Genomic DNA, 288,358 nt, shown 5'->3' on the forward strand with positions numbered 1-288,358 from the left:
AAAGCGCACACTTGCAAATTCAAGCGATGAATGAGAAACCGGTGAACGTGAGTCTGTATGTGATTACGGAAACCATTGAGATTGAAACGTTTTGTATCACCGCTAGACACCCCCGTTCCCTCTCTCTATCTATCTTTTTTGTCAGCCGCAAGTACTCTGCCGCCTTGCGAAACAGCGAGTCAGCCGAGCGCTCAAATCGCGAAGTGCAGTTTGCTCTTATCCGTCCATTAAAAAGACATCAGCGTTATCAAATCCAACTGTATCCCTCGTACAGTCAGCAATAGGCATTTTTGGAAATGCCTGGCATATACTGGCAGCTCCAATCTTAACGACCTTGCCGATTATAAGTAATGAATATTAAATTTCAGATTCAATCATTCATAACTGCAGGAGTGTCCTCAATTCTTTTCTCGTATCGTCTGCAGGAAATAATGACACAAAAGAGCTTGAGCGATGATGTCGTTTTGCCAGCATATCTTCAACTTCAAGAAAGTTGGAAATTATCGGTCTTGCAACTGCATTTTCTGGCTTCTGCAAATATTTTGATTTGCTAGTGACTTTTCAACAGTGCCGATCAGAATGTGCTTAGTGCAGGTGAGTTTTAAGGGCGTTTTGATAATCAAGTAACTAAGGAAGAAACAATTAGAAGTATTAGTATTTATAAACGTAACGCTTTACAACGTAAGGAGATATCACTCAATGTTATCTCTCCAGTAGTTGCTCTAACGACCTTCAGCGAATTAAGGTATTACCTGCCTAGCGTAATCATGTCACGAATGAGCAAACTTCATCTTGCTAGAAAGCTTAGTCACGGTTGTTGAATCAACAGGTTGGAAAATGTCTTACTGTGAACGAAGAGCGCGACTTGCCTTGCCGTGCTCGCTGAACAACCCACGAAAAAAAAGCAGTGCAATAAGAACAATAGAATGTCAGACAACCGTCTGCGTCATGAGAAAGCGTTATGATGAGCGCAGTTGGGCTAGAGAACGTAGAAATAGATTACAAATGGGTGCGCGATGGTGCGGAATCGGGCTCGCATTGCCTGTAATGAACTACGAACTTTTCATTCTCGATAGATTACAGTTGGTTTAGCTTGGGTGAATTGTGCGATGCACAAACCACTGACGCATACTCTCTGAGACCGGCTTTACTAAGGATTTACAAGCAGCTAACTTGCAGTTCACTGAACCGTTAGGCTGGCTGGCGACCAATCAACCGATCATACTGAGAAAAAAAAGAAAAGGGGGCAGAAGGGTGGAGCAGCGTTCATAACAACAAAAAGAAGTCTGTCTCCTCCATTGTCTCTTCCCTATATTGCAGTTTGTGCGCGGTCCCTCTTGCCCCTTTTTCAAGAGAAATTGAATTATTTGGTAGAATTTTCTTAGGATGTACGATTTGAAAATAATGGCTCGTCAAGTCCCGGAAAACAAATCGGCACCACGCATATCTTCTACTTGAAATTTAAAAAAGAAGAAAGCTTACACAAAAATATTCCGATGCCCTAACGTAACTATGACGTAGCAGCTGAGAACTGCGCAATCTAGAGCACGACGCTTATCTCCTATCTTCTTCTTCAGAATCCGCACCTGAAATGCTGCAATTTCCAAACTAGGTATCATCTTTCACAAGTCGATTACGTGTGCAACACAAAATTCGATCATCTAAGAAAACAAGCACTTGCGAATCGTCGTTTTTCCCGCTTTCATGATCACTATGACTTCCGCGTTAAAATATTGACAAGCCGAATATACTAATGGCCGAGCACCACAAACGGTGCTCAAAGCAACATAAGAACATCAACGTTGGGATAACGTATACACGTAGGGGAACAGCGTATAGCGCTCGCTTCCGTTCCCTTTGGGAAATCATTGCCGTTTCTCGGACTGAGAGACATTACTGATTCTTGGGAAGGCGCACTATCGCGCTTCTTTATTCGAAGACGCATCTCCTCCTAACACGTGCAGGAGCCCTATCACTGAGAGAAGCATCTCAGTCGCAACAAGTCTTGTCTAGGGGTGCGCTGGAGCACCACGCGAGGCACACGCACGCGATCGACTCTATGCCTTCCGCGGCTCAACGCTGGGGGATGTTAACACTTGTCCGAAGCGGAAAGCATCGCCGTGGAAAAGCGCTAACGTGATCCCTTTGGTATAGTGAAATATAAATAAGCGCTGCGCTGTGGGTTATTTACTCCGCAAAGACGCTACTCACGTCGCGGTAGGCCAGGCTGCAAAGAAGGAGAAGAGCGCCACTGCGGCTTCCGCCGTGTCACCACTCACCCCAGGAAGAGTCTTCTGCTCGTGGAGGGCGTGCTGGGCTTTGATGGCGCTCTCCCGGGCGCAGTACGTGAGGAAGGCGCAACCTGCGTAGCCACCCCGAAGTCAGAAAATATTAGAACTAGTCGAATTACGGACGAATCTTCAGTGAACACCGCGTTAAATAAGCCGTTGCGCTATGAGGGTTTTCCCGGGTGCGACAATCTTATATTTTGTTCTTATTGCAGACTAATGTAAACGTTCCAGCAACGTTCAGGCTGGACTCTTTGCTACAGTGCACACTGGTGCTGGGGACCGCGTAAGCGGGCACAGCCACCCGCTTTGGCTCATGTGCGAGAATAACAAATAACACCAGGATGCTGCGAGTTCGACTTTCGCGGGAAATTTGTTGCCTTTGATTCAGCTGTTGCACTTGAGGCAGAAGCCTCATGAAAGCTATCTTCCCCATAATTTCTGCCAATTCTTCTGCTTCTGCTTCATTCAATACAATGCTTCTGCTTCATGCAGCGCAATTCACGCACTGTCTTTGTTGTCGAACAGAACTTAACGTTATCGTAGCTTATTAGAGTTGAAGCCATACAAGTCATGAATATTCACAGTGTCTGCTATGGCCTAGTTAATTCCTTATTTGTAAAGATGGGTTATACTGCATTTTAAAGTCACCAGAGATTGAAGTTAACAATAGGCGAGAACTTTTTCTGCCCATAACGGCCCAATACTGCTTGATAATTTGAAATCCATGACGTCACACGTATGTACCGGTGTTGAGGTTGGGGCGCTGAACTCAAAAATGGAAGTTAGAGCTCCATTCTGTGCTCTGGTGAGCAACCTCTTAACGCTAAATTAATGAATTTAGACTTTTCAAATAGTTTTTTATGAGTACAAACTCACTCGGTGATTCTCTATAGTGTCCCTTTAAATGATTGACAACGGCATTCACGCCATGCCCAAAGCAATCGACGCCGTCGGGTAGGGCGCGAGAACAGCTTTATCCACGCGGGGTTCTTGCGATCCTACCACGTGCGCTTGAGCATGCGAGCGCCGCCGCTGCCCGAAATGGCACGAGCGACAGGATAAAGGCGGCGACATGTTGGCACGAATATATGTCTTCACGTTTGACCTTGTTTCACTAAGGCTGCGATCAATACATAAGAGCATCGACAAACAAAGCAAAAGAACAATCGAAAATTACCTTACGAATAAACAAGATCACCGTTCCTCCTTTCTTGTTTTATTGTAGCTTTCTTTTTTCCTTACTTCGGAGAATTACGCACAACCAAAATATTACGATTGTAGGCCGCAGACAGACTCAAGTTATGCAGTCCTCCTAGCGTGTCAGAACAGCAGTGATATAAAGCCAGGAATCGGATCGTAGAGAAAAGACGAAAGAGCTAGAGCATTGCACGCAAGAAAGGATAAGAAGACGAACGAGGGCAAACCGAATAGCTCCCATTAATTGTTACACTTGGCGTTCGCCCGAGTCAAAAATCAATGAAGGAACTCTAATCACTGGATCCCTGGGAGGCGTCCCCGAGCTTGTAGCGCGAGACGCTAATTGGGAGGAGCGGGAGCAAGTATCGACTCGGCGGCGAGTTGTTGCCCCGCCGAGCATCCGGAGCCGAGAACGAGTTAATCAGGAGAAGGGGAGGGCGGACACAAAACAAGCAGTCTCCTTTCTTGCAGCCCCGGAAAATTGCTCGAGGCCAGACCTCCCCCCCCCCTCCCCCGAGCAGCGACTCAGGAAGTCAGGCCGCAGAAAACATCGATACACGACAGCTAACGGTGCAGCCGTCTTCGCACTCGGGTCCCTCTGGGGAAAAAGAACATCGGACGAGCAGACTGACATCTGATAGAGCAAAGGACGAGCGCTCCTCCTTGCCGCAGTTTCGCATTCGGCTCAGAAGATCGGAGGTATGATAGCGATCAACGAAAGAGAGCGCAAGTTGGCAACGTCTTTGCTTGGGCTAGTCGCTCGGGCTGTTTTGGGAAGGTCTCTGAAGTATCCGTAATTATTGCGCTAGCAGTAAAAGGCGAGAACGTGGACATGGACGCGAAGAAATGTGACCGAACAGGGGAATTGGAAGCTAAAAGTGATGTATATTTGAAAAAAAAAATCAGAAAGGAGGGTACTTGCCAATAGATAGCGCAGTAATCATAAATCGCAAAATAAGAAATTCATACACACTTGTAGAGCTAAGGTAGCGCTCTATGTGCATATTAGCCTCTTCTTTTGTGTTGCATGGCTGTTGCGCCTTATTTGCCAGCAAGTACGATATATCAATTCGCCTAAACTTCAGCATCAGAAAGAATGAGCATGCGAGAACGAGACCAGCCATAATCTTCGCCAGATTCGGCTACTTCAAATAACTGTAAAAATGTACTCCCGAAAAAAAATTAATGGGAAAAATTTTACTTCAGCCACGCGCAGGTCAGCGGTATTTGACTTTCCCAACATTACTTTTCGCACTTACCCAAGAGACATTCACGTGTTACAGATATAACAACTGCTCTCACTGAATTTTCCCCTGATCTCCGCCTTTATTTCTCGATAGATACCACTGTTTAGTTTCCGCTTCGGCTGTTCATTTAGTCTCATTTTTGGCATGCGCGTCCGTGTACTAGTGTTCTTGGGCTGGAACCCAAGTCACCGACCATCGACAAGTAGGCCACACTTGAACATTGTTGACTGTGTGAATTGTGCTTATAGAAATTCTGGAAGAATGCGAAACGGCAATTGTTTGCGATTTGCAAATATAGCTTCGCTCTGTAATATTGGAAAACCGTACAAGTTGATTTGAACCAGATAATGCGGAAGAGCGCTCATGACAATCTGGTCCTCTGCGGGCAGCGATTCAGACGCGACGATCGGCCCGCCCGGCGGCCGGCACTTCTTGCGGCACCAGTGAACGCTGGGGTGCGTCGCGAGGGTGCGTCGCGGCGTACGACGAAAGCGAGGACCTGTGTGACTGCGTTTGGCCACCACTCTCACCGGTAGCGAAAAGAGCACCGGCCGCCACGCGGGCTCATTATAACGTTTGAATATTATTTATTTATCTATTCATTTATTTTACAAGCACTGTCAGCCTTGTTATCAGGCCTTAGGCAGGAGTGGGCATTAGGAACAAAACACAAGTATAAAATAAGATCAAACAAGATAGCCGACACCGAATCTGCATAACAAACAGCATCAGATAAACCTTTTCACAATCATGATTTGACGGGTAGAGACGAGGGATGAACGCTAGGGTTTACTCAACGAAGTGTAGAAGGAAAGGATGAAACCGTTTTACAGTCGACAGTTGTGGCAGGTTATCCGTCCATTCGGAAATCGTGCGCGGGAAAGAGGAATTTTTAAATGCGTTGGTCCTGCAGGGAAAATCTCTAACCTTTTTGTTGTGATAAGAGCGCGTGCTGCGGTGGCTAGCCGGTAAAATATATAATGTTTTATCTATTCCTAATTGACTGTTATGGAGTAAGTGGAAAAATTTCATTCTGTCCCAGTAACGTCTTATTGAAAGGTTTTCCAGTTCTGCAGCTTCTAGAAGAGATTATAGGGATGTGCGCCAGCTGTACTAATTGAAAATAAACCTGGCTGATTTTCTTTGGACATTCTCGATATTAGTGATGTTGGTTTGTGTGTGCGGATTCCAAACAATCACGGCGTATTCTAGATTGGGTCGGATGAATATTTTATATGCTAAAAGTTTTATTTCAGGTGAAGTATTTCCTATTGATCGCCTTAAAGGGACACTAAAGGTTAATATTAAGTCAACGTGGACTGTTGAAATACCATCCCAGAAACCTCGAAACGCTTGTTTCGTGCGAAGAAGAGACTTATTTTAAGAGAAAATGCGTTCTGAAGCATCCGCGTACCTCTAGCGCAGTTCAAATCACCCGTCCTCCGATCGAGGAGTATTGACGTCATGGTCTCATAGTGACGTTGCGCCGTCGGTGAGTAAAACGAGCTCCCGCAGACGGCGCTACGGATTTTCTGCACAAAACGCAAACGCGCGGCCAGAAACAGAGCCAAGACAGAGCCGACAGCAGCGCGAAAGCGGAACTATGATGGCTAGCGGAAGGGAAAGCGCACGACAATAAGCTGGTTCTTTATTTTATGACGCCAACTTCGACGCTCGTTGCAATGGATGACCCTGACAAAGACACATTAGCTCGCGATGCTAGGCTCGAGTTCAGCGATTTAAGCACTGATCAACGTGACCTGCTGTTGAGGGCTCGCGCTGCCGGCGTCGTTGCGTACTACTACGACGACGGCCTGCTTTGAAGGGCACTTCACGCGACTTCAGTAAGTCGGCGTTGAATTCGCAATCCTCTGGACGAAAGTGCAGCGAGCACACTACGTGATTTTTCGGCTCTTTGCCAGCGCGCTGTGGCAGAGGTACGGCACTTAACCACTTCGAACGGAGAGGTTCACTCGTTGGCACAAAGTGATAAGTAACGTTGGATTCACCGCTGCAACTGCCCTTGGCCAAGTTTCGCGGACCGTTCGCGCATCACACGACATCACATGGGCGTGGCATTCTCGCTGCTTGTTGCAAATGTAAGTTTTGCGAGCCAGCAGGACAACCGCAGCACGACGCGATAAACAAACAACTGAAACTCCAAAGCGCGCGCGGCGCAACGTCGAGCGCGCAGAGTCGAGCGAAAACGAAACCTTTCGATCACCCATACTACGCAAGGGTAACGTCAAAATGTTATTTTTTTCTTAGAATCGAATAGAAGTAGACAAGTAGCATTTTCTTCCATCTTATAATCTAATGAAATGAGCTTTTTAATACGAGTAGTTGAGTACTAGTGACATAAATTATGATGAGGAGTGCTTTCGTCATCGGGCCATAGTACCGGAATGTCGCTGGGGGGTCTCAAATCGTGTCGTGCATTTACCTCAATTTCTCGGTTACTAAAGCTCTGTTCGCGATTATATCGACGCCTTAGACGTTCTAGAGCATTGCTTTATCACTTTAACTTGACTTTCTGGTAACCTTTAGTGTCCCTTTAAAGAGCCTAGTTTCTTTATTGCTTTATTATAACACATACATTACATTATTATAAATGTATGTTACATGTTCATTCCACCTAAGATCTGATGTTATTATTACTCCCAAGTATTTGTACGTAGATACGACCGATAAAGACTGCTTGTTAATGCTATAAGTAGGGGTTAAGGTATTTTTGTTTGCGAATAATGGTCATTGTAACAGTCTTTTTGAGGTTAGTAGTCATCTGCTATTTCGAGCACCATGTTTGTATTGTAGACAGCGAGGTGTTTAAAGCTTTCTGATCATCTGAATTGTGTATTTGGTTGTACAAAATGCAGTCATCTGCAAAGAACTTTACTTGAGGCGTATGTCACTGACGACGTCGTTGATAAAGACAAGAAAGAAGAGCGGCCCTAACACTGATCCCCGTGGAATGCCTGTGTCTACAGTTGCGGGTGTCGAAGCTGCATCGTTGACTTGAACACACTGTTTCCGTAATGAAAGGTATGGTTTAATCCAGTTAACTAAGGCGTCGTTCTTTAAAATGGGTTTTAGTTTAAGCAGTGGTTTGGAGTGAGAGACGCGGTCAAATGCTTTTTCAGAATCGAGAAATATTACGTCTATTTGGCCTTGTATATCTAAAGCTGTCGCTATGTCGTGAACTGTTTCTACGAGCGGAGTTACAGTAGAAAAACATCGCCGGAAACCATGCTGTCTAGCGTCAATTATTGCGTTGTCGTTAAGAAAGGCGGAAATGTGCTAGAAAATACGTGTTCGAGGGCTTTTGCGCGCGTGCAGAGTAAAAATATTGGCCTGTATGATGTGAGGAGAGACGGATTTGCTGTTTTTGGTATGGGGATGACTTTCGAGTACCTCCAGTCGGTTGGGATTTCCGCGCATGACAGTGATTTTTCGAATATTAAGGTTAAATACTTTGAACACCATTCGGCGTAGCGGGAAAGAAACGCATTCGGTATTCCATCAGCTCCGGACGATTTTTTAGCGTCGAGGTTAAGCATAAGTGCTGACACACCTTCCTCAGTAATTCTGGTATCACCAATCGGCAAAATGTGCTCATAGCTAAGGAACTGTGGGATGATAGCGTCGTCACACGTAAATACTGAGAAATATCGGTTGAGGGCTTCTGCGGTTTCGGCACTGTCGGTTAAAAAGGTATCACCGATACAGGGTTTGGGTGAAGTTTTCTTTTTTGGCGATAAGTGCTGCCAGAGTTTTCCTGGTTGATGAGACGAGAAAGTTTTTAGTGTTAATTTTTTATAGTATTCATTTGCTTTTTTTTATTTTATCAGCTAATAATGTACGCAAGTCAAGAAGCTGATCGCTTGTGGGAACAGTTGGGCGTTGCTTGAGTTGTTTGGTTGCCTTTTTCAGCTTCCGTTCTATTCGTACTATTTCTTTTCTTACCCAAGGATTGCGCTTCCGCAGCACTTTTCGCTTCACAGGTACAAAATCACGGATACAATTCATAACCATGGACTTGAAGTAGCCCCATATATCATCAATAGAATGTTCCTTTGACTCACACATGGCATAAAATCCTGAAAAAGCGCCATCTATGGCGTCCAATACAACAATATCACTGGCACGGGAGAAGTCTGGGACAATTCTTTCAACGCCTGCTTTCAGCGCCTGCTTTCCTATCGTCAGCTGTGCTGACCCAGAGGTGCTTCCTTATCTGCCGTGTCTCTGCTGAAAAATCTTCCGAAATTGAAATATTTTGCCCTTCGAACTCGTGGCAGTTACTCAGCGTGGTTGTTTTTTCTCGGTAGTCTATAAACTTTAGAATGATAGGCCGGTGCTTCTTTACCTGCTTACGGCCCATCCTGTGCAGTCTTTCAACGGAATATACTCGAACAGCTAAGTGCTTTAAAAATAATTCTTTATTTAATGTGGTCAATAGCGAATTCGATGTTTCGTTCACATCTTCTTTAAAGCCGAAGACTAATAGGTTGTTTCGTCTGCTCCTATCTTCTAAATCGATTAGTTTCTTTTCTAGATTCTGTATTGTTCGTTGTATGTTCTCGAAGTGTGCTCCGAGTTCCGCATATTTGGGTGCTATGGTTTTTACGTTCTCAAGTTTAGACTCAATGGTGTGTAATTGCTTCTGCTTACTTTTTGTCCATCAAGAATTTCCCTCAGCTGTGCAGTAGTGGCTCCAGAATTGGATTCAATATCCCCACTGAGCAGCACCAACGAGAGCAAAAATTATTTAACGAACATGCATACAGTACTAACGCTGGAAGGGCACGCCTTTAGCGAGCAGTATAATAATAGCTGAGCTCTATACGCCTTTGTGATGTATACAAATAACATTTGAAGTGGCGACCACACAGTCACCACTTTCATACGTTTAACGCCAAGTACACTTTCACGGTGATATACACCGCATATATTGGGCCATATAGTCGAATGTTCAGAATTGTTCACTGCTAAATTATCGAACCGAGTAACAATCAAAGCCAGGACCACTCGATTCATACTCAAAATTTCGCGTATTAGCGTATAGTGAGAACCTTATACTTTTTTCTAAATGGCTTCGCATCGTAAGAGTACTAATCAACAACAAACGATCCTTTTCCTCTCATCCTCTGTAGCAGTCGTTCATACTTGCTATATTGCGTACGTCGGGGTACGTCAATCTGGATCCCAGTTCTGTACTTGCCAGAGTTGATTGGTATTTCTAAAATTTAAAGAAAACACTTAGGTAGACTGCCGACATGCTATATTGGCACAATGAAAGCAATACCATGAACGTCGTGTGGAACAGCAAGAAAAGAGACAAATAAAGACTAGAAATGGTTGGAGAAAAAAAATGCCCGTTGGCTGCAGCAACCTTCGTGCAGATGTGACATCTTCGCTTAAGGAAGACTTGGCTCCTTTCAAATGTGATCTGCGCGCTAAAAGAAACGCAGATTGGAGCAAGGCTTCCGACTGCAAACCTGCCTAAAGACTGGCGAGGCTTGTCGGCATTCGAGCTTTGCGCAGAAGCGGTGTCGCAGCCCGTCAAGCGCTCAGGCTGAGCGCAGCCATTATGGCGCACTATGTCAAAGCTAAAGAAATAAATAAAAGCAACACGCTAGCTGTGCAGCGCGGCTTTAAGGATATCGCGTAGAATGCGAGCGAACACACAGGCAGAAACAAAGCGAGCGGCGCCGGCTTCGCGAAGTCGGCGGCTAAGCGCGTGCAGGCGCGCAACGTGTGCGCCCGACTCTGATTTCGCACGGTGGAGCGGGACAGTGTTTTCTCTGAGGCAGGGGAGAGTTGTAACGAGAAAGCCCTGAAAGAATGATAAGTAATACTTCTGGAACGCATGTTTTTCTTCAGCTTCATTGCCAGGGTTCCGCACGAGCCTCTGCAGCTGTTGGCTGTCCCCAACGAAAGCGGCTGCTAAGGGAACAAGACAACGCTCCGACGAATTATCATTTATTTTTATCTCTAGATTTTCAACTTAAACCAAGTCAGGATTTCTACACGGGCCTCTAAGACATCCACTGAGTAAAGTACTAGGGTGCAACAAGAATGGGGACGACATATTTGTTATCCCCATTGTTCGACAACGTTTTCTTTTTTCTTAGCTCTTTAACAGATATGATCTTAGTGCCTTCTTGTGACAATAATTTCTTTCGTAGATAAGGAAATTGCCCTAATTAGAGGCTCCTTGCCTGAATTTTCGCAATGTTGTGCTCCGAGTTAGAACTGTTTACACAGCATGTGTACTGTAAACCCATGCCGAGAGACTATTGGCTACTCACCCACCGTGGTTGCTTAGTGGCCGTGGCGTTGCGCTGCTAAGCCCGAGGTCGCGGGACCAAATCCCGGCGGCGGCGCCGGCCGAATTTCGATGGTGGCGAAATGCAGAAACGCCCGTGGGCACCGTGCTTTGGGTGCACGTTAAAGAATCCCAGGTGGTCAAAATTAATCCGGAATCCCCCACTACGGCGTACCTGATAACCAGACCGTGGTTTCAGCATGTTTTAACCTAGAACTCAATTACTGGCTACTCATTTTTGCTTTCCTTTACGAAATTTACTTAACGCTGACCTCGATGCGCAACAAGCATGCGGTGCAAACTATAGCGAAGAAGGCTCTAGCGTGTTCACGCAATCATAAAAGCCTATCCACTTTCATATTTTGCAGAAACGATGATAGCGTTGTCCTATTGGCCATCACTACAGTGGAAAGCAGATGGAAAGGCGGAGGGCTTAGGTTCGAGACAAATTTAAAAGTACGTTAACGCCCGCGTCTGGTGCAAATTAGGTCACAATAAGAAACATTTTAAATGGAGACCCGCTTGGAGACAAAGTGGCCAAAATCTGAATTTCCTGTCTGAAAGCAGAATTATGAAATACGCGGCTATTCTCGCGCACCTAACGAAGACCTGTGCGAAAATGAATGCGCGTCTGCAAACACGTTTTGTTTACTAGAGGTACACCAGCAAGTTTACGAACGTGCGCCGTCAGCGTTTTCCAGCGGCCACTCTCTGCGCTTCCGAAAGAACGGTTGTGCGAGAGCGGACCTCATTACGCTTATCTCGGCGTTTCTCCGGCCGACTTGTGGCCGGAGGGCTTGGCGGCGTTCAAGTTTTACAAGGCGCGTACGGTTTTAATAAGCCTCGCCTTCTCTGAAAACGTTGTTGAGCAGAATGGAAGGCCGGGCCGGGCGCCGCATGGGTTCGTGGAGCCTTGAACACCTGCCTGTGTGGTCGAAGCCGGTGCGCGGCAGTTAGGCACCCTCCTTCTCGCCCTGTCATAGTTGAACAAAGCAGTCTTCCTTGGGTTATTTCGTAAGAAGCTCCTCTGTATGAGCTCTCGCTTACTCGAACAAGTATTCTGAAAGGCGATTAGCTGCTACGGCACACACAAATCGTAGAGCGAAGCTCTTCAGTGGAATATGCGTCATGTGGAGCATCGGCAATACATGAGGCGATACGCTGGCCGCAGCAGCTGATAGCACTGCTTAAACAGGCGCTGTGCAAATTGGAGTTGGCGCAAGCTGTTTCCAGGTACACCAGCCAACAATCCATTCTTCTAAGCTGGTTATATTTCACCCTAACAATCTGGTGCGCCAACCGGGCCATCATGGCGACAAGCGTTCGAGCCGGGGAAGCCTCCAGCAGAACTTTTGTGGCAATAAAAATTTAATTGACTTGAATTCAAACGTGGTGGGTCGCTGAGGGAGGACAGGTATACGGGGGAAGCAAATAGTGATCTTGGACGAGTATTTAGGTTGAGCTGTCGCTTTCCTTCGTCACTGGTTCTCTGGTGGCCACATATAAATCATTAACAATTCGGTTGCTTTAAGCAGCCAAATGGCGCTTAAAAGCCTCCCAAATGTTTTGTTGCTTATGTTGCAAAAGAGTGCGAATAGCTTGAATAGCTTCAGTAGCTTGAACACTATTACTAATTACTATTACTAATTAATATTACTAATTCGATATTCGACACTGGTGTGTTTCCTGACGAGCTTAAGCGCGGTAAAGTCATTCCAATTTAAAAAAAAAAGGTGACAGCACATTAATACATAACTACTGCCCTATTTGTATTTTACCTGTTTTCGGCAAAGTTCTGGAGAAATTAATCGCATTGCGTCTGACCAAATATCTCGCTAAATTTAATATTCTCTCTTCATGCCAATTTGGCTTTCGTAATGGATACTTCAAAGATTTGGCACTCATACATCTAACTGACCAATTTAAAAAAAATAATCGACCATGGTCTATTTACAGGTTCAATTTTCATTGATCTAACAAAGGCATTCCACTGCTTAAACCATATTATCGTTTTTGCTAAGCTTGAGGCTATCGCTGTTCGTGGTCCTGCGCTCCCACTATTAAACAGTTTCTTATAAAGGTAGAACCAAATTCCCGCTCCCACACGCCAAACTGGAACGCGCGCAGGCGGCCGCATTTCAAATGCTACAAACGGACTCGTATCCGTCACGAGGCCTACTAAGTCACTATAACTCAGAAATCCCGGCAAATTGCCCTGACTGCCCAGAACTATATTGCTCACTCTCGCACATGCTATGGCAATGTACCGCGTTACCAAAGGGCCCTCTCTCCAGTGAGCCCGAATGGGAAGAAGCCCTCAAAAGCCCTGACCTCAAACTCCAACTCAAGGCCGTCCAGAGGGCCCAAGAACTGGCGGAGCGTCACCACGTTCCCGTCCCGACTTGGGCGTCACCTACGGTTTTTGCCGGAGGAGTTCCCCGCGTGGGATCTCTAACGGATTGAAACTCCTCAGGACTTCAATAAAGTTCTTGACTGACTGACTGATCAAACAGAGTTCAGATAGTGTCTGTGTCTAATGTCTATTCCAAAGAAGAAACCACTAACATTAGCGTCCCTCAAGGATCCATGTTAGGACAACTACTGTTTTTGATTTATATCAATGACCCGCCTAACTGTTTGTCATCTACTAAGTGCATTCTGTACGCTGATGATACTACCATATTTTCCTCTGATAAAAACATGTCACTTCTTATTAACAAGCTAACTACTGATCTAGAAAATGTTTTAAGTTGGTGTAATGCTAACCTATTATCTATTAATGCCATCAAGACTAAATTTGTTGTATTTTCCTCACATCAACAACATTCGGCATCCTCCCCTTCTTTAACTTTTGGCTCACACTCTATCTGTCCCAGTCCATGCTCATCTTTTCTTGGGATTTCTCTTGACTGCAGCTTGAAATGTAAAGATAACATTTCTCACATCAAAAAGAAAATAGCATACAATATTCGCTTTCGCATTAAAACTCGTCCCTACTTTACACATAATACATTAATCTCGCTATGCCACTCATTCATTCACTCTCATATTAACTACGGCATAATATGCTGGAGTAATACTTATAACACTCACTTGGCATCCCTCCAGGTAATCCAGAAGCAATCCACAAAAATTATTACAAGCAGTTCACGCTTTGCAAATGGAAAATCCCTACTACATCAAAACAACATCCTAACCATTTGAGAATTCACCAAATATAATCTAGGGATTTTATTCTACAGATATATAACTAAGGAACTCCCATCAATCTGCTTCTCACGTTGTGACCTGATAGTTCATAGTCACACTAGATTTCCATTCAATAATAATTTCCGTCTACCTAAAGTGCGAACTAACTATGGTAAACAGACCGGAATTTTCCTCGATATCGCTTTGGAATACTCTACCACCTATAATAAAAAATGCAAAAAAATATACCGATTTAAAAGAGAACTAAGAGCATTCATAATAAATACTTACTGATATTGTCCATCTTTTTAAATTTTATTCAGTTTTTTTATATTGTCTTCCTGTTAACACGTGTTCTTATTACTCATATGCTATAAATATGTTTTCACACTACTCTTAGCTCTCATCTGTACTACTGTTGCTTTAAACATTGTATAACATCATAAGTGTCTTTAACAGGAGGTCCCGATACAGTCTGTGACTATGGGACCTCCTTATGTATACTACGCACATGTAATCTGTAATTTTACTAATAAATAAATAAATTATAAATTATAAACTTCCGCTAAGCATGCAGCGAGTAGCATTAGAGACATTTTGTCACTTTGCTTGAGGCCCGTAGTAGATCGGTGCAATACAGTTTTTACAAAACAATTTTTATTCATTTGGATACATACATACTCAATTATGCTGATGCGCCTAAGCACAATGCGCTTGTTTCGAAGGTCAAGCAGCTGGTGGAGTTATCGCACGTAGAGTTCAAGTTTATCCGCCGAAAATAAAGGAATAATATTAAAAGTAAGAAAGGAAAAAAGATACGTCGTGCAATGTGCATAGCGCAAACAGAAATACATCAAAGCACACTGACAGAATTATATGAAACCAGAAAAAGACCCCAAATTTCATCATTTCAGGAAAAAGGAATTTTCGTACTTTTCCCATTATGTAACTGTGAAATCTTTATAAATATTTGCCAATACATTGACGTTTGCTTCCTATGCTTTTTGACTACGCAACACCTCCAAAATTGCTTGTAGATCTACTGAATCGATTTCGTTTTCGTAATGTACAAAAGCCATTTATAGAGGTTGGTGACACTTCACATAATTTCAATTACTTGATTGATCACACGAATGCGAACCATTGTCGAATATCCTTGGCAAAATCCAGCCTGTTTTCTGGCTTGATCGTGACCAAGATTTCATTGGAAATTACCTTGATGAATATTTTATACAACTACAACACCGAAAGATAAGCTAACGGGCATATAATCCTCCAATTCTTTAACGTCTTCCTTCTTGTGGAATAGTGAAATGTTGCCATTCTTTCGAATCTCTCGTACACTTGACGGCATGATGCATCTTGAATAAGGGGTCGCAAGCTTTTTTACTACAATATATCCTCTCTATCTTTTATCCAATCCATTGCCAATCCTTTTTCTCCTGACGCTTTTCCCGTGCACATATCTTGCAGAGCCTTTCTAACCTAGTCGATAATTGCACGTGGAACGTCTGTATCCCAAATACATATTTGACACAAATAGGTCCCACACAAGGAGGAAGACGACGAGGCAGGCGGCACTTTCGATTGATTTATTTAGGATGCAGTCCGACGTGTACCTAGACAAATGCACGCATGCACAAGCTAATCACAGTACCTGAGACTACCAGCGGTAAACCGATTTCTTCTCCGACTGATGTAACAGAAGCGATGTATCACTTGTACAGCAGATGTTCTTTGTTCTTACATAATAAGCTTACATTAACGCATGATGTGTTTTTTTATGCAGCTCTCACAATTGGACGAAAGACGATTACCAACTCGCTCAGTTTTCTATCCTAATGCAGATTACATTAACTCACGTGCTGCCTGATTCTTGCTTCGGTCGAACATCCTTATCTCACCGAAACGTGTCTCGCACGTACAGGCCTTTTTCTTCAGACTTAGGTCGCGTTCCTCTTCGACAGGCACGTATCCTCCTACTTCCACTCGCGGCCACGTGGCTGCATACCTTGGGCACAGTAGAGCTCAGTATAGAATTCCTCTTGTGCCTTTACGATATCATCTACATTGCCGATTACATTGCCCTGCTTACCTTTCGCGGAATACATATTGTTCTTTCTGATGTCAAGGTTCCGGTATGCAAGTATAATACATATGTAGAGGGTGTTATTTCTTAGATCAAACCCATTCTTTATAAGATAAGTAATGAGAACAGCGAACGCGGCGTTCTTGCAGACAAGTTGCTAAGTGAGGCGGGCATGCTTTGCCGCTAATAACGTGAGCATCAGAAGACTAATTAACAACAAGTCATTAGTTACCTTTTTTATTAGTTCGGGGCAGTTGTTTGAATGACAAACTTAGAGGCAGTGGCATTTTATAGCACACCCAACTTTTCGAAATCTTGAAAGTCGCACATAATTCGAGATATTCATTATGAAATTCCAAACCTCAATCAAGGCACTATCGAGACTGAGCGCGTCCGCTGCGCGTCAGATGGCAATGCCCCCTAAAACAGTGCGGGTGAAGTATGAATGATAACGTGCCGTGGCAAATCCTAACCCGAACACAGACGCGCATGCTTGCTAGACAAAACGTGCCGTAGCTGTGACGACTGGCCGAGATTTCAAACGTTCTCGCGCTTCTCGTCTCGTGTATTTCGGTCTGCTATTATAGCGGGGCCAAGTTTTCTGCTCTCCCGCTGCGCTCGGTTTCGATATTGCCTGGATTTACCGTTTAAATTCGACGATAAATATGAAGAATTAGGTGCGACTTTCAAAATTCAAGCTATATATATATATATATATATATATATATATATATATATATATATATATATATATATATATATATATATATATATATATCTTGAATCTATATATACCTATCTATTCTATATATCGGATCTCGAATCTATGTACATCTATCTAATCTATACATATATATATATATATATATATATATAATGAATGACAAGAAAGAAGACTGAGGGGCCCGTTTTTTATTATTCATATCGTAAGAAGCCAACGAACAATGACACCATGCACAGCACAGGGGAAAGTATTCTGCAGTTTTTAATTGCGTTCAAGAAGGGATGAGCCCATGGAAATTAAATTGCATCAAAAAACGGGAGAACCGCGCCACTCGGTTGCCTTTCTTCTCATCCATTACATAGCGAGGGTCTCGAATCCGGCAGCTTGATGCCTTCAGTTAGCACGTGTGGAATTATTGACCAGTCACCTGCTCAGGATGTTCCAGATCCTACGCCAAGTTTTGTCAGTGGCGGCTCTGGCGAACACTTTCAGGGTTAGTTCTAGTAGTACAACATAAATACCCCAAAGTGGACGGGCAAACGGCGCCGCAGTAGCTCTGTCGGTGAGAACATCGCACGCGTAATGCGAAGACATGGGTTCGCATCCTACGTGTGACCAGTTATTTTAAATGTGTAAATATTTCTATGGTCACCCAACGAGAAAACCTTCCGTCTGTCCCTACTTCTCTTAAGAAGATCGCTTTCAAAAATAAGATAGAGCCTGCCAGTTACGGAAGACGACGACGACGATCGTGCGGGCAGTGGCAAGAGCGCCTCTATGTGACCACGTGACGTGTACAGGCCAGAACTGTGGAGCAGCCGTGGCTTCGGATGGGAACGTCATCAGCGCACTTGGCGCCGCCACCTGCAGTAGTTTGCTTGCCTCGTCAGTTCACGCTGCGCCGCCTTCCGCAGCAGTTGGTGTCGCCGCAGCGCTGTCGCATTTACCGTAATGGCGCTAAGACGACCGCAGCCGCTTAGTGAAGAAGAACGGAAACACAGAAATGCAGACTATCAGCGTGAATACAGATTATGCGAGAAACAAATAACCGACGCTGCGCAGAGCGGAGAACTACAGCAACATGGACGCAACAAACAAGAGGGAGGACGCCGTGCCGGCGCCGACAGATACCGACGTTCCAGAGAAAGCTGCACACATTTCCTTCATTTCCTACACCTCCCTTGTCATTTCACCCAACGTCCACATCCGCTGCGGGCTCTCTGTAACGCGAGTGAACATTGCTTCTGCTCGCCTCTTCTACGTCGTCTTGCGCAGGTCTCACTTAACAGTTCGGCGTTGAAACCGCGCTTTTCCGTTTCACGATTATTTCACAGTCATTATCGCAATTATACCAAACACACCAGCGTACGACCACTCAACACCACGTCGTTACTATGAAATGCTTAAGCATCACTCAGATAACACCCTGGAGAGATTCTACGTACAATTTTTTTCATCCCTCTTCATTTCCACTTGGTCATCATTTCTTCAATTGAATGAAGAATTGCAAATCATTTTTTCGCTATGCTGTCCTCGATGTCATTGTTCAGCGAAGTGCTGGTCCCATCGCTTTGGCCATGAACAGCTGCAATAAGTAATATCTGGGTGATACATATTTTAGTTTTACGGAATTTTAAAAAATTGTCTGTGGCAGATAGCGCAATTATTCTCCTTGAGCTGGATTATTCGGAGAGGCTGACATTACTTGCACGAGAAATCCAAACACATATTCAACTTGTTCTAGTTCCCTAGTGAGATCACGCAACCTACTCTGGGGGATCGGTCATGAATTGGGCGGTGAAGGAACTGTTAGCATTTCTTAAAAATAAATTGGGATGAAATGAAATAAGAATCTCGCAAATGGTATTTAAAGTGTCTACTGTTACAGGTATGAATAATCAATTAACTAGATATTTTGTTAATTTTGTGAACATTATAAGTATTTAGAAGAGCTTTAACATGGATTTCGTTTTGTCTCACGCAGAAAAAAAGCAGAGGGCTTCACAAAACGTTTCTGTGGCTGTAACCCAGTACAGTAGCCTAAAATGAAAGAGTTACAGGAAGAGCCAAATTCAAGCCACGCTTTTGGAAGAGTTCTTCTGAAAATATTTTCCGTTGAATAATGAAACGGCGGCATGCCAAAAGAGGTGTTCCAGAGATTCACTCTCACTGCATATAGGGCACAAGGGCTATATAGCAAGACCAGACCTGTGGAAGTAAAAGTTCAGTGGAGGGGACTAATTAATGAAAATTCACGGATTAACTTCTTCATTATTTACTCTACACAAATATTACAATTTAAGAATTGAAGCCGGTGAGTTTGCAAGACGTATATAATAATAATGTTTATTTCCCATCCATACAAAAAATGATGATGCAGGGGCAGCAATAAAAGCGACAACCCGCTCGACGGGATTCCCACTCCCATAACAACAAGCAGCAGCCGTGGCGCATACTGTGCAGAAACAGTTGGGTACAGATACGCGTTAATGTTTTGCTGCAGTTGGACCAAGCAATGAAAAAAAAAGGAAAAAAAAAGAAAATATATTCATATATACGGCATACATGAACATCCATATATAACTTTTTATATAGATATTTATATATAACTTTTTAATAATTACTTTACGCCACATATTTCAATCTATAAATTATAGCGGCTGAGTTCGCACGGCGTATCCACTTGGAACGAATTCTCTAGACAGCACTAGTTCTGAGATATTCATTTTCAATGCGCCCGACGAAATACGCTGGCATTCCAGTTAGGTTTTTAGGAAACTGCTGTTTTATACATTGACGCACAAAAGTGACTGAAACACTAGAATATATGTTTCAGTTTCTCATGCAAATAATGTCCGTCTCTCTGAAGAATCTAGCTCAGGAAGTATAATTATGTTATCCGGACGCAACAGGCGATATTTAGGAATTCCGTAAAACTTAGAAATTATTGCCTTTTATGGCGTCAACGTGTTGGAATAGGCATAAACGTGTTGAGAAGCGCTTCCGTAAAATCCTTTAATGGAGGAAACGTGTATGTCCCTTTCTCACCGTCAGTGCATCTCGTTCGTTATCAGAAACGGAGTCTCTTGATATTTCTCAAGGCACTTTCTTTTACCTCTCTCTGCGGTCTTGCATCCGACAGCTGGACATGTCGTCAGTATTTCGCCGGATATATCTGTGGGTGTATTGCGGCCGGTCGGTGAGCTGCTTCCCGGGGCTATACTTTGCACAGCTTCGTCTACAGAATGGCTACCGTACAAACCCGATTCAACTCGATACAATTTTTTGAGAGCGCAGCTCGTAGACGCCCGTTCCTGCGGCGAGCGTCGGCATTGTCCCTCGGTGTCCTCGTAACTGAGCGAAGAGGCACAGTGAAGGATGAAATAGCGAACGCGGAGCGCGGGTGAAAGACGGCGAAAGCAAAGAGAGCGCGAGGAGGAAAGTGGAGGAGGAGGGTATGGCAAAAGCGTGAGAAGAAAAGCGTAGTGTAGCGATGATGGCTACGAGATGGCGCCAGAGTAGAGCGCGTCGTCTGTAGGGAAACAAAGCGCTGCATGATCGGATGTCTGTCTGCGGCGGCTGCTGTGAATCGCGCCCACTCGTCACGATTACCGAGGCCATAGCGCCACACTTTGGTCCGTTTGCAACTCGCCGTACGAGACAGATTGTCCGCGCCAGCCAATACATCACGAAATGAAAACAAGTAGAGAGCTGCGCTCAAATTTCGGATTAGGGAGTATGGTAATCGGCTGTGAATCTTTGTTACAAGGATTGGTGAAGCAAGATGCGTATAGAGCACTAACAAACACCGTCCTCTCGAAGAACTCGATGCTCAAATGTCCTCATCAACGTTGCGCCAGGGCCTCTTTGCAAATTCGTAAGTGCAGTGCTTGAACAATTGCTTAATCTTGTCTACAACGCGGTGGCCGACAAAAATTTTCAGAATAGTAAAATACTGCCAATGTCTGCTTTACAAAAGAAAGTTTATTTTATAGCAATCGGTTTATAGCACCGCAATTTATTTAGGTGGCCTCTGCAGCCTGCAGTCTACGCCAATATAATGTCTAGATGATGATGATGATGATATGTGCTGTTTTATGGCGCAGGGGCCAGGTAAGGCCAAAGAGCGCCATGACAAATGGTAATGTTGTCCATGAATTACGGATGGTGTGGACAGTTAATTCCTTATGGTAGATGTAACATGGCTGCAAAAGGGCCTAAAACCTGTCGCTGTAAATGGCGTAAAATATATAGGTACTAAGGTAATGAGAGTGACTAGTTAGTGATGTGGGCTATGACAATTTCGTTTCGTTAAAACATGATGCAATAAAGCATAACAGTGACACTAGAGCTTGAAAAGAGCCCTTGAATAAGAGGGCTGTTAATGGTGTGCTAAAAATTACCTGGCCAAATGACTTTCAGAGTTTCTGTTTCAGCTAGAAACTCTAAGACTAATTTCAGGTTAAAAAGCGGTTCATTGCTATGAAAAAAATCTGGGTGAAGAGGTATATTTTTGCGATATGCAGAAAGCAAACACTTGTTCCTCTCTGCTTCTATTGCAGGGCATTGAATGAGAACATGGAGGACTGCGAGATTATTGCCGCACTTACTATAAGACGGAGGATCCTCCACAGTTAAGAGGTAAGAGTGAGTACCGTAAGTGTGTCTTATTCTTAATCGGCAAAGAAGTACTTGTACAGCGCTGTTTCCTCACTTATCCAGTTTTGTAGTGTTGGTTTGATCATGTGTAACTTATTCAATGCTTGTGTATCTCACCCTCCTTGCCAATGATTCCTCAGTTTACGGCGTAGATAAGCATTTAAGTCTGTGGCAGGAATGGGGATATTTCCATTTGTGTCACTAAAACTCACTGACGTAGCGTTTTCGTCAGCAGCTACGTTGCCTTTTATACCCTTTTGGCCAGGCACCCAGCATAGGACAATCATTTGATTGCACATGTGCTGGATAGCCGAGAGTATAGCGTATGCTTCCGCAGTAAAGATACTGGTTTGTGGATTCAGTGTCCCATATGTTGAAAATGAGGGTCCGAGAGCTGCGTAAGCAACACCAGCAGGAGATTGACGAAATGTTTCTGCGGAAACCCACAATTTTTCTTCAACTATGAGGCTTTTCTTTCGAGGAACCCGTATGGGTTTCCTTTGTAGCAATTGCTGTGAACGTGTGGATGTCTAATTTTTCCTTCATTAACCAGCAGGAGACTTCGAAGCATCTGTGCAGAATTCAGCACAGGAATACTTCTCCTTAAGCTCAAGAAAATGCGAGTGCATACGTGCTTCAGTTGCTCATTTCGATATTTCTAGGAAAGAGGTGTCACACTGGATAGTCTGCCACTCGCAAGGTGGTGGAAGCCGAGTAGGAGCCATTAGGACATTCTCTAAAAAAGGGACGCCTGCATGTTTCTTCTGACAATGCTTCCAATCGGAGGGACAGAGGAGGCCTGGTGGCCGGGCGGTTACGGAACAGCCTGGCCGTGGTCAAGTCGCGAATAATTGAATGGCACGGATGATCTACATCTGATTACACCTTACAAGGCAAAGGAGAAGCTAGAATATGTCCACTGGAGTGTAGAGACCATTCGTTACATTCAACGTACAGGCTTTGTACAGGACTTGCCCGGAAGGCGCCTGTAGCAAGGTGGGTACCCAAGTGGTGGATAGGATCTAACATTTTCAAAGCACTAGGCGCAACATAATTGTACACTATGGCTCCGTAGTCAAGGCGTGACCGTATAAGGCTTTTGTATAGGCTAAGGAGGCGTCTCCTGTCGTTTCCCCATGATGTGCGAGACAGGAGCTTCAACAGGTTCATAGTCTTGAGGCATTTCACTTTAAGATACTTCAGATGAGAGATGAAGGTTAGTTTATTGTCTAAGATAATACCTAAGAATTTATGTTCGGAGCTCACAGATAATCGTTCTCCATGAAGGTCTATAACGGGGTCTGGTAGCACACCTCTCTTGTTGGAGAAAAGGACGCACGTACTTTTTGGGGGGTTTAGTTTGAAAATATTCTCATACGCCCACTAAGGCAGCTTATTTAAACCTCTTGTACTTGTCGCTTGCAGGTACTCAGATTACATTATTTGTAACTTATCTGAATGTCAGCCACATATACGGAATAAAACATAGTGCGTGGTATGACAGTCTGGATCGAGTTCATTTTGACAATAAAAGGAGTGCAGCTCAGCACACCACCTTGCGGAACACCATTTTCCTGTGTAAAAGGACTAGACAGAACGTTACCAACTCTAACACGGAACGTGCGACAGGTGAGGTAACTCTGAATCACGTTCAGTAAGTTGCCTTGAACTCCCATTCCAGCCAGGTCACGGAGAATTCCAAAGCGCCCCCCCGTGTTATGTTGTATGCCTTCTCCATGTCTAAAAATACTGACAAAAACTGTTTGTGCATCACGGATATTTGTCTCGATACGGACAAGGTGATCTGCTGATCCCTGAAACCGCACTGCAAGGTATCGAGTATTTTGTTGCTTTCAAGAAAATCTATGAGGCGCCGGTTAATCATTTTCTCAAAGAGGTTGCATATGCAACTTGTCAGAGCTACAGGCATATTACTACTGGCGGAGGAGGGGTCCTTTCCCTCCTTGAGAATAGGAATTACAATTGTTTCCTTCCAGGCGGACGGAATCTAGCCGGCATAGAACATGCAGTTAAAGAGCGAGAGTAGTGTTCTGTGGGTTTGATGGTGCAAGTGTTTGATCATTTCATATAGTATCATGTCACTTCCTGCAGCGGACTTGTTACAACAATTCAGTGAAGCCTGGAACTCCGGCATGCTAAATGGGCGATTGTATGCTTCTTTGCTTGTGCCTTCGCGACCCAGGGGCTGTCGATGTGCTTGACACTGGTATCTTAGAAATGTATGTGTGTAATGGGAAGTACTGGAGATGTGCTCGAAATGTGCTCCTAGACAATTAGTCTGGCCCTCAAGAGTGTCGCCTTGTGTGTTTACTAGTGGTAGAGGATGACTTTATCGGCCCTTTATTTTGTTTACCCTGTTCCAGCCTTTTCTTTTGTCTGTATAAGAATTAATGCCGGAGAGATATTTTTGCCAGCTTTCTCTTTTGGCACGGCGGCGCGTTCTTCTACGTTCCGACTTTGTTTTCTTAAAGGAGATGAGGTTTTTTGCGGTCGCAGAGTCACGGAGGTGATTCCAAGCCTTATTTTATCTCTTTCGCGCTTCCCTGCATTCATCGTTCCACCAGGGAACACGTCGTTTAGAAGGATCGAGATCCATTTGTTTGTGGGATAAATATCGACCCTGCATCGACAATAAATGCTGTTAAATATGCAACTGCATCGTCATTAGTAGCCATACGAATGTCATCCCAAGTAAAACATGTCCGCTCTCTGTATCGCTGCCAGTCCGCCGAGTCGGCTTTCCATAGGTGCACAAGTGGGGAGCATTCATGCCGTTTGGTTAACTGTAAAATAGTCGAAAAGGCATCACTTCCGTATAGATTTTTAACAACCTTCCATTCCAAGCATGCCACGACTGTACTTGATGCAATGCTTAAGCCTATATACGAAAACACCTTGTTTGCGACGCTTTAAAAAGTAAGTTCTTTCTTACTTAACAAACATGCATCTGTACAAGACAAGACACTTTCTATCAGGCGCCCTCTGGCATCACATCGAGAGTCGCCCCACAAGGTATTGTGTACATTTAGGTCTCCAACGACAATGTAGGGCTCCGGGGGTTGTGCAATAAAGCTTTCAAATTCCATTTTGGAAAATTGATAGCTGGGCGGGACGTATAAAAAAGTAACAGTCAGAAGCTTACCAAAAAGCACTACTCTGACTGCAACTGCCTCAAGGGGAGTTTGCAGCTGTAAATGCTGGCAGGCATTCAACTATTCAACTATTATCAACTATTATAGCAACACCGCCTGACGTGGCGAAATGTGTTGTTGCGGTCTTTACAGTAAATGGGATACTGTTTGAGAAAGTTAATGTGTGTGAAGAATAGAGGTGTGTCTCTTGCACACACAGCAACCTTAGATTAAACTCGTATAAGAGTTAATTAATGTCATCGAGATTGTGTATTACACCTCTCACATTCCAATGCGTTATCTGTGCGGCTATATTGGAAGTGTTTTGTGGTGTGTGTCACGAGAAATCAATTAGGTTAGCTCACGAGACCTTTCCAGGCCCCGTGATACGGGATTTTTCTTTTTTCTTGGCGCGCTCCACAGAGCTACGCCGTTCCTTCGGCGTCCGAGACACCGGAGCAGAGTATGTTACATCCACCGCCTCTTCAGAGGCGCTGGATGACGCTCGCGCGGCGGGCACGCTCGGGGGTTTTTAGGGCCTGTCTGCACGAGCAGTGGCCCTGGGACCGGCAGGCCCGGAGGTCTGCTTGCCCTTCGTGGCATGGGGCGGAAACAGCAGTGGCTGCTACTGCCAGGGCTTCACACTCAGTGTAACTCGGGCGGCCGCCGGAGGATGTGGCGCTGCCCCCCGGCACGTCACATCACCGTAGGACGGATTCGACTGATTGTGAACAGAAAAACGCTTGCGCACTTCTGAGAAAAAAAATGTTTAGTTTGACCTTGAGTTCGGTATTTTCTTTTTCTTTCTTCCATGACGGGCACAATCGAGAATAGGCGGGGTGGTCTCCGTCACAGTTAGCCCAGTGGGTTGCGGAAGAACAGTTGTCTGAGCTATGGTCTTTAGATGCACACCTTGCACAAGTAGCACGCCCTGGGCAGCTCTGAGACCCATGCCCATGACGCTGACACTTGAAGCATCGGCGTCGATTGGGAATGTACGGCCGTACGCGTAGTTTACAATATGCAGTCTCTATTGAATCAGGCCGTTCACTTGTTCCAAACGTAACTATTACATGCTTTGTTGGAATTTCATTGTCATCTGACTTAACTTAATTCGTTGCACCTTTACCATGTTTTGGTCTTGCCATCCATCCAACAGCTCGCTTTCACTGAGTTCAAGGAATTCGTCATCAGAAATGACACCACGCACAGTGTTCATTGACCCGCGGGGCCCACAGAGTAAGGAATATCCCCAAACGCAAAAAGTTTTGTCAGTTTGCTTTATTGAAGCTTGTCACGCCATTCCAGAAGGTGGTCACCGCTTTCCATCTTAGTTACTTTGTAACCAGAGCCGATTGCTTCTGTCAGAGATTTTGCAACAGCAAATGAAAATATTGTACGGACTGTCTTGGTGTCATGTTCACTATGTATTACATGGTACTTGGGAAATATTTCCTTTGGTTTCATGAGAAAGTTTTGAAGGTTTCATCGGTGCGCCCCCTCTTCAGGGAGCAATCAGGGAGTGGGGGGAAACTAGAAGCCATATATAGCATTACTGCATTCGGTAGGAATGTCCGCTGCCCACCTCGGAGCCCAACCTGGGGACGTCACAGGATTAGAAAAATTATATATATATATATATATATATATATATATATATATATATATATATATATATATCCAAGACTGGATATATTACACAAGGTTAACCCTTCCAGCCCAAAATATAGGAAGTTGAACTGAATGAATAGAAAACAGGAAAGATGGAAACGTGGGAGAGCAAGACGAACATTGGAGAGCAGGACAGGAAAAGGCGACTGCCGATTTCGTCCAGGTGGGTCAGTCTGGAGGTGCCGTCGACGTGAAGCAGAAGCCGAAGAGGTGTGTTGCCTTCGCCGGGGAGCCTTAAAGGTCGAAAAACCCAGTATCGGCTCAACCCCTAAGATCCCCCTTTCCCCTAGACACGGCTAAGCCACGCACGGCTACGCGAGGGAGGGTCCCATCCTCGTGTGCTCGGGTACGTGGCGTCGCAACACACCAAACGCCTGCTGACGCAGACTCCTCTGAGGAGATTATAAAGCCCGGAGAAAACGTACTTCATTTTACAAGATGACCCAACTAAGTCGTTAGTTTCATTGCAATAAAAAAATGAGCTAACAATATTAAAAGTTTTCAATTAAGTCAATTACAGAAAAAAAACAAGTCGAGAACAAAACAAATAGAGCTTTAGAGCCACCTCCATTTTTTTTTAATCACGATGTGCACACAATTAGTTCTTTAATCCAATTCCGGTTCCACCAAAGCAGCCAGAAAGAAAAGATAAACCCGACGCGGTCCACCTGCAAAAAGTTTCTATCTCGTTTTCGGCTCGCACTTGAGCACGTTTTGTTTGTTCGTTAATTCTAGTTTCGTTCGCTTATACTTCGAACATCGCCTCATCTTCTTGATATTTATTCGACCATGCTCTGCTCTAGTGGCAGTGCAGAATATTGAGCAACTCCTTCCGTGCGAGACAACAGCCCGTCGAGTTTAATCTGTCACGTAATCACGGGAAGCGTGCGCGAGAGCAGCCTGTTTTGCGGCGCTCTAAACTCAATCAATTGCGTCTCCTATCGCTTCCTGATTTCAATTTGAGAGTTAATATTTTCTGCCGCTTGCCGCGAGCGGTAGTGGCGATTTCCCAACGTTTCGCGGTTGAAAACAAATACAAAAAGGAAACTAATTTGTTTTACTATATATTTAGGTTCAGTTCAATTCCCAGTAATCTAGGTGAGTTTTCGGGACCCCAACCTAACGCGGAGAAGCAAAGATGACTGCGGGGTCTCTGTTTCTTTATGTGGTCACGGTTACGTTTATTTCTTTGTTCGTGATTTCCTTTTTTTTTCTTGTTCTCATGAGACCGGTCTGACAGCTCGCAAGGCTGTGGCAGTTTTCTTTTGGCCTTGAAAAAAAAGGAAAGCAAAAGTTCATCATTCATTGCGAATAGGAGCAACGTAACCACCCGGTGCTTTTGGTTTATGTCATGAGTGCTGGGTTTTCTGTAGATTAACATTGCTGTGTTTTTTTCTCTATGTTCCGGATGCATATGTCGACGTCCCCCACTCTTTGCAGTCTGGCTCGTGGTTCACAAGCTTAGCCGCCCCTTCTGCCAGTTTCACTCTTCTTTGTTCTATATATGCCATTTTTTTTCTCACGCTTTATGCCCCACATCATGCGCTTTCTCGTGATGCAATATTCATAAGCCTCTGCAAGGGGACCGCCGGAACAAAAGAAACTCCCGATGGGAAGAAAGGAAGTAGAGAGAGGGGAAAGCAGCTTGATGGGCGGTTTGTGAGAACAGTACCAACAAATGCCGCGACGGGGAAGGACGCGTGGTCAGAGTAAAAGAGGGAACAGCGGAGTACCCGCACTTCACGCGCCAGCCAGATCGCCATACTACGGGTAGAACGGGCTGGGAAGCAAGAAACTGAAAGGCACTCCAACCTTTCTAAGAGCACTCACCGCTCAGATAGAAGTTAGCCAAAAATAAAGAGCGTCTCAAAGCAGAAAGACGACAAGATAGATTTGGAGAAGGTTGTGTGTGACGCAGTCGAGGGCAGACGAACACACGTTCACTTCCAACCGGTTTTCGAGCGCGCACGATCCCAGCTCACGTGTTGGCGACCACTTCCAATCCAGAATTGATGGTGATCCCCGACGGCTTGCATGCGACGCGTGGTCGTCAGAAATCTCCCGGGAGCAGGAGAAGGGGGAAGCAGGATATCAGAAGCACGCTGGCAATATTTCGGGCCGTTCGCATTCCAATAAATAGCGCACAACACACAGCGATGGTACGGGCGAACGCGCGTGCTTGACACTGAGTGCCTTTTTTTTCATTTCGCTTTCCGGCACTCTGACATCTGTCGTGTGGACGCTGTGCATAGAATTTGTCATCAGGTAAGCCTGCTCGCGCAGCGTCATCGTGAGTGGAAACCACACACTAGACCGGTGCATCTTGCTACAGTGGGCACAGGCAAAACAGGACCGACTTCCATTTCCTTTTATTCATTATACCTCAAAGGCCCCCTAGATGCGGTATTACATGGGCTGGGCTGAGGGGTGCGCTGAGTTTAACAGAGCCTCGAGACAGCCTTGAAGTAGAGTGGTTCAAAGCGGTGCGTGACGTTGGCAGGGAGAAAGTTCGAGTCCCTTGCTGTTTTCACAAAAACATTGGGCGTAGGTGGGAGGTAGTCTACGCCGGGGGAGTATACACCGTTTTCTCTGCCGTTATTGCGGCTGGGTTGGAGTCGAGCTGGTAATGTAGCTGAAATTTGAAATGGAGGATGACAGAATTTGGGGGAAAGGCACAGTCTGGAAAGATTACGTCGTGACTGTAGATTAGTAAGACAGGCATGAGTTTTTAAGTCAAAAACGCTTGCATAATAAGAATATTCAGCCTAAATGAATCGGGCTTCACGGTTTTTAAATAATTACATCTAACTTAACAGTGAAATTTAAAATTTTTTTCTATTTAATTTAACCGCCCTCTTTTTTGTTACCTACTTAATTAGAACAGCTACTTTCGGCAATGCACAAGCGTTTTTATGTTTCAGAGTGCGCTAGATTATGATTGTCAGTCTTAGTTCCATGTGAATTGAATGTGTTAGGAGGAGGGTGCTGACAGGTAATCATGAAACGAATAGATCTGCGAATAAATTTTATGCGACAGTATAAGCACGTTTTTCTTGGCATCTGTCGTAAAGCTGGATTAACAAAATTAGCTCCGCGATCACACATGATGTGGCCCAGTATTTCCGAATCGAAAAAGAGGGCTCAAGAGACTAAGCTGAGAGCGGCACGATTTGAAGCAGCTCGGACAAGTCACGCTTATATGTGGATTGATTCAGCAATTCGGCTTGTCACGTGAATCCAACTTTAGAGAAAGCTTTAGCTCGGGCCCAACTCCGACGCGGCCTATTCAAATACATGTAAAACGCAAAAACGTTTTTCTGAGATCACAACATCAATGTCCTAATCAGAAGAGTCTTCAAGCTTGCCCTCGGCCTTCCCATCCGAACGCACACGAAAGACCTCCTCAATTTGGGAATTCACAACACGTTCGAAGAAATCATTGAAGCCCAAGAATTTTCCCAGTTTGTCAGACTTTCCGGTACGCCAGCGGGCCGAGCCATACTTGGCAAGCTGGGACGTAACCCCACGGTCGTCAGTCTCGACGCTGTGAAGCTGCCTAGCGACGTAAGGTCCAAGATTTACATACACCGGTTGCCACGAAATATGCATCCCACCTACAACGAAGGACGAAGACGAGCCAGGGGTAAAGCTCTGCTCGCCAGTGCCCGCTTGAACAAGGACCGAACATGCTTCGTAGACGCTGCTTCGTATGTTCAAGAAGAGGCCTTCTCCTCAGTGGTCATCGACGGTGATTCTAAAATCCTTAGCTGCGCTACCGTCCGCACTTCTAATTCCAGCGTTGCAGAGCAGGTTGCTATTGCTCTTGCATTAACGGACAGTGTACACGACACGATTTATTCTGATTCCAAGGCCGCTGTCAGGGCCTTTCAGATGGGAATGGTGGCTCCCCAGGCCCTACGTATCATCCAAAGTGCCAAAGACATGAAACATCACTCTTTGGCCTGGTTCCCTGCGCACCTTGGAACCATTGAGGGTGCCTCGATCAACCCCAACGAGGAGGCGCACTCGGCTGCACGAGGTTTGACTGACCGTGCGCTGGGCAACGCGTCCTCTCCTGGGAGACCCGAGCCTCTCTACTCGTACAACGAAATCTGCAAATATAATTATATGTCAAGAAGACTCCTACCTTCGCCGCACTCCTCGCTGTGCAGGGCCCAGGCAGTCACTCTAAGGCTTCTGCAAACAAGCACTTACCCGAGCCCCGCGGCGCTGCACACAATGTACCCCGAACGGTTCCCAAGCCCGGACTGCCCTCTGTGTGGTGATTATGCGGACTTCGAACATGTCCTGTGGGGCTGCGCCTCTGCCGGTCCCCCTTTCACTCAAGAGGAAATGATGAAGTTAATTAAAGCCCAGGATCACACCTCTCAAATCCTGGCAGTCCAGAGGGCTCGCGAGAGGGCCGTCAGGTTTCACCTGATGGTCCCCGAGTGGGCCTAGCCAGGTGACGTGGAGCTTGCTTACGTCTATAGTGGACCGAATAAAGTTGTTTCTCTCTCTCTCTCTCTCTCTCTCTGAGATCACTTCTGGACCGACTTAATAAAATTTGTTGCATTTCAGAGAGAAAGTTAAATTCTAGTGACTATAGGGGTTTGCATTTTGTTATAGAGATGTTCATATATTCGACAGTTTCAAAAAAATAGAAGCACGAATTTTACAAATTCATAGCTCTGCATCAAAAACAGATATTGCGGTTCTGTAAACGGCATCCATTAGATCATTCAAAGTGAACAAATTCGATATCTCATCTTACATCTTACGTGAATTTGTTACGTGGGTTACAAGGGTTCTGCAAAAGCTGTATTTTCATACTACTAATTTTTTTGTATATTCATATGTAACATATCAATTTTGTCCGCTTTAGATTTACTATTAGATGCAAGTCACAGAATTCTATAATCACTATTCGTTGTTGAGTTACAGAGTTGCAAACTTGTAGTTTCGTATTTTGAAAATTTTATATTTTTGCCAATTTTTAATAAAAAATTCACAACCTAACTGAATAATTCGAAAGCATCAGTCACTAGACTTTAATTTGTTCTTTTAAATGCAACAATGCTCGTCAAATTTGGTGCAGTGATTGCCGAGAAAAACGAATTCTCGTTTTACATGTATTTGGATAGAAGCACCTGAGCTAAAGCTTCCTCTTAAGCAACAGGCCTACACCCATCACAGCTGGTGCCAGTAATGTATTGCGTGTCCTCAGATTTAAAGCGAGGCCTTCTTTCAAACAATTCACGAAGATCCTAGGTTTCATTGAAATTATTAAAGAGAGCTTCGCGAAATCTATATTCCAATAAGTGGCTCGGGTTGGCTTTAATGCTTCTTTCTGGGGATTTGTCAGAAGCACTAGTGTTCAGAATTTAGCGGTCATCTTGTCCTCATCTTCCATAGATTTATTTATTCATTTATTTATTTATTTAACCCTCAAGGTATATCTGTACATTACAGATTTAAATCCCGATCAGATACGCTAACCTACGCACACATCTTGCAACACTATACATCCTGTCCCGAAAAACACTAACACCGGCGCACAACGCTGTCACGCAAGAAAAACACACAGCACGAGAGAAACAACTAAAATATACGTACCCACATTTAGGTCTGTACCACGCTGCATGCCCGGTGCTATGCGCTAACAAATGTCTGCACTGCGACGAATGCGTCACGCTCTACTACATTGTACGTATTTGGGCATCAGCAAGCACACCCGGGCTCACACCCATAACAAAGCCGAACAGGCAGCAATCAAGGGCTGCGCTGTATAACTCCGACTCGACGGACCAGCTCGGACTCGTCGACCTAGAGAGGAGGGCTGGCGCAAACTGCCGACGGCGCTCACGTGTTGTAATGATTAACGCTCATTACCTCTCTGCCCATCCACGACGCTATCAAGGGCTGCATCTGCGGACAGCGCGATAGCGCCAACGCTTGCTCTAGAGATGTGGCGTGTTTGAAGCACGCCACACCTTCGTATTTGCGGCAAGCTGAACCAGTAAAACGTTAAACAAATTTCAATTACGGCGCTTTACGTGCCAAAACACGATTTGATTATGAGGCACGCCGTAGTGGGGTACTCTGGAAATATTGACCAGCTGGGGTTCTTTAACGTGCAGCTAAATTTAAGTAGACGGGTGTTTTCGCATTTCGCCCCCATCGAAATGCGGCCACCGTGGCCGGGATTAGATCCCGCAACCTCGTGCTTAGCCGCCCAACACAAACAGCAACACGCTAGCGTGAAGAAACTGTCAATCTCAGTTTGGGATTTACTGGCAAAGCAAATCGACAGCTAGGCTTGTTAACTTCACTTTCTGGCAGCGTTGCTTTTCCCACAGGAACCCAGGGAACAGCACTCGGTCACCTTTGCCCTATTCGGCACACTTCCAGCCTCGACTGTCCGAACAAATGCTTCTGTACGACACTGCCTCTAGTTGAAGCTGTCAAAACCGACTTCACGTATTTCGAAAGCTGGCGTTGACCCATCCGATGTAGTGTCGTAGTACTGTACTCCACTAAACGGGATTGCCCAGGACGGTGAAATTGGATTGCCGTAAACTGGGAGTCAGCGAGAGAAACAAAGAAAACAGCGACGGGACTGAAGCCTTTTCAGCGAAAAAAAAAATCAATTTTCACTCCGTGCGTACAAAGGGATTACAGCACTTTTAAATTTGGGGTCCCTTTTAAACGCGAAGCGCAACAACGAAATCAAAAGTTAGTGAAGAAACAGTGGACTAAACACTGAGCTAAATTTTGTGTTTGCCAGTTTTTCGGGGAAGCATATTTCGCTTTCTACAGAGTCTGATAAGATTTACTAGCGTGTGAAATGGCGTAATTGAAAGCTTATACGACGGGTTTCGGTTAATGACATTATTTTTATAAAAATTCAACCGATTACACTATGCCAGAACATGCTGCAAAGAGTTTCTCCGGCCAAGGTTGGCCCACTTACAGCAGTTATAGTACCAGACATCAAGCAGCGCCATGAAGCGAGCCTATGCAGGCCCGTTCACATTTACTCGGCGGTGCAGCTACCGGGTAGGAAACTGGGTAGCCGTTGTATCGGGGAGTCCATTACGCTCGGTGATGCGGCCATGCGGTGGCGCTGTCCTGAACAACCATGACAGCCTATGTCTCAGCTCACGCAATGGTCAGCTACACCAGCGCTAGTTGCTCATTCATTTCGTTTGCCCGTTTTTCAAGAAGAAATGCTGAATTCAAAACGAATGCCGCTATAGCATGCCTCGAGTTGCGTCGCTCTTTGTGGCAGTGTGAAAAGCAGTGAACACAGTCCCATCTTCTTTATACATAAATGATACCCAGAATCTCGTGCTGAGCTTTTGAAAAACCGAGACTCTTTCATGACTCCTGCCGGCGGCCTTCATAGCTTCTGCTGTCTTGCTTACTATCGCGCGCACGAAGACCGCAAGGACGGCACCCGCAGTAGCTGCTTTTTCTCCCAGCATTGGCAGAACGCGCTCGCGAAGGGGTTTGCATGGAAGTTGCGCCTGCTTCGGAGAAGACGTGCCAGCGTTCAGGCGTTTCTGGAGTGCGTGGCAGACGCACAGTTCGCGCGCACACCTTCTGCCTGCATGGAGCCAAGGAACGCACGCACGTCCCCATGAACACGGCCCCCTTTGAGCACGCTTGATGCCGTTATCATTAACGGCTCGCGGCGCAAAACAAACGGAAGTGGGCGGCGGTAAATTAAAGCTGACCGCTCCGCCGTTATGCTCCCATTATTGCTTACGTTCTTCTTCTTCCCTGGCTCCGCGCGAGCCCCAAACTCGACGATGCGGCGGCGGCTTAATTGCGGACAGGCGGACCCGTAATTGAAAGCAACTCGCAGCTTCAACCCTACCGCTGGCCTGCCAAGGAATTTCCAGGCAGGAAACGCTGGGCGAGTGGCGCCAGCGTGAAGCCCACAGTGTCGGGTACGCGTGTTACGCGCGCTCAATGGACGTCGTCCAATCTGGCCGACATGCGCGTGCTGAACGTGCGCTTTGCATCTTTCCCGTGCCTTCCCGGACTCCTACCTGCTTTCATAGTTTGCGTTACCTTTTGCTTTCGTCGCTCGCTACCTATAAACACAGCGAGAACGTTGTCATGCTTCTGAAAAGAGAGTGATTGCCCGCGCGCGGCGTAGAGAGGAATGTCATAATTAGTAACGGCCCGGAGCCGCTCCTAATGAGCACGTCACTCGCTAGCGCCGGTGTGGAGAGATTCTTCCGCCACTTTATGTGTGAGTGTGTGTGTGTGTGTTTGTCCCAATTTCGTAGCCGAACTTCGTGGTCTCCGTCTTTGCTTCCTTGCTCGTCTTCTTGCGTAATTGCTCTGTACGACGAAAGAATTAGGCTCGCGTTGCGCACCGATGTTCCCTCGCAAGTATGATGTAACAGAAAACTGGAGAATGCTGACTACAGTGTCCGTTAGTGTTGTGACTACGGCAGGTGTATGTCACAGATTATTTTGCAGGTGAATCTTCACTTGCGCGTCCGTAAGTTGCATATAAAAAGAATCAAAAGCACTCGTTCACTCTGCGATAAGTAGCCAGCACCGAGTAAAGGCGGCTGCACGTTCTGTAAATTTCTCTTATTGTATAAAGCACCAAGACGGGTACTTTCTCATCTCACTGAATTTAATTAATTCTGGAGTTTTACGTGCTGAAACCCCGATTTGATTATGAGGCATGCAGGCCGTAGAGCAGGGATTCCGGTTTAATTTTGACCACCTGGGAAGCGTTAACGTTCCTCCAATGCACGGGACACGGCCGTTCTTGCATTTCGCCCCCATCGAAATGTGGCCGCCGCAGCTGGATTCGATCCCGCGACCTCGTGCTTAGCATCACAGCACCATAGCCGCTAAGCCACCACGGCGGGTACCGGCACAGAAAAGTTCCCCAGGCTTTTCGGAGCCAGGCCTTCGCTAACCATTTGTAGTGGTCAGTCGTGGTCGAGAACATTCATTACATGTTGTATGAAAAAGTAGCCCCCACGTTTACATATACGCAAAAAATCATTAGAGACAAATGCTAATGAACAAGTGATAAGAAAAAGAAAGGAAGTAGCCTACTACTGCATCTCCATTTTTCAATTAAGGGTAATCAAAATTCTCGAAAGCCTATAGATGGCAGTGGAGGCGGCATAAGTAGCAGCGTAAAAGACGGGGCTCTCCAAGTGTAAGCGGTGTGATAATAAATACAGAACAAGCGAAGCGGCAACGCGGATTCATACACGTGTTCACGTGGGCGATAACGCCGACGGCTCATTGATAAATGGACACGTCAGCGCGGACGACGAAAAAAAAAAGAAAAAGAACAGACGCTGCGCACTATTTCGAACGCCAGTTGTGTGCAGTAGGGTGCGAGGTCGGAACGCGCACATGAATGGGCGCTTTAAGGAATACATACGCTGCTTCGTTCTGGCCGGCCTTCGTTGTGGCTTTCGTTGTGTTCGTAACGGCATTGGAATGCAAATTTAGTCGTGTCTATGATTATTATTTGTGGTTGCTACATAGGTAGGTTCAACAGCAGGTGCTGCTCTCTTGAAGTGCGTATTTATGACCGATTCTTCCACGTTTGTTCTTTCATTAAGTTGAAGCCTCGCTAAATATAAGAACAGAGAATGATTGAACCTGCATTACTGACTAGCATTCTCACTGTTTATTCATTTATTTATTACACAGTACATTAAAATGACGAGTTTACAAAGTCACGAAGCCGTTTGAAGTTCAGGCGAACCCATGCACTACCCATCATTCCCATGCTGGCACGAATCACCCCGCTTGCAGCGCCCATAGACGCTAGCGCTAGAGTTCTCGCTACTAATTGAATGAAACTCTACGAATACGTATGCCTGTGCAGGGAAACAAGAACGAGCACTTGAATATTCCCAGTGGTCATGGTGCGAGTGGCAACATACACTCTGATAACGGGAATGTGAAAGCGCAAGAAATTTGCAGATGTGCTTTACAAAATTGAGGGAGTTTGATGGGTGGAGGCAAAATAGCGCGTGCCACGAAAATGGCTGAAAGCGGAATGCGCTCGGGTTCGTTTGCAGTGCCATTTGTTGTCAATTGTAATAACTAAAACATAATGCGGTGCCTGTGGACCTCTTTTCAGGATTCTCGAGAGAATCTGAGAACACCAGGACTTTCTCTCAGCGTTGTTCTAGATTACCGGCGGTACTTAACGCATGGTTGAAGCGTATGCTGAACGCTTACTAATAATTTTTCTCGCGTAATCACTTAACCAAATGTAAATATGCCGTTTCCTTGCACTACAAACCGGATTATGGTTGCAATCATGTCGCGAAAGAAACAACCTTTCTTTTCTTCTACCGTCGTGCTTTTTGTAAAACGGGAAGGTAAAGGAAAACTGAAAGACAAACAAGGCTCTGGGAGCAGATTATAGCTTCTTCTACAAATGCGTGCAGACCTTATGAATATTCAACCAGCCGAGCACAAACTTCGCGTGTCTGCGTGTCTGCATTTTTTTTCTCTACTTTCTTGTTATCTTGAGCTCGGTTCATTTCGAGGCAGCTCGAGCAAGTGTGCACGAACGCAGGAATGTGTTCGCGGGAATGCAAATGTTATGCGGCTTTTTTCTGTTTTTGCTCGTGCTTTTGTGTTGGCAGCGAACTCGACCCAGATGAAGAATTTAATAAGCGCTTTCCCCGGAGAGGCAGAGCCATGGCGAAATCTTGGGAACCACTTTTCCTCCACGCAGAATCGTGCCACTTGTTTGTTGCGCAGTTTATTAAAGGAAGCGCAGGTCGCGCATGCGGCATAGAAATTTACCCAAACACGTGCGACTCAATCAGTGGCTAAGCAGCATCGCTGAATCGGATACTGGTACGCTGCCGTGGTATTCGCATGCGCACTGCAACCAAGCGGTCATGCTGTGTAATTGCTTACTGGTTGTCGCATTATTTATGGCCGGCGACGCTTTCGCATATAACGGGTGATTTATTTTAATGGGAACAGATACCTGTTAACGGCATTTAACCCATACAATAATGCTTTCTTCGCTAATCGTTCTTTCAGCACGGCGGCTACTAGATGGTCGAGTAGCCGTCACACTCCGTTCACTAAGTAACAAAGTTACTGCCTTTATAACACCAGCATTGTAATAATAATATTGCATGAAAACACCGCAGGAGGCAACATTAATTTATGTGGTGTAAGAACCACTGTTCGTTGTTCATATATTCGTCCACCAAAAATCGTCTTCCTTCGTTCCCATAACGAAGAGCACGCACTGCTGGAAGCGCTGCCCCGTTGTCTTGACGCTGTCGTGACCTATGACCATGCTCACTGCGATGACCTATTGAGGCGCCCAATTGGCGCGCGTTTGTGCCGCAAGCGACGGTAGCTGGCCGGGAGGCGATCTTCGGGAGACTAATTTCTAGTAGGCGCCAACGGGTGGTCAACCCGCTGGTGCAAAGAAACTAAACCAGGCGGAAGGCACCTCATGGACAGTTTTTATGATGCTCTTGGTCCACCCAGTTTCAGGATTGAAGCGGGAAAAGGTGAATTTTCGTCGACGAATCTATGAACAAGCAATGGCGTTCATGATTGTATTGCGCTTAGTGTTACACTGACGAACATAAGAAACAAGACGCGGACGTGCGTGGCGCAATTGCACCACGCACGTCCCTGCCTTCTTTTTTATGTTCGTCAGTGTAACACTAAGAGCAATACATTCATGAACGTCCACCAAATAGCACCGTTCGTTGCTTTAATAAAAGATATGGCGCTTTACACCGGAACTATATATGGCTACCCTCCCATGCATTTTTCAATGTCCGTGCCTCAAAATTCCCGCGTCCTTTACGAGGAGGCAAACCACACCAATAAGACATGCGCTGAAACCTGGCGTGTCACGAGCAAAGCTGAGAAACCACTCAACACTTAATGATGCGACCCTCTGTGAGGAGGCGGAGCAAACCAGTAAGACATGTGCTGACACCTAGCGTAACCAGGGGGAAAGCTAGGAAACTGGCGGCGAGTAGCAGCGCAGACTGTGGCCGAGAGGCTGCCCGCAAGCGGCGGGCTCGACAGAAAAACGGGTGCCGTGATGAGGTGAATGCGGCCAAGCGACGCAGGTGCCACGCCAGTAAATTGGACGAGCACAAGGGTGCGGTTGCGAAATTTCAGAGGGACTTTCTGAACAGATATTTCGAATTCAATTATGCGGCGCGTGACAGACTGCGGTTCGAGAATGAGTTGATGGTGACTGGTAACGTCCGAGATGTCGCGAAGCGTGAACGTATTGCGGTTTTCACAGTTACCCCCGCTCCTGACTTAGCCAGCTGCTCGATTTGGCCGTGCCCAGGGAGCGCTAATGGCGATAGCGCATCGATCATTTAGTGTGACAAGTGGTTACTAACAACCCATCTTCTGCACTTCCGCGCCTGCGGAAAGAACTGAATACGCAGTTGAGCAAAACGAGAACAAGGTAAAAGGGGGAGCGAACGTCTCGACAAGTGGAATTGTTTTTTTTTCAAGGCGACATATGCTTTTCTCGGCACAGTATACTAGGTGCGGCAGGTATTTGAGAACAAAGCTACGCCCACACGCAAATAGACACAGATACTGGATACAGATAACTTATGACTATTTAACGTTGTGTAGAGGTTGCCATGCATGCAATGAACACCATCATTCAATGAAACCGCCGAGATCAGCAATCACAGACTCCACACGCTGCCGAAACCCACCGCCGGCTGTGATGAGGTGTGTCTTCGGAAGTTTCGCCATTGCATCAAAAATAGCTCCCCTGAGAGCCTCAAGGGTGTTGTGTAGGTGCTTATTGGACTCCCTCTCAACTACGCTCCACACGTAATAGTCCACTGGGTTGATACCTGGGGAGCATGGAGGCCACACGGTTGGAGTAACGTGGTCGTGGAGGTTCTCGGCCATCCAATCTTGCCTGGTATGGGCTGTGTGGGATAGTGCAGAGTCTTGCTGGAAAACATACCTCCTCTCACGTGCTACAGCAGCAATCCAGGGCTGCACCACCGTGTCCAATACCTCATTGTAAGCAACAGGGCTAACTCTGGCACCTTGGAGAAAGAAATGTGGAGACTTCACGTCTCCTTCACTACTAGCAACACCCAGTACCATCAGTAATGCTGAAAATTTTGTGCGCATGACAGCTGGAACATCCTCAGGGCCTTTGCACAGTCACCGATCATTTTTCCGGTTCAGCTTCTGGTGCTGGACGAAGTTTTTTCATAGGAGAAAAACCACAGCATTCCAGGCGCCTCTGGGTGTTTCAGTTTGGTCAGGAGACGCTTAGCTCTGGTCAGGCGGATCCCCTTGGTTTTCCCAGACAAGAACTGCCCTCTCCGCATAGCACAAGATTTGTAGCGAAGGTCCTCACGAATCACACGTCTCACAGTGGCCTCGTCAACCTCCACCTCCTTGGCGAGGGCTTTTATCGACTTGCCAGGGTCTTCATCAATGATACCTTGGACGCGACTAATAAATTCTGGTCTGTTATGAAAGTCAGAACGCTCACCATGTCGTTTCCTTTGTGAAACAGCGTCCACATCACCCTTGGCAGCCTCCAGTTCTTTCCGAACTTTGAACACGAATGATCGGGCAACCTTCAAGAATGTTGCGATCTCTGAATCAGGGTGTCCTACATCCAAGGACACGATAACTGCATGCCTCTTCATTTGATGAATTAGCTGAAGTTCTACTATGGTTACTGGCAGCAAAAAACCTAGATCTTGTTTATGGCTGCAGGGCTGGTGCGCCGCTACACAGGCACTCCTCGATTCAGTGTCTACCAGGGAGAACCTAACAATCTGTTATAGTGTAATAGCTCAAATTTTATATACCACGTTTTGCCAAGTGTAGATTGAATGGCAAGAGATTGCTGGATCTCGGCAAAGACGATGCTAGAGATTGATTAACCGTCCTCATTCATTATCTAATTAAGCCACTAACACTTCTGTTTTATTTCAATATCGGTCGGCTTCACTGAGCTCGCATTCTACGGTCATGTTATAACGTTATATATAACTAACGCATCCATGTGCATCGACCAAATTCAGTCGTACAATGGTCGCTTTGTGCATAAGCATGAGTGGTAATCTTACGAATATAGGCAGCATTTACGTGACCTACCGCGTTACATGCTACCTCAGCTATATCTAAGCACTTAAGCACTATGGGATAACTCGAATCATATATATATTCTGTGACTTTCCTTACCACGTCGGCTCAATAGAAACTCCGCCGGAGAGACAAAAAAGAAAAATATATTTTTTCCTAGGTTTTTAATAAGGCTTCATGACCGTTTCTGCTGTGCAGCGGTACATGCAACAAATAGCTCTTTACAGAGTGTCTGATCAGCCGACTGCCTGGCACGTCCTGCATTACATTCACTTCCTTCAGCGAAAGACATTGCTGGAGTCGTACATGATTCGACATCTCTACAGCACTACTAATGCTAAGTTCGCGAAATTTGCAAAAGTATCAATCCATAAAAAATAAACTGCGTGCATCTGCACAAAACATAGGCGTAAATCTTGCACTGCACTGGTGCAGTACTGTTCGAGAGAGAGAGAAACAACTTTATTTAGTCGCCTGCAGAACGACACCATGACTAAATGGCGCCGCGCCGCGGGCCCTGACGTCTTCTCAGCGGGTGGTCTCTATTCAACTTCAGCGCGTGTTACTCCCGCGGTCGGTCGCCCTGAGGGGCAACGTTCGGTCGGTTTCGCTCGGCCTTTGTCTTTCAAGAGCTGCCGAGACCTGCTGGACGGCCCAGGTTTGGCTTTCGTGGTTGTAGCATTCCGCCGCAGCTGCGAGTCGCGGCGAAATCGTTGTACTTGTCGAAGCTTCGTCGGGGAACTTGGTGCAATCCCATAGGATGTGCGTCAGGGTGTCCCTCTCCCGCTGGCACACGCGGCACACATTACTCACATATAATTTCGGGTACAGATGATTCATTAACACTGGGGTGGGTTGCGGCGCGGTCGGTTAGCGCTCGCGCCATAGTTCGAAAACAATTTTGGACTTGTGCGGCGAATGAACTCAGACATGGGCCACAGAAATGCAAGAAATTTGCAGTTACTCATGAGCCCGAGCTTCTGAAATTATACTAAATGCATACACCCGAAATGCTATGCTTGCTCGCAAACATACGGTCAAAACGTCTTCTGTAGATTAGTTGAGCTGCACTAAATAATAAACAAATATAGACATTGTCGGATTTATCCATTAAAGCAGCAGAATTCTACTTCTTTGAATTTATTGCCATTTTAATCAGAAAACAAACATTGAATTGTGCGCATAATAAAAACCGATAATGCAGTGCTCCTGTTCGTGATTGCGCAGTTGACTCTTATGTACAGTTGTTAGGAATGGCCTGCCGAGGTGCTGACATACAAAGTTTCTCAGCCAGCTGGAGGGAGCGACGACGAAGTCAACGATCGCGGACGTGCTCCGCATGACTCCCGCTTTGAGACTGTTTTTCGGTGGAACGCCCTGTGCTGTGGACTTGCTTTTGGAGGGATTGTCTACAGGAAGTTGCCCTGTTCCTGCGGACACCTAATTTCGGCAAGTTTTCCCCCTTTTCAGGGAGAAAACTTGCCGAACTCCACGCTTTTCCTACTCAGCCACGGCGCGGCAGAGTTAGGCCTCATCACTAGGCCGAGCCGCCGCCGATGGCACCAGGCTCCAGGGCTGTGACTTGTGTGGTTGTGGGCCTCTGTGAGGCTGAAAAGAATGGAGTACTCCGTTGAGGGAGGTACTATAACGCCCGAAAAGTTCGAGGCGGGAGAATGGGCCTGGGGTTTGCGGGCTCAAGATGGATTCAAGAAATCTGTATACTGGAGCCACCCCGAGAGTAGGCCTAGCGAGAAGCAGGCGGGCAGCGACGGGCGCCAGACGCACGGAGCAGCACAAGTGAAGCGCGGGAAAGCGCCGGTGTGGAAGAAACGGGGACCGTTTCTGAAGATGCCAGACAAGGACTTCAAGTTTGTGTGCCTACCCCAGAATTGGGACTTGAGTATGGTGACGTCGAGGGAACAAGGATATGCCTTGAGAGCGGCAGCGGAGCTGACGAATGCGACTGCGGCGGAGGAAGACCTGGTGCGGGTCAACGAGACAAACAACACGATGACGGTGAGCACGCCGTGTATGCACCGCTGTGGGGCATATGCGAATGTTAAGACGCTCAAGCTGAGCGGTCATGATCTTGAGATTTCGGCGTACGTGGCGGCGCCGGAGAACTCTGTGCGCGGAGTAATTTACAACGCGTACAACGGATGCCCACTGGCAGAAGTCCGGGCGGGGTTCTTGAAGAGTAATGACGGCATAGAAATTATTGGATGCCAGACCTTTGGGAAAGTCGAAGGCGATTCAGATCACGTTCCGGGGGAAGCATGTTCCCTGGCAAGTTATTTACTGGAACTGTTTGCACGCTGTGATTCCGTATAGAGAGTTAGTCGAGACCTGCTATAACTTCAGACGAGTGGGACATCGGGCGGACGTTTGTTATCATCCGAAGGCTAATCTGTGTCGCCGTTGCGGAAAGGACCATCCTGCGCCACCGGAAGGAGAGTCGCTGACCTGCACACCGGACTGCATCGTGTGCCATGGGGCGCACAACACGGGGAGCCGGAACTGCAAGTTTCGTCTAGCCCGTAAGCTACCGACGGGCCTGCAGCAGAGCAGCGAGGATAAGGGTCAAACTGGCAAGGAGGAGCGGCGCTCGAGGCCCAGGAAGCGGTCATCCAGCGGTGCGAGAGGCGATAACAAGAGCAGGGACCAGTCCAGTTCCTTACCACCACTCCCCGGACCCGAGCGTGGCAAAGGAGAACAGGGTTCCAGTCATGGAAGAAGTCCCAGTGCCACGAGAAAAAAGGTGAGCTGGCCTAACGCGGCCTCCCAAAGTGAGACGGCTCGAGAGAAGGAGCTACAAAGGCAGGTGCAGCAGCAAGATGAGACGATTAAAAAGATGGAAGTCAGGATGGCAGAGATGGAACGCGCGCTTAAAAGCGACAAAGGACGAAGGGTACAGACGCCGGTGGTCCAGGCCCCACTGAAAGCGCCTCCGGCGACCGCTTCTCGCGAGAGCGAGAGCACAGCTATGGAGGTGGAGAATCGGGGGACGGTTAAGAGGCCGCCGTCGGTGGATGAGGGAGCTAATGCAAAAAGAGTGGCAGGAACTTCGACGGCGGACACGCCGCAGATAGTCATTAAAGCCACAAGTCTTAGGGGGGAAATGTCTGCCTTTGCAAACAGCATAGAAAAACTGGAGGAAAGACAGGATAGGTTGGAAGCTCGGGTCGACAGGATCGAAGCCAGACTAGACAAGATTGAGGAGCGTCTTGATGCCTTCATCAATGACATGCGGGCTTTCCAAAGACAGGTTATGGGCATGTTTCAACAGCTAAATGCTACGCTACAGGCTAGACTGCCTCCCGTAGTCGGCCAAGCGCCGATGTTAGTGAACCTAGTGCCCAATCATGGCCCCTCGCCAGCAAATTGAGGTTTGGTACCGGAACTGCAGGGGCTTCCGTCGTAAGCGGGGGAACCTGCAGTTGCACATAAAAAATCTGGACAGTAAGCCGGATATTATAGCTTTGGAAGAGGCTAGTGGCTGGGTGAAATTACCGGGATTTAAGCCATTTACACCGCCAGAGATTGATCAGGGGGGGGGGGGGGGGGGGGCGTATCAAGCGCCTTCACGGCCGTGCTAGTCCACCGCAACATCACAGCGATTCAGCATACCATAGATAGCAGCAGAGAGGACTACGTCCTGCTAGAGGTTCTGCCCAAAAGAAAGGACTATAAGAGTCTCTTTGTTTTTAATGTATATTGTTCTCCGTAAGATAATGGGGTGGGCTTGCCAGACCTCTTGATAAAGACGCAACGGCTAGCGGCTAGGGCTCAACTCATCATGGTTGGAGATTTCAACGCGCCTTATCCGGAGTGGGGCTACATCCGAGCCACTCCTAAGGGAAATAGGCTTTGGCGGGTAGCTCAGGACCTGCAATGGACAATCTTGAACAATGCGCTAGATCATACGAGGATAGGCAACAGCGTGAGCAGACACCTCTCCGGACCTCACATTTGTGAAAGGTATTAAGGATGCAAAGTGGGTAAACACGGGACAGCCACTGGTCAGTGATCACTATATCATTTCCACGGTATTCAGTGCTGCTAAGCACAAAGACAGGATGAAAGGAACTAGAGTGACGGATTGGGACAGATTTCGGAAAGTCAGGAAAGACACAGTGAGCGGGGAAATCGAGTACTCGGGAACCTGGGTTGAGGCGCTCAAGCAGGACGTGAAGGGCACCACAGAAGAGGTTCCAACGGCGGAGGAGGGTTTTACGGTGCACTCTAGACTGTTACACATGTGGGAAGCGCATGCGAGTCTCCTTCGGAGGTGGAAGAAACGAAAGCATAATGGGGTCCTCCGTAGGAAGGTGGCCAAGCTAGAACGAGAAATCGAAACCTACACGTTGGACTTGCAGTGCAAATAATGGGGGCAGATTTGTGACAGGATGAATGGGCAATTCGGATGCAAAAAACATGGTAGTTGTTGAGGCACCTTTTAGATCCGGCGGCAACCAAATCGGCGCAGAAGGGTCAGATGGCTAGATTAGTTCATCAGTATCAGGGCACGACAGGGGAGTTCATTCAAGAACTCCGAAGTCGTTACATAAACGGTGAGGTGGGCGGTTGCTTGCCGGATCACTCGGGAGAGGAAAACCTCGAATTAGATGCGGACTTTACGGTGGCGGAGGTGGAGTTTCCAATGGGGCAGCTTCGTACTACGTCGGCAGCGGGTCCGGACGGGGTTACTAATAAAATGCTGAGGGACCTGGATTTCAAGTCAGTGGGGGCGCTCACCGACTTAATGAACAAATATTGGCGGCCGGGGATATCCCGGCGGAGTGGAAGCATGCTAGGATTACATTTATTCCTAAACCAGGGAAGAAGATCTGTATTGAGAATCTGCGTCCCATCTCGCTGACGTCCTGCTTGGCCAAATTGATGAAGCATGTGGTCCTCAACAGGCTTCAGGGTTATGTGGATGACAAGGAGTTGATACCTAAAACGATGATTGGCTTCAGGGCTAATTTATCAACGCAGGACATCATGATACAGCTCAAAAAGACGTGGTTGATCCTGGGTACGGCACGGGCACCACGGCTATTTCGGGGCTCGATCTCATAAAGGCCTTTGACAATGTCACCCATGAGGCAATATTAAAGAACCTATCGGACATAGGACCAGGGGGTAGAACCTTCCGATACATCAGATCATTTCTGGAGGATAGGAATGCGGAGATTGTAGTCGGATAATTTAAATCGGATCCATTCCCTTTGGGCGGCAAGGGGACACCACAACGGTCGGTTTTATCGTCGTTCTTGTTTAATCTCGCCTTGATCAAGATACCACCGAGGCTGGCAAGGATATCAGGACTTAAACATACATTTTATGCCGATGACATTACTCTATGGGTAACAAGGGGAAGCGACGCACAATTGGAGGAAACTTTACAACAGGCAGTGGATATTGTGGAGGAGCTAGCGGGGGAGGCAGGACTCTCGTGCTCTCAGCCCAAGTCCGAGCTTTTTTTGCTTAGGGATAAACCAAGAGGGATACATACGAGGCACTATGTGCCGCCACCACCGCTGAAGGTAAAATTGGGGGGTGCACCGGTAGCTGAAGTCCAAATGATCAGGATCCTGGTTCTGTATCTGCAGACTAACAGGAAGAATAGGGAGGCCTTGGAAAGGCTTAAAAATACGGTCAATGCTACCGTGAGACTAATCAGGAAAATCGCCAATCGTAAGCGAGGGGTCAAGGAAAAGGACTTGTGTAAGGTGGTAAAGGCGTTTGTGCTCATTATAATAGTGTATGCGACGCCTTATATGAAGATGGACGCGACGGAGAAAGGCAAGGTGGAGGCTATGATTAGGCAGGCGTATAACGCGGCCCTTGGGGTGCCTAACAATACGTCTACCAAAAGGCTCCTGGGATTACGGGTACACAACACCCTGGAAGAACTGCGGGAGGCACACTTGGTGATGCAACTCAGTGGGCTTTCCAAAACAAGAGTAGGGAGGGATATATTGGAGAGGATCGGCATTGGAGTTGATCCTCCAGCCGGGGACATGAAAGTTCAGGTGAAATGAGAAATACACAAGGGCTTGTACATAAACCCTTTGCCCAAAAATATGCATCCGATACATCACAAGAACCGCAGGAAGGCAAGAGCCAGAGCTTTACATGCTAAGTACGGGAAGTACAACGGGGCAGTCTACGTAGATGTCACCGAGTATAAGAACAAGGACGCATTTGCAATTGCGGTGGTGGACGGGCGGGGACGCTTAGTCACATCTGGATCAGTCAAAATCCGCTCCTCAGAAACTGCAGAGGAGGCGGCGATAGCGATAGATATAGGTAATACTAAAGCTGACCTGATTTTCAGCGACTCTAAAACAGCCATCCGAAATTTGGGGAGGGGAAGAATCTCTGTCACAGCGGCAGGATTGCTAAATCGGGCCACGGGGCGAGGGACTACGGAGGTGGAAATTGTCTGGGTACCGGCACACGCTGGGGACCCTGGGAACGAGGCGGCTCACATGAATGCTCGAGGTTTCGTCAGCCGAGCCGGTGAGCCGTACGTTCCGGGGAGGTCCCCGAGAGATGGGCTGGTGTTCTTTCCCGACATTATTAACCATTACAAACTTGAGCGGAGATTTTACCCGCCACCGGACAAGCAATTGGTGAAGGCGCAGGAATGCGTCTGGCGAAGTTTGCAGACGAGATCTTTGTATAACCCATACGTGTTAAACAAAATCTACCCAGACGTTCAGCCGGAATGCAAATGGTGCCAGGAACTGGCCACCTATGACCACATATTATGGAGCTGTAGCATAGCGCCGCCACCGGCGGATATTATGCGCGATCCTTCTCTCGAACAGTTGGAGGCCGTGTTGGCCAGCTCAGACCCAGTCGTCCAGACCAGGGCCGTGGAGTGGGCCACCCAGGTCGCCGTCATCCATGAGCTGATGGCTATCTAGAACGGAATCGTCCGCACATGCGTTCTGATGAAAATAAAGTTTTTCCATCCATCCATCCAACTCAGCCAGCTGCAGCAGGGTTGGCGTTTCCTAGGAACCAACCATCCTTCTCCAGCCTCGTGGCGTAACGATGTCTGCTGTGTAAGGAGGACAATACGCCGCGTCAGCGACTCTCCGTCGCGGGAAGGCTGAGATGTGTTCGACGAACCAGGCTTTGTTACTGAACTCGCCACCACCGACCTGGTCTGCCGTGAGCGGGGGAGTTCCCGGGGAAGGTATTCGACAGCACCTTCCGACGCGCCTTTCAAGACGTAAGCCCCGAATTCTGCGAAGCCCGTCTCACCTCGATGGGGGCAGTGAAACCAGTGCGTACGTGTGTGTGTGAGCCCTCCTCCTCCAAAAAGGCGGGTCAATTACGATGGCGTTGGACGCTACGAATTGGCGGTGAACTGCCCTTTTCCCTCACCTAGGGATCTGGCGAGGACGGAGTGTTTATAAGCAGCTGTTTGTCGGCTGCTAGGGGGTGCTCTGTGATCATGCTCGTGGCTGTGTGCCCATGCTCGAGAAGCAGTCTGTTTGGAGCTTCGTGCTCGTATGCTGTATGCTTCGCCTGGCGTGTTTCATTTGGGAGTCACGCTAGACTGTCGAATGTATCTCTTGCCCTAATGTAAAATATCTATATATAAATGCTGTATGCCTAGTTCCTCCCAAGTTCCTCCCTACGACCTACAACCCCTACAATTGGTGGCAGCGGTGGGATCGGCCTACGAATCGTAGACAGCAACGGCAGCTCACGGACTTTGGGATATGATGACCGACCGGTACCCCGATCAAGTTGGAGGCGACTTGAGATTGACCACCTCTAGCAACTGAGTGGATACGGCGGAGAAGGACTGGTGATATGGTGCTGCTTCAGTGGGTAAGCGTTTGGTTTTGGCTGTAAGATTTACCAGGCTTCAATTTCTCTCCGTTTGTAGATTTGAATCGCTGGGGATCTTTTACTTGTATTCTGATTTGCGTGGGTATCGCAGCAAGTGTTGTGTGACAGCAGAGCCAAAGCTTAAAGTAGCGACCATGGTCCTATTGTGGTTGACGAGAGCTGACCTGTTGTGGTTGTGTGAAGAGGTCGAGGTAGACGCAGAGGAGGACTTGACTGAAGCAGGAATTCGTAAGACCATTCTGCAAAGTGGCAATGATTTGAAATTCATCGAACAAATGGGTAAACAAATTCTAAGAAAAAAACGGGAACAGGAAGCAATTAGGCAAGAACAGGAATAAATGAAGCGAAACAGGAGGAAGCTAGGCAGAAACTGAAAGTGATTTCGCAGGAAGAAGGCCTAAGAGAAGTAATGGAGACAGTACGCTGCGGCATTGAACAATGAGATTAAAGGTTTTGAGCAGTCAATCGAACTAAGTCAACAGCGGCTTGAGAAATCTGTAGGCTGGACGCAGTGAGGGAGGAAGTCGATAACAGATTTTGGTCGAAAGCTCAGGAAAGGAGTAGCACCTGTGAGATTAGCAGCACGTTCATAAGTGAACTCTAAGTGCTAGCAGCTAACGATGCCTTAGTGGCAGCAGAGGCCGTTAAAGGCAAGCGTGAGAGCGACGAGCTGCTGTGCCAACAGAGCACTGTAGAGACAGCTAGGCCAGCTGTGAATTAATTGGCACAGTCACCGCGCGGGTGCGTCACTTGTAATGTTAGCGAGGTTGCTAACGAAATAGAGAGTACTGCTGACCCGACAGACGTGAGGACCCATGTCGAGCCAGGTCTGCGTGCCGAAGTGAAGTGCCAGCTGGGCGATGCAGTTGAGGGCAGTTCGCAGGATTGCGAGCTCTGTAGCTCAAGGGAAAACCACTGCATTGTTCAGGGATCGGTGCAGCTCCCCGCCAGTCTAGGTAGCCAAGAGAGGGATGATTTAACTAAGAATCATTCGGACTGTGCGGGTGAGACAGCGATCCAGAGCGACGAGCTGTGTGCCGATGCACAGCGTGAGCTGGGCAATGCAGTAGAGGACAATTCGCAAGAGCGCGAGTTGCATAGCTCGAGTAAAGACTGCTGCATTGTTCCAGAGTCAGTTGATCTGTCCACCAGTCGAGGCAGAGAGAGAGAGAGAGAGAGTAAATTTAAATGAAAATCACTCAGACTGTGCGGTTAGGAGACAAATCCGGGCCGACGAGATGTGCACCGGCCAGTATGAGGCGCCAGAGGACGGCATGAAAGGGAATTCAAAGAGAAGGCGCCGCAGAAAGAAGCGCGGTAAAGACCGAAAGACGGTGAATAATGTAGCGCAGCCAAAGACGGTGACAGTCGCAAGAAGGCCGGGCGCGAGGAAAAGAAAGATGCGGTCATCGTTGACGAAGTGGGCGCATTAAACATGTTCGAGCCACGGGTCAAAAAGAGACCGAGAAGCATGTTATGCACGTACGCGGACAAAGGGCACGGGGCAGATATGTTCCTTGTCGTTCCGTCGTTCTTTTCGGAATGCAGCATGTAGTTCGAAGGAGCACAAGGTGGCAAGACGAGACGAGGTGATAAGGAGTCGCGACGCGGTCAGTCGAGTTTGTGATGAAAGCGTGGCGCCAAGGCGATCAATGCGTTAGCGGTAATATGGAAAATAGAGGAGTTCCGAATCAATCTACAGAACAGGTATTCGGCTTTAACTCAGGAAGAGGACCTTAGTGTTGAAGATATCAACGACAATCTTATCGGCATCATTAAGGACTGTGCAATAGAAGTCGGTGGTGACTCCGTTAGACAGGACGCCAGTAAGCTATCGCAAGAGAAGAAAGATCTGATCAAGAAGCGCCAATGTATCAAAGTCTCTAACCCTACAGCTAGAATAGAACTGGCAGAACTTTCCAAGTTAATCAACACGCGTAAGACAGCTGACATAAGGAGGTATAATATGAATAGAATTCAACATGCTCTCAGGAACGGAGGAAGCCTAAAAGCAATGAAGAAGAAACTAGGAATATGCAAGAACCAGATGTACGCGTTAAGAGACAAAGCGGGCAATATCATTACTAATATAGATAATATAGTTCAAGTGGCTGAGGAGTTCTATAGAGATTTGTACAGTACCAGTGGCACCCACGATGATAATGGAAGAGAGAATAGTCTAGAGGAATTTGAAAACCGACAAGTAACGCCGGAAGAAGTAAAGAAAGCCTTGGGCGCTATGCAAAGGAGGAAGACAGCTGGGGGGGATCAGGCCACAGCAGATTTGTTGAAGGATGGTGGGCAGATTGTTCTAAAAAAACTGGCCACCCTCTATACGCAATGCCCCATGACTTCGAGCGTACCGGAATCTTGGAAGAACACTAACATAATCCTAATCCATAAGAAAGGGGACACCAAAGACTTGAAAAATTAGAGACCGATCAGCTCACTGTCCGTTTTCTACAAAGTATCTACTAAGGTAATCGCAAATAGAATCAGGAACACCTTAGACTTCTGTCAACCAAAGGACCAGGCAGGATTCCGTAAAGGCTACTCAACAATAGACCATATTCACACTATCAATCAGGTGATAGAGAAATGTGCGGAATGTAACCAGCCCTATATATAGCTTTCAATGATTACGAAAAAGCGTTTGATTCTGTGGAAACCTCAGCAGTCATGGAAACATTACGGAATCAGGGTGTAGACGAGCCGTATGTAAAAATACTGAAGGATATCTATAGCGGCTCCACAGCCACCGTAGTCCTCCATTAAAAAAGCAACAAAATCCCAATAAAGAAAGGCGTCAGGCAGGGAGATACGATCTCTCCAATGCTATTCACAGCGTGCGAAAACTAAAGTAATGTTTAGCAGTATCGGAAGAGAACAGCAGTTTACGATAGGTAGCAAGGCACTGGAAGTGGTAAGGGAATGCATCTACTTAGGACAGGTAGTGACCGCAGATCCGGATAATGAGCCTGAGATAATCAGAAGAATAAGAATGGGCTGGGGTGCGTTTGGCAGGCATTCTCAGATCATGAACAGCAGGTTGACATTATCTCTCAAGAAAAAAGTGAATAACAGCTGTGTCTTACCAGTACTCACGCACGGGGCAGAAACCTGGAGGTTTACGAAAAGGGTTGTACTTAAATTGAGGACGACACAACGAGCTATGGGAAGAAGAATTATAGGTGTAACGTTAAGGGATAAGAAAAGAGCAGATTGGGTGAGGGCACAAACGCGAGTTGATGACATTTTAGTTGAAATCAAGAAAAAGAAATGGACATGGGCAGGACATGTAATGAGGAGGGAAGATAACCGATGGTCATTAAGGGTTACAGACTGGATTCCAAGGGAAGGGAAGCGTAGCAGGGGACGACAGAAAGTTAGGTGGGCGGATGAGATTAAGAAGTTTGCAGGGACAACATGGCCACAATTAGTACATGACCGGGTTAGTTGGAGAAGTATGGGAGAGGCCTTTGGCCTGCCGTGGGCGTAACCAGGCTGCTGATGATGATGATCATGATGCTTAGAAAAACTTGGAAAACTTGTGGCTCGAGAACATGGGTCCGTTATCCGTGCATACTAATACAGGTACGCCGCTCCTTGCGAACATGGCGCTAAGGACAGCAATCGTAGTTGTTGCAGTTGTGCGTTCGAACTTCTCAACCTCGGGAAAATTGGAGTAGGCGTCGTAAGCAACTATACGTACAAATTTCCAGCATACGGAAAGATATCTACTCCGACCCTATGCCAATATATATATATATATATATATATATCTATATAAATGAGTACGACGTACGTTGAATAAGCACAGTATATTGCGCTGACGTTTCGGCTGGTTGAACGGCCTTTGTCAAAGGCTGGTCGACCAGTGGGAACGTCAGTGCAACACACTGTGCTTATTCAACGTACGTCGTACTCTTTTTCATCATTTTACTACCGTGGCCAGCGTGATTTCCTCAGCCATAACTATATATATATATATATATATATATATATATATATATACATATCCAAAATTGGGCAATGCCATGAGGGAGCTGGCAAGTTCTGCGTAATATCATCCCTGCTAGTAGATATGCGCTGTGCGCTGTGCGCCTGGCTCTCGTGTGTAAACACCGCACTTTTAGCAATGCAAAGGCCATATTTTAGTAGAAGTAGAGGCACGGATGAAGGCTAAGTGTGTAAGCGTACCTCTGTTTGTGTTTACATAAAGTTACTGGTGGTGTTTCCTACATCTAAAAGTACCATTTCCATAATTCTTTCTTCCGCTCCAGACAGTTTTCATCAATTTGACTTTCGAAATGAATATAAACGCAAAAGAAAATTTCTCTACAGTGTTACGGTCAATATAATTTGCACGCATTGTCGCGGAAGTTCGCCCTGCTACTTCGAACAATGCGCCGGCTCGGTTTGTCACGCATTCGTGAGTTTGCTACATCCGTGTTTCTATTAGTATTTTAAGTGCGTGGCTCATTCTGTAGCACCTCAAGTTTATCTTGTTTTTCGCCCTATGCTGTTACGCTTCGTGCCATGTGAGCTCTGAAAAGCTTCTGCAGTGAAGAGTGAACGAAGCTGCCTCGACAGTGTTCACAAGGACGCTGTCCCAAACACGTACCGTAGAAATCTTATTGTTCTTAACTGCGCGTCAAAACCGCGTTTAGTTTTCTTGCTTGTCACAGCGAGAGTCGCGTCGCGCGGGATCTGCCGCTTCGCAACAAGCCCCTTTTGAGCAGGACACGCACTTTCAATCTCCTCGTCCCATTCGGATTTTCAGCTCTCTGCGCAAAGTCCACGTCTTGCGAATTCGTCAAAAGCGTCTCGCCCTCATGCTCCGTGAGCTGCCTCCTGAAGGGCCCCGCCTGTTTTGGACGGCGTATGCGATGATGCTCAGCCGTTCGACAGACGTGGACTGCAAAAAAAGCCTCCTCACTCGTGAGCGGTCCCACCTGTCACGCAGCTGGCAGCGCAACTAAGCTACACCATTTCTCAACATCCGTCCGGACAGCGACGGCGCTAAGAGGATTTACCGACATTCCGTAGAATGCGTCGCTAACAATATGCATCAAAAAGCTGCTGTCGGTAGCGCGCTAGACTTGTGAAGCAAGGCTGTTGCTTCCGCTTCGTTGACCTTATCGTCCCAGGAGTTTCTCTTTTATCGTATTACGTTGCTGCGCTGCGGTACGCGTTCACTTTAAGTGGCACGCAAACGGGACTTTCGCTGGATATTTATATACGGCACACCTAAATAAGTGTAGTTATTATGCACATTTCTTGGCCGTTCCTATTTTTATTTGAGCATTCTTGGATTTTACGTACCAAAAACCCCGATTTAATTATGAAGCACGCCGTAGTGAGGGGCTCCGGATTAATTTTGACCATCAGGGGACTGTTAACGTGCCCCCCATGCACGCGGCACGGGCTTTCTTGCATATCGCCCCCATCGATACGCGGCCGCGGTCGGTATTTGATCCCGTGACCTCGTGCTTAGCAGCGAAACACCACAGCCGCGAGGCCACGCAGCAGGTACTATTTTTCTGATACAGACTTTTACTAAACGCGAAAGCATCAAAACTATAAAAATCCTACGAAATACTCTGCTATTATAAAATTTTTGTTAAAGAAAGCACAACTCCAATCTGCGACGCACACACATGCACACACAAAAAAAAGAAAGACAGGCAGGGCTTTTTTTTTTGTGAGAGGAAAGGAGGGGGAGGAAAGAAAAAGAGACGGCAGGGATGGTAACCCTAAATGCGTCTGGTTGGCTACCCTACATTGGGAGACGGAAAAGGGCGTATAGAAAGATGAGGTAGAGAGGGGAGGGGAAACGCGTGGCTAGCTCGCGCACGCGAGCGGAGGGACCCACCAATTCAACGGCGTTCAGACAGGCCAGTCGCCGTCAAGATAGACAAAAGTGCCTTCACAGCCTTTGACTTATCTTTCGTGGGCTACAAAGATATCGGCAGATTCAACTTTTCGCGTATATGTGCTTCGAAAATGTCCGTGAGCGGAGGCACGGTTTAGTTCTGGCAGTGTGATGGTATTGAGAAGGCGAGCTGCATGCCTTCCTCAGAACACCTGGGGGATCACGCGTTGCGTCGGCCAGGCTTTTAGCTGATGAAAATCGCTTCTCCCAGGCTGCCCTCGCGAATATTACGCTCTTTACATGACTGGCTGGCACGTGTTCTTACCGACAGTTCCAACGTAAGAGAGGCTGTGAATTAAGCCGCAAGTCTACGAACCTGCAACACGCCATTTAATGGCACGTGCCACTGGTTGTAAAGCAAATGACGCTCGTCACGAAGATTTAATTGCTCATTTTCTGTTACGCGAATGGCATTGAGCGTGTTTTTTCTTTCTCCTTGTTTCATTATGCCAACCGTCTTCCGGCAGGCACACTCGTTGGCGTAAGGTTAGGATAGCGGTAGAAAGCAATTCGAAGCAGTCATCTGAGGCTCCTTTCGTAGCCTAAAGAATACCACTCACTTGATCACTCGCCCATGCAATCAATCAATCAATCAATCAATCAATCAATCAATCAATCAATCAATCAATCAATCAATCAATCAATCAATCAATCAATCAATCAATCAATCAATCAATCTTTAACTGATTTTCTTTATATCCCAACGTGAAAAGGAGTAGCCGGCGCCAATTAAAGGCGAAAACATTTCCTAATCACCACAAAATTTTAAAAATCAAACAAACAATCAATCCAATATTTGGCTTATTACTGGAGCAGCCTATTTCACGTTGGGCCCAGGTGTTTCCCAAATGTGTTCCCCGTTCTGGTGACCGAGTTCTGGTAAAAACGAAATGCAACGCCGTTCTTTTCTTCCTTTTTTGTCAAATTTAGGTTGCCGACAAGCTACTTCAGATGGCGAAACATAGTTCCACCAACAGACGAGTATTCTATAGCTTGAAATACATCAAGAAATCACCTATTTACCTGGATAATGACCTCGTTTCTCGCTACCATTGTATCCAACGACGGACATAGCCGGCTGACATTTCGTCTCTGTTGACGGCACTTGCGCGCATCAAGTGCTGTTGAAGCAATCGCACCTCCTCGATACACACGTTTGCATTCGTGAGCCTATAGGCAAGCCAGTATAGCACTCGTATCAGGAGTCGAAAAGTCCTAGGTACACCGGCGATGCGCAGTTTTATTTACTTTTCTTCGTTGCTTGGTAATCCATGAGCTGCGTCAACTGGCAATATTCTTACGATCAGTAAAACCAACAAGACACCACGACATTCTTAGCCCTCTCATAACAGCTTGACGTGGTTCATAGCACCTGCAAGCGTTTCATGCTTGAAAAGCGTGGCGCAGACAACTGGAGCGCATGAATTGAAGTCCACGTTCCTGGGGGGAGCCTCGCTGATCATATACCTTCGTAACACGTAAAGGAGCTTAGCTACCGAATAGGCAAACGGCGGGAGCTCTCAAAACCTATGTGCGCCTTAATCACCCTACCAAGCCAGACTTTGTGCATATACTGTACATTACGCAGAAGTAAAAAGTGAAAATCTTAAATGAGGCGATGACCACACCCATAACATTTGGAGAGTAAAACGCGACGTTAAGTTTGCCTCAAGTACAGGATAGTGGGGACCTCCCTACGGGGTAATATTAGAATAAAGAAAGACAAATCACAGTTTCAAGAATTCACCGACGATTACGATACTCCCTAATGCGAACTTTGAGCGCAGCTCTATACGTGTTTTCATTTCGCGATATATCGAGACAAAGAATTTGAGAGAGACATGTAGCAGAGTCGGCGATCGTCTAAAATCTGATCTACGGGCCAAGCGCGCTGGCGTTTATACATGACTCGTCGAAGGTTCATGTGTAATAGCTGGTGCCGCGTGGAATCCAGGAATTACTACACAATTCGTGTCACGCATACAATCAGATTCCAAAAGGATCGCAAACCATGCCAATTGAAACAAGCGCAAAAGAGACCAAACCGAGCAAACCAAACAAGCGCTAGCGAGATTTGATGCGAGCAAGTGATCGTATGAAACCTGAGACAAGATACGAGTATACGCTTCGAGCGGTCGGGTGGGTCCGCATGGCCAGTTTCCTGCAAGCACGTCACTGAAGCGGCCATTCTCATTTTTCGCCGTCGTTCGTTGTGTGGGTCGAGTACACTTCGAGCGGTCGCGTGGACCTGCATGGTCAGTTTTCCGCATTACAGTGCACTAGATAGGGGCAGTGTGTTCAGACGGCGGAGCGCGCCACGCACCGCTTTGAAGCCGGGAGCGTAGACAGGTCCCGGATGTATGTGGCGGCACTGCAGCCGCACGGGCTGTACGGACGCGTTCTCCGTACAGCCCGTACACCCGCCTAATTAACTGTGCATGGGTTAAATAGGTAGGTGTTTCCTGAAAATCAAGTTTTTGAAGTTAGCGCATCGTGGTGTCGTCTCCCTTCTGTCCTTGTTCGCTGGCGCTAAATATACTTTCCAATGCAAAAGGACTTTGCGGCTTGAGCCAGTCGACGGCAGATAGGCTCCGTGTGACATTGTGCAGCACTTTGGCTCCGTTAGAATACTTGCAAGGAGAAAGTTTTAAATACCTATTGACATCTAGACTAAGCCAATAAAAGTTGGAGAACTTCTTGTGAGGTGGTCGTGTGGATCCAACGATCACCCAACGCCGTCTCACTTTTTTATTGTTGAGAATTGCCTTTTTATATCTTGGCGAAGGCAATGCAAACATGGAACACAGAGGCCAGTAAAGATTTGGTATCGCTACTTCACTCACCTGATAATTATGACAAGGAAGGGGACGTTGCGTCACAATTGACGAGTTAGTTGAAGCTGGAAATCTGACGCTCGTAGAGCAAAGGCTAAACAATACTGCGGCAGAGCACCGGGCTTATGTGGAGGAAAGGAGCGGTGACCGCCTCATCCGTTATGTATGGCAGGGTATGTCGCGCAGAAATTTTTTACTCGCAAGAAATGTGAGGACTGCCGCTTTCTTCTTTTGCAGAACTCTAGTGTCAGTAGCAGTCTCAAAATTCACGAAATTTGTGACAGAGGATTGCTGTATCCCTCCAAGTTGCTTTTCGAAGCACTGAAGAAACTTGAGGGAATATATTTACAACCTTCTTCCGCAAAGAGGAGCTTTGCAGCGACAGCATAGTTGATGTCATGATTCTAGTGAAAGCTTTAAATTTGGCTATGCCATATATGCTGCAAATTACATGCTGATGATTTCACATCAGCACTTCTGCGTTTTTATGCCCTAACAAGGCTGCACTTTTATGTAAAAGGTGTTAATCGGTGAAGAGAAGCATGACGAAAAAAGAAATTGCACTTTAAAGTTAGCTATACTGTTCTTAGCAGGCTGGTGCAACATATGTATGCTGACCCTTATTTGTGTTTTTCATCTGAATTCACAACTTCTTCTGGTGCATTCAAAAAGCTAATTTTGTTAATATAATTAAAAATGAATTAAGTAATTTATTTGCGCATATTAATTCCGCTGTAGGTCTCCATTGTCTGGGTAGGAATTTACTTGCACTGTTTTTCTGTGTTTTGGCATACTGTGTGTAGTTTTGCAGACATCCCTTTTACTTGGCGTCTTTCCTACCTGTTTTATTCCTTCCATAGAAATGTAGCATGTCGGTGTGTCTCATACTCGCACATGAGCCTGACGTTCGGGAACACTTGATGATGTAAATAAAAAAAAATCACGAATAAACTTATGAATAATGGGAAAATCAGACATCTACCCGTTCGTAGCAATTGCTACAAACTTATGTAGTTGCGGGCGGCTCGCGAAACAGAACGAGGGACAAATGTTTATCGCGAAAGAAGGTAAATGTCAAGCAGGGAAGCTCTTTGGCTTTGGGCTATGTACGTGCATGTTGTTTCGCCTTCTCTTCTACAACAGCGGCTGAGGAACTAAGCGCTTGACGTTGGGTCGCGGATGCCGCGGTCGCTTTTTTATGAATGCGAACCGCAAAAGAAAATGTGTGCACCTGGAATCCGAGTTGGTTTAAATCAATTCGATGTCCTTTACTACGGCGTTATTTGCAGCCGACTTTACCGATCGAATAATTTCTGGTTACGTGGCAACGTGGCTCAAAACAAATTTAACGGCTTTACGCCATTACTTCGGTGTCTGCAAAACCTTTGCTGTCAGGTTAATAAATGCGTCTAATGGGCGTTGAGATGCGCTAGGAGTGCACATACAATCCATCTCTTATATGAAGTGAGTTTCGGGGATGAATCTTAACATCCGCCGAGCATTCGCACGTCTATTTGATTGCGACAGAAAACGATTATCAAAATATCAGCGTGCAGCGCTGGCACTGCGCCGTACGTTCCGTACAGCCCATGTTCCTACAGCGCCATCTCGTGCTATCTACATGAAGCGCCTCAGCGGCGAGCGCTTCCTGATCGCACTGCCCCTATTCTAGTACCGTGTACCCGCATGCACGTCACTGAAGCGGCCATTCTCATGCGCTCTTCTCCTGCTCCGCATTCGCTCTGTCATCTTTCGCTGCGCTCGTACGCTCGGTTACGCCGCCGACGCTCGCAGCGGCAACGGGGGCCTATAGAAGCTGCGCTCTAAAATATTTATTGTTTATTTATTTATTTTATTCACAGATACTGCTGTTTCGATGCATGAAACATAGCAGGAGTGCATACACCAGACATTAGATCAAAACAACATACAATGAATTGAAACGTAATTGCAAAATGTGGTTAGACAATTCTTTCAAAAACTCTTCATTGGGTTTTTCCCGCAAGGAACCAGCTAAGTTGTTCCAAATTCAACAGCGCTAGGAAAAAAGGAATACTTAAAACAATTTACAAAGGACTGCAAAGGAACAATACTGTTACGGAAGGATGAACGAAGAAAGGAAGATCGCGAGACGCTGGCTGCTGCGGGTTGTTGGTGGTCAGCCATCTTAACTACTCAGACACATTTTGTATATATATTGTAAATATAATCCTCTATACTTCCAACATCCCCGCAACAATACTAAGTGGGTGGGAACGGCGCGTGGCACGCGCAGTGAGGTGTCTGAAGCAAATCGGTGCATGAATGCAACTTTGGCCGTGCACAATCTTATGTAACAAAACGATATGTTCAAGTGTGCGTCGATGAGCCAAGGGTTCTATCGATAATGCGCATGCGTGAGATGAGGGAGAAAAGTTGCGGTCATATCGGCAAAAAATGAACCGTATTGCTTTTCTTTTGTATGGCTACAAGCTTATTAATGTCAAGCGCAGTATATGGTGCCCATACCACTGAGGCGTACTCTAGTAATGGTCTGACGAGGGATTTATGAGTTGTTAATTTGCAGTCCTTAGTAGAGCACTTGAGAGTTCGCTTTAAATATCCCAGTTTCCCAAGTGCCCTAGCGCAAATTATTTCAGTATGAAGGTGCCATATTAAGTTTTGAGTGAAGGTAACTCCAAGATATTTGAAGGTATTCACAGAATTTAGGTAGTGCCCATTGCAACTATAACTCAAACATAACGGCTGCTTTTTATTAGTGAAAGTTCACCGGCTGCCGTCAAAGAAAGAAAATATACCGGGTATAATCTGTCGCTTCGCGAAATAAGCCGATAGGGACCACTGGTGCAAAAGCAGAAAGAAGTTGCGTGAATCGAACGCCGATGTATTCTTGCTTGAAAATGTGACAAAAAGGACCCGTGATTTGCTCTTTCAGACAAAGATATGGGCGAAGCGAGCACACTACAAATATGTGTGGCACAGCAACGGCCGCGTTCTTGACCGAGAAGCCGACGGTGAACGCGCAGTAGCTGTTTCTGCCGAGAGGGATCTGGATAAACTCGCTCAAAAACAGTTCTTGATAACGAAGACTGGCGCAAGTGGGGAGACTTACATATTGCCACGAGTATTCAGTCAGCATTTAGGTACAAAATTTGAGCAATCCTTTAAATACTTTCATCTAAGCATCCGCTCAGTTTCAAATAAGAAAAACGACCTCTGCTTGTTTTTTGAACAGCTAGGGCAATCATTTGATACGATAGTGTTAACAGCGACATAGTCAATGAACGATGCGGATATTTTCGGTATCCCAAATTATAGTACCTTCTACTTAAATCCGTCATACTCTCGCGGAGGCGGAGTATGCATCCTGATAAAGAAAGTATTCGAGTGTGACTTACTGCCCCAACTTTCCGCAACAACAACTGACTATGAAACTGTAGCAATAAAAATGCATAACACCATTATTATAGTGTGTTATCGCCCTCCCAATGGAAGCGTTAGCAATTTTTTTGATAAATTAGAAGAAATCTTCGAGTCTGTTGATAAAAATCGGCTTGATGTGATATACGGCGGGGACATCAATATTAATATGATGAAAAACGATTCCCAAACTTTACAATTAGATATTTTACTGAAAGTTAATGGTTTAATGAACGTGATAAACTTGCCCACTACAGTTACTGAAAATTCATCATCTTTAATTAATATTTTTTTCACAAATAACATCCCTGAAAAAGTCAAGGCAGGTGTATTTGCCTATGGCCTCAGTCACCACTTGCCTATATTTAATTGCGCCAAAGGGCACGTACAGGAAAAGGTAACGCAGACAATGCACCAGATGCAATAATAACCCCCCCCCCACACTTTGTCTATATTTCCGGAACAAATAGAAAATGCCTGTTGGGAAGACGTATAAATCCAACGAAGCAATTGGGGCCTATGAAAAATTTCCTCACATTGTTAAATCGATATATGAATCTAGCTTTCCCTCAGTGTGCGTTAAGCCAAGCAAAAAAATTCGGAAACCACGGATAAACTCTGAGCTTCTCAGACGAATCGCGCATAAAGATGTTCTCTATGGCAAGTTTATTTCAACTAAAGATATCTAATTATTCTGCCAACTTAAAGTGTGCCGTAATCGCCTAAAGATATAAAAAAAGAGCTAGGCTAGAATATTTTGCTAATTTCTTTGCAACTGCTGCTGCATGCACTGAGATTATGTGAAAAAGGCTCAACTCTGTATTAAGGCATCATACGCTTATCAGTAATAATCTTAAATTAGATATTAATGGCATAGAATTATCTGGGAAGCGGCTTGCAGATACATTTAACACATATTTCGCAAGTGTAAGTATTACGCCTATGCTACCAAATGATCTTAGTAATATTCCGGTTAATAGCCACACTATTTTCCTTAAACCTGTGGATGAAAACGAAGTAAGCCACATAATTAAAGATCTATATACCAGCAGTGCGAGAGGTATTGACGGATTACAGATAAAACGTTTAAAATACGTTGTTATTATTCTGGTTCCATGCATTGCATATATTTTCAACCTTTGTCTCAGTCAAGCTATTTTTCCCAGTAAAATGCAAGAAGCACGGATTAGTGTCCCATATTAAACAGGTGACAAAAAACACATGAGCAACTATCGTCCAATATCAATCCTCCCTATGTTCTCGAAGGTACCTGAAAAAATAACTTTAAATCGGTTTATGGATTTTGAGCAAAAACATAAACTTCTAAATGAATGCCAAGTTGGCTTTCGCGAAGGCCTCAGTACGGAGTGTGCCTTACTTGTTCAGAAAGAGTTAATTTCAAGGGCAATTGATGAGGGAAAACTGGCTCTGGGGTTGTTTGTAAATTTTACAAAACCATTTGATTGTGTCAATCATTCACTTCTTATTAGGAAACTCCTACGTTATGGCTACCGCGGGAAGGCTGCATCCCTCATCACATGTTATCTAGAACACCGCAAGCAAAGGGTCGGTATTAATGATGAGCCCACTGCCCGTTTCTTGTGGCGTGCACAAGGCAGTATTTTGGGCCCTTTCCTCTTTATATATTAATGATATCATTAGTATCAGTATCCAGGCAAACTATATTATTTACGCCGATGATACTAGCATATTCCTGATAAGAAAGTCGGCGGATGAATTAGTTGAGGAAGCAAACTTAATCCTTCAAAGATTACATGAATGGACACGTAAAAATAGTCTTAAAATAAACGCAAACAAAACACAAAAGCAATATTGTTCCGAAGCAAAAACAAAAGCGTAATAATTAATACGCCTATATTGCTATGTTTAACGCCTATCGATATAGTTCCGCGCTTTAAAGCTTTAGGTGTTAAAAGAAATCTTTCAAGAAAACTTATCTTGGGATATGCATGTAAATTCCTTGGCGACAAAATTATCTCAAACAATCGGGCTTGTTTACCGTAACTGTCATATACTGCCAAGCAAAATAATGACGCTGATTTTCAACAGACTGTTTCTTTCTAGTGTAAACTACTGTCATTTAGTTTGGGCTACTGCCACACAGGGAAATTTGGAAAAACTTTATGTACTGCAAAAAGAATTCTTACGAGTCGTAGAAAATGTTCCAAAATATGTTCATACACGTGAAGTTTTATAAAGTACAATATAATGCCAATTGCGAGTATGTATAATTATCGACTCTGTAGAGCATACAAACAAGAAATAAAAAATGGAGCCAGCTTTCTAAGAACACTAGCGGATTTAAAAATCAACATTACAACATGTACGACAAGGACCAGAGAGCTTTTGAAAAGTAGAAACCGTAGAACAACATACGGACAACAAACTATTCGTAACAACCTGCCAACGTTGCTGAATATATTACACAACGAAGCCAATGGATTGGAAAATACCTCTTTTAAAGCTCTGGATAGTTATTTCTGCCTGCAGTAGATTTTTTCCCTGGCTTTCGCAAATTTTTCCTTGTGGAAACTAACTAGCGCAATTGTATAGCTTATATTCTTGGTTTTTCGTTTGTTTAGTTTGTATGAGAAATGTTATTGTTACAGCTTGTGTTTTGATTATATCTTTCTCAGTCTCGTGTTTTTTGAACAGTTGCGATACCGTTGTGCCTATCATTGCATTTTTGTGTCTTTATTGTTTAGACATGTTTTTCACTGTGCCCTGTTGTTAGAGCACATATTTCATTTATTCATTTGCTTCGCATGGTTCGCGATGCTCAATTTTGTGTAAATGGCATTTCTAAACAATGATGTACTGCCTTTGTGTTTGCTAACGCCGCGCAAACGCCAATGCGGGGGCCTGCGGCTTCGTCAAGCTGTCCATGTGGCAGCTTTTTCTGCATGCCCCTCGCGTCATATACTGATGCAAATAAATAAATATCATTGTCGACATCATTGTCAAAGTCATTTGTACAGTTTTTTGGTAATTAATACTCATTTGCCCCGCGTTGCTCTAACCACAAAAGGTTGGACGTCAAGATGTGACGTCAAGATAGTGGAAATTTGGGCTTGTTGGTTCATGATATCCTGGTTGTATAGCGCAGAGGTAACGAGTTCAATAAGATGGACAAGGCGATACACAAAGCGCTATGTCAAGGCCTCTTGCGCTGTGTGGGTCGTCTTGTCTTTCTTTTTTGTGGTCCTTCCCTCTGCGCTATAAAACCTGAATAATTATTGGTCCATTAATGCAATCATAGCTTCAGGCGGAAGTCCCGTTCCCATGTGAATCTCACTTAATATGGAGGAGTAAGACGGCTCTTGTAACGCCGTAAAACTTATTAAGCCCTGCTTAAACCGCCGCTCGCGAAGCGCAGGAAACGCTGCTTTAAAAGGTCTCCAGAACTCTCTGCATGGCTAGGAAAGGTGCTGCTTTTTTCTCTTTAATATGTTCTTCCAACACTACTTCATCGATTGATTGCTTTCGAATCATCTATATACATCAGTGCAGGCGCAGAATTAATGGAAACTACAGAAAACGAAAATAAGACGGTGAGCGAGTGCTGAAGCAAAAGAGTGGCCCCCCGTTCGGAAAGAGACCACCCGAACGGGAGAGTGGCCGCCCCCACTTCCGGCGGCCCCTTTATTGTTTTCGTCGATTGTCGAGAGAGCGACCATCTGCGCGTCGCCCATCTGGAGGCCGGGCAGGCAAAAAAAAAAAAAAAACAGCAGGTCGGTCCTGCGCCTGGCTCCGATCAGCGGCGGAAAAGAGAGCGAAGCTTAGACGTGGCCGCCCTTATTGGCTCGGCAGCAGCTCAGTCCCTGCTGCCTCTTGTCCAAAGTGCACCGTTGCAGTGCTCTTGAGTCTCGCACGGCCGTCTAGCCCGCCGCACCTCGGAGAGGAAGCGTATATTGGCTTAGCGCCTGTATCGTAGCGCGCGCACCGTTTCCACGACTCCGCACAGCAAGAGAAAAAAAATCAAAAAGACCGACCGTGATTTCCTTTCTTTCGTCGGCAGGGACGGTGACGAAGTGCGAGCGCACTACTAATGTGAAAGGGTTTCGATGGCGCAAGTATAGCGAACGAGCGCAAAGAAAGGCGTCGAAGCGGGGAGTACCTGAGGTGCTGTCGTCTACAAGTTGCTCTCGCCGCTTTCCATTGGAATGTGCCGACGTCTGCCTTTTCACTTGTCTGTCATTTCTCCCGAGTCTTGCCTCTCCGTCGGTCCTTAAGCAGACAATCGTTCTGACGAGGCACGGATTCCGTTGCCTGTCTCACTAATTCTGTGCAGTGGTGCTGGAACCAGCTGGCGTCTCCAGGTTGTGGTTTCACGAAACTGCTTAAGTTATGTAGTGCGAGTTGCAGATGCTGGCAAAAAAACACATCGGCGGTTTCTCTACAACGATAAATGATTGTGTGAATGAAAGGACAATGTCAGATGCAACGAATGTTTAGTGTTATTCGGCAGTTTGTCACCGCACACGCAGATCTCATTAGCATCAAATAATGGCCCAATGAAATAATAAATACCTCATATTTCACACGCACTTTTAGACAGGAACCGAAGCAACCCACTGCGCGTGGGAATCATTTGTGAGTATCCACCTTTTTAACGGCTCTCACTGTTAAACTTGACCTCCGCGGCCCATCTATCATAGGCGCCATACGGAAAAATGAAGAGAGAGTTTCATCGACACAGAAGAATATCCGTGGTGAAGTGTACAAGTCAGGAGGATTTGAAGAAGATGCCACGTCGATTTGGGCACAACGTGTCTCGTACTTCCAAGTAGTAATACAGGCCTATCTTTATCAGCGTCAAACCTATTGTCATTTGGCATGTACCAGTAAAGTACCAGCCGCAGGTCTATTATATATATATAGCTGCTCTGCATAAATGTAGTGAAGCGTCCTGATCGTTACGCTGCTAGAGGTGCCAACCGTGTTGTACTTTTTTTTTCATTTGTGAAGGAAGCCCTCTCAAAATTGTATTGTGCTTGGGTAGCACAATGGCTCCTTTTTGATCGGTTGTTTGTTTTTTCTCTCTCTCCATTGTCGTTCTTGGGTGAATCTTTCATTAACTTCAGTGGAGCCAATCCCACTCGTAGGATACTTATGTGTTGAGGCTACAACAATAAAAACAGCAACAGTGGGGCCGTGCACGGCATTGCGGCGGTGTGTCCCGGCATGCTACACGATCGCCCACACAGCACGGAGATATCAATGCTCACGAAGGGTGCGGCACCAACAAAATCCGTCCGGTGGCCAAGCTGGAGCCCTTTCCTATCCTCGATGACAAGCTTGGTCATCGGCTCGATGCTATTTAAGACATGTTGTTAATATATAGAACGAATCTAATAGTCTAAAAATCTTATCTTACACTCTGTCACGCAAAGAAAACAGGCGTTCCCAATTTCAGAACATAAATGACGGTGTTGCCATTAAAAAAATTCATCAGAAAATTTCGACAGTGATAAGTGTTCTGGTAAGAGGGCTTCCTTAAGCAGACAATAAGAGGGCCAGATTAGCTAGCTTGTGCATCATTACAACAAAACAGCGCTAACAACGAATACGTGTGCCCTTTCGTGCGCTTTAAAAGCATATAAACCGCATTCCTTCCAATAAACCTTTTCTTTAGTCGGACCAGTGTCTTGTGTCTGTGTTGCGTTCCGTGTTAGCCATGCTCGCCCCGGAATGTGGTCAGGCGGTCTGCTATGGCGTTGGCGTGCGCTGACTGGCACACACTCCGAAGTTGTACCAGCGCGAAGGACGGGACAAATAGGAAGACACACGAACGACGAAAGGCCTCCTATCATGCGACAGAAACAGCCGTCGATACTCTTACTGTGTAAGCATTCGTTCGCGAAATAAAAAAAAGGCAAGTTTCCAAGTTTTGTTCTTTTTTCTCACCCGTTAGACATCACCCGGTATGGTTCCATAGCTCTATCAATACTTCCATGAAACGACAATGGCACAACCCCGAACATCGACAAGAGCGCCTCCATAGGCTTGACGCTAGTTCACGATTGCGTGATATCTTTGACACGCCTAACAAGGGTACCCCGCAGGGCTCGGTCATTTCGCCATTTCTCTTTAACATCGCAATGATCGGGCTAGCCCAGAAACTGAACGAGATCGAGGGCATCCAGCACGCCATGTATGCGGATGACATCACGGTCTGGGTAAATCAGGGATCATTGGGCTAAAAAGAAGAAAAGCTTCAGAAGGCGGCAACATGCGTCGAACAATTCGTCAAGGAGAGAGGCCTCGCGTGCTCAACTGAGAAACGAGAAATTCTGAGGATTGGAAGGAACACAACGAAGGAAAAGATAGAAGTGTGTCTGGAAGGTCAAGTCATACCAGAGAAGGACATAATACGCATCCTCGGCATGTGGATCCAGAGCAGCAAACGGTGCGGACACACGCTAGGCCTGCTCAAGCAATCGATGGAGCAAGTCAGCAGGATGATCACGAGAGTGTCGCAAAGACGGAGCGGCATGAAGGAGGGGGACACGATCAAGCTGGTCAGGAGCCTGATGGTCAGCATGGTCACGTACTCACTCCGGTACCACAACATGACGCAACAAGAGAGAGAACAAGCCCAGACTCTCATCAGGAAAGCATACAAGACGGCGTTGCATCTGCCCAGAAACACGTCGAACGACAAGCTACTCAAGCTAGGTATCTACAACACATTTGAAGAGCTCAAGGAGGCGCAACTGGATGCGCAGCTGCACAGGCTCCAGCAGTCAACCACCGGCAGGGCGCTCCTTAAAACGATTAGCTATAAAAACATAGACGCAACGAAGGATAGGATGGCTAACATACCAGACTCTTTTCGCCAGACACTGAAAGCTAGCCCCCTACCGAGGAATATAGACCCGAATCTGCATGCGGCCAGAAGACAGGCGCGAGCAGAATACGTAGAAAAACACCTGGCCACTAAAAACAATGTGGTATACACGGATGCAGCCCTATACCCGTGGGACCACAACACCAAAGAACACAGAGTTGCGGCAGTGACCGTGGATCACATGGGAGAGCTGATAAGCAGCGCCACCCTAAAAAGCCGCACGGTAACCGAGTGGGAAGAAGCAGCTGTGGGTCTAGCAGCGGCGGAGGGTTACCGTAGAAATAGATCCTTGATAATACTCACACACTCCAAAGAAGCATGCAGAAATTACAAGGCAGGTAGAATCAACAAAGGTGCGCTGCGAATCCTCCTCGAGGCAGGGCTTCCGAACGAAAAAATACTGCACACGATTTTCTGGGTGCCGGGTCACACCGGAATAGAGGGTAACCAGAGGGCCGACAGTCTAGCTCGCGAGCTCACATACCGAGTGGCACAGTCAATGGACCCGGATACCACTATGACGGTGGAACCAACGTACGCGAAAATACTAAACCTTCACCGAGGCAAAAGGATAATATATCCACCACCCCACCAATCTTTAACACAACACGAAGCAGTCGGCTGGCGAAGGCTGCAGACAGGAACATTCTCCAATCTACACATCCTACATAAGATGTTTCCCAGTCAATACAGGGACACATGCCCATGGTGTGGGGCCATCCCAACACTATATCACATGACATGGGAGTGCAGAAATAACTTCTTTTTCCAAAAGAAAAAAAGAAACCCAGTGCGGAACAGTGGTAGGGCCTGCTCACCAGCGGTGTGCTCACAGTCCAAAAAGGATTGGTGCAACACGCTCTCAAAGTGGCCAGGCTCACGGTACTCTGGAATCGGGGCGCCGACCACTCAAGACGACGGAGACTTCAGTAAAACATGAAGACCTCTGTTAGTCGCTGAAAGCTGTAAATAGAGCATTAAAGTTTTTCCTTCCTTCCTTCAGGATTGCGGCTTCCACATCGGGTGCGGAGAGGCTAGGAAGCACTCACTTATCGGTTACGGCTAGGTGTGGCGTACACTCGCCGATACCTTCACAAAATTGGACGAGAGGGGGACCCTGACTGTAGCGTCTGTCACACTCCTGAAACAATAGCTCACATACTTTGCGTGTGCCTACAATATGCGGCCGAGCGAAAGATACTTTAGTCTTGTGCTGACTGCTTGGACTTCCACCCCTTTTCGAAAGAAAGGATTTTAGGCGTGTGGAGAACAGTTGACCGTGCCCAACGAACCATAATATCACTCTTGAACTTTCTGCCTGATAAGACGTATTGGACATGTATATAGCAGCTCATTGTGCCATATCATAATCACCTGCCACCTACCTTTCCCTGTATCTCCCACTTCCCTTTACCTTAGTGAGGAGTAGCAGGCTACAGACACGCTTACCAGGCCAACCTCTCCTGCTATCTCTTAAATAAGATCTACTCCTACTCCTCCTCAACCAGCCCTCATCCACTTACTCTGTGCCGTCTTGTTGCTTTTTATTTTCTTATTTTTTCAAATTCAAGTTGTAAACAAAACAGTTACAACCTGATATCATGTCTCAGCAGTTTGTCTATCTCGCGGCGTATTTTAGAGATGATTCGTAGATGGCGATGCACAATGTTCCTAGGTGCACTGAACAACAAATAACTCCCTATTTGACATCCACACACCAGTGGTCTATTGCTGTTCACATACGATTAATTAATGTGCGCGCTTATATAGCTTCACTCACAGACTACTTTCTCTGGAGATGAAGGGAAAACGAAGCTGCTGCACACGCGTCACCCCACTTCGTGGTCCGTCGCGTTTTGCAGCGCTTTTGGTTTCTTGTAATCGATACAAAATCAGCGTTGCTTCCACGTGCGACGGTTTCACATTTCCCCAGACAGCAAAACAATCAAATATCAAATAGTCGAAACCCGAAATATAGGCCAAATTTAACACTAGGTCTTGTTTATGTTTCTCTTTTTGTGAATACGGGGCTCACGTTCTCTCTTCCTCAGCTTACACTAACGCAGGGATAAATGTGCGACATCTTTCAGAAGTGCGCATACTGGTAGGCGGTTTGCCTCTGTAGTTTTCCCTCCACTGCCAAAGAAAGTCGTCTGATAGTATAGCTAATTAGCAGTCCTTGCAAATTTTTAAATGTTTTTTGAAGCCTTCCCATGGTAGACGGCGCTGACGTGAGCAATATTTCTTTTGTTCAGTGCAGGTAAAGATGGCGGTTGCCGAGCGCTCATTAACCAGACAATTTTACGCACGTATGCCTACCGCACCGCTATACATCGTCCTAAAATTAAATTTGTGTTAACCTGGCGCGTTACGGGACAGAGACAGCGCTGGAACAAAACGCACAAAAATTTAGAAAGCTGCGTAAGTAGACAGAAAGAGGGAGAGACGTGCACGATTGGAATTTAGTGTTATTCACATCTGTAAACAAAGTAGTTAGAGCGTCTCTGATTTACAGATAATGATGAAATCTCTCAGGGGTATAAACCCATGCGACATCAAAGAATTCGTGCCATCATTTCTATTGCTCATCCTTATTCAAAGCGGGACGTAACTGCTTCACGTAGGCAGAACTTTGTCTGCGGAGAACTTTATATATATATATATATATATATATATATATATATATATATATATATATATATATATATATATATATATATATATATATATATATATATATATAATGGTTTCTACCCACTTCAATTTAATGGCTCTGAAGTTCTACTGCTGACCTCAAGGCCATAGGTTCAATTACTGGCTGCAATGGCAGCATTGCAATGTAGGCGGAATGCGAATACTAAACTCTAAATGCGCGTTATAGACGCCATCCAGTCAAAGGCAGTCATGAACTGTTCGATAAGGCATCCATCACAGCCTGAATGTCGTTTTAACGGAAAGTTTAAATAACTGGTCTATCATACAATGGTTTCGTTCCACTAACAGTCCACAGGAAACGATTGCGCTAAAGGCTGCTAGTGCGCTATTCATATTTTGCGGTCGACTAACTTTGGATGTTGGCTTTGAAAGTGTCTCACACCACCTGCCATTCATTTGCTAGCATGGACACTATGCAGCGAAACGCTTGAGCACTCGCTGTTAGAACGTCCAACTTTCAATAGTCATCGTTCTGCGCAGCTGATCAAGTTGCAACAATGCGAAATGATTTCTCGTTTCCGGACTCTCATGCTTCAACTTGAGAAGAAATAGGACGCTCGCAGGGCTGCACCACAATGTTTGTCCGCCACAAGGCTAGACTTTCGTTTATGCTCATACTGTACGTGTCCCTGGTGTGATTTTGTGTGCTTTGCTCGTCTCATTTCATTTTAATGCTATAGCATTACAGGTGCACTACATCCACTTTCTAGGTATCTGTTTCACGAAAAATATAGACCCATCCCGAAGGCTGCGGTGCAATCTATAACACATCGCCTCAAAGCGCAAGCTGTCACAAGGGAAGAATGGAAGACACTGGATCGCGGTGGCACGCACCAGACGTTTCAAAGAGTGGCACGAGAGAAGCACGCGGAGTTGATCGAAGCCTATTCGCATGGTGAGAGCATGGCGCAGGCTGCGCTGGTAGGTTCAATCCAGCCATAGGTCACGCATTCCTTTACAGCATTATAGGCAGACTTCACCCACTTCAGGGGTATCTAACAGCAAACGTGATCTGTGTTGAGCGCACGTGAGCGGACGTCACGGTGTGTACGATATCGCAAGTTTGTAAGAGATACGAAGTATAGAGACGTCTCTTTGATAAAAGACAGTGTGCAATGCAAACAAATGAGGTGCGTACAATTGCGCTTATTTTCCTCTTATAGGACGTTTAATCTCATTCATTTATGCACCGCACAGGCAGCAACATTATTGCCATGTGCTTAGGCGTATGCACTACGTCATTCCCAAGTTTTGCAGAAATGCTAACCCCACTTCAGGCAGATGAAGACTCGGAGCATTCGACACAGCGACGTCACAAGGACGAAGGCGGTGCTTGTATATAGGAAAATATGTCGAGGAGAAGTGAATGCCGAGAGAAGTAGAACACGAAAGCACCGTGAACCAGACAATCTCGGCTAGGCGGCGCTACGGCGCCCGTTAGAGAAACGCTATATTGTTAAAAAAACTTGGAGGACGCTTAAGCTTCGCCTTTAAGAGTGGAACGCGACAGCATTCAAAGATCCCTGACTGCTTCTCGCGCTTCCCGGCAACTGTAACTTATGTAACCGTAATGTTTGCCGGGAAACGCTGGTGGCGAACGCTATGCACAAATGCGACCTTTCTGGTAGAAACGCGGTCTCTTGCGTGGCCCGATGCCGGAGGTGTGCTGTTAAGAACGGCCCGCTGAGGTGCAAGTTTTGCCAGCCAGTTGCGACAGCGGCGTCAACTTTTCTTGGACAATGCGCCATGTCTGCCACTCTGCGTCGCGGGACTGCCGAGATGAGTTCGACGAACGAAGCTTTGTGACGGAACCCGCCACCGCCGGCCTGGTCGGCTGTGAACAAGGGAGTCCCCGAGGGAACGTAGTTCGAGGCCCCTTCCCACGCACCGTTCCTGACGTCAGCCCCGAGTTCTGCGAAGATCGCCTGACCTCGTTTGAGGACCGTGAACCTGTGCGGAAGTGTGTGTGTGTGTAATCCTCGCGCAAAGAGGCGGCTCGTCTACGGTGCCTGGTCGGCCGTTTCCTTCACCTTGGGATCGAGGGAGGGACCGAGTGTTTATAAACCGCTGTTGTGCGGCTGCTCAGTGTATTTTCTCTCGCAGTCATGCTAGACTGATGAACTGCAACATCCTGATGTAGATACTGTAAATAAACCCATATTCCTCGTTCTCGATGAGAAGCAGTCCTTCCCTTCAACAACGTCCTCAGCGTGGATAAGTTGGACGACGGCATGGGCCAGCTACCATCTAATTCCTGCCCGACTCCAACCTTGACAACTAATTACGAGCGATGGGATTGACCCCCCAATCCTCACAGTGCGCAGCAGCGCCCAAAAAGATCACATCATATTTAGGTTTCTTTTATTGTTTCGCCCTTCTAATATTTAAGTCTGGAAATATTTAACATAAAGGTGTGCGCTGTCGCTGTTTTGTTTCACGACATTTGTTTGCGAGCTGTCATTCTCAAAATTCCAAGGAATAAGTTTTTCAAGAGCTTGTAAGACAAGGTATGCGCTACCTTAGTGATAGAATGGTGTGGAAATATAGCAATATAATCCGCATACACTGCATTTCACATAACAAAGCGTGGCATATACATATATATTGATATATACAGAAGTTTTTGCTCATGAACAATTCCGCCGATACCATCACCTGATTTCTTGCGACACGGGGCTCTTAACGATGTCGCGTTAAGAGTGTCTGTGCGGTCGCGTCGGCGCACCACTGCATGTTGTCTCTACGGCCAACAAGTAACGTTGTCCACGGCAGCGCGCATGCTTTTCGCTTGTCGCTCGCGGCTCACAGTCGCGCTGCGCGAGATCTCTCTCTCTCTCTCTCTGTCTCTCTCTCTCTCTCGCTCTCTCTCTATCTCTCTCTCTCTCTCTCTCTCTCTCGTTTCTCGCGGCGCTCGCGCTGATTTGCTCGTACCTCGTACACACGGCGCTCAGTCGCACTGCTCGTGCTCTCTTTGCTAGATCTCTTCCCCAGAACGGCCATTGATTGACCACTTCCAAGAAGCCAGACTTACCGTCACACGTACTTTGCAGCTTACCGACTCCGCGTCAGTACCCGGCCAACACCTCCTCAACCTTTTGGCGGCCAGGCAAGAAGACCAAGATATCTATCGTGCTCGCGGCATAACCATGCCTGACGGAATTCGCGTTAACCGCGAAACTGCCGACTCAACCGAATACACCAACTGACTGGCTCGTGAAAACTGGCAGCGGCATTGCGAATCATTCGAAAGCAATACAGGAGCCGGCCACGTTTGATGCGCCTTCACAGGTGTGACGTGTGGAGACGAGTGTGCTATGTGGACGAAGTGAACGAAGAGGAAGGGGTGCGCGTGGCGGTGCGCGGTGGTGTGGCACGCGAGGACAGCGCGCGCTGCCCCGGTTCCAATTTGGACGGATCGGCAGAACGAGCGCGGGCCGCGGATGACCTAGAGGGACGCGTTCCAGTGGCGACCGAGATGTTTACACACAAGACAGTTTGGCACTACTCTCGCAGAACTTTATAACCACTCGCCATCGTTTCGATGTTAAGCGTTTGGTTACGGTCGACATACGCAAGGCGTTTGATTCAATACTTCACCCCTCGATCTTCGCTTCCGCAGCTGGCGCCGGTATCACAGGCAAACCCCTGGCATATATAAGCGGCTGTCTCAATTAACGTGAATTTCAAGTTGCCCTATGGCAGACACTTTCCGCACCGAAGAAATCACGAGTGGGAGTACCGCTAGGCGCAGTCCTATCGCCATTACTGTTCAACTCGGTGATGGCACTACTCTACCATCGCCTGGCTGAGATTCATGGACTTCGCTTCAGTGTGTATCCGGACGACGTCACATTATAAACTAACGGGGGCTCCGACAGCGTCCAGTCCAATGCTATTCAAGCCAGAGTCGTTGCCACATTTCTAAAGGAGGCCGAACTCATGCCTTCTGCTGATAAAACTAACTAGTACTGGGCGCGAAAGCCGCCCGTTCTGCCTCACAATTTTACAACAAAAGCTGTAGAGGACTAACCTGCCGTAGTTTTTTCGACGTCCGGCAATAGAAACAGACAGCGATTTCTAACAAACCCATGCACAATGGGTTTCATTATTTGCTTTGTGTGTGACCACGCACGGGTGCAGTGCGGCGGCGCAGATGTCAAAATGCGGCACAGATTGGAACGCTCGCCATGAAAAATAGCATGACGTCAAAAATAGCTGCGACATCGATGGTGGACACGTATAGTTCGTACACCCGAAGAACAACATGCGTACGAGGAGCGCCGAAGGGAACAGCAACGATAATGTAAACGGCGCCGGCGCTAAACGACCACCGACGAAGAACGTTCCCGCGATGCTGAACGAAAACGGCAATCGCGAGCCCGGGAAACCATTCCATCGGTGGAGATAGAATGGCAGCGAAAGCACTTTTCTTTTGAGAGCTTTGACTTCATGAGCTTTCGCTGCGATTCCGTCTTCACAGCGTGGGACCGTTGTCATTTTCGTTCACGTTTGATGGCGAGCAAATAGCAGAGAAACAGTGTTCGAGTTCTAGGCATCTACATCGATGCAGATGGGGGTGCAGCAACATGGCTTCTCGATGTCACTCAGACCTGGTATCAGATACTCCGCCTAATCAGCCACATCGCTTCCAAAATCTGGGGTAGTGGGGAGCGGACTCTCCGTCGTCTCGTAACTGCTCTAGTAATATCACGTGCTTTATGCTTTTATAACTTCTACAGTCTGACGCAAAACAACGAAACAAAGGTAGTGACGTTTCACTTCAAGAACGCGCCTTACGCGGAAGCTTATGGTGCTATTCACTTTTCCTGCGTTGTACAAGACGAACAAAGCACCACTTAGTAGGTGAACGGCATATTTAAAATAATGATAAATGATCTTAGTTTTGGTGACGCCTACCAGCAATCATTGGTGCAACGACTTGAAAAAGCTTGCAAAAGAATAAACTAAGTGCTTTATGATTAACAGTGCGCAATAGGCGATAGTGTAAACTACTACAGTTGTCGTTCTATCAGGTGGTCGTCTCACAAGCTCGTCAGACCACAGGTAGAGTGTCCGGAAAATACCCATTATATTTGCCCTTAAGTTGCTGCCAAAACATGCTATTGCTGCATTTACTGCATTTCTGCATTGCCCCCTAGCCCACGGCATAACCACGACGTTTTTCATCAGCTGGTCCAGCAGTGTGCTCCTTCCCGAAAGGGGCTGGCATTGAGTGAATGCACCCGTATGCATGAAGCTTACCAAACTTTATTGCTTTGTACGTAAGGGGCCACTCTATCTGACCCAAGACATGCATCAAAAGAAGCCTCGCGAGCAGAAAAATGCGCCAGTTGACTCTGTGTACAGCACGGCGCTAGTCTCATCTGTGAATCTATCTGAAGTAAGCAGTTTCACGGGCTGGCCTTTGTGTTTTGTGTTTTCGAGGCTGTTGTGGCACTGAGCGACACAAAAAATATTGTATGCCAAGCTTACGGGATATCGAGAACACGATTACCAAAGTGCAAACACAAAACCAGTAGGGATATCCGACCTGAGCCACAGCGGCACATAACCATTCGGAGCGAGTGGCCTCACGTGCGCCTCATAAGTATATAGTGGCGCGTGCCAAGTATGAGGGGCAGGTCAGAGAAAATACATGTTAAGGAAGCTGCTAAATACCATGCAGTATCTTATTTCGAGGACTGTGCGCATTAGAGGCGACATTATATGCACACCTTTTATGACCTGACTTGCAGTTAAATTACGGGCAGCAGATGTGCGTTCAATGATACATTAGTCACTCGTAAGAACAAACGCCAGAGCTATACACTTCTCTCTATGACACTTCAAGGAGCATTGTCCTTGTGGAACTTAACGACCTTCGCGAATGGTGACCTACACGCTTTGACTTCTGATTTGAAGATCTGTCTTCCAACTGGGCTGCTAAAGTGTGAAGAAGCAGTGTTGTAACGTCTGTGGCATTGTACGTGTCATGTATATATATATATATATATATATATATATATATGTATGCCTGTGTATATATATGGTGGTGAACCACCATTTCTTTGAGATGTTACCCTCTTGGTGGTTTGACGAGGAAAGGGGCGTTTAGTTCCTACGGTTTGGTTCGCACTGCCGCCTACAGAACTGTTACCGTTCCTCCGAGTTACGTTTACTGAATTGCCCTCGACATCTGCGCCCGAAACGTTTCTTTCATAGTTGCCGCTCGCTTATTGAAATTGCACTCGCTCTTCAACGGCATTGTTTCGGAACAACGTGCGCATGCTCGAATAAGCAATGCGCGGCGCTCGTTCTCGCGTTGAATACAGAATGAATAGGGCGAACACCCTACCTATGCAACCCGTTTTCCCGCCGCCAGAGTTCCTGGCTTCTTCGAGGAGTTCCGATGCCATGAGGTCGGGGCAGGCACGGAGCAGCAGCCGCCCTTTGGAAGCCGCTCGGAGCAATTCGTTAAGAGCCGCGATGCTCAATTAGAATAAAAGCGAAGTTGGCCCCATCTCTGGTCGAGTACAGGGGCGCCACTCTTGTTTGTCGATGTGTGCACCGCGGGCACTGTGCAAACGAGACGCTCTGCCTGCTTTGAGCGTAGCGATCGATGGGCCGAGTAATCGCCGTTGCTTATATTCGCTCGGGGCAACGCGCGAGGTACAGCTGAACCAAAATCGGCTGCCGTTGTACCGACATCATCGACAGCCGCAGAGAGCGGTGCGCGACTGAGCGGCGGCTTGCGCGGTTCCGCGAAAGCGCACGATCGAGAAGCAGAAAGAAACATTGCCGAAGATGCCGCAAGGACTGCATATCATTAGCGGACTCGCAGTGCGATCAACCTGTTCATTTCGAACAATAATTCTCAGATGCACGACAGCGGCCGATGTGTTTCGATTCCACTCGCAAGAACAAACGCCAGATGTATACACTTCTCTCCATGACACTTCAACGCGCATTGTCCCTGTGGAACTTAACGACTTTCGCGAATGGTGACCTGCACGCTTTGAATTCTGATTTGAAGATCTGTCTGCCAACGGGGCTACTAAAGTGTGAAGAAGCATTATTGTTACGTCTGTGGCATGGTGTTACGTTTACCAAATCATTCGTTCCTGATTGGATAAGCCAACAGCCCTACCTGTGACAATGAAACAGAAGCATATCGTCTATGCATCGTTCCACGTCATGGTACGAAGAGGGAGGTGCTGATTATCGCGCTAGAGATTGGACAGGTGGCCACTGTCAGATCAAAAGTTATTATATTACAGTAGTTGCAATGTATACAGATGCACTAAAAACAACGAAAAACATTGGTTGCACCTTGTGGTCGGCAGGCCTGCGAGAGAGACTATGACAGTAATCTCTGCCGATGTTTTGCCTTACTTGGAAAAATATCGCCAAATTATGTCAAGATAATTTTTCTAACGTTAAACTAATTCCAAAGATTCTAACGTTAAACGGATTGAGAAGACTTTGTGCAATTATAACTTGAGATGCACGGAATCGAGCCAATGTACATCGAAAAACGTACTAGGCTGAGAAATGAAAACTGTTTGGCAACGTCTTATTGGTGATTCGTACGCCTATAAAATTGTTTGTACAACATGTACACGAAACCGAATTGCAAGAGAAGGGATACATACGGTAGATTGATAACAAGGTGGTACAGCGCATCCCTGATCAACTTTTGCTCAGTCTACCAAATAATCCCACCACTCTAACGCCCTTTGCTACAACTATATAGGCACTATACTACAACATAATCTATGTGCCTACGCTGTGAAAGAGAGCTGCCATATATAACGCCAAGATACTTGACAGCATATACTTGTGGAATGACATCTAGCTGGTATGACAGAGATACAAGTACTGGGTCCTTCAGAAGAAATACGAGCAATGAGCACTAGTTCACGTTTAGAACCATACGAATGAAATTTAGCCAATCTTCAGGAACAGATATTTATTTATTTATTTATTTATTTATTTATTTATTTATTTATTCCTCAAATGCCCCCGGTGCGGGTTTTACATGAGGGGTCGGTATTACATTTGTGCCAGGTCTTCGATGAATCACATGAAGGGATTAGGACTGGAGTGGGGTGCAGCGTCGGTGGGCAGATTATTCCAGTCGTTCGTTGTTCGAATGAAAAATGAGTGAGTTGAGATGCCCAGCAGTACACGCAGGAGGTGGGTATACAGCTTTAGAATGACTGTTGCGGAGCTAAAGGCGATGAGCAGGTACGATAGTCGAGTGAGCAAGGGACGAGTTATAAAAAAACGGTAGAGGGACAGGCGCGCTATTTTTCTGCGTGACTCAATACTGGGAAGATTAACTCTGTTTTAGTTCAGTAACGCTAAAAGAGCAAGCATAATCTGAGAAAACAAATCTAATAGCGCAGTTTTGGATGGATTCAAGAGCTCTTGTAGGCTAATTTGATGCAGGTCCCAAACTGCACATGCGTATTCCAGCTTGGGACGAATAAATGTTTGGTACGTTAGCAGTTTCAGGTGAGAAGAGGTGAACTTAAGGTTACGCCAAGCATAGCCAAGGACGCGGTTAGCTTCGTTTGTTATACTTGCTATATGATGGGACCAGTTGAGATCGTGAGATACTGTGATGCCCAGGTACTTATACAATGACGCTGAATATAATTCGGAGCCAAAAACGACGTACTTATATGCTTCATAAGAAGCTCAGCGGTAGAAGGAGATCTGCGAAGTTTTCTTGACATTCAAACACATTAACGAAGTTTTACACCACTTTTCAACCATTTGTAAATCATTTTGAAGGGAAGTGTTATCATGGGAACTATAGATAGGTCGGTAGATGACACAATCGTCTACGAAAAGGTGAATACAGGAGGAGATGTTAGTCGGTAAGTCACTGATGAAAATAAGAAAAAGTAATGGTCCGACGACGGTGCCTTGAGGAACTCCGGATTATAACAGGTGCTAGCGAGGAAGTATGCCCACTAGTACAGACAAACTGTTTCCTGTTTGTGAGGAAGTCACACAGCCAGTCGAAGACAGAGTGGTTAAGATTTAGGTGAGAGAGCTTAAGGAATAGCCGTTTGTCTGGTACCTTGTCAAAGGCTTTCTCGAAGTCCAGGAACAGGGAATCTATGGGAATATTGTGATCGATGCTTACTTATTTATTTTTATTTGATTTATTTAGTTGTTCAATACTGCCGGCCGCCTTCTGGTAGCCAAGGCAGGAGTGGGTACGTGAAGTTTACATTATAATCGTCCATCAGAAAACAACAACAGTAACAACTACAACAGAGAACCACATAGGCACATAGTAATGTTACTGCGAAGCAAAACAGAAACAAACAAAACAAGACGCAAACGCCTTACATTCAAATACGAAAATAAAGCATCAAAAGCCTACCAGTGAAAAACCGAGCACACAAAACTTATTGGCTAGAACTGATTGCTGAAGAAAATGCATCGGGTGATGATAAGGTGGCCACATCATAAGGTATCTTGTTCCAGTCGGCTTTAGTTCTTGGAAAGAAGGACCACTTGTATGTGTTGGTTCTACACCGAAGCATTATAATTGTTTTGTCATGTTTGTGCCGAGTCTGTCGGCTTCTGTTGTAGTGCATGTAAGCATGGAAATCTATTTTGGTATGATTATTAATGATTGCAAATAACATATTCAGACGGTGCGTTTTTCGACGAGATTCTAAGGTGGGAAGGCCGGAGCGGTTGAGAAGATCAGAGAGGGATACCTGTCAGAGCCAACAGAGGTTAGAAACTTCGTTATATGCGGATAATTGACGTGTTACGTTAATTTAGAGGGCACACTCGTTAATGAAATGGGTGGATATATAGCTGTTACGTGATGGAGTGGTACCGTTCTTTGGAACTGGGATAATCTTGCCCACCTATAAGTCATGTGGTATCACTCCTAATTACAAGAAAATATGGAAAATATGAGACAGGATGACGCTCCTATAATGTTTGGTATTCTTTAATACCATAGAGTTAATACCATCGATGCCTGTGAAAGATGACAACTTAAGATTGTCAATTTGTTTGTTGATACCACGAGGGCCGAATAGTATGTCAGGCATCGTAGGCTAATTAAATTCTGGGAAATCGGGCAGTTCATCACTGGGTTCGAGGGTAAATACAGAAGAAAAAGTGTCATTGAGTACATTAGGGACCTCTGTTTCAGGAAGAGGGCCATTGTGATAGTCGCATAATGAGACAATTTCGTGGTGGCCTGGTTTATTCGTTTTCCAGAATTGCTTTGGATTATTCCACAACATGGTAGGCAATGTCGTAGAAAGGAATCGTTGCTTAGCTTCCGCTGCAAAGCGCTGAAATGTTTTCTCTGTCACCTTGTATCTTGCCCAAGCGCATGAGTGGTTTGAATTTTTGGCAGCTCAAAATTGCGTCTTCTTTTTGTTGTTCAGACGTTTTAAGTTTTTATTGAACAAAAGGGAGGATACCTACTCTGTAACATAAATGGTTGGTAGGTATTTGTTAGTTAGGATGCACATATTGTTTTTAAACAATAGCGAGTTTGTTTCAACTGATCTACTGGGAAAATCAACTAGGAAGGAAGTGCAGAACTCGGTTAACTCTCTATTCATGCTAGCCTAATCCCCTTTATTGTACAGAGTTAATAATTTCCGTTCTTCTTTAGGATGTAATAGCTTGCAATGAAGGGAACCGTGAACTTCTACGTGTCGCTCAAATCAGGTAAAATTGTTATTGATGTGACATTATCAGCATGTGACGTTAGCAAAAGATTAAGTATGTGCGCGCTTTTATCAGTAAGTCTTGTTGGTTTCAAAATTAGCTGTGTAAGACCAAATGTGAGGCACGTGTTCAAAAATTGCCATCCTTCGTTATTCCTTGATGTAGATGATAGAAAGTCAAGCCAGTTTATTGAGGGGAAACTTAAAATCGCCCTATAAGATGATAGAAGCGTCACGGTGTGCGGACGTTACCGAACATAGTAATTCGTGCAGCGAAACAACGAAGAAAGGTTCAGCGTCTGGAGGGCCATAGCATACGCTGAATATGACAGGTGGATATGAAGTTTTGCAAACAAGAAATAAGGCTTCGATTGACGTAGCTATGTTGAATAATGAGCAGCTAAGACTACGGTGGGTTGCCAGCATGATACCACCGCCACGCCTACCTTCTCGGTAGGCTTGGCAGTGGTCTTGCAGCTTACCGTTGCAGTTTTTCGTAAAGTGTGTGAACATTCTTAGCCAATGAAAAGAATGCTATGTCATCCACATACACCTAAGTACGCATTTTTGTTGAGTGAGTAACAACTTTGCTGCTGAGTTCTTGCTGCTTTGCTGCAATTTTTGCTGCGTTCGGCGTTTCGAAGTCTGATCCTTGTGTACTTTACGTACACTCTGCTCTAATCTTTTTACGTATAACAGTATTTGACGCCTACAGCCACTTGTAAACGCCTTTTTCTTTAGAGTAACGAGTCCCCCGGTAATGTTGGAATTAGACTACCGTCGAAGTGAGCTCCAGCACGTGGAATGCCCCTCTTGTTTCCGAAAGATTCCACCTGGTGAATTCGGCGACGGGAAGGTATGCGCGTATGATACGCAGCTCTTTATGTTTTTCTAACCACCATACTCTGAAGGCAGTGCGAAGCTTCGCGGGATGCGGTGGCCGAAGAGCTTTCTTTTGATGAATCCGCCCTATTTAAAAAGACAAACTGCATGGATTGCTCAAACGTTTATCCGACGTATGTTTAGATACTTCGTTCTATCTTTTGTCCACCTTTGCTGCAGAGTAGGCAGGCGTTGGGCCCCTTTAGGTGATAGTTGCCAGCCTGCTTCTTGCTTTTTTCTCCCTTCCAAGTGTACGTGTTTTAAAAACACATTGTAATAGTAATAGTCATATTAGTACATTACATCATCATGCATTGCACCTGGGGAAGTAGCTTGCCATGACTGCTGCAATTTTCTAGGCCAAATAATGGCTAATGCAAATAGTTATGGTTCAACTTCCTCTCCCTCTTTCCGGGGTATCCTTTACCTGGTGCCTCAGGCGTGGATAGATGCTCTCCTGAGCCTGCTTTGTTGGCCAAGCGCTTGACTTTCTCAACTTATGACGTCCTTTTTTCTACCTATTTATTCTTTTTACTAATGAGTGAAAGTAACCATAACAATTATAAGGTCACTGAATATTGTTCATTTCAATAAAAAAATGTGTCGTTCTAAAAATGGCTCCTGTGTGACTCACTCTTCATTTTTCGTACACACCTTCTGGCATTGGTTTTCATTAGGTCATGCGAGCAATCTTAGCATTTCTTCGTCTCAATAATAATTGTAGCTCCTTTGTTGCGACAGCCATCTGTTCTTGCTTGCATTCCAGGCTGTGGTATATTGTAGGTAGATTTTATGTATGCTTTTCTCTGATGCTGTCTTTGTTCCTGGCGTGTGATTAGCAGGATACGGAGGATTTCTTTACATCTGTTCCCGTAATAGAGTTTCATAGAAAAGACTGCTTCTTAAAAGAGAAAGAGCGAGAGAGAATGAAAAGGAAAGGCAGGGAGGTTAACCAGATATGAGTCTCCGGTTTGCAACCCTACACTGGGGATGGGGGATAGGGGTTAGAAAGATGACAAAGAGGAAAACGCATTAAAAAAAGGAAAAAGAAAGTACGCACACATGGAGACACACACACAAAAGGCGTTCCAGTTAAAGTCGTTCACACAGGCCGGTAGATCGCAAGAAGCGCAGTAGCGCTTGCACGGATTTCTTCTGTGACGGTAGGTCCTTTAGAGGTTGTAGAATTCTTTTTTCGGATAGCGGTTGGTCGTCCAGTTGGTCAAGTTCGTGGCGAAGGCATGCCCTCTGTGGACTGTACTGCGGGCAGGCGTACAAAATATGGCCCATTGATTCTTCATGGCCGCAGTGGTCACAAGTTGGGCTGTCGGTCATCCCTATGCGGAATGCATAGGCTTTGGTAAAGGCAACGCCCAACCAAAGTCGATATAAAAGCGTGGCGTCTCTACGGCGAAGCTGTGATGGCGCTCCAAGACTTAGTGTGGGATCAAGTGAGTGCAGTCGCGTACTTCTTAAATGTGGCTCATTCCATTGCGACGCGGTGCGCTGCCGAGCAAGTAGGCGGAGCTTCCGTGCTGCGTCAGTTCTAGAAAGAGGAATTGGGACGTGGCGCTCCTCAGTATGGGCTGAGCGGGCAGCGTGATCCGCCCGTTCATTGCCGATAATCCCGCAGTGACTTGGAAGCCACTGAAAGGTTATACCATGGCCTGCATCACTTATATGTTGTAACGTCTCTGTAATATGGAATATTAGTTGTTCGTGCGGTCCGCGTCGTAAAGGTGACAGTAGAGACTGCAGTGCCGCATTCGAATCGCAGAATATTGTCCATTTGTGTGGTGGTTCATCACCAATGTGATGAAGGGCAGTAAAGAGCGCTGCGAGCTCTGCTGCCGTCGATGTTGTCGCGTGGGTCGTCCTAAATTTTATTGTTGTAGCTTTCACTGGTATGACAATTGCCGCCGCGGAGCTGCTTGGAAGGACAGATCCATCAGTGTAAATATGCGTAGAGTCACGGTAGTTCTCGTATAAATATAGTAGCGTGAGCTGTCTAAGGGCGGGCGATGATAGATCAGCTTTTTTCGAGATACCAGGTATTGTGAGGTTGATTTGTGGCTGAGCGAGGCATCATGGAGGAATCGAAGGTCTCGCAGCCGGAGTGAAACAAGCTGGCAATGATTCATCATATGCGGTTATCGTTTGGCTGAAAGATGTGTGTGGTCTGTCCGCTGTTAGGGAGGCCAAGTGGTGACGAGGAGTCCCGGTCAGATGCCTTATATGGGTCCTGAGTACTTCAATTTCGATGTGGGTCCTGACAAGGTGGTCGCCAGCGATTGCTATCGTAGCCACATTTGAAGCACTCTGAGGCAGGCCTAGACAGATCCGGAGCACTTGACCCTGAAGATTTTGTATTGTGCGTAGATTTGTTTTACCTGTGTTGTTTATTGCTGGCAAGCTGTATCGCAGAAATCCTAGAAATAGCACCCTGTACAGTTGCAACACGGCACTTGGCGACATTACCCAGGTCTTGCCAGCGAAAAACTTGAACAGGTGGCAGATGCCTGTCAACCGTTTTTTCACGTATGATACGTGTGGGCTCCATGACAAGTCCCTGTCGGTTATGGCACCTAGAAACTTATACGATCGGACCTGTCGTATTATTTGGTCATTTATCATTGCACTGTAGTTTGCCATGGGTTTGCGCGTAAATGGCACTAGTGCGCATTTCTCGGAGAAAATTTCCAGGCCTCGATTACGGAGGTAGATAATAGTTTGTGTGGCGGCTCTCTGAATTCTCGCTCGCAACTGTAGGCGTGTTACTGCAGACGTCCACATGCAGATCTCATCCGCGTACATTGATAGCCTGACTGTAGTTGGCACGTGCTCAAGGAGAGCAATTAGTGTTAGATTAAATAACACAGGGCTAAGTACACCGCCCTGGGGGACGCCGCGGTAGCTATAATGTAGACAAGTATGGCCTTCCTCGGTGCTTACAAAAAGGATCGCATGGATAGATAGCTCCGTATCCATTGAAACATCCGACCACCCACTCCTACCTCTGCGAGAGCCGAGAGGATGGCTTCATGCGTAACGTTGTCATATGCCCCTTTAACGTCGAGGAATAAAGAAGCGCAGAGACGCTTACCGCATTTCTCATGTTGAATGTAGGTGACCAGGTCGACGACGTTATCGATCGATGATCGACCGCGTCGGAAGCCCGTCATGGCATCTGGGTAGGTGTTGTGGTACTCCAAGTACCACTCCAGGCGTCCTAGGACCATCCTCTCCATTACTTTGCCCACACAGCTCGCCAAAGCGATCGGGCGATATGATGAGAGTTCTAACGGCGACTTGCCAGGCTTCAGCAGTGGAACAAGGCGACTTGTCTTCCAGGTTGTTGGTAGTGTGCCATCTCTCCAAGATTCATTATACACCTCAAGGAGAACTGCTCTCGCTCGCTCCCCCAGGTGACAAAAAGCTCGGTAGGAAATTCCATCAGGTCCTGGCGCTGATGTGCGGCTACACAAAGCTTATGCTGCCTTAAGTTCGTGGATTGAGAATGGTAGATCCATCCGGTGATCATGTGGTGGCGGACAGCTACTCGAAGGCGATGGAATATTGGTAGCTGTGAGTTGGCCGGATAATCTGGCGCAGAAATCCTCTGCCACGTCAATCTCCGATCTCTTTTGAGAGAGGGCAAGCGCCTTGAATGGGAATCGCTGTACGGGGAGTGTCCGGAGGCCGCGCACCGTTCTCCATAGTTGCAATAAAGGCTTGCGTGGATCTAGCGACTCACAGAAGGCCGTCCAACGTTGCGATTCGAGCTTGTCTAACCGGCGCTGTATCTTCTTTTGCGTGCGCTTGGGGGTCCGTAAATCGTCCATTGTCTTCGTACGTCGGTATCTTCGTTCAGCACGTCATCGGATTGCTCGAAGTTCTTCTAGTTCCACATCAAATTCATTCAGTTTGGAAGAGCATGTGAGAGTACGCATAGTGTCTTGCACCGCACTCTTGATTGCCTCTTCCAAGTCGAAAGATGGATTGACGTCGCAGTGTTCTTCCATAATAGACTGAAATTTAGGCCAGTCCACTCTTTGGATCGTATCCCGTATTTTGGAAGAGGACAATCCTCTGATCTTGATGTACGTGGGTATATGGTCGCTTCCGTGCGTCTCTATGTCCGCAAACCACCCTGCACGTCTGACAAGGCTTCGGGAAATGAAAGCCAAGTCACGACAGCTGCTGTACGTGGATCCACGTAAGAAGGTAGGACTTGCATCACTCAGCAGCCAAAGTTCAATACTGGCGGCTAAAGATACCAGAGCTCTGCCTCTTGCGTTGATCATCGGACTTCCCCAGAGTGTATGATGGGCGTTGAAATCTCCAATGATGACCCAGGGATTGGAAGTTGAGGTAAGGATGCCTTGTAGTCTTTTGTAATCAAATCGATTTGGCGGAAATAGGTAGGCGCCCACAAAAGTGAAGGCCAAATTCTTTTTCCGTACGTTTAGGCATATATATTGATTATTGTCATTAGGTGGTACAGGCTGATGAGCGTAGGTGAGTTCACGGCGAATAAACACCAAAACCTTACTGCTTTCATAAACAGTTGAGGACATAAATGATTCATATCCAGAAAGCCTGATTGTGTTCGATAAGTTCGGCTCTCAAATGACGATAACGGGAAACATATTGGCGTACACGAACCGACGGAAATCCGAAAGGCGCGCTCTGAGTCCGCGCGCATTCCACTAAAATATAGCTGCTTGTAGACTTCTTCCCTAAAAGACCGTGGCTGCGGAGCCATTATCTATTCAAGGGTTGCCAGCACCGGACTCAGACCGTCCAGTACTTAAAGCACACTTCTGGCAGACGGTGTGTGCATGTTGCTTAGCAACACACGAATGGCATTCACTAAAGGCCTAATAAGTGCTATCACTTGCTCATCTGTTTTCCGCGATTCCTGGGATACAGCACCTTGCTGTACTGGGGGCGGCTTCTTCTGCGTCTCTTCTGGCGGTCGTGTACGCGGAAGTGGCGGCCATTCCTTCGTGGAGAGAGATCTGGCAGTTTTCTCCCTTCCAACATCGGTGTTCGGAGTGCTGGAAGCTTCCGCTGATGATGCTGCTTGACGAGTTGACTTTTCCTGAAAGCTTGATGTTTTCCGTCGTGAAGACCTTCGACGGTGACGTCGTCTTCACCGTACTTTCACAGCGGCCTCTTTGTGGGTAGAGTTGTCTCTCACCATTTGTTTAAGAATGGTGATCTCTTTCTTGATCTGGGGACAGTCTTTGGAAGAGGCGCAGTGATCACCCTGACAGTTAGGACACCTCAACGTGGTTGCGCTGCAGTTGTCTTCTGAGTGGGGTTCAGCACGTCGTGGCCACACGGCCGAATTTCTGTAGACACCCTTCACATGGCCAATCTTCTGACAATTGAAGCATTGCATTGGTCTTGGAATAAATGGTCGAACCTGGTGGCGAAAGTGGCCGACCTTCACGTAGGGTGGAAGGCAGTCGCCTTTGAACGTTAGCCTCACACAACGTGTGTTGCCGAGGCCACAAACATGCGCAATGACGTTGTGTTCACTTGCTGGTTTTATGAGTACTGGGAGGTCTGCATTAAGAATTTCATTGTCAATGTCATAGATGACTCCTGTTATTGTAGCACCATTCGTTGGCACGACGGATCGGACCTTGATGTTTCCCAGCTGCGTTACATGTTGCAGTATGGTCAGCGCGCTCGGGTTCATCTCGTCGATTGCCAGGATGTTTCGCCTAGTGTCTATCCTGACATCCTTGATCTCGTTTGACACGGTGTTTTCTAGATACACGGAGAGTGCTTGCCTGTTGAGGACGCGGAGGTTGTCGGTAGCGTTCTGTGGCACAAACAGGATGGAGTGAGGCCATCGTTGAGGCGCTGTTTTCACAGTGTTCGAGCTGGACACGGAAGATGAGTTGATAATTCTTCGTTTGGCCTTGCGGTACTGGACAAGTCGAAAGCTGTCTTCCGAGGACTCGTCACCTGATGCGGAGTACAGCTCTGTGTCCTCGCTACCACTCGACGTATTTCCTCGCTTCCTCGAACCAATGTCCGCGGGTGAACGGGAAACGGGAGGATCCTCGGGCTGTTGTACATCCATCACCGCGATGGAGGGGGCGGTAGACCCCACAGGCGCAGTGAGACATCCAGAAAAGCACAGAGACGGGCGAGATGTGTTCCGCAAAAGAAGCACTTCGTCCTGCTTCTCAAAATTTCTTATTATCCCCCATAGGTCCCCACAACCTACATTCTATATCGATCGGTCTTGAGCTGCATAAAACTTACCCAGTTTTAGTAACGTAAACTACAAAAAACAAAGAAAAGTGTGCCATAGATATTTTTAACGCGAGCAGTAGCGACTTTGTACATGCCTTATAGTATATATATATATTTTTTTTTTGCCCACAAATTGGCGTTCATAATGCTATAGTTCCATGCCGGAGGTAAGATGTCCGAGACCGATGCTTCCTAACCCTCTCTCCCACATTGAACAATAAACAACAGGATATTCTAAAATCATGCCCTTGCTTCAGTTGAAGCGCAAGTACGGCAGAGTGGCCACTCAAGTACACGGGAGCATTTCCTGAGCTTCGCTCGGTTAAATGGTACGTTCAAGATGCACTTAGTACACGAAGCGGCGTTGAACATTGTGCGCAACTCTTGCGATACTGCCCTTTTGCCCACGCGTGAAAGACATATACGCAGCCACAGTGGTACCTGCACCGCGCAGACTTGTGGATCATCGAGAGAACACTTCGTGATGTATACATACGCTCTAAGAAAGACACTGAGGCACATCTCATGTTCTTACTTCTTTATAATTCCATGCGCAAAATGACAAATCGTCGGGAAACAGCACTGAGATAACCTACAGCGATTTGTGTAACGCTTTAACTACGCGCTGACTAGGAGCATGGAGGCCACCAGACATGCTTCCCTGCATTGTGTAAGCGTGCCTCCAGAGCAGCTAGCAGTGAGAGTTGGGTGTCCCGACAGATCCCGACAGAAGCCGGCAGCCCCGGCGGGCCTTGCGAGGCGTGTGGTTGTTAGAGCGCCCGTGGGACGATGAGAACCGCCGAAGAGGGTATCGGCCCCAGTTTCACCCGTATGGCCACCACTAACGGATGCCGACGTCGGCGGGAGAGGGACAAACTGCCCCGGCACAGTCCGTGCGCCTGGCCGATCGCGTCGGCATCCATTCGCTTCGCGCTCGGCCGCCTGATCCGATGTTCAGCGACCGTAGACGCATGGGCTGCTCGCTGGAGAGGACGAACCACCTTGCCCCGTCACGCGCGTTCTTTCTGTGATGCCCCTGTGGGGGCGTAGTTCAGCACTGACGCAACCGATGCAGCAGGCGAGGCAGTGAGAGTAAGGAAGGCTTCGCGGTGGCACTGCTATACTCGCGACACACTGGTGCAAAAATAAGCATCTCACGCAACGCATTCAGCTCGCGTCTCTTAAAATGGGGAGGAAGCATTTGATTGCCTTTCTTGATGGCCATCTTTAGCTCCTGGCGTTTCATTAGCAGGAGACGATGGATCCCGCCCATTCTATTACATGCAACAGATCCCTTTCATCTTTTCCGTCTCATCTCTCACGAAATTTTAAATTCGTAAGCATTTCTATGCCGACACAACAAAGAAACCAAACCGCCCGTCATGTAAGACGCATCGCTATAGAAGAAATAATGTATGCAACAAAAATTTTCAGGACGCTTAAGCTTCGCCTTTAAGAGTGGAACGCGATAGCATTTAAAGTTCCCTCATTGCTTCTCACGCTTCCCGGTAACTTCAACTTATGTAACCGTAATGTGTTCCGAGATTTCTCGTTAGCTCAAACGGCAGCTGGAAAAGGGTTTGTGTGTGAGTTTCGGCGTCACAGACTTATATTTTCTGTTATATTGAAATTACAATCCGGTGCTATCATGCCTGTAGCTTGTAAGTCGTATACTTCACAAATTTTCTAGTGCATTTCAGTTTCAGAAATTCAATTAGTTCAGTAACGCCTTCGAGGCACGCCAGGGCCTGCGTTGATCGGGATGTGTGGCTCGACATGATTTTACAGTGGAGCTGTTATAAGCTCGCTGGGTTTTTCTTGACGTGCGCAGCTTTCCCGAGCTGGGGGAGAGCGAAAGCACAGTATAAGTATAGCTTTGCGCAGCATAGCGACACGACAAGGGTGGGTGGAGCCTAGCGGGGGAGAAGGAGCGGCGCGCACGTGAGTGAGGAATGCGGCCCGCAGGCGTGCCCTATCCTGTGGCGCGCGAGGCAAGGGGTCAGGCGAGGTAGGAGGGGCGTTCTTCAGTGGCTGCTAGGGTGCCTCGATGTGCTCCTCGCCTGCCACTCCGTACAGAATGGAGACAACCGCGGCATTTGCTACGGCGTTGGTCACGCGAATCGCGGACGCCGTAGTAGACGCCTTTGGCAGACGCCGCAGGGACGCGTTGCCGGCACTGGTGTGGCTTGTGTGCGATTTGCCACTACTTTACTGGCCACCCCCCAGCTCTATTGGTCTCTGGCGTTTGAGATAGCATAGCCACGCATAATTTTTCTCGTACAGACATCTCCGCCGACACCGACACCGGATTTTCTGCGACATGGGGCCCTCAACGCTACCGCGTTAAAATAAGTTCGAGAGGAAAAACGTTGGAGGGATTCAGTTCAGAACCTAGGACCGAAAATCAAACCAAATCAATCAAAATCATGTTCATTTTGCAAAGAACATTTGGAAGGAGGCCCGAACAAAAAATGGAAGCTAGTCCACCTGACGAGGGCTCCGGCCCCCTTTTACGAGGCACAGCCAAGGTGACAAATCGACAAGCAAACAATGGAATCAGGTATACAGAACAAGGTAATAACTAGTGCACAATAACACAGGCGTACAAATAGAAAGAAAAAATAATCTTATCAACGTATACGTAAATTTAACATTTTTTTTAAAGATGTTATTCTACATGTACAAAAATGTGCAAAGTCTTGCTCTACTACTATTTTCTATCGTTAGTGTCTGTTTGAGGAGATAATTTATTAGCATAGGAAGAGAACAGCGAAGAATTTTCTCCCCATAGGATGTTCTCGAAAATGGTATTTGCCAAGGTTCCGTGCTACGAGTGTGATGTATCGGCGTCCGAATTGTCAGATCTGCAAGGGAAGCCAATAAATTTCCAGGATTGTTGATGCTTTGTTGATATCTTATCGCCAGATGATACGATGATACCCCAGGCTCAGAAGCCGAGTGCCTTACCAACTGGGCTAAACGCCAACTTGCAGAAGGTGAATATACCTGTATCATATGAATGTGTTGTACTGGCGGTACAAAACAAATGTCGAAGAAGAACAGTTTCTATGAAGGCTTTGGGGAAATATTTGGTTATGGTGAATTAAAGCCATCTCTAGAACTACGTGTAGAGCTGACTTGGAGCAGTGTAGATATCAGGAAAATTCCGACTTTGCAAAAATTTATTGCCACACACGCCACAAGCTTCATGCGTTTCACTGGTCACGGGATGTGCCCTCCAATGGGGCGTTCACCGACCAGCATGTCAGGCGAACAGCCAGGCAACAACCCAAGCATGCCATCAAAACTTGTATCCACCGAGCGAAAAATCGCCGGAATTGCCCTTTAATCGGACCACAATCGCTTAATTGCAGGCTTCATCAATCCGCTCCACGGAAAATGCTGATAGTCATAAATATATTGGGAAAATACGCTTTAAAAGTAGGTTGTCACTCTGTCCCTTGACAGTTCCAGTTGACAATCCTCCGTAACTTTCATAATTAAAGTTCTTGACATCATTACGAGCAGTAAACAGCGCTAAACAACAGGACAAGGAGAGGGATACAGACAACAGCGCTGTTGTCCGTGCCCCTCTCCTTGTCCTGTTGTTTAGCGCTCTTTACTATATATCTTCAAATATGTATGGCCTCACATGTGCAGGTCATAAATACCAGGTTCTCTAGCCGAGTGCCATCCGTGCGGTATAACCGAGCTCAGATTGGTCCACCTTGACTGATCAAATAGGGCACCACTGTATATTAAATGAGGCGTACAACTCCTGCGGGACCCGCCGTGGTTACTCAGTGGCTATGGTGTTAGACTGCTGAGCACGAGGTCGCGGGATCGGATCCCGGCCACGGCGGCCGCATTTCGATGGGGGCGAAATGCGAAAACACCCGTGTACTTAGATTTAGGTGCACGTTAAAGAACCCCAGGTGGTCGAAATTTCCGGAGTCCTCCACTACAGCGTGCCTCATAATCAGAAAGTGGTTTTGTAACGTAAAATCTTACAATTTATTTTTAAATTTAACTCCTGCGGGGACGGTACAGTATCCGCCTCCCGTGCAAGAGGACCGTGATTCAAATCCCGGGCCGCACAATTCTCCACCGGGAAATACCAGAAAAAACAACAACAACCGTGTGTTGAGAAAATTGCACAAACAGGCCTGGAGTGCGGCATGATCCCGGTGACCAGAACCGGTAACGCACTCTCTCACCAGAGCAGGATTGGCCACCCTGGTGCAGTACTTGGCCGCAACCTCCTACATGAACACAACAATCAAACCCCGGCCCTCAGTCCCCAGCAGCTGCGAAGCAACTGACCACGGCGGCGGTCAGACCTGCGACGCTGCAGAGGGTGCTAAGAATGCCTGGCTCCGGACAGGCCGCCATTGGAATATGAACCTGGCAACGTTTAACGCTAGAACGTTATCTAGTGAGGCGAGTCTAGCAGTGCTATTGGAGGAATTAGAGGGCAGTAAATGGGATATAATAGGGCTCAGTGAAGTTAGGAGGCCAAAAGAAGCATATACAGTGCTAAAAAGCGGGCACGTCTTGTGCTACCGGGGCTTAGCAGAGAGACGAGAACTAGGAGTCGGATTCCTGATTAATAAGAACATAGCTGGTAACATACAGGAATTCTATACCTTTAACGAGAGGGTGGCATGTCTTGTTGTGAAACTTAATAAGAGGTACAAAATGAAGGTTGTACAGGTCTACGCCCCTACATCTAGTCATGATGACCAGGCAGTCGAAAGCTTCTATGAAGACGTGGAATCGGCGATGGGTAAAGTCAAAACAAAATACAGTATACTGATGGGCGATTTCAATGCCAGGGTAGGCAAGAAGCAGGCCGGAGACAAGTCAGTGGGGGAATATGGCATAGGCTCTAGGAATAGCAGAGGAGAGTTATTAGTAGAGTTTGCAGAACAGAATAATATGCGGATAATGAATACCTTTTTCCGCAAGCGGGTTAGCCGGAAGTGGACGTGGAGGAGCCCGAATGGTGAGACTAGAAATGAAATCGACTTTATACTCTGCGCGAACCCTGGCATCATACAAGATGTAGACGTGCTCGCCAAGGTGCGCTGCAGTGACCATAGGATGGTAAGAACTCGAATTAGCCTTGACTTGAGGAGGGAACGGAAGAAACTGGTACATAAGAAACCAATCAATGAGTTAGCGGTAAGAGGGAAACTAGAGGAATTCCGGATCAAGCTACAGAACAGGTATTCGGCTTTAACCCAGGAAGAGGACCATAGTGTTGAAGCAATGAACGACAATCTTATGGGCATCATTAAGGAGTGCGCAATAGAAGTCGGTGGTAACGCCGTTAAACAGGAAACCAGTAAGCTATCGCAGGAGACGAAAGGTCTGATCAAGAAACGCCAATGTATGAAAGCCTCTAATCCTACAGCTAGAATAGAGCTGGCAGAACTTTCTAAGTTAATCAACAAGCGTAAGACAGCGGACATAAGGAACTATAATATGGATAGAATTGAACAGGCTCTCAGGAACGGAGGAAGCCTAAAAGCAGTAAAGAAGAAACTAGGAATAGACAAGAATCAGATGTGTGCGTTAAGAGACAAAGCCGGCAATATCGTTACTAATATGGATGAGATAGTTCAAGTGGCTGAAGAGTTTTATAGAGATTTACACAGTACCAGTAACACCCACGACGATAAGGTGAGAGAGAATAGTCTAGAGGAACTTGAAATCCCACAAGTAACACCGCAAGAGGTAAAGAACGCCTTGGGAGCTATGCAAAGGGTGAATGCAGCTGGGCAGGATCAGGTAACAGCAGATTTGTTGAAGGATGGTGGGAACACTGTCCTAGAAAGGTTGGCCGCCCTACATACACAATGCCTCATGACCTCGAACGTACCGCAATCTTGGAAGAACGCTAACATAATCCTAATCCATAAGAAAGGGGACGCCAAAGACTTGAAAAATTATAGACCGATCAGCTTACTGTCCGTTGCCTACAAAGTATTTACTAAGGTAATCGCAAATAGAATCAGGAATACCTTAGACTTCTGTCAACCAAAGGACCAGGCAGGATTCCGTAAAGGCTACTCAACAATAGACCATATTCACACTATCAATCAGGTGATAGAGAAATGTGCGGAATATAACCAACTCTTATATATAGCCTTCATTGATTACGAAAAAGCATTTGATTCAGTCGAAACCTCAGCAGTCATGGAGGCACTACGGAATCAGGGTGCAGATGAGCCATATGTAAAGATACTGGAAGCTATCTATAGCGTGCGACAGCCACCGTAATCCTCCACAAAGAAAGCAACAAAATCCCAATAAAGAAAGGCGTCAGACAGGGAGATACGATATCTCCAATGCTATTCACAGCGTGTTTACAGGAGGTATTCAGAGACCTGGAGTGGGAAGAATTGGGGATAAAAGTTGATGGAGAATACCTTAGCAACTTGCGATTCGCTGATGATATTGCCTTGCTTAGTAACTCAGGAGACCAATTGCAATGCATGCTCACTGACCTGGAGAGGCAAAGCAGAAGGGTGGGTCTGAAAATTAATCTACAGAAAACTAAAATAATGCTTAACAGTCTCGGAAGAGAACAGCAGTTTACGATAGGTAGCGAGGCACTGGAAGTGGTAAGGGAATACATCTACTCAGGGCAGGTAGTGACCACGGATCCGGATCATGAGACTGAAATAACCAGAAGAATAAGAATGGGCTGGGGTGCGTTTGGCAGGCATTCTCAAATCATGAACAGCAGGTTGCCACTATCCCTCAAGAGGAAAGTGTATAACAGCTGTGTCTTACCAGTACTCACCTACGGGGCAGAAACCTGGAGGCTTACGAAAAGGGTTCTGCTGAAATTGAGGACGGTGTAACGTTAAGAGATAAGAAAAGAGCAGATTGGGTGAGGGAACAAACGCGGGTAAATGACATCTTGGTTGAAATCAAGAAAAAGAAATGGGCATGGGCCGGACATGTAATGAGGAGGGAAGATAACCGATGGTCATTAAGGGTTACGGACTGGATTCCAAGGGAAGGAAAGCGTAGTAGGGGGCGGCAGAAAGTTAGGTGGGCGGATGACATTAAGACGTTTGCAGGGACAACATGGCCGCAATTAGTACATGACCGGGGTAGTTGGAGAGGTATGGGAGAGGCCTTTGCCCTGCAGTGGGCGTAACTAGGCTGATGATGATGATGACTGCTCGTAATCATGAACCAAGCAGCCCAAATGCGTACTCTTCTTGACATCAGTTTTTAAAGAGCTAACTACGGGCCGCCATAAAACGTAACACTCGTCCAAGTAATCTTCCATCGACTTCTGGTTAATTTGATCTATTTAAGCATGCTTGCTATCAAAATCTGATCATGTAGGAGGTGTGTGGACAACTTCCGGGTGTCTTCATGTCTCCCGTATGTCAACATTGCTGCTTCATTGATATTCCGCGCGATATTCCTAGAAGAAACGCGTAATCACTAGATCTAAGAGCTATTAGGCTCGTCATCGTTTGTGCCTACCTCTTCTTTTTTTCTTCAGCTATTTTGTACCCTTGAAGCATGAACGAGGAGTACACCGAAGCCATTCCGCCGCGATCCCCTTCTATTGCTCGCCAACTGTTACGCAAGTGGGCACACGGGGCCTCCATACCGCGCGATGTCAGCCGGCAAGCGCTTGCGAGGCAAACATTTTAGCGGACTGCCAAATAGACAGAAGCCCATTTGCTTCGGGGCGTTCTCGCTTCTCAGACCCTTTTAGGGTAATAACCATTCCTGCACCAACCAATGCGACATCTCGCGCTCTTTTAGCGCCGGCACCTCGTCGTTGCGAAACCACAATAGTCTGCTGGCCGTCTCGTACCAGACGGGAGCTCACTCTCACGGGTGGAGGCTTTGGAAACAAGTACGACGACGTGCGACAAACAGCAAACATCCGTCTAAGCCTGGCTGTCAGAATAGATCCCTGAGCGAGGCTGCTTAGCACAGAGGGCGACGTTAGGTTGGTCCGGGGATCGGGCTAATGCAGGGAGGTCGCGTCTGCTGCTGCTATGTTGAGCCTACAGTTCATCGCATTAAACGAGACTGCCAACGTGACCTGGCCGCTCAGAAAGCCTCCGACCACTTGACGCTCGGCGGCAAGGACGCAGCGGCGCACTCGGCGTTCGCTGCATAGATGTCGACGCTTCACACCTAAAAAAAACTAGAAAAGAAAAAAGAAATGGGCGACGGTTCGTTGCGTTCTTGCATCTCGGCTTCGCAGTCACCATGTGTGCGTCGTTCGCTTTATTGAATTTCATGGCATCGCCCGTGCATTAGCCCTCTGGCTTCGACGCACGTGTCTCTGTTGGAAAACTTCGGTGCGTCGACGAACTTAAACTGTTTGAAACAGAATACGAAATTTACGGTCCAACTTCGGACGTCAAGAAAGACAAAATAAGAAATAAAGCGACTGCTTGAAGCCAACGGGGGAAAATGTTATTCATCTGTAATTATTCTGTTTAATATACACTGCGGAGGCTAAACGTTTCGCACACTGATTTTTTCTGTGTTACACACTGACACCCATCTCATTTTTCTCTAAGGTTTTATCACTTTGCTTCCACAAAGAGGAAAGTGCTTAAACTTGATACTTTAGTGACTGTTAGCATTGGGTGATTCTTTTACAAAAGCCTGTCAGCGAATTGCTTATATAAGTTGGAGTAGTCATTTGCTTTTTAGTTTTATCGTAAGTAATCGGAGATCGTAAATTGCTTTCCGGAACTTCCAAAACTGTATCTTTTGTCCGGTGTACCGAGGAACACTCGGCGAATCAAGCACCACAACGCTTGCAGCGCGGAAAGCGATCTGCTCAGAAGCTCCTCGGAAGACGGTCTTTTAATCCGGGCCAGTGAAGCGGGAAATAACCGTTGCTTGGGCGCTGACTGCGACGGCGGCAAAGCGAAAGCGACGATTCTGCTCAAGCTTGAAGCGGCAATCGCGCGCCAGCAAGTTTTCCCACATCTAGACATGGGGTTTGGGAACAGTATAGTTTCCTATATTCTGCCTGCGCCCTTCTATGCAGCACCGTAGAGGTTAAAGCATTGTTATACGCTTCAGCCCCATATTTATATATAGAGAGAGAAAGGCAAACGAAAGGCAGAGAGGTTAACCAGAGATTATCTCCGGTTGGCTACCCTGTACTGGGGGAGGGGCAAGTGGATGCGATAGGTGAGAGAGAGAGAAAAGGATAAAAAAGATTAAAAAGTGAACCCCCATATAGCCAGCGAAGAAAACATAATCTTAAGTTCACATGTCGGTCTCACTTCATATTCATCAAATAATTCTGGCTATTATGGCGGCAATATTTAAATAATACCACGTCAACATCTAAATCCTAAATCTCTTTGGCCAAGGCTAGTTCTCTAACAAGAGAGCTTCCTAGTGGGCTGCCATTTTGAAATTTCTTGATTGAGATGCGGACAAAGTTGAGCGAGTTCATTGCCATTCGCATACTGCAGCCATACTGCACCGCCTTCGCGCTTCAAATCGTTGAACGGTTATTATTGAAGACTCCGGAGAAACCTGGTGCACTCCGGACGGCTCTTCGGTTTCGTGCAATAGCCTATCCTTTATTTATTCACAGAACCTTACAGGCTCCTAATAGGGCGGTAGTTATCTGGTACCTTGCTATTTCCGGCTTTGAATACTGGAGTTACTTTAGTCACCTTCCAGTCTTTAGGTAATCGGCGGGTCAAAAATGATTGCCTAAATGTGGAAAACAAAATTTTACTAGGTAGAAGTAGGGTATTTTTTTTTATATTTTAGTGTTCAGATTGTCTATACCAGCAGACGTAGGTAGTTCGAAATTACAAGACATACACTGCCTTCAGCACTGACTGTTGTGTGTTCTATATAAGCACATTCCTGTTTCAGGACTACGGGTACGGTTAGATGCCTGAAAGAATATTATCCAGCTATGTGCAGAGCTGTTTAAATATCATAATATCATCTAACCGTGCCCAGTTAGATGATCTTCCTGAGTAATTTTTTTTTAATTATGGGGTTTTAGTTACCGAAACCACTTTCTGAGGCACGCCGTAGTGGAGGACTCCGGAAATTTCGACCACCTGGGGTTCTTTAACGTGCACCTAAATTTATGTACACGGGTTTTTTTTTTTTTTTTTTTCATTTCGCCCGCATCGAAATGCGGCCGCCTTGGCCGGGATTCGATCCCGTGACCGCAGCCCAGAACCATAGCCACTGAGCAACCACGGCGGGTGATCTTTCTGTGCAAATACTGCTGAAAAATATTTCTTAAACTCAGATGAGCGCTGCGCAACCATTAAGGGAATGTTGTTATCATTGAGAAGACACATTTGTTGCGATGCATTATTAAAGGATGTGGATTTCCAAAACTTTCTTGGGCTTGAGTGTACAAGGTAGGGTCACACGAGTAGAACTTGTCTTTAGCTATGCACATAGATGAAGCATATTCTTTCAGGCATGTCCTGTACTTTTCCCGGGGATGTTGGCTGGGTGAACGTTTGGCAGCTGTATAAAACCGTTTATTTTTGTTTCGTAGTTTGCGCAGTGACGAGCTGAACCAAGTATTTTTGTTATCGTGTGGAAATGAAATTAGAGGAGCATACTTGTCAACTAAATCTAACATCTTATTCTTGAAAGCCAGCCAGTTTTCACGCACAGACTGCTGCGGGAAAGTTGGTATAAAAGACTGATGGAAAGACATCGCCAATTCCTTGTTAATGCTGTTATAGACTGCTTTATTGGAGTTACGAATGAATTTAATAGCTATAGATCCTATGTTTAGTATCACAGTACTGAATTGGGCCTATCGTAAAAGGAACTATGGCTAGCCATAAATTTAAGATATTATTGCCACGTGCAGGTTTATTTACCACATGTGTGAAGTTAAAATCCAACGACAGGTTAACGAAATCTTTTGAATTATGGTAGGACCCCTACAAAAATTACCAGCCAATATTAGGAGAATTAAAATCGCCAAAAACATAAATGTGATCCGTAAAACAGCTTTTGATTGCGGCCGAGGTACTGCTTCGCACATCCTTTAGGAACAAATGACTAGTGTCAGGTGGACGATAACAAAGGCCTACTGGTAGGTTAACAGCGTGAGCCCTGCGAGTAGCCCATATTATTTTTAGGTTAGAATTTGTATTCATAGTGAAAGATGGGACTGCTTCCGTAACGAACAGCAGTACTACTCCGCTTCTCCTTCGTGTACGATCACATTGATAAATGGTGTAGGCCCTATCGATCAGTAATTAATTGTCCCGATATTAAGGTGCCACCAAGTCTCTGTTTCTGCTAGGACATCTGATTGGCTGTCATCAAGGAATGAGGAGACCTGATTCCACTTATGCAGAAGACTTATTATGTTAGTGAATGATGCCGATAGTGAAAGCGGGATCGCAGGTTTGGAAGGCTGTTTGCAAACGAGCGTTTTCCTCTTTTCGCCCTGGCTATCGTGTAGATAAAAGAAGAGTTGTTGAGAAGTCAATATGTATGTCGCTATATCAATTCAGAGCTTATCAACGGAGAACTTGAAAGGTTCCGCCTGTGCCCTAGCGAATTCCAGCAATTTATTTTCCGGCTTGGCGTGTCGAAAGCGAAGAATTTTCGCTTACTGAAAATTTAAATCCTTTTAGTTTGCGGACTGAGGCGAGAATGCTTTGCCTGTCTTTGAAGAAAGTAATCTTTGCCATAATAGGCCGACACTTACTTGGAACAAAACGACCGTGCCCTTTCGAATTGCGGACTAATCACTGCGATGCCAAGTGTTTCGGAAGAGAAATTATGAATTTTTAATTCAAACGGCCTCCAATCTTCTCGTCATCTTCAATACTGTCACGTGGTGGTGACTTTCAAGAACACAGTAGCAATACTGTGAAAGACAAAACTAACTTTTATTGGGCGAACCTGTGCCCACAAAAATAGGCTACACTTATAGCACAACGATAGCGGCGAACACGGTCGGCGATCGTCGAAAATCTGACCAGCGGGTAAAGCGCGTCGGCTTTTATACAGCAGTCGTCGAATGTTCCAGACTAATCGTTCGGACCCGCGTGCCTTCCACAAAGTTCTACACCATTCGCGTCACGCGATGAAATCAGATAACACAAGGTTCGGCGACAACAGACAGCCGGGTAGAAGCATCGATAACTTTCCAGAAACTTCGGATACATGCAGGCGCGTCCCGCGCTGTGCGATTACATTTGTTAGGCGGCGAAACGTGGTCGCCCGATAAAGATAAGTACACGTGTCAATACCCCCCTCTTAAAAAGCATCGACCCGATGCTGCATACAAACGAAAGTAATAAAGAAAAACACCCGTAGCAAAGAAAACAACAAAATAAGGAAGTTCGTCAGCGTCCGTAAAAGGGTTTCAGACGCACCACATGGACCACTTCAGATCGTGCGCGGCGCCGCTGTGAATGCGAAATTCCGTCTGGCACGACCTCATAGTCCAGTGCGCCAATACGTCGAATGACCTTGTAGGGTCCGAAATAGCGGCGCAATAGTTTCTCACGCAGTCCTCGCCGGCGTATCGGTGTCCAAAGCCAAACAAGGTCGCCGGGCTAGTACTCGACGATGCGTCGTCGGAGGTTGTAGTGTCGGCTGTCGGTCCTCTGTTGGTTCTTGATCCGTAGGGGGGCGAGCTGTCGGGCTTCTTCGGCGCGCTGGAGATAGCTAGCGACGTCAAGATTCTCCTCGTCAGTGACGTGCGGCAGCATGGCCTCGAGCGTCGTCGTCGGGTTCCTGCCGTAAACCAACTTGAACGGCGTGATCTGTGTTGTTTCGTGCACCGCCGTGTTGTAAGCGAAGGTTACATACGGGAGGACCGCATCCCACGTCTTGTGCTCGACGTCGACGTACATTGCTAGCATGTCGGCGAGGGTCTTGTTCAAGCACTCCGTGAGACCATTCGTCTGCGGATGGAATTCAGTTGTCCTCCTGTGGCTTGTCTGGCTGTACTGCAGAATGGCTTGGGTGAGCTCTGCTGTAAAAGCCGTTCCTCTGTCGGTGATGAGGACTTCTGGGGCACCATGTCGCAGCAGGATGTTCTCGACGAAAAATTTCGCCACTTCGGCTGCGCTGCCTTTTGGTAGAGCTTTAGTTTCAGCAAAGCGGGTGAGATAGTCCGTCGCCACGACGATCCACTTATTCCCGGATGTTGACATCGGAAACGGCGCCAACAAATCCATCCCAATCTGCTGGAATGGTCGGCGAGGAGGTTCGATCGGCTGTAGTAATCCTGCTGGCCTTGCCGGTGGTGTCTTGCGTCGTTGACAGTCTCGGCATGTCTTGACGTAACGGGCGACGTCGGCGGTCAGAAGCGGCCAGTAATACCTTTCCTGTATTCTCGACAGCGTCCGGGAGAATCCGAGGTGCCCAGCGGTTGGATCGTCGTGCGGGGCGTGCAGTATTTCTGGACGCAGTGCTGACGGTACAACAACAAGGTAGCTGGCGCGGACTGGTGAGAAGTTCTTCTTCACGAGCAGGTTGTTTTGTAGCGTGAACGAAGACAACCCGCGCCTAAATGCCCTAGGGACAACGTCGGTGTTCCCTTCCAAATACTCGACGAGGCCATTTAGCTCCGGGTCTGCTCGTTGCTGTTTAGTGAAGCCTTCCGCGCTTATTATCCCAAGGAAGGCGTCGTCGTCCTCGTCGTCTTGCGGCGGGGGATCGATAGGGGCGCGTGATAAGCAGTCGGCGTCGGAGTGTTTTCTTCCGGACTTGTATATTACCGTGACGTCATATTCTTGCAGTCTGAGGCTCCACCGCGCCAGCCGTCCTGAAGGGTCCTTTAAGTTAGCTAGCCAAGACAACCCGTGATGGTCGCTGACGACTTTGAATGGCCTGCCATAGAGGTAAAGGCGGAATTTAGCTGTAGCCCAAATGATGGCGAGGCATTCATTTTCAGTAGTAGAATAATTGCTTTCCGCTTTTGACAGCGACCGGCTAGCGTCGATATCACCCGTTCAAGTCCGTCTTTCCTCTGGACTAGGACGGCACCGAGGCCTACGCTACTGGCGTCAGTGTGGATTTCGGTATCGGCGTCCTCGTCGAAGTGTGCAAGTACCGGCGGCGACTGCATGCGTCCTTTGAGTTCTTGAAATGCCTTGGCCTGCGGCGTTTCCCACTTGAACTCGACATCACATGTGGTTAGATGTGCTAGCGGCTCCGCGATGCGTGAAAAGTCCTTGACAAAGCGCCAGAGTAGGCACACATGCCAAGGAATCCGCGCACTGCCTTGTTTTCGGTTGGCTGCGGGAACTTTGCGATGGCAGCTGTCTTCTGTGGATCGGGGCGTACTCCTTATTTGCTGATGACGTGGCCTAGGAACAAAAGCTCATCGTAAGCGAAGCGGCACTTTCCCGGCTTCAGAGTGAGCCCTGATGACTTGATGGCCTCTAACACTGTCGCAAGCCGCCTAAGGTGATCGTCGAAATTTCCGGCGAAGACAACGACGTCATCCAAGTAAACGAGACAGGTCTGCCACTTCAATCCTGCTAAAACCCTGTCCATCACGCGCTGGAACGTTGCAGGCGCCGAGCACAGTCCAAATGGCATAACCTTGAACTCGTAAAGGCCGTCTGGGGTGATGAAGGCGGTCTTTTCGCGATCTCGTTCGTCGACTTTTATTTGCCAGTAGCCAGATTTGAGGTCCATCGACGAGAAGTATTTAGCGTTGCAGAGCCGATCCAATGCGTCGTCTATCCGTGGAAGGGGGTGCACATCCTTCTTCGTGATCTTGTTCAGTCGACGATAATCGACGCAGAAGCGTAGGGTTCCGTCCTTTTTCTTCACCAGGACTACAGGAGAGGCCCATGGGCTTTTCGACGGCTGGGTGATGTTGTCGCGCAGCATTTCGTCGACTTGTTGCCTAATAGCTTCACGTTCTCGCGTCGAAACTCGGTAAGGGCTCTGGCGGAGTGGTCGAGCTCTCTCTTCGGTTATTATGCGATGCTTTGCAACTGGTGTTTGTCGAATCCTCGATGACGTCGAAAAGCAGTCTTTGTATCTTCGGAGAAGACTTCTGATCTGTTGCTGCTTACTCATAGGAAGACTTGGATTCACGTCGAAGTCTGGTTCGGGGACTATGCTCATCGGGGTAGATGCGTCTGAATCCGAGAGGACAAAGGCATTGCTGGTTTCCACAATTTCCTCGATGTATGCGATTGTCGTACCCTTGTTGATGTGCTTGAACTCTTGGCTGAAGTTGGTTAGCATAACTTCCACTTGCCCTCCGTGGAGTTGAGCGATCCCTCTTGCGACGCAAATTTTACGGTCGAGTAGTAGATGTTGGTCGCCCTCGATGACGCCTTCTACGTCAGCGGGTGTTTTGGTGCCGATGGAAATAATAATGCTGGAGCGCGGCGGGATGCTCACTTGATCTTCGAGCACACTCAAGGCGTGGTGGCTACGACAGCTCTCCGGCGGTATCGCTTGATCTTGCGACAGCGTTATTGATTTCGACTTCAGGTCGATGACGGCGCCATGTTGATTCTGGAAGTCCATGCCGAGAATGACGTCTCGTGAACACTGTAGGAGGATAACGAAGGTGGCAGGGTAAGTCCGGTCATGAGCGGTAATTCTTGCCGTGCAGATCCCAGTCGGCGTAATCAGGTGTCCTCCAGCGGTCCGAATTTGAAGGCCTTCTCATGCAGTCTTAACTTTCCTCAACTGGGCGGCGATGGGTCCTCTCATGACGGAGTAATCGGCTCCTGTGTCAACTAAGGCGGTGACTGCGTGGCCATAAAGAAGCACGTCGAGGTCGGTGGTTCTTTGTCTTGCGTTACAGTTAGGACTTGGCGTCGGATCACGGCTGCGTCGTGTTGAACTGAAGTTGAAACGTCGCGTCGTCAAGTCGTCTTTCGTCGGTGTAATCTTGGCTTCCTGATTTCGTCGGGACGGTGGCGTGTCGTTATTATGTCGTCTAGATGGTCTCTTCATCGTCTTCGTCGGCGGCGGATTCGTCAGTTCGACGAACAGCAACCGCACCTCCATCGGTTGCTGCTTTTAGTTTTCCGGATATGGGCTGACGGACCGGCCCCGGACTGGGCCAGTGTATGGTCGGCGCTGCGGCGACAGGTAGCGGCCTGGTGACGGAGAACGGGAAGGTCGTCGAGGGCTCCATTGAGTGGCGGCGAGGTAGTCGGCGATATCGCGAGGTCGTTCGTCAATCTGTGGCCGCGGCGCGTTAACGGCGAAACCTCGCAGTCCCATCTGCGTATACGGGCATCGGCGGTACACATGGCCGGCTTCTCCGCAGTGGTAGCAGAGCGGGCGGTGGTCGGGGGCGCGCCAAACGTCAGTCTTCCTTGGAATGCCGCGTGGGTTGACGGGTTGGCGTGCTGGCGGCGGGGGTGGTGGTGGACAACGGAACTGTGTCGTCACTGGGCCCGGCCGTGGGCGCGGAGGGGGAACGTGACAGCGAGCTACAGCGGCGTATGTCATCGCTTGCGGGGGCCCTATAACGTAAAGCTATAACAGTGCTGGGGCCCTATAACGTAAAACTATTTCAATATGTTTCTATTCCAATCTCCTGACGTCAAATTTGCGTAACCACCAACGCAAGCACCAGGCGGTCACCCGCAGGGTTGTCTGAACAGACCAATCAAACACTCTCCTCGTTTAAGGAGGTCACTTTCGTTTGCTTGAAAAACGAATAACATTGCCTACACTGAGCAACTTGTCGTATCTAATTGGCTGACAAGAGGCGAGGAGAACGCTCAAGTGGAGAGGGATTCGATGGGGCCGAGCCACTGCACTGAAAGTCGATAACCGGATGAAGAGGGTCGTGCCAGCGTCTACGATTGGTCGGCTTTCCCTTACTTAGCTTGCGGTGGCTGGTCGAAAATCGCGGCGGCATGCAACGGAAGCTCAAGAATAACGCTAAAACGGACCCTCAGCAAAGAAGAGTTGGCAGAATGAGGGGGCAAACGTGCTGAAAGTGCTCGAAAACGTTACACGGCCACGCAAGAAGGTTTATTGTACGCAAATAAACCCGTGTTATCCGACAAGTGCAAGTAGAGCCAGTGCTTGAGCGATCGGCGGCAGCCATCTTTCATTCCTTTCAGAACTGGGCAGCCTGCGGCTATTCCGAAGAAAATTCAGTTTTTTTCGGCATATTAATGCATCTTTATCGCCTACACGTCACTTTGACGCAGTGAGTTCTTGCGGTTTTGTGACGTCGCGTGACAGGCAGGTGAAGTGGGTGCAGCCAGAAAACTTTGGCCAGTAGCCGAGAGCTAATGGTGAAAAGGGGTCGAATCAGAAATAACTGTTTTTCTTTTTTCTGTCAAATCATGCATAATCAGTGTGTACATATCATATCAGATGGGGAGGTATCGCGGTTTTCGTCACGTCGCGTGACTGACAGGTGAAGTGGGGGTGGTCGAAAAAAGGTTTTGACCAATCGTGGAGGGCTGATAGCTGAATTGGAATAGAAAAGGTTGGAATAGTTTTACGTTATAGCGCCCCTGATGGAAGGCCATGTATGACTCCTGAAAAGCAGCGTGCATACGAGGAGCGGCAAACAGAGACGACAATGTGAACAACGGTGCCCTGCTCGTGCCACGGATGAACATCGTGCCCAGGACGCTCAGCGCAAGCACGAAGCGCGGCACGGTGTTGATGATTGTCGTAAAGCCGAAAACGCGACAAGCAACGAAGGTACTCAATCGTTTCAAGGGTGCAAATTCTAAATTTAAGAAGAAATTTCTCGACGCAGAATTTCGATTTAGTTAGTCAGTGTGTGATCGACTGTGATTCCTGGTTAAGTGCACTCCACTTGTTTCTGGTCCACTCTTTGTAGGTGCACGAAGTAGCGGCGCAAGCCAAGTCGCAGGCCATTGAAACGTCTTAGGCTAATAATTAGGTGCATGTGAACGTCGCGACGGGAATAATTTCAAGGTACGTCGCAATGGGTAATCGTTCTAGGTGTCATTAACAGCTTCGCTGTCTAACCACCTTAATTAATTAAATTATGGCGCCTTACGTGTCATACGCACTATCTGGTTATGAGGCACGCCGTAGTGGGGGACACCGGAAATTTCGGTCACCTGGGGTTCTTTAACGTGCACCTAAATCTAAGCAAACGGGTGTTTTCGCATTTCGCCCCCATCGAAATGCAGCCATGGTGGCCGGGATTCGATCGTCCAACCACCTTCAAAGCGTGGATTGGAACCCAAGTTCTTTTGCTGGGACTGTCTAAATTGTTGTAAAATAGCATTAGATCTTTTTTTTTTCTTGAGATGATACTTGGCCCTCTCTGCAAGTCTTGCCAGTTCTCGTTCCCTTTACAAGAATAGTTTGTAAGTGTAACGAAAACAAACAAACAAAATTGCTGACTCTCCCGTAATCGAGAGTACATGTAAGCATGAAATGTCAACCGGCGAAGCAGATTGCTTGGAGATGACACTAGCCGCAATCTTAAAAAGGGTGTAGTGCATGCTCGCAACAGTACACCCCACCACACCCTGCCGCACCACGCCATACTGTGTACTGGTCCAAATGGACGCTTTCCAACCAGAAGAAGAAAACCGGCTGCAGGAGGCACGGCAGGCAGCGAAAGACGCCAGGGAGACCGCGAGCGCACTGCCTAGCCAGAAGAAGAAAAGCGCCTGAAGGAGGCGCGACCAAACATCTCAGAAAATCTCGGTTCTTGCTCCGTGATATCGACGCAAGAGGTTACATGTTGGACCACCACTGAGCAAAGGGCTGGCTTCAGGGTGCGGTTGCTTGCCAAGGCTGTCTGCGTGACTCTCTCCCGACTTTTTCCTTCCTCCATGAAGGCAAAGCAGCGCTTGCAGACGCGTCCGGCGCCAAGTCACACAGCTGCTCGGAGAGCGAAGTAGATCCGCAGCGAATTCCATTTCCCAGAATTGCAGTGTATGGTGTCGTGTATCTGCCTTTTGAACGTCCGCTATTGGAAATGACAAATAAAACTTCAGCGTGCTAGAAGTTACAGCATGAGTGATATTGTGAACAAACATTAGCACGAACTCCGACGCAATATTTTTTGTAACTTGTTTGGAAGTAACTAGCGTATGTAATGCGGTCCTGTACAAAGAGGGCGGGGGGGGGCGTTTATGTCGTGTTGTTCTCGCAACCTGCCCGGATGTTCTCGTTTGAGTATCTACATAACGGCTCTGGCCTTTGGCTCAAGGTCACTTGAAGGTCGCCGACAATGGGAGCTAAAAGCATTTCATGCTTAAAAACAATTACGTGTGGTTCGCAAAACATGATGATATCTAGTGCTTAATGGCGCAAGGGCCAAGTGTGGCCAAAGAGCACCAAGGCAGTGATTATGAGTACTCAATGGACTAATGGCTCATGTGACGTGGCTGTATAGGGACTTTTCAGCGAAACCCAGACGGCTAGTCCAGCCGCGCTCTTTGCTTGCTACTCCAGATGTGTGGTGTAAAGATGAAAAAAATATGTTCAAGGAAAGGAAGAGCAACATCCACACACAAATTGCGCAGATGTGCACGCACGCAGAAAAAAAATACAATCGAGGAAAGGACGTGTGTTAAAACGCCCTTTCACCGGAAACAAGACTTCACGTTTTTTCGAGTACCTTGGAGACATTCTAGTGCTTACGGCTTCATGGATTTGGACAAGGCTAATCTGTGTAAGGTGCACTATCAATGTCGAACAACGCGCTACTATCACGCGAGCGTCCGCGCGAGTGAGGCGCGTCTGAAGCAATGAAACATTCAAATGCGCCAATGCACGCACTATTTTCAGTCATCCCATGAGTTTCTAAATAAATACCCTAGAGCGAAATGTGGCACTAATGTCTACGGGAGCACTCATGAGCGTTGCCTCAACCTACATGGGAATGATGGGAAGTACAGGCTTCGGATTGACTTCAATCTTTAGACTAGTGGCGTTTGCCTGCAGCGCAGTAAACGAAGCTATACTCAAATATTAATGCGTAAAATCTAATTTTATTTCTGCAGTATGTTATATAATGCACAACACGTTACATAAACTTTGTTTGACTTTGAGATGGAAGCGCAGTTAGCCATGGTTTATCACCAGGACACACCAGGGTATGCATATTTGTGCGATTATGTTGCCGATCTAAAGCCAGAAAATAATTATTTACTTATTTTTGCAACAGCAATAACAACCGTGCATGTACTTATATAAAGATGCTCATCAAGTATTTATGGAAATAAAAATTTTGTAATGTGAGAAAGTGTTGCGCCCTTGAGAGTAATGTTACAAGTGTCGTCTGCTACGACGCCTGCTCGCTGCAAACGCGAGACTTCTCGCCGACGACAACCACTTGCGAACTCTCTCGATCTTTCGAAAGGCTGCGTCGCCTGTCACGATTGCTGAACGTCTTCAAGTACTTTTAAGCACATCTAATGCAGTGCTAGCTAGGACGCTTGTGGCCTCCTGCGAACATGCTTGGTTATATATTATATTGACGTACCGCTTCCGAAGCGTGATGACGTAGCTTTGCACTTACGCATTTTGCGACACTAGACTGCAGCCAGGAAGCAGCAACCTTTCCTACCACAAGTAAGTTTGTATTCTCAAAGTCCTAAAACACGCATTTCAATGAGCACATAAACGAGCAATGCATACTAAAGCCCTCAATAAAATTTGATTGTCCAGCCACTAGAAGTACAACTGTTTACGTCTTGTATCAGTAGTGCCTTCTTTTTCCTATTCTGAAGTTTTATAAAGCACGTAACGCTACATCGCCAACCTAACACACTTAACAACCCAAACCAACACACTTCAACGTTTACGATGCCGTCGCTTTCTCGTCAGGGTTTCGACACCACACCGCGACACAAACATCGTCCCAGCCGCTAGCCCAGCGCGCTATCTCCACTTCGAGCAACATAACAAAGGCAGAGAGCTTTGCGTTGCACCGTCCCACTGCAGGTTATAGCTATTACGCTTGGAGCGAAACCAAACTGCCAAAAACATAGAATTTCTCACTATAGTGAGAAACTCAATGGCCAAAAAATACTTGTAGGCTAGTTCGCCAGTCAACAGAACGCCAATCCGAAACCTGTACTTCCCATCATTCCCATGATGGTTGAACGATCGCAGCGCCAGATTTCCCTCTAGTTATACTAATATGAAACTCTATGCAGTCATCCACTTCACAATTTCGCGCGAGGCAGTCCTCTGCAAATGTTTTTGGAAACGCCAGTGCGTGTCTGCGGCCGTCACGGTGGAACCATTGCCGGCTGTAATGACTCAGCGTCATGGTTTCTAAGTTATCGTGGCTAACTTAAAGGTGTTTATAGAAACTTAGCAATTTGCATTGTTAGGCGCGTTTACGCATATCATTAAAAAAGAAAAGGAAGAAGACTACAAACCGTGAATGGCAAAGGCTACAGGATCAATGATCGATTGAACCCCCTCATTGCCCTATCAATATTATGCCTTCTATTTGCGCTCGGTTCTACCTCCTTTTCTTTAAAGCTGGCTTTCCAGCAGCAAAGCCTTTGGAAGAAAAAAAACTAGCGCCTCAAATTTGCTTTATTTTTGCAGATGGCAAGCTGCATATTGGAAATATTTACGCGCAAACATAAGCAAAAACTTTACTGTGGCGACGCTCGTCACAGATAACCACCGAGCAATCACCGGCGTACAGTGCGCATTATAGGAGCTCGGAAACGGTCGGTGTCTGCAGGTGCGTTTCTCGTGAATAACGCACAGACAAACAGAAAACTTCATTTCCGGTTAGAGCGCGAGCTCCTCTAGAGCAGCTCATCGGCCAGCAGTAGGTTAAAGCAAGTAATAAACAACGCTGTCAATACTGAAAGCGATTTGCAAGCTAGTTTGTACGCAATTTTGTCTCGTAAAATCCAGTACGCCCAACCGTAATTAAAAAGCGGAGGTGGAAAGAAATCTTGAAGCGAAACATTTCTTATTGTTTCCTAATGATCTTGAACCCATTATTTTGTAAATGTTGCGAAAGGTAGGTAGGTCAGCGCTGCTTATTTCTTGTTTTTAATAGATTTTAAATCAATTGTTGACATTCTCTATTTTTAGTAAAATTCGCAACGATCAATGCCAGCAAGTATACTGCCCTGTCAGCACTGGCCAAGTGCATATTTCATACCTTCCCCATTCAACCAACTCAGGTTCTATATCTAGAACTTATTTCTGCTGGTATAACTAGAATATGAGATAAAGGCGCTAATTTAATTACGCAACATCCACGTCACTGAGAAGTGAAATGAGCACTTGATGCATAGAAGTGTTGTCAGCGAATGGTCCCACTGGTCGCCCTCGCTCAGTTTCAGTGAGCCGGGAAAAATAAAATGCGAACAGGAGACGTGGTGAACGCGAAAGGTCACGGACAAGAGTGTTTTCGAGAGCATAATCGTGCTCGTTCGGGACGACGTGCACTCCAGGCGCCGCCTAAACACGGCTGGCTAACTTCGGGGCAGTTCTCTGACGCCTCTGACGGGCCGCCACCGGCTTATGGCGAATCGGTCATGCTCGGAGTGGCGAATGGTGATTCTGTGTTTTCGGACAGACGCGTCCTTCGTGTCGGGCCCTCGCAACTCCAGTTCTCCCACCGTGACGGCATGCCGCACAAGTACGCAGAAAAAAAAAAAAAAAAAACAGACGGAAAAGGCACTCGGCGGCGTCGCGGTTCCCTCCCTTGGCGGCCTCGCATTAGACCACCCATAATGCGGTTCGAAATGTTTGCGCGGCGACGGGCTCCATCATTTCCGCCAATGCCCGCCGGGTGTGGGAGCCGTTCCCGCGTGAAGCGCCGTTACTCGACTCGTCTCGAGAGACCCGAGCAGCGACGACCCACAGCGCCCCGAGATAGAGAGCCGACGTCTCCTAAGAGCTCGGCATTGTGCGCCACAAAGTGTGCGTGGAAGCTCCCCTGTGTCGTGATGGTATGCGGAAATAAATGAATCGTGTGCGAGCACAGAGCAAAATGGCATCTCCTGCTCACCTGTCTTGACCGACACGCCGCTTTCCGATTTATTTTATTTTGGGGGGGGATGCTCTTCAGGTGTATGCTGTCTTTTTTTTTTAGATTTATCGTTCCCCCAGGCATTAGCGTATATTGAAAGCACAGTTACAGGGATAACACAAGCCACTTTGAGCTCAGGTAGACGGAGGCCCTTTGGTGACTCAAATTTCGACGTCAGTACTTGGCTTTCGCTGTTTTTCCTTTGTCGTTTTTTTTTATTTGTTTCCTTTGTTTTTGGAGATTGCGGCGCACAGCTATGATTTCTTTTTGTTGTTGTTGTTGCTGAAGGTATGCTAGAATGCATTGAAGTGCCTCGAAAGGAATTCATCGAGCATCCCATTCAGCCGCACGAGGTAGTAAGGGCAACGTGGAGCCGCGTTCTATAACGTTTCTTTTTCTGCAATTCTATCGATCTTCTATGTCATCTACCCCGTCAAGTGGTCAGTTCCGGCGTAGCGTGGGCGCGGATTCGTAATAACTATTGGCTAAGAGAAAAATGGAAAATGAAAGGAATCTCAACAAGACGCCGGCCCTTCCCATTCTGTGAGGGACTTGTGTAATCGGTAAACTATTTCTTGCCCGCTCAGAGTATAGTTATAGCTTATATATGGCAAGAGCGGAAGTGACCTCTGGGCTTTCGAAACAGCACTCGGGTATTTATAATATGAAGGTCTGTTAAGCACTGGAATACAATGTTTTGATTAATGTACGCATCTTGCAGTTATGTAGGCACCTGAAACCGACCAGAGGGGCTATGACGTTTTCATTTACCACCACAGCGCCGTCGACACGATACCAAATGACGATAGTCACAATTCCAAATGACGACACACTCACGCCGACTTGTTCTAATGCTGCATGCCGAGCGTTGCCGAGCCGGATGTCATGGATGTTCGCACTTATGATATCCATCGCGAACACTTCCAGTCATATACACAGGAGGCACACTGGGACATATTCATATCTCGGACGCTCTTACCTTGTCATAAGCGGTCGGAGGTGACGCGGCGAATTTTTATCGCGTCCATCCAAATTTGCTTCCATCGCTCACTTGGCTCTGTGTTCTCGCGCTGCTTTTAAGTCTGGAAAGTTTCAGCGCAAGGTGCCAATAGGTGGCGAATTGGGAACTGAGCAGGACGTACAGAGAGTACACCACCGTTAATCCGACGCTGTTCTGGATACCTCTCGAGTTCCCGTTAAGCGCTGCAACGCTTCTGGTCTGTACATAGGCGGCTGGTTGACAAAATAAGATGCCATGACGCAAATAGGCGAGGCCGCCTTTACTATTAACAGGAGTACTCGTTGTGTCTGCAAAGAGAACATTTGCTGAGGAAAAGCCGACGCCCCGGCTGAAGCAAAGCTCTCCAGCACCTTGGGTACGCACGTTTTCGTACATCTACGAGCATTTTGTAGCCATTATACATGGCCTGCCTTGTTTCCCTATACTATTTTATTGTGGTTTCCTTACCCTAGCCCTTGAAGACGCATTGATGATAGCGCGCAGTCCCTGTTCTCCGTCGGCAATACGCGAAACACATCGGCCGGGGGCGGGTCGCGTCTTTCCCAAAAGAAAGCCTGCTACTAGGGACGAAAGAACATAAAGAGCGTCCACGAATAGATGGCGTGTGGCTCAAAAAGACTAAGCAAGCGAATAAAGGACAGATGTGGGAGGGGAACAGCGAAGACAAATGGCATGAAAGGACGCGATGCGAACTTCCAGAGCTGTAGCTGTACCCGTCTCGCTAAGGCGTGCAGCGTCACGGAAGCCTCGGCGGTTGCGCCTGACAACGCGTTGAATTCGCGCGCAAGTACAGTCTGTAATTGACGCACGTCCGTGAACTGAAGATTGTGACATGACAGGATGGAGAATAGGATATCTCGTATCTAAGGTATATTAGGCCTTAGCAGTGCTTAAAGGGGGGGGGGGGGGGGCGTAGACTCCCTCCGTTGTTTAAAGAAACGCTCCTTCCTCCTCGGCAGGTCAACTGTAGCACTGCGGCGCCCGTTCGACAAGCGCCAGAGATTATTTTATTACCCCAGCTGCCTTGTGAGGAGCAGTTCTAGCTGTGCGAGTTTTCAATTAATTATTTAATTGCGATTAAACGGTTGATGTGGCAGGAGAAAAAGCAGGTATTGTCGTGCTGCTGTATGCATTTCCTCTAGGCACTGCACATGACGGTCACCAGCCTTTTTCGACACAGCATACTAGCGCGTGAGCCACCTGAGCGTGAAGCTCCGTGCCCGTGAATTATTTAAAGTTCACTTTGTTATCTTTAAGATACCAGTTCATTTTCATTCGTTTAGTTGTGCATTATGAGTGCTGTGTTATACCAAAGACACATGCATTTTGTCCACTTTTGTAAGTAAGTACAGGTAGCTGTGAAACCATAAGATATATTGTTGTAGTGCCTGAGGTTATTAATTAAGCAAGGCAACTAATTTTCGCTGTTGCAGCGAGTCTTATTTGCTTTGAGTTCACATATCTTTAACCTTTTATCTCCCGTGTTATCTTGGGAAAAAACGTTTCCAAAATGCCAACTTTTCCTTCGTGCTTCATTGAATCGGCACAATAAAGAAATGCCCGAAATAGACGCAGCATTGAACATATTTGCAGAACGCCCATAAAGGTTTGTTTAAATCTAGAGGAAAATTGAGCTCGGTTGTACGCGCACTGTTCGTGAGATCATTGCGGCAGAGCACGATGGCTAGGGGGCAGAGATCTCGCGTGGCTTCGTGTGCGCTCTGTTCTCGCGCGTTATCTCAAGCTTCGGAGAAGCGTCAGAGGCCGCATGGAGCGTTCGTTCGCCGCTGCCGCCGCTGTTCATCACGCCATTCATTGTTCGGACAGCATTCATGCGCTCATGTTTGCCTGTGCGCGTGGCACCGTGCATGGTAATTTATATGGTAAGCGAATGTTTACTGCTATATATATGGCCGATAAAACTGCTAACCTCCCTTTCTATAGCTGTTTAGTGATCTGCTATCGCAATCAATACTTCGCCTTTCGGGTGAAACTGGCATCCGTTCTTCCTTTTTTTTTTTTTGCCACCTCCACTGGCCAGCGAGGCGGTTTCTTGTCAATGCGATACGTCAATGCTTTGTATGCTTATTTTACAGTGTTGGTGGTGCCTTGCAATGATGCCATGTTAAAACGTCTGCGTTTACCTCATGACAGCGTGAAGAGGCGCGCTTAAATAGTCCGTGTTCACTCTGACGAAGGCTGGTCGTTATTAAACACGGCTTTTCGTGTGTTTGTACTTCTCGTGACTTCCCCCGTACTCAACTAAAGGCAGACTTTAATCCCTGGAGCTCATAGGGCTCTTGTGTCTAGGTAATTAAGCCTTCACTAAACACCCAAAAAAGGCAAGTGCTATCTTAGGCTAAGTTCGTAGATGGCTCATCGTGGAGACTTCCTTGATTTTTGAGTTGCAGGAAATGTTGCTTACAAGCCATGAAAGAACACGAATACCACCCTACATCTATTAATTAAGCTTTGGACTGAGAAGCCGTAGACGTAAAGGTATTGTATAGCGTCTCTGATTCGACCATCTATATGAGTATAGGTCATCTTTATGAGCACTTGCTCAAACATGTGAAGTAGCTGACAAAACCTGCGCTTTCAGAATCTATAGAGCACGCTTTGTCACACTTGGCGGATATACGTCTTGTTTTATCGCGCTGAAGCTTTACTCTCGGTATAAAAGCGTTCCGTGAAACTGTGTCACATTTTTAAAAAACTGACACAGCTTGAATAAAATACCGATTCCGCACCAAACTAGTTTGCGCCAGCTGCAGCTCTCACAGAAAGTCCTGAAGAGGCGCGAAATGCAGTGCACACTTTTCTAATACGCGTGCGGAGCCGTTTCACTGCTGCAGAAGAAATAAAGTTCTTTTGCTACAGTTTTTCGAGCCCAAGAGGAGAATAAAGAGAATCGGGTTTTATAGTGCGGGGTACCGGGCGCAGTAGGGACGCGCAGATTGAACGAGGAAAACGAAACGACAGCGAATCGAAGTTTAGCAGTGAGAGGCGCTCTCAGAGCGTGCCACGTCACTTGATCGCGCCGCGCAGCCTGCCCTGTCTCCGGCTCTTCTCTGCAGGCTGCCTTGCACGCGCCTCGAGAATGCCGCGCCGACTTTCTTCCGTTTCACGAGCGTCAAGACGAACGAACCCCGCATTCTGCCGCCGCACTTCGGCGCGGCTCTGCATTTCGCCAGCCTCTCCCATTATTCCGTGCCTGGGAGCGTGAGCCGATGTTTTTCCCGTTTCCTTGAGTATTTGCGCTTCACGTATGTGGGCGTATACGACAGCGACGTAAGCTTGCCGTACCTTTGCCAGCCTCGAAGCTCCGCGCGTTTCTTCGTGGGAGCCCGGGGCTCGCTGGCGCGTCGCCGCCTCGAACGCAGGCGCCGAGTCCCACGCGTCGCCATAGGAACGGGTCTTGAGCGGGAAGAAAAAAGGAGCCAGAGCTTTACTGCGATCACAAACGGGGGAGTGTAAACAAGCCGCTGCTGCCCGCGCGGCCTTTCAGGCGGAACGGACGGCGCCGCAGGTCATCGCCGAGTCGATTTGCAAGGAAATCTGTATTTCTCAAACGGTCTATAGCCGTGAAACCTCTGAGCTCTAAAGCCTGTCTTTTAGTTTATGCGCGAAAGACTACTGCCATGTCAGCGATGTTTGTGGGGACTTGCGGGCCAGCTTTGGAAGCCGGGTGGGGAAACGATAACGTTACGCGTTCGGCACTCTCGGTGAAGCCGCATGCTCGACGAGCTCTTGCGGGCCGATGAGTTTGACGAGCACAATTTGGAGGCTTGGCTTGTTCCGTGGCAGCGAGCACATACGCACTAAATGCGGTGAGTTGGAAGCTCCAGTACAACGTGCGCCATCGCAGTTTGAGCTTTTTATTATTTGTTTCCCTCTCTCCCTTCTTTTTATGCCGCACAACGTATTTCCAGTGAACACTTTTGCGTGTTCTCTGTTTCAAGCTAATCGTCATGTAGCTGCTGGCTGTTTGTGCACTTACCTCAACAGATCCTACCCGCCGTGGTTGCTCAGTGGCTATGGTGTTAGGCTGCTGTGCACGAGGTCGCGGGATCGAATCCCGGCCACGGCGGCTGCATTTCGATGGGGGCGAAATGCGAAAACACCCGTGTACTTAGATTTAGGTGCACGTTAAAGAACCCCAGGTGGTCTAAATTTCCGGATCCTCCACTACGGCGTGTCTCATAATCAGAAAGTGGCTTTGGCACGTAAAACCCCATAATTTTTTTTTTTCAACAGATCCTAGCTGATCTCATGCGCCAGAGACAGGTCGTGTGACGTGATTTAAGCGAGGACTCTGACGTCGTCTCACGCTACTGAGGGCCCGTCTGTGTTTAAGTGTGGGCGGGAGATAATTGTGTTCGCGGCGCATACGGAAGTGGGAATATTTTGCAGGCGTGGCCGTCACTGCGTTGTATACACATCGGGCTGGCTTCTTTTCTATGCCCATGCTTGTGAAGCGGCTCTTAATTCACAATAGCAACGAATATGAGACAAAATCGCGAGTAAACAGAGCTTTGTTTGCAGTGACCATGCAGAATTCCGACGTCGCAAAATATAATAATAAAATAAATAGGGGTGCTTCTAGAAAGTCAGTAATCCATAAAAAGTAATTCAATTTCCTGTTTCTGTTTGTCTTTTCCTTTTCTGTTTCATTTTTGTTTTCCTTTTCTGTTTGTTTGCAGTAAAGCTTACAGAGTAACGCGAGTTTGTTGTTTGTAAACAGGAGGCTCTGTCAGGGCTGTTGTGCTTGACATTAAACAGAAAAGCGCAATTGCCAGAAAGCGAGCACAGAATTGGCAAATTTGTTTAAGCGTGGAAGCAACATATGCGAGCGACGACAATCGCTTCTCGGGCATCGTGCTCCGGCATAAGAGGGCGCCACAACAGACGTGTCCGGCCGCTGACGGTGAATACGTAGACGAGCGAGTGCTCGTGGCGAGCCACCCGAAGGAGCTCGCGAGGCAGCGGCCGGCCAGAAGCGACCAGCGTACCACACGAGCGAAGGACCTCCGCACGCCACGGAAATGTAGACCACGCTGCATCTACGGCCGCTCCCCGATGTTCCTTTACAGTGGCTCTCACGCAAGAGTAAACTCGATTCTACACGTATCATAAGCACTGGAGAAAGCACCATAAAGCTCCTTAGCACATCTTGCTCGCGCCACGAGCATTTTGCTAATCGAAGAAGAAATAGATGCAAGGTTTCGCCATTGTACAATTTACAGCTTACCTATATGCAGCGTTACAGGTATAGCTTGAGAGGATGACGTTATAAACCCAACCTCATTTGCAGAGGGTATAAATAAGTGCGCAGATCAAGCTTGAATAACTAAAACTAAGGTACAAGGATTCGTCTCAGTAAGTATGACGTGGTAGACAAACCCAGAAGAAAACGCTCAATGAAGTATGCCTTCTCCTTCCTACGACGCTCAACTATACGCACAAACTAGTCATTCGCTGTTGTTTCAAAAGCTTGACGATGCGTGATTAAGACTAATTAGACTAAGGCAAATAAAAAGATACCTCGGAGATGCGTACCAATCCGAGTAATTGAAATATCGCAGTTTTCGATAAATTCACGGTTCTCGTTCTTTTTTTTTTTTTTTTTGCATTACAATCTGCAAAACTGTTCTTTTATCTGAAAACTTTGGAACTGCTATGTCTCGTATATCTGTATAAGCAGTTTTCACACCCTTCGTTGCAAGTACTGGAGGGCTGTTTGATCACTGACGCCTTAGTAGAACGGCTATACCGAGGATCCCATGCCCTTAGCTTTTACCACCCGCACAAACTCAGCTGTCTTACAACGTGCAGCCGATAAAATACGCAGTCAGAAACAAAATTTACGCAACATGGACAAAAAATTCGCACAGTGAAATCGCTCGGTATTATAGAAAAATAAAGAAATTTGGGGTTTCATGTGTCAGAACCACAATCTGATCATGAGGCAGGCCTTATAGTTGGCATCCAGATTAATTTTGACCGCTTGTGGTTCTTTATTGTGCACATTAATCTAACTACACGAGCATTTTTTTTCCTCCCCACAAAAATCTGGCACACGTAATGTTGTTGTCTATTCGAGTGATGTATACGCCGGGTAACTAATATTAGATTCATTCAGAATTATGTTTGAAAGCAAGAATTTGAGATCCTGACGCAGGTTGTGTTTCCGGCTGTTCTGTGACATTTGATTCAGAGTTCGCCGCCGCACGCCTACGCCACACGAAAGCGGTTGTGGAAATTTCCTTAACAACTTCGCTGCAAAATGTATAACAAAAGAAGGGAAGAACGAAACAGCACAAGAAGAAACTCGAAGAATTGCTGCAATCTAGATTGACTGTGGTAAACGCGTCGTTTTTTCAGTAAACACAGATGCACATAAGATACGAGCGCATGTGCAGCGCCGGCAGATGACGTCCCATCCCACGCTCTGGTTAGTAAAACTACGGCCGAGTGTCAGTGTGTATGCTTCCTTATGTAACTACCGATGCATCTTGAAAACAAGCGTGTATCTCTAGGAAGATGGTGTCAACGTGGCGTGTTTGTTTCTCACCTTCAAGTGTCTGTGCGTGTGTTTATCTTTACTATAGGAACACTTACAGACCAGCTCAGTTAAGTGGAGTTCCGCAACATTGGCCTTAGTGCGGCGTCGAAGGCTGGCGTCAAATGCCGGTCAAACAGCAGCCCACGGCATCACCGGCGTGGTAGCCCTGGTTTTGCTTTGAAACGTCACTGTCAACTATGCTGAAAAATTAGACTTACCTCGCTCGAATAAACAAACATTTTCAATGGGGTTTATTTCAGTCAGTAATCCCTAATTCTTGCTTCGCTCGTCTCGTCTGAAGGGCTGCACGTCGGAGATGAGCCAGCAGTTCCTGTACGGCTGTGGCGGTGAAAATGAACCATCTGCATATATATATATATATATATATATATATATATATATATATATATACTGCGCATGCGCAAGCACGGTATTTCTTGAGACAGCTGATTTTACTATTACTTGTTTCAGGATGAAGTTCCAACGTCTTAGCGAATTTTATTGTAGATCAAGTCATCAATACTCACCCGAAGATAACACTTTCGCCGGGAACACACAGCTTTTATTTTGCAAGGAGCCTAGTATTTATATAAACAAAGCAACAGCATTTGGTCTGTGCAAGCGAATTCGCCGAGATGCGGTCGAGCTTTTGCCTCGTTTTCCAACCAAGTTTTGCAGTACTGCCGCTGCTCGGAAGAGGGCGGCGGGGCCGGCATCAAATGTCAATCGAAGAGCAGACAAACAAGCAGCCCTAAGAGGCCGTTCATTTCAACGCGCAGCCAGATGCAGGCATCGGTAGAGCCAGCGCAGAAAACATGCATCGGATATAACGCAGGCTATAGAAGTACTAAGATCGGATATATAGTGAAGCATCGGGAAGATGGCGGAATTGCACCGGTATAGTGCAGCGTTTGCGAAGTTTGTTGGTAGATTTCGGGCTGCGGCAAAACCGACCCCTATATCTCTTCTCAAACGTAAAAAACGTCTCTACAGGAAAGCAAATCAAAGTAATAGCACTGCAGCGTGGGAAAGGTATCGCGCATGCGTAAAACTGTATATTCAGGAGGTTAGTCAAGCTAAAGATAAATTTAACAGTCACGATCTACTCTCCATTCTCCAATCAAATCCACATAAATTTTGGCGCATGCTCTCCACTAAAGACAGATCTAACACCATCGAACTCGTTGACCTCGATGGTGAACCTATCCATAATGATGAATGCGCAACCGCCCTAAATAACTACTTTTCTTCTGTATTTACTGCTCCCATTCACGTACCTGACCAGCCCACACTTACTGCTTCAGTGCAAACTATGCCAGACCTAGACATATACGCGGAGGGCATATTTAACCTAATCAATAGCCTTAAACCATCATCTTCCGCTGGCTGTGATGGTATTAGTAGTAAACTTCTGAAGAACACCTCTCATGTATCAGCACAAATACTCTGCGTACTATTCAAACAATCGCTAGAGACGGGGACCGTTCCAGGTGACTGGAAGAAAGCTAATATCTTGCCCATTTTTAAATCAGGTGACCGCTCAAACCTTACCAATTACCGCCCAATCTCGCTTACAAGCATTTCCTCAAAATTACTTGAACACATTATAGCCTCAAACCTAATGAAATTCCTTGAAAGCAATAATTTTTTCTACCCATTTCAGCATGGTTTCCGAAAACACTTATCGTGTGATTCCCAACTCGCCGAATTCACCCACGACATTCTGCTTATCATGGACAGGAACCTCCAGATCGACGCCGTTTTCTTAGATTACTCAAAAGCTTTTGACAAGGTGCCTCACGAGCTCCTACTGCAAAAACTATCTGGACTTGGAATCTGTAATAGCTTACTGAAATGGATTGAACAATTCCTATCCGGGCGCACACAATACACTTCCACAAACAATCACCGCTCACCTCTTACCGATGTGACTTCGGGCGTCCCTCAGGGCGCCTGTCTGTCCCCTTTATTATTTCTAATCTATGTAAACGACTTGCCTACTAGCATACATTGTAAACTACGACTTTTCGCAGACGACTGCGTAGTTTACAACACTGTTAACTCCTCTGACGATGTTCTTTGCCTGCAGCGTGACCTCGATGCCATCTCGTCATGGTGCGAAAAATGGCACATGCCTCTCAACTTATCGAAATGCAAATCTATGTCTTTTACCCGAAAACGCAGTCCTTTTCAGTCCACTTATCGCATTAGCTCTGTCAACATCAGCGCCACTTCATCTTACAAGTACCTGGGTCTTATTTTGACGTCATCACTCTCTTGGATAACACATATCGAAACAATACGTCGCAAAGCTGCGCGCTCACTCGGGTATCTACAAAGAAATCTAAAGAAGGCATCCCCAGAGGTAAAGAAGTTGGCATACTTGACATTTGTCCGTCCACAACTTGAATTTGCTTCTGCTGTCTGGCATCCATCTCAAGATTACCTAGCCGCATCATTGGAATCCGTTCAAAACCGAGCCGCCCGCTTCATCACTTCACATTATTCACGGTACACTAGTGTCACTTCTTTGAAACAAACGATAGGTTTGCCAACACTGAAGTCTCGCCGCATCATATCACGTCTTTGCTTGCTGCACTCTTTTTTTTACAATCCACGCTCAAGGCACCACCTTCTTAAACCACCATTACGAACTTCCTCTCGCATAAGTCACAGCTCTGCCATAGCACGTTTACCCAGCCGCTCATCTGCCATGACCACTTCCTTCTTTCCTGATGCAATCGTTTATTGGAATGCGCTCCCTGACAACTTCGTTACCTGTACTGACCGCAAAAAATTTCGTGAATACCTAACAAATCACTTTGAATAACTTTCTGTTCCCAGTGTACATCGTTCATGAACCCATCATAAACCTATCGGAATAGTCTACCCTTGTCAACCCTTCCACCTAGTCTTTTTCTTTTGTTTCTTTTATTGCTAATGTATTGCCGTGTTACTTCTTTCAATTCGAATTTTTTCTTTGATTGTTTAAAGTCGTACAAAATCAGCGATGTGTTATTTTTCTTTTTTTCGGTGTTTTGCAAGAAACCACTCTTACACGTGTTTGTATTGCCCCCCCTTGTGTAATGCCTTCGGGCCTTCAAGGTGATAATAAATGAAATGAAATATCACTCCGGAAGGGCGCGAGAACTATACAGCTTCGCTGTCTTGATTTATGAGTTGGCCCTATTGGCATACATGTCCAGATGTTTAATGGACTACTGTAACAATATGTAGCGCATCGCCACCTCCGCAAAGATAACAATCCTCATCCCCTCTAGGTTGCCACTCTGCCTTCGCGACACACACTAGACGCACGGAATGGAATACGAGCAGTAATCAGAGGGAATTGTCTCTATGTTGCTTCTGTTACAACAGGGATTATTGTTTATAAAGCAAATATTGGTTCTCTGTTTACTGCTATCTGTGCCTGCCTTTGCACTCCGAGCGAATGCGGCAACGCTAGCGCAGTGCAGCTCCAAAGTTGGCTAGCTCTGTACCGATAGGCAACGCCTCGCACAGTGCCACACAGACCGGCCATGCGTCGGTGTCACTTAAGAAGTAGCGCCGAGGAAACGCTGGATCTCAGCGATGGCGCCAGTGGAGATGAGCATCGCAAAAGCGGTGGAGCACGGTCCTTACTGCCAGAAGCTACAGAGCAACGTTAATCGCGACCAGCTGATTGCTTTAGCGAGGAGGGGCCACGCCTTCAGGGCGGATTTTCTAAGCTGAGAAGGCGCGAGTGGCAAGAACAACGAAGGCATATACAGCGGGCCCGAAAAATGGTCTCCCCTTGCTCTACCGCCGTAACCGAATTACACGCGACGAAGTGTTGCATAAATCAAATTTACAACCCACGCCCAGTGGTACCACCGTCTTCTCTGTTCTATGCCATGCTTGAGCCGACGCAGCGCCGCGAACGCGTCGACACTGTTCCTTAAGGAGCTGAGAGCGAGCGGAGTGACGTCGAGGAAAGAAATGCGAAAGTGGCTTGCAGAGTATTTGGTGCCGAATGTGCCTTCATTAACAAATCTCGCTGCGTAATAAGAACCTGAACACCCAATTAAAGCAATCATGTGGCACGTCAAAGAAACACGTGCTGCTGCAACTTTCCGACTGCGTTGCGACAGGAAACAACCAGAAGCCGAGAGGATCGCATATGCTGCGTGTTCGTTGGCGCTAGAATATGCAGGTGTGGCATAGTTGTACAGCACCGGCCTCGGCTGCGAGAGGTTGTGGGTTCGATTTTCACTGCCGCCGGGCACCCACTGGTTCTCAAATGGGCGCAAGTGCACCCCGGCTTGGCGTTCGGCTTTCTTCAGGGGTGATACTGTTGAGAAACGAGCCTGTGCGCTAAATTCCAGTCGAAGCCTTCGTGAGCCTATAGTTGTAGAGTGATGCTTCGGCCGCTGCCATGGTGGCTAATTCCCCCGTGGCGCCCCAAATGCACCTATTGAGATGAAGACGCCTTTGGGTCAGAGACAAAATACGGTTTTCAATTGTTCGAGGTCCCACAATGGCCTAGAAACCGGCCGAGAGCGTGCTTCTACCTATTTTACCGGTAGGCACCCGGCGACAGCACATGCCTCCCAAAGCCGCGGCGCATGTTCTTCAACAGAGCCGTCTGTGGTTGGACAACCAGATCCCCAGAGAGAAGTCGTAAATCTTTATTGGGCCCCCTATTCGAGATGTGAACCCACACGAGAGCCGAGCACCAGGACAGGGAACATCTCTACCCATTAGAAAAGAGCTGGTGGGTTTCCGGTGGCAGTTTCGGTCGGTGGACCGAGCTTCTTTAAGGGCTCCCTTGAAAAACGTCGGGCCACCGACCGCAGCTGTTGGGCAAATAAACCACAAACAATTGCCAAACTTCCTCGACGCACTTTATTTGACGGTTCGCCTTGTTCCATTTAAAATGCCGATCCATGTGTGAAATTAAAACCTCATCTTGGCACCAAGAAGAAAAAGTAATCGCTGAATGCACGGCATGCTTAGCCTGAGCATTCTGTAAATGCTACTTTTCGTGTTATGATAGCTCGTTGTGACGACAAAATAATTATAGGTCGGGTTGTGTGAAATACCATACTGGTACACTCATCCAAAGGGCAAATTTAGTGTCCCTTACACTGAGTGTCGCTCGGCGTTAGCACGTGTCATTGAGAAGTTGTCGCACGGGAAAATATGGCGACATACGCAGAACCCAGTGCTTTCGTTGAACTCCGCTGCCTTCATCTCGTTAGGAGTGGATAGAAGTGCTGAAAGGACGGTGTTTCTTCGCACTTTCAAGAAAGCCTTGAGCCGCAAATACCGCCAGAGAACCAGGGGTAACCGCCAAGTTGTGCTGCGCGTCTTCCTAAATACGTTTGGCCCTTTGAAAAATCCAGTTGCTCTCTCTCTCTCTCTCTCTCTCTATATATATATATATATATATATATATAGAGAGAGAGAGAGAGCGACATATATATATATAGAGAGCGATATATATATATATATATATGTATATATATATATATATATATATATATATATATATATATATATATATATATATATATATATATATATGAGATTCAACGTCGGTTGAGTTGAATCTCACATTGTTCAAGTAACCAGCTTATTTTTTATTTTTTTTTGTCAACGGCGCGGACATTCAGCGGTAAAGAAGATTGTTAGCTGCATTCGAGACCGGACCAGCTGCGAAAGCGTTAACGCTGCTGCATCTTGCAAACAAATGTGCGGCTCTGCATCATCTGCGTGGGCTGTCCGGCTTATAAGCGGGAAGCTGCTCAAACGAGCCCTATACACCTGCTTTATCACTTTTACAGGTTCTGGAGTTTTCTGTACTGCTCTCATGCAACCGCGGTAGTATTGGTTGAACGAGACTACGCTCATGATGATGAGGATGGCAACGATGTCGTGTATTTACCGACAGGATACTTGCAGTCACATTTCATTTCAACTCCTCTGTCAATCAGTTCGTGTAATGAAAATACAATTCGGTATCGCGATAAATTATCTAGTAAAAATTATTTTATTTTTCCGTCCACGAATGCGAGGAGGCTGCGGCATGATGGGCTCTTATGACTGGTCAGCACCTTGCCTGCAATATCATTGCGCTACTGCAATTGATAAGATCCAGGGTTCCTATGACCCATGTGAACTCTGGTGTTTGCGGTCAATTGACGTGTATATATACAGATGCTGCTGTATGATTGGCTATCGTGACTATAGCCGTATCACTTTAGCAGTGATACCACTGGAACTCGTGACCAGTGCTTGCAGTTTCAGTGGCTATCATTCTTCGAAGTATTTTTTTTTTGTCATAGCTCACCCCGCAAAAAGATTAAGTTATTGCCGGGCCTCATGATTAGGCGGTGCAGGGTGAAGCATTTTTGTGCCGAAGGAGCGTAGTGTTTTCGGGTGCGAGTGCTGTTTATGGCGCTCTCAAGGCTGCACGGAATAACTAATAAATGGTGTGGATGCTCTCGTGTTTTTTCTTTATTTCTTCGGGCTTTCCTGGGTTTCATCCCGTGCGCTTTTATTTCTCCCTCGAATGCGGAACAATCGGCGCCACCGGAGGGCACAGCGACAGAGCTGACTCTATCGGTCGCAAGGGTGCCGTCAATGCGGCCCGCGTCGAGCGGTGGCCGCATTGTGCCGGGGCCGCGATGCCTTATCTCAATTTCTCACGGCACAAGCGACGCGCCGCTGGTTCGCGTGAATGATCGCTTCCCCGCTGAGCTCCGGGACAGATCGTCCTTTACGGGGCCCGCGAGAGCCGATGCGCCGCAAGCCGAGGCAAAAAGGGAGCACACGACGGGAACAAATGCCGCCACGCAATGCCACCCTTGCGAGCTTGCCCGATTGCTTTGCTCTTCCAATTCCAATCGCCTCCCTTGCCCAATTCGCAGCGAACCGCTGCTGACCCCCCCCCCCCCCCAACTAAAAAAAAAATAAGGACAACAATATGAAAAGAAAGTAAGAATACCGAAGGCCACTCATACCATCTCCAACGTAATCGCCCCAATACGAGGACGATGCTAACATTTTTCTTTCTTTTTGCTCCCGGTTCTTGTTTATGACAAACGTGCGTAGCGATATTTTCTCAGTGCTTATCGGGTTGCCTCGGTTCGGTTTCTCGTGCTCGAACAATGTATATTGTCCATTCACATGTGGAACTGAAAAAATGGCAACGATGAGTGCGATGTTTGCTGTTGTTCTAGAGGGACACTCGATTGGTCATTTGGAAGCATGTATGGAAATATTGGGACGTGCTTATTGCCACACATCTAGCACAAATGCGTAGGAGATAAACAAAAGGTGATATGGGCCTGTGTTTTTTGACGATCTATTTCATATTCCATTCTGAATCCTTTCGTGATTATCTCGGACGCCGCCACGCTACTGTTACTTTGAGCACTGAACATTCGGTGTGACACATAATAAGAAGACTGGGCAATGAAAATGAACGCTACAATATACCATACCCGTGGCCGCATTTTGTAACTACTGCTTTCATTCTCCCTTCATTTTGGCCTCTTTAATTGGCTAACACGACGCTTGGCCATGCTTATGATTGACATCGGCCATTCGGCGCGATAGGTGATACGAATAGAAGAAAGTCCTTACAATATACGGCCTCTGCTGGAAGTGACAGGTAAGGCATTACGGGTGTTTCAGCTTCTGCGAAAAGGCATGGCTTAAGGCGAGCGAATGAAGTGATAGCTGCCTGCGAAACAGGCGCTAGTAAGTGTGGCTTGTTTATTCTTATTATCCTTGTTGGTATCGTTGTTGTTTGCTGCTGCTGTTGTTGTTGTTGTTGTTGTTGTCTGACTAAGCGTGGCCATAAATCGCTTGGAGCAACTGCCAAACTTCTTCGAAGCACTTCATGTGACGGTTCGCCTTGTTCCATTTGAAATGCCGATCCATGTGTGAAATTAAGACCTCATCTTGGCACCAAGAAGAAAAAGTAATCGCTGAATGCACGGCATGTTTAGCCTGAGCATTCTGTAAATGCTACTTTTCGTGTTATGACAGCTCGTTATGACGACAAAATAATTATAGGTCGGGTCACATGAAAAGACGTGCTGGTACACTCATCCAAAGGGCAAATTTAGTGTCACTTACTCTGAGTGTCGCTCGGCGTTAGCACGTGTCATTGAGAACCTGTCGCGCGGGGAAACATGGCGACACACGCAGAACCCATCGCCCAGTGCTTTCACTGAACTCCGCTTCCTTCATCTCGCTAGGAGTGGATAGAAGCGCTGACAGGACGGTGTTTCTTCGCACTTTCAAGCTTTGAGCCGCGAGTACAGCGTAGATATTGAAAAATGCGACACAGACTTGCCAATTTCTCCGCTTACGAGAACCTTCGCCGTCGGTGAAGGCAAGAACTAATTCAGTTCTCTGTACTGCTAATGTCCATATAAATACTAGAAACGGTATCTAACTGTTTTTAAATGCTCTGTCATGGGTTGGTATGCTGATGTTTTTCAATGGAAACTGCGTAAAACTCGGGTCTCACTGCATAAAATATGGTATCAGCTATCACTATCACGTTCTTGACACTTTGGGCGAGACTGGCGATTTTCTTTCTCTGAATTCGGAGCTGTTTTATGGATGCGAAAGCATCAAATGGCTCACTGAGCGAAAAGCCGGCGTCTGTCGTCTGCGCAAGCGAAAATGGCGCCTAGATTCCCATTGGCTGCGACGCCACGTCACGAGCGTCTCTCGACGGAGCAGAGCGGGCGAAAGTGAGCACCTGCTGGCAGCGATAGCGTGCCAGGTATTGCGTGAGGGGAGAGAGCCTCACCACCACTCTACATCACTCTCGACCTCGGAGGCCTGTGTTATCCACGCGTTCCTTGGCCGCGCAAGCGCTCCCCTTTGTTCCAACTGCGCCCGGGTAATCGCTATATAGACGTTAATCTATAAGAAAGACAGAATAAATCCGAAAAAAGAAAAACACGTTGGCGGCACTGAGTTTCGAACCTACAACCCTACGCTAAGAAGCCGAGTGTCTTGTCCACTGGCCTAAACCAGCGCCTCCTGGAAGCACGCCTGCGCACTCGGCTTTATGAGGTCATGCTACTTGGACCGAAATTTGCCAAGCGTCTGAACGTGCTCGCTTGCCCGCGAGGAGTTCGTAACTCGAAGGACTGCTCAGCGGAGTTCAATTGGACATTCATGCTTTCTCATTCACAACTGATAAGAATCGCAGGTGTCCTCGGATTTTTTTGTTTACGTTGCGCATGGTTAATTACTTGGCTTTATTCTGGCACAGCGCTTCTTTCGAGCACATTTCTCGTACTCAGCGTTTCAAAAAAGCTCTCCCTGCGCAGAGTGACTAGAAAGCGAGTGACAAAAGGCCTCCTATAGCAAGCTGAAGCAAACGTCTCAGGCCTCAGAGACATATATGTATGCTGTCTTTATCTGTTCTGCGGAATGACACAGCTGTTTGATGGCCTAGAAGGCATAACCCGATCTTCGGGAAGCTTCGTTTCGTCACTGCCATACGTAGACCACTACTACGCCCGCTGAAGGAAGTTATTCCTCCAAGCTGGGGGGATTATTTTGGCGCTCAGCTTTACTGCGCTCTAGACAGTCACAGCGGATGGCAACAACGCCTGGATGAAATTATCGGCCACGGAGCGAGCGCGCAATTCCGGCCCCGCGAATGGCGTCACGCACGCCGTAGAACGGCCGAGCGTCGCGTCCAAGAGCAGCCGCACTGCGGTCACGTCGCTGCCATCGACAGGGAAGCGGCGCTCGGTCCAGATTGATGTCCGTGGCCCCGTTCAGTCATACGGCTCTAGCGGTGCTTCGTTAACGACGCTCTTGCAAACCTAAAGTCGCGAAAATTCTGTCCTTCTCAACTAGCTCCCTTTTACCCCCGACACAACCGCAAAATTGGTGCCTGAGAATTAGTAAACGGTGGATCAAAAACTGATCACTTGTCATCGGTTCTAGTTTTGTTCCTAGTACGATGCTGTAAGATAAGGACGACTGCGTCATTAAAAAGAAAATAAGGGCCAGGAACAGTGGTCGACACCAAGAAAATACAAAGTCTTCTAAGGCGCATTAGCGTACCATGTGGCATGCTGGACTTCGCTATCTCATAGATAGGGCCATGTGTGTCGTCATCATCAACAACAACCTAGTTTTGTGTCCACTGTAAGACGAAGGCCTCTTCCTACGGTCTCCAGTGGCCCTTGTCCTGCACTATAGCTGATTCCAACTTGCGCCTGCAAATTTTCTCATTTTACCTCCCCTCCCCCCCACCCTACACCTAGTTTTCTGCCATCCTCTACTGCGCTTCCATTCCCTTGGCAGCCATTCTGCAACTCTAATCGTCCCCCGGTTATCTACCCTAGCATTACATGGCCTGCCCAGCTCCATTCTTTTCTCTTAGTGCCAGCTAGAATATCGGCTATCAGCGTTCGCTCTCTCGTCCACACTGCTCTCTTCCTGTATCTTAACGTTACGCCTAACATTCAAGGATAAAGCGGACGCAGACGAAATACATTAAAAGAAAATAAAATGTATGCAAAAATGTAATGTATTTGGTCGGCATCCGTTTTACCCTTGACTATGAGCAATCCCGACCAGACGAGTTTTCGTCAACTCTCGATTTCGTTACATTTTTTGTTCCACCGCTCTCTACGCGGTCCTTGACTTGTCACCGGTAGAATGCAGTGATTGTACACCCAGATTGCCCAGGTTTGGGTCATCTAACCGGACACTGCCGTTCGGAGCGCGCGATTCCCCTATAGGCCGCGCCGACTTCGCGCGGCTGACGAAGTCGGCGCAGCTCGAGCCAGTCGCGCGCGGCGCAACAACGCACGCGGATTTTAATTCACACTTCCGCTTTCTTTCTCCCAATCCTGAGTATAGGAGGACACGCGCATTAGAAGCACCAGCGGCGGCTGCCTCATCCGTATTTTGTCACTTCAACATTTTTGTTTTAAATTTACACTGTAGACACCATGCACATACACAATATATTTAAACATTGACACATGACAAAGTTTATTATATTTTTGAGAGAGATGGAGGTAGCCAATAAAAATTATTTCTAAAGATATGGATAGCCTATGCCTAGAGAATGAATATGTTGCTGTATGTTCAGCACGCTTCAAATCGCTTTGCCTGCTTTTTTGACCATGGAAAAAAAAAAAATATAGACTTCAGTGACCCCTACGGCAGAGTCTTATCAATGGCGTGTGAAAAGTATGTGAATGTTGTGTGTCTCAGTATCGCTTCTCTTTCCATAAGCAATGCTAACGACTCAAGAAAAAAAAATAAACATTTTTAATAATTTACAACATTTATTAGGGGCCGAAACATCGTCGATTGCACGCAAAGGTGATAAATATATACAAGGTGTCCCAGTTAACTATCGTGCACCAAGATTTAAAAGAAAGAGCAATGCGTTACTCGAACAAAACCTAGTGCATATTGTTTACAATACAGTGGAGTAGCTGCCAGTAATTTTTCATTACTGAGATTTAATTAGGTAATTGTAATTGATTATCTAACTCCAGATGTATTATCCTGATTAGCAAAGTGTCAATGAGGCATTTGAAGGCACAGCCAAGGGACATCTAACTGCGGTATTTTCAGCGACGTACTAATTGCGTACTAATTTTTTCCAGACTGATAAATAGACGCCGCTAAATATGGAAAGTATCAAGTGACCTAGCTCCCACCCGGATCATAAAGCAGCGCCCTCCAACAGGCTCCCTCTGAGTTATCCAGAACGAAGTAAGGGAAATAAAGAAAAACATCGTGATCAAGCTAGTGTCTTATCTGCCGCGCCTCCGAAGTAACACGTTGCGTTTAGTGTTATTTGAAAACAAGCTGTGATAGCTGTTGTCTTAGGGTAGGTAAAGTGCACAGATGTTTTTTTTTTTTTTTTTTTGCCGCAAAATCGATCGCCACAAAAGTGAATTGACAACGTCAGTGCAAAGGTTTAAAGGTGCGTTTTGTTTCGTCCCAGTCACCATGTCTTGCTCTAAAAAAAAAAAAAATTATGGGGTTTTAGGTGCCAAAACCACTTTCTGATTATGAGGCACGCCGTAGTTGAGGACTCCGGAAATTTCGACCACCTGAGGTTCTTCAACGTGCGCCTAAATCTGAGCACACGGGTGTTTTCTCATTTCGTCCCCAACGAAATGCGGCCGCCGTGGCCGGGATTCGGTCCCGCGACCTCGTGCTCAGCAGCCCAACACCATAGCCACTGAGCAACCACGGCGGGTCTGTCTTTCTGTAATCAGCAGAATGTAAATATGATCCTTGCCTTATCTGCAAATGGCAACAAGAAGAAGGCCGCCGATATATATATATATATATATATATATATATATATATATATATATATATATATATATATATATATATATATATATATATCAGTCATGGAAGTGTAGTGGTAGACCAAACGCATCGACTATCATAAGAACTTATGAAAACCTGAGACAAACCGGCAGCTGCAAGAAACAGCGGCGAAGGACTCCAACATTGAGTCACAGCCTACGCACGGATGTCCTAGCATTTCCGGCCTCAAACCCTCATGCTAGCGTGAGGGACGTGGCCGCCCAGGCAACAATTTCCAAGTCATTAGTTTGGAGGATTTTAAATGACGGCCTTTCACCCGTACCACCTTAACCAGCACCAATGCTTGGAAGATAGGGACCTATAATATCGTCTAGATTTCTGGAATTGGGTCCTCAGAAAACCAGACTTCTTGAGCAACATCCTGTGCACAGATGAAGCCAATTGTTGCAAAAACGGTCAGGTAAATTAAACATAATGCACAATATTGAAGTGATTACAATCCACACTGGGTAAAGCGCAATAGGCAGCAGTACCAGTGGTCGTTCAATGTGGGGTGCGGAATTTACACCGGTGCTATAATAGGTCCCATCTTCTTCGATCACACATTGACTGGGTAGGGTTACGTAGACGAAATACTTGAAGAAGTGGTGGATGAGTTACTCAGCTAAGTACCGCTGTCACATCTTCTACTTCTGCGGTATATATTTATTTATTTATTTATTAGTATACCCTCAAGACCCAGAGGGCGTTACAGAGGGGGTGGGTACAATGCAAATACAAAACAAAACAATAAAAGGAATTTACAGGAAAAAAACAACAGTTTGCAGCTACACCAGTAAGTGTTGAGTAACTGCAGACTTGAACAACGCTTGGTCCTCAGTGGCAGCGATGGAGGGGGGAAGCAGGATGGGGCGCTTGCGCACGGCAGCAGTTGCGCACGACACTAGCTGGATGCGACTTTTCATGTGCAATAGATTGGAAGACACGGGCCTGTTAATTGGCCAGCTAAGTCACCTGACCTCTCCCCACACGATTTATTTCTATGAGGTTATGCGAAAGATCGTTCTTACATGATTGAGACGGACGTCGGATTAGTTCAAGGCAAGGATAACGGATGTCTGCCGTAGGATTCTGTCGCAGGACATCAAGAAAGCCACTGAATATGTGATAAAGCGGACTCAGTACTGCATAGCTGCAGAAGGAGACACCTATTCTAACAGGTCCTCTAGGCAGCAGCTGGTGTTCAACGGAACTTTCGAATTCGAAGATAATAAGGGCACGCTGAAATCAGAGGTTCTTTTCGTTGTTTTATTTTTTTTTATTTTTTTTTTGTGTGCAGACATCGTGATTGCCAATTCGGCTCATTTAGAAGTGGTATATTTACTTTCTTGAAGGTACCGATCTCGCCTTTTCTCTACACGTTGGTCGCTTTCCGGTCTGTTTTTTTTCGCTTTTATTTTTTGACATAAACTTGTTCCTGCAGCACGTATACCCACTTTCATGAAAAATAATGTGGTCACTTTAATTTGGCTTTGGTTCGAAGCAAGCTTCTGGCGCAAGATATAGCGTCGCGCGCACTCTTTCGGTGCGGTGCGAGCAATGCCGGGGTTTGGAAACATTCCGTGCCTATTCTATTGCTTTTCGCATTTCGTGCGCAGTCAGAGCGGCGCTTCCGCCGCGTTATCAAGGGGCTTTTGTTATCAATTGGATCAGTTGGCCTTGAAAGAGGGATAATAAGTGTGACGTAGAAACGAGAGGAAGGAATAGCCGCGAAACGCCAAACCTGCTGCTAGTGCTCCTTGAGTACCATTATCAAGGTGATGCTCTGTCTCTTCGGGCTTGCGACAGGCAGCGCAGTTGCTTTCAAACAGCTTATTTGAGGGCGCTGCTTTATGACGCGGGCGGGAGCGCATTCACGTGGTATTTTTCATACTACGTGAGGTTTCCTTGGCGTTCGGAAAAAATTGTACGCAATTTGTACGTCGCTTAAAACACCACAGTTACATGTCATTTTGAGTGCCTAAATGCCTCATTGACAACTCGAAACTTAGGAGAGTACTTCTAGAGTTCGATAATTAATTGCAATTACCGAAATAAATCACTAAGAAAGTGCGAGAATACAGCTGCAATACGCACCGTTCTGCCAAATCCTTTTTTCCACAAACTGTGACAGACTGGAATTTGTTACCGGACGAATGTGTTTCAACATCTGATATTCACGATTTTTATTCTCGTCTGTGTTTGTGACAATGGATTACTGTCTTAACTTTGTTTTAATTTTCTGTTGTGCTTGAAAATGTTCACTTATTGTATGCTCTCACCTTGATGTTACCTTAATATATACATTCTTTACTTATTTCTGTGAACGATATAATACATCTTTCTGTAACTGTCCCCCTGCGATAATGCCTTGGAGGCGACGCAGGTATTCTGTAAATAAATAAATAATAAAAAGATAAATATCAGTAACGAAAGAATTACTGGTGGCTACTCCACTGTACTGGAAACACTATGCCCTACGTTTCCTTCGAGTAACGCAGCCACTGTCCTTTTAAGTTTTGGTGTATGATAGTTGGGGAACGCTGTATAATTCACTCAGTAACCAAAATGAGGCCGAGCTGCATTCACTCGAAATCACAATGAACAGCCGTCATGCGCAGCAGCGCTTATACGCGGACTCACAGAAAAAGAAAAGAAAGCGAGGCTGCAGTTTCGCCGCAAAGGCGAAGCAGTATTATGGATAGCCCAGTATGCGACAATTACACGAAGGAAGGTTACACCACCGAGTGAAATATATATATATATATATATATATATATATATATATATATATATATATATATATATATATATATATATATATATATATATTAAGGGTTTCATGTGCCAGACCCGAAGGGATAACGTTCAAAAAAAAAAAAAAAGAGAGGAACATATGTTTTTACTGACATTTCGGCCGGAGCGCCGGCCTTCGTCACAGTCATATATATATATATATATATATATGGCGTTCGGAAAGCTGCTCCCCCCCCCCCCCCCCCCCCCGGAAAATGAAAACTCCCCGCCTATGACGACGGCCATCGTAGCCCACTGTGCAGCATCAGGCTGTATTAATTCTACACTCGAATTTATTTCTTGGCCTTCTCTCGCTTTCCTCTTGCGCTCACAGTGCGCTGAATCGTGTACCCACCTACCGTATAGGAAATTCAGTACTCTCCGACTCGGACAACACCTGCTTACAGGCCGCTTCTCCCATTCAAAACCATGATTTGCAAAAAAAGACGAGCATGACTAAATGTTGTCTGCCTCTGCACTTAAAAGGTACGGACTGTCGAGCCACGCGGTCGACGTCACGGATGAAAACGTGTAGGGCAAGCCTCGCGAAGATGGCTTTCAGATTCTACGACGCATCTTTCCTCGTCTCGCCGCAAGCACTACATAAGAAGGAAATGACTACAGAACGCGAAAATGGAGGACACGTGACCAGCCAGGAATAAAGTGTACAATGAACAGAATATATTCGAGGTATACGGTATAGCAACAGGGCAGTGGTGCTTCACATGGTCGTTTTTTTTTTCTTCCATTATTGTTTTTTTACGTTATTGGTTCGGTTAGCACCGAGATTAATAATCTGAAGGGGCTCGCGATATTGGGGCACAGTTATTTTGTTTGAACGTCACCGTGGCGAATACAGAAACACAACAGCGCAAATAAGATGTTTCCGTCTCGCCGAAAAGGTCTAAGAATGTTGAACACGCTCAACATTTGTACTTCGTCCATGCCCATAGGGCGCTAAAGATAAACAAGTACCGCTTAGAACTGAGGTTGAACAGCGCAAAAAAAAAAATAATAATGACACGAGGAAACAAATACTACAGACAAGCGCGTACTGCCAATTGGAAGTTTATTTGAAATTCTCCAGCCATTTCATACCTTCTTCAGCATAGGCATGCGTACGCCAGTCTCAAGAACATCTGCAAATCAGCAACATCAGAATCTTTCATCCGAAAAAGCTATTTCTTTTTCCGACAGGGCAAGAGAGGGAGCGCTTACACATTTATCTCCGTCCTTTCTAATGTAACAAGCCTCTATTATTTCCCTTTCCCTCTTACCTTGTCCTTTCCCTATGAATTTAGTTTTTTTTGAAATATGGGAATGCAGTGACACTTATTACAATGTCCTGCTAAATGACTCCCATAGCCATTCTTTAGGTTACTGCTGTGCTGACGAGCTCTTTCATTGAAACACTGTCCTGTTTGAGCTATACAAGTTTTTCCACAGCTCAGCGGTATCTGATAGATAACGTTGCGCCTGCCGTTAGTGAAACGAGATTTATGATTTGTGGTGCACAGTGGCCTTTCGCGCGTTTTCATACGATTACATATCGAGGAAAGCTTGCACGGGGCACTGAAAAGCAAATTAACATTACGTCTATTGGAAACTTTCTTTAGAATGTGTGACAACTTGTGCAAGTATGGCACCACGTGCGCTGGTCTCTCGTCTTTATTCTTTTCTTTCTGTGATGGTTCGGAACTTATTATTTTCTCTTTCTTCAAGATGGCTTCGCATACTGAAGTGATGACAGAACTGGGAAAGCCTGCGTTCTGTAATCGCGCAATCTGATTTAAAAAACTTTGCTCGCACTCATGCTCACACGACTTACTTAGTGCTGCCTTAATGCACGTGGTTGCTATGCCTCTCGAAATCAATTTAGAGTGTGCGCTGTCGTAGCGCAACAAGGTTTTCTTAGATCTCGGATTATATCCCCTGCATACATGCTCGTCCAAAGAAAAAGAGAGAATAATATCGAGAAACTGAATGCGGTTGTTAATTGACAATTCATACGTGAACTTAAGTCCTCCGGATGAGTTAATGAAAAAGCCCAAAATTTCTTCGACCGCGTCATGAAAATGCATACAGGTATCTTTCTTCATAACAATAAAGTAGTCGTCAACGTATCTACAGACTCGCGCTACAGGCGTGTCCACCAACTTTGCAGAAATTACACTGTCAACTGAGGATAAAAAAATGTGACACAAAATGGGGGCTATGGCTGATCCTATACAGATGCCAGTGCGTTGAATGTAGAACTAGCCATCATAATTAATAGAAGTTGAATGAAGATAAAATTCTAAAAGCGTTAAAAAATTGTAGCTGTTGACAAATTTCAGATAAACTTCAACTAGACTTTCAAGGAATTTCAAATAAACTTCCAGTTGGCAGTCAGCGCTTGTCTGTGGTATTTGCTTCCTCGTGTCCTTGTCTTATTCGCGCGGTTCAACTACAGTTCTAAATATGAACCAACTAGCCCTCACAATATCTTACTAAGTACCGTTTCTTCGAGCCAGCGTGCCTATAATACACATGGCGCTTCATCGGACTTGTGTGGTCCAGTATGCGGCATATGCAAGGCAGAAGTAGAATAAAGAGAAAATAACTACGCCCTGGGACACGACAACCAAAGCGCGGACAATGAAACTCATTGGGAGCGCGAACCTGTACGATGATGTTAAAAAAAACGAAAAAGAAAAAAAAAAAAACGCGACAGAGCTGTGCATGCAGGTCCGGGCCGTATGCATTTTGAAGCGCATGGACTGTTCAACGCAATATATCATGATGATACTTTTATTTTCCTTGCTCTAGATCACATGAATTCTCCTCGTGAATTATGTCCATGTGGCCTCACAGAACATCGAGATATATGGTGCGGACACTTGACGTGGCCATGATGTACTCTCCGTTTTATCGAGAACCGGCCGATACAAGATGCAGCGAAATCTCTCCATTAATATCGTCGTATGAAAAGTGGCTTCCTTTCAGCGCAGCACTATTTGCATGCCCGCGCACACAAAATGCACGAGCCGTCATAGGCGCCGATGTGGGTGACTTGATAGAGTGAACATCTTTTACGCCTTCAGCAAAGCGCTTTGCGTAGGCGCTAGCGCTACAGCTCGACGCAGGCTCAAGCGTGTCCGCAAGCACCATAGCGACAAAAGAAAAAAAAAGGGAACACCGGCAGCACGCATCGGAAACCTGTCTGCCCGAAACAGAGACGCATCCTCGTGCAGTACAAAACATGTGCACTTTTGTTGGGGCGGGCTGGCGATTCAGTCGCGGTTCGCTCTTGGCCCCTTCCCTGGACAGGGACAATAAATCAAACTTCGCGCGGGCCATTGTTGAAAACGGCTGACCACTCTGCGAACACATCAGGGGAAGTGTCGTGCGTTTCCTTTTCTAGCTTTGTAGGCCCCGCTGCTCCGCAGACATTGTACACACAACCGGACGGCCAGCCTCGCCAAGAAGATGAAGCGAGCGCTGTGCCGGCAAAGCGCGGCCGTTCTTCACTTCTGCGCACGGCAGGCGAACTCTGCGGCGCGTACGTCTTCCGGCTGACAGTCCGAATCAACGAAGCACCTATTGTGGCTGAGAGGCAGAGCAGGTTCTTCAGCGAAAGGCAAGTCATACCGTTATATTCGGTGGCTGTAGATTTTCCTTGAACACTTCATTTCGTTGCAAATGCTTTCCTGATTCTTTGAGAACATTTTGTAGCCATTCTTGAGCAGCCTTTCGCCGAAGTGAGTTGATTGAAAGCGTTTATTATTTTACTTCCATAGAAGCTGCTGAAAATAGTCTCACCAAATAAATGCATTAACCTGCTTGCCTCCTATTTCGTAACACCTTTTTATAGATCTACGGAACGCAGCATTGTTTCTCGTGCTATAGAGTTAAACACGTTTGAGTTGCTCTGCTACCAAGTCTGTACGATGTTCAAGAGAGAGCTTTAAATCCCAGGTCCTAACATCGTTCTATATTCAAATACGGGGCCGTATACTAGATGTGCATGTGTTCTAGATTGGGTCAGCAACGGTTCACGTTGTTCGCGGTATTGTTGATAACAAGTTTAAATCCGCTATCTTGCTGGTGTGCTTTTGTTGAAGCTGACCTATTCAGACCTTCCTTACCGCTTCCATGTTCAGTCATCATTATGCGCAATTTACAATGTTGCATCACCGTCACGAAAGTAAACACTGGTGCTCTAAATAGCCAGTAAACTATAAACTGTCTGCCGAAAGAAAAGAAAGCCCCTACATGTGACTTACGACATAAACTTCAGATATTCTCCCTGCTGTATGCTGGATAATGGTTTTCAAGATTGTGCATACATGCGAACGAAGTAAATGAGAACGACAAAAATATTTCTTTAAGAACTTCAGCAGCCGCAGATACCCAACAGTAAAGCAAAATTTCAAGCGCACTCCAAGTCAAGCGTTTTCGATTCACAACATGAGTGGCTGGATCTGTGACCAGGTTCTGCTGCCGGACTTCTGTAATACGCCTCGCTCTATGAAGTTCAGAAGAACTGAAGAAGTTCGAGGCATACGTGTGCCTTGGATCGCTCTCAGTTATTTCCTAATTTTGAGAATTCTTCACGCCCCCGGATCGAGCTAAGCGGAGGGTGTCTTCCTCCATGATGGGGGCTGTCACCCCAAAGGCACCGCAGACCTTGGCTGCTCGCCTATTGGTGGACCGACAATGGGGGCCCACGTCGACGTCGCATCCGCTCCTCTTGAGTCCTCCGACAGCTCATCGGAGGAAGAGATGGAATCGAAAGCCGATTTCACAACGAGCTGCGAACGACGCCAATTTCAAGGGGTTCGCAACCCGAGATGAATAACGGCAACTCACACGGTCGCTCATGTGCCAACTACCACAACAGACAACTTTAACTCCCTTAACGGGCAGTCCTTAACTGAATATTTTGAACGAATCGGTCCTGCGCAGGTAAATGAGATTCGCAATAACGGCAGGGAGAATATACTGTCACTGTACGTGACAAACAAGACTATTCTCGAGACGCTAAAGTCCGTCACACAAGAAATAACTCGGTGCGCTCGTTCTTTGCTCCGCGATAGGAACGACTGGTGTCATATACGACGTGGATGCTGACACCACTGACGCTTACATACATGATTTTAACGTCAGCAGTCAGAATCGTGACCATTCACTGCTTCCGAAAATCTCGGTGTATTAAGCTAGTATTTGATTCTGAGAATCTACTAGCTTACGTAAAGGCTCGGCATGTCATAAATCCTGAGCGTCCTTACGTGCCACTGCTTTTGCAATGTCACAAGTCCTACAAGCTGGGGCGCGTCAGCGCATTTTGAAAAAGTGTAATCACTTGCCTGCAGTGTGGTGGACCTCAGGAAATTTACAACTGCGACGCTGCTGCTCCTCTTAAGTGCTCAACCTGCCCCGGGCACGCGAAGCGACATCGACAGATAGTCCGAAGATAAAGGAAGGAAAGCGCGTCCTATGGAAGAAGGTGCGGGACAATTCGACCCACAGAGAGGCTGCTTCGCCCATCTGCCGTCACAGACAACGCTCGAAATGCAGACGCCAGCGCAACCGCACTGTCCACAGGAATGATGGATCATCTACCGCACAAGACTTTTCACCAGCCCAACAGCCACTGCTAATGCAGCCGCTACGGCCGTCTCAAATGCGTCACGTCCAAGGAAAGCACAAAGTGGACCAGCCTTGCACTCAGTTGCTTGAGAGGTTAAATGGCCTTCGCGGCCAACTATAGCCATGAGAAAGACTACATCATGGGCTGCATCTCCAAAGATGGCTGACAACAATATGGAAGACTATGAAAACAGGAAACGCATGCTAAGGAACCTGCTAAAGTCAGCACGTTCAGCAAGCACTGAACGTGCTGATAGCGCTTCTGATAGATATTCCCCAGGACAGTATCGCGAAATCATTTCAAGCGCGGGTACGTGCATCTGCTATAATGCTATGGAATGCATTGGAAAGGCGGCGGCTGTCCGACTTTCGGCAGCCTATATTTAATTATCAATTTCATGTCATTACTATGCGAACCGAACATGGTGCCTTCCTTTAGTATACATGGATACGCGACAATTTGGTCTCGCGGCGACCGAAGTGCAAGCGAAGTGATTATTTGTGTGCGTCGTGATAAAACCTACCTGAGACATGACGCGGCTGTTCGTACCTCGAAGAATATATATGTCTCACTTTAAAACATGAGCGACGTTTAATCTCTGTCATCGTTGGTTACATACCCCACAGAAGTCGTGTAGACTGTCCTGATCTCTTGTCCATTTTTCCAGCTTGCACAGGTCCACACATGTTAACAGGCCATTTGAATGCCTGCCATCCACTGCGGTGCTCTGCTACGATGAACGCCTGCGGTAACCACATGGATGATTTTGCACTGAATCAGGGCTTCATGTCCATCGCCGATGGGTCCTCCGCTTCGCGGCGCATCGTACGCCAGCTGTCAGGCCGTTTCTTTCGTTCAGTGTGGACACACAAACTTGCGGAAGTGACCATCTCCCGTCATACATACAGCGAAATGGTTCCGCTGTTCATCTCCTCTTACTGTGCGTTGTATAGACTGGCAAGCCTTCCAAGCCTCTGTGGATACTCAGTGCGGCGGTATCCAATCTTTTTGGGAAATTAAAAAAATACTGCATCAGCCCTAACTGCAAAAACAAGGCATGTCAACGTGACCAGACCCAGATCACAGACTGACGCGCAGTACGAACACCTCCGTGCAATCCACCGCCGTGCCGAACGAAAGTACAGGAGCACGAAGTCACCATCAGGCTCATCTACTTTTCGCCGAGCCTAACGACGTGTACTTCGGTACCTCGACAAACGCGATAGGCAACGCTAGAGGACATTTTAGTGGTTCTCTAGACCCCCCCCCCCCCCCCCAAAAAAAAAAGAAAGAAACGAAAAGAACATCTAGAATATGGCAAGTTGTACGGAGCCTTCAGGCACCTGCGCAACAATAGTATCCTTTCCGAGCCGTGGAACTGAAACAGGGTCGGAGTGAAGTGGAAGTAGCTGAACATTATTGTCAATTACACGTAGGCGCGTCCACTTCACCGGCATCGCTGTCATATTGCGACGCACCGCAATCTTGTGACAATCGCCTCGATTTGCCGATCACTATGCATAGCATCAGCTGGACGCTATAATTTGTGCCTTCAGGGCCTGGTGGTATCGCCTACTCTGCTAGTTGTCATCTCTGTCAGGAAGCACGGGAAGTCCTTCTGTCATTCTGCAATTACACGTGGGACAAATCGACAGTTCCGGACATTTAGAGAGGTGCAGCCGTATAATGGCTCATTTGAAACCAAACACGTGCACATACGAACTTCTTTCCTATAGGCCCATCGCTCTAGCCAGCTCTAGCCGCTCTAGCCATGGTGCTCACAAAGTTGGAATGGCTCTTGGAAACAAATGCCACCTTGCCAGACTTTAAGAATGGATTCCGCAGACGACGGTCATCTATAGACGGTGCTATCGAGCTCGTTTCATGCATAGAACAGAAAAAACAACGTCGGTGATTAAGAGGTGCAATGTTTTTGGACATTGTTAAGAACGGCCAGCTGCAGTGCAAGTTCGCCACCCAGTTGCGACTGGGGAAGCAACATCTCGGGAGCATCGCCGCCAACTTCTAGCCACAGCGTGACTAAATCGACTTTGTGTCGGGGATCAAAACGCGCATCCCCCACTCTCCGTCGCTTCAGCTAGAATGCGTTCGGTGAAGCAGGCTTTGTGCTGAAACCGCCGCCAACCTCTAGCCTTATCGCCGTTGTGACGGAATGACTTCGGCGGGCCAACTATTGTTCCCAAACTCCCCAACGCGGACCTGATCTGCTACGAGTGCGCGAGTTGCCGCGGGAACGCCGTTTGGCGCTGCTTCCCATGCACCGACCAAGACGCAAGACAACGCGCTACACGGAACGGCTCCGACTTCTACGGGGCCCCTCTGACATCGGTTCCGGACCTTCGCACGTGTGTGCATTTTGTGTGTGTAGACCGTCCTGCGGGGAGGCGGCTAGTTTGCGATGACGAAACGAACGTTCGCATCACCTTGTATCGGGAGACGACCGAGTGTTTAAAAACCGCTGTTGTGCGGCTGCTCAGGACATTCTCTCTCAAGCAGTCATGTTAGACTGACGTACTTTCTCAAACAGTCATGTTAGACTGATATAAATACTGTAAATAAACCCATATTCCTCGTTCTCGATGAGAAGCAGTCCTACCCTTCATCAACGTCCTCAGCGTGGATACGTTAGACGTCGGCATGGGCCAGCTACCTTCTAATTCATGCCCGACTCCAATCTTCACAACGGATCACGAGCGATGGGATTGAGCCCCCAATCCTGACAACTGGCTGACAGCGGTGAGATGGACTTTGCGACGTGGTGATGTGACTGCGGTGAGTGCCTGGTTCTTGCTTTGACTCTCTAGGCTTCATTTTGTGGTTGTTCTGTTTAGAACAGTAGGGAAGCTAGATTGTTGAGTGTTAGCTAGGTTGTGTTTTCCTAGCTAGATTTAGAGAGCAGGATCAAGGCAGTAAAGCAGCAATCATGGAGTTAAGGACACTGCTGAGAGACGAGTTGTTGAATGTTGGTGAGGAACTGGGCCTAGATGTACGCAAGGAAATGCTAAAGTCGGAATTATTGGAGCTAATTTCCATTCAGGCCAGCGAGGAAGAAATTGAAATGGGATTTGAACTTATCAATAAGAGGGAGAAACGGGAAAGAGAAAGAGAAGAACGGGAGAGAGAAATACGACAGAGAGAGGAACGCGATAAAGATCGCGAGTTAAGAAAAACGCAACTTGAACTTGAAAGCAAACGTTTGGAGTTGTCTCAAGGAAGTGAAGGCGCTCTGGGACGATCAAGTGAGGCAGAATCGTACCGCATGGACAGGCTATTAAAGCCATTTGAGGTCGGGACCGACATAGGCTTGTTCCTAAGCAATATTGAAAGGACTTGCGAGAAGATGAACTTCGGCCCGAGTACATGGCCACAGCGGTTGCTGTCTATGTTGCCGTATGAGGCGGCGGAAGTAATCGCCAGACTGAGTGCACAGGATGCATATGATTATGCAAAAGTTAAGGCTAGTCTTCTGAAGAAATACCGCCTTTCAGCTGAAGCTTTTCGGCAAAGGTTTAGGAGCACAGGCAAGAAAGACAGCGAGGGATATCCGGAGTTTGCATATAGCTTAAAGGCCAACCTAGTCGAGTCGCTTAAAAGCGCGGAAGCGTACGACAGCAGAGACATGCTCATTGAATGCATGTGTCTAGAGCAGTTTTACAAATCGATCCCCCAAGCTGTGAAACTGTGGGTGCAAGACAGAGGGAATGTAAACACTGTGGAAAGGGCGGCTGAATTAGCCGAAGATTACGCAACCCGTAGAAAGTTGAACGCCGAGGACAGAAACTTGGACGGTCGAAATGGACCGCGGAAACCATTTCCGTTCAAAAGGGGTTCGCAGACTAGACGATCGGAGCCTGTAGACATGGCGGAAGAGCCCGCATAAAAGAGCGAGGAGAACCTTAACGGAGAAACCGCAGAAAAAGAACAGAAAAGAAAATTCGAATCTTTTAGACAAATTCGCTGTTACAAATGCCACAAACTGGGACATATAGCTGTAAACTCCGGGAAGCCTAGCGTAGTTTTCTCCTACGTGGAGGAAAAAGACGAGAATATGGAACTTTTAAGTCCATATCTTCACGACCTGCAAGTTAATGGCAAACCATGCCGAGTGCTAAGAGACAGTGCCGCCACGATGGACATTGCCCATCCGTCTTAGGTGACGGTAGATGACTTCACCGGAGAAGTAGCATGGATAAAACAGGTTGTAGAAGAACACAGCGTGTGTCTGCCCATGGCCAAATTCAAAATCAGTGGACCATTCGGGAGCTAGAGACTGAGGCTGCAGTTTCCAAATTTTTGTCACTGCAGTACCCTTACATCTTTTCGAATCGTTCGAATCAGTTACTGCGTGACAAAGGGCTCAAACTGGGAAAGGGCATAGTACAGGCATTGACCCGAGGCCAAGCTCGTAAGATCGCGTCGCTTTCGGCTGAAAATGCACAAGCTCCTCCAGCGGAAGCAGAAAAGGGGATAACTTCAATACCCGAATCCGAGCTAGGCCCGAGGGACAAAAGAACAGTTGAGGAGAGGCTGCCAGCTGACCAGCTCAATGAGAACGTAGCACTAGAGTGTCAAAGTTCTAGCCTGCAGGAAGAGCAAGCTGACGCACTCACAAGCGAGACAGGGTCGTTATTATCACCGGCCTCAAAGAACTTTGATCAGCTCTTACATGTGGATAGAGAGTCACTGGCAGCCGAGCAAAAGAATGATGAGAGCTTAGCTAAATTACATGACACAGCTAAAGAAGGCATTGCTAGGCGCAACGTGACGATACATGAGAGATGAGGATTGTTGTATCGGCACTACAGAGATCTAAAGGGTAGGATTTTAGATCAGTTAGTCGTACCTACTAAGTACAGGGAGGACCTTTTGAGTCTCTGTCATGGAAATGGGTGGTCCGGCCACCTAGGCATAAACAAATCAAAGGAAAGATTGCTTATGGAATACTACTGGCCTGGCTGTTTCAAAGACGTAGAAAACTTTGTAAGATCATGCGACGCCTGCCAACGTTCTGTTAAACCGGGAGAGACATGGAAAGCTCCACTGAAGGTAGTGCCCTTAATAACAGAGCCTATCAGACGACTTGTAATAGACACGGTAGGGCCCCTTCCAAAAACAAAATCGGGCTACAGGTACTTGTTTACCATGCTGTGTCCGGCTACAAAGTTTCCAGAAGCAATCCCTCTGAAAGAGCTCAGCTCCACCGAAGTAGTAGACGCGCTTTGGACAGTGTTTGCACGAGTTGGGTTTCCCGCCGAAATTCAAGCAGATCAAGGGTCAGTATTCACGAGTGCACTGACTTCCACATTGTTGCAGAAGTGCGGGGTAAAGTTAATACACAGTTCCGTCTATCACCCTCAGTCAAACAGTGTAGAGAGGTGGCATTCGGTGATTCAGCGAGTTTTGCGTGCGCTCTGTTACGAGCACAAGGAGGACTAGGAGAACTGTCTGCCGGCAACTTTGTTTGCTTTGCGAACGGTTCCACATGAAGCGACAGGGTTCTCGCCAGCAGAACTAGTGTATGGGAGGACACTCCGTTCTCCACTGAGAATGTTAAGAGAGATGTGGGAGGAAAGAGGGAAGAGTCCAACAGTGGTTGAATACGAGCTAAATTTGTTGGAACGGCTAAGCGCAACCCAAGAACTAGCCGGAAAGAACATGGGAGTAGCTCAAAAGAACGCCAAATTCTATTACGACAAGAATGCGAGGCTTCGTACGTTTAACGCCGGAGACCAGGTAATGATCCTCAAACCTTCAAGAAAGAACAAGCTTGAAGTTCACCGGGACGGGCCCGTTAAAGTGTTGCATAAACTTTCAGATACTAACTATGTTCTGAAAATGCCCAGTCGCAGGAAGGAAGTGAAGATATATCACTGTAATTTAATGAAGCCGCATGTAGAGCGGAGCGGAGTCGTTAACTATACCATCAAAGAGCAGGATGGCACTAGTACCAAGTTTAAGGAGTATAGGGCGACCTCCAACTCTGAAATCGGCCTAGAAGAAGTAGTAGAACACTCGGTAAGCTCGCACGCTCTAAGACCCGAGCAGCTAGATGAGCTAAAGGAGGTGTTAAGGGAATATTTCGACAGATTCAGCGATCGGCCGGGTAGAACCGAACTAATAACGCATGAAATTGAGCTGACATCAACCGAACCAGTAAGATCAAAGCCTTACAGGGTGTCTCCAAGACAGAGAGAGATTACGGAGGCAGAGATACAGCGCACGCTAGAGTTGGGAGTTATTGAGCCCGCTGAGAGTGACTACACGTCACCGCTAATACTGGTAGAATCCCCTAACCAGGACCCTCGTCCGTGTGTTGACTACAGGAAGTTAAATGCCATCACTAGGGATCAGCTGTACCCGATACCCAACATTGAGGAACGAATTGAAAGAGTTAGCGCTGCTAAAGACATTTCAACTATAGATCTCGTGCGGGGGTACTGGCAAGTTCCCCTTTCAGAAAGTGCCAGCCGCTATGCCGCATTGATCTCTCCTGCAGGCACTTTTCGCCCTCTCGCACTCAGCTTCGGGCTGAAGAACACGCCGTTTAGCTTCTCTAAGTTAATGGATATTGTCCTAAAAGACTTGCAGGAGTTCGCCTTGCCCTATCTTGATGATGTAGCAATTTTTTCGGACAGCTGGGAACAACACGTATCGCACCTCAAACAGGTGTTCTCACGGTTGAGGGAAGCCGGCTTAACGATGAAAGCGGAAAAGTGTAAGTCTCGTTGTTCGCAGGTTACTTATCTGGGCCATGTTGTCGGCCAAAGCATGAGACGGCCGGCGGAGCTGAAAATAGCTACGATTGGAGAATTTTCTCAGCCGCGCACGAAACCAGACCTTCGTTCATTTTTGGGACTTGTGGGGTACTATCAACGGTACATTCCGAATTACTCGCAAATGGCAAGTTCATTAACGGACGCCCTCCGAAAGGGAGCACCGAGTAGCGTACACTGGGATAAGGACAAAGAGAACGCTTTCCAAAGTTTGAAAACGCTATTGGTTTCTCGTCCTGTGCTTCGCGCGCCAGACTACACAAAGGAATTCATAGTTCAATGCGACGCAAGCGACAGAGGTATGGGTGTGGTACTTAGTCAGGTCGGCGACGATAACGAGGAGCATCCTATCCTCTATGTCAGCCGTGAACTAAATCTAAGTGAGGAAGCCTACAGCGCTTCAGAGAAGGAATGCGCTTGTTTAGCTGTGGCCGCCCAGAAGTACTCGTGTTACTTGTACGGAGCGAAGTTCATCTTCGAGACCGACCACTGTCCTCTGACGTGGCTCAATCAAATGTCACACAAAAATGGCCGCTTGCTCCGATGGAGCCTCACTCTCCAAGAGTACAACTTCTCCGTTAGATATAAGAAGGGAAAGTTGCATAGCAATGCGGATGGTTTGAGCAGACTAATTTGAATTCTGCGTTTGAGGGTCCCGCCTAAATTTTAGGGTTACTAGTGTTAATTTTGTTAAGCCAAGAAGATCCCCTCTCATTTAGCAGGATTCCCTCCATGATTGCTGAATTTGTCTGCACGAAATCGCTTCAGAAATTGGCATAGCGAAATGCAGCATTTTTTTGCTCCTGCACTTATGTTTTTTTTTTTTTTTTAAATGCCTAGCGGGTCTAAAGTGAGAGCCAAGGTACGTCATCTCGGCGCAGAGCCGTGTTGTGGGGTTCATTTTTCAGTTGCCTGTCCTTGTTGGATGTTTTGGGGCGGTGACATCAATACACAAGTGGTTACTGCGAGCCAAGACATCACCCCCTGGCCACCAGCCGTTCTCTTCCTGCCCAGCGGTTATATGCGCTAGACAGTCGAGATTTTTCGGGCCATGGAGGCGCTGTTAAGAACGGCCACCTGCAGTGCAAGTTCGCCACCCAGTTGCGACTGGGGAAGCAACATCTCGGGAGCATCGCCGCCAACTTGTAGCCACAGCGTGACTAAATCGACTTTGTGTCGGGGAACAAGACGCACATCCCCCACTCTCCGTCGCTTCAGCTAGGATGCGTTCGGTGAAGCAGCCTTTGTGCTGAAACCGCCGCCAACCTCTACCCTCATCGCCGTTGTGACGAAATGAGTTCGGCGGGCCAACTATTGTTCCCAAACTCCCCAACACGGACCTGATCTGCTAAGGGTGCGCGAGTTGCCGCGGGAACGCCGTTTGGCGCTGCTTCCCATGCACCGACCAAGACGCAAGACAACGCGCTACCCGGAACGGCTCCGAGTTCTACGGGGCCCCTCTGACGTCGGTTCCGGACCTTCGCACGTGTGTGCATTTTGTGTGTGTAGACCGTCCTGCGGGGAGGCGGCTAGTTTGCGATGACGAAACGAACGTTCGCATCACCTTGTATCGGGAGAGGACCGAGTGTTTAAAAACCGTTTTTGTGCGGCTGCTCAGGACATTCTCTCTCAAGCAGTCATGTTAGACTGACGTACTTTATCAAACAGTCATGTTAGACTGATATAAATACTGTAAATGAACCCATATTCATCGTTCTCAATGAGAAGCAGTCCTTCCCTTCATCAACGTCCTCAGCGTGAATAAGTTGGACGTCGGCATGGGCCAGCTACCTTCTAATTCATGCCCGACTCCAATCTTGACACTGGATCCCGAGCGATGGGATTGAGCCCCCAATCCTGACAACATAGAAGTCACTTAAGATAACGTCCTTCATGAGGACATTATTGATGCGCTTGAAGACCTTGACATAGTTGGTCGACCCTACGCGTGGATCTTCAGCTACCTCCACAGACGTACCATTTTTGTGTCGACGGCTGCTGGTGAAACGGCCAGAGACCATGTTGGCCGCGAGGTTCCACAAGGTGCGGTCCTCCCTCCCGTGTTGTTCAACATCACGCTCATTGGTCTAGGAACTGAGCTCCATGACAACGTTTACATCAGCGCATACGCGGATGATATATGCACATGGGCATCTGGAGCAATACTGCAGGCAGTATCGAAAATACATGTATCGTAGATACTCTCTTAGATACTCTTTGGGTATCTTGTGTCTGTATCATGATACGTCTCTAAAGACGTGTATCAGTATCTGTATTTCCGATACATGAAATAATGTATCGTGTATCTTAAGGTACAAGATACTGGCTATCGCAACATCACCGTGCGAAACTATAAACCTTGGCTCAACTCCGCTTCTCAAGCTGATACTTCAGTCACTAAGCCATCTGAATAAAACTAAACACAGCGATATCCTTACATCTTTCCGCCGGAACCCTCAAGCAGACGATCAGGTCTGCACGTGCCTATTGTGGAGCAGAGTCACGTGGCAGAGGTCGCGCCGTCTCGACGAAAAGAAGCGTCGCACTTCTGCGTGCCGCTGACCTTTTGTTTTCTTGACTTCTTGTTTTTAGTGGCGTCGGTGCCACGGCACTTGATCGTAGCCACCATACTGTGCTGCGTACGCCAACGCGTGCGGCGTCTCTCGCGCGAATTCTGATGCCGCTTTAGAGTCGTTATCGAAGTTTCTCTTTCATGGAGCTTTGTTACAAAGTCTGAAGAATGCAAAAATGGGGTTGCCTTGCGGCTAGTTGCTTTCGCAGATTGTTTTGGAATGAAAATATTATACCTCGAGCAAGAAAGACAAAGTTTTTTAGATAGTAACAGACGTTTCATTCATATGAAACAAAGTTGGTCGGAGGTAAGATATTTCCAAAGAAACATTTTTGCGCATACGCGTTTGCTGCTACATTATATAGATCTATAATAAATAATTTGCGAATGTATCGATGTATCTTAATTACAAATGAAAAGTATTGTATCGGATACAATAATTGCGGTATCTTGTATCTGTATCTCAAATACTTGTTGCCCGAGTATCTTGTATCGTGTCATGATACGATTGCAAAGTATCTTTGCACAGCCCTGATCTGGAGTAACAGCATCCGCACATGCGAGTAAGACCACGAAGGGCCACAACCTTTACACCTAAATACTTGCGCTGTCAAGGCCTGCAACTTTCCCCAATAATATGTGCTGCAATGGCATTCGCAAGGAAATCAATGACGCGGTATCCGATATTCGCTGATGGAACAGTTCGCTGACGAACAGCTGTCACGCACTGTAGGTATTTAGGGGTCGTCGTTGACCGCAGCCTATCATGGTCGAAGCCCGTCAGTGCACTTCGGATCAAGCCATCCAGCTTTATACAAGTTCTTCGTGTTGTAGCTAGACTAAGATGGGGCCCTTCTGAAGAAAGTATTCTGCAGCTATATCAGGCATTGTTTGTGGGCTACCTGCGATACTGCATGCATGTGCTTTCCACTATGCGTTCAACTCATCTTCAGTCGTTGCAGAGCATTCAGGCCTGAACTTTACGAACATGCGTGGGCCTGCCACGGTGTACATTGACTTCCTGCAGTATGGAGGAATCACGGATCCATTCAATTGAAGTTTAAATTACTTGTGAGCCACTTCGATTTAGCCTGCGACTGCTGACTCGACACATAAACCATGTCTTGTCTTCAATTCAAGGAAAGCGCCCAAGCTGCACCTACTCAAGATGCCTGGATAGGTATCATTCCCTCAGGCTTCGCCCCTACCGTCATCTCTGAAGTGCCACCGTAGACATTGCATAGAGCAACGGTGAGCCTTCACATAGCTGGGATTTCGAAGAAGACGCGTAACCCTTTCCCTGGCCTTAAACAACTGACCTTGGCCCATTTTTCTGGACTATACGATGGCTCTGCTCTGATTTGGCATGGAAGCACAACCAGAATGCGGCACTCACACTTCTTGTTCCTCATTGCGCAGCTTCTTGGCTGCTGTGGGGCTGCCAGCTGGACTGACGGCGTCTCCTCGGCGCACTCGAGCGGTAGTGTTCACAGATTAGGCATTGCCTGCAACCACCTTCGATGGATTTCTCGTGGCGCACAGCCAGTTTCGCCGCTGATGGATGATGACGACAACGCTGCGCCCGCCTTCCAGCAGTTTGCCCTTCAGCACATTATCGCAGCCGCAGCGACATCGTCCACCCACCTGGCGGACCATTTAAAAGCGCGTCCAGCGGACCTTATCGGACGGACGGAAAAAACTTTAATGGAAAAAGGACCTGCGAGGTTGCCAGCCCGGGCTCAGGCCACCCGGGCATTGTGTGCGGTGAGGCATAGCCTTTCCACCGCTGCCCGGGCCCGCTGGATAGCCCATAATTGGTCGTTTAGTTCTGAGCTAGTCAGAGCGCTTAGCCATCGCTCCTCGAGAAGGTCCGGTTCTATGTTGTCCTCTACGTATACTGAACTGATCTGTGTGCACTTCCACAAGATGTGTGCCATGTCTGCGTGTTCGTGTTTGCAGAGCTTGCAGCTAGCGTCTGGATATTGTGTTGAATTTATTCTGTTTAAGTGTACTGGGTTTCGGAACGTTCTGGTTTGCAATCTTCTCCAATCTGTTTCTTGAGACCTGTCGAGTTGTTTGTGGGGTTGTGGGTATGCTTCTCTTTGTTTCGTGTAGTGTGTCAGTATGTCGTGGTACGTGACCAGTCTGTCCCTGTCGTCTTTTATCGCTTCTTCGTCGTCGTCGCCTCCTCCGTCTTCTCCATCGCCTCCGCCGCAGTCCTTCCCCCTTCCCCGGGGGTTGCGGGGTGTTGGGCCGTCACTGGCCGTGCCGCGGTGGGTTAGTTTTCGCGCGACTCAGTGGGCCTTCTCGTTGAGGTTGGGAGGGGCACTCATGGTAACTTCTCCCATATGTGCCGGGATCCATTTGAGGTATTTGGGTGTAATTGTGCCGTTCCTAAAGTCTTCTGCTCTGTGGTTCAGGATTTTGGCCGCCTCGGTGGAGACCCAGCCCTTTGTGAAATTCCTAATAGCCGTCTTGGAGTCGCTGATTATTGTTCTGTATTGTTGCCGACCGCTGATTATAGCCAATGCGATTGCCATTTCTTCCGCTGCCTCCGACGATCTAGTCCTTACGGAGCCCGCAGTCACGGTCTTCCCTTTCGTGCATACGACCGCCATTGCGAAGAGGGAGTTACCTTTGTCAGCGCCGACACCACCATTGTCGTCCCTGTTTCGGGGGTACCGCGCGGCGTCTACGAAGAGCACCCCCTCCCGCGCGCCGTGGTTCTTGAGAATCGTTTTCGTGCGGCATTTCCTTCTCTCGACATTGTGCACGGGGTGCATGTTCTTCGGGATATTTTCCGTGTTAATTGCGGCTCGGACGTCTGGGTGAATCTGCATCTTGGGGCCGTTCATTCCGTGGTAGTTTATGCCGATCTTTTCCATGATTTCTCTGCCCGCCTTGGTTCCGGAGAGTCTTTCGAGTTGCGCTATTCTCTGTGCTTCTGCGATCTCCTCCAGCGTGTTATGCACGCCGAGTTGTAGTAACCTTTCGTTTCTTGTGTATTGGGGGAGACCCAGAGCTGTTCTGTACGCTTTTCTAATGAGCGCGTCGATCCTGTCTTTCTCGGCCTTGTTCCAGTGGACGAATGCCGCCACGTACGCGACGTGGCTGATCGCGAAGGCCTGAACGAGCCGTACGACGTTTCTTTCTTTAATGCCCCTCCTGTTGTTGGAGACTCTCTGTATTAGCCGAATGGCCGCCGTGACTTTCTTTTCCAGGCGTGTTATAGTTTCCGTGTTTGTTCCCCTGGCTTCGATCCAGAGACCCAGGACTCTAATCTTTTGGACCATGGGTATCTCCGTGCCTTTCCTCGTGGTTAATCTGATTCCCCTTTTGTGTAGTTCCGCTACGTCTCTGGGCGGTTTGCCGAACCTCCTGGGGCGGTAGAGCAGCAATTCCGATTTTTCCGGCGAGCATTCAAGTCCGGTGCCCTCTAGATGATTTTCGATTGCCACCACTGCCCCTTGAAGCCTGTTCTCCATATCGCCCTCGCTTGCGTCTTTCGTGGTCCAAATCGTAATGTCGTCTGCATAAACGGTGTGATTAATGCCTTCTATTCGGTCCAGTTTTTCCGATAGTCCGATCATGACGAGGTTGAAGAGCATCGGTGACACGACGGACCCTTGCGGCGTGCCAGCGCTGCCCATGTCCACCTGGATACTCTCCTCCTCGTCCAGTCTGATTCTGGCTGTTCTTCCCGTAAGGAAATTTCGGATAAAATTATACGTTCGTTCGCCCAGGCCGAGTTGCACGATTCTGTCGAGTATGGCCGTGTGCTTGACCCTGTCGAAGGCCTTCTTTAGATCAAGTCCAAGTATTGCCCTCAAGCCCCGCCCCGTGGTATCTATGACTTGCTCCTTTAGTTGTATCATGGCGTCTTGTGTAGAGAGCCCTCTTCTGAAGCCAATCGTGTTGCTGTGGTACAGGTCGTTTGACTCCAGGTAGCCGTTAACTCTACTCAGGCAAGCGTGCTCCATCACTTTACCAACGCAGGAAGTGAGAGAGATCGGCCGCATGTTCTGTATTTCTAAGGGTTTACCCGGCTTCGGGATGAGGATCACGTCGGACCTCTTCCATTCGTCGGGTATCCTGCCGTTCCGCCAGCACTCGTTGATGTAGTCTGTCAAGCGGCTCGTTGCCTGGTCGTCCAGATTCCGGAGCATCTTGTTGGTCACTTTGTCGGGGCCCGGAGCCGACTTGGTCTTGATGGTCTGCAGGACCGCCTTGATTTCTTGCTGGGAGAAATCTCTGTCGAGGTCTTCGTTGGGAGAGCCCGAGTAGTTCCGGTGTTCAACGGCTGGAGGTCTCTCAAGGTAGAGCTTGACGATTTCATCACCCATTTCACGGATGTCTCCTTTGTACTTGTGTCTGAGCTTGGTCATTTCCGCTTTCGCCGCTGTCTTCGTTCCCGACGGGTCGAGCAGGTGCTTGAGGATCTTCCACGTCTTGCCCGTGTTGATGTTGCCGTCCATGGCGTCGCATACCTCGTCCCAATCCTGATTGCATAACTGGGCACAGTGTGCTTCGATGGTCTTGTTTAGTTCCGCGATTTTGCGCCTTAGATTTCTATTGTGTTTTTGCCCTTGCAGCCGTTTCTGGATGGATTTTTTGGCTTGTACGAGGTGCGCGAGCCTGCTGTCCATCCGCGGAGAGTGACCACCACCGCTGTCGTCGTCTTCATGTTCGCGTCGAGCCTCCCAGTCGTCCCACTCCATCTCGGTCGTGGCCTTTTCTACGTCTCGTAGCAGCTCTCCGTTCCATTCCTCTATGTTTCTTATGGGTCCCTGTTCTTTTTCGTCTCTGATTTTGCGGAATTTGTCCCAGTCTACTAGCCGGAACTTATGTTTTATTCCCTTCGTGACGCGGGCCTCTCCTAGGGCTATGCTGAGTATCCTGTGATCGCTCCCCAGGTCCTCGAAGGTGTTCTCCCAGGTGATTCTCCCGGCTCTCCTGCATAGCGTTAGGTCTGGTGTGGTGTCCCTATGGGGGCCCGCACCCACTCTGGTGTGTGAAGCCGGCTCGTTGAGAAGGGTTAGGCCGGCCTTTTCTATGAGGTCGGCCAGATTTTTTCCCTTCTTGGACGAGTGTCCATATCCCCATTGCGTGTGTGGAGCGTTGAAGTCTCCACCGATGACGAGCCTGTTGTCGCCGGCGATGGTCAACGTTTCGTTTATTAAATCTTCGAAATTGTGTGTTAGGCCCTTTTTGGACGGGCTGCTGTAGACGTTCAGGACGAAAGTGCTGCTCTCCTTCTTGCTGCGTGGCACGACTTCTATGAGGATGTGGCTAATGTCCGTAATGTTTCTCATAATTCTCGGGATCGCGACCAGTCCTTTTTTGACTAATGTGGTCACGACTATGTCCCTCCCCGTCCCTTTTGTGCGTTGTTTGTGGGTGGCGTACCCGGCAATTTTGGCGTGGTCGAATGTTTCCTGGAGAATGATTACGTCGGGCTTTTGTCTTTTTGCGGTCAATTTAATGTGTTGTGTCATTGTTGCTTTTTTGTTTGAGAAGCTGCGGCAGTTCCACTGCCAGATGACGAGTCTTCCCTTTTTGGTGCCCGCCATCTTTACGAGAGCTTCTTCTCCAGCTCTGCGAGCCGCCTGTCGTACTTTAGGGCCTGCGCCTTCCTCTCTGCCTCGCTGTCACTAATCCGCGCCGCCAGCATCTCGAACATTTTCTCCATTTTGTCAGAGAGTTTGTTGAGCATGTCCTCAAGCACGTCAGTTTTTTTTGTGCTAGGTCGGGGTCTCTTGACCTCCTGTACCGAAGCGACCTGTTCGTTGGTCTTGGTCTCCGGGATTTTACGCTTGGCGCCCAGTGGGTGTGCTACATCTGCTAAGATATCCTTATCTTCGTTGGACATGCAAGCACAACCAGAATGTGGCACTCACACTTCTTGTTCCTCATTGCGCAGGTTAGTCATTGTTTATTACCTCCTTTTAAGTGCTTGCGGTCGGACGACCGATGCATTACTGTCCTTCCATGCCCAAGTGCCTTGTTTGATCCTTTTTGTGACTTGTTTTTGGCATTGTGTGGCGACGTCGAGCAAAATACGGGACTCACTGAGGAAATACTTAAAATGGTAAAGGAAACAAATGCACGCCGCATTTGAATTGAGGCAAACCAATGCAACATATCAACAGTGATAGATGAACGTAAACTTGCACACGCTTCAGTAGCCACCGCCGCATCGGATTTTAATGACCGCCTACAAGAAGTGGAAAAACAAACTGCGACTTTCGAAGGATTTCAGCAAGATGTTGACCGCACGTGCGAAAGTGTAGCCACCATGCAGAAAGAAATAACCTCTTTGAGCACAAGGCTTGATGACATTGAGGATCTTTCACGACGCAACAACCTGCTGTTCTGTGGTATTGCATACATTCCATCAGAAAATGGGAAAAAATCGGAAGCAATAGTGGTGCGGCGCCGCCAGCAAAGAAACGCGCAACGGCCAGTTCTGAGCCTCAACAGCTCGACAAGCTCGACAAGCTCAAATCAGCAGCAATTACTGGCGGAAAGAAACAAGATGTGAGGAAGCTGCTTTCTGAAATTGAGACCGCGATCCGCAACATTGGCGTTATAGTCAATAACCTCATTGCTCTAATAGACAGGGTTGAAACCCACATCGACAAAATCGAGACTCACATAGGCTTCCGCCCAGGCATGGAAATGATGTCCACCATGGGCCCTACAGTCATTCACACTAGCCCTATCTCAGGTAACGCACAAGTACAGCACCACGATGGCCCGCCCCTCTAACGAGCTCGTGGTGTGGCAGTGGAACTGTCGGGGCTTCACTAAGAAGCAACCACTGCTGCAACAATATGTCCGACACGTGCAACCCAAGCCCGACGTCATAATGATAGAGGAAACAGTAGGTACCGTATCAAAGCACAGGGCAGTGACGTAGGTACCGTATCGACAAGGGCAGTGACGGTCACATAAATGCACTTTACAAACAGTGGTATCGGCAGTCAAAACCTACCTCCAAGACACAGGTCTCCGACTACCTCCTCTCAAATCGAAGCTGCTCCTCTACCGCCCGCGCCGCCGGCCCAAGCCTATAGGCGAATCGCGCCAATGTGACGAAATAATCCTCTATACGCATGACGGCTCCTGTATTCCCCGAGTCCCGAAGATACGCGTCTTCGGCATGCATGTAACAGCCAACGGGTCAAACATAGAAGCTATCCGGAAAATCCAAGGCAAGGTTACAGCGGTTACCCGCCTGATCAACCGCATTACAAACAAGCACACGGACATGAAGGAGGACAGCGTCATGCGCCTCATACACACTTTCGCAATCAGTCACATTACTTATGTGGCTGCCTTCCACAACTGGAATGTCAGCGAAAGGGAGAAAATCTACATCCTTATACGCAAGGCTTACAAGATATCCCCTTGGCCTACCGAAATCCACAAGCACTAGTTGCTTGTCTGCTACAGCTGGGGGTATACAACACGCTTTAGGAAATCGCGGATGCGCAAAGAGCCTCTCAACTCGAACGCATATCCCTGACAGCCATGGGACGGTACATCCTGAAGAAACTCGGCTTCAATTACCACGTCAAACACGGTCAGAAACAGGTCATTCCACTCGACCTCAACGACACCCTGATTGTCGCCCCTATCCATCGAAACATGCACCCCGAATATAGTCGGGGCGGACGCCAGGCCTGTGCCAAGGCACAGGCCTGGCGTCTGCTCCTTGGGTGGAAAGAGGACTATGCACTTCATAGACGCGGCAGAATAGACACGAGAACAATGGTTCATGGCGGTAGTTGTATGCGTTAACTCCCGACTTACGCACGCTTGTAGTGTCGCAACGGAATACCACAAAACAGCGGAAGACGTAGCGATTGCGCTGGCGCTTACCGACCCCCTCTGCTAGGTAGTTCTTAGCGGCTCACAATCCGCAGTTCGCCACTACGCGCGGGGACGGTTTTCCTCCGAAGCTCTCCAGATCCTAAGGAAAGCTGGTCAACAGCACTTCGATAGCACCGCGATCATGTGGTTTCCAGCGCACGTCGCCACCCCCAACCGATGAGGGGCCCCTAACATGAACAAGGTAGCACACCGCTCTGCGCGAGAACTGACCCGCTGCGCAGAATCGGAGACCACCTCTTCGAGTTCGGAACTCCTGGTTCAAAACAGGCGAGAACGCTTGGTCAGGTCCAATGACATCACCAAGCACTACCAGCTAGGCAGGCAGTTACTGCCCCCATCTCACCCCAAACTGAAACGTTACTAGACGACTGCAAACGTCGCCAGGCAGTCGTCTGGCGACAACTGCAGACACAAACATTCCCCAGTCCGGTGCGATTGCGGCACATTTTCCCCGCGAAATACCCGAGTGCTCTTTGCAAATTATGTCTGGAGACTAGAGCGACGCTCTCACACATGTTGTGGGAGTGTCGTGTTATATCATCTACAATGACAGTAGCTCCGGAAGGTCTTGCGTTGAAGTGGGCCGCCGCTCTGCTCAGCTCCAACCTCAAGACGCAAGAGTGCGCTGTCCAGCAAGCCCGAGAGGCGGCGACGAGGCAAGGCCTCGAAGTCCCCTCATGGGAGACCCGAGCCCGGGTTGTCAAACTTTGCCGGATTTTCTATAAAGTTGTTTCCATCCATCCATTGTCCCTTACGTTCACAACCTCTCACACCACCTAAAGAAGGTGGCAGAAAGGCACAACGTAGCACTGCTCTTTTCAGCACTGAACAAGCTAAGGGGGCTGTGCAAAAAAAGAAGTGAACTCAGACAACGAAAATGCGCAGGCAGCATGTAGTGTAAAACACGCGCGCAAAAAAAAAAAATGGCTGTGGCTTAGCTAAGGTTAAGCCCAGGATGCGAAGCATACTAGCCTTTATTTTAGTTGTTGAACCACTGTTTAGCCTGGTGAACTGCTGTTGCTTGGCTATATTTGGTTCGCCTAGACGAAGAAACAACTCATGCGTTACTCTGCTTCGCCTTCAAGAGTGGAACGCGACAGCGTTCCCGTCGACCCGCCAAGGGGTGTAAGACCATGGGCTATGGCGCAGCGACTACGCGCCGCGCATTGGACGCGGTGAGCGTCGAGCAACGCAGCGTTCGGCGCGGCAACGAAATGTGCGCCCGAGCACTCGACGCACGCCTGAGCCTTAGAAACAGCTCGTTTCTAAGGCAACACCGCACTCACTAGAGGCGCTTTTGTACCGCTTTGAAGCATCGTACTCGTGGCTCAGTGGTAGCGTTTCCGTCTCACACTCCGGAGACCCTGGTTCGATTCCCACCCAGCCCATCTTGCAAGAGTTGAGCCAAAGCCACCTAGAAACAAGCGCAGCTGCTTATATACCGCTGCGACGCCGCGAGCGACGGCGCGAGTTGGAGCCCCGTTTCTTCTCTGTCGTGACGTCACGGTGTCAAGTGGTCAGCCTTGAAGGCGACGCCGCGAGCGACGGCGCGAGTTGGAGCCCCGTTTCTCCTCTGTCGTGACGTCACGGTGTCACGTGGTATGGCATGGGGTCAAAGGTCATTGAAGGCGACACCGCCGCGCCTGAGGAGCTGGGTTGAGCTCTAGTAATATGCTTCGCATAAAAAACGTAGCCAGCGAAAGTAATCTGGTGTACAAGATTCCTCTTAAATGCACCAAGATATACGTGGCCCAGACGGGACGCTGTCAGAATGACAGGCTTAGAGACCATCGTTATGCATGCGGGCAAATAGCCATATCCAGCAATGTGGCCATGCATTGTAGAACGTGCAAATGCACAGCTTTCTTTCGCAAAACCACAGTCGCCGCTAAAGAAAAGGTTAAAATGACCAGAGGAACGCAAGAAGCTTTAGAAATAGAAGAAGAAAATGACAACTGCGTGAGCGCGCCTTCAGTCATGCTTACTAAAGCTGAAATCACTTACGCAAGGAATGCATACACACGCAGAACGCATTGATACAATAATTACAACCAAATATGTGAGAACGTGATCTGAGAGGATCTGCTATAACCCTAGTTCACGCAGTCGCAGTGCGCCGTTGTGAGCTTTATAAACTGTGATATGATCTGACAATAAATGAGTTCGTAGTTTGCACTCTCCTGTGTCACTTGATGTCCACTTCCTACCCAGTGTTCGCTTCGTCCCCGTTGCATTCTACAGTACTTTGCACACACACACAAAAAACAAAAGAATGAGTATCTATGTACAACTAGTCAGAACAGCTATAGCAAATGTTTGTTTTAGTGTATTTGCTAGCAAAAGGCATATCAGTAGCACTATCACTTCTAACGAGTACACTGAAGATGACGCATATGGTAAACTGCGTCGCAAATGGCAAACAAGTAATCTTCAACAACTCCCTGCTAGTATTGTGTTTTGATAACCAACTAATATTTATTGGTAGAGTTTTTTTAACACCTGCAAAGAGCTTGACTGCGCCGTGCCACACTGGTGGGTTCGAAGGGAACATCGTTCAACGCGACCTAATACTTTCAAGTACGAAGAAATAGTGCGCCAAATGTTAGGCTCACGCCATAAGAAACCTCTGGCCGAGAAACGCAATTTGAAATTCATTACGTGTTGCTTAAAGGGAAGAGCTAGCAGGTGAATTTCGCGATGTTTTATTGCTTCTACACCCGTTGGCTAAAACAGCGGGAGTTAGAAAAAGTTCGTAAATAAGATAGTGTCGTGAGCATATTTTTGTCGGTCTTCCGCCTATTCGCCTTGCTATAGTGATTCATATTTCAAACTTTCTACGTGTTAAGGCAGCAGCGTAAAAGCATTCAGTGTTCTTCCGTAGCCTAGCCACATTTGCAAGCTTAATCAGCAGTTATGCTTATGTCACTTAGGCTAAAACGAATGCCTAATACGGATGTAAGAAACATCGTGCACTAATGAAAAGAAAGAAAAGGTTAGAACCTCAGAATAAGCTACACACCGCAGAGTTTAGCCAGAATGTAGTAAGCAAGAGGTAAGAACGTTCACTAGATTACGGTGCTTTCACAATTAAAACAATTCCTTCTCTCTCTCTCTCTACACACACACACACACACACACATATATATATATATATATATATATATATATTGTGTTTGTCCTTCAGTGCCCATTGGCTGAGCGCGCGCACCCTGAGAAAGATTTCTCCCTACTACTGTTTCCCAGCGCCGAGGGCACGCCCTGAATTTGACGGCTGTGATTATCTCCATCCCCGTAAGCTAGACGAGGCCGCTTGATGGAACGCAATGCGCCAGTTAAAGCTTCAGTTTGCATACGCATTGAGCCCCGAGAGACTCGGTGGCCCCCTTTGCCAGTGAATTATACAAATATGATAGCGTCGCTTCGCAGCCCGCAGCTCGCCTAAATGGACGACGTAGCCGCGTTGTCGTTTGCACGCCTCATCTGCGCGGAAGCCACAACGGCTGACGAGAGGGCGGGTGCGAAGCTGTGCAGTCTCAATAAAACTGTGCAGCATCGAGAAAGATTCAGCGGATGTCGGACAAATCGCAGCACAAATTCAGAGAGCTTTCGCGGGTTCTAACGGTTGACGGTTTGCCGTAGTCCCCGCACTGGGCTATCGGGATAAAGCACAGACGAATTACGCATCGTTCTCCTAAGGGAGTTATTCTATCGTGCTGGTCTGTAGATAGCCAGCGCAGACATTTACAAAATCTGCACATTATTTAAAGACAGGTCACCTTACATCTTTCCTCAATGCTGCGCAGGTTATTCACCATCGGTATCTGTACGGCATGCCTGATGCGAAAAGAAAGAAAAGGCGTATGGCCGGCAAGCTTGTGCACATGACCTGGACTTGAGAGCTGCGCTGTGTAGACATTACTGATAACGGGGACGATGAAGCAAAATAGTATATGAGATGTTTATAGATAACGCATACACTACAGATGCAGCTTAATAAAGGCACCAAAATGTTTTGCACGTTCATCGCCTTGTTCACCGACGCTACGCCCACTTCGCACAAGCGCTGCACAGTTTTAATAGGCCTCGGTATTGCTGCTCCCGAGCAGTGCCACTGCTTATGCGTGCACTCATGGGCCGCGCCACTGAGGCAACGAAAACGCGACTAAATTTCATCACCCGGAAAAGCCACCGCCGTCGCACGCGCGCGAAATCACTGAGAAGTGAAAGCACCGCCTCTACACGGTTCTCGCCACAAACACGCGACGGCATAAATGAAAGCTAAACAAGAGTCCCAAAGAATACGCATTACATGAAGCGAGCAAACGTGCGTTACGAAAGGAATAAGGCTTGATGGAAGCGCGCGTGAGTTAAGTATACAAGAGGGCGCTGTAGGGCTGTCGTTTTCTGCCGTGTGGGGGCCGTTGGAATCACCTTGCGTCAGGCACAGGCGGACGCGGAGGGCACAGAGGATAGCGTGGGAAACGGTAGAAAGGGAGAAACAAAAGAGAGAAAGAAGGGCAACAAAAGAAGGGAAGTAGCGGCGTGGCACCGTATAGTATGCTTGGCAAAGCGAAAAGCGTGCCTTAATAATAGCGACCCTGGGGACCGTCCCGAAAAGGAGCGAGCTCGCGCTCGCTCAGTAATATGACCCCGGAGTGAAGAAGGAACGAGGCTGGGGTAAGACGAGGGGGAAAGGTTGCGCCGGTTCCCTGTGATAAAGCAGCGGCAGCCTTGCAATACAAGGCGTGGCACAAAGGCGACGCGCGTTTAATGAAGACATAGTGTGCTCACACAGAAAATACCGTCGAGGAACATTACGTGAGCTTGCGGAGAAATACTGAAGTTGAATTACTGGTGGACGCTGGTGGAGGTGGCGGACAACGTGCGGACGCATTGAGCAAAAGTGGATTGCAAACGCGGGCGACCAACCCGGTGGTGTGTGAATGTTCTCTGCGATGTCAACGTCTACAAGCAAGTAATATATAGTCTCAGCGAAAAACGAAAGACGCGCCGGCATGTATGCATCAGTCCCAAAGCCAGGGAGCTAAAGTGAGCTTTGGAGAAGAGGACATCATTTTGTTTCCATCGCCGCCGCCGCCACCACCGCCACCACCTATATTATCATCGTTGTCATCGCCCACGTCTTACTATTTAATGTCGACTACAGAGGAAAGACATTACCCCGTCATCTCGGGTTACCCTTTCATGCGTCAACAGCCTCTATCCTACCCCTGTAAATTCCCAGTCACCTGCCTACGTTTCATTGCTATCACTGTAGGAAAGTTCATCACTTTCCGAAATTACACACTAATCCCTTTTTATAGCCGTTCAGGAGAATTTCATAGTATCTTAACTGCCGAATATGGCTGCCCTAGCCCTCTGCACGGCACAATAAATAGTTCTTGGGGCACAAAACAAATGAACGCCAAAATCTTGCCAGTGTACGTTGTGTAGCGCTGTAGCATCAGATGTCTGTGGTGCTTCATTTTGCATCAGAAACAGTCAAAGTGCACACCTTTTTTAACAACAACAAAAAAGTAAGAATACCTTTCGTCACACTGAAAACACGCAGCAAAAGAACACTCGGAGTGCGTTGTTTGTTCCCGTAGAGAAAGACGCACAGCAGGTGTCCTTTGACTAATTCCTTTCATTTAGACGTGGTCAGCAGAACTTTATACTAATGCAACAAAAAAAGAAAAGAAAAGGAAAAGCAGGGGTGCTTGCTACTTCTACAGTTTACGGTTGCCAGGTGTGTAGAATATCCCAGACCATCTTCAAGAAACCGAGTTTGTTGAGAACATGCGATTAAGTGTTATGTGTTATTCCCGTAAGCTGTTTATATTGTTCCTATAAACCATTCGCGTCACACTTAATACGCAATTAATGCTTACAAAACACAGAAGGTGAGATATAATAAACAGCAAGAATTATTTTTTCTCTTTTTTTAACGCAGCTGTTTCTATAGTTATGTTTTCAAATGTAAACTGCAAACTCGTTGGAAGACGGACAAATGCGGGGTTGCCAGTGCCACATATTTTGCAACTTTCCACCTTGTGTCCAATTTTTGTTTACTAATAGCCAAGTGCAAATTCTGTTTTGTTTTCCTTCATTCTATTTTCTTTTTTTTTTTTTGGTACGCGGATTGCGCAGCCTACGTGTGCGCTTCTTGTACGCTAAACATCTAACCGGCAGCTGGTGTGCGTCCGTAATGGTAACTGATGACTGTCGTTGAGAATGTATACGCTATCGAATCGAATTACAGTGTTCCACATGCTCGACTAATGCGAGACCACTCTGCAACAGCAGCAACTAGAGCAAGCTAAGAAATAAAATAAAGGCGACACCGATAGGGCAGATCTTACGCCGAATCCACAAATTAGCGAGCAGCAGACTGCAGCAGCATCAAGCGAAGTTTCCAGCCGGCGCCGTTGACGGCGTAATTAGAACAAAGGGCGAACGCTAAATCGCGGATTGCCTCTCGGCAGGTCAGTCTGCGAAGACAACAACAACCGGATTACATGGGCTGGCGCGAGAGGGGGCGGCTGCTGCTTTTTTCTGGGGACGGGTGGGAAGGGGGGGGGGGGGGGGGGGGGCACCCCGCGGCACGTACGTCTAGCGCGCCGAGAAGGCCACCCAAATCCCCACGGGCTGCTGCCGAAGCTTACTCGCCGGGGATCCGACTGCGCTATCGACCGGCCGAGCTGGGCGTCGGAGGAATCGCGCTCTGTCTCCGGTGAACTGCGGTCAGGTTGCCCCCGGGTTGTGCCACTGGTCGCCAGTGTCTGTATTGTCACTCTCTACGATGCTTTGAGAGCGGGTCGCATGAACACAATGCTTGGAAAGGCCGAGTTACGAGGACGCCCATGTGGAACTCCACGTGTCGAGAATCGGACGAACGAGATATTTTAGATGCAGGGTCCTAACATACCGGCTTTCATACATACATAAGGCACGAAAAGGTAAAGCAACGATTGATAATGACGACGAATAAATATTACTCACCATAAGCTTGCTCGTTAAACTTGGAAACAGGAGTCAGTAGGAAAGCAAAAATGCTTTTCTTTTTCTGTAATTGCGAAAAACGTTCCGGCTTGACAATGTACGTAGAGAAACTTAGTATCCGGATGCAAATTCTTCATTATATCCTACGTGTGAGTAAAGAGCAGCCCGACACTCGGCTACCAGGTAGACGCTCCTTGCGCGCTACTCAGCCTGCACTATCGAAATGAACCAACTAGCCCAAATAAATGTTTTATTTCTACAGAAGCTATTTCAACTGAAGGAGCGGAGAGCGAAGAAATAGAGGCGTAGCCCTAAATTTGGGGAGGTGGGGGGGGGGGGGGGGGAGCGGCAGCGCTTAACAGCTCAAACTCGCAGGAGCAGCGACGGCTGATCCAGCTGGTATACGTGGAGAGGCGCGAGCCGAGGGGGCTATGAACTAACGGATCCACCCTACGAGCAAGATCATGCCACCTCGTTATGAATTAATGTTTTTTTCTCTCCCCCTATTTTCCAACTGAAGTTCGGAGAAGCTACGTTGCATTGCAAGGGCGCGCGCGGTTGATAAACGGGAGTAAATGTATAGCGACGCAATTTTTTCTCGAGTTTAACTTAAGCGACGGCGGACGAGTTTCTTCAAAACCTTTGTCCGTTTCTCTTGCTCTTCTGTTTTCTTGCCTACATACATGTAGAGCGTTCCGCACTAGTGTCGAGGTTCGCACACCGATAACCAGTGAAGATGATCCAGGGTCGCGTTAGCAGGCGCCACTTTCCTCCATCATTTTCCGGTATCCGGCACAAATAAATTCGCGAGAAAATATGCAACATTTGTTCCGAATTCCTCCCGATGTGCTCAGGCGCATGGCTGTTCTGTTAACACCGGATCGCTCTTTGGGTGGCGGTTCCTGTGGTGACTATGATCGGCATTGAGGCGCTTTAGGATGCGTTAGTGTTGGTATGTAGTGTTAATATACTTTTCATTTATCTTTGGTTCTCGTTCTTATCTTTTGAAAATCTTTCTGGTATTGATGCTTCAATATGCGAGTTTGTGGTAGTAAGCCCTCAAATACCTATTTGCCCTTTCCCTTGCCTCTTTTCCATATTCAATAAACAACAATGTGGCTACAGATCCCATGCACTCGAAACTGCAGTACAAGTGCGCCACCAGGCACGCCACGATAACAGGCCCTCATGGTGACCGCTGCGGCGGCATGAGGGGCCAGTGTAGCGCGAGGTGACACAGCTCCGGCTTCCCATATCGGGGCCCACTGTCTGTGGGTGCCAGCCACACACTTGGAAACAAAAAACTTTTTCTTCAGTCCCCGCTCCCCCTCTCGCAACGCAAGCGCGCGCTCGATATCGGAAAATCGATGTTAACTGCAGAGTAGAACGCGTGCCGCTGCCTCGGTAATGAAGCAATGGGAATCGGCCCATTCAGAATGCGGAGGCTTATAAGAACTCATCATCCCTGCTAACCAGGGTCTCGGAAGAAGGCTGGCAGCACCGACTGTTTCTTGCTGTTGGAGAACTAATGGTGCGGCCCCTTCGCCCGGCTCCATTTACTCGGTTGTTTGCTAGGTCGCTCCATTAGCAAGCTCCTCTTCTATTGCACTCAGCGTTCGCCCTACATCTTGTCCAGGAGTCGTTCGTTGAAAAGAAAAGACGTACTTCTTACCCACGTATTCTCTTGGGTCTCCTGGTACTGGATTTTACAAAGATCTTGGCTACTAAGGATTGTTCTTATGTGCTTGACGTCTCAGCCGCCACCTCTTCCGATCGGCCGCCGCTCGCTCTACGAGCGGCATTGTGTGTGCAGACAGAGATCCCTACAAATACGTTAAAAATTAAATTGTGGGGTTTTACGTGCCAAAACCACTTTCTGATTATGAGGCATGCCGTAGTGGAGGACTCCGGAAATTTCGACCACCTGGGGTTCTTTAACGTGCACCTAAATCTAAGTACACGGGTGTTTTCGCATTTCGCCCCCATCGAAATGCGGCCGCCGTGGCCGGGATTCGATCCCGCGACCTCGTGCTCAGCAGCCCAACACCATACAAATACGTTGTCAACCTTGTTGGAATGACGCTCGTCGAACGCATTTTGCCCGAAATAATCTTACAAGCAGCGAGCAGCAGTGCGGAGAAAAATGTTTGTACGCCTTCGTCCCATCTTTTTTGTGGCGGCGAGTAGCCAACGTGACATACAGTTACTTGCTAGCAGGCTGAGCAAAATTTTTTTTAAGTTGGGCGCGGATAATTATTTTATACATTTATTCATTTATCATTATTTATTTTCTTGGGAGGAAAGAGTCGGGTCGCAAAATACAGGTCATAAAAAAAATGGCGCGCTCACGTTCTCAGAGGCATAAGGTAGACATCGCGGAAATATACAAGCCAGGGTGAAAAGATTCTAGACTTTTACGTGCAAAAACCACGATATGAAGCACGATCTGAAAGCGGACGGCGCACTGACACATACCCACAACGGGCTATTGGTCAAGAAGTGAGCGGTATATATATTGTGCCATCAAGTAGCTCTCTGAGATTATTGCAGCGTGCTGGTGACAATTATGGTTTCCATCCTATTGCACATACCCACAATTGGGGACTGATCAAGAAACGGCTGGTATGTTTAAAATAAATAAAAATAATTGAAGAAATACAAGCCAATATATAAGATTTGTCACATTGCATAGCACGCGAGAGCACATGGCGCGAGAGTGCCTGTTTCCTTTGTTACGCCAGGGATGGAGGAGGAACTAAAGGAGCGAATACACAGTATTCCATTAACCGCTTGGCGAAGTTTTTGCTTCCAGCATACCAGCTTGTGCGTTATATCTGCACAATTTTGTCGTCGTCTTCATGATCAACGTGCGGAACGCTTCTTGGCCTATCCCCGTTGTGGGTATGCGCCATTGTACGGTAGAAGGAGGAGCAGATTTCATTGAAGAGAAGGGAAGGGAGGTCGGCCTGGAGGGCGTGTGTCTAGCCTGCTACTCCTCACTGGGGTGAGGGGAAGTGGTCAAGCGGAAGCGGCGCATCTCGGAAATCCAGTTGGCGTTAGCAGGTGAGAAGCGCACGTGCAGTTGGGGTCTAGTGGTTACAGCATCGAGCTGCTGCGCTGGGGGAACGAGGTGCGAATCCCTCCGCCGGACGCGCTTTTACTCTTCTTTGAGCGAATGCGAATATACTCGGCGAGAAGCGCACCTGCGACCCACCAAGTAACGCGAAACAAGGAAAGCATTACGATCAGTAAACAGCGCTAAAGAGAACGAAGAGAGGGACACAGACCACAGCGCTGACTAACAACCAAGTGTCTTTATTCTTTCAGTCAGCGCATATATACTCTACAGCGTTGTTCAGCGCTGTTTACTGCTCATAATCATGAACCAACCAGCCCAAGTGCGTGTTCTGCTGCAGTTCATTTCTACTACATTGGGCTCTTTTCCTTCGTGCGCGCCTTTCTCGTGTTTCCGTTCTTCAGTCGTTTGCAGCAATTTGCTCGCCCCAGCGACTTGTAGAGCTCCCCTCTACACTTACTCGCTCAAGCACTCTTACTTACCGCCGGAAGTCGCCGTGTTTTTCGGGGGGCTGATGCCTTCAGAGGGCCACATAAAGAGAACGGGCCGAATTTTGCACTAGGAAGCATTTCGACAGGTACGCTTCTACACCGACTGCTTGCAGGTTGTGAACCAGAACTAGTTGTATTTCTACAGGACTCAGAAGACGTTTCTTCAAGATTTGCGACTGGCGTCTCAGACAGCCGACTTCTTGTGGAGAAACTTGGTCGTTCGACTACCTAGGAGAGGACACCGGAATTCAGGGCAAGGCCAAGAGGTAACGATACTCATAGACGCCTCAATCCCGAAGAATGTTGCGGATCTACTCAAGCTTGGTCCTAAATTTTGTGAGCATCCTGTTCTGGACAAGACGGAACTGCTCAGCCTCGTCAGGACAGCTGCTGGTAGAACAAGAAGAGATGAAGCTGACAGATGTATCAGAGATGGTGCGGACTGCCTGCCCCAGCAGGTTAAAAAAGGCAACACAGTTCGGCTCCGCACGGCAGTGACCGTCCTTCGAGAAGCCGGGCTCAAGCTGCTCCGATCTGACAAAGAAGGTGGGTTTGTCGTGATGACTGGTGGGTTGTACAAGAGCAAAGCAGATTCGGCCATTCTAGGCAACTTCAAGGCTCCTGTGAAGCTGAAAACAAGGGCTGCTCAGATTTTAGAAACGGCCGCGCTTTCGAAGCTGGCCTGCTCCATAAAGGCCTGCAAAGGAACCACTTTTTCTGTGTTTTTCAGCGCCAAGACCCACAAGAAACTGTGCCATTTTCGGGCCCTTGTTTCTGAGCTCGGAACCTGGCAACGACAAGTGGAAGTGTTCCTGCAAGAGTTTTTGTGCCTCCTCGACATTGATGACCCCTTCCTCATAAAGATTCCAGGTTTTGTCTCCACCTTTCTCCATGAAGAATGTCCAAAGGCTGTCCGAGCCGTTTCTGTGGACATCAAAGACTCTTTGCCTCGACAAGATGTATGCATCGAAGTTGGCCATCGCATTGACAAAAATGATGTTCTTAAGATTCAGAATGCATATGGTATCAATGCCGACAGGTTTTTAGAGCTCTTAAGGTTTTTCACGCTTTCCACTTTCATCAGCATGGAAGATAAGCTTTTTATATAGAAGAAAGGTTTGTGCATCGGTTCATGCATTTCTTCTGTTCTAAGCGGCATTTTATTGGCCAGCTATGACAGCAATCTTCAAACTAAGCTCAGCCAGACGAGCACTGTAAAAGTGATGCGACACGTTGATGACTTTCTAATTTTTTATAATACTAACACTCCTGACGCGCAGCCTGCTGCTGCTATAATATATGACGTGTTCCGCACAGATTTAGATTCCTTTGACTTGACCACGGAGCATCCGTCAGACAATAAGCTGCGTTCCTTAGACTTGGAGTTCTCGTTCTCAAGCAACCATGTTTGTTGGGGCTGTGTTCCTTGGTCTCATAAGAGCCTTCTTACCTTTTCCTCTGCGCACTCAAAGATAGTTCAGCTCGGTATTGCAAGATCTTGCATGATGGCGGCCCTCATCAGGTCTTGTGACCACCAAGTATATGCTAACTTCGAATTGCGAGTAGCCAGGCTGAAGCTTGCAGGTTTCCCGTTACCGCTTTTAACAGGCATCGCTGAAAGCTTCGCAACAAGCCTTAAAAGAAAACAATCGGCAGCTTCTCAATCTGAGAATCACCCACGACAAATGGTTGCGGTCATCCCATATTTGCACCAGGTTGCGCATAATCTTGCGCATAAAACTTGTAGCGAGTGGAACCGCCTTCCCCCTTCCATTGCCTAAGCTGTGGACGTGTCATCTTTCAAATGAGCACTTATTGACTACCTGATGTAATAGCACCACTACTTGTGTTTAAAAACTTGCAATCTGTATATTTGTATTTGGTTTTATTTTTTGTAATAGCACCAATATCTTTGTATAGAAGTATCCACTGTGTACTTCTGCATCTGTTCCTATTTTTCCATTGTACCCACCCCCTCTCTAACGCCCTTCCGGGCCTTGAAGGTACTGAAATAAATAAATAAATAAATAAATAAAAAGCTCAAAAAGGTTGTCAGCAGGGCAAGCGTTCGGTTGTTGTTCACTGCCAGAAATAAGTTAGGTAGCCTGTGCCACCAAGTCAATCGGGCGACCGAGAACAAAAAGAAAGTTGCAAAAAGCAGCACAGGCAGAGGTTTGTCGTTCAGTGTTTGGCTTATGGGATTCATATTTCATGTAAGACGATGAGCAAAACGTGAACAAGGTGAATGCAGGAGCCAAGATCAACTTCCTGGACACGACGGTCTACATAGAAAACGGAAAACTGAGAACGGCACTTTACCGGAACCTACAGATCGCCAGCAATATTTAGACTACAACAGTCATCACCCGCGAAATTGCAAGCAAGGAATTTTTGTCGGACAAGCGAAACGTATAAGAAGAATCTGCAGCGAAGACCCCGATTATATCCACCACCTAAATGACCTTAAATCAACGCTAGCAGAAAGGAACTATACCCAAGTTGCTCTCGATAGAGCTTATGATGCCGCGTCAAGATTGGAGAGACAGTCGGAATTGGCGAAGAGACAGCCCACATTAGAATCTGACAGACTGCCAGCCTTTATAACAAAATATTTTAATGCACTCCCAAACATAAACAACATCCTAAGAAAATACCACCCAATATTATCAAGTAACGAGCGTCTGCGAAAAGCGTTCCCGGATGTACCCAAGTTTACCTATCGCCGAAACAAGAACTTTAAAGACATGTTAGTGCACGCAAAAGTCAGCCAACAGCATTCCCCCGTAATAAAAGCATAATGTCGCCCTAGGTGCAAAACCTGCAGGCACCTTCAAAGTGACATTAAAATTAAAAGCACCGCAAATAGTTATACACATGAAGTCAAATCTAGCTTCACTTGTACAAGTTCGGATGTGATTTATATGCTTGAATGTTCCATCTGTAAGAAACAATATATCGGTGAAACAGGACAATCAATGAACGTCAGATTAAACGGACATCGCGCGGACACAGCTAAATAGCTTCCCAAAGCCGTCGCCGAGCATTTCAACCAACCAGGTCATAACTTTGATGAACTTAAACTCTACATCTTACAGTCAAATTTCCGTTCTGAATGAAAAAGAAAATACAGAGAATCATACTTTATCCATAAGTTCAAGACATTGCAACCAATAGGCATAAACGTTTCAAAGGGAGCTTTAGAATCTATTCGCTATGCTAAACTTCAAGCTATAGGCAACAACACTTAGTTTTACTTCTCGGCGTATCCCCCCCCCCCTTTCTTTCTTTTTTCCTTTCCTTTCCTTTCTTTTCTTTTCTTTTTTTTGTCAGCCGGCGTGTCAGACGCCCTTGACATGCCGGCTAACGCGCGTGCGTTGACAGACCGGGGTGGGGGGTGGGGTTGTGCCCTGGCTTTGACCTTGTACACAGCGTTCCTTTACTCTCAATTCGACACGCTAACACATTTTCCCTCGTTTCCGCATCCTCCCGCCTCACACCCTCTCCCCTTTAGAAGAACCCCACCTATATATACTGTGGCGAGGAAAGCATACGTCGCCTTGAAGAAGACAAGTCCAATTGTCGAAACGTTGGCTCCTGCATTCACCTTGTTCACGTTTTGCTCATCGTCTTGAATTTCCATCTCCCGCATTCCCCGTCTTTTCTCTATTTCATGTAAGCGTTTCTATATCGGTCAAACGGGGCGGTGCACCAATGACCGCATGCGCAAACACTCAAACAAGGTTCAAAAAACAAGTTAGAGATGGTCAATTATAGCTGCATTGCAATGAATCGGGCTACAAGCCATCTTTTAAATATGTGACCCATTTGTCAAAATACAGCGATGACCGCGCACGTCTTATTTCCGAACCCTTCCACATTCATAATAGCGGCGAAGCATGTGTAAGCCTCCCCTCCAGTTCTCTCCTTCCGAAGGAGATAGCCTTCCTATCTCATTAATTGCAATTTATTGCCCCTGACAAATGAGATGCTTTACAAGATTCCCAAGTTCTCATACGCGACGCACTGACCGGGATGCTTTTCAAAACAAGCTGGAAGAATCCTTCAACTGTATAATTTCTCCGAAAGAGATGGAAGAGCGCATTACAACAGCGATGCACGCATCAACACGCATCATACAAACAACAACTTAAAGAACATCCGTTAACGTTATATATGAAGAGCTGCGGGCTGTCCGACGTCGCGCCGAGAGGAAATACAGGCGAACTAAATTGATACCAGACTTGAGGACGTCACGCCGTGTGCAAAAGAAGGTTCAAAGATACTTAGATAAGCTCGACAGACAACGTTGGAGGTCCTTTTGCACCAGCCTGTACCCAAGAAAACCGTTGTCCACTATATGGCACGTTGTACGAGCCCTACCAGCTTCTCCTCAACGACTACGTCCCTTCCGAGCTTTGGCTATCATCTAGACGCGCAGTGAGAAGGAACTCACGGAATATTTCTGCATGCACCTCTCTGGATCTGCAACAGCGGTGGCTTCACTATTCAGGTGCGCTCCTCCAACAATGGACGATCGTCTCCATCTCCCATTCGCGCTGCAAGAGCTACGTGCAGAGATTTCCTCTTCAAGACACTCGAGTGAGCCTGGGCCTGATAGCATTACCTATTCTACCTGGCGCCATCTAGGCCCTCGAGCGACTGAAGAGCTCGTGGCTTTATACAATCTGTCTTGGTCTTCAGGAACTGTGCCTGCACACTGGAAGACAAGCAAGATCATGGCATTATTAAAGCCAGGCAAGCCACCCCATGCTATGCTTTCCTACAGACCTGTGGCGCTTGCCAGTCGCATAGGAAAAACCATGGAACGTGTGGTCTTGACGCGCTTCGAGTGGTTTTTGGAGAAGCGTAATATATATCCAAACGCGATGACAGGTTTCCGAAAGGGTAAGTTGTCAATCGACAGCGTTATTGACCTAGTAACAACTGTTGAACATCAGAAACGTCGCCGTCGATTGACGGCTGCTGTCTTTCTTGATATCAAAGGTGCTTTTGACAATGGTCTACACGATGCAATTTTATCTACCATTGCAGAATATGGCATCGGTGGCCGTATGCATCAGTGGATAGCCAGCTATCTTCAAGAGAGAACGATATTCATGGCAACTCTAGACGGTGAAACAAGGAACCATCCCGTCTACAGTGGGGTGACTCAAGGAGGTGTACTGAGCCCAAATTTATTTGATGTGGTTCTCGTTCGACTCGTCAAAGAACTCGCAGGCACAGTCTCGGTCTCTGTGTGCGCTGACTACATCTGTATATGGACCACGAGCTTAACGCGCTTGCAAGTGTAAACGAAGCTGCAGCGTGCGCTGTAAATAAGTTCCACATACCTAAACAGTCGCAGACTGCAGCTCTCACCGACAGAAAGTGTAACCACGGCATTTACACAGAGGTCAATGGCCTGCAACCCCCTTATGATTCATGGGAAGATTATACCTTCGGTAACCCACTACAAGTTTCTCGGAGTCATCATCAGCCATGACTTATCTTGGTCGAAGCATATCTCTGCATTAAGAAACAGGCTGGACAGCTTTACCTAAATCATTCGACATATGTCTGGAAAATCGTGGGGACCATACAAATCATCTCTTCTGCAGTTCTACCAGGCAATTTTTGTTCGCTACCTCCACTGCAGTGTACCTATACTTTCTCGGCTTAGTACAACTGCTGTACGCACACTAGAAAGTGCCCAGGCTCGGGCACTGAGAATTTGCCTAGGACTACTACGATGTGCGTCTACTTGGGGCACTACTGCAGAGGCACGCGCGTGTCCAGCTCGAGTTTATCTGCAATATGAGCCATTGCGAGTACATCTAAGGCTACTGACTAGACAAAGGAATCATCCACTGACGAACATCACAAGCATACCGCCTACTCGGAAGCCGTGTTGTGGCAGCAAGACTTAATGCCGTCGGACTTCGAACCGCATGACATACCAGAAGTTGTAGTCTGGACGATGGCAAAGCCAACGGTGAGACTCTCATCCCCGGAATAACGAAGAAGTCGAAAATGCCGCTTGCTGGGCTCAAGCATTTCGCGTTATCCTACATTGCTTACATGTTTGGATATACCGAACATGTTTTTGCAGATGGTTCTGTGACACAGACCTCTTCCGCGGTGGCGTACACGGTACCTGGAATGAGGATCACACACCGTTTCAAGATGGGACACAGAGCGTTGTATACAGCAGCTGAGTTGACCGGAATTCGAGCAGCAATTCGCTGCGTCCTGCAAGAAATCCTCGAGAAGTGGACAGTGTTCTGTGACTCAAAACCCAGAACTGCAACTCATCAACACTTATATGAATCACAGAACCGCATATAGTCCTCTGGTTTATAATACCATGTCTTTGCTTGCTGAGGCGTCTCAATTCGGACATACCATCGTGCTGCCGTGGATTCCTAGCCATTGTGGAATAGCTGGAAATGAACAGGCTGACGCGGAAGCAAAAAAAAGAAAGCTCACACTGACGGAAACATTATAACAATTCATTTTTCCCGCTGAGACCAACGCCTTGCTCCATAACTCCATCAAAACCTCTATGGCGCGACAATGGGAAAACCCCGAACATCAACAAGAGCGCCTCCATAGACTTGACGCTGGTTTACGATTCCGGCTTCCACTTCGGTTGCGGAGAGGCCAGGAAGCACTCATCCATCGATTACGGCTGGGTGCGGCGTGCACTCACCGATGCCTTCACAAGATTGGACAAGCACGGGACCCTGACTGTAGGCTCTGTCAGACTCCCGGCACAATAGCTCACGTACTTTACATGTTCCCTCAATATGCGGCCAAACGAAGAACATTTAAGTCTAATGTTGACTGCTCGGACTCCTGCCCATTTTCGGAAGAAAAGATTTTGGGCGCGTGGAGACGAGTTGACTGTGCCCAACGTGCCATAAAGTCATTCTTGAACTTTGTACCTGAGACAAGTTTAGACGATTGTCTCTAGAACCTATGAGACGTGCAGACAGTGCGAAATCTTTGCGCGATAGCGTTTTGTGTGGACAAGATTACTCTTGCGTGTATTGTGTCTACAGCGCACATCCACATATTGGACAACGTGTATGTAGTAGCTCACTGTACCTTAACATAATCACCTGCCACCTACCCTTTCCTGTATTTACCACTTCGCCTTTCCCTAGTGAGGAGTAGCAGGCTAGATACACGCTCTCCAGGCCGACCTCTCCTCCTTTCTGTTCATTAAAATCTCTTCCACCTCCTATTTCCCCTGCGCATGCTGAATTTTTGTTCCCTTGTGCTTTGAGATAGCGGTAGAGTACATACATGCTGACAAAGAATAAATACACTTGGTTGTTAGTCAGCGCTGTGGTCTGTGTCCCTCTCTTCGTCCTGTTGTTTAGCGCTGTTTACTGCTGGTAATCATGAACCAACCAGCTCAAATGCGTACTGTCTCTTCTGAAGGAAAGCATTGCTTTAACAATTGCTTTAACATTGCTTTAACAATTGCTTTTACCCCGCACCTCCACCAGAAATGTTACGTGTGGAAAGACACAGACGAAAGATGCTATTTACACGCTATTTACACTGGAGCCCGGCAGCCAGGCTGACACTCGCTCGTGCCAAGGGCACCGACCAACTTCTTCGTCGTTCTCGCGGCGGCTCGTCTCTTGAACATCGCTCCATGATATCGTAATAATATTCCGAGGTTTACCTGCAATACCTCGATCTGATTATGAGGCAGTGCCGTAGTGGGAGACCCCGGATTAATTTGGACCACCTTAGTTCTTTTACGTGCACCTAAATATAAGTGCAGAAGCGTGTTTTCATTCAGCCTCCAAAGAAATGCGGTCCCCGCGGCCAAAGTCAAGCTCTCGAGTTGAGCCGCGCAGCGCCGCAGGCCCTGAGCTGCTGGGGCAGGGTTTGCAAAGGCGAGCAGATGGCCTCCTCTAAGCTGATATGCACTTCTCAAGTAGTAAAAGTCACATACATCGTTTGACGCCATATTCCTTCATAGAAGAAGGACACATGCAATGAAAATTGACAGCAGGCTTGTGTGACTTTGCAAAATACCAACTCAATTTTCAGCGAAGCTGTTTATTTCGAGCAGGTGCGATAAGATATTTGCCATAATTAAATCACATACTTGAAAAAGTTGCCCGTACATGAGTGCACCACTTGAAACTACGTCCGCGTATAACGCTTTGCAGCAGCTGGTTAAGCATTTTTTTCGAAGGCAGTAATACACACACACACAGACACACAAGCACAAACACACAAACACACAAACAAACACACACACACACGATACAGAACTATTTCTGTCGGCACTGTCACACAGTCTGCGAAGGCGTTCTTAGTGTTACGCAGTGTCACCGTCTAATCCTACGTCAACACACACACACACACACGATACAGAACTATTTTTGTCGGCACTGTCACACAGTCTGCGAAGGCGTTCCTAGTGTTACGCAGTGTCACCGTCCAATCCTACGTCACACAGTGTGCATTCACAATTTGTCACAAAATCCTGTGCCTTTTAAGTAACGCCGCAGCGCCTTCATAGCGGATCGCGGTGATGTTCGCGTAGGCCAATTTCCAAGGATATTCTTTTGCGTTAGTGGGCGCTTGTCCATTTGGTCTAGGGTGGCAGAGAGCACTGCTCTTTTCGGGTTGAAATGAGAGCCCTCACAAATCACTCACTTCGCCCCAACATTGACCGTTGCTTCAACATGTTTCCTATACTTCCACATAATATAAGCATCGTGCCTCGTATAGTTCACCTGTAGGGATCGGGGCGAGAAAGAAACAACTATGCATGTTTCGTTTAACAAAAAAAAAGTTAGGGGAAAACGGGTATTCAGCAATTATTATTTATTATTATTATTTATTTCATAATACTGTGAGCCTTTCTCAGGCTCTGACAGGAGTGGAATATACAGTAGGTGGTACAACAGATTTGGTGTTCCAGAACATGAATGAAAAGATACATAACTTATATAAATAATAGAATCAAAAAGTGTGCAGAGCTGTAGAATCATACAATTCATGACTCATAATCAAGAAGGCTATGGCTACAACACATTTACGAAAGCATCTTCAAAGAAAGATTCAACATTCGCAACAAAAACATCAATTGACACATCATTCACAATATCGCGGGGCAGGCTATTCCATAGTTCTATGGATCGAGGAAAAAAAGAAAATTTGAATAAATTACATCTAGCAGCAAATGGCCGTATGCACAAGTCGTGATTGATTCTTTTGGAGCGGTGGTGAGGTGGCTTTAGGTACACGTCTTTAGTTAGGTTGATGCGATCATGATATAACAGGAAAAGAAATTTCATATATGCAGTTAGTCGTCGGCATTCTAACGTCGAGATGCTAGCCCTTTTACGGAGAAGCGTCACGCTATCGTAGCGGGAGTAACGGGAATAAATAAAACGGAGTGCTAGGCTTTGAATTCTTTCAAGTTTCGTTTTCAGGTAAGACTGATGGGGGTTCCAAACTATGGCGCTGTACTCCAGGATGGGTCTTCCTAGCGTCATATAGGCGTTTAGTTTTACATGCGCTGGTGCAGCTGACAATTTTCGTCGGATAAATCCAAGTTGTCGGTATGCTTTTGTACATATGTTATCTACGTGGGATTCCCAACTCAATTTTTCAGTAAACGTTACCCCCAAGTACTTTACTTCATTATTACGCGTCACAGCAGATCCTGATAAAAGGTAAGTAAAATAGATGGGAGTTCTTTATTTATGAGAGCATTTATGAGAGCAGTTACTTTGAGAGCACCTAATTAACCTTCCCAAGTTTCTTCGGTATTATCCTCTATTTCTCTGTCCTATAAATATGTTGCAACAGAACTGCTTGTCGGCCTAGGTGGCGCTTCCTAAAGACATGTTTTTTGCCGCACTGTTAAAACACACACAAAAGGACGACACATAAAAGACAACACAGGCGGCACTTTCAACTGATTTAGTTTGGGCTGTGACCGATGAATATATATACAACGATGTCGTTGATGTCGACAGATGTCGTTGGTGATACCAGTCACCGAAACCCTTTTACGGAAGGTTAAAGGTACCAGCGCCACAAGGGAGGAAGAAAGTGCCAGGACCGTAAGACCTGCAGTGATTTCTTATGTTCATAACGTCTCCCATAGCGTCAAGAAGGTGGCAGGCCGGTATGGCGTACCCATCGCCTTTTCTGCCCCCGTCAAACTGGTTCGACTCTGTTCGAGAACCACTCGCGAGGAGACCGGTTCGCAAGGCTGTGGCAAAGAAACATGGCGCGTCCCATGGGAAATGCGCCACGGGGGTGGTGTACGAAATTCCCCTTGAGTGCGGCAAGTCCTACATAGGACAGACTGGACGCTGCATAAATGAACGAGCCAGGGAACACGAACTAAATCTAATGAAAGATGGCGGGGCACATTTGCCAGCGCACTGCAAGGCCTGCTTGCGCAAACCATGTTTTTCTGAGATTAATATTCTTGGCAGAATCAGAAATCAAACAGCACGTGAGTTAATGGAAGCTTACTATATGAAAGAAAGGTTCAAGTTGCATGAGCGGTACATCTATCTTGCTCTACAAATCGGAAACTAGATTGTTTGACCACTGGATAACCTAGGTTCGTAAACGCCTGCGCATGCGTGTATGTGTATTCATGGGTCACAGCCCAAACTAAATCAGTTGGAAGTGCCGCCCTTGTTGCCTCTTATGTGTCTTCGTTTTGTGTGTGTTTTAACTTTGCGGCAAAAAACATGTTCTGTCCTATAAGTTAGTGGCAAAAAGATTTACCTATTCGTTGTCGAAAACTTGTCCATCACTTTGCGTCATAGTCTACCATTTAAGAGGATGGATGGATGTTATGAGCGTCCCCTTTGGAATGGGGCGCTGGGTTGCGCCCCCAAGCTCTTGCTGCTATACTGCCTAAGGTCCTACCTAGGTTAAACAATGAAAAAAAAAACACTATGAACTACCACGCCCAAATTTTCTGATCCCCTATTGCGAACTGTGCTTTTGTACGTCTCCGCCTTCTGTTGTTTTCCTACTTTTCTTCCACCAATCCTCCTATCGCCTCTTACTAATGTCTATTGTGGACATGTTTGCTTTACCACTGCTCCCGCTAAACCCAAGGGCTTCAAGGATGCCAGTGGTGCCTAAATCGACCGCTGGGTAGACGTCTTCACATTCTAATAAAACATGTTCCGTCGTTTCCCTAGCTTTACCGCAGCCTGCACATGCTTCTTCTTCCTTCTTATATCTGGCTTTATAGGTGCGTGTTCTAAGGCATCCCGATCTCGCTTCGAAAACTAATGAGCTTCCCTCTGAGTTATCATAAATGGTTTCTTTACTGATTTCGTTTTTTCCTCTTAAGTAGTTACTCATGGCAGGTTTCTTTTCAATTGCCGCCACCCATGAGATTATTTCAGCATCTCTGACTTTCCGCTTGACCTTCTTTGTTGCTGTGTTGCCCACCCTGAAGGCCGCATACTTGCTGGTAAGCTTCCTAGTTCTTTTCCTCCACTGTGAATCGATGTTTTTCCTGTACAGATACCTGAACACACACTCTCCCAGCCCATTTACTTTCTGCCTTGTTCCTCAGCCGTTCCATATTCCTCAGCAGAGAAAAGGAGCATCCAGCGCCGCCTACGTGCCCCAACGTCTATTTGAACACAGATAACGAAAGAAATGCAGTGAGACGTATTTCAAGGTTGGCAGTGAGCTACGAGTCTGAAGTGACTATGTAGGAGCTTAGTCATAAATAATGTACGAGATGGGGGATAGCAAAAAGGGTTGTCACCCCGTGATAGTCAAATGGACCTTCCGGACTTCTCAAAAATTGTGGAGGGCGTAGATGACGGCGGAGGCACATGCGGAGAACCAATATATCGACCCGCGTTACATTAACTTCTTTCTTTTTTTTTCGTTTACCGGATAATCACTGTTAGAAAGTTATCGCTCGATGCAAGATGCGCCTTCATGCATCGGAACGTTCTCCAGTGATGTCGTCCCATTCATAGTGAAGTAAACCTGTCTAATCAGATCTCGTGCGCGAAGCGAATAACGGTTCACATTCTGGAACGTACGCGAGCAACATTGATTAGGCTGCAATGTACGATGAGTTATGCATAAATGGCTGAAGCACTTATTCCGTATAACAGACCCCTACGACCGATGATTTTGCTCGTCGCTATCGTCGTGCTTTTCGTGCTACCTTTTTCTGATGCCAAGTTCGACTTATAAAGAGTTACTCCCGTATTCAGAAATGCCTCTTAGCTTGAAGACCCTGTTTCACTTGATCTAAATGACGCCTGGCGTGAGCGTGCCGAGATGACTCATTGCGTTCCCTTCGGTGCGTTCACGACAGTCGTCACTTAAATCACGTCTAGCATAGGCTTCCAGCTAAGATACATTTCTCAATACGGTGGTTAGACTCACGATTTAAAGTTATGGTACTGTCTTGTTCTTCACCATCACGACAACGTGACAATGTGATACAGCCACCACTAAAAGCTGCTAACAATTTTAAAGTAAACTGAGACAGCCCAACCGACACAAGGACAAACAAGCGGACATTCATCTACAGATTGACTACTCACTGCCACCTGCCCTCATTGAAAGAACGCTGGACAGTCATAGTCTGCGTCCAGCTCAAGCATCATCATCATCAGCAGCCTGGTTACGTCCACTGCAGGGCAAAGGCCTCTCTCATACTTCTCCAACTACCCCGGTCATGTACTAATTGTGGCCATGTTGTCGCTGCAAACTTCTTAATGTCATCCGCCCACCTAACTTTCTGCCGCCCCCTGCTACGCTTCCCTTCCTTTGCAATCCAGTCCGTAACCCTTAATGACCATCGGTTATCTTCCCTTCTCATTACATGTCCTGCCCATGCCAATTTCTTTTTCTTGATTTCAACTAAGATGTCATTAACTCGCGTTTGTTCCCTCACCCAATCTGCTCTTTTCTTATCCCTTAACGTTACACCCATCAGTCTTTTTTTCATAGCTCGTTGCGTCGTCCTTAATTTAAGTTGAACCCTTTTCGTAAGCCTCCAGGTTTCTGCCCCGTAGGTGAGTACTGGTAAGACACAGCTATTATAAACTTTTCTCTTGAGGGATAATGGCAACCTGCTGTTCATGATCTGAGATTGCCTGCCAAACGCACCCCAGCCCATTCTTAGTCTTCTGAATATTTCGGTCTCATGATCCGGATCCGCCGTCACTACCTGCCCTAAGTAGATGTATTCCCTTACCGCTTCCAGTGCCTCGCTACCTATTGTAAATTGCTGTTCTCTTCCGACATTGTTAGACATTACTTTAGTTTTCTGTAGATTAATTTTTAGACCCACTCTTCTGCTTTGCCTCTCCAGGTCAGTGAGCATGCATTGCAATTCGTCCCGTGAGTTACTAAGCAAGGCAATATCATCAGCGAATCACGAGTTACTAAGGTATTCTTCATGAACTTTTATCCCCAATTCTTCCCAATCCAGGTCTCTGAATACCTCCTGTAAACACGCTGTGAATAGCATTGGAGAGATCGTATCTCCCTGCCTGACGCCTTTCTTTATTATGATTTCGTTGCTTTCTTTATGGAGGACTACGGTCACTGGGGAGCCGCTATAGATATCTTTCAGTATTTTTACATACGGCTCGTCTACAACCTGATTCCGTAATGCCTCCATGACTGCTGAGGTTTCGACTGAATCAAACGTTTTCTCGTAATCAATAAAAGCTATATATAAGGGTTGGTTATATTCCGCACATTTCTCTATCACCTGATTGATAGTGTGAATATTATCTATTGTTGAGTAGCCTTTACGGAATCCTGCCTGGTGCTTTGGTTGACAGAAGTCTAAGGTGTTCCTGATTCTGTTTGCGATTACCTTAGTAAATACTTTGTAGGCAAAGGACAGTAAGCTGATCGGTCTATCATTTTTCAAGTCTTTGGCGTCCCCTTTCTTATGGATTAGGATTATGTTAGCAAGATTCCGGTACGCTCGAGCTCATGAGGCATTGTGTATATAGGGTGGCCAGTCTTTCTCAAGCATACGTATACACAAATACGTGACTATATCGATAACACACTTCTCAAACGCTATTTCTTTACCTGACAATGTTAGAGATGGCTCACTTCCACAGTAAGGACAGAGCATCTTTGTCCTTCACCGAGAATGAATCCACTAGCCTTAAACAGGATGACGCTGCTGCCGCTATCTGAACAGTGCCTTGAACCATCTGGACCCATGTGCAGAAGCCATTTTCCGGGATTCAACGCGCCGATGTGCCTACAAGGGGGCAATGTAGACGGAGGGCACGGGGAGGTTGTCATGTGAAGGGTTTTTAAGGCGAAAACCTTAAGTGACTCATACCTCCGATTGCCTGGGAAACGCGACATGCGGTACAGAAACTCGCCTCCGGCACACTTGCGTTCGTGCCACTGAGCGCACGCGCGTTCGTCGTCGTCGTGTTCCGCAGCTGGCTCCGATGCCGCTTATCATGTCAGCGTCCCCATGCTGCCCTTCATGCTTGTGCCAATGCCTCGCATTCGTCGTCGCCTTCCACAGCTGGCTCCGATGCCGTTCATCATGCCAGCGTTCCCATACTGCCCTTCAGGCTCATGCCAGTGCTCTCGCACTCGTCATCGCCTTCCACAGCTGGCTCCGATGCCGCTGATCATGCCAGCGCTCCCATACTACCCCTCGCGCTGGTGCCAATGCTCTCGCATTCATCGTCGCCTTCTTCCACAGCTGGCTCCGATGCCGTTCATCATGACAAAAAAGGCAAAGTTAATTAAGATAGAGTTAATTCGGAAACTCAAACCCACGACCTTCCATAGGTGTCAAACCCACGACGTTTGGTGTTAAATAGGGCGAAGTTAATTAAAACAAACTTAATTAATGTAGCGTCAAAAAAAGCACTCGAACATACTACATTTAGTGAGAGAAAAGTAATAAGAGGGAATGCGTTCGAATGAGTATAACAAGTAATTTAACTTTCTCTTGAGCGCGCAGGCTTGAGCGTGCAGACCTTCTTTGGCGTATGCTAGACAGTGCCAATTTTTCTTCCTCTTAACGAATAACGTTCCCGTTTGCCGCTGGTGCCCTAAACACCAACATCCTGGTTATTGAGGCAGCCTTTTTAACGACGACTTCATTTTAATTACACGACAATTTCAGAGAGAAAGAGACAAGAAAGCATCGAGTTCAACCTTAGACGTGCGGCCGGTTTGTCAGCCTGCGCATATAACTATAAAGAATGAAGGGAATGGAAAATGTGGGAGATGAGACGGAGTATTAATAACGCCCACAAGAAGTGGTTATCACGCTCACAAGCGGTCGCTGAGGCCAGTCGATTTCAGAAGCTGCAACACTGACAACATGGCTTAAAGTGCGCGACTCATGTGGTCCCGATACAATACTTTTCGTTTCTCCAAATTTTCTCAAGTACAGCTGGTTGAGCACAAACGCAAGAGGTGCTCAACAGCTTTGCAAAAATCATCGGAGGGTGCGTATAGCACAGCCCAAATTTACTTTTGCGTGGATATAACTTGGTGTTTCCAAACATAACAGTGGCATCTCGCCAACATTTCCTATATCAGTCAATCAACCAACCAATCAATCAGTCACTCAATCAATCAATCAATCAATCAATCAATCAATCAATCAATCAATCAATCAATCAATCAATCAATCAATCAATCAATCAATCAAGTCAGCTACGGGCTGAACTGTTGGGGTAGTTTTGATAACTTTTTTAGGAGGAAATGCCTCTATGCGCAGTGCTTCGGTGCGTATCGACCCACCCCGTGTGTCACTGTGACTTCGACGAAGGTGCCGTGGAAAACGGCGCAAGCCAACTATAAGACACTCGCACGGAAACACACAACACGAGGGTTCTTGGGGAAGGTTCAAGATTATTGTTTGCTACTGCATGTACAAAAAAAACGCGCTTACGTTTTATATAGAGCATCAGTAGTCCCCAGAATGAGAAACTGCCAGGGGGACCTCCTATCATTAGTGGGTACATAAGATTATTAGAGCAGCAAGAACAGGACGAACAAAATAAAAGCGTCAAGGACTACAATCAGTAGGGAACAAGTTATAATAAATAGAAAACAGTTAGATATGCATTAAAACAGCGTTATACAATAATATCACAAGAAATGCTCACAAACGGGAATGTCTAGTAATGTAAAAAAATACACCTTTTACAGATTACTGACAAGGAAAACCTTGTTTTACAATAATATGAAGCCTTTCGTAACGCTTTCGTAACAGAAGGCTCGTGAACGCGTGCCGCGGCATTTTGGTTTGTGCCACATGGTCGATATTTATTATATCATTTGCTCTCACGCTGGTTTCAAACGCTTGCTCGTATTGTTAAGCCCAAGAGGCCACATTGTTTATAATATGTTACGTCGTCTGACGTTTAACTTTTTTCTTTCTTTTAGTGCGCTCCTTGCTTCCTGCCTCGACCCCTACAAACTCGCTCAGCGACATGCTTATGGCTGATGCAATCAACCAGGGCCCCCACCAAAGCGGAGGGCCGTCGCCATGGTGGGCAGTGGGTGCGGCCGCTTCCGTCCCAACGATCTCCACGTCCAAACGTCGCCACCCCTCGCACCGTTACTTCGCCCCATCGCAGCGAGCGCGCCGCGGCTTCGATAGTGTGTAGTTTATTCATGAGCGCTTCTGGTTTTTCTTTCTCTCTTCCCCAACCACTGAGCTCTTGTACATTTTCCTTTGTGTCACTTCTGAAAGGTACCGTGTTCTGAGTCATCGCCTTGACACCGCCGATGCGCCGGCCGACAGGAGGAGACCACTTCGTTCCACTGACACGGTGTGTTAGATATGAATATTCATTAAGAATTTGACGAAGCGTATCTGACATTGATATTAGCCTCGGTATCCTACTTTTTTTCTCTCAGATTTCCAATCTGTCCTTCAAATTCGCTCTCTTCACTTATGACTTGACTAGCTGTGTTACTTACGTTAGGACAGCACAGGGCCGAAATAGCGCTGTAACTATGCCGAGGGCTAATAAAGGATACGTGACGAAGGCAGACGTACTCTGCTGACTGCTTGTCTCTCTCTTGTGAATAGCTTCATTCTGCAGTCTCCCGACCCCCACCACCCCTGAACGCCATCAAGGACATAATACAGTTTCATCTCTCTCTCTCTCTCTCTGGCGCCAGAGTGATATCATGGTACAGGCAACTGTCTAGCAATAGTGACAAACTCGTTGCCGAGAATGACATAAATTCGCCACCCGTTTCTCCAGTAACGGACTGGTCTAATGTGGTCATTCATTTCATTAGATTCTAGTTACTTCTTTCTCCGTTCCTGAGAACGCCCTCCGTTCCTCCGTTCCTGAGAACGTCTTCCTCCGTTCCTCAGGAACGGAGGAAGCCTAAAAGCAGTGAAGAAGAAACTAGGAATTGGCAAGAATCAGATGTATGCGCTAAGAGACAAAGCCGGCAATATCATTACTAATATGGATGAGATAGTTCAAGTGGCTGAGGAGTTCTATAGAGATTTATACAGTACGAGTGGCACCCACGATGATAATGGAAGAGAGAATAGTCTAGAGGAATTCGAAATCCCACAAGTAACGCCGGAAGAAGTAAGGAAAGCCTTGGGAGCTATGCAAAGGGGGAAGGCAGCTGGGGAGGATCAGGTAACAGCAGATTTCTTGAAGGACGGTGGGCAGATTGTTCTAGAAAAACTGGCCACCCTGTATACACAATGCCTCATGACCTCGAGCGTACCGGAATCTTGGAAGAACGCTAACCTAATTCTAATGCATAAGAAAGGGGACGCCAAAGACTTGAAAAATTATAGACCGATCAGCTTACTGTCCGTTGCCTACAAAGTATTTACTAAGGTAATTGCAAATAGAATCAGGAACACCTTAGACTTCTGTCAACCAAAGGACCAGGCAGCATTCCGTAAAGGCTACTCAACAATAGATCATATTCACACTATCAATCAGGTGATAGAGAAATGTGCGGAGTATAACCAACCATTATATATAGCTTTCATTGATTACGAGAAAGCGTTTGATTCAGTCGAAACCTCAGCAGTCATGGAGGCATTGCGGAATCAGGGTGTAGACGAGCTGTATGTAAACATACTGAAAGATATCTATAGCGGCTCCACAGCCACTGTAGTCCTCCATAAAGAAAGCAACAAAATCCCAATAAAGAAAGGCGTCAGGCAGGGAGATACGATCTCTCCAATGCTATTCACAGCGTGTTTACAGGAGGTATTCAGAGACCTGGATTGGGAAGAATTGGGGATAAGAGTAAATGGAGAATACCTTAGTAACTTGCGCTTCGCTGATGATATTGCCTTGCTCAGTAACTCAGGGGACCAACTGCAATGCATGCTCACTGACCTGGAGAGGCAGAGCAGAAGGGTGGGACTAAAAATTAATCTGCAGAAAACTAAAGTAATGTTTAACAGTCTCGGAAGGGAACAGCAGTTTACGATAGATAGCGAGGCACTGGAAGTGGTAAGGGAATACATCTACTTAGGACAGGTAGTGACTGCTGATCCGGATCATGAGACTGAAATAATCAGAAGAATAAGAATGGGCTGGGGTGCGTTAGGCAGACATTCGCAGATTATGAACAGCAGGTTGCCATTATCCCTCAAGAGAAAAGTGTATAACAGCTGTGTCTTACCAGTACTCACGTACGGGGCAGAAACCTGGAGGCTTACGAAAAGGGTTCTACTTAAATTGAGGACGACGCAACGAGCTATGGAAAGAAGAATGATAGGTGTAACGTTAAGGGATAAGAAAAGAGCAGATTGGGTGAGGGAACAAACGCGCGTTAATGACATCTTAGTTGAAATCAAGAAAAAGAAATGGGCATGGGCAGGACATGTAATGAGGAGGGAAGATAACCGATGGTCATTAAGGGTTACGGACTGGATTCCGAGGGAAGGGAACCGTAGCAGGGGGCGACAGAAAGTTAGGTGGGCAGATGAGATCAGGAAGTTGGGAGGGTCAACATGGCCACAATTAGTACATGACCGGGGCAGTTGGAGAAGTATGGGAGAGGCCTTTGCCCTGCAGTGGGCGTAACCAGGCCGATGATGATGACTTCTTTCTCATGATCACAGGCCTAGCGACACGTAGGCGGAGCGTCGCTCGGGCCCCTGACGATGCGCAAAAATGAAAGGAGCTGTAATAGTTTGAGCAGAATGGATCGATTATTCGATTAAGACTGGATTTCGGGAGAAAAAGGAAAACCGACAAAGTGAATATTTCATTTTCGAAATAGTTCTTGTCGGAAACCATTCAGGTGGATTTGCCGACATTTGTACGCGGCTAAAATGCATTGCAAGGGTATGCTCGAAGCTAAGAATAAAGCCATTTGAAAGGACTGACAAGAGCAGGTCGATATGCTGTATAACATTCCAAGGAACTGACGAAAAAGAAATCCCTACAAATATATTGCACCAAATGTGCAGCTGGGTAATCAGCCTAGAAATTGCAGTTAATTTCATAAGTGTTCATAATTATTAACATCACCTTTAGCGTTCCATTTTCCGTTCCATCGCTCTTTGCGAGGCGCTTATTATCATTTCAGCTTGCTTCGTGATCCTCTAAGCTTCGGCATCACAGGTTTGTACTGCCACAATGCATCAATATTTTATCGTTCTATGGGACAGGAATCGGACGAGAACCGGCGTATTCAGCATGTTATGGCCGATGGACCTCAACGAAGCTTTTCCCATCCATCCATTGGGGCAGAATGATTGTCTCCGTGATGGTGCGCGTGAGGCGCTTTGCGTCACGTGGAATAGAAGGTGCACGGCGTGCCCTCGAGGGGGCGAAGAAAATAAAAATAAATGGCGGTTGAAACTCTGAACATGCAGTTGCGTTGTTCATCGCCAGAACCAATCACACTGTCGCGGAGGCAACTAATACAAAGAAAGGCATGTTTCGGCGCAGCGCCATTGTGGCAAAATCGAAGTGGCATTGTAATATATGACAAGTGCGGCTGCAGGATACCTGCGATGGAAAAAAAGCTTCGTTACACGTGCAAGAGATGTAGCTATTGTTCCCCGGCTATAAAAATACGCCACGGTTCACTAATTCTCGAAGCGTAGTAACAAATTGTAGCAGTGGAAACCTTTTGTTCAGCTGCGCTGAAGAATTAACCAACCTCTGAAACAACACCAAGAGTGAAGGAGTGCTGGGAGCGTGTCGAGAAAGTCGCTGAGTTCTGAAACCACAACTATAGATCTTTTCCGAAGGGACGGTATAAGCGAACGCAATAAAACACAAGCCGCGCGCATTCTAGACTCACGTTCGCGCGCTCTCCCGGACCAATATGGTGCGTTTCAAAAAGAGGCCCTGCAGACACTTTGCACTTACCGAACTTCCGAGCGCCGGCACCGTTCAGTGGCAAGCACTCACTTAAAGCTCATAATTTATGCTTTTGGAGACTGACAGTGATCAAGACTGCCTGTGCAGCGCCCTAGATTAAGGGAGGTGTAAGAGAGCGACGGACAGCTGGAGCGAGCGCGCTGTGTCTCGGCAACCGCTGCGGTAGAGCGAGCAGCGAATATACAGAACACTCTGATGATGTGTACTAAATTTTGCTAAGAGCATGTATTTATTTGGTGACTTTGTATATCACCACTCTTCTTTGTTCCTTGTTTTCTGCTGTTGACTACCAATAGCGTCAGTGGATTTGTATGCTACATAGAATGAAAACTATGTATCATGTATTCTTGACGCATCACCCTTCCTGTAATGACCCCAAGACAATATCAAACAAACAAAAATCAAAATCAAATAAGGAATTGAAGAATGCAAAACCTAGGAAAGAGTAAATGAAAGAATGATAAGCGGAGAAAGAATGAAATTAACCACGGAAACAAAGAAGCACAACGGATCCCTACTTGCGCGTTGCTTGCGCTTTGACTTCGGCGCAGCCATTAATCAATCCTTCTAAAGCATTGCTCCGGTGAGCAATACAGAAACGGCCGTACAAAGAATGCAAAAGGAAGGAACACATAAAAGAAAATCAGGATTCGGAAGGGGAGTCCTCCTCCTTCAGCCCAGCGGAAAATAATGGGCCTGTGCGGCTGATCCGAGCGGCTCAATCTCTGCTTGGTGCCCCCCCTCCCCCGACCGCTGCATGTGGAGGATTTCTTCGATCGCCTCCCCGTCTCGTTGGGGGCGGTATATCGCGGTGATTCCTGGCGGGAGACGAGCGTGCGTTGTGGACCAACCTTCCACCAATACCGCTGCGGGTATTGAGACACCCGGACGGCGCGGTCGGATGAAAAAGGAGACACTGACCCGTCCAGTATATAGCCTAAACTGACACACACACACACGCACACACACCCCGGCAACCGCTATCAAGGCTGAATACCAGAAAGGGAAATTGCTAGCTTGAAGTGATTGGGTGAACCATACAAGCATCACGGAATAAGCAGTTTCAAGCCTTCTTTGCATCCAGCCGGTGATCCTTAATTAAACATTGGTTGAACCTGCCTATCACCTCGTTCTTTGATATAGACTTTGAACGTGAGTGCTTCGTGCGCTTCGGAGACTTTTTAAGCTCTCATCCAAGATACTAACCTTGACCGGACACTTAGTTCACTTCCAATGTGGGAGCTCGTTCACGTGCGCATTCTTCTCTGCATATATATTCTTCATTGAAATTCGAATTATCAGTAATATCAGGCCAGGTGTCATCATCATCAGCGTATCTTTATTTATACCGCAGGGCGAACGCTTCTCCCTGCGATTTCCAATTATCCCCGTAACTCTAGTAGTCCATCAGTTATCTACCCTACGCATTACATGGCCTGGCCAGCTCCTTTTTTTTTGCTCTTAATCTCAGCTAGTATTCACGTTTGCTCCCTCATCCACACGGCTCTCCCCCTGTCTCTTGACGTTACGCCTTACATTTTTCGTTCCATAGCTCTTTGCGCGTCCTTAACTTGGGGCCGTATAACGTAAAACCATTCCAATATGTTTTTATTCCGATCTCCTGACGTCAAATGTGCGTAACCGCCGACGCAAGCATCGGGCGGTTACCCGCAGGGTTGTCTGAACAAACCAATCAAACGATCTCCTCCTTCATAGGAGGTCATTTTTGTTTGCTTGAAAAACGAATAACATTGGCTACACTGAGCGGCTTGTCTTATCTAATTGGCTCACAAGAATCGAGGAGCACGCTTAAGTGGAGAGGGATTCGATGGGGCCGATCTACTGCACTGAATATCGATAACCGGATGAAGAGGGTGTTGCCGGCGTCTGCGATTGGTCCGCTTTCCCTTACTTAGGTTGCGGTGGCTCGTCCACAATCGCGGCGGCATGCAACGGAACCTTAAGAATGACTCTAAGACGGATTTTCAGCGAAGAAGAGTTGGCAGAACGAGGTTGTAAACGTGCCGAAAGTTCTCCAAAACGTTACACGGCCACGCAAAAAGTTTTATTACACGCAAATAAACCCATGCTCTCCGGTAGGTGCGAGTAGCCAGTGCCTGAGCGATCGGCGGCAGTCATCTTTTATTCCTTTCGGAATGGGGCAGCCTGCGGCTATTCAGAAGAAAATTAAGTTTTGTTCTGCATATTAATGCATCTTTAACGTGTACACGTCACTTTCACGCGGTGAGTTTTTGCGGTTTCATGACGTCGCGTGAAAGGCAGGTGAAGTGGGTGAAGCCTGAAACCTTTTGACCAATAGCAGCGGGTTAATGGCGAAAAGGCGTCGAATGAGAAATAAATATTTTTCTTTTGTTCAGTCAAATTTTGCATAATCAGTGTGTACATGTCATATCAGATGGGGAGCTATAGCGGTTTTCGTGACGTCGCGTGACAGACAGGTGAAGTGGGGGCGGTCCAAAACGTTTTTGACCAATCGCGGAGGGCTGATTGCAGAATTGGAATAGAAAAGTTTGGAATAGTTTTACGTTGTAGCGCCCTTGATCTCGAGCGCCTTCGTTATCCTCCAAGTTTCGGCCCCATATGTTAGCACCAGTAGAATGCAATTAATGCGCACTTTTCGTTTCAACGGAAGTGGTAAACTCCCATTCAGGTTCTGGTAATGCCTGCCGCATGCACTTCAGCCCATTTTTATTCTTTAAGTTTCCTTCTCATGATTAGGGTCCCTTTTGAGTAACTGACCTAGATAAACGTGCAGACTGGAGGCTGACTGGCAATCCTGAATTCTTGTTCCTTTGCCAAGCTATTGAACATTATCTTTACCTTCTGCATGTTAATCTTTAACCCCACTCTTACACTTTCTTGGTTAAGGTCCGCAATCATTTGTTGTAACTCGTCCCCAGTGTTGCTGAACAGGACAATGTCATCTGCAAACCGAAGGTTGCTGAGATATTTCCCAAGATATTCATGTATGCCTGCTGCACTCTTTGATTACGCGAAGCCTCTATGACTGCTGGAATCTCGAGTGAATCAAATGCATTCATGTGCCACAATGAGCCACATAAGGAGGCTGATTATACTGCACCGATTTCTCGATTACTTTATTGACGAAATGGATGTGATCCATTGTAGAATATCCCTTCCTGAAGCCAGCCTGTTCTCTTGGTTGATTGAAGTCGTGTTGCCCTGATTATATTGGAAATTATCTTGGTGAATATTTTACACAATCCTGAAAGCAAGCTGATGGGCCTATTAGTCTTCAATATCTTAACGTCTCCATTCTTATGGATTAGCATAATGTTATTATTCTTCCAACTCTCTGATACACAAAACGCTGTGAGGCATTGCCTATCAAGCATGATATCTCCACCATATTTGATTAAATCGACTGTTATTCGATCTTTTTCTGTCGCTTTTTCCCCGGTCATATCTTGCAAGGCACTTCTAATGCCATCGCTAGTTATAGACGGAAGACTGTGTACCCTGTTCATCACTACTTCGAATGAAGGTAGCGTGGCTACTCTGGGTACTGTACAGGTCAGTATAGAATTCTTCTGCTGCTTTTACTATATCATCGAAATTTCTGATGATCTTACCCTGCTTATGTTTGAGTGCATGCATCTTGAATTGCCCTGTCAATTTTTCTTTTCACTGATTTCATGCTGCGGCGATTTTCTGGTGCTTCCACGTTATAATTCCGAATATCCCTTACCTTATTCTTGTTGATCAATTTTGACAGTTCACGGACTTCTATGTGATCTCTCGAGTTGGACACTTTCATGCCTTGTTGTTTCTTTATTAGGCTCGTTGTTAATTGGAAGAGCTTACCTACTGGTTGCCTTGGTGCCTTACCTCCCACTTCAATTTCTGCTTGCAAAATCAGCCTAGTTACGGTTTTATGCTAGGACTGTATGGCAACTATATTTAATAACCAAATAAATTTTCTCTTGTAACGAACAATATGGAGTATGAGCCTCACACGTGCAACTTCAGTGCACGTGTGACGTCACGATGACCTGCACATCTGACGTCAGTGCAGGTCATCATGAGTCGCTAAGTTGAAAGTATTGCTGGTGACTTGTAAAATCTCGTTCGAAAGCATTCTGTGTCGCAGCTACTGCCCAATGTCAGCTTTCGTTAATGAGTGAACTCTGAAAATAAAAACTGCGGCAGAAACGATCTCAGGGTGACTGTCGACGTTAACGCGATTAGCATTGAAGCAATGTAGTGACACAGCGTATTGCCACCGCCGAACGCGTGACAGACAGACGGACGGACGGACGGACGGACGGACGGACGGACGGACGGAAAGGTTTGGCATTGCGTTTGCATTGCATTTCTTTTAGTATCGGAGACTGAATATATTTATATGAACGTGTGTGAATCAAGCGAGTTAAGTTTGTGACCAGTCTTGCGATACGGCGCAAGGGAAAATTCACCACTTATTGAAGCATCTGTGTGACAACATATAAATAAATAAATAAATAAATAAATAAATAAATAAATAAATAAATAAATAAATAAATTATAAAGTAATGCGACGACACCTCTTTTGATTAGAAACCGATTATTAGACACTTCTGAGATTTTGCTGCGGAACCTGTAATTATCAGCATTCTTTGGGCATAAGTGCTAGGTACACTCTATTATTGTCCTGCAGGGTGGAAGACAGAGCTATTTCAAAGCGGGATGTAGCTCTCCTCTTTGAGCAAGCTTGTCTTGGATATCAATGCGGACACTATAGAATTGTCAAGAGCCAGCAGTTCTCGACTGCGCTCCTGTTTTCAATGGCACTACAAGATTAAACATGCTGGCAGTTGCCTAAAATATTCATTTCAATGCTTCAGAATATGACGTAATATAATGAAGACATGACGCAACGAGGAAAGAAAAGATTTAATCGCCGCATTGTTACACGCTCGAAACAAAGAGAACCGCACAACGCTGACGCATAAGGGTCATGGCTTCAATTCCGTTCCAATGGATAATTTGGCTATGTGAATCTCTTTGGCCAAACTTGCGTTTGTTTCTTCCTTTTGGCTCTGAGGCTCTGGAAACAGCGATAAAGCATTCCTTGGGTATGCAGTCTTTGTAAGGTTTCAGCCTAAGTGCCCAAACAACGCCAAACCATGATAGCGTCACACATTTATTCTTGCTTGATATTTCGTGCCTTCCTTGCTCCCCACCCACTCATCTCAGTTCTAAACTGTGTTTGTGTTCCACATGATATATACTTATAGCGTTATGACTTGATGTTTATGATGGGGTTAATAAGATCACAAATATTACCTAAAATAAAGGCACAAATGTAGGAATAGCCGGTTTATTTTGATTCGCTTTTATTTATTTATTTCTGTTCACTCGAAGTTTGCACATGTCGAGTAATAAAGAATTACACTGGGATTTACACTTGGAACACAGAATAATACTTTAACTGCAGGGTCCTCAATTGGACGTAAAATGGAGCTCGCAAATAAAGTGAAAACATGAAGGTGTTTTACTCCTGGACACATGTACAGCTTTCAAGGACTGATAATGGCACGGCTGTCCATCTAAGCGTCAAGAGGAAGCGACATTGCATTCACTATTGAGGTTCAGAAACACTGCCGACATTTGCAACTTCCACTGCCAAAAGACATTAACACAATCACTACCATAAGGCGCCCAGGAAGCAGAAATTTCGGCTGGAGCACGGTGCGCGGGCGACACAGGGTAGGCTTTAAGGCACAGCCGCTTTCGATTGCCACTCCCGACTACTAAGCGTTGGTGCCACGACGAACAGATGCGCAGCCTCGATCCCTGCACGCAGGGAACAAAGGCGGGCTAGACTTCGCCAACGAAGAAGCTGCTGGCCGGCCACAAGCCGAACGACAGCGACAGGAAAGGAGGGTCAAAGAAAAGAGAGTGAGAGATGGTGGAATAGGGCGTTCATAGAGAGCGATGAAAAGCCATTCCATTCTGTGAAGGTGGATCGGGGTGGATGACCAGCGAAGCTGTTTAGCACACGACACAGAGGCAGCGCAGAATTTTGAACAAAGGTACGAACACATTTATTGTCTTGATCGGTGGTCATCGTGACGAAAGGTACGCCCGCAAATGTATATATATATATATATATATATATATATATATATACCAACGTCAACACTATATAACTGCGTCAACAAAAATTATCATCATCAGCGATGGCTCATCCCTCCCGTGATGCGGAGAGTAAATATGTATGTATGAGCCATTGCTGATGACTCTTTTGTTGACGCAGAACAAACATTCACGGAGGCCTAGCCACACACGGCTTCGCTGTAATAAAAGAAAGTTGGTGGTAAAAGGCGACGAGGAGCGGAAGACGAATTGAGAGGGGCGAACACACCGTACAAACAAACGCGGAGGCCCACGTAGAGACGCGGCCGTGGCGGCCGGAAAGCTCCCTTTGTTCCTGTCTGGGGAAGAGCGAAAGGAGGGCCGATTCGTAGATGCGGCGGCCGCATCAGCGTTGTCAGCAGACAGCGTCAAGGCGCACAGACTGAGCGGCAAGAAAAGGCGCATGTTGCGCTCACGTACACAAGCTGAGAACTGATAAAGAGGGTTATGGACTGACGCGTTGTCCTTGTCACAAGACGCAGTGAAAACGACGCCTAACGTTGTAAACACGGCCGACAGTCCATGCGTTTGCTGAGATGGGTGTGTTTTTGGGAAGCAACCACCACTTCTCCGTGCACAACTATATGGTGACCCGCTGCGGTGGCTCAGCGGCTATGATGTTGCACTGCTGAGCAAGAGGTCATGGGATCAAATCCCGGCCCCGGCGGCTGCATTTCGATGGGGTCGAAATGCAAAAACAGCTACACCGTTCTTTTCAGCATGATCTTGCAAAACATGAGCAGAAATTTATTACGTGCGCGGCAACGTTGCGCTGTTTCCTGTAAGACGGTATACAGGTATATCGTGAGCACTTCTTGGCAACACGCAAGAAAGTCCCTAACATGGTAGTTACCTCAAACGAACGCTCGAACCGACAGCCCCTTCGATCTTCACGCATGTAGCAGCTGCTGTGTCTTCGCTTTAATCCCTGACGGTGATTCGTGAATATAGCAGAACGCTTCTCGTTGAACGAACTGGAATCCTCGCAGTCCTTTCGTCCTTCACCGAGTGAGAGAGCGAAGGAGCAGTCCCAACGTAGCGACAGAGTGAACCAATCAAGCCTCGCTGATCGAAACGGCACAGTCGCCTCCCTTCGCAGTTCTTGCGTCATTCGCGTTCTTCGAGGCCCGCCGCTATACCAAGCAAGGCATCGGCAGCGGGACTCGGAACGGAATCGACACGTGCCCGGACCGAGCGGGAACCGGGGAGAAGAAAGTTGTGGCAGAAGACTTGAGCAGTTGCGGGAGGAGAAAAGAAAAAGCACCAGTGGTTCCAGCTAAGTGCCGCGCACGACGGGGCGGCGCGCAACACACTTGCGCTCGACATTTCGCACCCACCACCAGAGCGATAGAGAGACAAGGAGCTCTCCCGCAGAGCTCCTCTCGCCGGCCGCTGGCGCACGAGTGAATGGTGCTGAGATGTGGAGCTGGCCGGGCAGTTGTCGGTCACTGCTTCGCTTTTCTTCGTGTTGCTCATTTCTGGCTGCAGAGTCTGGCGCCGCTCCTCCCTTTCCAACGACGTCGTCGCCTTCTCTCCGCGCACGACACATCCAGCGGTAGGAGAGAGGGTGCTTGGCGAGAACAATGAACGAGCGCTTCTTAATCAATAAGGGAGTGCGGACGGAATCGAACGCCTCCCCCGCCGACCGCCACCCCCCCGTCGACCCGCTGCGTTGCTGCTGCCGCCGCTGCTGCTGCTGCTACCAACGTAGGAGGCACGTCCGGACTCTTGCAATGCGAGGCGGCTGAGGCTCGGCGCTGCGAGATGCACGAACAATGTGGCTACCGCACGTGCTGCTCTCCATCGCAGTAGATGGCCTTCTAATCCGGGAGCTCATTGTGCGATCATTAGTTAGTGATCACACAGCTTAACGCAGTGGACGAAACAACGCTAGAAACAGCAAGAAGGCGAAATGTGGTGTTGTAAAGGTGAATGGCTGCAAATGAATCGTTGGTGTCGGATGCCCTAATCCCGAAGAAAAAAAAAAATCAAATACACACTGAAAAGATTTCCGGACATTGCGAAGTTTTTCTTACCTTGTATTATTTCTTTTTTATTTTTACTATTATGCGAAAAGTAGTAGTTGTAATTGTTGTAAGGTGACTAAATCTGTTTCTTTACTTTAACTTCGGAAAGAAAAAAAAATCTTAGGACAGCTAAGCACTTCTTATAAGTTGTGAATGCGAAAGCATTAATGTCCAACTGAACGCCGTTGAGCGGTCCTTATAGTTATGAGCTCCGCGCGGGCAAGCGAGCGCGTTGGCACGATTGGCCGACGCCCCCTAGATAGCGCAAGGCCGGTGCACTTTGATCCGTGACGTCATGCTATCTTCCCCGACTGCCACAGAATCTAATGGGGATACTCCCGAGTAAGCCGGGGTTATTTTGACGTCACCGCTTTCGTCACGCCAGGCTTGGCCAAAGAGGTTCACGCAATAATTACTAGACGGAACTCTGACGGTAGTGTCTACGGGAGCCAGCGTGGCAATTATGAGAAATAGATAAATTTGCCAAAAGTGCGTCCTTCTAGCTCCAAACGGATTCGTACGACTTCAAAAGACTTCGTATACTTGTCATTTTCAACCAAGTACTGTGTAATGAATAATTAAATAAGCATTATTAAAATTATCCGACGGCAGGATTCGAGCACAGGACCTCTAGCACAGCGCGCGATATTGAAACCATTACGCCACGGACGCATGCATCAACAAGCGACATAACTCCCGTATTCAGAAATGCATCTTAACTTGAAGCCCACCCTTGACTTGATTTAAATGACCCCTGTCGTGACCGAACCAGAGGAAACGCAATGAGCGTCTTGCGCACATTCGCACCAGGAGCCGTTTATATCAAGTCAAGCATCGGCTTCAAAAAATTGGCAGTGGCTTAGTTCCGCTATGCCAGGATATACGTAGCGAAAGCTAAGGCAAAGAATGGTTAGCCTTGGTTAATCTTGATTACAAGTCCAGGTTAGTATGGTTGTTTAACTATGTTTCGGCGTTCAGCCAGTCGTTCGGCGCGCTGTTCATCTGTTTCCTGGGCGATTCGTTTCCTCTTCATCTCGTTCCGATGTCGATTCCAGGCCTCCTCCAGCTTATCAGAATTGTTGCCGTCCATACTGCCGCCTCAACTGTGGTTGCGGTGCACGCGAGCTCTTCCGTTTAATCCTCCGACAGGTTATCAGGCATGCGACGCAGCTGGCTAAGCGAGCGTAGGCGAACGCAACGACAAGGAACGCGGTGTGACGTCATGTGCCTCCTCGGAGCACGACCACGGCGAAATCGCAAGTTCGCGGCCAGTATTTCTGAATACGAGGGAAAACGCCCTTATGAATTTATCGCGGGCAAGCCAGCGCCTTGGGACGCTTGGCCACCTCGACAAGCTGAACCGTCGCAATTAGTATATATATATATATATATATATATATATATATATATATATATATATATATATTATTTTATTGCGATAGCAATTATATGGACACTCCTGGCGTATTTCTGCCGTCGACGTCACCGTCGCCGTGAGGTTTCCTATGAGTGAAAGCGTGTGATGGTACACGGGTGAATGCGGTTCAGTTTCGCGTCCGCGAGCCAGGAACGCGACCCGGATGCGTGCCCCCGGCTGTGGTGCGCGAGGCAGGGGTGTGAGGCGAGGTAGGAGCGGCGTTCTTCTCCGGCGGCTGCTACGGCGCCTCGATGTCCGTACAGAGTGCACACAACGGAGGCGTCTACTACGGCGCTAGCCACGTGAATCGCTGACGCCGTAGGCACGCGTTGCCGGCGCTCGTGTCTTGAAAGCAGTCTGTTGAGAGGGTGTTGCTGTGACGTGGATAAAGTGCGCGCGCGCGGGCCTCATCCTTAAAGCGTTCTTCGATGTTTCAAGAGTGCGAGTAGTGCCGGTAGCTTCGTATGCACTGTGCTTTCGACGTTTCGTACACGTTGAAGCGACAGATACACGGAAGTCAATTGGCTCGCGGCTGCTGCCATGATTCCTAACTCCCGCGTTTTCACAGACAGTTTCCGCTGTCATCGAGCGATGTGTGTTCATGTTTACCTGTGCTCGCGTGACACCATGCTGTTTAATTTAGTCAAAACACGTTGACGGGCTAGTTGGTTTTAATCCATGATAGAATGTGTAAGCGCGACTGAACAAGGACGGAGAAAGAAGCAGACACGCAAAGACAGCGCTGTCTTCGTGTGTGCTTCTTTCTACGTCCTCGTTGAGTCACGCTTACGCATTCTTTCATTGTTAATTTAGTTATTAGGCGAATGTTTACAAGCTTATACGGCCGATAAAACGACTCTTCTTGCTTAGTACAGCTATCCACTAATTTGCTATCGCAATCGGTGCTTCGCCTTTCCGGCAGAACTGCGAATTTTTTTACATACACTTCGTGCAGGCTCGCGCAGAGGAGTGTCGTGGCGGGCAAAGGCTATCACCTTGTGCGCTGCACTTGGCTCGCTGGGCTGTAGCCAATCAGAGCAGACTGCGCGTCGTCTTCTGCATCAGCAGACGAAATGCGACTGACTGCGCACTTCGCCTGGCTTCGCACTTACTGACTGCGTATTGCCTGAAACTAAACGCCGATTTACGAGTTTCCTTTCAACAACAAGTCTAGATAAACTGCAACGAAATAGATCGCGAATGTGCAGTGCACGGATACAACTTCTCAATGCGTATAATACAGCGCGGAGTCCGAAACTGCCCGCACCATCCGTGAGTAAGATAATTTTATCTTCTTAGAAGATTAGATCACCTTCCTTAGTCACACATGTTCACGCCAGCACTTCGCTACCGTCATTGCAGCGAATATTTACTATCGTCGGTATATCAGAGCCGACACACCCCCAAAAGATGGCACCACGCCTTTGCAACGCCAGCCTGCTTGTTTATCGTGTGGTGCCTACACTAATTGAAACCACAGTGTAGAAGGTGTAGTTTTCATGCTACACTACAGCTAAAAAAAAAGAAATGTTTTCGTGTAGGTGAGCGGAGCTAAGCTTTTCTGCACTATTAGAGTTGTCGGACGATCCTACCGCTGTCAACCAGATGTAGGAGTCGTCGGACGACCTCGCCGCTGCCACCTTTTGAAGGAGTTGAAGGTCGTAGAGAGGAACTCGGTGAACAGGATTTATTTACATTATTTACATTTAAAACAAGACATACATCGACAGTCTAGCGTGACTCCCAAATGGAATACGCAAGACGACGCATACAGCAAACAGCTTTCGAGCACGCAGCTCACTAGCACATTTCGAGCATGACAACGAGCACTCAGCTCCCGACGACAATCACACAACGAGCACACTCTAGCAGCCGACAATCGCTGCTTATAAGCTCTCTCCCCCCCTTGATTCCAAGCGAACGGAAACGTTCGTCCAGTCATCGTTCGACGTCACCGTTCGACGTCACCGAAGATGACCCGCCCTTTTGGAGGAGGCGGGCTCACATACTCGTGTTGCACACACACACAGGTGTAAAGGTCCGGAGCCGACGTCAGGGGGGCTTCGTAGAACTCTGCTCCGTCAAGGGTGGCGCTGGCGGGTAGCGCATTCCTGAGCTGACCCCGCGCCACGTGGCTGCCGGTTATTCGCAGTTCTCTGAAGTGCGCCCCGTCTGGTTGGATTGGAACACGTGCAGCGGCCTGAAATAGCTGGCACGTTGCCACCCCGTACGGCCATTCCTAACAGCACCAATTAAAATTTAAAAAATGGCCACCTCCTGCACTAGCTACACCGATGTAGCCAGTATAGGCAAAAGAAAAAATGCCCTAGTAGCGGTTCTGCCCCTTCGCAGCGTTTTCTGCACTTCGAAAAGTATAGATTGCTATGAAATTTACGACAATGAAAGAATATAAAGCGTAGTAAACGAAGCCACAAGAACATCTGAATCCACAAGCACGCAGATCAGACAAATCCATGTACTTCCCATCATTCCCATGGTGGCTGAACGATTGCAGTGCCAGAGTTGCCTCTAGTATATTGTAGGAAACCCTATGGGCTTGGCAATGGTCCAATTAGTATGATGTCATATAGCCGAGTGCACAGGCCTCGCCTTCTGAGCATGGGGTCGCAGGTTCGAAGAGCACTGGCGTCATCATTTTACAAGCACACGTAACTGGCCAGCCTGTGAAATCGGCGGACGTTTGTCTGAAGAGAGAGAGAAAATAATGCAGAGAAAGGCAGGGAGGTTAACCAGCTAAGCCGCGAAGGTAAGGCGCGAAGCAAGCGAACGAGGAAGGCGCTTCGGCCTCCGTGCTGGCTCCGCTTTGTCTTCAAATTTCGTCTGCACATTTAATTAGCATTGTGGACAACGACAACGTAGAAATTTGAGGACAAAGATCGTTAAGCGTCATTCATACTCTTTAACTAACACTTTAAGCACAAAGTCTGACACGCATATGCCTGAAATTGCGATGGTGAAATGTTTGCTACTAATGAATAACGAAAAAATTTATGAAGAACCCCGCTTACTATTGAAGAATATGTTGAGCATGCATTGGGAGATGCTTACTTGCGGCGCCAAAATGTACTCTGTTACGGCGGTTCTGCCCTTACCACCGTGCATTACCCGTGCACGGAAGCCAACCGGTTCTTCGAGCGCCACTTCCTCAAGTAACGCGTTCGCAACCACGTGCAGCGCCTGCCACGCCTGCCTCCGATCGCAGACGCTGCGACCAGAGGCGTCTCAAAGACAGCGTCTCAAAGCTCTAGCTGCCACGGGGGAAGAATGACCACGGCCGCTGGATAAAAAAGAAAAACGGCCGCTGGATCGGTCTGCCGCGTGCATCGAAAACGCTGTCATCCGCCGCGGCGCCACCAGTCGGGTACTGCTGTCCGGGGTCGGCATAGAAAATGCGCGAGGAACGCGCTTCGAACGCCGTCGCCCGTGGAAACCGACGCGTCCCGTCCCCGAGAGCTAGCGCCGTTCGGCCAAGCCAAGTGGCCATGAATGAAACTACGGCTGAGACATTCGCTCCCATTGCATGGATGGATGTATGGATGTTATAAGCGTCCCCTTTGGAACGGGGCGCTGGGTTGCGCCACCAAGCTCCTGCTGTTATACTGCCCAATGTCCTACCTAGGTTAAAAAGAAAAAAAGAACACGATTAATTCCCATAACCAAACTTTCTGATCTTCTATTGTGAACACGTATCCGTTTCTTTTTTTTGTCGTTTCCCCACTTCTAACCAATCTTCCTATCACCTCGTACTAATCTCTATTGCGGACATGTTTACTTTCCCCCTGCTCTCGCTGAAACCATGGGCTTCAATGAGGCCAGTGGGTGCGTAATTCGACCGTTGGGCAGATATCTTTACATTATAATAAAACATGCTCCATCGTTTCCCTAGCTTTACCACAGCAAGCACATGATTCTTCTTCCTTCTTATATCTCGCTTTATAGGTGTGTTCTAGCAGCTAGCGCCGTTCGGCCCAGCCAAGCGGCCGAGAATGCAACTACGGCTCAGACATTATCTCCTATTACAGCCCGCCTGACGTGGCAGGCCGCACCTACCTTTTTTTATCCAGCGGCCGAATAACAGAATGCTCCCCTTACCACGGTGCCATCATGCGATACTGAACGTTACTACTCTGCCAGCGGTACCACCATACTGTCCCACGGCGCTGTCGCACGGGCTTTATCTTGAAAGCGATCTGCTTTGGGGGCACAGTCTAGGTGGGCCGACGGCTCGCAGCTTTACGTGCGCTGTGTTCTCACCGCTCAGTTTTCGTTGAAGCAATAGACAGCACAAAGGTCAGTTCGTTCACGGCTGCTGCCGCGATTCCCACGCCGGCCTTTTGACAGCGAGCGTCCAAGATCATCGAGTGTGAAGTGATCTTCTCTGCCTGCGCGCGCCTGACACCATGCTTGGTAATTTAGATAGTAAGCGAATGTTTACAACGGGGCCTTCTACTCCGGCGGCTGCTGCGTATGGCGCGGCCGCGCGAGCCCTGTCTTGAATGTGATCTGGAATGCGGACAGCGTAGGCGTCTAGGCGCCTACGCTGTCCGCTAGGGTCGTGTGCGCTTGTGGGTCACCCGTGTTCACGATGTGAAACGTCACTGAAACTTTTTCCTTCGGAGTTTATTCTGTTCTTGCACATTAATTTCTTTATAGCGATTCCTGAGGCGAAGTTAGAATACAAGCGAGAGCTAGCATGGACAAGGAACACGTGGGTCACAAAAGCTTCCGAGAGAGAGGGTGATTTTGCGTTGCGGCGATGTGGGTGCGGCCCGCGACGGCTACGGGGATTCCCTTACAATGGAGGTCTGTTCCTCAGGACCATTAGTAATGTTCTCTCTCTCTGTCTGTCAGTCAGTCCAGTCAGTCGGTCAGTCGGTCGGTCCGTCGGTCCGTCGGTCGGTCGGTCGGTCGGTCGGTCCGTCGGTCGGTCGGTCGGTCGGTCGGTCCGTCGGTCGGTCGGTCCGTCGGTCGGTCCGTCGGTCGGTCCGTCCGTCCGTCCGTCGGTCGGTCGGTCGGTCCGTCCGTCGGTCCGTCCGTCCGTCCGTCCGTCCGTCCGTCCGTCCGTCCGTCCGTCCGTCCGTCCGTCGGTCGGTCGGTCGGTCGGTCGGTCGGTCGGTCGGTCGGTCCGTCGGTCCGTCGGTCCGTCGGTCGGTCGGTCGGTCGGTCGGTCGGTCGGTCGGTCGGTCGGTCGGTCGGTCCGTCGGTCCGTCGGTCGGTCCGCCGGTCCGTCGGTCGGTCCGCCGGTCCGCCGGTCCGTCGGTCCGCCGGTCCGTCGGTCCGTCGGTCCGTCCGTCCGTCCGTCCGTCCGTCCGTCCGTCGGTCGGTCGGTCGGTCGGTCGGTCGGTCGGTCGGTCGGTCGGTCGGTCGGTCGGTCGGTCGGTCGGTCGGTCGGTCGGTCGGTCGGTCGGTCGGTCGGTCGGTCGGTCGGTCGGTCGGTCGGTCGGTCGGTCGGTCAGACTGACTGACTGACTGTCTGTCTGTCTGTCTGTCTGTCTGTCTGTCTGTCTGTCTGTCTGTCTGTCTGTCTGTCTGTCTGTCTGTCTGTCTGTCTGTCTGTCTGTCTGTCTGTCTGTCACGCGTATCGGTGGTGGCAATACGCTGTGTCACTACATTGCTTCAATGCTAATCGCGTTAACGTCGAAAATTTAATCACATACGTTCAGTGTTATTTGGATAGAAAAAGTTAAGCGCAAAATAATGATTGCACTGTTGTTTACATTCAGCCACATTTGTACTCCTTTAAGCCATATTTCGATTTGATTCAAATGCGACTGCAAAGCTTTATATAAGCTATGTATATAATTTTACACCGAACGAAATGAGATAACCACGAATACTTATACCTACCTGCACATGATGGTGTGTCGGAATAAGAATGAGTACAACATTAAATTAAATGAGAGATAGCACTGCGTCTTGAGGAACACGCCTTGTCTGTTTCTAACACTGAAAAGAAACACCGTTTTGTTGCTATAAAATGTACGCCCGCTTAGGAAATTATGAATCCACGTGATTACATACAGTGGAAGATTCTCACTTTCAAGTCTTGGGAGCAAAATGGCGGGCTCGACATTGTCACACGTCTTCGCAATAACTAATGTCACTCAGGCCGCGTGCTGGTTGTTGTGGCGAGCGAGTTGAATTAGAGTCTCCACGTAACATGAGCAGACCAAATTGAGCCCCCAGGCCTGAATCCTATTTGAGAGTCACTTAATATTTAGTTCTCGCCTTGACATATTCCAACGTCTTCTTTCCTTTTTTGCCTACACTGGCTAGGATAAGATAGGATAGAATATGCTTCTTCGATGGCGCGTACCCACTGAGGGTGATTGGACAAGATTTGGATGGTATTAGGAAAATGTTAGTATTACAAAAACTGCTAAAATTGTCATGTGGAAGCTGATAAAAATGACGTTTCAAGAACTCTAGAGAAGCTTTGCGCGGAGGCGATGTCGCACCCCATGAAGTATGAACACTGGCTGGCCGCGTTTGCTTCACCTTTTTCTACAACCGGGATCTCGAGAAATTGCGCAGAAAACACACACTACGCTAACCATACTAAATATATGGCACGTTTCACAAGAGCTGCGATGAACGAATAGACACAGATGTAATTCACATCATGCAAAAAATTTGCCACACGAGTGGAAATTGATTTAGACGATGAAAAGAGATATAAAGCACTTTAAATCAAATGAGAACAATATCATAACAACGAAGACGACAATGACATTTGGGAAATCAGCTAGCGCGTGTCAGAAACATGTATTTTGTTACGAAAAAAAATTTGCGGTGTGAGATGAAATTAGATTAATCCGGATAAGCTAAAGCTCGAGTAAACACACAGCAGACAGTTGGTCATCGACGTTAGGGAAAGAGAGAGAGATATATATAAACGGGGTGGGAAAGGCAGGGAGGTCAACCGGACGAGACTCTGGTCTGCTGCCCTGCACTGCGGGACGGGTAAGGGGAAATGAAATACGGAAAGAACAGCGGAGAGAAAAAGCAAAGAAAAGAAACAAAAAATTTAGGGTAGGCCAGTAGCTTGATGGCTCACGACATCAAATATACCACTGCCTATAGGTAAATGTAAGGGTACGCCATCACTCATCAACAACGCCGTGATATTACGGCAAGGTTATGCGCTGCACACAGACTGAGAACTGTGTCGTCTGTGCATGTATTTCGCAGGTCAGAACAAACGGCACTGTAGCGGACGAGGGTGAAAGTATGCGCATAACATATAAATTATCGTCGACAAGATGACGGTGTGTTGGCGTGCAATTACTCGTTGTCATAGTCGTGTAAACATCGCCGGCGGTGCAAAAGCGGTGTACATGACAATTTTAATGAGCAGCTTCAAACACGGCACTAACTTGCAATGAAGGGTGCGATAAAAATCCTGCGGTTAGTGGGAAAGAACGTCGAAAGCATCGATGGGATCAATGCCAACGACGTCGCAACGCTAACAACATAAAGCAACGTTCACATACCAGATAAAGGATTAAAGTAGCATTCCGCATGTCTAAGTAGACACTGAGAGCTTTAAATTGCTAAAGCCTGTGTGTATATTAAATTATAACATACAACCCCCCTCCCAACCACCCACAACCCTTTCTTTTTCTTCTTTCCCGCAACTCTTCTTTTCTATTCCTCCGTAGGGAGTGAAAGCAATATTTTGAGGCCACAGCAGGCAAGAAAAAATAAGAAACTGGTACTCACTCTGAGAGAATGCTGCTGCCGCAGTAAATAAATTGCACACCGAAGGAAAAGTTGGAGATTGCAGTTGCTTCCTTTCTTGTCGGGTAACTATCGACGCATGCCACGAATACTGGATAAAATTCACAATAGGATTCGCGTTAGAAAACGCAAGGGTGCACTACTCCCGCAAATAATGAATTCTGGGAAAATGCAAATGCACTAATAATAAATAAAAAAGTAAAAATAGAGTTCTGCGTCATGCTTGCTTAATGTATTCCAACACTATTCAAGGCGAGGTTACTAAATTTTGGAGTACCATACTTGTCTTTCTTCTTCTTTTCTTTTTTTTGCTAATAAAAGGACACCCAGTGCCAACGCCGCTATTATGAATGCAAGACACTATTGAAGCGACGAAACCTTCATCACTGGCCCAATGAAGACAAAAGGGGAAATAGCGCTTACAAAAGGGGAAATAGCGCTTCGAGCCCTCAGAAAGGCGTTGTATCACATTCTTATCGCATTTTGAATGTGACAAGTTGCTCCGTCGCAATGACGAACAAAAGAGAAAAAGAGCAGGATAACAGACTGTTGGCGACGTCGGAGAGCTTCGCGAAGTAGCGACATCGGTGCCCTGTTTCGCAAAAGACTTGGCAATCATCGCTTGCTGTCCACAAGTTTCGCGGTTCGCTTTTCGCATCAGGAGTCAATTTAAGAAGCGTCGTCGGCTGGCAGTCAGCGCCTGTGGAAATAGATTAGGAGAACAGAAGAGGGGGGCAGGCAGCGCTTTTAACAGGCTCGCCGAGATGGGCGACCATCAACAAACTGAGGAGGACAACGCACCGAGTTTTCGAGAGAGAAAAATCGAAATATAACCAAAAAAAGAAAACGTGCCGAGGCCACTGACTTGACTTTATACCGTTATCCGATTGTGCAAGTAGAAGACTATCGTTGTTCGAAAGTTCTCTGTTGTCGCACTTTATTTAAGAAGTTGGGTAACGCTGCCGTGGTACTAATGAAACGCACATTACGAAATGCTGATGCATTTTGTCAGCCCGACAATTCTCAACGTCTTTACCGGCTAATATCGTGAAAAAAAATTGCGCGCGATTAGTTGAATCATGTGTCATCGGTCGGAGCATGAACGCTGGCAGGTTTGGTAAAAGCCCTATAGTAGCACATTTAATGCGATAAAGGGCTTTTTGCTATGGGTAGCTTTTCTGTAGGCGAAATTCTGGGGGTGAAAGGAATGGGAACAAAACGTCAACGGGCGCCGCTACCTCGTGAGGCAGTTCCTGTCACGCCTTGCCGTTAAGGTTTTGTTGCAGAGTTCAAGCGCAGCTGTTGATTGTCCGGTCTGTTCCATCTCTTCCAGAGGACTCCTACGGAGAAACATTCATTTTCTTGGAAATGTAGAAAACAAAGTGTTACAAAAAATCTACATGTTATTGAAGAAATAAACCACTTAACTCAAGTCACGTGGCCACGCGATGCAATTGCTGTGACATAGTTACTAGCGCGAACAAAGGTAACGGGAAAAATTCATCGCCCCGTGAAGGACGAGGAGCGGAGCTGTGGTGTATTTTACCTCAATCGACGTATCTATCTATATATAGATATTATTATTATTATTATTATTATTATTATTATTATTATTACTATTATTATTATTACTATTATTAACAGCCCTCTTGACTCAAAAAGCAATAATTATAGGTGCATTCAGTCGTAAGCCAATGGCATTAGGCATATACGTCGATTTTTCGAAGTCATTTGACTTCGTTGATCCTACCATCCTTCTTAGCAAATTAGAAAACTATGGTGTACGTGGAACAGCGCATGCGCTTTTAGAATCCTATCTCTCAAACAGGACGCAATTCGTAGATACAAAAGATGAAACACCTGCAAGGAATCCGGTCGTTGTTGGTGTGCCACAGGGAAACATACTAGGGCCACTCTTATTTTTGATTTACATAAATAACATTGTACACTGAACAGACAACGCAACATTCGTCTCGTATGCTGATTACACGACAGCTTTTATTACACGGAATTCGGAAACAGAGATAGAAGCGATGGCTAACAAAACGCTGCCTAATCTAGATGCCAGGGCCTCGGTAGGTAAATTCTTTAAAAATAAACGCTTCAAAAACACAAGTTATCTTGTACACGCCTAAAGGAAAAACCCTGACAAAGAAGCTGAATTTGTTTCTGTACTCTCAGCAGTTAGACATGGTGGATTGCGTTAAAACCCTTGGAGTACATTTTTCAAAGCACCTTGCATAGAATGTACATGTTGAAAACCTCCATTCAAAGATGTCATCTGCCATTGGTGTCCTTGCACGTACGCGATGTATTCTTCCTACAAAGATGAAGATTATTATCTACAATGCATTAGTGTGCTCTCTGTTGCAGTGCTGCAGCATAGTGTGGTGTACTACTGGTGTAACAAATTTGCGCGAGCTGTATTTGCTGCAGAAAAGAGCCATACGACAAGTTGATTCTGTACATTGTGCTTCTTCTACAAAACTTCTTTTTACAAAGTACGAAATTCTTACAATGTTCTGTTTATATAATTATAGGATGATGTTGTGTTATAACGCTTTTGTTAAGTATGGTACCGATAGCATAATAATTCTTGCAAAGTCAAGAGCAAACACAAGTGTCCATCCAACCAGGCACAAAGAAATGTGGACTGTACCCAGCCCTAGAACTACTTATAATGAACAATCTTTGTCCTACAAGCTACTTCCCTTCTAAACTTAATAAACATAAAGATTTTGATCCTTCGTGTAATCAAAACTGTCTCGTTAAACGCTTCGCCCAGTTCATTTATCTTCAAGAATAGTACATCCTTCCGAATTTTTTTTTTTTTGTCCCTCTTCTTCTTGATCGCTGCTTTTCATGTTCATGCCATTTCAAGCCTATGCAAATGGGTTTTGTTGTTTCGCGCTTTGTTACAAAATCTTCTATTACTCGATGTTATGTAATATTCGTCGATTTATTTGAACTCTTCGTGCATGACTGACCGTCCTCCCGTTGTTTTGCCAACTGTAACGGGGTCGGGACCTCATCAAGCTGCTCAAGCTTTTAGTCCCGTACTCCTGCTATCCAAAGGAAATAAAGTTGATTGATTGATTGATTATTAAAGGACACAGACGAGATTACATTATCGGGTTTTACGTGCCAAAACCACTTTTTGATTATGAGCACGCCGTAGTGGGGGACTCCGGAAATTTCGCCCACCTGAGGTTCTTTAACGCGCACCTAAATCTGAGTACCACGGGTGTTTTCGCAGTTCACCTCCATCGAAATGCGGCCGCCGTGGCCGGGATTCGAACCCGCGACCTCGTGCACAGCAGCCCAACACCATAGCCACGGAGCAACTATGGCGGGTAGCATAGACAGCGAATACATCGTTTGACAGTGGAGTGATTTATTCTTAATCTTTTATGAAGTATAGTGACGTGTGCTAATACCGCCGCAAGGCAGACGGGAATTCCACAATATTTAAGACTTCACTGTGAACTAGGTAATTAAGAAAAGCCAATGAAACTCGGCTAACGTTAGGGTCGTCTTAGCGAATAATTGTCATATAATTTCTTTCGGAATAGTTTAGATAACATAAGAGTTACAGCCGTTTTCTGTAACCATACCCTCTTCGTAGACGGCCATGCATTGACAGTAGACGGGAATTTTGTAACGTTTACAGCTTCACTGTGAACTAACTAATTAAGACAAGTAAATGAGATTCGGCTTAATCATAGAGTCATTTAAGCGGCCAATTTCAGTATAATATTTTCAAAGATACCTGCATTAGGTTGAGAGCCACAGAGCATTCGCAACAAACTGCAGACGACAATTTTTTCGTGTCGACGCGACGCGTAAACGGACGGACATCGACCACCGCCGGAGAGTATAGCTATGTACAGCTTCGCTGTAAAAGTTGGTACAGGATAGAGAGCTAGACTTCAACTGACAAAATTTTATTCGGATAGCATGCAAAGAGGCCACCAGATGCTCAAATAAATGAGCAGACAAACGCATGGACGAAAGTCCATGAAAGCATGGACGCATGGACCAAGAGCGCAACGAAACGCATAGGTGCCCACAACGTGTCATTGCAAATCAATTTCTGTGACTATTAGTACAATAGCTATTAGACCACACGGGTCAGCGAACTCATGGATAATTTCCTTCTTTCCTTCCCTCCTCTCTCTCCTTGTCATCTTTGTTTTCCCCTTTCTCATTCCCTCAGCGCAGGGTAGCCAACCGGACGTTATTCTGGTTAACCTCCCTGCCTTCTGCTTTTCTCTTTCCTTCCTTCCTGCAAATCAATTGATGACAAGGTTCTTCTCAAGGTACAACACTTCCTTATCAGTGAGTGCCAGAGATGGTACGCTTATGCACTCATCACCAGCGTTTGAAATGCAATGCCTCAAAAAGTTTCCTATCTAATTACTTCGCACACTGTCTGAGCGCATGCGTGTTAAGAAAACACGCCGAGCAAACACATCTTCGACAGTGGTCAGCCAAGTGGCCAGCGGCTGCTACAGCGCTTACAGCGTACCCGTGCTCCCTAAGCGGGTCATTCAGGCATCTGCCTGTTGGCCCGACACAGCATGTCCCACAAGAAAGTGAAATATTGTAGACCAGCCCCACATTGCAGTTTACAAAGCGGGTGGCATGCTCTTTAGTGCTGGCATGTTTTTTTCCCTAGCGCTGTTTACCTAACGGCACAGCCTTGCGAACCTATGTGGCGCTGAAGAAACAACACAAACACGGCACTTGTACGCCATCTTTTTTAGGCGGTGGGACGCCTAATTTATGTATGGTACAACCACAGGGCGCCCGCTGGGACGAACTCAATTGTACCGAGGGGCAAATACACGGAGCAGCCTAATGCAGGAAAAACAAGCTGCTTTCCACTTGGCTCACTTGTGCCGAAGATGTAATTGCTTCGCGCGTTTTCTTAACACGTATATGCGCTCAGATGGGGTGCGAGGCAGTTAGCGAAATTTTTTAGGCATTTTGCATTCCAAATGCTGGTGATGAATGCGTAAGTGTAGCATCTCTGGCACTCACTGATAAGGAACTGTTGTACCTTAAGAACCTTGTCATCAATTGATTTGCAATGGCACGTTGTGGAGCCTATGCGTTTCGTTGCGCTCTTGGTTATCTCCGTTGCGGCACTTTCGTCCATGCGTTTGTCTGCGCATTTATTTGAGCATATGGTGGCCTCCTTGCATGCTATCCGTATAAATTTTGTCAGTTGAAGTCAAGCTCTCTCTCCTGTCCCAAGTTTTTCCGTTAGCTTTGTTCGCGCTAGCAACTACATAACAGAAATTACGTCTACAACAACTAGCGCAACTCTCTTTGTTGACTACAGAATGTAAGCTTCTATTAATATACAGGCCTTTAATATATATGCGTCGTCCGGTCCAATAATACAACAACTATCACCGGCAAAGGCTCATCCCTCTCGTAATGCAGAGGCTACAAATACTCAGCAAAGTGAAGCGTACAGTGCATATATTCATTAAGATCACGCACACAACGTAGAGAAACGCGGCGTCTAGTCGAGTGGTACAAAAAAGCACGTGACCTCAATGGTTCATACCCCCGTAAGCAAGCGAAAAATTCAATGGCTCACACCCCCTTAAGGCGCTCACCAAAGTGAAGCGAACAGTGCATACATTCATTGAAATGAATGAACAGCCTACTTTTCAATCCCCTGCTGAGAGGATGCAACGCATAGTCGAAGAGAGACGTCTTTGGCGCGAGTGTGACCCCGTTATACGATCGCGCGAAGCCGCAGCTAAGTGTCGAAAACAAGTCGAAGAAGCCAAACTGCGAAATCAGCAACGCGACGATGCGAGACGGCACGCAGGCTTTCCCCTTCATGTGTTACAGGTGTGTAACATGCTGCCGAACTTTTTGATTGGGGAATTTCTTCGACCATGGACAGCGACAAGTAACTTGTACCGATAGGGAGCAGGAGAAGACAGTGCAGAAGCTCATGTTACTTTTAGGCACGTCGCCCGGCATTCACATACGCACAAGAAGCTCTTATGTTGACACGTTTCGTAAGAGCAGGCTTTGGCCATTCGTTAGACTGGACATATTAACGAAGGCGGACGAGCAATGAAACGCGGACATTACGAATAAAAAGCTTTCTCGGTTTGGCAGCTCCGAACTTTCTTTTGTTTTTCCCGAGGGCGAAATCTAGTTTATTCTCATCCTTTACCTCCAACTCCTAATTTAAGGTGATGCGCCAATTCATATATAATATTTTATATGTCTTAAAGTACAGCGCCAGTATTTAAGAAAACGATATTTACGATGTAGAAATATAGAAAGGTAGGCTACGTTAGAGCCAGCTATCTCAATATCCTAAATTCGTTATTCAAGCAACTATAGAAAAGCAAAAGCAAGAAGAAAATATCCACAAGCAATATACACACAAGTACGCAGTTTCGCTGCGGGCACCAGCACAGAAAGCAAGCACAACCAAGTGCCTGTAAGATGGTCACTCATCACACGTGAATGAAATAGTCCCCACAAGTCTTTTCATGTAGACATAAATATGGACAACATGGCCGCGACATCAGCCCGTCAATAAGGAAGTACAGTGTACAGAAGATAGGTTTCATTTATAGGAAAGACAGAAAAGACACGTAATGTCGCTTATAGGCAGTCTGCAAGATTAGCGTCACTAAAAAAATCGCGAAAGACACTGACGGCATTCACATTTGTCTCTTAATGTGTTCTATTGCGTCACATCTGTTTGCACTCGTTGTTGTTGTTGTTGTTGTTGTTGTTGTTGTTGTTGTTGTTGTTGTTGTTGTTGTTGTTGTTGTTGTTGTTGTTGTTGTTGTTGTTGTTGTTGTTGTTGTTGTTGTTGTTGTTGTTGTTGTTGTTGTAGTAGTAGTAGTAGTAGTAGTAGTAGTAGTAGTAGTAGTAGTAGTAGTAGTAGTAGTAGTAGTAGTAGTAGTAGTAGTAGTAGTAGTAGTAGTAGTAGTAGTAGTAGTAGTAGTAGTAGTAGTAGTAGTAGTAGTAGTAGTAGTAGTAGTAGTAGTAGTAGTAGTAGTAGTAGTAGTAGTAGTAGTAGTAGTAGTAGTAGTAGTAGTAGTAGTAGTAGTAGTAGTAGTAGTAGTAGTAGTAGTAGTAGTAGTAGTAGTAGTAGTAGTAGTAGTAGTAGTAGTAGTAGTAGTAGTAGTAGTAGTAGTAGTAGTAGTAGTAGTAGTAGTAGTAGTAGTAGTAGTAGTAGTAGTAGTAGTAGTAGTAGTAGTAGTAGTAGTAGTAGTAGTAGTAGTAGTAGTAGTAGTAGTAGTAGTAGTAGTAGTAGTAGTAGTAGTAGTAGTAGTAGTAGTAGTAGTAGTAGTAGTAGTAGTAGTAGTAGTAGTAGTAGTAGTAGTAGTAGTAGTAGTAGTAGTAGTAGTAGTAGTAGTAGTAGTAGTAGTAGTAGTAGTAGTAGTAGTAGTAGTAGTAGTAGTAGTAGTAGTAGTAGTAGTAGTAGTAGTAGTAGTAGTAGTAGTAGTAGTAGTAGTAGTAGTAGTAGTAGTAGTAGTAGTAGTAGTAGTAGTAGTAGTAGTAGTAGTAGTAGTAGTAGTAGTAGTAGTAGTAGTAGTAGTAGTAGTAGTAGTAGTAGTAGTAGTAGTAGTAGTAGTAGTAGTAGTAGTAGTAGTAGTAGTAGTAGTAGTAGTAGTAGTAGTAGTAGTAGTAGTAGTAGTAGTAGTAGTAGTAGTAGTAGTAGTAGTAGTAGTAGTAGTAGTAGTAGTAGTAGTAGTAGTAGTAGTAGTAGTAGTAGTAGTAGTAGTAGTAGTAGTAGTAGTAGTAGTAGTAGTAGTAGTAGTAGTAGTAGTAGTAGTAGTAGTAGTAGTAGTAGTAGTAGTAGTAGTAGTAGTAGTAGTAGTAGTAGTAGTAGTAGTAGTAGTAGTAGTAGTAGTAGTAGTAGTAGTAGTAGTAGTAGTAGTAGTAGTAGTAGTAGTAGTAGTAGTAGTAGTAGTAGTAGTAGTAGTAGTAGTAGTAGTTGTTGTTGTTGTTGTTGTTGTTGTTGTTGTTGTTGTTGTTGTTGTTGTTGTTGTTGTTGTTGTTGTTGTTGTTGTTGTTGTTTAGCAATTATTTAGCTGATATCTACTACTAGGGGATTGACCAAAAAATTTGTGAATTATTTCGAGTTGTAAAAAATATTTGTTGAGACTGACATAGGATAAATTATGTGCAAAGGCGAAACACTTGTTGAAATACGACGAATAATGTTACGGTGCATTTGGACAGGACCGTGCAGGCAAAAGAGACGAAAAAGAAGTGGCAGACTGTCTATTGGTGATGTGAGTGGTCGAAGTAATGAAAGGAGACGTTGCTCTCGTCGTGACCCTCTCGCAGAAATTCCGAGCAGAATACAGGGATATGCTGGAGTGATGGCCCCCTCAATCGTTCGTCATAGATTCTTTTTTTCAGACAATCTCAAGCGTGATAGCAGAGCTGTTGAAAAAGCTATAGAAAAGCTCCTAGCAAGTCTGACATACTCTTTGGCTCCAGTACTTTCTACGCAATCCTCTGAGATATCTCAGGTTTTAAGAAAATGTACTGTACAAAGTGAGACCTCCTCTCTTGCCAAGTCCCCTAAATCACAATTTTTGAAATCCCTCCCCTCTGCTAGTACACATTAAACTTCGCAACAATTTGATCAAGAAGTTGGCTCGGATTCGGAGTCGCTACGCTATCAGGATGTAGACATTGACCCTCAGACTCATAAACGCACCAATCTGCTAATAATAAATTGCCTAGTTTTCCTACTAAATCCAAAACTAAAAATGGCGCGAAAGATTCCGTTACTAGGGTACACTTCTTGAAAGAAATCATTTTGGAGCGAGCAGTTGCTGCTGCTCGGCTTTCCTCGAAATAGGGTGCCCTTTAGTAATCTAAGTGGATTGCCAGTCAATTCTTTATGCTACTACATATTATATCTAATATCCCAAAGTAATCCCGATATTACACTGTTGCATGACACTGGGTTGACAGCTGATCAAGATATTAATTTAAAAAGAAACTATCGTTGTTTTCGATTGGAAAACCCTTCCCAAGGTGGAGGGTTGGCTTCGTTCATTTCATCTAAACTTTGCCATAAAGCAAAAGTTTCATATCGAAATATATCTCCTGAATGTGAAATTTTATTATTAGAAACTACATTTCCAGGCCACTCACCGCCCTGTATAGTTAATATCTATTTACCTGCTGGGATAGAAGATATCTGTACACTTGAGGTCCCCGTGGACTACAGCGAAAGGAACACGTTCTTCGCGGGTGACTTTAATTCACATCATGTGGCGTGGGGTTTTCGCACTGATCCATCTGGGAAACATTTATGGGATTGGGCATCTTCGAACAATTTTGCTTGTTTGAATTCTAAAGTTGCAACTTTCGTTGGATGTTCGGCGTCTTGCAACAAAAGTTGCAACTTTAGAAGTTCAACAAGCAAAATTGTTCGATGGCTGTCGTGCTCTGTCTTGGACTTATCATTTGCTAGCTCAATTTATCAATTTCACCTTGGGCTGTCGTTGATTATGCCACAAGTACTGATCACCGTCCCATATTGAGGGATATTGTTTGCGTCTTAATTTCTTTAGATAATGAAGTACATATTTCTGTGGAATATTCAGAATTTAAGAAAACGTGAGAGTTAATTTTGTCTTCGTTGATAGGTACGGAGAGACGCACTAAAGCTATGAACCTTTGCGCGGTTTTGAAGGGAACCCTAAAGAAAATCTGAGTTTGTAGTATCGACAGCAAAAGGTAGTTATGGTTGTTTACGGTGGAACCTTGACTGTGCACGAGATTATAGACGCCGAAAGGCTGCGTGGAAGAAACTTCTTAAGCAATGTTGCACACATAGGAGTAACGATACGTATGCTGCGGCTATGCTTAAACAAACAATCTCATTTGCAAAAATTCATCATCATCATCACCAACATCATCATCATCATCCTAGCTACGCCCACTGCAGGGCAAAGGCCTCTCCCATACTTCTCCAACTACCCCGGTCATGTGCTAATTGTGGCCATGTTACGATTAAAAAAAAGTTATAGTTTCTTGCCGAAGAGTGGCAATATAAAATCGCTTATTAGGTTTCTTCATTTTCGCGAGGCTAAGCCAACGCCTATGAATATTGATTCAGTAATCGTATCGCCTAAAGCATTATTAGAATGATTGGACAAAATTGCCACAGGATTAGAACAAACTTTTCACAACTCAGTTACAATTGAACTTTGTGAAGCTTGTATCCGAGGGCAATTTTATAAATGTAATGAGTAAAGAGCACGTTGTGAGACTGCTACCTGCCTCATCTCCAGGTCCAGATGGCATCACAACGAGCATGTGAAAAATATTATTTGACGTATCTCCACTGGACTCCTTTAAGAACAGTTGGATTCCTACAGATTGGAGGCTTGGTAAAAATCTCCCCCTGCTTAAGAAACAAGGAGCAGGATTGCATATGGAAAAAATTAGGCCATGTTTCATGTTTTAGGAAGAGTTGCGCCTAGGAAAGAACGCACACAGGAAAAAAACGAGGTACCTCGTTTTTTCCTGTGTTTCTTCGTTCTTAGGCGCCACTTTTCCTAAAACATAGCCATGCACTAAATCACCCAGCAAAAAGTTATTCTAAACATTAGGCCCATTGCACTGACGTCTAATAATATTAAGCTAATAGAAATAGTGTCATATGGTCAGTATAATGAGGTCTTTAATTAATAACACATTACGGAGCTCGTGTAAGATGGCATTTAGACCCGGATGCTCGATCTCGTGCGCGCACGTTGATACGAAAGGACGCATCCGGACTTCTCGACACAGACGGCCGCATGCAGCGTCGGTGGCTCTTGATGAAGCTATTCGGCAGTGTAGAGCATTTCATCCTCCTGAATATTCTAAAGAGAATAAATTTTCCTCCATATATTACGAATGGATTTATGAATTTCTGAGAGATAAAAAAGTCAATTGCTCCCAAGGCGGCGTTTCGACGTATAAATATAATCAGTCCAGAGGAGTTCCACAGGGTTCCGTTTTTTCTGCTATTTTCTTTAATATGCTAATGAGTTCAATTCCACTGTGTGATGACGTACAAGTGCATGTTTACGCAGGCGACGTTGTATTATTTGAGTCAGCGAGTGATTTTCACTCACTGCATAGAATACCAATCCTATTTATCAGTGCTTCAAGTTGGCTTGAGGATCTTCGTATGTCATTAAATGATAGCAAGGGTGCCTTGATTGTATTTCCCTTAAATATACCTGTTAATGTCTACCTCCAATACCGTTAAGAAATAATCCCTTAGCGTGACTTTATTAAATATCTAGGCGTTATATACGATCTGAAACTTAGCTGGCGCAACCACACCGAACATGTTACACCAAAGGCAGCGTGCGTTGTTGGCATGATTCGCAAACTCAGTCACCGCCCCTCTGGGCTACGCAGGGACACTCTGATTATGATTTCGCGTATGTATGTTGGACCCATATTGGAATTTGGGTGCGTCATGATGCTACCTGTTTCTCACCTTTCTACATTTTGTTAGGTCGCCATCCCACTCTGCCTTTTGACGCCCTACTGCCTTCTGCGTTACGACACACCCCGGAATACGCTCTTGACGCCGTTGGCCGGACTCGCATGGCTCGCCATATTGGCTGCGATTGACTAACAGCGTCTCGGACGTCACAAAAGACTCGCTACGGCAGTCGCCTCTGGAACCTTCAGTTCTCTTCCGGAAATCTCGTTCTTCTGTGGTCTCCATGTCGCCACGTCGCGCTGTACGAAAAACTGCTCACGGGCTAAACCAGACCCTAAATACCGGGTATTGCGACGACTAGGTGGTTAAATTACGCAATCATCCTTGTTGACGACACCCCGTCCTCGTCAGAGCTACCAACTGACTTCATCCACGTCTCCCATTTCTATTCTAGCTGTAGGGTTAGAGGCTTTCATATATTGGCGTTTCGTAATCAGATATTTTGCCTCCTGTGATAGCTTACTGGTATCCTGTCTAACGGAGTTACCACCGACTTCTATTGCACACTCCTTAATGATGCCCATAACAATGTCGTTCATTGCTTCAACACTAAGGTCCTCTTCCTGAGTTAAAGCCGAATACCTGTTCTGTAGCTTGATCTGGAATTCCTCTATTTTTTCTCTTGCCGCGAACTCATTGATCGGCTTCTTATGTACCAGTTTCTTCCGTTCCCTCCTCAGGTCTAGGCTAATTCAAGTACTGGATCGCAATATCGTGCCTGGAAGTCAACCAGTGCGCATGTGCAACACGCCCCCTACTTATCGCAGCGCTCCTTATATACCCGGCTGCGTTTCGGAATAAAGTGCTTTTGGTTACCTGCTACTCGTCTGGCTTACATGGTGTCAGAAGTGGGCACGGCAGTTAGTTCCTGCCCGTGCGGCAAGTTTTGCCATAGGATCCCAGCTTAACAGCAGTATTAATTCCCATGAACGAGACAAGGGCTCATCCGGAACGAGAACCACAAGCCACAACGATGACTTCGACTCTGCTACCACCGCCCAAGCCGCTCGACGTTACTGGCGACATTTTCCACAACTGGAACATCTGGAAAAGTGAGTTCGAACTTTTTGCAACAGCGACAAGGCTGAGTCTACAGCCCCAGGATGTTCAGACCGCTACATTTTTAATGACTATCGGTGAAGATGCAAGGCGTGTTTTCCGCACCTTTAAGTTTGAAAACGAGGAGCAGAAGAATAATCGGAAAGTATTAATGCAGAAGTTCGAAGAACATTACAGACCAGTTACAAATCTCACCTACAACGAGTTTCGGGTTGGTTCCAGGAACCAGCGCGAGGGCGAGTCATTTAACGAATGGCTCACAGAACTGAAGACTCTAGCTGCGCACTGTGAATTTGGCGAGATTGAACATAGACTTCTACGCAGTAGAATAATCCTTGGAATAAGAGACAAAGAACTGCAGCAGAGACTTATTTCTGAAAATCCGAACTACGCAAGAACGGTTGAGATCTGCCATGCTAAAGAACAGAGCAAAGAACAGGTCGCTGAAATCCGAGGCAGCCAGGGCGGCAGCATTTTTTTTTAATCGGAAATCAACATTGACGCTATAAAAGCAAAGACTGCCACCTGCCCGAAATGTGGCTTACAACATCAAAAAGCGGCAAGATGCCCAGCAATAGAGAGGTATTGCAAAAATTGTAACGGCCGAAACCATTTTGCTAGTGTATGCCGCACACGAAGCTTGAAAACACGGCCAGAAAGACAGCACGTGCGGCAGGTGGAAATGACTGATGACGAAGATGGGGCTGGCGACGAGACATACTTCCTTCAAGCGTTGGAAGTTCAAGCGGTCACGAGTGACGAGCACTGGGTGTCAGTGTTAAATGTGGCTGGTATCATGACCAAATGTAAGATAGACACAGGGGCGAACTGTTGTGTAATGCCAGAAACGGTCTTTCGAAAGTTGTCCGCGGCACCTGCGCAGAACTGTTACGCAACCTTGCGTACGTTTTTCGGCCCCACAGAACAAGCAATCGGAAAGATAAACCTGCTCGTGTCTAATAAGACTCGAACCACCGAGGTTGCGTTTTTTGTTGTTGTCTAAGATGTACCAGTTACATTAAGTGGACACGTCACTGAGAAACTGGGCCTGATACAACGCATAGATGCCGTCAATGAAGTGTCCGAGATACTCATATCTGGCTTTGAAGACGTCTTCCAGGGTCTAGGACAACTTGAGGGCATCGCCTATCGCCTGCAGCTAAAGCCCGATGTACGACCAACCATAAAACCAGCGAGGAGAATTCCCGTCGCCCTCCAAGAGCCCGTGAAAGCGAAGTTCGACGAGATGGAACGCGATGGCGTCATTGCAAAGATGACAGAGCCCTGCTCGTGGTCTAGCTATATGGTCGTAGTACTGAAAAAGGATAAGATACGCATATGCTTGGATCCTTCCGACTTAAACAAGGCGATTTTGCGGGAGCATTACCATATGCCTACATTGGAAGACTTACTGCCGCGGCTGCAAGGAGCCAAATATTTTTCTACCCTCGTTGCCGCGTCAGGGTTCTGGCAAATAACCCTCGACGAAGAAAGTTCGCGCGTTTGCACCATGAGCACGCCGTTCGGAAGGTACAGATTTCTGCGCATGCCATTCGGCATCACATCAGCGCCAGAGGTTTCTCAACGCGCCATGCACGAGGTCGTTGGAAGCTTGGCTGGCGTAGCTGTCGTAATGGACGATATATTGGTCTGGGGAAAGACAAGGCAGGAGCACAACACGAACCTCACCGCCTTGCTTGAACGCTGTAGGGAACGTAATCTAAAGCTCAATAAAAAGAAGTACCAATTCTTGCAGGCCAGTGTACGTTACATGGGCCACCTCCTCACCGCTGAAGGACTCTCACTGGACCCAGACAGAGTTCACGACATCATGCAAGTTCCACCGCCGAAGAACCGTAAGGAGCTCCAAGTGTTCCTTGGAAGGATAAACTTTGTGTCTCGGTTCATCCCAAACCTGTCAGTCGCATCTGCACCTATTCGGGAGCTACTTAAGAAGGACATCGCTTGGACGTGGACAGAAGTGCAGGAAAACTGTTTCCAAAAGTTACGAGCTAGTCTTGCCACAGCACCAGTCCTAGCATACTTTGACCAGTCTAAGCCAGTGAAACTGTCCGTGGACGCCAGCCAGTACGGTGTCGGAGCAGTCATCGTGCAAGATGACCACCCCATTGCATATTCGTCCCGCTCCTTAACTGCCACACAACAGCGGTATGCACAAATTGAAAAGGAAACCCTAGCCATAGTTTATGGTACGGTAAAACTTTAATAATAATTAAAGTCCTGCAGATCGTGAGTCTTCACGAAGCGGGCCGCTCCCACGTGGGAACCGGAAGGCCGAGCCTCTCGGCCGCATCGTGGGCCTGCTGGACAGCCATAGTTCATGGCTGCATAAAATTCAAGGACTACATACTCGGTCAACCACTAGTCACGGTAGAATCAGACCACCGACCACTGTAATCGATTTTCAAGAAACCACTTTGCGATTGCCCTCTTCGCCTTCAACGCATGCGCCTCACACTTCAAAGATTCCCTATCAGCGTGATATACAAACCAGGAAATGAACTGTCTTTGGCCGACGCACTTTCACGCTTTCCTTGCAAAACAGAGCTGGTGGATGAAACAGAGCACTTTCAAGTCAATGTTGTTTCTTCGTTACCTGTTTCAGATCAACAGCTGCTCAGTATCAGAACGGAGACTTATAAGGACACCCTCATGACCGAACTCTGCCGTTACGCGAGTACAGAGTGGCCCAAAAGCAAGCAGCAGCTCCCGGATGCCTTAAAGCCATACTGGAGCTACCGTGATGAGCTACACGTCGAGGATGGGCTGCTTCTCAGAAGCAACAAGCTTGTAATTCCTCCATCAAAACGCAAGGAAGTTCTCGGCCTGCTCCACGCTGCACATTGCGGCGAAGACAAAATGAAGGCGAGAGCAAGACAGGTAATGTGCTGGCCAAACATGAACGCCAACATTTCTGATGTAGCGAAGCCATGCGCTGTTTGCGACAAGTACAAAAAAAAAAGAAATGCAAGGCTGCCCATGCTGAGCCACGAACTACCGAGTTTGCCATGGCAGGTTGTTGGGGTCGATCTTTTTCACCACGAAGGCAATGATTACTTCATAGTGGTAGATTCCTACTCGTTTTTCTTCGAGGTTCGCAAGCTTAGTCGGACTACCGCTGCTGTTGTGTTCAACGCAAGTGCAGAAATCTTCGCGACACATGGCATTCCCGCCAAACTGTGCACTGACAACGGCCCTCCTTTCAACAGTGCAACATTTCAAGCATTCACAGGTCAATTTAATATCAGCCACACCACTTCTAGCTCGTACCATTCGCGCGCCAACGGCTTGGCAGAGCGTGCCGTTCAGGAAGCTAAACATCTGCTAAACAAATGCCCGTTTTCCACCCTTGAATTTTACAGTGCGTTGTTGGAGTGGCGGAATACTCCGAGGGACGAGCAGTTGCAGTCGCCAGCTCAAAGGCTCATGGGACGTCACACCAGAAGCCAACTCCCGGTTCTCAGCTGTCACCTGGAGCCCAAGACGATACCCACGGAAGCAGTCCGTCAGCGACTACAAGAAATACGACATAAACAGCGTTCCTACTACAACACAACGACACGGGCTTTGCCAGACCTTCGTAGCGGAAACAGAGTGTCCGTATACGACACCCAAAGCAGAACGTGGGCCCCGGCCATGGTAATTGGTCCTGCAGGGCCACCGCGATCCTACTTAGTGGCTACAGACAGTGGACAGCAGTTACGCCGTACGAGAGAGCATCTCAGGGCCACAGATGCTGCTCAGCCTGCTGAATCACAAGCAGAAACCCGAAGACAGGCTGTGCCAAGTACGCCAGCAGACGCAATTCAAGCCCCACTTCGAAGAAGTGAACGGGTACGCCAAGAGCCGCAACGTTATCCACTTCCTGAACGTAAATAGCAAAGCGATCCTTGTTTGGAAATGAAAATGTTCATCAATGTTATTTCTTTTTTTTGCCAAAGAAGGGAAGATGTACTGGATCGCAATATCGTGCCTGGAAGTCAACCAGTGCGCATGTGCAACACGCCCCCTACTTATCGCAGCGCTCCTTATATACCCGGCTGCGTTTCGGAATAAAGTGCTTTTGGTTACCTGCTACTCGTCTGGCTTACACTTACCACCCTATGGTCACTGCAGCGCACCTTGCTGGGCACGTTCACATTTTGTATGATGCCAGGGTTAGCGCAGAGTATGAAGTCTATTTCATTTCTAGTCTCGCCGTTCGGGCTCCTCCACGTCCACTTTCGGCTATCCCGCTTGCGGAAGAAGGTATTCATTATCCGCATATTATTCTGTTCCGCAAACTCTACTAATAACTCTCCCCTGCTATTCCTAGTGCATATGCCATATTCCACCACTGCCTTGCCTCCAGCCTGCTTCTTGCCTACCTTGTCATTGAAGTCGTCCATCAGTATAGTATATTTTGTTTTCACTCTATAGAGATTCTATAGAGATTTATACAGTACCAGTGGCACCCACGACGATAATGGAAGAGAGAATAGTCTAGAGGAATTCGAAATCACACAGGTAACGCCGGAAGAAGTAAAGAAAGCCTTGGGAGCTATGCAAAGGGGGAAGGCAGCTGGGGAGGATCAGGTAACAGCAGATTTGTTGAAGGATGGTGGGCAGATTGTTCTAGAGAAACTGGCCACCCTGTATACGCAATGCCTCATGACCTCGAGCGTACCGGAATTTTGCAAGAACACTAACATAATCCTAATCCATAAGAAAGGGGACGCCAAAGACTTGAAAAATTATAGACCGATCAGCTTACTGTCAGTTGCCTACAAACTATTTACTAAGGTAATCGCAAATAGGATCAGGAACACCTTAGACTTCTGTCAAGCAAAGGACCAGGCAGGATTCCGTAAAGGCTGCTCAACAAGAGACCATATTCACACTATCAATCAGGTGATAGAGAAATGTGCGGAATATAACCAACCCTTATATTGTCACGTGGTCGTGACGTCAAAGAACACAGTAGCAATACTGTGGAACACAAAACTAACTTTTATTGGGCGAACCTGTGCCCACAAAAGAGGCTACACTTATAGCACAACGATAGCGGCGAACACGGTCGGCGATCGTCGAAAATCTGATCAGCGGGTCAAGCGCGTCGGCTTTTATACAGAATCGTCGAATGTTCCAGACTAATCGTTGGGACCCGCGTGCCTTCCACAAAGTTCTACACCATTCGCGTCAGGCGAATAAATCAGATAACACAAGGTGCGGCGACGACAGACTGCGGATAGAAGCATCGATAACTTTCCAGAAACTTCGGATACATGCAAGCGCGTCCCGCGCGGTGCGATAAGATTTGTTAGGCGGCGAAACGTGGTCGCCCGATAAATATAAGTACACGTGTCAATACCCCCCTCTTAAACAGCATCGTCCCGATGCTACAAATATAAGAGAGCGAAACACAAAAGGACACTTATTAAACATAAGTAACAAAACAACGAAAAGAAATCAAGTCCAAAGGTCAGTTATGCGAAGTCCCAAAGTTCGTCAACGCTGGTGATACGGCTTGAGTCGCACAACGTGGACAATTTCAGGTCGTGAGCGGCGCCGCTGTGACAGCGAAATGCCGTCTGGCACGACCTCATAGTCCAGTGCGCCAATACGTCGGATGATCTTGTACGGTCCGAAATAGCGACGCAAGAGCTTCTCGCTCAGTCCTCGTCGGCGTATAGGGGTCCAAACCCAAACACGGTCACCGGGCTGGTACTCGACAAAGCGTCGTCGGAGGTTGTAGTGTCGGCTGTCGGTCCTCTGCTGGTTCTTGATTCGCAGGTGGGCGAGCTGTCGGGCTTCTTCGGCGCGCTGGAGGTAGCTAGCGACGTCAACATTCTCTTCGTCAGTTACGTGCGGCAGCATGGCGTCAAGCGTCGTCGTCGGGTTCCTGCCGTAAACCAGCTTAAACGGCGTGATCTGCGTTGTTTCTTGCACCGCCGTGTTGTACGCAAAGGTTATGTACGGCAGGACCGCGTCCCACGTCTTGTGTTCGACGTCGACGTACATTGCTAGCATGTCGGCGAGGGTCTTGTTCAGGCGCTCCGTGAGACCATTCGTCTGCGGATGGTAGGCAGTTGTCCTCCTGTGGCTCGTCTGGCTGTACTGCAGAATGGCTTCGGTGAGCTCTGCTGTAAAAGCCGTTCCTCTGTCGGTGATGAGGACTTCTGGGGCACCATGTCGCAGCAGGATGTTCTCGACGAAAAATTTCGCCACTTCGGCTGCGCTGCCTTTTGGTAGAGCTTTGGTTTCAGCGAAGCGGGTGAGATAGTCCGTCGCCACGATGATCCACTTATTCCTGGATGTTGACATCGGAAACGGCCCCAACAAATCCATCCCAATCTGCTGGAATGGTCGACGAGGAGGTTCGATCGGCTGTAATAATCCTGCTGGCCTTGTCGGTGGTGTCTTGCGCCGTTGACAGTCTCGGCATGTCTTGACGTAACGGGTGACTTCGGCGGTCAGACGCGGCCAGTAATACCTTTCCTGTATCCTCGACAGCGTCCGGGAGAATCCAAGGTGCCCAGCGGTTGGATCGTCGTGTAGGGCGTGCAGTACTTCTGGACGCAGCGCTGACGGTACAACAAGAAGGTAGCTGGCGCGGACTGGTGAGAAGTTCTTCTTCACGAGCAGGTTGTTTTGTAGCGTGAACGAAGACAACCCACGCTTAAATGCCCTAGGGACAACGTCGGTGTTCCCTTCCAAGTACTCGACGAGGCCTTTTAGCTCCGGGTCTGCTCGTTGCTGTTCGGCGAAGTCTTCCGCGCTTATTATTCCAAGGAAGGCGTCGTCGTCCTCGTCGTCTTGCGGCGGGGGATCGATGGGGGCGCGTGACAGGCAGTCGGCGTCAGAGTGTTTTCTTCCGGACTTGTATATTACGGTGACGTCATATTCTTGCAATCTGAGGCTCCACCGCGCCAGCCGTCCTGAAGGGTCCTTTAAGTTAGCTAGCCAACACAACGCGTGATGGTCGCTGACGACTTTGAATGGCCTGCCATAGAGGTAAGGGCGGAATTTTGCTGTAGCCCAAATGATGGCGAGGCATTCCTTTTCAGTCGTAGAATAATTGCCTTCCGCTTTTGACAGCGACCGGCTAGCATAAGATATCACCCGTTCAAGACCGTCTTTCCTCTGGACTAGGACGGCACCAAGGCCTAGGCTACTGGCGTCAGTGTGGATTTCAGTATCGGCGTCCTCGTCGAAGTGTGCAAGTACCGGCGGCGACTGCATGCGTCGTTTGAGTTCTTGAAATGCGTCGGCCTGCGGCGTACCCCACTTGAACTCGACATCACATTTCGTTAGATGTGTTAGCGGCTCCGCGATGCGTGAAAAGTCCTTGACAAAGCGCCTATAGTAGGCACACATGCCAAGGAATCTGCGCACTGCCTTCTTGTCGGTTGGCTGCGGGAACTTTGCGATGGCAGCTGTCTTCTGCGGGTCGGGGCGTACTCCAGATTTGCTGATGACGTGGCCTAGGAATAGAAGCTCATCGTAAGCGAAGCGACACTTTTCCGGCTTCAGAGTGAGCCCTGATGACTTGATGGCCTCTAATACTGTCGCAAGCCGCTTAAGGTGATCGTCGAAATTTCCGGCGAAGACGACGACGTCATCCAAGTAAACAAGACAGGTCTGCCACTTCAATCCTGCTAAAACCGTGTCCATCACGCGCTGGAACGTTGCAGGCGCCGAGCACAGTCCAAATGGCATAACTTTGAATTCATAGAGGCCGTCTGGCGTGATGAAGGCGGTCTTTTCGCGATCCCTTTCGTCGACTTCTATTTGCCAGTAGCCAGACTTGAGGTCCATCGATGAGAAGTATTTAGCATTGCAGAGCCGATCCAATGCGTCGTCTATCCGTGGGAGGGGGTATACGTCTTTCTTCGTGATTTTGTTCAGTCGACGATAATCGACGCAGAAACGTAGGGTTCCGTCCTTTTTCTTCACTAAAACAACTGGAGACGCCCACGGGCTTTTCGACGGCTGGATGATGTCGTCGCGCAGCATTTCGTCGACTTGTTGTCTTATAGCTTCGCGTTCTCGCGTCGAAACTCGGTAAGGGCTCTGGCGTAGTGGTCGAGCGCACTCTTCGGTTATTATGCGATGCTTTGCGACTGGTGTTTGTCGAATCCTCGATGACGTCGAAAAGCAGTCTTTGTATCGTCGAAGCAGACTTCTGAGCTGTTGCTGCTTAATCACGGGGAGACTTGGATTTATGTCGAAGTCTGGCTCGGGAACTACGGTCGTCGGGGTAGATGCAACAGAATCCGAGAGGACAAAGGCATCGCTGGTTTCCTGAATTTCCTCGATGTATGCGATCGTCGTGCCCTTGTTGATGTGCTTGAACTCCTGGCTGAAGTTTGTCAGCAACACTTTCGTGTTTCCTCCGTGCAGTCGAGCGATCCCTCTTGCGACGCAAATTTCACGGTCGAGCAGTAAACGTTGGTCGCCTTCGATGACGCCTTCTACGTCAGCGGGTGTTTGGGTGCCGACCAAAATAAAAATGCTGGAGCGAGGCGGGATGCTCACTTGATCTTCGAGCACACTCAAGGCGTGGTGACTACGACAGCTCTCCGGCGGTATCGCTTGATCTTCCGACAGCGTTATTGACTTCGACTTCAGGTCGATGATTGCGCCGTGTTGGTTCAGGAAGTCCATGCCGAGAATGACGTCTCGTGAACACTGTTGCAGGATAACGAAGGTGGCAGGGTAAGTCCGGTCATGAATGGTAATTCTTGCCGTGCAGATACCACTCGGCGTGATTAGGTGTCCTCCAGCGGTCCGAATTAACGGGCCTTCCCATGCAGTCTTAACTTTCTTCAATTGGGCTGCAATGGGTCCACTCATGACAGAGTAATCGGCTCCGGTGTCTACTAAGGCGGTGACTGCGTGGCCGTCGAGAAGCACGTCGAGGTCGGTGGTTCTTTGTCTTGCGTTGCAGTTACGCCTCGGCGTCGGATCACGGCTGCGTCGCGTTGACCTGTGGTTGGTACGTGGCGTCGTTAGGTGGTCTTTCGTCAGCGTGTTCTTTCCTGCCAGACTTCGTCGGGACGGCGGTGTGTCGTCGTTGTTATGTCGTCGAGATAGGCTTTTCGGCGTCTTCGTCGGCGGCGGAGGATCTTCGTCAGTTCGACGAACAGCAACCGCACCTCCATCGGTTGCTGCTTTTAGTTTTCCGGATATGGGCTGACGGACCGGCCCCGGGCTGGGCCAGTGTATGGTCGGCGCTGTGGCGACAGGTAGCGGCCTGGTGACGGCGAACGGGACGGTCGTCGAGGGCTCCACTGAGTGGCGGCGAGGTAGTCGGCGATGTCACGAGGGCGTTCACCTTCCCTCGGGCGCTGTGCGTTGACGGCGAAGCCTCGCAATCCCAGCTCGCGGTATGGGCATCGGCGGTAAACATGGCCGGCTTCGCCGCAGTGGTAGCAGAGCGGGCGGTGGTCAGGAGCGCGCCAAATGTCCGTCTTCCTCGCGTAGGTGCGCTGGGCGACGGGTGGTCGTGCTGGCGGCGGCGGCGGCGGACGACGGAATTGCGGCGTGACAGGGCCCTGGCGCGGTCGCGGAGGGGGACCTTGACGGCGTGCGACGGCGGCGTAGGTCATCGCTTGCGGCTCAGGCTGCGGCGATTCAGGGGCTACTCCAAGTTGTTGTTGGAGTTCCTCACGCACGGCGTCGGCAATCGTAGTCGCTTGAGGCTGTGACGATGGCAAGACCTTGCGCAGTTCTTCGCGCACAATGGCCCTGATGGTCTCGCGCAGATCGTCCGTGGCCAGTGATTGAATTCCGGCGTAGCTTGTTGGCTTGGTGCGGCGGTCGAATTGCCGGTTCCGCAATTCCAGTGTCTTCTCGATGCTCGTCGCCTCACGAAGAAACTCGTCGACGGTCTTCGGTGGGCTTCTTACCATTCCGGCGAAAAGTTCCTCCTTTACGCCTCGCATCAAGAAACGCACTTTTTTCTCTTCGGACATTTCCGGGTCGGCGTGCCGGAAAAGACGGGTCATCTCTTCTGTGAAGATGGCGATGGTCTCATTGGGTAGTTGGCCTCGTGTTTCCAGTAGAACTTCGGCCCTTTCTTTTCGGACAACGCTCGTGAACGTCCTCAGGAAGTTACTGCGGAATAGGTCCCATGTTGCTAGGGTGGACTCCCGGTTTTCGAACCAAGTCCTCGCGGCATCTTCCAAGGAGAAGTACACGTGTCGTAGCTTATCCTCAGAGGTCCAGTTATTGAAGGTCGAGATCCTTTCGAAGGTTTCGAGCCAGGTTTCAGGATCCTCTGACGTAGCTCCACGGAAGGTAGGGGGCTCCCTGGGTTGTTGAAGTACGATGGGTGACACTGGGGCAGCCATCGTGGTTGTCTTGGCCACAATCTTCTTGGGCTTCTCAGGTAGAAGTCCGTGCTCCGGGGGCAGCTGTTGTAGACGACGGCTTGCTCGCTGGTCCAGTACTACGTTGGTGCTCTCTTTGCGGTCCGGGCTTGGATCACGGCTTGTCGGGGGCGTCCGGTACATGGACGAAAAGCACCTCCACCAGATGTCACGTGGTCGTGACGTCAAAGAACACAGTAGCAATACTGTGGAACACAAAACTAACTTTTATTGGGCGAACCTGTGCCCACAAAAGAGGCTACACTTATAGCACAACGATAGCGGCGAACACGGTCGGCGATCGTCGAAAATCTGATCAGCGGGTCAAGCGCGTCGGCTTTTATACAGAATCGTCGAATGTTCCAGACTAATCGTTGGGACCCGCGTGCCTTCCACAAAGTTCTACACCATTCGCGTCAGGCGAATAAATCAGATAACACAAGGTGCGGCGACGACAGACTGCGGATAGAAGCATCGATAACTTTCCAGAAACTTCGGATACATGCAAGCGCGTCCCGCGCGGTGCGATAAGATTTGTTAGGCGGCGAAACGTGGTCGCCCGATAAATATAAGTACACGTGTCAATATATAGCTTTTATTGATTACGAGAAAGCGTTTGATTCAGTCGAAACCTCAGCAGTCATGGAGGCATTACGGAATCAGGTTGTAGACGAGCCGTATGTAAAAATACTGAAAGATATCTATAGCGGCTCCCCAGTGACCGTAGTCCTCCATAAAGAAAGCAACGAAATCATAATAAAGAAAGGCGTCAGGCAGGGAGATACGATCTCTCCAATGCTATTCACAGCGTGTTTACAGGAGGTATTCAGAGACCTGGATTGGGAAGAATTGGGGATAAAAGTTAATGGAGAATACCTTAGTAACTTGCGATTCGCTGATGATATTGCCTTGCTTAGTAACTCACGGGACCAATTGCAATGCATGCTCACTGACCTGGAGAGGCAAAGCAGAAGAGTGGGTCTAAAAATTAATCTACAGAAAACTAAAGTAATGTCTAACAGTGTCGGAAGAGAACAGCAATTTACAATAGGTAGCGAGGCACTGGAAGCGGTAAGGGAATACATCTACTTAGGGCAGGTAGTGACGGCGGATCCGGATCATGAGACCGAAATATTCAGAAGACTAAGAATGGGCTGGGGTGCGTTTGGCAGGCAATCTCAGATCATGAACAGCAGTTTGCCATTATCGCTCAAGAGAAAAGTTTATAATAGCTGTGTCTTACCAGTACTCACCTACGGGGCAGAAACCTGGAGGCTTACGAAAAGGGTTCTACTTAAATTGAGGACGACGCAACGAGCTATGGAAAGAAGAATGATGGGTGTAACGTTAAGGGATAAGAAAAGAGCAGATTGGGTGAGGGAACAAACGTGAGGTAATGACATCTTAGTTGAAACCAAGAAAAAGAAATGGGCATGGGTGGGACATGTAATGAGGAGGGAAGATAACCGATGGTCATTAATAGTTACGGACTAGATTCCAAGGAAAGGAAAGCGTAGCAGGGGGCGGCAGAAAGTTATGTGGGCGGATGAGATTAAGAAGGTTGCAGGGACGACATGGCCACAATTAGTACAAGACCGGGGTTGTTGGAGAAGTATGGGAGAGGCCTTTGCCCTGCAGTGGGCGTAACCAGGCTGATGATGATGATGATGATGATGATGATGATGATGATGATGACGTCTCCCATTTAAAACCGTGCCGTTCAGTTAGTGCGCTATAATTCAAACAAGCGAGGGGACGGCGCTCCAGCCCGCGGGGGTTGTATTACGGTGCGTCTGGACGGGACCGTACCGATAAGAGAGAGACGAAGAGGTGGACTGTCTACTGGAGCTGTGACCTGTGTACCATCCTGCGCGTTTACCACTAACCTTTCACATGCAAATAGTTGTATATACGTTTGTGCATTGGGCATCCCCTTCGTAATAATAACGAAGGTAATAATCTGTAATCAGTGATTTAAGTGTAGGGAAGAAAATCAGATTGAAGAACGCAATCGGTCGCAGTCATTAAGGAATTCCTGGGAGGCGGAGCAAACGCTCCTGTGACTCCAAAGGATTTGTTAAGTCGAAGCCAATCTTCGAGTAGGCAGTTCCAAGATTATTTTTTTAGCAACAGTGAAAGGGGCGACAAGTAGAAAGAAGTTCTGAATTGTTTCTTCCAAACGTTACCTGTCTAAGTAGAAGTCGAGGAAACGAATGATACAACGTAATTTCGTGAGGGAGATTTGAAGCCTGCTAGTGTTGAGGAATTTGCTACACCAAGGAATTAGGAGGTGCTTTTAATCTGGAGGTGCAGTGAACACTCCATCGCATGTTTAGCGTCCTTCTTGACTTCTTCAGTTTGTTCTCAAACGAGTATTGATCGAGTGAACCGCCGTGCGTTGTGCAAGTACAGCGAATATTTAAGGAAAAGCGGAAGCATAACCGACAACATGCCTTTATCCACGTCTTATTGTACCCTGCGCTGTAGTCCCATGTTTATTCCGTTGTTACGCATGCAAGAGCAGCGCTTGACGTCTCGTAATTCAATTTCTGTATTTTTCGTTTTGTTGTTTCTTTCTAGCACCATTTCGAATTGGGGAGGTGGGTTATTGGTGTTGGTTTCAATGGGCAGCTATAGGAAAACGAAGTATCTAATTAGAGCCTTGTAAAACCCCCTGCCAAGGCTATTATAAAACAGCTAGCTTCAGGTGAGAGCATTTCAGGTGAATTTCGATAATTGCGATCGGCCGATCGACAACATATGTGCTCGGAATTATAGTCGCGTAATTTATTAATAAAGAGGCAGAGAGGTTGACTCTTACCTGCTACTCTCACTGGAAAAGGAGAAAAAGGGAAATGGTTGGAGGATGACGATGACAAGGTTACTTCTCTGTTTTCCATTTCAGGACGGTGCACTGCCACCCGTATGCTACGAACCAACACACGTGCAAATTGAACCGGCAGTTTGCTGTGCTGAATTCAAACTCTCGTTTTCACACCAATGCTAATTTATAACGTTGCCAATGACAACATCATCACAAATCCAACAAAATGCTGCAGAAAGTTCAGAACTGTGACCTGACGTAATATATGCAGGAAAGAGACGACGAAATTTTTGGAAGTAAGACATGTTTACTTAACGTTTTCGGCTGGTGGACCAGCCTTACTCTGACGAAGGCTGGTCCACCAGTCGAAAACTTTAACTAAACACGTCTTACTTCCAAGAAGTAAGTTCGTGGTCTCTTCCATGCGCGCACATAAACACACACACACACACACGCGCACACACACACGCCCACACACACACACACACAGCCTCTTTCTCTCTCCAACACGCATCCAGCTGCAAAAAGTCATTGATTTATTAGTATTCACATTGTCAGCCAGAGTTGTGACACCATATTTTAGTCTTTCGCATCTTCAGTGTCTGCACGGCCATCAAAATAGTTCACTCGGAAGGAACCGCAACGAAGAAGGAACCGCAACGTAGCAATTTTCCGTAATACTTCAGTTGTGGAAAAGAAAATCGCCCACCCAATGTAATGAGAACAAAGTAGAATTACTATTTTACAACCTGGTTAGATGGGTGTCCATAAAACAAGCGATGCTAAATTCCAACAAAATACATAACGATGAGCAAAACGAGAACAAGGTAAAAGCGGGAGCCAACGTTTCGACAAGTTGACAAGTCCACTCGTCGGAACGTTGGTTCCCGCTTTTACATTGTTCTCGTTTTGCTCATCATCGTGAATTTCCTTCTCCCGCTTTTGCCGTAGTTTTTCCTGAAAAAATATATAATAATATGTACCCCCACTAATCTGTTTTCTTTTTCTCGAAAGCTGCCAACGCTGTTGTGAAGTTTTGTTGCCAGACTAACGTCAGACACAGGATACAATTTGCTGCTTGGAATTCAAGCACCAAGGAAGACTTTATTTTAAGTGATATCGCTTGAATGCAGCGCGATAGGTATAAGGGTCCGCACATTGCCTGCAAAGCAGTGTCATGAGGCGCCATCGGAAATGAGCCCTCGACTGGACGCCACTGAAGCACAAGAGCCCTGGCGCTGTGCCCAGTCGGCGCCGTGACCTCTTCTGTCTGCCAGATAAAATCCGCTGTCTTACTTTGGCTGAAGAACTAGTTGTGATGGCTGAACCACCGTTTTATTGTCTATGTGTGCGAATAACGCTTGAAATGGCGCAGAAACTCTATAGAGTTGGCATATAAACAAGAATGCTCTGAATTCGGCATCTCAACTAAACGAGAGAGAGAGAGAGAGAGAAAACTTTAATGAGAACCAGCACTTTAGTCTGCTGGGCCTAACATTCAGCAACGGATACGTAAACGAGAGAAAATAATATTTTTTGCCTTGACAAATTCGCCAATTCTCAGAAGTTCGTAACGAGTATTCGGTCCTATTTACCTTCAGCATTTCTTTTCTTTAGCTTTCGGGTAAAGGTGGCCGGGATGACGCCTAATTAATCCACACGTGTATTGAGAAAGCTTAAGTTTCAGGTCTTCGGTATAATGTTAGGCAGCTAATTTCGTTCAAATAACAGACGAGTGTTTCACACAAGAGTGAGAACGAACGGTCGGAATGTGCGGTCGCCGTGCTCTACAGACATGGCGGAGGCACGCGGCCGCACCGCTCCCACGGCACCGAAAATGTGGCTCGAGTGCCCGCATCGCAGTGAAGTTTGGAGAGTACCACGTTCCTAAAGACACAGGCCACTGTATGCCAGGCGTACGAGCAGGTCAAAGTGATACGGAAAGATGAACAGCGGATAAAAAGGGAAGCCAACGCTCGGACAAGGACACTCATTGGAAGACATGTTGCCAAGAATAGGCCAGGCCCCTTGAAACACCTTCGGCAGGGGACCTGGTTGCATTTTGGGGCAATCACCATCGTGCACAAACGAGACAGCAACTCTAATGAACTAAACGAAAGTACATAGAACACGCTTTAACAAGCGCATGGCCATACGTTCTGTTTGGTTATTGTTAACGAGTATCCGCGAGCTTATAATGTAACCCTCGAATTCGCGCCCTATTCGGCTCCTGCACAAATAGATAGTTTTTGTTTTGTGTATGTGCGCGCGTAAGGGCTTATCTGTAGCCGATGTAGAAAGCTGTGTTCCGAGTCAGTGCGCTGTCAGGCAACATTTTGGCGACCGGATGATTAAATAGAGGCGCACGTGTACGGAAGAACTCAAAATCGGCGAAATTGGATGAACACAAAGCAACCTTGAACAACTTCGGCGATTCCAGATATTGTGTATTGTAGTTACGAATAAATATGGATAGCCATTATGAAAGACCTAAGCGACACAGCATGCATTCTCAGGTCTAATAAAATACCAAATGTTCACCTTCTCTACCTTACGCTATGCGATTCTTCTTGGTCGCTGAAGCTTCAGATGATGTAATAATTTATCTGGAACAAGATTCGACGCCGGTATCAAGAAAACTAAACAGCACTAACAATGCAATAGCTTCCGAGCTGCTTCCATACTCGTTGTTACTTGAATTTCCTGAAGACGGTATCACGGCGAGATCCGAGCAATTGTTGACTCTTCAAAGCCCGGGTTGCAAGAGCGGCATTTCATAATAAATGCGACTTCATCGGTCGTTACAGCTCATGTCCTTGCTCACGTGTGCGCTCTGAATGGAACAATGCAATTGGTTGCAGTACATCGCATTACTTTCTCTTTTATTTTATTTTTTCTTTTTTTATCTAACGAAAGAAAACGCGAGACCAAACGAATGTCGCAAATGTTCAAGGTTACCTTTGATCTTCTGCATTCGGCCTGTCATTCTCCTTATACTTATAAAGCTGCGTTGCAAAGTTGAAACATACACAGAGGCGAAAACAGCACAGACTTAGCGCATTACGTTATTCTAGCTACAGGGCGATATGCTGAGTACTCGTGTTACTTCAGGGCTCTCGTATATTTATTTAAACTATGGCGAATCCCTCTAGAAGGGTACTGTCGTCGTGATCTTCACTTACGGTACGCATTTCTGGGTGTTCACCTTCTACACAATGTGTCTAAAACGGAGACCGTAACTAAACAGTGGCTAAAACACAGCACTGCTGTTGTGCATACGTGTGAAGTGTGTCTGCGCAAATCACAGACTACGACCAACGCAATTTGTCTCATGGTGTGAAGAGCTAATGAAAAGTGGACTAGAAATGTCGGAAGTACTTTACCAAGCACGACCGACAACAACTGCTGCTGCTGCAGATTTAGCGGGTGTTCTTAAATTATTTTTATTGCAATCCGAATCGTTCTTTTTTATTCCACTGTTTGTTTCTGAGCAGTCCAAATTTTCACCTTTATAGTCTATGACTCTCCTGGAACTTTATTACCGCCTCGATTGGAAGCTACAGATCTCCAATCAGAGCTGTGGCTTTCCTCAGGTTCAATGGGAGTCAGAATCTGAGCTGCAATCGGTCCCCACGGCGAGTTTGATGGTCGTGGTACTATTCGCAGTGAGGATAAACAGATCTATACCGAGAGTTTTTTGTGAGCGTCCCTCATGCCTTAGCATGACAGCGTCAGAGCGATAGAAAGATCAAATTAGTTGCTCTAGATGAATGACAAAATATTCAAGTGAACCTGACGTACAGTCGCATGTGCGCAAAGCAGAAGTGGTGGAAGCACGATCGAGCACATTACTAGATATGCGAACGCCTTTCATGCCTGCTGCATAATTTTAGATTTTTTTTTAGATTTCGTTTATATTCAGACATTCCAAGAAATGCCCACCAAGAGAGTTTCAGCTACACAATATTAGATACGTGCGAACCGACACGTGTTGATGTAGCGAAGTGTTTTGTAGGCATGTGCGCCCTACAAAAGGGCGCACACACCCAGGAGTGCAACGCAGGTGTTCCCGCCTAACGGAGGCCCGGCGGGCCGACCCCGGTGACGTAACATCGAGCGGTGCCGGCCTCTCCTCCGCGCGGTGCCGAAACAAAGGCGCGCGCGGCGCCCCGAGAGCGTCCCGCTGCCGCTCGCGCACGCGGTCCAGACAAAGCGCACGCCAGCAGCAAGAGCGAGACGCGGGCTTCGCAGCCTGACAACTATGTAATGCGACAAAGCGTGCCATGTCTGTCTCGTGGGAAGTGCTTTTTTCGCTGACTCACCCTTGTGCATTCCGGTGTATTTGTCCTTGAGCACGATGAGCTCGTAGATCTTTCCGAACTGCTCGAAGAGCGGTCGCAGGTCTTTCTCATCCAGGTTACGGGGAATCTGGCCCACAAACAGCTTGATGGCGTCGTGGTCCTTGACGGGTGCCAGCTCACCGTTGCCGTTGTGGATGACAACCGAATCCAGTACTCCGTTGTGCAACGCCATGTTGGGAAACTCACAGCACAACATGCATGCGACCGTTGCGAGAGGCGCGGCGGCAGCGGCAGCAGCAGCACACACTCGCACGCACACACTTGGCTCGCAAAACACTAGACGCGGGTCTGCGAGGCGCGCGCGCGTGTGGGGGCCGCACGTCCGCCGGCCGATGAGGGCGCATGCGCGTGGGGAAGCCGCGCGGGCTCCCATTGGCCGGAAACGCATCACGTGGCTGAACCACCTAGTTGTTCTCTTTTTCCCTTCGTACCGCGCGGGCAGCAATACGCGGGACGCGTCGGGTCTCGCGCCGTTTTTCCCCGCATCCCCCGACTCGGTGGATGGAGGAGCCGGCGGTCGCACTCGATGAGGTGACGCGCCTGGCGCACGCGTCTCGCTGCTCTTACTGCCCCCGTGGTAATCATGGTCGGTGATGGAGTGAATATCTTCTCCTTCTGCTGTTTCAAAGCATTTCCACAGCCACAATCGCCATCCCTCACACAGTCTCGCAGTCAAGCGTCAATGCAAAATCACAATTGTTTGCTTTAAGCATTATATGGCTTATGAGGTGGAAAATCCGCTGTTGACGTAGCCAAAGTCATCGAACATACGATATTTAGAGTTGATTAAGGTAGAGTTAAAATTAAATTATGGGGTTTTACGTGCCAAAACCACTTTCTGATTATGAGGCACGCCGTATTGGAGGACTCCGGAAATTTCGACCACCTGGGGTTCTTTAACGTGCACCTAAATCTAATTACAGGGGTGTTTTCGCATTTCGCCCCCATCGGAATGCGGCCGCCGTGGCCGGGATTCGATCCCGCGACCTCGTGCTCAGCAGCCCAACACCATAGCCACTGAGCAATCACGGCGGGTGATTAAGGTAGAGTTAAGGCACTCGATCCCACGACCTTTGGTGGGAGCCGGATCCACGACCTTGGTGTTAATTAAGGCGAAGTTAATCAAGGCACAATTATTTATGGCACATTTGAGGCACTGGATCCCACGACCTTTGTTGCGAATTGAACCCTCGACCTTTGGTGGGAGTCAAACCCACCACCTTTGGTGGTAATTAAGGCGTAATTAATTAAGGTACAGTTTGTTAAGATAGAGTTAAGGCACTCTAACCCACGACCTTTGTTGCAAGTCGAACCCTCGGCCTTTGGTGGGAGTCGAACCCACGACCTTGCGTTGTGCGCACCTTGTGACGAGCACTATCGGTCCCGTGACGTCGCCGCACTTCTACTAACGTGGCCACTCGAGTCACGTCCTCGCAATGCCTGCTTTTGCATTCATCCACGTAGGGATAATTTAAAGCTAAGTGCCCCTTGAATCAGCACGACCAGTGGCTGGATTATAATTTCGGACGGGTTGTCAAGGTTACCTTGGGCGCCTACTGAGGAAGCGGCGAAGTATTTTCACCCATTCCATATATGCTGCTGACAGCTAAGGAAGTAGTCAAAGCAACTGGCAAAGATGAGAAGCTCAGTATGGTTCGCGATAGGATGAGGCATGGTTGGCCGAAAGCAGTCGACAAAGCTCTAGAGTCATATTTTATCAGAAGGTAGAAGTTTTCCTTAGAAGTGAACTTTCTTTGGAACAATCGCGTAGTAATTCCCAGTTCATTGCGGAAGAGCGCCATAGACCTACTGCTATTACCCTGCTATTAACAAAATGAAGACGCCGGATCGCGGAATTATTGTGCGGCGGCCTCACATTGACAAAACCTTGAGGAGTGTTAAAGGGAATGCGAATTTTGTGACATCGTCCGGGCTTCACTTGCGGCCGCATCATTGCAACAAGGGATGTGGTGGTCCAGCAGCTAGGAGCGCGTACACATGAACTGCTTGAAAAAATATCGCGAAGCCCCTCTGGTCATAGTTGACACGCACTCAAAGTGGGTAGAAGTTAAACTCATGTCCAGCACAACAACGAAGAAAACAGTTGAAGCTGTCTGCCCTGTGTTCGCGTCCTATGGTCTGCCAGCTGTAGTGGTGACTGACAATGGTCCCCAGCTTGTTTGTTCTAAATTTCAAGAAATTCTTCGCAACACTGGAGTAAAGAACACACGAACTCCACCCTCAGTCAAACAGCGTAGCAGAACGTGCAGTTCAGACAGTTAAAAAGGCTCTTTTGTAACCCCTACTTGCTGATCAAAACACCGACTGCAGCACAAGCATGCGGCACAAAGTAGATAATTTTCTTTTTTCGAACATAATGACTGTTCCACCGGTAAGTCACCGAGTGAATTGTTTATTGGCAGGAAATTGCGTGTGCGCGTACCTTTGTTGAAACCAGATATGACGCAAGAAATGAAAGCTAAAATGAAGAAGACTGAAAGCACTGCTGCCAGGCATCGCGGTGCCGCTAGAATTTTGTACTGTAGGCGAGGCAGTCATGGAAATCGGTCAGGAGGGGAACCAATAAATGGTATCGGGGCAAAGTGATCAAACTTGTGTCTGATGTCGCATTTTTGGTTTGTGTGCTACAGTGCATAAGGTTTATGCATGTAGATCATTTGAGGGCAGCAAACGTCGTGCCTGAGTGTACCACCGAACAAGAAGTGCGACTTGATGGGCAGCTTTCCTTGAAAGCTATAACACCAGTGACACGCGTGCAGAAACTGCCAGTAGCCACTCTGCCTCCCAAGTCTCGCCTAAACGCAGCACCCGTGTCCGACGGCCGCCGAACCGGCTGATGTACGATTGATGTAAAGGCAACGTGTAATCGCATATTTTTATCTTGTGCGTAGGCTGTACTAGTACTGTGAAAAAAAATTGTGTTTGTGGTTCGTGACTTTTGGCTTAAGAAGCGAGGGATGTCACATCCGAATGCTCCTGCGTAAGGCAGCTGCTCGGCATAGCGCGGGCGCGATGGTTCGTGTTGATAATACGAGTGCGTGCGGCCGCCATATCGCCTGGCTGCGTGCCTATCGGCGTGTCGGTGATGTCGTGCCCGTGCGCTGGCTATAAAAATCCGGAAGCCCGTATCTGTGCTTCTTCTTCCTTACTTGTGCCTTGTACTGAGACGCCCAGTCGATGCGTCCAATAAGGCAATAAGCCCCTGCTGCCAAGGTTGTCTAGCTTCCGCCTCTTCAACTCGTTCCACACGAAATACTATCATCTAACGCGTAGCTTATCTTTATTAATAGAGACACCTTTTTCCCGATCAACTTATCAGCCTTCGCGGTTTTTCATAGTTCTTTCCGTCGCCGTAAAGCATCGGCCGAATAATGATTGTATACGAAAATGCGCGTACCTTTAAATTTGCCACAGTTAAGGCGCCCATGAGCGTGATTTTGTGCGCGACCGCGACGAGCGACGGCTTCGAGCGACGGATCGGACCGTCGCTTGAACAGATCACTCGGTCTTGTCGCAAGGTAAATATACCTGGTAGAGAAGCTTTCATAGGAGCCCATACGTTCAAAACATGGCGGTCCATCGGTGGTTCATGGGGCTTAGCGCCATCTGTATGTGGTGGGAACACTTCCGGCGGAAGAAAAAATAGTGTGACGCCATGTCCGTTAAAAGCAGAAGCGACGTCATTTTGTTTTCGAAGGCGCGAAATTTGTTTTGTTGGCCTGCTTTTGGAGCGATATATTCAAATGCCCCGCCATTCGACTTGATGGGCCTTTCGAGCTTTCAGCGCGGAAAGTGATGCAGGAAAAGCCAGCCGTACGGTTGTCGAAATCGCACCCCTGCACAGAACATACAGTCGCGATCTTTTTGACGGTGAACATGGGAGCGCGTGGCTTTCCGTACTGCCAGCGCAGTTTAGCGGCGACACCGAGAAGCAGAGCGCATGCGCAGTGCGTCTGGCGTGTGAGAATTCTACCTTCGCGCGCATTGCGTCACGCAAGCACGCGCGTGTCGTCTGCTACACGCGCACCGCGACAAGGGAGCCGAGCACTGCAAGAGCGGTAACAATGTTGAAGTTGAAATTACATTCCACACGATGCATGAATAAACTTGAAACTGTTATCTTTTGCCGACGTTCCTATACATGTAGGCGTAACAGTGACCACCCCTGTGTTCGAGGAAGGTATGTATTTGTTCCCATTACCACGTTTATCAGAGCAGCTGCTTAACCTCAGCATGTCCCGTGTTCCTGAAGACGAGAGGTCGAAAATAGCAAAACTTTCGCTGAAGGAATATTTTCAGCGCTTCATCGGCGCATTGGTGCACAAGCCCCTGAAGACTGTCAATAGGATCATCCAAGCATTCAGGAAGGAAGGCCGCATTTCTGACTCCCCACATAGGCGTCGGGAAATGGTAGCGACAGATGAAGGAGACGCGCTTATGGTAGCTTCAGTAGTGGAGAATCCCTTTCAGTCCGCTAGGGAAGTGCGGGAGCTGCTCGATGTGGCCGCTTCAGTTCTTACCCTACGGCGACCCCTCAGGAGCGCTGGATTGCGAAGTTATGCGGCTGCATAAAAGCCCGTTCTCAGCGCTTCGAACAAGGTGTCACGACTGCAATTTGCCGAAGCTCACGCCTTGTGGACTTCCGATGACTGGGGCCGAGTTATCTTCTCGGAGGAGTCGACTTTTTCAACACGTCAAAACCAGTGCGCGCGGCTGCGGCGCTCAAGAGGGACACGGTAAGAAAATTTTCTCTGCGGATTTGATTTTGTGCGAAGAACTAAACTTAATATACTTTCGATGCTGTTACGAGCCAGCCAATCTACAGGGAGTCACGGCGAGCGGACGCACCTGCGTGAACGTGTGGGGTGCTGTCGGGCTTCTACACCGCATCGAGCGCCCTCTTACTTCGCAGCGCTACTGCAGCGAAATCTTGGACAACGTGCTCCTTCCTTAGGCCCACGCCGCTTTACCAGATGCCGGTTTTGTGTTTCAGCATGACCTTGCGCCGGTGCACACTGCGAAAATTGTGAAAGAGCACCTAGAAACTAGTAGGGTCCATCTGGTCTCCTGGCCGGCCAAGGGCGCCTACATGAACATGTGCGAAAATGTATGGGGCCTCATAAAAGCAGCCATGGTGCGACACCCTATTCATTTGGCAACTGAGGACGAGCTGTGGGAAGCTGTTTGCCAAGAGTGGGAGCATCTTAGAGCAAGTTACTTTGCACCTGCCCTGTGCTCTTCCCTACCGTGTAGAATGACAGCAGTTTTTGCTGCAAAAGGGAATATGACAAAATAGTAAAGAAAATGAAACAGCGATTAATTCAAGTTTACAGCTATTACTTTTCTAAGTCTTTCATTATCTTGTGAAAAATGCACAAAATAAAAGTTCGGACGTTTGCGTTTTTAGCTTGTTTTCTGCATTGTGTGACTAAAGGAACCCGGGAGAAAAGAAATAAAACATTAGGTCACGATTTCTAGGTATTTAGCGTAACGCTAACAATGAGGAACAAACCATTTACATTGCAAACATCTCGATTATGCTTACAGTGATAATTCGGTCACTGCCGAGGAAACAAAAAACAGCTAGCAGACGACAAGCGAGCGCTCCGATGACGTGATGCGCGCGAAGGAAAGCTACTCTCGCCGCGCATGCGCACAGAGATTGTAAGGCGCTGCTTAACTGCGGTGGTAGTATCGAAGCCACGCACTCCCGTGTTCACGCTCAAAAAGATTGCGACTGTACTTGCTTTGGAGGCCGACGAAAGCTTTAGGTGTAGAGTGCTGATCCTATCGTCGGACGCCAAGCTCGTCGGCCGGCGCAGTCGCACGAAAACAACTACACAATTATCTGGCAGTCGTAACTCACTACTTTTGACTGAACAGATTAAGAAGCGATTAAGCTACCCGCGTGACCAAATTCAGACAAACTTCGACAAGCAAGAAAGCGCAAACTGTGAAGGGGGCGTATTTCAACAGGTGAACTTTACGAGTGCGCCTTTCTGCCCATTTCAAGACGTGCATTGCATTGCGAGTGATGGTGGCGTCAACGCCCCCTCTAGCGATGGGCGCCGAAAATATATGCATTTATTAATAATAATAAAATGGAACAAACTTGTATTTTCTTAACTCGTCACGAATATGTAAAATTGAGCAGGAATTTTATTTTCGTTGAATGAATCTAACTGTGTCTTGCTTAAATTAAAAAACGCATTTTTCTTTACCGATGTTTGTTCCCTCCAAACATAGTCGCGCTTCAATCGCTGCTCCCATAAGCCCCCTTGCTGATGTCCGTGACAATCTGTACTGAACCGCTTTTCGCCCGAAGCTTCGCGACCTATTTGGATCGACCTTGCTTGTCGCATGATCGCTCGATTCTGCAAATCTAGAATTCGTCGCTCGTCGCCCGGAAGTGCTATGAGCGACTAGCCAATAGCGTGAAGCCGGAACTGGATGTACATCACTCAAATACTACTGATTGTCGCACGGAAGGAGCAAACGATTGAATTTTTATACGCGCAAGGGTAAGAACCTCCTGCAAGACCTTCATAAATATTTTACGCTGTTTTTTACAGTAAAACACTTTAACTTAAGGTAATAAAGCACGCGTCATGCTAGTTTCGGCGCCTATATTGCTGCCCTCATACGGCAACACCGGGGAGACGTCGCTCGAAGTCATCGCCCGCATGGGGTACGACTTGTAAGCGACGAGCGAACGCGACAGCCATCTCCAACGCGTCGCTTTTCGCTGTCGCGTGCAAGATCGCTTGCATAGGGATTATACTTTACGCAACAATGCTTCTTTTTCAAAGTAATTATTAGTATCACTGGCCGTTCTGCTGATGGCTTACTTAGGTGGTGGACCCTGACCTCCGAACAAGTACTGTAAGGATATTCTTTAAAATATCATTGGGGACCTTATGGCGCCGCTCAGCTTCTGTTTCACAAGATTTTTCCTCGATGCCAAAGACAACAAGATTAGTACTTCAACTATGCTCTTCCTGTACGAGCATTGCCATTTGTTGGGCGTCTTCGTAAACTGACTTGGAAAGCATATCTGGCGCCAGCGAACAAGGAACGAGGATGACATTAAGAAGTTTGCAGGGACAACATGGCCACAATTAGCACATGACTGGGGTAGTTGGAGAAGAATGGGAGAGGCATTTGCCCTGCAGTGGGTGTAAGCCATGCTGCTGCTGCTGCTGCTGCTGATTATTATTATTATTATTATTATTATTATTATTATTATTATTAATAGAGACAGAAGGGAGACGACATCACAATGCGCTAACTTCACCAACTTGAATTTCAGGATACACCTACTTATTTAACCCATGCACAGTGGCGCCACCTCGTCCAAATTTTAACCATCCAAAAAAAGCCGTCTCCTTATTTAACAAGTCAACCGAAGGGGTACTAACACACGTATCACTATTCCGACAGATAGCTTGAGGTGGCGCCACTGTGCATGGGTAAGTAGGTAGGTATTTCCTGAAAATCAAGTTGTTGAAGTTAGCGCATTGTGGTGTCGTCTCGCTTCTGTTCTTGTTCGCTGACGCTAAACACGCCTAACAAATGGCAATGCTGAAATTTATTTCTATACATTGGGTTCTTTTCTGTGTTCATCATTAAATTCACGTTCAGTGGCCCCACTTCTCATCTACGCCAATTGCCAAGCTCGGTCACTTTCCTTCTACATTCGCTGCAAGCATCTGCGCAACGAAGTCCTGCGGTTGTTTGGTGGCCTTGCCCCTTCCTTTGGCCATGGCCTCAGAGTCCTAAAGATAATGAGAAGTGAGTGGCAAAGGCAAGCCCGGGTGGCGAAAAGTTTGCTGAGGGCGACTCTGGACGCTCCGGGGAGACAACAAGGTGCCGGCAGGAAGTGGAGCGACTTCCTAGCGATCATCAGCAGCCGCACGGAATTCCTGTGGCAGAGGACCTTACCCGGCCTACGCTCCAGCATCCCGAAAAAGAAACCTACAGGACCTTGCGGCATCAGAACCTTCGGCGAGGTTAGTCTTCCAGACTGCGTTGGAGGTGTTCTTGTACTTGGCCCCAAGTTCGCCGTAGAACCAAGGTTGAACGCGCCGGAACATTTAAGCATTGTGCGAAGGATTTCAAAGTGCGCCCTACAAGGTGAAGCGACCTGATGTATCTCTGAAGGGGTCAATGTGGTCTCGCGGAGCAAACCGACTGTCTCACGTGTACCGGTTACACGAGCAACTTCGTTCTTGAGGCAGAACCGACTGTGTGTTTTGCCAGCGGACAAGAAAGGTGGCTCCTCAAAGAAGGTGATTTTAATAGTATGCCTGCTCTACGATTTCCTCTGTGTTCAACCAGTGCCGTAATGTATCTCTTGGAAAGATCAAGCTAGAAACAAAGCGTCTTATCAAGAAGGTAGACCTTGAGTCAATTGGTTCGTGAAATTGACAACGCGAAGTCTGGTTGCCTTCGAATCATGCTTAGTGCGAAAACGCAGAAACTCCAGTGTCAATTAAGGGTAATAGTTTCAGAAACCGGGTCATGGCAAAAAAAGTTTGCCCTTTTCTTGCAAGAAAAACTCAGAATTCTTAATATTGACGACCCATTTTTGGTTAAAAGCTCTGAAGAAATCGTGGATTTCCTGAAAGGAAATTCTGACAGAAGCATCAGCTTGCTCCTTTGACATAAAGGACTGCATGCGTAGAAGACTTCATAGTATAGCATGCGTAGAGGAGTGCATAGACGAGTATGGCGTGGTTTCATTTCAAAATTCAGCCGGTTTATCTGTTCAGGGCTTTCTAGATATGCTTTGTTGCTACCTTCACTCGACTAATGCAACATGGAAGGACGATATATTCATTCAAAAGCAGGGTGTCTGCATCGGTTCATGTTTGGCTCCTATACTAAGCAACATTTTTCGAGTCCACCATAACAAAAACTTCACACGTACCCTGTCGGAGCACAGGGTGGTTAAAGTTGTCAGGTACGTTGATGATGATCTAGTCCTTTTCGAACCAGACGCACGTTCTACAGTAGGCAAGCTTTACGAAGTTTCTTCTGCAGGGCTTAGCCCGCTTACACTAACGTTTGAAGAGCTGACTGACAACGTGCTGCGTTTCTTATATATTCAGCTCGAGTTAATGGAACGGCACACGTGTTGGGAGTATAAACCTAGAGCTAATAAGCCCCTGTTGCCGTATCGGTCCGCCCACTCGAAGCTCGTCAAGAGGAGCATTGCCAACTTGTGCTTTGGAAATGCATTAAAGAAATCTTGCCACCACAAGATCTATACGACTCTTATGGATCAGTCGCGAAGGTTATCAGCAGCAGGGTTTCCGGAGTCAGTGCAAGTTTCGGTCATAGAGAAGCTGCTAAAAAGATGCGGGTCGGACAGCGCAACTCTGGACGCGGCAAATCAACGGACGGAAAACAGAGGGAAGGTAGCGGTAGTGCCCTATCTACATAGAACGGCACATAGTCTTAAGAAAATGGCTAGCCGGGTGGACACAAGAGTGGTCTTTTCAGCGCCAGAAAAAATTCGCGAAAATATTTCGGTTAACGGACCCGTACCGTAAGCCAGCTGTCTGATGCTCTACGAATCATCGTAACACACCAGTGGGTTGCATAGAAGCTGTTGTTTATGAGCTCCCGCTGTCCTGCGGGAAAAAATACATCGAACAGACAGGAAGGTGTCTTAATGACGGGCTACGAGAACATTTTCTAAACCTGAGAAATAAGCAATATGTTCATCTGTCAACTCACTGTCAGGAATGCGGCTGCGCGTGGGTGTATGGGTCCTGCCGGGTTCTTGCGAAGCACAAAGATGTGCAAGAGATTGTCGAGGCTCCGGCTATCTGTCGGAATAGTGATACGTGTGTTAGTTCCCCTTCGGTCGACTTGTTAGATAAGGAGAGGGGCCTTTTTTGGGTGGTTAAAATTTGGATGGGATGGTGCCACTGTGCATGGGTTATATAAGTATAGGTGTTGTTCTGAAAATCAAGTTGTTGAAGTTAGCGCATTGTGGTGTCGTCTCCCTTCGGTCCTTGCACGCTGGCACTAAATTTGCTTTCCAATTCCTGTTCCACTATTACTTTCAAACAACTTCAATAATTGCTTAATATTCCCGACACGTGCTGCTACTCTTACCATGTAATTGGCCTTTTCTGATAGTTCTTTGACTTACTTTCCAGTTCACTCATCCTCTCAAAAAATTATTCATAGAATTTTCAGTTTTCTCTAGCCTTTTATTTGATTCCCACTAATTCATTCGTAATAACTTTCTGGCTTTCCAACACTGTTTCAAACATCTCAGTAAAACGTGAACCTGGCTTTTCCTTTTTTTTTCATCGTCGCCGCACAACAATACTTTACAAACACTGAAACAATCAATCCGACGAGCACCACAATACAATCAAAAATGATCATCGCTTCTGTGCAAGTTGTTGTAATAAACTTCAAAGGCGAAAAGATGAGGCATTTTCAGTCCCCTGAGCCCTGCGCCTGCATCATGGCCAATGAAGGGCTCTGAGTTCAAGTCGGTAACTAAAATATTCCCCTCAGATGACGTCACCCTGCTGATGCGCGGTGGCTTGAGGAAAGAGTCAGCTGCCGCGCCAATGAAGGCGGCATAAACACAGGACATTGTTGTCTTCGAAGAAGTTGGACGATTCGTCTAAAGTGGTAACAGTATAAAATAGCGGGGGTTGAGAGAACAAGGTCTCAGTATAATAAATAAATAAATAAATAAATAAATAAATAAATAAATAAATAAGTTAAGCAGGTAAGCCCAGACTACCATGTATTATATATTCTTCTTTTGTAAATATATATCCCTACCGCTCCCAGTGATCTTCAGCCGTAGATATATATAGGATGATGATGGTCGATGATGACGATGATGATGATCGGTATTTCTTCCTCTGTAAAGCTTTTTTTTTATTGATATGATATAAGGAGATGACGCACAATTTAAGGCGCCGGCTACTCCTTATCTCTTGAATGGTTCCATCATACAACATACAGGGTTCAAGATTACATATGAAATAATCTCTTCACAGAAACACCAGGACTTATCACGCAACGTTTTCACAGAAAGACTATGAAGTAATCAGCACATGGTAGATACAATATACAAGGTAAATGTCTCTACAGTTATGTAGATATGTCTCAAAAATACAAACGATACTGTCACTTAATGACACAGTCTCTAGTCAGCGGGTGGTACATTCATCGTGTAAATGCATTATCACGTATAGTCACAACAAGACAGTCAACATAACATAATTCACAAATTCATGCATATATATAGCGACAATGAAATGAAAGGAACAATAAAAGCGTTAATAACGTCCAGCAATGCCGCTGTCTGCAAGAAAAGTCTTTAGTGCTCTTAAAGCGCTCTTCTGCAAAGACGTTGTTGGCCATGGACCTAAAATTTTCTTTAAACTGAAAGGTCTGTGGTCTAATTTAATTAGGGTTGATTTAAGTCGACATCTTGGTGTGTCGTGACGTGGGCAATCTCGAAAGAGGTGATATATATCTTTGTCTCCAAATCCACAATCACATTCGGGGGTTTCCGCACGGCCAATTCTGTGCAAGGAATGCTTTGTGTAGGCAGTGCCTAGTCTTAAACGATGAATAAGGGTTTCTGTAGTTCTGTCTAATGATATCGAAAATTTGAATTCAATGAACGGATCAATATGGTATAAATCCGAGCTTTTGGAATTCTGGTCAAACCAAGTGTTTCTACACATTTTGAAAGACGTTGTCCTTAAAATGCAACGTAAATCAGAATCAATCAGGTTTTGCAATGAGTTTATCCTTTTCTTCTACTTAGCGCGCGATGAGCGTCTTACTTGCGCTTGATTTTTGTTTAATATAATTGGATTGTCTTTGTCTTGGTGATATGGACTTATTTTCTTGAACCGCTTACAGTGGATGGTTAGCAATCTGCAAGTAGCTTATAAGGTTATTTTCTAGCTAGTACAAATAATCAAGCTGGTAGAAAGAGCAGCAGATTCCCTGGATAGGCAGCTGCTCTCCCAAATATAAAAGAGTGCGGCAGCTTTCCAAAGTTAGACGCAAGGTTCACTCTTACAGCAGTTAATCCGGAAAGCTTTCATACAATCGAGCACTACAACCTTAATACCCGTTCCGGCAGGGCATCATTTTCGCACATGCCCAGTCGGGGCCCTCTGTTAATGAAGTACCAAAGTAGAATGTACACAGGCGCGTAGTTAAGAGTACATTTACCATTCGGAGCGATGCACTGAGTCCGACTTGGGAGGCAGCCGGAGGTGTTTATTCGGCGCAAATTGAGACGAGCTGTAATCAAATCAGGGTTGCGGCGCCAATGTCTTGTTGATCTTCGCCCGGCGAGGGCCCTTCAACAACGCGTCGCCGCTGCCTTAGCGAAGCGCAAAGTGCAGGAAGCTCCAGCACCAACCTATGAAGGCGGTCCCGTCGGCAACACAGTATTGCACCTGTGTAAACACTGGCAAAATGGACGAAGCCGCGGGCGTTTCGTCAGTGACTTCGAATATTGCTCCCCATCAATTTCCACGAAATTATAAACGTATAGCCAAGCAATGGGCTTCGAAGATAGAGGAAAAATCACATAGCGGAAGGCATGGAAGATCATAGCTGTGACGTCAGATTAGTACCCCGGCGATTCAATAAAAAAAATAACAATGTGGAGGCAAACGAGCATTGGCTACGCGCTTATTATACGACGCAAGACACACCGCACGAGTCGTGTACGCGTTCGACACGTTATAATATGGTGCGCATAAGTTAGCTTGCGTTTTCGACAAAACGGCCGTGCTTAGGAGCGGTTTATTGTGCGTGTTGCTTCTGTGTTTAAAGGAAGAGCTTCTTCGTCAACACCTCAAGGCGCTAGCGCTTCCCAAATCACCACAGATACTGCAAAATGAGGCGTCGGAACCATTTGCAAAAACAAATTGAACCGAGGGACATACAGTGACGCATCGTACCTCTGAATAAGACACCCTCTCGTATATTTAGTCTGTCTGGATAACTTTGCCAGGAGTGGTCAACACCATCTTCCATGAGCGCGCAAGCCTTCACCTCATAGCGTTTATGCCTATACTGTTTGGGCACAGGAACCTTTCCAAACCTGCGCCTTTGCACACATAACCAAGGTAGTCGTGCTGTGACTATCCTACTCGCCTCAAAATGTGGGCTGTCGTGGTTATTTCAGACAATCCCCTTCAGGTCTCACACAAAGAAATAAATGCCGGCTCTCAGTTTTTACGGGTAGGCTAAAGAATATATTTACTAAAGGATTATGCAAGTGCATACCTTGAGATAGTATCAACGCACCACATCTAGAACTTTTGTTAAACTTGACGTCACAGTTGTATGTAAAATACTGCAAGAAAAATTACCGGATACTGAAAATGTAGTGAGTCACGTAAAAGGGCGCTGCTATGAAAACAAGATGAAACGGCGAGTGTAATTTACTAAGGCGAAAGCCTTAGATGTCTACGTTGGCGGTGACCTTTACGAAACTACGCCGCGACGAAAAATGGCCGACGCCGCAAAGAGTAAAAACACGCCAAAAATACTCGGATGGACGGCAAATTGCCCAGGGAGGCTCCCGTAAACAAAGTAAATTAGTGGCTTTGAAAAGAAAATTTGGTACATTTGGGTGTGGGCGAGAATCGGTCCTCCGGTGTGCGAGACGAGCATGCTTCCCTGAAGCCACGACTCTTCTTCATTTCTTTCTTTATTACATGGGAGCAGAATCTTCAGCAAAATAAGAAAAATAAAGCGCTACACAAATTTAGGTTCACTGAAAACACGTTCAAAAGTCAGGCAAGCACGTGCAAGCGTCCAATAAAGGCATGCAGTCCGGCGCTGTTCCCTGTGCAGCGCACGCGCTACGAACGCAGGCAACAGAGTCCTGAAAAAATTCAGTGCCCTTCCACTCTCTGAAGAAGGATGACCAACTAAACTGCGAATGTGGGCCCCTTGTTGGCGAAATGCACCTCCACCGTGAGTTTGCCCGGTATTTCACTTTCTTCGGGATCGGTGCACGTATGGGGAGTGCTTAATGTCTGCTTCACCTCCACCGCGGGTCGGCCTGGGATTGCACTATCTTCGGAATCGGCCCAGGTATGAAAAATTATTGGTCTATGTCCACGGAGACGAGATCCGCCACAACCTAGCCATAAACAGCTTCCCTGTAAAAACGACCGACTGCTTCGCGGTGGTTCAACGTGCCTGTCACACATTCTAGTGCGCCAAAGGCTATATAGGCTAAGTATCATGAACATATGATATGCTGGGTTACAGGGATCTCTGAAACGTAGGAAACGAATTATATACGGTGTGACATCTAAATACCTTTTAAGTGTTCTTTGGGGAATGTCCCAGAAGGACACGGCATTTCTGCAATCTACAAAATAGTGATCTATCGTTTCAGCATGTGGACACAAGCGGCAATTTGTCGACCGCGTCACGAAACAGCCCCGAAGCCACGTCTGTTCCACGGTTATGGCTTAACAAATTAAGGTGTGCCTATTGCGTTCCTGATTGCACACGTCACGTGGCAGCCATATGGCTAACTAGTGCGTGCTTCACTGGACGGCGCACGGTGCGGAGGAGGGGGCGTCACGTCACCAGTGTATAAAATGAACGCGTTGATGACGTTCCGATGTGTACAAACGGTATAATGTTTTCGCATTCCCACACTTAAGTACTCTCAAGTGTCTGCCGAATTTTATGTTTAGTAATTGCTCTCGCGCCAGGTGTTGCGCAGAAAAGCGGGCACGCGCGCTCTGCGCATTGACGTCACAGTCGTAGTGGCGGCGTCGGCGTCTGTTGGCGGCGAGCGATGGAAGGCCATGGAAGTACGCCACTGCAAAAGAAGCGCGTGCCGCTGCGACTAAGTGAGGAGGTCGCCTTAGTGCCGCACGTGTACTTCCCATTGCGGCCCGTTATGCCTTGCAAGGAGTCTACCCTTACAAAAATTTTTATAGAAAGTACATAGACAGTCTATAGACATTTGTCTACGAAGTCTATAAACTGTCTATAGACACTTCTTTAGACTAGTCTATAAACAGACTTTAGACTTATGGCCATACACATTTTATAGACTAGTCTATAAGAAGTCTGAGTCTATAAGAAGTCTAAGACTGTCTATACACTGTCTATAGACAGTCTATAAACTTATGGCCATACTTTTTATAGACTACTCTATAAAACGTCTGAGTCTATATACTGTCTATAGACTTATGGCCATACACTTCTTATAGACTAGTCTATAAAAAGTCTGAGTCTATAGACTGTCTATAGAGCGTCTATGGAGTAATTAAAATTCATGTTTGTAGATAGTTGTCTGCAGAATCTCTATGGACAAGTGTATAGGCTTACAGTTCTACTTCTGTTGACTGAAGTCTATAGAATGTCTACAGACAAATGTCTATAAACTATCTATAGACTATTCCTATAGACTGTCTATAGACTTATGGCCATACACTTTTTATAGACTAGTCTATAAAAAGTCTGAGTCTATAGACTGTCTATAGATCAATGAAAATTCACGTTTGTAGACAAATGCCCGCAGAATGTTTATATACAAAAGCGTATAGGGTTATATACAGTTCTATTTTTGTAGACTGAAGTCTATAGAATGTCTATAGAACAATCTCTATAGACTATCCATAGACATTTGTCTATAGACATTTTAGACACTTCAGTCTACAAAAGTAGAACTATATATACAGTTCTACTTTTGCAGTTTGAAGTCTATGGAATGTCTATCTATAGACGTTAGACATGAATGTCTATAGACATGTCTATAGAATGTCTATATAGACATGTCCATAGAATAGTCTATAGACATGAATGTCTATAGACATATAGAAATGTTTATAGATAGTCTATAGACATTCTATAGACTTCAGTCTACAAAAACAGAACTTTATAATCCTATATACTTTTTTCTATGACATTCTGCAGACATTTGTCAACAAACATGAACTTTCATTAATCTATAGGCAGTCTATCGACACACATTTTATAGAAAAGTCTAGAAAGAGTGTATAAGGCCATAAGTCCATAGCTATCTGCTATCTACAAGTTAGTTTACATTCGCTTAGTTAGTTTACATACCCGCGGGCTGCCAGAGCCAGCCAGAGCGCCTGCGTATTGCTCGTGTTGCCCGACCACCGCGCGGCGCACTCTGGTGCGCGTTTGTTTTTCTCTGGCTGAGCTGATTTTGGCCTGCCAGAGTTTTGGACGCTTTCTGGCTAGTAGACGAGAAAAAGAAACAAAGTTCGCTCGCCGCCATCACAGTGGGGACTCGACGGATTGCAGCGCCTCCGCTTGAGGGCATCACCTTCACTTTCATATCATTGCAACCCCTCCGGTAAGTCTTTTGTCACGCCGGTGTAGGATACCGAGCAGTATGCGTATGGTTCTCTGTGGACCAAGCCTCTCACGTTTTCTTCGATATTCCTTCTGTAGCCACATTAGGTGCCCAAAGTAGGTATTTGATTGTGTCCTACATGCTTTCCTTCGCGTTATTTTTTTCACCTCGGTGCCCCCGCTCCACAAAAGAAAGAAAGACATTGTTGCGGCGCAGCGAATTGTTGCATGGTGAAAGTTCGATTTTGTTACTTCTTCTTTTGCGGAAAGTGATCGGCCACGGGACTCTGTTACTCTTATTACATTATTGCGATAACAATTATATGGACACTTCAGGCGCATTCCTGCCGTCACCGTCATGTTCCGTGTAAACTCCAAGAGCTGAAATCGAAAGTTAGACAGCAGCCCGTCTGGCTGCAAAAATACATGTTCAGTAAACGAGTAAAGACTAATTGATTTCAAGGGCTGAATGACTACTACTACAAGCAAGAATATCGCAGTGCAAGGCTAAGGTCCGTATGCTGGAAAATGATACATTCTATGCCTGCGCCGACTAGAGTTCCTTTGCCCTGCCGAATTTGCATCAATAGAGCTACACGCTAACTTTCAAGCAATCGTGAGAACACGAAATAACGACGTCATGCACTATGCGAAGCTGGAAAGGCTGCGACCATCCTGAAACGGTACTTCCCGAACTTTATCAAGAGAGGCTATACATATCCTTTCTTCCTATAAACCTGACAAAGCGGAACTCTCGGTCCTGAGTCTTGGTCTAAACTTCAGCATAGGGCCCACACGAGATACGAGGTAGCTGATTTGTGCTGTTAAAAAGGCTGTAAGCCAAGTCGAAGCTACTAGACGTGACAAAGGTCGCACGCGTGTTATTAATGTGCTTTCTAGGCTTCAAAACCCTTCTTCGAACTCCGCACTGTTGCTAGAAGAACATGCGGCTATCGACCGACTTAGAAGCAGTCCAGCACCGTCATTCTTCCGGCTGATGAAAGAACGACAACTGTTTTGCTTGATAGTGGCGACTACACCAGAAAAATGCTGGCGCTGGTTAGTGACGAGAATGGTTATACTCGCCTGACCCGTGATCCCACAGGAAAACTGCAAAGGGACTTCCAAAACCTTCTAGCTGACGACTTCCATTTGGTCCCGCCGCAGCATAAATCCCTCTATTACCGACTATTTTGTCACAACGGATCAGCTACTGCACTTTATGGCCTACCAAAGATACACAAGCAGAGTGTTCCTGTGCGGCTCATTGTCAACTACGCTCGTTTACCTCTGTAAAGCTTTCCGGTTTCTTACACCGGATCATTTCGCCATTCGTTGGAAAAAGCGGCACTTACGCAATTCTGGCGACCTTATGCAAAAGATACGACACGTTGCTTCTGCTTATGATGACGTCATGGTCTCATGTGATTTTAAGTCACTATTGAGAAGCACTCCACTAGAACTGGCTGTAATGGTTTGCACCCTCGAAGCTGACGATTCGCGACCCGATAGATCTGCGATTGACGTTTCAGACCTGTCCCGTCCCCTTATATTGTTTGTGGAATACATACTTCGTCTTCAAACAGAATTTTTACGTGCAAATGCATGCTATGGCTATGGGTGCATCTATATCAGTTTATGCTGCGAATCTGGTCATGGAGGACGTCGAACGTCGAGCATTTGCATCTTTTACCCCTCCTCCAAAGGTTTCCGTGGGATATGTTGATGATTGCTTCTGGATGATTCACAAGGATGCTCTCGCTGTCTTCACTGCTCGTCTTAAGAGCGTGGAACAAGCGATTCAGTTTACTGTCGACCAAGAAGCATGCGGTTGTCTATACCGTTTCTTGGTGTTGTTGTCAAGCGCGGTGACTCTGGCATTTCTTTCAACATCTACAGGAAGCCCCCATATACAAGCCGGTACCTGCATTTTAACTCAGTACATCCGCTTTCACACAAAAGGTCTGTCCCTGCTACGCTGTTCCAACGAGCAAAAATCATTTGCACAAGTCAGGAGGACTGCACGAGTGATATTGGGAGCATCTGTAAAGATTTAATACCTGTGGCCACCCTCCGTCCTTTTTGTCCTCGGCATGGAAAGAAGTGTCCCTCCCAGAAAGACAGCGTTCTACGTTGTCTCCGAAGAAGTGAGCTGCCATTCTATATGCCCCTGGCAAAAGTAAGACCATCACTCATATCACGCGCAGCTACGACGCCAAATTGCGCATGTGCCAACCTGCAAACTAAGCAACGTTTTAGTAAACGTAAAACACAAGCTGCCACAAGAAAATTTCCCCGGCGTACATATATATTCTACACCATAACGTGCGAGACCTGTGATTACATGTATATCGGCGAGACAGGTGACTTAAAGAAACGTGTGAAACATCATGCATATGACGTCAAGAAACTGCACGTGGCCTCGAGTGCCCTTGCTGAACATGCGGAATCTACAGGCTACAATATTGACCGGGAAAGTTCACCTGTTATGGCCAAGGAAAACAAGCTTGCGTCACGCCTGCATTTAGAATCCTTGCACATACAGACCACGGCGTACACGCTGAATAGGCATGACGGGGCACTTCCGATGGTGTACACTCGCTGCTTGCGTCACGTACTGAAACGTACTTAAATACGTTGTATCTGTGTTATGGGTTTTATTGTGAACAAAACTACCATATGGGGAGCCGAAACGTCGTTAAAGTTTCAGTTATCTTGGTCGGTGCATCTTTTCGTGCTTATTCATCAAACTTCAAAGGCGATAACATCGTCACCACGCGCCACATGCTGTACGTGTGAGTGAAAGCGTAGCGGGGAGGAGGATAGATGAGCCGACGATGCTGGATCGGGCTTGTGTGCGCAAGGGAGAAAAGCGGGGAGAAAGCACGCCGCCTTCCATCGCGCCCGATGCATCGGGGAGAGTGGAGGAAGGGATGGTGGGCCGGCCTCAGGATTCAGTAATCTGTGAATCTGTGATTGCGCAACATGTTTATTTGCCTTGTTTGATGCATTATATGCAGTGACTTTTGTTTAGATACGTAGATTTATTGGAGACTTGTGTGCATATTTAAACATCTTGTTGCGAGCTTTTGTGTATACATGCAGTGAACTTTGTTTCCAATGACATTTTCTTGCCCTTTATGAAGCTGTATCTTCACATTTCTAACGTATATTTTGCAGAACTCCTGCTTTCTATATGTGCTCTCTGTTGCGACTATAATTTTTGTCCGACCGGTGACAGCTGCTCCTGCGCACTACATTGGAACGAAGGTTGGCGTCATTGAGATGTTTCCCTGGCCGTAGCATGTGTACAAAAATGTAAACAAGGTTCTTGAATTACAAAGTTTCATTAAAGTATTCGTCCTCAACTTATTCATTTCATGGCCTTTGCGTTTTTCATATCAGCGGCATGCACTCCTTTGCTGGTTTCGAACTGATATGGTTCTAAAGTTCGTGTGATATTTTCTTTTAGACAAAAATGTGGAAGCATTGATATCCGTTATTTCTGGCAGTTTTTTGGGACATACAGATATATTCTTTTATGAAAAAAATTGTGACGAAGATAGGCAGGCTGAAAAGCCCCGTGTCCCCATCGCGTGGCTCGTACCCAGTTCGCTCTCTGGCTGCGCCCTACCTGCTGGTGCTGCGTTTGTCGCTGCTGCTCTACGACGCGAATAAACCCCCCTTACAATTGGTGGAGGTGCTGGGTACAACAGACATTCTGGAACTTCGCAATCGGACACTGTAGCCTGTCTTCATTATGCCGAAAGAAGGACCACCATCACCACCACAACCCGCTGCCCCGGTGACTACCGTGGTCTGCCCCGGCCCGTTGCGTCAACGCGACCCACCCATCTTCAGTGGTACCGAAGACCATGACGTAGAAGACTGGCCCGCTGACTACGACGGGATGACCATCCACAACCACTGGGACGACACCAAAAAAAACTGAATTACGTGTCGTTTTATTTGAGCGGTGTGGGCAGCCTGTGGCACCGCAACCACGGACGTGATCTCACGACGTGAACGGCCTTCAAAACTAACATGACGGAGGTATTCGGGCGCCCTGCCGTTCGCAAGCTTCGCGCCGAGCAACATTTGCGTGGTCGTGCGCAACAGTGCGGAGAGACATTTACCAGTTGTATAGAAGATGTTGTCGACCTCTGTAACCACGCTGACGTCACAATGGCTGATGCTGAGAAGATCCGCCATATCTTAAAAGGCATTGAAGACGACGCCTTCCAGATGATGTTGGCGAAAAATCCGGCGGCAGTCTCTGAACTCGTCAGTCCCTGTCATAGCTTCGACGAACTACGCAAACAACGCATAGCCAAGCGCCAATTTCCTCCTCAGGCAACTTCAATGTCGAGCTTGGCTGTTGCCCCGGATAACACTTCGCTGCTGCTACAGATCAAGGAGTTCGTCCGTGAAGAGGGAACTCGTCAGCTTTCTCTGATTCCACTTACACACGGCCAGTCTAGTTCTCCGTTGGCGTTCGCTCTCCAATCTGTCATCAAGGAGCAGGTAGCCGACCACATTTTGCCTTCTCTCCAGCAGGCACCGACTGCCGCTCCCCTGACGTACGCTGAAGTCGCTACGAGGCCTGCACCACAGACCTAAGGTCCCTTTCGCCCCCCTTTGCTCCCGCCCGCATCCCCCCTCCCCAGTCCGGCCACTGGTGCAGTATGCATGACCTCAAGACCATTGGCGCATGGAAGACAATCGTCCGATTTATTTTTATTGTGGCCGTGCTGGACACGTGGCACGTCAGTGTCACCTCGTTACACCGAACGTCCCCAACAATGCGCGTCCATATGCGCCACGTCTCCAACAAGGCCGCAACTATTCAGACACCTTTGAATCTCCTCCTGCCGTCGACACCGCATTCTCCGCTCGCCGTTCGCCTTCTCCTCACCGCCGCTCCCTTTCCCCCATGCACCGTCGGCGGAGCCCTCTGCGCCAGGAAAATTAAAAATCGCAGTTCAGGAGGCGAGAACTGCGGTGTCCGCGAAATGTATAAGGCCTCACACTTCCCCGAAAAACGTTATTGAAGTTGCAATAGAGGGAACATTGACGCTAGCACTTGTCGACACTGGCGCTGCGCTTTCAGCGATAGATGCTCGTATTTGCCGCAAGATGGGAAAAGTGACGCCGCCGCTTTCTGAACTGTCCCTTCGTACTGCCAACGCGCAGCACGTCGAGCCATCCCGCGCCTGCAACACTCGAGTCGTCATTAAGGAGGTCCTTTATATCATAGAATTCATCGTGTTGCCATCATGTTCACACGACGTCTTATTAGGTGGGGCTTTCTCTCTACACATCATGCGATCATTGACTGCGCTCGCACCGAAATCGAGCTGTTTCAGTTTTCTACCGATATTATCACTGACGACAAGGACCCTTGTCGCAATATCGCCGTTTCAGAAGACACCGTTATAGCTTCCTGGTCTTCCGCTCTTGTCAGTATCTGCTGTGACTCTGTAGATGACGGCACAGTACTCTTCGCTTCGTCTGAATTCCTAGTTCGCCGCCGTTCACTACCACTGCCTTTCACCGTCCTCAGTTCAAAACTGGCGCCTCTCTCATGTGCGTGTCAAACCCATCGACCGAGCCAATTACTTTACGCCGCCGTGAAAGCCTTGGCAGAGCAGAGCCACTGGCCTCATCTTCAATATTTGACACGATGGACGACTCCACTTATATTGCTGCTCTCGAGGCATCACGCCCTCAGTCACTGCCGCGTTCTTTTACGCCAGCTAATGCCAGTGACCTTAAGAAGACGCAGCGCAACGAACTTCTTCGCTTGCTCCAAGGCTTCTCTTCCTCGTTTGACTGCCAAGAAACATCACTCGGCCGCACAACGACTGTTTCGCACACTATCGACACTGGGAGCCATGCACCCATTCGACAGCGTCTCTACCGAGTATCGGCGACTGAAATACGCGTTATCAATGACTAGGGGAACGATATGCTCAAACGCGGTATCATCCAGCCTTCTAGTTTGTCCTTGGGCATCACCAGTCGTCCTAGTTAAAAAAAAGACGGCACCATACGATTTTGCGTTTACTATCGAAAGCTTAACAAGATTACCCGGAAGGATGCATACCCGTTGCCACGTATCGACGACGCACTTGACTGTTTGCAAGGAGCGGAGATTTTTCCTTCTTAGATCTCCGCTCTGGCCGCTCCGTCAGCCAGGTGCCCATGGCTGACGATGACTGTTCTAAAACCACGTTTGTTACACCAGACGGTTTGTATGAATTCACCGTCATGCCATTCTGTCTGTGCAACGCGCCTGCCACCTTTGAACGCATGATGGACGGCATCTTGCGCGGCCTAAGTGGTATACTTGTCTCTGCTACCTCTATGACGTTGCCGTCTTTTCCACTGATTTTCCGACCCATTTTCGCCTTTTACATCAAGTTTTGACCTATCTCCGGATTGCTGGTCTCCAGCTTATCCTAAAGAAATGCCTATTTGCAGCTCGAAAACTGACTATATTAGGCCACGTTGTCTCCAAAGAAAGCATTCTTCCTGATCCTGCTAAACTTCGCGCCGTATCCGAATTCCCGAAGCCCACTAACTTCGAAGCACTACGCAGCTTCATAGGACTATGCTCCTATTTTCAACGTTTTGTTCGCAATTTCGCTACTCTGATCGCACCACTAAACCAACTTCTCCAAGGCGACAATGAACTTTCTACTTGGTCAGAAGACTCGGATGATGGCTTTACGACTCTTCATCGCCTACTCACGTCTCCGCCAATCTTGCGCCATTTTGATCCAAGCGCTCCTACAGATCTTCACACTGACGCCAGGGGTGTTGGCCTTGGTGCCGTGCTCGCACAACGTAAGAACACTAATGCTGAATACGTGGTCGCTTATTCCAGTCGTGCCCTCACGAAACCTGAGGCCAATTCCTCATAACACAGAGGGAGTGCCTGGCTATCGTATCTCTATGGTCGACCCTTTGACGTGGTGACGGATCATCACGCTCTTTGCTGGTTGTCTAACCTCAAAGACCCGTCGGGCCGCCTCGCTCAGTGGGCCCTCCGAATCCAGGAATATGATATCCGTGTCGTTTATTGTTCTGGACGCAGACACTCTGACGCCGATACCCTCTCGCGCTCCCCAGTTACTTCAGACAGCAGTACTTCTACCTACAAACATGATATCTCACCGCTTGACATCCTGGACATCACCCCGGAGCAACGCAAAGAACCATGGATAACCATGATATTCGATTGTTTTTTTGTGAAATCCTCCGGCTGCTTCGGCACCTCGAGAGTCACGCCGACAGGCGCAGCATTTCACCATCCGCGACGGACTTTTATACCGCCCCAACTACCAAAATGACAGCCGCCCATGGCTCTTAGTAGTGCCCCACCACCTTCGAGAAGATTTATGCTCCGCTTTTCACTCTCACCCGCAGTGTGGTCACGGCGGAGTTTGAAAAACCTACACATGGCTTCGCCTACGATGTTATTGGCGAGGGATGTACAACTTTGTCCACAAATACGTACGCTGCTGCATTGCCTGCCAACGACGCAAATGTGTCCCGCATCTGTCCACCGCACCTCTCCAGCCACTTCCCTGCCCAACTCAGCCATTTGACCGTATCGGCATTGATTTATACGGGCATCTTCCATCTGCTGGCGCTGGTAACCAATGGATTGCTGTCGCCGTAGATCATTTGTCACGATATACTGAAACCGCTGCCTCGCTTGCCGCATCAGCAAAAGACCGTCACCTCGTTCTTTCTAAGCAACTTTGTTCTCTGCCATGGCGCACCTCGTGAACTGCTGAGCGATCGGGGTCTCGTATTCCTCTCGGACGTCCTGCAGTCACTCCTATCTGAATGCCAAATTATTCACCGCACTACTACTGTTTATCATCCACAGACCAATGGCTTAACAGAACGATTCAACAGAACTCTTCGTGACATGCTATCGATGTATGCTGCATCTGACCACTCCAACTGGGATATTGTACTTCCATTCGTCACATACACATATAACACTGCCTCTCAAGCCCCCCATACCAGATTACCACCATTCTTTTTGCTTTGCGGCCGCCATCCCTCCAGCACCATTGATACGGATCTCCCGTACCCACCGGACCCTGCTGAATGCTCACCTGTTTCTACGGTCGCTCAGTACGCCGAGAAATGCCGACAACTGGCCCGTTCTTTGACGTCTGCACGACAGCGCTGCCATAAATTGGCGGACGCTTAAGCTTGGCCTTCAAGAGTGGAACGCGACAGCGTTCCCGTCGACCCGCCAAGGGGTGTAAGACAATGCGCTACGGCGCAGCGATCACTTACGAGGCGCCCCGCATCGAACTTTGCACCCACCAATCACACGGTGAGCGTCGAGCAACGCAGCGTTCGGCGCGGCAACGACACGTGCGCCTGAGCAAGCGGAACGAACCAAAGAACTCGGTGTCTCGGAACGTCGTGATCGGCACGGACAACCGGCGGCGACGCGCCTCGCACCGGTCCCCGCACAGCCACAATGCGCGCGTGGCGCGCCACCTGTCGGAGCAGCGCTGTATATTGCGAGGAGGGGGTCTTCTGTGTTTGCCGCAAGATGGCTCTGCGTGTGCGGAAAGCGCAGAAGAAATGTAGCGGAAACGTACTTCGCTACGCGTTGAACTGCGACTTCTGTAGTTTACGTGCTCATAATTACCGATATACACAGCAGTATAAGTTTCTATGGCACGTTTGTAAGTCAACACCGCATTCACTAGAGGTGTTTTTGTCCCACTTTTAACGATCGAACTCATGGCTGAGTGCTAGCGCCTCCGCCTCACACTCCGGAGACCCTGGTTCGATTCCCACCCAGCCCATCTTGCAAGTTGTGTTTATTTATGAATTGCCTTGCGGGATTTTTCGCTCACGGCCAACGCCGCCGACACCGACGACACCGGCTTTTCTGCGACACGAGCTCCTTAACGCTGTTGCGTTAAAAAGAGCGCCATGGCCTCAGCCCACCCCCTCACCCCTTCCCCACCGATTCACTCGTATGGCTTTGAGTCCCACTTGTTGCTGATCCTGGCCTTTCGTCCAAGCTCCTCCAGAAGTACGACGGGCCCTACCGCGTGGTTGCGCAACCATCCCCAGTCAATTACGTGGTCGAACCCGTATCACCATCTCCTGATCTGCGTCGTCGGGAGCGAGAGACTGTGCACATTGACCGGCTGAAGGTGTATTACGATCCGCTCACCTCCTCTTAGGTCACCAGGATGGCTACTCTTCGATTCCAGGGGTGATTGTGAAGAAGAAGATCGGCAGGCTGAAAAACCCAGTTGTCGTCGCGTGGTTCGTAGCCAGTTCGCTCTCTGGCTGCGCCCTACCTGCTGGTGCTGCGTCTGTCGCTGCTACTCTACGATCTGAATAAAACCCCCTTATTAATACATATTTTACATGTCTTGACAGTGCGTAGCGCTCATGAATTTGTTTGCAGCTTGTTTGGCAATGGCAATGCAGTTATCATTGATGTATTAGATCCCTCGACCAATTCCATAAGGAGCTGGCCAAGCTAAAACTTGAGCCCCTCCCCCCCCCCCCCCCCCCCCCGAAATAAATTTCTGGCTACGCCACTGACTTTTACACGCTCAATAACAGCTGTCAGCGCACTTCTCCAGTGTATAATTCAGGTTTTGTTCATATATTGGCCAAACCCTATTCACGTCCGGTTTCCTCAATTGAAACTGATAGATCCACACCTCTACGCATTGTGTTTGCCGGCAGACTTTATTCTCCTTCATATGCATGCTAATAACGGGTGTTACATAAGATACTCTGAATATCAGCGCAAAGCGACCGCTTAGCGTCGAATGGTTACAGTGCATTCGTTAATCGTAGTGCCGGTTAGGCGCTACCCAACTGGGTGAGCTTTCTAACACGAACAAATTTTCTTCTGTTTGTGTTTTCACGCGAAAACGTATGACTCAAGGTTACATTTATCGATGTCTAGTATATACGTTTATGATTCAATCAAATGCAGCAATGAAGATAACCTTTTTTGCGATCATAGGCAAACATTATGTGTCAAGGTTGATTTCACTCTATTCCAGTCATTTACTATTATCCACCACTCACGCTCACGAACAGTCAATCCTGGTGACAACGTAAACGGTGCGTGAAAAGATAAATAATTGGAACAGGTTTGTTATATTATGCCGACCCTAAACTTGTCACTGTATCTTCTATGGCGCCGTAGCACGCCATATAGTGATTTTCTTTTTTCTCTCTTTAAGTCAAATGCAAGCTTCAATGAACGTGTGACGGATAGCAAGCCTCTGCTTTCGGCCTAAATAAAATATACTCTGAGGGTATTTCAAAAAAAAAATTATTGCAACAAATTCCAGCTCCTACAATCTCTACGTCTGTTTATCGTTTTACACTTGTATTCAATCATCGCGAGAGTGAAGCCAAATCATCTTGCTTAAGCGCTAATATCAGCAGACTAATAGGCCGCCTGCCTGCCTCTACCAAATCTGTACAGCACTCTGGTCGACTGCCGCGTATCCTTCGTTCTTCGTCAGTGAAGAGGATCTCGAAGGGCCGCGTTACCGAAAGCGACAAAACCTAAAAACTATTCTGTGAACCGTTCAGCCATTTTGCTGCAGCATCCATCTATCATTTCTGACACTTTGTGAGGGAGGAAGGTGTGCGGGAAAATCTATCTCCTGCAACCCGAGCAGCTTTTTCCAGGAGAATAATGAGCGGACAGCTGCCTTAATGAGGCCTACTTTGCATAAACCTCACCCGGCTCAGCCATCCAGCTTCGCTCACTGGGGCGCACATCTTTGCGTATCTGCGGGATTCTCGAGAACGGCATAAACGGCAGCCAGAAAAGAAGCGCAATTAGAGAGTGGCTGAACGCACTACGGCCAGCCCGAAGTTTGGGGCCTCCCGCAAACCCGGACTACTTTAACGCCGCTTTTGCGTCGCACTTTCCGTGGTCTCAAGTCGAACCGGATGCTGGCAAGAACTGGGACGGCAGATCGAACAAATCCGTTTTGCAAGACGCAGGAAAAGGATGGAAAGGTGTGTGTGTGTGTGTGTGTGTGTGTGTGTGTGTGTGTGTGTGTGTGTGCGTGTGCGTGTGCGTGTGCGTGTGCGTGTGTGTGTGTGTGTGTGTGTGTGTGTGTGTGTGTGTGTGTGTGTGTGTGCGCGCGTGTGTGCGCGCGTGTGTGCGCGCGTGTGTGCGTGTGTGCGTGCGTGCGTGCGTGCGTGCGCGCGAAGGGGAGAAGGACTGAAAAGCTTTTTTTCCGAAGCGTGGGATAGCGACGGGGAGAACGACGAAACGCAGCGTGAAGGTGAACTTTTATAGCAAAGTTAAGGGTCTCCACTTCTTAAATAAAGGTGAAAATACTTACAAAATGGCAATATCACAGGAGCTATAACACCATACTTTTACACTTAAATCTTGATCCTACCGTATTCTTGCATGATATTGACATTAACTTTCACAGTCTGTATACTTATTCTTCTGTTTCCCTGACGGACACATTCGTAGTCTGACAACCCTAGCGGATTTACAACTAGTGAAGAAATAAGCGCAACCCTGTCTACGCGCTGTTTCTCTAATAAAAGTTTGTTTGTTTACCTACAGTTGCATTCAAGAGACCACTACTTGTTCGCTTCACGTGAAACGAAAACACTGCTTCACTGAAAATAGACGATGTGGCGACTTAGCAATGCTTACAAGGCACTGAATTGTTCAGACTCTTCATTCAGAGAAGCGCCCGTGCATGCGACCGTCAGTGACAAATTGTTTTCGACATAAGTCAATACAGCGGGTGCTTCCCGGTTTTTCTGCGCTCTCCTTCCAAAGTTGGAGAATAGTTCATTTCAAAGAGCGATTGCCGATGTCATAGCCAAAACACACGCTTGCCCGCTAGAATAGATTATTGCCCGCACAGAAGTGACCGCTGTGCGCACGCTAACACAGCTAACGCACTTGGCCTAACCTGCCCTCAGCAAAGACGAGGCCGGTGATACAGATTTTTGCCGGCCTCGTACGTATACGTATATGCGGCTGAGAAGTTTCAGCTCTTCATGTCAATGCTTGAGAAGCTTGACATTACTTATTTTGAGTATACGAGCAAAATAGATATGATCATTGGTCTGCACGCGAGGCGATTGTTTTTTGCAAAGTTTTATCTGCGCGACCGGTCGCCCTTAATTGGTCCGATGACGACCGACAGATTATTTTTGTGGGCGATATCTGTACGAAATCTGAAAAAAATTGACTTAACATGTCGCTCGTGTCGGTGTCGTTGTCGGTGTAGCGGCAGAGTGTCATGTTGGTGACGCTGTCTACTGATGTCTGAGCTGATCGTTGGCGTCTGGTCGGCATGAGTGTTTCATTGTGTGCAGTCACAAAAAGAGAGCGTTGTGATTGTTCGCAGCGGCTAGGAAGACTTCTTGACTGAACCGAAATGTGATAGCTATTGACGTGCCATGTCAGCAGCTCAGTGCATGTAGCTTGATGGCCTGCGCATTGCAGGCAATGCGCCGATGTGCCGCTGTGCTTGACGTTACACGTTACACATAGTCCCGGTGCGAGGAGCTCCACGATCATAATTCAAATTACCAATACTGTACGAAATCGAGAAACCGAATGAAAGTTGAAACGTGTGCGTTAAATGAACAGGCCGCTATATTCTTTATTTCAATGTGAAGCCTGTTATAGCAATCAATCCTGCCTTGGCCACTCCAACGAATTATCTCTGAAGGGCTTACTCGATAGCCGACAGTAGGGCCTTGCCGAGGGAGTGACAAAACTCTTTGTTCGTTAATGCACTCTGTCATATTTGCGGTGGCCTTCGCTGTAGCATTGTATACCTGGCTTCACGATTTTCTTCGAGCTGGTCTTCCGCTGGAACTTTTGGTCAGGGAAGGTGCCCAGCCAGTTGTGATTGACGGGCTACTTTATTATTAGCGAATGAAGCCGGCACATGACAGAGCAGTTGAATAAGACTAGCTTTGCGAATTCGGTCCCTAGTTATTGATAAACAGCGTATTCGTTACTCATTCATTGAAAATGATTGACGGCTAATTTTGCTGCTTCACCCAACGTTGGCTGTGTTGACAGCAGTGTCCATACCAGGGCTACTTGCGCGCTTCTACGTACAATTTGCTTTTTTTTTTTTCGAACGCTTCAACGGCACTGCGTAGGCTCACTTAAATGGGGAAGTGATCAGACTAATGACGGAGGAAGTTTATTAGAAAGAACTTGGTGAGTGGCCGCTACAACCTAGAAAACGGCAGGCGTACACATCGCGAAACTCCGACGTTTAAATTTGTCTTACCCCATCAGGCAAGTAATTTGTCACTACCAGGGTTGTCGTCTAACAGCGAGTTCCAATATCTAGACCAGGTGCATCAGCGTCTGAAATCACTCTACTGACGTCGAAAACGATGCATCCTACTAACTATGAATCATACATATACACATATTGTGTAAGCTTCCTCACTATACTGGGCTTGCGGTGAACAAACTGACGATCAAGATACCAGAAGATCTTCCATGACAGTGATGGACTGCCGCACGTTACACGCGGTAATTAGGTGAGCGTAATCTTAACGCTATACTCCAATCACTACCATAATAGCTGAAGTCGTCGCTCCGATTGCAATATTTTTAAAATACTACTTCATCATTCTTGACATGTTGCTTATAAAAATGTTTGCACCCTAGACAGTGAAGAATGCCGCACGTAATATTGGCTTGAATCATAGCGCCGCGATCACCTTCGCTTATTTTAGCTATGAGCGTTCCGGACCTGCTTTGATGTGGTAAAATTGATTATCAAAACGCTAATTTACGTGTCACATTTTTTTCTGATGTTTTACGACTGAAACAGAAGTATACTGCGGTGCCGTTTAAGGAACGGAAAAATTATTCCTTAATAAAAATTACGAGATTGCATTGGTTTGCTGTACAGTGGACTTTTGAAAGCTAGCTTAGAAAAAAAAAGGCAATTTTCATGCGAGACACAATATCCAACACCCAGGTGCACAATGCATAGAAATGATGGAATGAAATCGCTGACAGAATAAGCAAGGCTATATTTGCCCTTACAGCAAATAGTTTTATCATACTGAAGCAGTGTATTGATCTTATTTGACTTACAGTAAGTTAGGACGCTTTTGGAAAAGCGATCGGCGATATTAAAGCTTTTCGGGGACACTTCTTGGCCGATATATTTGCCTTGCGTGCGAAGTATGGGAAAGACGAATCGCATTGCTCGTGCCAGCAAAGCCACCGGATGCGCGGAGAGTGGACCGAGAGTTAGGAGCTAATGGAGCAGCATAGGAGAGCCAGTCTTTACAAAGTGGCGACAACACAAGGCGGCAGCGAATCATCGATTGGCGAATCCACATGCGGCCGGCGGTTAAATTAGAGCACACCGCCCGGCTTTTGTATCAGCAACGGTCAAAGCCTCGAATCGATCAGTCCGCGCCCAAGGGCACAGCTGCTACGGGCAGCCTCGCCGACGACGTGAGTACACGAGTCCCCTGCCGAAGTGAACAAACACTGCTGCTGTGCCGCCCTCAAAGCCAAGCGCGATCGCTCGTGCAGGGAAAGAAGCCTCACCCCCCTTTTCTTTAATCTGTCTAAGGGGTCACTCGCTTACGCTGAACTGACACGGTGGCTTGCGGCCACAGTGTCAGTTCAGTGCCGCGTCAATCACAGTGCGGTTGATCTGCACAAGCGCTTACCTCTTTTAGTATTCCTTAGCGGTAAGCAGCCTGGATTTCAGGTTTTGTCACAACTGGCACTGGCGTCACCTTAACATTCATAGCTTAGGAGAACTTTCTGGGGGCCTAGCTGGTTCATACTTGACAAATATTTTTAAAACGCACAAGCCCTTGCACAAGGCAAAACGAAATCAGCTCCCGGGCACGATGGAGTGACTTGGCAAGAACTTCGAAACCTCAGCAATAAAGCTCAAGAACAGCTCTTAACAATTATCAATGAATCCTGGGAATCCGGACTAGTGCCAGATTCACTAAAACTATCTCTCATCTACCCCATACCGAAGCCGGGCAAAGACCACACGAAACCAGCTAACCTACGCCCCATAGCTCTAACGTCAACTGTCTGCAAATTGATAGAAAGAATGCTACACACAAGAATGCAGTACTACATCGAATATGTACAACCGGGTTTGCATCCTGCGCAGGCAGGTTTTCGGCCGAACATGGGCACACATGACTGCCTCTGGTTGCTCCGCAGAGTGATCAACCGTAAGTCTCGCAAACAGATGCCTGACTATATTCTTGCAGTCGATATGCGCAAAGCATTCGATAACGTGAAACAAGAGGCCATCTTACAGGAACTGGCAACCAGGTACCCTAGCCAAAGAACATACAATTGGATACGTAGCTTCCTCCAAAGCAGACCAATTCAGCTCCATGGCAAGGCACCGGGATGGAGTCCGAAGACCTATTACTTGGATAGGGGAGTGCCCCAGGGCTCCATCCTCGGACCTATGCTATTCAATCTGGCCATGACACGTGTGGCAGAAAGTCTTGAGCGAGACACTTCAGCCCGTTTTACTATTTACGCCGACGATATAACAATATGGACGGAAGCGGCGGATTATTCAGACATACAGAGCATGCAAACTGAGCTGCAAGCAGCGATCCTGAGCCTTAGCAACACTTTAGATAACCTCGGACTGCAACTCTCGCCAGAGAAGACAGAATTGATCAGCGTAGACGGAAAGAAAGCAACCAATGTAAACAAGCAGATCACTTTACACATCGGCCAAAGCGATATTACGTCGGCCAATGGACAAATTAGGATTCTTGGAGCACAGATTGCTAGCTGCAACAGCCCACAGCTATGGATTCGCACACTAAAGCAAAAATGGAGACCGCTGTTGCACATGGTTAGACGAATATCGAGCAAGTATGGCGGAGCGCGTCAGAAAGCGTGCCAAACGCTTGCAAAAGCGGTCGCGGTTGGAAGGATTCTTTACGGGGCACCCTTGTACGAATTCTCTGAACGAGACCTCGGCGACATCGAAAAGTTACACAGGGCCACCCTCCGTACGATCACTGGGCTACCAAAGCACACGAGGAACGAGGACCTGCTCAAGCTCGTAGCGATTCCACCCATACGGGACATAATCAGTGAAGCACGAATTCGAATGCGATCCCGGTTGGAAAACACGACCCAAGGGAAACAGATCATGGCATGGGATAAGCAAGTCCATGCGAAGCCAGAGCCCGCGGAAGTGACCATAACGCCACCATGGGAAGCACCACTGGGCATACGGAGGCAACAACGCCCTATCGCCAGACGAAACGCAGAAGCTAGAAAAATATTTGAAAAGAGATTGGGATTAAGCACGCCGCAGCACACCACTGACATCTACACGGACGCTGCAATCACAAACGACATAGCAAGCATGGCCTGGGTTAGCACATCTGCACCCCAACACAATGGCTATCACACATGTCAGCTTCCTGGGGGTGCAACCTTGCACGCTGAGCTCTTAGCAATATGGGGAGCGGTCAACACCATTCCCATTGACATGGGAGACATTGTAGAGCAGAGTGTGCGAAATAATTATCGGATCCTTACCGATTCGTACGAAGCAGTGGCCGAATTAACGCGGCCTACGACAGATGATGCGGTGGCCAACGACACCAGAAAAAAGCTAAAGAGAATACAGGACAATGGGACAAATGTTGAAATCCTATGGACACCGGGGCACACCGGCACGGATGGGGGAAACGCAGCCGCTCACGCAGCTGCCGCGCAAGCAGGTGGGCTTGATTACGCTTACAGCTCCCCACACTCCATTTCCTCGCCAAACCCCGAGGACCAAAATCCATACCTAAAGATATTGGCCGCAGGCTCTCCTAGCAGAGCACTGATGCATTACATTCGTACTAAAATAAAAGCAGACAGTAAACGGAGAACATTAGAAGCTACACCAGTACATGTGTTTGACGACAAGGGCGGGCTTACCCGCACGGAAGAGGTTTTCTTGAATAAGGTTATGGCCAACGCTGCATACACACCACACATACTTGAGAAATGGCACCAACCCAGACAAGCTACGATTGCGAAGACTTACACCCGATGTACACATTGCCAGGAGTCATGCAGAGCAGACTTGCAACACCTCATTTGGAGCTGTGCAGCTTTTTCAGAAGGGAGATCCAACATTCAGCATCTACTACACGGAGACATTAGAACACTAGGAATTGCAATACAAGCTAACCCGGAAACACAGAAAGCCATTGCGACATATGGCAGACAAAGTGGCCTGTTTCGAGTAGTGTAGAAGGGGTCGATCAGCCCATGTGAGAGCGGCGGACCTGAACATGCACCTGAGCCTGCATAAAGCGGAAGATCCCAGACTGAGATGAAGTGTTTCAGCCAACAGTCTGGGTACCCACATTCCCTTTCCCTCCTAATCCCCATCAGCGGCCTAGAGCCGTCCCCTTCCTTAAAATAAAGGCTTTATTCATTCATTCATTCGACAACGTCTACATGAAATATATATGACACGGGTACATGCGCAGATGCGTGTATTGAAAAAAATTCAAGATAATATTATATGAACAAGAAATGCCTAATTCCCATGTACGTCGAGGAATGCGAACTCTTTAGCGTACAGGCATAACAAAGGCTCACTTGATTCAACCTTCACCCCTCTTTGTGACGTGTCTCTTGTTTGCGCTTTAAAAAATATTTGTCAAGTTAACATTCATGCTTACGATATTTGAAAGATTACCTAACTTAAAATTCAGTTGTATTGGAGCACTAATGTGGAACAATTTCCAGTAAGGCTAGACCCGCATGCAGCTGACAAAAGCATCAGAATGTTGTAAAACAAAATAAATCTCCATGTACCCTTCTTACTGACATTCATATTGCAGCAATAGGATGATCGCATTGTTACCTTAGATGACTTTAATATAGACTGAACGTCTAACGTAGAAAGTTATTAGACATCAGAATCGTTTCATTAAGCCAATTATGTGGGGGATCATGTTTTGATGACATTTATTCCGGTGTGTGTGTGTGTGCGCGGCGAAGGAGCGGGGGGGGGGGGAGGGGGGAGCGGAGGCTTGCATGCGTGCGTGCAAGCGCATGCACACGATCCTTTTTTTGCATTTCGCCCCCATCGAAACGTGGCTGTGCTGAACAGTATTGAAATCCAGACCGACTCACGTACGCAAACGACATAGCCACTAAGCTATCATGGGGTAATTGTTATACAGTTATTGTAAGATTTTCACGCCTCTTGGAAGCACTCCCTGCTCCTCTGCTGCATCGAGTGATCAAAGAAAGGAATATGAAGCAAAATAAACATTTCGCAATGAAGAAAGCCACAGTGAAACCACTATTTTCTTATGGTGAGACCTCATTATTGTTAGCCAAGAAGTTGATCGCGGCAAGTACATCACTTGTTCTCTTTTTGTTTTGTATATCTTTCTGGTGTTGAGAATTAAGCTTAATATCGCCGAACAGAATAAGCAATTTGATTACAAGAAAGAATTGAGAAACAAAAAATAACGTACGTGTGCATGTCACAAGCAGGAAGCACCGATTGGTCGCGCGTTTAGAATATGGATCTGACAATACGAGTACAGCAAGGTCCCCATCTTTGCCGCCTGCTCATACCCACTGACCAGGGCATCGATTGATTTGCTGCTTTTATGCCACAAGCATGGCGCTGATCGTGCCGATGGCGTAGTCCTGACGTAACAGAAGTTCGTAGTGGTGCGACTCCAGTGAGTTTGTAGAGATCATTCTTATGCCCCTATTTTAGCGCTTTTTGATGCTAAGCATTTTTCGCCTATCTCCAACCACTTTAAATGTAGGCTCCTTGCCCTTTTCCGACGATGCACTGCCTTTTTTTTTATTCTGATATTGTACTTAAGAGATGTTGTCGCCTTTAACTGGCGCCGGCTACTCCTTTTCACAGAGATTTCAAAAAAAGAATTAACCGCATTAAAACTAAAAGTCGACTCCAACTCATAACACAAAGGCCAGACACATAGGTGCACTAAAATAAACAAAGTCCTGTCATGCAACTAAACTAAAATCAGGGCACATATGACACTGCCTTCTTGATTGGCGTCAGTTTACTAAGCTTTCAGTGCCTTAGGGATCGACCTGGTTTGTAACGGAACCGTTTGTAATTGCTGTATATTAGCCGCAGTTGCTGAGGCATGAAGTAGATCGTGGGCTGTTGCGTGCTACATTGAGGGCTCACCACTTTGTAACGCAACCTTAGGTGTGCTTGTCGGCGGTCACAAGATCAAGCAGAAAGGCCATCTCGTCACTTGCCTGTATACTGGCGTTTCATTTCTGACAGCTTTAATATGACCTTAGGTGTGCTTGTCGGCGGTCACAAGATCAAGCAGAAAGGCCATCTCGTCACTTGCCTGTATACTGGCGTTTCATTTCTGACAGCTTTAATATGACCTTAGGTGTGCTTGTCGGCGGTCACAAGATCAAGCAGAAAGGCCATCTCGTCACTTGCCCGTATACTCGCGTTTCATTTCTGACAGCTTTAATATGACCTTAGGTGTGCTTGTCAGCGGTCACAAGATCAAGCAGAAAGGCCATCTCGTCACTTGCCTGTATACTGGCGTTTCATTTCTGACAGCTTTAATATGACCTTAGGTGTGCTTGTCGGCGGTCACAAGATCAAGCAGAAAGGCCATCTCGTCAGTTGCCTGTATACTGGCGTTTCATTTCTGACAGCTTTAATATGACCTTAGGTGTGCTTGTCGGCGGTCACAAGATCAAGCAGAAAGGCCATCTCGTCACTTGCCTGTATACTGGCGTTTCATTTCTGACAGCTTTAATATGACCTTAGGTGTGCTTGTCGGCGGTCACAAGATCAAGCAGAAAGGCCATCTCGTCACTTGCCTGTATACTCGCGTTTCATTTCTGACAGCTTTAATATGACCTTAGGTGTGCTTGTCGGCGGTCACAAGATCAAGCAGAAAGGCCATCTCGTCACTTGCCTGTATACTGGCGTTTCATTTCTGACAGCTTTAATATGACCTTAGGTGTGCTTGTCGGCGGTCACAAGATCAAGCAGAAAGGCCATCTCGTCACTTGCCCGTATACTCGCGTTTCATTTCTGACAGCTTTAATATGATGTAACTCGTTTCCAATCCTACCACTGGCCTCCACTAAATCCTTAATGGTCTTTCTTTGCTTTGTCGTTTGCTTAACTTGCATTTACACTTAAATAAGGCGGACTTCCTCTTTTTTGTGGCTATAAGTTATTATTAAATGGGCATTTTTCGATGACAGTCCATTCATGTCCAGCGTGCGCATTCCATTCAAGGCCTATGCTATATAAAGGTAGCGCAGCGGGACGTCAAGGACGGGCGCTGAAATTGAGGACATGCTAGAAAAATTATGTAGGCATCACGTGCTGTGGGAATGATGTTACGCGAAGCATTGTGCTGCTATCTAGGCTCGTTCACTATTGTGCGAGGTACGGCACAATTTGCGTCTCTGTAACGTGATCAGCTGTGTGTGACGCGAGCGTGCGTTTGATGAAGACGGCGGCACAACGACGACGGGATGTCGCCGATGGCGACATGCAGGTGGTTAGCCTAGCTTACCCTTTCATTATTTATCATACCCTCAGGACCAGAGGCATTATAGAGGGGAGTGGTACAAATGAAAATGGGGTACGTAGAAAGCAAACAAGACGAAGTGATTAATATGAACAAAATACAATGCTAGAATACAAGCGGTTTCTTTTTGTACAACGTTAGCTAAAGTTTCACGAAAAAGGCTGTTATCAGCAGTATTTGTGATATCAGCGGGAAGGTGGTTCAAACCTATACATGTGCAAGGGAAAAAAGACTGGGAAGAATTCTGTGTGTGGCACGGATGGATCCCAACTTTATGACAGTGATCAACATGCTGTGATACATAATGGGGTCTTGTAAGTAATTGCGTGTGCAGTGTAGCATGATGATAAATCCTATGAAAGAGCGCTATACGTGCAATTCCACGTCGAACAGCCAGCAAAGGAAGCGTGATACTACGTTTCATGGAAGAAATGGTCGCACTTCTATTAAAATTAGAAAATATAAAACGAACTGAGTTGTTTAGGACAAGTTCTAAGGCCGCTTTCAGGTTATCCTGGGCATGATCCTATACAGAAGTAGCGTATTCTAATTATGACGTATTATGACGCATTAGCCAAGTTACGGCGCAAGTAGCCTGACATACGGTTAGGGTTGTTAATAACGTATTAGTTGTGAATTGACAGGTTTGTAGTTACACGGACATCTAAGTACTTGTAAGAATTCACTTGACTTTATTTCCTTAACAAGCCCACAAGGGAGTGTTACATAAGGGGTGGGTTGGAGAGAGATGTTACATATGCCACAGGTTGTTAACAAGACAGGTATACATGGAAACACTTTGAATAAAACGTGATGGACAGGTGATTGAAACAATGTCGTGGGGAAGGCATTTCCATTCTGAAGCTGCGCGGCAAAAAAATGATGCAGAAAAAGTTGTGGTGCCATAACGGGGTCGGGTGACTTGAAGTGGATGGCCCGTGCGGGGGGAAGTGCACGCGGCGGGAGCGATGTAAGGTGGATGGCTGAAAGAACTGTGATAAAACTCGTGATAAAATGACAGTGCGGTGATCCTGCAGCGAGACGAAAGAGTGGGCAGACCAGTTTCATGTTTAAGAGGTGACACGCTGATATCGTATGAATAAGAAGAATGAATGAAGCGAGCAGCACGATTTTGCACTGCTTCGATATCGTTGATCAAATAAACTTGGTGAGGGCTCCAGATGAGTGAAGCGTACTCAAGGTGGGGCCGAATTAGCGATTGGTAAGCCAAAAGTCTTACATGGTAGGGTGAATGACGCAGATGACGTTTTAGAAATCCTAATGATTGGTTAGCCGATTGAATTATATTAGTGACATGCGGGCGCTAGGAAGGATCAGGGTTTAGTACGTGTTACACCAAGGTATTTATAGGATTCACTTGTTTCAATTGGTATGTTAGCGATTTCATAGGGAAATTGGAGTGGATTCTTGCGGCGGTGGAATGAAACTAATTTATATTTGTTAGGATTAAGGGTCATTAGCCAGCGGTTACACCAGTCGAACACATTATTAAGGTCATTCTGTAGGGATATTTGGTCAGATGTGTTAGTTATTTTTCGGTAGATAACACAGCCGTCAGCGAACATGTGGATGTTACATAATAAATTCTTAGGCAAGTCGTCGATATATATTAGCAATAAAAGCGGGCCGAGGACAGATCCTTGCGGCACGCCGGACGTCACAGGGAGAGTTAGGTTTGACATTGTTAAGGGAAACAAGCTGAGAGCGGTTAGGCAGAAATTGGGTGATCCAGTTTAGAACGTCGGGTGGCAGATTTAGTTGAGAGAGCTTCATTAGCAGACGCTTGTGTGGTACTTTATCAAAAGCTTTGGTGAAGTCAAGAAAAATAGCATCTTTTTGTAAGTTAATGTCGACGTTAGCATGCAGGTCGTGAAGAAAAAGGGCTAGTTGGGATTCACATGGGAGGACTTTTCGAAATCCATGTTGAGAGGGAATAAAAAAGCTGTTAGAATCAAGGAACTGCATGATATTAGAGTATATGATATGTGCCATGGGTTTGCAAGACATACTAGTTAGCAATATGGGGCGGTAATTTAGCGGACAGTCTCTGTTTCCTGCTGTATGAACTGGAATGGCCTTCCCACACTTCCAGTCGTAAGGGAGAATTCCTTAGGAGAGTGACTGGAAAAACATAAATAGTAAAAAATTCGGCAGATATGTGCTTAGTGTTTTTTAAGAGCTTGGAATTTATTTCGTCCTTACCAGTGGAAAATGACAACTTCATTTTTTCAATTAAGGACAGGATACCAGAGAAACATATGCTTATGGGTGCCATTTCAGGTAGACTGACAGAAAACAGTTCTGTTTCAGTAGGGTTAGGCTCATTCGTAAAGACAGACGAAAAGGCTACATTAAATATATTGGCACATTCTGAAGAACTTGCTTCTTGACCAGATTGATTAGTAAGGATAACAGGAGGGGTGTCATGTGGGTTTAGAATTTGCCAAAACGTTTGAGTGAATCAACAAGGATGTTTGGTAGCTGAATGTGAAAAAATGATTACTTGGCGTTGTACACTTTTCTTAAGTATGCCTTTTCTGCAATGTTGCATTTGTCCCATGCGCAAACACTGTTTGCAGTCTTCGTGACACGAAAAAGGTGTTTCTTCTTGTTTTCAAGAGATTTTAATTACTTACTTAACCAAGGTTCTTGGCGGGTGGGACGGAAAGTTACCTTAGGGATAAATTCATCAGCTAACCGGTTCATTTTGTTTTTGAAATGTAACCAGTTTTTATTAATAGGTATTTCCCGAAAACGGTCTTGAAACGAAGGAAGAAAGGCATCAAGTTCACGAATGATCGCCCCATAGTTCCCCTTGTAATATAGTCTAATTGTTTTACGGCAAGCTTGATGTATTTCGGGAACAAAGGCAATATTAGCGTGAATTACTTTGTGGTCACTTATTTCACTTTGATATGTTATAGAAGACAGGCTGCCTGGATCCGTTGTTAAGATTATGTCAATAATATTGGCGGTATCGGAAGTGACTCGCGTAGGTTGGGATATCAGCTGAGTGAGATTAAAGTTTAGGCAAACGTCAAGAAATTTGTTAGCTTCTTTTGCATTGGGTGCTGACGAGGCTAGGTTCACCGACTCGATGTTCGGAAAGTTAAAATCTCCAAAGAGAACGACGCGTGCATTTGGGTATTTGGTCTAAAGTTTGGTTAAAATACTATTAAGTATGCGTGAGAAATCTGGACCGCTTCTAGGAGGCCTGTAGCAAAGACCTAAGAGCACTGACGGTGGTGCGGAACGACAGATCAACCATAATATTTCAAGGTCGGAGGAGATTTCGATAGCAGAGCATGAAAGTTGTTTGTTTTCAGCAATTAGAACGCCCCCACAACGTGTGCCAGGACGATCCTTTCGAAAAAGATTAAAATTGGGCAAGTCGGATAAAGGTATAAGAATAATCTGGGCCGTTTTCCGTTGTTGTGGTATTGTGCCGGATTTCCAGCATTCGTTCATATACTTGGTAAGTTGTTCTAGAGAGGCATCATCGAGATTTCAGATCGTCTTGTTTGTTATTCCGTCCAGTCCCGGCGCGGATGTAGTGTTAAGCTTTTGTGGAGCTGCTCTCAATTCCGCCTCGCTAATCTCTTCGTCTAATTGTGTGTTTTTGGTGCCTGTGTAATCTGGGTGAATTGTTGGCTTAGCCCGAGATAAATACCTTGCGGCTATCTCATCGATAAAAGCCGCTTCACTTTTGTAATATGCTTGTAAGATTTTGTTTATGTTTTGTCTGTACGTGGCTTTACTTTCCTCAGGATTTAAAAGATGCCTGAGGAAGTTCTTCATTCTGGAGAATCCTAATTGATTATCCATATTGCTGCATGTTGCTTCCCATTGTTGGTTACGGAGCTGTTGTGCGTATCCTTCTATATCTCTGTTAAGCCGGGCCAGCCTGCGTCGGAGCGTCCTGTTGTGTCTCTGAGTTTTCCACCTCCTCAAGAGACCTTCTTTAGCTTCCCACACATGTAGGAGTTTACTGTGTACCTGTTCCATTTGCGCGTCTTGGGGGATTACTTGCGTGGCTGCGTTAACATCCTGCTTAAGCTGCGTGCTCCAGTCCACGATGTATTTGATAGTATTATCATTTTTCTTGCGAATTCGTCTGAGTTTGTTCCAGTCTACAATTTTGAGTTGTTTGCCCTTAGATTTGCGTGGCCCTGCTTTAACAGTGATTTCGAGGATGTTATGATCGCCGCCTAGATCCTGTTGGGTGTTAATCCATTTCGCATCCTTAATGTTCTTTGTAAAGGTGAGATCTGGCGTAGTGTCCACACTAACACTAGACCCCCGCCTCGTAGGTGTTGACGGGTCCGTGATGAGGGTAAGGCCCTCTTGTTGTGCGTCAAGCCATAGGTGTCAACCTTTGGGGTTTTCAAATTTGTATCCCCAAGCCGGGTGTTGAGCATTGAAATCCCCCCCAATCACTAAGGCCCTGCCTTCTGTGATAGTGAGAGTCTTGCGGAGAAGTAATCGGAAATTGGGACGTTTGTTACTTGCATTACTATAAACGTTAAGGAGAAATAGACTTTGATTGTTTTTTTCTGGTAGGTATTAACTCGATTAATATATTGTCTGCATCCGCAATGCCTGTATCATGCTGAACGACCGTGTAGGCACGTTTTACTAGAGTGCTGACAGCTCTCGTCTCCCCGTCGGCACTACAGAATGATCTATACCCAGATAATTTGGCCTTACAGTGTGGCTCCTGTAGCATTATGACATCAGGATGTTCCTTATTGATTAGGTGTTGATGTAAGTGGGATCTTTTTCCACTGTGTCCGCGACAATTCCATTGCCAGATAGTATAATGGTCGTGTCGATCCATGGCAGCAGTTACAGTTTTCCGGCTCCCTCCACCGCATGTGTCGAGGGAGCCGGAAAACTGGTTGTTTTGATGGGGCCACCTCCACTGGTTTGTGGTCCCCATGACTTCATGCGAGATTCAATGTCGGTAAATTGTGTAGCGATCGTGTTAAATTGTTGTTGTATTTGCGTCATAATAGCCTCAGTAACTTGCTGGGTAATTTGCGTACCCAGGTCTTTAAAGCGTGTATCTATGATGTAGAATGTCAATTTTGCTTTCAAGTTCATTCTGTCTTTTCTCAAGAGGTTTAACGGACTTGGTCTCTTTAACTGGGATCGTCTCGTTATCCTCCGTGGCTTTGCGCTTGGCTGGCGTGTGAGCGTCTTCTTCCATATCTGCCTCTTTTTCCTCAATACTATCTAGTGTAATACCCCGGCCGTTTTTAAGAGTGATGTTTTCTTTCCGCAGTCTACTGTTTTCTTCTTCTGGAGCAACAATCCGCTGATGATGTTCTAGCATCATTTGTTTCATCTTTGCTAGTTCTTTTCTAACTCTCTATTTCTAGTGTTAGGTGCAGCCTCTGCCTCCGCGCGCGCCCCGGAAGCTACGTCAGCCCAGCTCACCTTTGATGGGGGTCCGGTAGTGTAGTCGCCGGTAGTGCCCTTGCTGTTGCCAATGGTCTGTGGTGGCTTGATTGGGCTGCCATTGCGGGGTCGGGACCTTGACCTCGACCTTGATCGGTTGCCGGTGCGTGATCTGCTTCTGGCTCTTCTGTTCCTGCTGGCTGTACGTGGTCTTCTTTGTTTATCGCCGTAGTTTTCGTATTCCACTTGTTCCTCTCTCCGGGCGCGTTCCCATCTTCGTCTTTTGACGAGGTATGGGATGCGGTACCTTGCTTGGCATCGTTTATCCCCGGTCGGGTGGTCTTTTCCATATAGTTGGCACTCTGCTTTGCATTCGTGGTCTTCCTTTGGACTCTTGGTGCCGCAACTCTGGCAAATTTTATCAGTAGCATTGGGGCATACGTCCGCTCGGTGACCAAGTCTTCCGCATTCGTAACAGATGTCAAATTGCTTCTTGTAATGTGCGCATCGAACGAGCGCAGCTCCATAGTTCACATAACTAGGGACGTAATATCCCTCAAAAATGACGATTACGTTGTTTGTATTGTCCATACGCTTGGCGTATAGGACGCTGGGGTTGCGTGGAGTGACCAGCTTCCTAACGATGTCTTCCGGGCTTTCATCGGCAGAGATACCTCGGATGACTCCTTTCGAGGTGTTCTCAGGTGCTGCGCGATAGGCACAGACTTCATATTCCTTACTGACAATGTTCAGACTGGTTATTGCGACGTATTTTTGGGCTCTTTCTTTCGATGGTGTGCTGAGGACTATAATGTTCTGCTTCTGGTTGACGCAAAGATTTACTTGATCCGCTGTGCGTTCGACATTTCCAGCACGTCGTACGCTGTGGTAGATGCGGTCCGCACCGTGTTCGGTCCCGTTGAGTCCACCTCTTGGTCTAATAATGATCCTGTAGTCGTCCACTGGTAAGTGTGGCATGCGGCTTGCGACGATTAACTGTCGAATCTGCCGATTGCCCTTTTTCTTGTACCGAGTAGCTTCGTGAGCTCGCTGAAGTGGTGTTTTATCACTTCGATGATTTCTTTTAATTTCGTACCAATGGCCTTCGTCCAATTCTTCTGGTTGAATATCTTCACCGTCTACGCTTACCACCTCCATGTTAACCTTAATGCTCTGCGAGAGCCGGGTAGAGGAGTTTTCTCCGGCTCTGATCGCGGCGTTAGGCTCAGCACGTCAGTCGCCGTGGCTGGTGATACATGGCGACGGGGATGCTCTCGCTAGGCTTAGGCTTCGCGGTCGGCGTGGCAAGCTGTTTGAAATGATGGCTGGAACTGGCCCACCTGGTTGATTAGGTGCCCAGGTGATCCTTGGGTCTTCCTGCTTCTTCTGAGATGTGAATTTCGTAGTTCCAGTCGAAATAAAAAACGCCGGCAATCATTCGAAGTTTACGGAGCCGACGTGAAACGCATCCGCTTTCGGTTGTCGTCTTCCAGGCAAGCGGCTGCAGTTGGAGAACCTGAGACCCATTTCACTCACGTCCTGTGTGGGCAAGCTCGTGGAGCACGTTGTTCTAACGAGACTGACCAACTATCTCGAGGATAACGACGTTCTCCCCCCTACAATGTTGGGCTTCCGGAGAAATTTGTCAACACAGGATGCAATGCTCCAACTTAAGCATCAAATTATAGCTAACACAAGTCGGAACACCAAAGCTATCCTAGGATTGGACCTAAAGAAAGCTTTTGACAGTGTTACCCGCGAAACAATACTAAACAGAATAATTGAGCTAGGCCTAGGCCAGCGAGTATACAGTTATATACGAGACTTCCTTACCAACAGAAAGGCACAGATTAAGATAGGAGACCTTAACTCCGAAGAACTACAGATCGGAAGCGCAGGTACGCCCCAAGGTTCAGTAATATCCCCGATGCTGTTTAACCTGGCTCTTATTGGATTACAAACAAAGCTACAGGAAATCGATGGCCTCAATCCTACCATCTACGCTGACGATATCCCCCTCTGGGTGAGCAATGGCAGCAATGGACAGGTTGAAAACACATTACAACGTGCCATAGAAGCAGTTGAACAATACCTAGCAGGAACCGGACTGGCATGTTCGGCAGAGAAATCTGAGCTCCTCATTTATGTACCGTCGCGACGTGGCCGAAAACCACGCAACTGCGAGGAACGAAACAATCCGGAAATTCACCTAACTACGGCAGAAGGTACGCCAATACCCAAGGTTGACAAGATCAGAGTATTGGGCCTCATCATTGAAAGTAACGGCTACAATGGAGAGACCATACGCAAATTAGGCACTATACCATCTCAAATCATGCGGCTACTTAAACGAATAGCCAACAAACATATTTGAATGAAAGAAGGCAATCTGATTCAACTAGTCCAAGCGTTCGTAATAAGCAGAATAGTATACGTGGCACCGTACCTACGACGGTACTCGTCAGAAAAATGCAAATTAGACTGCTTAATCAGAAAAATCTACAAGCAAGCAATCGGACTCTCCATCACCACCAGCAACGATAGACTACTGCAGCTAGGTCTCCACAATACACTGGATGGGCTAATCGAGGCACAACGAATAGCACAATACGAACGCCTGTCCAAACCTAAAACAGGTAGGCAAATATTGGATCGCATAGGTATAAGGTATCATACTCAACATGGCGTCAAAGTAGATATGCCCAGACACATCAGAGACATGATAACCATCCCCCCAATACCCAAGAATATGCATCCTACCCACCATCAGGGTAGACGGGAAAGCAGAGCACGCAATATACAGAAGAAATTCGGCAACAGCAAGGACACCACATTTGTAGACGCAGATAGACACAGACACAAACGCGCCTACACAGCAGTGGTGATAAATTACAAGCGAAAATGCACAGCGAGCGTTACAGTCAAAACGCCACATGCAGAAACCGCAGAGGAAATAGCTATTGCGCTAGCCATAGCACAAACACCAGCGGGCGTAATCATCAGTGATTCCCAGACGGCCATACGAAACTTCGCCAACGGTCGAATCTCCCCAGAGGCACCACGACTCCTAAAATTAGCTAATAACCGCGACAAAAGTGTCGATCTCATCTGGACACCCGCTCACACACTGCCAGACGGTAGCAATGAGGTGGCGCACCGCATGGCTCGAGAGCTTACGGACCGAGCCTCGGTTAGCCCCGCTGCACCGACTACCGATGAGTGGGAGTGGGAAGATCGAATGACCAGATTTCACGAAATTACACAACACCATAGAATGCAGAGGCGTATATTCCCGCCTCCGCACCCAAAATTAAGCAAAAACCAGTCTGTAGAATGGCGGCAGTTACAGACCAGATCCTATCCGAGTCCAGCTATTATGCACCTAATATACCCAGATTTATATCCAACGGACAAGTGCAGACATTGCAACTCTAGAGCCACCCTGAAGCATATCCTATGGGAATGTACGGTTGTAATCCAGAGTAACGGTGATGCAGCCTCAAACAGCGACAGCCTCCGCGCGTGCTGGGAGTCTGCGTTCCTCAGCTCGGACCTACAGCACCAACTCTGGGCCGTCCAGCGAGCCGAGGAAGCTGCCAAGGGCCAACAACTCTTGGCTGAAACCTAGGCGGGGTCCAGGCCCACCCCACCAAATAGCAGGGCACTGAATAAAGTTATTTGAATGAATGAATGAATGAATTAGGTCGGATAAATCTTCGCCGTCGGTGACAACAGAAGTCAAGCACGTTTCAGTTGGTATAAGTAAATTGCTACTGGATCAAGATACAAGGTTCGACACGTGATCGCGTCTAGAAAAAAAGCTGCGAATGTTTACCAAAATAATAAAAAAAGGGATTAGCTTTGTGACCAAGAACGGAACCCTTTAATCATCTGGGATGGGAAGTGGGTAGCTACCATTTTTATTCGACAGTTTCAGTTGTATCGTCGAATACATAGCGTTTAGAGCCTATAAATAATGTTTTATACCGTAAAAGAAAAGGACCAGATTTTTCTTTAGCAAACGCGAATAACTGTTTCTAAAGGAACGCTGTTTAAATGGTAAGTGAGATGTTGGCGAAAAACACGGGACACATGTAGTACTTTACATTTGTTAATATTTAGTTCCATTAACCACGAGTTACACCAGTTAGATATTGCGTCAAGGTCGAGTTGCAACCTGTTAATGTCGGTTTCATTGGCTATATCGCAAAACATCCCGCAGTTATGAGCGAACAAGTATACAATAAAGGAAATAAGAAAAAGGACAAGGCCCAAGACTGAACCTTGGGGTACCCCAGAATGTATATCGCTGAAAGAAGATATAAAAACCCTTATCTGTAACAAACTGAGTGCAGTTTGTTAGAAAGAGCTTAATCTACGTGAGAAGGTTAGGATCTAGATTTAGTTTATTTAATTTGTACAAGAGAAGCCTGTGGCAAACCTTCATAGAACGCTTCATAGAAATCTAAGAAAATACAGTCGGCAAAAGTAGAACGATTCAAAATTTTATGTAGCTCGTGAGTGAATGAAGCCAGTTACGTGTCACATGAGAAAGTTTTGCGAAAACCGAGTTGAGCTGGGTTGAAACATCCATTATATTGGAGTAATTTAATAAGATTAGAAAAAAATGAATGTTCAGGTAGTTTAGAGCGCGTACTATTCAACAAAATAGGGCGGTAGTTATTTAGTGAGTTTCTGTTACCTGACTTATGTAGGGGAACCACCTTCCAGATCATCCATTCTTTAGGCAGTGTGGACGTATCTAGGGACTGCTGAAAAACCTCTGTAAAAATAAGTGAACTAACAGCATTAGTACTTTTTAGGAATGTTGTGTCCATTGAGTCACAGCAGGGAGAAGAGTTAATATCGAGAAAATTAATTAGGTTTAGCACACCAGACGTTTAAACAATAATTGGAGGCATTTGTATAGTCATATTCATGTGTGGCAGGAAGAACACTTTTACCATTGGCGGAAATGTTTTTGACGAAGATATCATTTAAGAGAGTAGCACATTGCTCGCATGGAAGAAGGGAACGCGAAGAGTTGTCCAAGGCGTTGTGATCACTAGACGGGGGATTGATATTTCTTCAAAATTTTTCTACGTTATTTGTTAGCATTGGTAGAAGAGTTGCAGAGAAACATTTATGCTTACAAGCCCTGATAATCAGCAGAGTCACGTACGGCACCCCGTACCTGGGTCTCAAGAACAGCGAGAGAGACAAATTGAACACCCTAATACGAAAAACCTACAAGCTGGCACTGGGGCTTCCACCGACGACGTCGACGGAGGAGCTACTCAGCCTGGGCATCCACAATACTTGGGAGGAACTAGTAGATGCCCACAAGACGAGCCAGATAGAGCGCCTCAAGCTCACCAGCACGGGCAGGGACACGTTCATAAGACTGGGCTACCCAGTTGAATATGAGTCCACAAAACAGCGGGTTCCTCTACCCCTGAGGGAGAAGATCACGGTGGCCAACATCCCGAGAAACATGCACCCTGAATACCACAGAGAAAGGAGGCGAGCGAGTGTGAAAGCTCTACGTAAGGCCTACGAAGGACCAAAACAAGGAGAAGTCCGATATACCGACGCGGCAAAGTACAAGAACAGAGCGGCCCACGCTATCAGCGTGATCAACGGCCAAGGACAAGAGGTAGCAACGGCCTCGGTAAGCACTCCAGACATCGACTGCGCGAAAGAAACGGCGATAGCCCTAGCGGCCACTACGGGACAGCGAGAGGAAGATCTAATCACAATTATCACCGACTCACAAACAGCATGTAGAAATTACCAAAAGGGCCGCATTTCAAAACAAGCCCTGAGCATCCTCGAAAAACGAGACAATTTTCCAGAAGTGTACATTGTCTGGGCCCCGGGACACGAGTCCCTGGCGGGTAATGTAGCGGCGAATGACGCTGCCCGAGATCACATACTCCGGGCTATCCCATCAGGTTCACGAGCACCGGTAGACCAACAAGATAGCGTCCCGAAAAGATACGCCGATATCCTGAGCCACTACAGACTGGGTAGAAGGATCTATCCACCCCCGTATCCCCAGCTGACAAGAGAAGAGGCGGTGATCTTCCGAAGACTACAGACCGGCACATTCCCGCACGGAACCCTGCTACACGCCATGTATCCTACGAGCTATACTCACAAATGAGCCTTCTGCTCTACGCCCAATACCCTCTACCACATGGTATGGGAATGTCAACAAAACCCATCGACACCGCCCATCACCGGACCAACCGTCGAGCAGTGGGAGGCACAGCTGACAAGCTCGACCCCTGAAGACCAGCATCGCCTGGTGAGCAGGGCCAAGCTATCAGCTCAGGCCCACGGCATCCTGGACTAGCGACGCCGCCCACCTCGGACGATTTTACCGTCGGCTCATTTCAACTAATAAAGTTTATTCCTCCTCCCTATCAACCTTTAACGCAGTTATGTAAGTATCAAATGCTAATTTCTAAGTAGCCCACCTCGATTCGGTGGGTGAGCTTTTAGCCAAGCGAAATAAAAAACAACGTTTATTTTGGTTGGCAAGCCACTTGATAAGGGGACCATACCAGGGCGCTTGTGAATTTAGAACAAATTTGGGAGTTGGTATATGCTTGTTAGTTCGTTTACTTTAGCAACGAAGTAGTTTCAGTTAGTTTTGACTGAATGGCTGCCAAAATCAGGGAGGAAGTCGTCTAGAAATGGAGTTAATTCTCTGTTAATCGCGTCAAAGTCGGTCTTTCTGTAATCATGTTTAACCTTCCTTTGTTTACTGGTTTTGGGACTAGTTGAGTTGAAAGCGAAATGAAGACAATGATCGTTTATGCAAGGTAAATGTGTGATTGAAGATATTAGGTCAGGATGAGAGGTTAGAATTAAGTCAAGTGTATTTGCTACATTGGCAGAGGATCGCGTAGGATCGGTAACGAGTTGTGAAAGCGAAAAAAACAGAACGTGCGACTAAAAACTTCTTAGCTTATTGGGGAAAAAGCGGCAGCGAGGGTTGGTCATTGTTCCACGTAATGTTTGTAAAGTTGAAGTCGCCGAGGACTGCTATGGGCGAAGAAGGAAAAGCAATTGCGTACATGGTAAATAGTCTCATGGAATTCATTGGCAAATAAAGGCGACGTAGTGGGTGGGTGGTAGAAAACGCTTATTATTATGGTTTGATGACCAAGGGTAATCGAAGCCCAGACAGTTTCGAGGGCCCCGATAACGCTGATTGGAGATGAAGGTATGTCTTTTGATACGGCCGAGAGAACTCTACCTCCTCTGTGCGCAGTGCGATCGCAACGGTATAAAATGTAGTTCTGTGCGCAATGAAAAAGTTCAACGTCACTGACGTCAGGTGGCCACCATGGTTTGGTTAAGGCAACGATTTTGGCATCGCATGAGTCTATGGCGGATAATAAGAGGTCACATTTATTAAGAATGCTGCGAACGTTGGTAAACAGGACTCATGTCGGAGGACGTGATGACGCTAGACAGCCACTTCCCTCGCGCTTTCCTACGATGATACGCGTGTCGTATGTGGTGAATGATTATCAGTGCTGATTGTCAGTGGCGATGTGTCACAAATTCTTGAACGGAAGCACTAGTAGCGTTAAAGAAATAGTACTTTCCATTCAGATACAGCTTGTGGTGACGAAGCTTGAAAGGTTCAGAAGAAAAAGCCTGGCTGTTACCGAAATCGTAAAGCTTCTTTCTAACGATGCGTGTAGAAGGCGAAAAGTCTCCGCTTATGTTCAGGCATTTTTGTTTAAACAGGTTCCGCATCGAAACAAGCCTTTCTTTGGTTTTAAAACAACTGAACTTTATAATTATTGGCCAACATTTATTTGGTGCAAAACGAACAATTTGATGTTCTCGCTCGACGAGATTGGAAGAAAAGCATTCAAAAACAAAGGTAAAAATTGTAACTATTATCTGTTCACTTTCTTGCCAAGTTTCCTTGGCGTCCGGTAGACCATAAATGATTAAATTGTCACGACGTGATCGGCCTTCTTGTTCATTGAGTCGACATTCTAACAGTTCATTTCTAGTGGTGAGCTCTTCAAGTGATTTTTGCATTGTTATGAGTTGTTCCTTGTAGCGGTCTAGTGATTTTGTTCTTTCTTCAAGCACTTCTAGTCTTTTGTTCAATCCACTAATTTTAGTATCTAAGCTTTTCGGTCCGTTGTTAACCATTTTAATATCTGGAGAAAATTCAGCTTGGAACCTGCTACATTAAAGTGAGCGGTATTCACATGTTTAATAAAGTCAAATAGAAGCTTCATCTGTTCAGCGAGGTCATTAGGCAGGGAACCGATTTCTAAAAGGGATCCGGTAATAATATGAAGACCAGGGTAAGTCTCAACGTTACCGGAGTATAATAGTATAAAAGTCATAGAGAAGCATTCACATAACGTCTCACCCAATACCCGTAGGCACGGGAACAATCGGGAACAGATCACGGAACAGAACACGGGAACAGATCGTTCAGTGTACAACGATAATTGTGCACCAACCTGCATCACGAAGGGGGAACGATGAAGAGCCTTGCCGGTAGCGCTGTTCACGTGCCCACTGAAGCTGACTGGTGCAAGTGGCGTATATATATCATCGACTTGTGCTGAATTGTTGACGATGTGTCTGAACTCGGGTGAACAAGCCCGCCAGGTAAGGGTGCATCTAGGAAAGACGCCAGCTTGTTGATGTCGGGGATAAGCATTTGCGCGCACGACGGTTGCGAATGAGATAGTAGCGTAGCATGGTAATCAGTTGTCAGCCTGGCACGGCGATGAAAGCCTGCATCACGAACGGGAAACGATTAAGAGCCTTGCCGGTAGCGCTGTTCGCGTGCCCAGTACTTGCACATCTTATAAGACTAAAGACAGAAAAAAAATACTCCAGCACTTCTTCGCTCTCGGTAGAAAAGAGGCTGTGAGGGTTGCTGTGTTTACAAGGTTTTGAAGGCCGGTTTTTGTCGTCACTTCTGATACATTTTGCACGGCATGAGCGTTCGGGCTGTGCTTGCTCAACCATTGATAAAGCGAAGCATGCAAGTTACGTCCTGCCAATATCAATGCATTGTTCCGGGATATTTCCGTAGCCTCAGCTGCTGCTTCTTACGTGGCTGACTAACTGCTCTATGCACAGAATTAGCGCAACTCCCCCCCCCCCCTTTTCTGTTCAGCTTCTTTGTTAGCCTCCTGAAGATGTACAGAACACGCCTGTTAGTGTAAAAGCAACAGCACTAACGCTTTCATGTTCTTAAGACATAGCAGTTACCAGGTTACATACACAATAATTAGCCAAAGAATAACTGAAGTATTCAAACTCTATAGAGGGCACGTGTGTTTGACTACATCCTTACAATGTGCCCATTTGATGAATTGAGGGGATATGTACTTAGTTCGCAGAGGAGCCAAAACACATAAAAGTGGCAGCCTCAGCACATTGAGAGTATTGAACATTAAACAAAAGTGTTTCAGCACATTTGTAGAGTATTACTTACGAATTAACGAATGTAGTTATTACCATGAGGCACAGCCACACTGACTGAGTCGATGACATTTAAATGATCTCGTGTAATCTATTTGCGAGCCGAAAATCATTTGAAAAGTGCTATACATGTTTTGACTTATTTGTGACCCTTGTGCCTAACATATTTAGAACTGACTTTGTTCTTTATATTCTTTAGAGCTCTTCAGTGACTTAATTTTTTTTATTTAAACATACCGTTATCCCTCATTTGAGGGTCATTACAGGGAGGGAATACATCACAAATATAAAATTGATATGGCAGGAACTCTCAAGTAACATCATACTTCAACAAAACATCATCCAATAATATCAAAATTATCGAACAAGAAGTGGCATGGAATGATTGACAAGGAACGCAGAACATCAAGAAAATATTGAATGAATTTCAAGGAACAAAACTATCAAGAAAATTTTGAAACACTTTTACATCGATGCATTCAGCAGCATGTTCAGGTAGTCTATTCCATTTCTCGATGACATCAGGAAATAACGAACAAGGAAAGACGTTTGTGTGGGGCGGCATAAGATGGGATGGTTGCACTGTGATTTATTCTCTTGTTAACAGGTGGATGCATATGCATGCTTTTATCAGTCTTCACATGACCCTAGAGAATCTGAAATAATAATTTTATTCTGCTCCTCTGTCATCTAATTTCTAACAATACCAAATTACATGAAGTTAGCATTTTGGTAACTGAGTCTGTTTTCTTTTTGTTTTTGTTTTTAGGGCCTAGAACATATAAATCGGACTGCGAATCTTTGAATCCTTTCTAGTTTAGCGTTTAGACCTTTTTGGTGGAACTCCAAACTACGGCAGCGTATTCTAGCAATGGTTTAATAACAGTTTTGTAAGCAATTAGGTTGACGTCTTTGGTTGCGTTTCGTAGCTTTACTCGAAGAAAGCACAGGTTTTAGTACGATGCAGAGCACACCTTTTCAGTCTAGCCATGCAAGTTCAGGTCATCAGCAATCAAGATCTCTGAAACTCAAGATCAAGATCTCTGAAACTAGAGACATTTGTCAAAATAACATTTCCAATATG

At 47.0% G+C, this 288,358-nt stretch overlaps 1 protein-coding gene across 1 annotated transcript; it reads right to left on the minus strand.

Moving 5' to 3' along the window:
* Positions 1–2,207: 2,207 nt before the first annotated feature.
* LOC140218598 (CUGBP Elav-like family member 4) lies at positions 2,208–235,592 on the minus strand. Its single transcript, XM_072288405.1, has 2 exons — positions 235,294–235,592; positions 2,208–2,362 (listed from the first exon to the last, which is right to left on the minus strand). Exons 1-2 carry the CDS (start codon positions 235,526–235,528, stop codon positions 2,208–2,210), a joined length of 390 nt encoding a protein of 129 aa, XP_072144506.1. The 5' UTR covers positions 235,529–235,592.
* Positions 235,593–288,358: the final 52,766 nt, after the last annotated feature.

The sequence above is a fragment of the Dermacentor andersoni genome, chromosome 5, assembly GCF_023375885.2.
Source record: "Dermacentor andersoni chromosome 5, qqDerAnde1_hic_scaffold, whole genome shotgun sequence".
Lineage (NCBI taxonomy): Eukaryota > Metazoa > Arthropoda > Arachnida > Ixodida > Ixodidae > Dermacentor > Dermacentor andersoni.

Excerpts from the sequence above, each read along its gene's own strand:
- LOC140218598 (XM_072288405.1), bottom strand. The coding sequence starts at position 235,528 with ATGTTGTGCTGTGAGTTTCCCAACATGGCGTTGCACAACGGAGTACTG. Across the intron at positions 2,363-235,293 it reads ATACACCGGAATGCACAAGG|GTTGCGCCTTCCTCACGTAC; the intron begins GTGAGTCAGCGA and ends GTGGCTACGCAG.